Genomic DNA, 235,600 nt, shown 5'->3' with positions numbered 1-235,600 from the left:
AGTGACTGAACTGTTTTTAGTCTAGTTCAGGGAAATCAGATGATCTCTTCCAGCCTCTTCAGGCATTGCACAGTGCACACTTACCGGCAGTCAGAGCTCTCACACATACAATAAAAGCGTCAAGTCAAAAAATTCAAAATGGCAAAAATTTAAGCATCTGAAACTTGAATCAGGCCAATCTGTGGCGAATATGAGAATGGCTAACCCTTTCGGTAGAAAGTGAAAAATGGCGGAGGGAAGCCTTTCTTCTATCTTACCGGTTTCAAGCGATGCTGGACTAAGTGAGAAACAGAGGAAACGAAATTGTCACCTTTTCTCTCAAATCGGCAAAGCTTTCCCCCTCAATGAACTCATCTGTGTAAGGGTGAATCTTGCCTGTCTGCCTCATGTCTGAAGAGAAATCGCTCTCTTGTTTTGTCAAGCCCATGTGCAGGATGTAAGGAGGAGGAGGGTGGCTGGCATGGGTGTTCCCTCCCAGGGCTGCTCTCTCAGTTTCAGCCTCCAACTGACCGTCACTTGTGCTACAGGCTCAAAGCAGGTTTTCATCATCCTCACTTAGCTTGTTCAGTTGAGACTCAAACCTGTCTGGCAAGCTGGTTGGAAAAGTCAAAGCTCCAAAGGAAGAAGGAAGACAATAGGCCAATCAGGGTGGTGCTTAAACTTTGCAACCTGGCCCCAAGAGACAGTGCTCTGGCTCTGTTTGTCCTCTGTTTGTCATCCACAGGGTTAGCTTCCTGGGATAAGGCTGGGATCTGCATTAGGGCACTAGGTTAGCATGCTCAAGACCCTGGCCTCACTCCACGTCGTGCGCACAGGCACACACACACACACAAGCACAAGAGTACCCAGGAATGAACACGCACATAGCAAAAAGGAAATGAAAGAATGCTCGGTAGTTAAGAGTTCTTGCTGCCCTTGTACAAAACCTAGATTCAGTACCCAGCATTCACATGGTGCCTCACAGTCGTTTATAACACCAGCTACAGGGGATCCACCATACTTTTCTAGACTCTGTGGACACTAAACACACAGGTGGTACACAAACAGACATGCAAGAAAAATACATGAAATAAAAATGAATTTAATAAATAGATAAAGAGAAAGCATGTTTCTTTTTTATATATTTCATTTTATTTTTTACAATTTATTCACTTTCTATCCCAATGGTAGCCTCCTCCCTCATCTCTTTCTGGTCCCACCTCCCTTCCTCTTCTCCCCTATCCCTTTCCCCCAGCCCACTGAAAGGGGGAGTTCTCCTCTCCTATTATCTGACCCTAGCCTATCAAGTCTCATCAGGACTGCCTGGATCCTCTTCCTCTGTGGACTGGCAAGGTCATCCCGCCAGGGGGAAGTGATCAAAGAGCAGGCAACTGAGTTCATATCAGAGACAGGCCCTGCTCCCCTTATAGGAGATTCACGTGGAGACTGAGATGTCTACAGGCTACATCTGAGCAGGGGGGTCTAGGTTTCCTCCATGCATGGTCCTTGGTTATGCATTAGTCTCTGCTGGCAACCCTGGGCCCAGATTTTTTGGCTTTGTTGGTCTCCTTGTGGCACTCCTGTCCCTCCGAGTCATTCTATCCCCCTACCCCTTCTTCCATAAGACTCCCTGTACTCTGCTCAAAGTTTGGCTGTGAGTCACTGCATCTGTTTGATCCCCTGATGGGTGGAGTCTTTCAGAGGACATCTCCTGTCCTGTTTCCTCTCCTCTGCTGATTCCAGTGTCTATCCTGTTTGCCTTCTGAATGAGAATTAAGCACCCTCCCTAGGGTCCTCCTTGTTGTTTAGCTTCTTTAGGTCTGTTGATTTTAGTATGGGAAAGCATGTTTCAATTTCAGGTGTAATAGCATGGCCTACTGCCCCAGCATGAACACAAAGGCTCCAGGCCAGTCTGGGCAACACAGCGAAAGCCAGTTTCAAAAACAAGAGTTGAGTGGAACCAATTTCACTGCTACATGTAACTTAGTCCCTCAGCACTTATCTGCAACAAGGTAACAGCAGTTTCATGGGCTCTCTGTAGATCACCTCCAAGATCCTGCCAGCATTAAGCTGAGAGCTAGAGGTGTAAGCAGGGGTAGACCACAAGCCAACTTCATTTTAAGCGGTGCTCCCCTGTAGTGCTCATTTTTAAACTCTTTATTCAGGGTTCCTTAAAGCCTCTCCCTTACAAAGCCTCCAACCCCAGGTAGGAGAAAGTTAGTGAGGGGAGAGGGAGCAGACCTCTTTCCTTCTCCCAGCTGTTTGTGGTTGATGAGTCTTTGGGGGCTACACCAATCTCCATCAACAGGAAACGCACAGCAAGCAGTCTCTTCCAAGCTTCTGCATTGAAATGTTTCTCTCTATTCTCCCATGACCCTCCCCTGTCTTCTTCCATAAGACTCCCCGTGCTCTACACAAAGTTTGACTGTGAGTCTCAGCTTCTGCTTGGATTCCCTGTTGGGTGAAGCCTTTCAGGGGACCCTCTGTTGTAGGCTCCCATCCTGTTTCCTCTCTTCCACCATTTTTATTCAAACTACCACATACGCTATCACATCATCTGCACAATAATGATACTTTCCCTTCTTTTCCATTTGTATCCCCTTGATCTGCTTCAGTTATCTTATTACTCTAGCTAAAACTTCAAGTGCTGTGTTGACTAGATATAAAGAAAATGAACAACTTTGTCTTATTCCAATTTTTAGAAGAATTGCTTTGACTTTTTCTCATTTAATTGGATGGCTATAGGCTTTCTGTAAATTGCCTATATTATATTTAGGTGTTTCCCTTGTGTCCCTACTCTCTCTAGGACTTTTATCATGAATGTATATTGGATTTCGTCAGAGAACTTTTCTGCATCTAATGAGATGATCATGTGTTTATATTTTCTTTCAGTTTATTTATATGATGGATTGCATTTACTGATTTTCATATGTTGGACCATCCCTGCATCCCTGGGATGAAGCCTACTTGATCATGGTAGATGATCTTTTTGATGTGCATTTGGATTTGTGCTTAGTTTATTAAATATTTTTATATCTATGGTCATAAGGATAATTTTTCTGCAATTCTCTGTCTTTGGGGCTGAAGAAATGGCTCAGCAGTTGGGAACACTGGATGGTCCTCTAAAGTACCATGGTTCAATTCCCAACACCCACAGGAAGGCTCACAACTGTCTGTAACTCCAGTCCCAGGGGATCCATGGCACCAGGCATGCACATGGTGGGCATATATATTCATGCAGGCAAAATGTCCATACACATGGAATTAAATATTTTTTTTAAATTCTGTTTCTTTTTCGAATCTTTATGTGGTTTAGATGAAAGGGTAACTGGCCTCATAAAATGGCAATGTTTCCTTTGTTACTATTTTGTGGAATAGTTTGAGAAGTATTGGTATTAACTCTTCTTTGAGATTCTGGTAGAATTATGTAGAATTAAAGTACAGTTTTTTTTCTAGTGCCCACCATAGCTCCAAAATAATGACAAAGAGACTTACTAGGTTTATTCAACAAGCCTTGAAGTCTATAACTGGAGAGATACTCATCTATCCTAACTCAGTTAAGCTGGTCTGCCTTCCTTCCTTTTACTTGCCATCTCAGTCTTGCCTTGACCTACTGTTGTAACTCTCTGTCCTCATGGCGAACTCCTCCTCATGGCTCTTGGTGACCTTCCTCTCTTCTCAACCTTCTCTTCTCTCCCAGTCCTAACCTAAGGCACCTACACCAAGAACGGAAGTCCTACCTACTGTCTCCTCTGCCCAGTCACTGGCTCTCCTGCTTTTATTACCCAATAAGAGATGATTGAGGAGCAATTTTTTCACAAAATTCAGACTGGAGATTCTTTTTAAAAAATTATTTATTCTTTCACTTAACATCCCAATCATAGCCTCCTCCCTCCTCTCCTCTGGGCCCCACTCCTTCCCTCTTTCCTCCCCTCTCCCCTATTCCTTAGAAAAGAGGACTCGACCTGCCCACCCCAGCCCATCAAGTCACGTCAGGACTGAGCGCATCCTATTGGCCTGTGGTCTGGTAAGGCAGCCTTGCCTTACCATAGAGTGACCAAAGAGCAGGCAACTGAACCCTGTTCTTCTTACTAGGATGTAGCTGTCCATCTGCTATATCTGTGTAGGGGGCTGGGTCTAGTCTATGCATGGTCCTTGGTTGATGCTACGGTCTCCACAAGCCCTTCTGGGCTCTATTAGTTGGCTCTGTTGGTCTTCTTGTGGAGTTCCTGTCACCTCCAGGTCCTTTTATCCATCACCCCCACTATTCCACAAAACTCCGTCCACTTCACCCAATGTTTGACTGTGAGTATCCATATGTGTTTGGATCCACTGCTAAGTGTAGCCTCTCAAAGATCAGCTATGCTAGAATCCTGTCTGTGAGCACAGCAGAGTATCATTAATAGTGTCAGAGGTTGGCTGTCTTCTGTGGGATTGGTTTCAGGCATTGGTTGGATATTCCCTCAATCACTGCTCTATATTTATCCCTGCACATCTTGTAGGCAGAGTAAATTTTGGGTCAAAATTTTTGTGGATAGGTTAAGGTTTCCCTCTCTTCACTAGGAGTCCTGTTTAGTTAGAGAGTGTCAGTCTCCATGACCCCTGCTAGCAAGAGTCTCAGCTAGAGCAACCCCCATATCCTCCCAGAAGCCTATCCTGTCCTAGGTCTCCAGCTTGTCACAGAGATACCCCTGCCCACAGTTTCTCCATTTCTTTTCTCTCTGAAGTCCCTCTGTGCTCCCTCCCCGACTCTCCCCAGGTCTGATGTCCACCCTCATTTCTTTCTATGTTCCCTCTTCTACCTTGTTCTCTCTCTTCAACCACTTCCACTGTCTATCCTGTTTCTCCTTCTGGGTGGTATTTAATCATCCTCCCTTGGGTTCTCCTTATTACTTATCTTCTTTGGGTCTGGAAATCAGTCTGGTGCTTTCTCAGAAAATTGGGAGTAGCTCTACCTCAAGACCAGGAGTAGCTATACCACTCCTGGGCATATATCCAAAAGATGCTCCACCATACAACAAAGATATTTATTCAACTATGTTAATAGCAGCTTTATTCGTAATAGGCAGAGTCTGGAAACAATCCATGTCTCTCAACCAAAGAATGGATAAAGAAATGGTGGTACATTTACAGAATGGAATATTAATCAGCTATTAAAAACAAGGAAACCATGAAACTTTCAGACAAGTGGATAGAACTAGAAAAGAAAAGATCATCCTGAGTGAGGTAGCCAAGACCCAGAAAGACACACATGGTGTGTGCTCACTTCTCAGTGTATTTTAGCCATATAGTATGTGGCGATTCTTCATAAAAATGATGTCTGAACTGCAACCTGATCTTGGGACTTGGAAATCAGCATCTGAATACACAATACACAAGATCATCCACCAACAGACTTCTGCACTAGAGGTGTCTGGCCCTGAGCTTTTGTTGGTGTTGGGACTGCTTCTATTTCTCTAGGGGTTATTGCTCTATTGAAATAGTGTACCTCATCTTGTTGAACTTCGGTATCAAGAAGGGTATCCATTTCCTTTTACAGTTTCCAATTTGGTGGAGTATGGATTTTGAAAGCATACCCTTATAATTCTCTCAATTTCCTTATTATCTGTTGTTATATACCCCTTTTCATTTCTGATAGTTAATTTGGATATTCTCTCTCCATCTTTTAGTTTATATTGGGTTTGTCTATCTTGTTGATTTTTTTCTCAAAGAACCAAATCTTTGTTTTGTTGATTTGTCGTATTATTCTTTTTTATTTATTTGTTTCTGTTTTGTTGCTTTCAGCCCAAATTTTGGTTTTTTTCTTGCTGTCTTCTCCTTTTGGATATGAGTTATTTTTGTTCTGAACATGATAGAAAGAAAGTAGGGAATACTCTTGAACACATGTCTCAGTAGGCAACTTTATAAACAGAACACTAATATCACAGGCACTAAGATCAACAAATTAACAAATGAGACCTCATGAAACTGAAAAGCTTCTGTAAGATAAAGATCAATGTTAATCAGACAAAGCAACAGCCTACAGAATGAGAAAAGTTTTACAAACATCATATCTGGTAGAGGTCTAACATCCAAAGTATAGGAAGAACTCAAGAAAATATATATCTAAAAAAACAAGCAAACAAATAATCCAAATAAAAAATGAAGTACACATCTAAACAGAAAATTCTCAATAGAAAAATCTCAAATGGCTGAGAAACACCTAAAGAAACATTCAACATCCTTAGCTGTCTTAGGGTTTTTATTGTTGTAAAGAGACACCATGACCATGGCAACTTTAAACAAAACAAAACAAAACAAAACAGAAAAACCCAAACAAACCAAAATAACTCATTTAATTGGAGCTGACTTGCAGTTCAGAGGTATAGTCTATCATCATCAAGGCAGGAAGCATGACAACATGCAGGCAGGCATGATGTGGAGAAGTATTTGAGAATTCTACATCCGATCAAACCGGAGCAGGAAGAGAGAGTGACACTGAGTCTGGCTTGAGCTTCTGAAACCTCAAAGCCCACCCTCAGTAACACACTTTCCCCAACAAGGCCACAGTTACCCCAACAAGACCACACCTCTAATAATGCCACTCCCTAAGAGTCTAGAGAGAGCCATTTGCTTTTCTTTGTTCTTTTTTCAACATAATATTTTTTATTAATTCTTTGGGAATTTCACATCATGCACCCCAATCACACTCATTTCTCATTCCTTCCAAGTCCACTTCCACCCTTGTGACCTTGCCCTCCTTCCAAAAAAATTTAATTTAAATTAAAAAAAAATTAAAAATCAAGTCCAATTTGTATACTCACTGGAGCATGAGTGAGTACCCAAACTCTCAGTGGTCTGTCCCTTAAATGGAACTGAGTTCTTCCCCTCCCACACCCCCACCAGAAGCCATTGATTGCGGAGATCTACACTTCAGCATCCTTATCACATTTTTTTAAAGAGTTCTCTTCAATGGCTTCCTGTTTGGGCTACTACTTTGGGAGCAGGATCTATTGGGTAGCGGTTCTCACAGAAGCCTTCCATGTCCCTCTTTCTCAACTGTGCATCTGCATTCACTAACATCTCTACAAAAGTAGACTCTTTTATCTTGACAGTCAGTGGCAACAGGGATTGTGGGTTTCCACATGGTTTCTGATGGTTTCACAGACTATAATCACAGTCCCCCAGCTGCAATAGGGACCATGGACTCAGACAAGGCCCTCAGAAGCAGCCGGGACTATGGACGTCAACAAGGATCTAGGTTGCAGCGCACTCCCTGGACATCCTCATGGCCTTCAGTGGCAACTTGGGCCACAGACATTAACACAGGACCTGGGCATAGTCTTTATCAGCAGCATGAACCAGACATCACGATGGCCTCAGGTGGCAGTGCAGGCCAGTCACATCAATATGGCCAATAGGAGTCATTTTCATTCAAACCACCACATCAGCCAATACAGAAATGCAAATCAAAATATCCAGACTACTCTGAGATTACATCTTACACCAGTCAGAATGGCTAAGATAACATAATTTATCAGCTCATGCTGGTGAGGATGTGGAACAAGGGGAACACTCATCCACTGCTGATGGGACTACAGTCTCGTATGGCCAGTATAGACATTAATGTGGTGGTTCTTCAAAAAAGATGGAAATTGATCTGCCTCAAGATCCAGCTATAACACTCTTGGGCATATACTCAATGGATGTTTCATCCTACCACAGAAACACTTGCTTAACCACTTCATTGTTGTTCTAGTTATAATAGCCAGGAACTGGTAACATCAGAAGAATGGATAAAAAAAAAAATGTGGTACATATACATAATAGAGTATTACTCCACTGTTAAACAAACAAACAAACAAACAAACAATATTAAATTTTAATATTAAATTTGCAGGCAAGTAGATACAACTAGAAAAGATCATCCCGAGTGAGGTAACCCAGACCCAGAAAGACAAATACAGCACATGTTCATTTCTAAGTGAATATTTGCCAATAAGTAAATGATAATCAAACTCTTATCTACAGACATGGAGGTCAAGAGGGGGGCTTGAGGAGGGAGCATGGATCTCCCTGGGAAAAGGAAATAAAATGGGTTTTGCAGGTGCACTGGGTCTGCTGGCAACTGGTGTGGGAGGCATCAGGGGGAGGTGGAGGGAGGGTGTATAAAGGGAGACAGCTAGAATTGAGAGCATTTGGGGTTTGTGTGGAAACATCCTGTGCTCTATGGGTTTGGCGGTAGTGAGGAGTTGTAGTATTGGACACAGAGGATTAAATGGCCATCTTTTGAACTCCCCACTTGGCTAGACAGGGATTGTATTGTCTCAGTACTCCCTCCTCCACCCCACCCCACTGCCACCCCCACCCCACCACTGGGGTTACAGACACGTGTGGTGATCCTTGGCTTTTTGAGAATCAAATGAACCCCGACCCAGTGACGTCTCAGCATTTACCTTTGGTTAGATGAAAGATGCTGGTAAGGTCATTTCATCATTGATAACTTAGTCTCAAACTCAATACACACATTTGTGTACTTAACTGAACAATAAAGAACAATAAATAATGAAACATTAAGTATGACAAGTACTTAATAAAGTATAATAAGTAATATAATAAAGCACAATAAAAATCAGGGTTTTTCCTTAGTTTCAAGGAACTTAATTTCTGAAAGTTGAGATGTGACCTGATGTGATAATAATATATAATAAACTGCAGAGAACTTATGAAAGTGAGGCAACAGCCTGGGGTGTCAGGAAGCGAATCATTGCTACAGGATAGGGAGGGAATCGAGTCAAGGAGTGTTCACACTTGCTTGAGGTCTCATTCAACAGGAAGTCCTGAAATGACCAGGACAATCAGCTTAGCAAGTAATAGCAGCTGAGCCTCGGCAGCTGCTTTGGCAGAGGCTTATGAGGAACTGAGGAACTGGAGCTGACTTGTTCGCCAGACTTCTGTTCGCTGACATACGCAGAGGCTTGAAGCTGTTCCACAGACCATGGGAGCCGGTAGCAGGAAAAAGTGGCAACGACTGAGAGTTGAGAGGCTAATACAGTCACCCACGTGAGTGGGGCAGACACCGTGTGAGGATGGAAGTGAGGAAGAAAGGCAGGAAGAAGAAAGGTGGATTCCCGGGAGGCAGCATCTAGAATCTATGACAGTAGGACCAGATGGGTAAGTGTTAATGGCGGTTTGGAATCGGGACAAGTCAGGAGTAGGTCTTCTGAGGAAAATTAGCTCCAGATTGTCTAAAAGCTGGGGAGGGGTACACACCTCTAACCCTAACATGTGAGAAACAGGAGGATTGTACATTCAAGTCAACCTGAGCTACATAGTTTGATAGTCTCTTTCTCTCTCTCTCTCTCTCTCTCTCTCTCTCTCTCTCTCTCTCTCTCTCATACACACAAGCACATATACACCAGTTTAATTCTCCCCTTTCTTTTCTCTATGAACTGAAAGTCTTGCACATGCTACACAAGAGTCCTATCATCCTAATTTCATCTCCAGCCACAGCACAGCTCTTTGTAACTGATTTCTGCTAAGAAAGACATTTACTTTAAATTCGACTCATTCCTTTCTCATAAAGCTAAACCCAAGGTGCTCCAGCTTAGTGACACAAACCTCTGGTTCTGTCTTTCCTCCACTAGAAACACTGGACTCACCAGTGAGTATACGAGCTAGCTACTGTGTGTCTTGCTGCTTGTATGCATGTACTCTAAGCCTTAGTCTGGAGCCTGGAGAGACTATTCTATACTTACCAAATAAATAATCTGCCATCTGTGTCATACTGCTTTTCTACATTAATATTGGTGAAGTTTAATTTAATTAAATCACTTTTGATCACCATGGTGGTTTGAAGGAGAATATTCTCCATAGACTTAGATGTGTTGATACTTAGCACCTACTTGGTAGCACTGTTTAAGGAGGTTCAGGAGGTGTGGCCTTGGAGGAAGTGTGTGAGTAGGCATAGGCTTTCAGGTTTCAAAGCCATACATCATTCCCAGTTTGCTCTCTCTGCTTCCTGCCTTCAGTTCCAGATTTAAGCCCTCAGCATCCTGTTCCTGCAACCTTGCCTTTGCTCAAACATCATGGACTCTAAGTCTCTGAAACTTTAAAGCTAAGTAAACCTTCCAGGCTAAACACAGTGGCCCACACCTTTAATTTCAGAAGGCAGAGGTAGGGACAGATAGATCTCTGCGAGTTTCAGGCCTGCCTGGTCTACATAGTGAATTCCAGGCCAGCCAAAGCTGCGTAGTGAGACTGTTTCGAAAACAATAAAGAAACAGGTTGTTTCTTCTGTAAGTTCCTTCTATAATTGCCTTGGTCATGGTGTTTTATCACAGAAACAGAAAAGTAATTAATTCAATCAGTGCTTCAGAAATATCCCACATATAATAAAAACCAAACAAGGTAGAATATATCAAGAGATTGAAAACAGAAATGGACAAATCCACCATTGCACAGAATGCTGTTTATTAGGGACTTACAGATATCAGAATACCTAGGGTAATAGCAAGAAAGGCAAATCTTAGAACCATAGGATAAAATGGTTGAACTGCTAAAACAGAATTGGGCCAACTAGAATACACCTGGGATTTCTCAAAAACTCTTAACATCAAGACATCAGTTAAAAGACAGTCTGAGGGGTTGGAGAGATGGCTCAGAGGTTAAAAGCAGTGGTTGCTCTTCCAGAGGTCTTGAGTTCAATTCCCAGCAATCACATGGTGGCTCACAAGCATCTATAATGAGGTCTGGTACCCTCTTCTGACATGCAGGCAGAACAGTGTATATATACATAATAAATAAATAAAAAAGTTTAAAAAATTAAAAAAAAAGACGGTCTGAGAGAGCACAGAATATTTGCAGAAGTGTGAAATCCCAACCCTTTGAAGCTGAATCAGGATACTCAAGAGTTCCAGTCTAACCTGGGGTTAGAAAGAAGCTGTGGAAGGCATGGGGTTGGAGAAGGGGAAGGAAAGGGGAGGGAAGAGAGGAAATCCAGAGGGCTGTGATGTGGCTTGCCAAGCGTGTGCCAGGCCTTCCACTTCCAGCATTGCCCAATCGAAAATGAATAAACCAGAGCAATTACCTTTTAAAAGGAAGAGAACTGAAAACAGTCTGTGAGTGGCTTGGGCTAGCCCTCCAGCTGATTAGCAGTTTTGTTTATTTATCCTGAGGAGTTTAGAAGACAGGTCAGGGTCACCTCACAGTCAAAGCGGCCGTTACAATAAGGATGGCTCCATTTTGTTCAAGGTGGATTCCTACAACCATCCATGAAGAATGAGGGTTTTTTTTTTTTCTCCTTTTCTTCAAAATAAAAGCAGTGAATGTCCCAGAGCAGAGCATTGAACGAATGGCTAGGAAGGAGAAGCTTGGTCACCGTACTGCTGAACTGACAGAGACCTGTGATCCACGCAAATTGCCTGGCAAGCGTTACTTGTGTTTTAAGTTGAGTAGTATAATAATGCATTCATATACGGATATAAAAATATGGAGAAAAAGATACCCAATGCCAGAGAAAGAGGACAATTGTTGTTTGGCAATAAGGAAGAAATAATGGGACCTTGTGCTCAAAGGACACCTCATGCGCAGATAATATGATAGGAGGGAGGGAGGGGGTAAAATTTGTCACTATAGAAGCATGCAGTTGGAAAATGTAAGAATTGACTTTTTTTTTAATTTTCATTATATCAGCAAATAAGTAGCAAGCCCAGAATGTAGCATAACAAATGGATGTTTGGGTTAGTCCAATGAGGAGAGTATCTGAATCAGTTACTTAGCAGAGTAAAAGAAGAGATCAACTGAGATTAGGTACAATTTATGTTAGGCCATGCATTTACAGACTTGCTAGACTTAATATATTTGTCGTTTTATCCAGGAAAAAATATACATTTTGGACGTTGTTTCAGATAAAATAGATAACTATATTTAACCATGCCAGATACAGATAGATAGACAGACAAGCAGACATCAAAATTATTTAACAGATCCTGGGGATTATCAGGTGAACAAGATGAAGGGAGGAATTGGCAAATAAATTTAGGATATATGCAAGGAAGAAACATCAAGAAAGAATGGAGAAATCAAACTTGGATAGGGAAGTGGCCACATGGTTCCCTCTGAACCAAACTGCTCAAAAGATTTTTTTTTTTTTCTGAAGGTATGGTAAAGGGATAAAGCAGGCAAAGAACAGAAATCGAGTCCATGTTTGGAAGAAGAGATTACAAGTGAGTTCCTGCTCCTATAAGACCTGAAACGAAGCCCAATTGACATAAAGTTATAAAGCTTACCAGCTTAAAGAACCAGAAACAGAGTTTCAAGCAATCTCACCTACTAGGAAGTAAGGAAAATCTGGAAAAAATAAAATCAAGGTTAGAGAGATGGCTCAGAAGTTAAGAGCAGTGGCTGTTCTTCCAAAGGTCTTGAGTTCAATTTCCAGCAACCACATGGTGGCTCATAACCATCTATAGTGAGATCTGCTGCCCTCTTCTGGTGTGCAGGCAGAATGTTGTATAAATAATAAATGAATAAGTTCCTTTTTTTTTTTAAGGAATAAACTCAAACAGGAAACCCTTGTGGATTTCTGTTGTTTGGTTGGTTTTGAGTTTTTGAAATAAGGTCTTGCTATGTCACCTTGGCTGGCCTGGAACTGTCTATGTAGACCAGGCTTGCAATGAAAGTCTACCCATATTTCTGGCTGCTCCACAAGCTACATGTATGGGTGAGACCCCAAACAAGACTTACACAAAAAGCACTGAACTACCATGGTTGCTTGCTATGTGCTTAGATTGTCTTCAGTAACAGACACACTAAGGAGAGAAAGAGGCCCTGGTGAGGTTTCCAGTAGTCATAGTAACCTAATTAAATCACAAAATTCATGTCTGCTAGTCAACTTGGGTGTTCCTTTCCACTGAGTATAGTTCTGTTGTTTTGTTTTGTGGATAGTGTAAGCCTCTTTCTTCCTAATCCCTCTTTGACACACATGTCAATATAATGTCTTTAACGCACATGTCAATATAAAGGCTGTAATGGTGTTCACCTTTAATCCCAGCACTTGAGAGGCAGAGGCAGAGGCAGGTGAATCTTTGTGAGTTTGAAGTCAGCCTGGTCTCCAGAATGAGTTCCAGGACAGCCAGAGCTACACGGAGAAATCCTGTCTCAGAATAAACAAACAAACAATGTCCTTACAGTTCCATGCTATTGCAGTGATTACACAAACTCTCCTTTGAGGATGGAGAACATGAGTGAGAGTCTAGGGCATGTTTCTGCTTTAGCTAAAAGGGAGATGAGAGCAAGCCTGCCTTAGTTTCTATGGTGAAAAGTGGGCTCCTACAATAGCCGATGCTCCTACTGTGCAGGATTAATATGGAGGAGTTCAGATGCAGGGCTTACATCCAAATACTGGTTGTCTAAATTCATACCGTTTGTCTTAGTCAGTGTTCTGTTACTGTGAGGAGACGCCATGACCTCAGTAACTCTCATAAAGGAAAGCATTTCATTTGGGCTTGTTTAATTTAGTAGGTTAGTCCATGGTCATCATGGGCTGGAGCATGGAGGCATGCAGGCAGACACGGTGCTGGAGAGGTAGCTGACAGTTCTGCATTGGATCCGCAAGCAGAAGGAAGGACAGAGGGGTAGGCCCTGGCTTGAGCGTTTGAAACCCCAAAGCCCACCCACACACTTCCTCCAACAAGGCCACACCCCCCACCACTCTCAAGTAGTGCCACTCCCTAGTGACCAAGCCTTGCTCGTCCTCTGAAATCTTGTGATTTTCACATTGTAGATTGTTTCATGAAATGTTCTGAGGCTTGGCTGACATAAATCCAGAACACGTACTTCTCCCATGGTCATAAAAACAGCTAAATTCTACTTTTGTGGTCACTTGCAACGTACCTCAGGCTTGAGCTTGGCAAAAAGGCTCCAGTGCTTTTAGTCTTGGCTTTTCTCTCCCCTGCTTCGGAGGAAACTGCAAGTGGGGCCCAGCTGGGAAATAAATGTTTACTTTGCAACATGCCAGTGGTTGCCCCACCGAACACACACAACAGGTGGCCCTACCCGCAATGGGCTGGCCCTCCCACATCAATCACTAATTGAGAAAATGCTCCCGGGTTAGGGAGGTGTTTTCTCAATGGAGGTTCCCTCCTCCCAGACGACTTTAGCTTGTGCCAAGTCATAAAACTAGCCAGCACAAAAAGTAATCACTAAGCAGCGTTCCTCCATGGTCCCTGCTTCAGTTCCTGCCCTCACTGCCTTTGTTGATAAGCTGTGACCCAGGACGCTTAAGCCAAACTAATCTTTCGCTCCTCAAGTTGCTTTTGGTCAGTGTTTTAACAGAAACCAAACCAAGACAGTGTTTTAAAAATCACTTTAAAGTGCTGTACACCTTTAATTCCAGCAATCCGGAGGCAGTCAAGGTGTGTATCTATGAGTTTGAGGCCAGTCTAGTCTACAGAGAGAGTTCCAGGACAGCCAAGGCTACACAGAGAAACCTTGTCTCAAGAAACAAACAAAAAAATAAAATTTACGTGTATAGTGTTTTTTCCTGCACATATGTCTATGCACCATGTACATGCCTGGTGTCAGCAGCGGTCAGAAGATGGTGTTAGATCCTCTAGAACTAAATTTGCAGATGGTTGTGATCCACCATGTGGTTCACAGGACCCAAACCCAGGTTCTCTGTAAGAACAGTATGTGTTTTAACTATTGCGCCATCTTTTCAGCCCCTGGTTGTGTTGTTGTTGGTTTGTTTCATCTTTTTTGGTTTTGTTTCAAGACAGGATTTCACTGTGTAGCCCTGGCTGTCCTGGAAATCACAGAGATCCGACTGCCTCTGCTTCCTGAGTGATAAAGGCATGCACCACCACGCCTGGTTGTTTCTTGGTTTTTGATACAAAGTCTCACTATATAACCTTGGCTTGCCTAAAACTCACTATATAGATCAACCAGACCTAAGATTCTGGGTGGTACTTTTGTCTCAGTCTTCTAAGTGCTGAGATTATAGGCATATATAATGATGGCCAGCTTTAAAGCTTTTTGTCTGAATTTTTCCAATATACACAAGGCAAGAGTCTATAATAGGAATCTCTAAATATCTATAATCTAGTTTCAATGTCTATTCCCATGTGACCATATAGACTTGTTTGCCTAAAATAGAAAATTTATTTTCCCCTTATATAACTTGATCAGAATTTTTCATGAGACATAGAAGATATTTTGTGCACAGATTCTGATTTACCTACTATTCTCAACAACTTTTTTTTAATTTAAAATGTAGCTGAGTATGGTTGTCCAGGTCCACTTGGGATCCTGAGGCAGGAGGATCATTTGAGTACAAAAGTTTGAGTAGTGCCTGGATAACATAGCAAGACCTTGTTTCAGGGAAAGGGAGAGAGAAAAAGAGAGAGAGAGAGAGAGAGATTTTAATTACTTTAAGATTTTTATTTTCAAGACAGGGTCCTGAGCTCACTTTGTAGACCAGGCTGGCCTGGAACTCACAGAGATCCACCTGCCTCTGCCTCCCCGAGTTCTAGGATTATGGCCATGGACTACTGCTCCCAGCTTACTTTAACATTCTGTCTGTCTTTATAATTCACAACTATAAAAATTCTGTTCAAGGGAGGCTGGAGAGTGTGTTCAGGGGTTAAGATGAATTGTCTTTCCAGCAGAGGATGCAGGTTTGATTCCCAGCACCCACATGGCATCTAACAACCAGCTGTAACTTCAGGTACCCACACACCCACATCAACACACACATAGGCTTACACATAATTTAAAAAATAATAAATTACATCTTTCAAAACATGTCTGCAAAGGCTGGAGAGATGGCTCAGTAGTTAAGAACACTGGCTCCTCTGGCAGAAGACCTGGGTTCAGTGTCCAGCACCCACACAGCGGCTAATGTTTGTTTGCAGTGCCAGTTCTACAGGACTGGACACCCTGTTCTGGCTGAGCAGGAAGTTTCCGAGTGTAGAGTTTGGTAACTCACAGCTGGAGAAATGGCTCAGTGGTGAAGAGCACTGGCTGTTGTTCTTGTAGAGGACCAATTCCCAGCACCTACATGATGGTTCACATCCGTCTCTACCTCCAGTTCCCGGAAATCTGGTTTCTTCTTCTGACCTCTGTACGCACCGGAATGCATGTGGTGCACTGACATGCAGGCAAACCACACATACATAAAATAATAATAATAATAAATCTAACATTTTTTAATAAATAAAGAGAACTAAAAAGGAAAACTTTGAGGAAAATGACCCCATAGTTATACCTGCATTCAACAGTTTCTTTCAAGCTATGGTTAAACTCAGGAGGCAGCTGCAGGCTGAGTTCACTGTATCAATGCCCCCACGTAGTGTTCAGTTCTAGACTGAAAACAGTGTTTATGCTCCATGTGTGACAGAACAGGTGTGGAAGGTCTTAACCATGAACTGGAGTAGAGAACAAGATGAAAGAAACTCAAACGTTTCAGAGAAAAAGCCGCCCGCCAACCGACAAAACCCTGAATGGGACAGTGCTGATTCAGAACCATGGACAGAGACACTCGCAGCGCCGTTCACCTGAACCATCGTCGCTCTGGCTAATAAGGCATTTACTACGTGTAGTAGTGACTGGAGCCCAAGCACAGCCACAGTTAGAAAGTCAAACTGTAAAGACTACTATGGCACTCGCAGAACTGAGGCAAAAGAATGATAAAGGCTGTAGGAAAAAGGACAAGTTAAATGTGAGGACAAAACGAATAATAAACAGGACAGTAGCCAAAAGCAGAAGAGGCGAGGGAAGGCAATGTAGAGCTGAGGGTGAGAAGCAGCATTTTCAGGTGGAGGAACAGACAATTCTCACACAGTGCATAGGCAGTAATGGCTTCCTCCCTTATGGCCAAATTCAACTTAAATTGACTTCAATCTCCAAGCACACAGTGCATGTCATGACAATGAGACTGACATTTAAGACTGATCCTGTGTGGACAAATACAATCTGACAGATTTTTAAGGACTCCCACGTGTAAACAAGACTGGACAGGTACTTTTGAATATACCCATGGCCTCAGCACTCAGAATTCTTTTGGTCCTATAGAAGCAGGTATCTTAATTCACTCTCAATTCTTTTTCACTATTCCAGAGGATACAGGAAAAAAAAAAAAAAGAAGAAGCCAACTGTGGTGGCACACGCCTATAAGTCTAACACTTGGGAAACCAAGTCAGAAGGCTCACAAGTTCAAGGCCACCCTGGGCTCTGGGTTTCATAGTGGGAGCCTGTATCAAAAATCAGATTTTTAAGCCAGGCAGTGGTGGTCATGCCTTTGGTCCCAACAGAGGCAGAGGCAGGTGGATCTCTGAGTTCAAGGCCATCCTAGTCTACAAAGCAAGTTTCATGGCATCCAGGGCTATGCAGAGAAACCCTGCCTTGAAAAACTTAAAAAAAAAAATCAATGTTTTAAATAAAGGAGGGTGGGACATAAAGAGATGGCCCAGTAGTTAAGAAGACTTGTTCTTCTAGAAGACTTGAATTCATTTTCCAGCACCAATGTCTAGTGGTTCACAACCACTATAACTCCAGCCTCTGCTGGCCTTTATAACACCAGAACAAATGTGGCATATGCTCATTCATACATGATAAACAAGAATAAAACAAAATAATTTACAATTTAAAATGTGGAAAGAGCAAGATCACAGATGAGTAAAGGCAAGGTTAATTCTCTACTCTTCTTAGCTATTTCACGTCACTTTTTTTTTTCTTCTCAAGAGTCGTGTGAGAACTCTGAGTGCTTGTGAGAACACTCCAAGAAAAGGAATTTTGTGACCTGTCTCTTCAAAACATGGAATTGTTCTTGGAATGTGTATTCTAGTTCCTCCCAGGTGTAGTGGATAGGAGTCAGTTTACTTCAGATTATTCAAAATTGATTGCTGTTGTTATTCAATGAAATGTTCAAACTATGCTTGGTAAGACTCTATGGGAAAACATGTTTTTATCACATGCGGCTTGTCCTTGCGATTGTATGCCACCTGAACTCATGAAAACTTAATTCAAGTGACCATTCTTAACCCTCACAGTCTAAATTGTCCAAGGCTCTGAATAAAGTTGGCTATTACATGAGACTTTAGCCTTTATGGGTTCCATTCTCCCAGGTCCCACAACCCCTAGAGCAATGGCAAGAAGGAAAACTACATGCTCCCCTTTTATGTATGTTAAATAAACAGTTTTAGAAGAAAAAAATGCAGCAGCAGTGTCCAGTCCTTACCACATAGTGTGGTGGTACAGTCCTTTGATGCCACCACCTGGGAGGTGAAGGCAGAGGCAAGAGGGTCTCTGAGAGTTGGAGGCCAACCAGGTCCATACAGTGAGACCTTGTCTAAAAACAAAAAACAAACAAACAAACAAAGGCTTCTTTTTCAGAGATTGAGGATTAAGAAAGTAAAGTTAGAGTTCATCAAGTTAATAAAAATATATGATATGAGACCTGATGCCAGCTTCATTTTTCAGCATTATTGGCATGGATCATGAATACAAATGTCATGGCAGTACCATAAGACTCTCCATGAACCTCAGCGGTGGACCTGCTGTGATGGAACTTGCTGAGGCATCTTCCTGACTCTTCATTGTTTTTGTTATTGCTTCATGGTGTTGGGGTTCAATCCAAGAGTTCTCCAAGCTACAATCATCGCTGTTTTTTTGTAAATATAAACATAATTCTTATTGTGTTTGAAGATAGACACGAACAAATTTTATCCCAAAAGACCTAGTTTGCCAACATCTGCAAGGAAAATTTTTAGATGAAAATTAGAGTTGTTTTGATCCAAAGAAGTATTGAGATGAGAGAATATCATTGGAACCAAGAGCTACAGCAGGCTTCTTAAAGGCACGGTACACCTTTGTCTTGAAGAATTGGATTGACAAGTAGAATTCTTTTGTCCTTTAGGAAAGCACATGGCTTGTTTATTACATGTGCAGTACACACAGGAGTAAACAGAAAAACTGCAAAGTGGGGCTTTCACCACTCATTTGACTTTCTTCCTTTTGTCAAAGCGAGTTAAATAGCAATCCAAGAGACTAAGTCTCTCCTTCTATGCTATGTGGTGGAAAATATGTATGTGCACAGGCGCCTATGTATAGGAAATAGGCTTTCATCTATAATAACAAATATGTAATATATATATTAAATACATAAACATATGTATTTACATAGTTTCTTTGTCCACAGGTCCTACTTTTGCAATTTATTTATTTATTTTATTTATGAGTGTTTTGCCTGCAAGTATGTATGTATACCATGTGTGTGCAATTCCTGAAGCAATCAAAAGATATCAGATCCCACAAAACTGGAGTTACATATAGTTGCAGGCCACCATGTGGGTACTGGGCATCAAACCAAGGCCCTCTGCAAAAGCAGGGAGTGCCTGTAATTCCTGAGCCATCTCCCCAGTCTCAGGATGTATTTTTGTGAGGCAAAGTTTTCACTTATTAGAGAAAGAAAACATGGAAAGGCGCTACTATGTGCAAGGCATACTAAAGAACCCTGCTATGCCCATGGTCAAATGAATTCAAATGAAACTCTGAATTCTGGGGGAGAGACTATTAGAACAAAAAACCTGCCACAGGGGTTGCTTGTATGTGATAGAAGCACCCAGCCTCTTGGACAGCAATGAGGCACGTGGAATCTGAAGTGGTCCTCACTTCACTGACGGGTCCTGTAAGTGAGAAGAAGAAATTTAGAGTGCACAGCTTCTACAAACATCGCTGTCCCTCCAGCCGCAGATGTGGGAATGAAGGCCGAGGGGGAGGCAGAGAATGTGAATAGAGAGATGCCCAAGATGGACGTGATGAGCATCTACATCGCCAAAGTGGATAATCTGAAGAAAACTGAGAATGGATAAGGACGCTTTGGCAAGTATAAGGAAGTAGTATACCTCTACCGGTGAGAAATAGGCTTCTGAAGAGAGACTGGTGAATGAAAATACGTTGAAAAAGCATAAAGCCTAGCTAAAACATCAGTAAATCACTTGAACTGAAAAAAAAAAAAGTGAAGGTGTGATATAATCTAGTGGATTAATGGGCACGGTCACCCCCTGCATCTGACCACACCTCCATAAGGTATTGGGAATTCTCTCAGTAATGTAGTCAGGGGGTCTCCAATGCTGCTCAATGGTGCAATTCTCCAATCTGGAGCGAGGAAGTTCTACATTTGCTTGACTGCCATCACCAAGATACACAGTACGCATTTTCATTCAATTAAGATCAGTCAACTCTCTTGGAGAAAGTTCTTCATAAATGCACACATTTATGTTAATTAGACTTGCTGTCAAGTATGTAGCCTGCCAACCACAAGTGGATTCCACGTGTGCAAATTATCTTCCAGAACACAGAAGCTGCAAAGAGATTATGGTAATGACTTAGAAGGATGAACAAACAGGTCAGATAGAGATGAGTGCACTGAATTGTCTAATATTAGAACTAAGCCCTACTTTAAAAAAACTGCCTAGACTACATAATTCAATTTTTTTCTGAAGATAAGAATTTCAAGTATGTTTAAACCTCTAGAGTTCTAAATTTTCATGCATTTGCCAGTCTTATGCCTCTAAAGAATTACAAGAGATATGAAAATACACTCTCACAGAACTACAATTCTAGAGGTTTGTGCTTTCTCAAGAGACTGTATATACTGTCCTGTAAGGTAAGGTTTTCATGATGTACCTAATACTTATGTAGAAAAATTGTCAACCTGAAAATCTTTGGCAACTACATGGTTTGTATTTATGAACAGTTGGAAACAAAAACAATGCTCTTCCATGTACTTATCAGGAGATTAAATTTTGTCACTTGAGCAGATAGCATGAGGATAAGCTAAGAAGCAAGGACAGGGCACAAAGCACAGACAACACTGGCCATTGTGGTGTGAGCCTATAATCCTAGCATGAGTGGGTAAAGGCAGGAGGCTCATCCAGGACTACTTAGCAGGTTCAAGATCAGCCTGGGCTACATGAGCCAGGGAGACTTAGGGACCAAGTTTGTTCTTTTTGTAAGAACTGACTTTCTGTAGGGGGCTACAGCTGGGATACAAAGTGAGTAAACTGTAATTAATAAAAATAAATAAATTTTTTAAAAGAACCGACTTTCTTAGCAAAATGTGTTGGTACATGCCTATGATTGATCTTTTTGTATGGAGTAAGGGAAGAAGGATCAGGAATTCAAGGCTAGTCTGGCTCTACTAGATCCTGTCTGGGGAAAACAAAAACAAAAACAACAAAACACTCTTGGGGGAACCAAGCTTGGTCCCATGGAACTGCATTAATTCCTTCTGAAGGCAGTATCCCCAGGGATCTATTTACCTACCGTTATGTTTCAATTCTAATGGCCCCTACCATTTCCCAACACCACCTCCCAGGAGCTAAGCTACTACATGAGCCTTTCTCAATCCATGTGAGAAGGCCTACCTTCTGCTCTTTCCTGTCTAGACAATATGAAGGCATGAACACTCTCCTGGGAGGGGTTTGAGGCCTTGTCTTTGGTGGGACAGATATTATTGGCAGAGGGTCTCCCATGTGCAAATTCATGCCGGGAGCAGGTCCCAGTAATATTGTACAAGAAAAGGAGGGCCTAGCACTGCCACCACTGGGCAGACATCCACGCTGGATTATGGGATCACATCTGGATAAAGAAAGCCCAGAGAATGAAGAGAGAGTGGGCTGTCATCCCCGAGAATGAGGTGCAAAGGACAGTTTGTGTTCCTTGTGGAGTAGCTGCTGTCATCTTGTCATTGAAATGCTGAGCTTACTCTCCTGACTGTTTCTGGGAGGCATTTCCCAGACTCTCTGTGTTTCCTCCTCTGGCAGTTTTCCTTTTTCACAGATAGAGAGCTTTGGAGAGTTGGCTGTGAACAGAGGTCACAAGAAAATGTGGGCATGCTACCAGCACTGTTTCTAAAAATGGCTGACACAACACCTGTTTTAGTTCTCTAAGGCAATTTTAAAATCTAAGACATTTTATAATGAGTAAGTGAAAGAAAGATTTTAGAAGATCAGTTTCAATCACCGTCGGAAAAATGGAAGAGTACCTATGTGTTTAAATATAATGGTGCTTCTATCCAATCTAAATAAGTATTTAAACTGATCCTACTGTTAATTTGCCTTGTTTCTTCTACTTTCCTCTCCTTTGCTAACCCACCTCTGTCTCCTACACACACACACACACACACACACACACACACAGACACACAATTTGAATCAAAAGATGGGTATATCTTGGAGGGAGGGGGAAGGGAGGGGCAAAGGGTAGAAGGGAGGGGAAGAGAGAGAAAAGGGAGAGGGAGAGAGAAAACAAAAAGATAAATCCAGGAACCACTTTATATGGTGCTATTGGAGCCAACCAAAAAGGCACAGCTTGAAGTAAGTGAGGATGAGAGGTGTCCTCTCGTGTGACCACATGAACGGACCAAAAAAAAAAAAAAAATGCATGCTGCACATGCAGCTCCAATCTAATATAATACATGTAAATAAATGTACAGAAAGAAGCCTGCAGCTCCTGAGTCAGAAAGTAGACATTTGCTCACTGGACTATTGAACCTGCAGATGGAAAGAGACTCAAATATTTTTTTTCAAACATGGTCTCTTGTTGCTCATGGTGGCCTCAGACTTGATGTGCAGCCCAGGCTGGTCTTGAATTCCTTATCCTGCTGCCTCCACCTCCCAAGTGAAATGTAGTGAAGTAATTGGGAAACGGGTTCTGGATGTTTCATGTATTTGGGCTCGTTTTTGGAGAAACTGGATTTTATCAAATGACTATGCGCTGAATGCGTTGCTTAACTGAGATATCACTGACATATAAGAAATATCATGTGTTTAAGGCATCTAACATGACTAATGGCTATTCATCTATTCACCCACGAAAGCACCAACCAAATCAAGACAGTGAACTCACCCAGGCTCCCCACTGGTTTCCTTATGCCCTTCGTAACCTCCCCATCTCTATTTGTATTAGTTGGTTCTATTGTTCCTGGCACAAAATACCCGACAGGAGCTATTTAAAGGATGGAAGGGTCTATTTTGGATCGTAGTTAGAGAGCACAGTCCCTCAAGATAGAGAAGACACGGTACGAGGAGTAACCCGTGTAGTTCAGATAACCAGGTCATATTGTGACAACAGTCAGGAAGCAGAGAGAGATGAATGCTGGCGCTCAACTCATCCTCTCTGTCTTTTACTCTGTCCGGGACTCCAGCCTGTGGAATGGGACCATCGATATTTAATGTGATCTTCTCAGCTACCCAACCTGAAAACCCTCATTCCCAGAGCCTGATAGCCTAGGCACATCCTGATCTTCTTTTTGTCACTGCATATTAATTTTATGTCTTCACTTCTTTATTGATAGATGCTTGGATTATTTCTACCCAAAGTTTACTGAGGTTCTTCTTGTTTAAAAATGAAATAGCCTGCATTCTTCGGCATTTGTAGCAAGCACTGTCTTTGGATGCACATTCAAGTCCATCTGTCTCCTTTCTCTTCTTTCACTTTTTTTTGAGCCGGTTTCATGTGTCCTGGGCTTGTCTCACCTTAATTCACTATATAGCCGAGATGACCTTCGGATCCTTCTTCCCCCATCTTCCGATACCTGAAGTTACAGGTATACACTGGTTTAATCGTTGCGGGGAACTAAACTCAGAGCTTCCTGAGAGGCGGGTAAGTACCCTCCCCACTGAGCTACATCCTTAGCCCCATTATTAATTTCTTTCAAATATTTTTTTTCAAACATGGTCTCTTGTTGCTCATGGTGGCCTCAGACTTGATGTGCAGCCCAGGCTGGTCTTGAATTCCTTATCCTGCTGCCTCCACCTCCCAAGTGCTGGCATTACAGGCGTGTCCCAGATCACCTAGCTCCCTTAGTTTTTACCAAAAACTAATTTTCTAAAATTACCACTTATCCTTCCAGTCTTTACACATCCTGTACTTATACCAGTACAGGCCATATGCTTTATAGGTATTTAGTAAAAGGACAATGGCTATTCTGATAGGGCTCCACTTTCCCACCCTTCCTGGCACAGTCAGCCCTCATCCTCAGCCAGCAGATCCTGAGGAGAAAGACCTGGAGGAAGGAACATCCAGGAGTGACCTGACAGGGCAGTGAGTGCTGTAGAAACAGACTTCCTGGGAAACGGGCTTCATTGGGGGGAACAAAGGCTAGTTAAGCCTTTGGGGAAATGGCTAGAGGGTTTTGGGGTGAGTGTAAGTCATTTGCTGGGCTAAAGTGCTGGGAATGCCTTCTTTGCATGGAGAGAAATTCCAAGTGCTTGCTAGACATGACCTTATAAGGAGAAAGGAAGTTTAACCTGTAACCTGGCCACCAGGCTACCTGACCACCTCAAGGGTGCCAGGGGTTGGGGGGATCATAAAGTCAGGCCAGGTGCCTTACTCGTTCTTCCTGGTGCCTGCCAATCCAGACATAGGGCTCTTAGCTACTTCTCCAGCACCATGAATGCATGCCCGCTGTCATTCTTCCTACTGAACTGTAAGTCAGTCCCAATTAAATGTTTTCATTGTAACAGTTGCCATGGTCATGGCTCCTATTCACAGCAATGAAACCCTAACTAAGACAGTATGGGAAGGTACTCTGCAGGCTACTGAAAGCAAAGTGCAAACACCAATCTAGCCACAAAACTTTTGACCTACAATCTGTCCTGCCTGCAAAATATGATAGGGCCATGGTGGCACAGAGCTTGTGGGAGGAGCCAATCAATGTCTGATTAGGCTTAAGGCTCACTCTATGATTAGGAAACTACTGAAATTGCCTGGGTAACCAAGAACCAGAGACTATATACTTCTTTCTTTTTTCTATCTTGTTTTTTGTTTGTTTGTTTGTCAAGACAGTGTTTCTCTGTGGGTATCTCTGGCCTGAACTCGCTTTGTAGACCAGGCTGGCCTCGAAATCACAGAGATCCACCTTCTTCTGCTTCCCAAGTGCTGGAATTACAGATGTGCACCCCCACACCTGGCTGAGACTAAGACATAGGGTGAAACCGAACACAACTGATCTAAAATAAATAAAATGATTCCTTATAACACTCTGCTATAGTCACAGATCAAGCCTTATCTAGTTATCAACAGAGATGCTTCCTCTAGCAGCAGATGGCAACAGATACAAAGACAAACAGTCAGACATTACCCAAAGAGAGAGTCAAATGGAAAGGTTCCATCAAGTCCCTCCCCTCAAGGCTCAGAGAATCCTTTGGAAGAGGAGGCAGAAAGAACATAAGAATCAGAGGGGATGGCAGACACCAGGAGAACAAATACCTCTAAATCAACTTAGCAAGGTGTACATGAATAAGAGTACAAGAGAAGGCTGGCATGGGTCCATACCAGGTCCTCTGTGCATATATTCTAGCTATGGGACTCCCGACTGTGGGAACAAGGGACTCTCTGACTCTTTTGCTTGCTCTTGGTCTCTTTTCCTTCAGTTGGATTGCCATGGCCAACATCAACATGAACGTTTTTTTGCTTCGTCTTATCATATTTTATTTTGTCCTTTTGGTTGTTATTTCTTAGAAACATGTTCTTTTCTAATGAGAGGCAGAAAAGGAGTAGATCTAGAGGGGAAGGAAGATAGGGAGGAACTGGAAGGAGTGGAGGGAGGAACTATATAATCAGGATATATCGTATGAGAGAAGAATCTGTTTTCAATTAAAAAGCAAGGTAAATTTAAAAAAAGTTCAAGGTCATCCTTATCTATATAACGGTTGGAGGCCAGCCTGAGATACAAGAGACCCTTCTTGTCTTAAAAAAAAAAAGTTGTTTCAGGGAGTTTGGAAGACTTATCTGTCCTCTGCGAATTACCACCATTTTTCTATGCCCTCACTGAAATCGAGTTGTGTGTATCAGGATGGTGTGACAGTCTGTAAGTGGGATTCACACAAGGACGACAGTTGTGCATTTGTGGCTGCATGTGTATCTCACAGTCAGTGTGTTTGTCCAGACCATGGAGGGCTCTGGAGTTGAACCCCCAGCATAGAAAAGGAGGAAAGGAAATTTTTGGTTTAATTTCATGGAGAAGTAATAATATTAGCTAAAATTTATAAATACCTTTTAGTTTCACAGAGATAAGAGGATGCCCACAGAGATAAGAGGATGCCTGGGGAACAGTTGTATTAGACATAAGCACACACAATATACATATACATATGTATATACATACACATATTATACATATATATATATATAGTGTGTAGTGTGTGTGTGTGTGTGTGTGTATAAAAAAACCAAATATATATGTTTGTTGTTGTTGACAGTGTCTGACTTTGTAGCACTGGCTACATACTCCCTATGTAACCCTTGATGATCCTGACTTCATGAGATCAGCCAGCCTCTGCTGGGATTAAAGGTGCATGCCTCTACTTCTTGCCTATTGAGCTGTGAATTTTAATCCCCACATTGTGATGGAGCCAAATGAAGACTACCTGAATCAAGGACTAACAGCAACCACTAGATGTCAGCATTTAAGGATTAGAATTTCAACAATATGCTAATGTTGCTTTAATCTTTTTATCAAGATTGAAGTCAAGATTACGATTTATTGCTTTTTGAAAGGCTAGAAAGCAAACATGACTTGAGATAGATAAAATTTTTAGACAGCAATAAAATAAGCCCAATTACAGTGACAATTTTCGTTTGTCTGTTTTGGGTTTATGAAATAGGGTCTTAGCATTTACTATGTATATCTGGATGGCTTGTAACTAACAGGGAGTCACCTGCTTTTACCTCCTGAGTGCTGAGGTTAAAAGTGTGTGCCAGTCTTTAATCTCGGCGCTCAGGGGACAGCGGCAGGTGGATCTCTGAGTTTGAAGCTAGTCTGGTCTACAGAGTGAGTTACAGGACAGCCAGGGCTACACAGAGAGACCCTTTCTCACTAAGATAAAATAAAATGAAAGTGTGTGCCATCACTCCCGGCAACAACTCCTGTAATACAGACAAAGCTCTTAGTCTAGCAACAGGGCTCAGCAGGTAGGGGCACTTGCCACCAAGCCTGACGACTTGAATCCACTTTCTGGAGCCCTCACAGTAGACGAAGGGAACCTTGTCTTTTAACATCCTTACATGTGGCACTGCATGCACACAAACAAACAAACAAACACATAAAATGAATAAATTTTAAAAAAACAAAGAAATAATAATTAATAACTCATTTTAAGCAAAAAAAATTTTTTTAAATCACCATTCTGTAAGATCCATCCACACACTGCTATTTTGTTACACAGATCCAGGGCAAAATTCTCCACATGAGGGTTCTTCATAGGTAGTGCCTTACCTGAAAAGCGTTATAAGTAGATTTGGAATCTATGATTTGAGATAGTCTTCACATCACCAGAGCAAGATAATCCTCTTCTCAAAAGAACCGCCAGGCGAGCCACTGCCAGTTTCTTCAATCTGGACAACGTGCTGGAGTTTCCCCACTTAACACAATGTCTTTACAGTGCTGTGTATCGAATCTAGGGCACTGCACACCCACGGCAAGCGCTCCACCGCTAACTATATCTCCCAGGTGTTGTTATTTTTATTATTTTTTTTTTTTCTTGAGGCAGGACTTGCTCTACTGCTTAGGCTGGGCTCAAGCAAATTCTTACTTCAGTCTCTCAAGCAGCCTGGGGTGTAGGTACCTTTAAGTTGGACTTTTCCTTCCAGAATTAAACAGCGGGATTTCTAGATTGTATACTACTCTATTTTGAGGTACTTTCAGCGAAACAAATCAAAATCAGCAACAAGGTGCCTAGAATATAATCTTTTTTTCTCGAACACAAATATCCCTCTTAGATCTATGGAGAGTGGTTACTAGGTTGAAGGTGTGTCTGCTGGGTGGGATTGTGAGCCTGAGGCTGAAACACAAGTCGAATTAGCTGCTTAATGAGCCATTAGGAAACTGTCTAGCTTGCCAGGGAAATGTACACTCTGGCTCGGCTGACTGACATCATTTTCATTGGAGTGTCAAAAGAAATAATGTAATTTGTTAAGCAATTAGTTACTTTCATAGGTAGTCATGTTGTCTATGTCTTAGGTTCTATAACAACTGAGTCTAAGTAAGTAGCTTCAGTTTCTTCTACCATTTGAACTTGGTTTTAGGATTTTTTAAATGACTTTTATTCTGATTTTTTATTAAAAAACAAACCCTAAAATTATATCATGGGGTTATCATATCTGTATGAGCAAAGTATTATTATTGCTTTTCCTTGGCCCCAACATTTTAACTCCCCCAGTTTTTGTTTGCATGTTCTGAGACTGTTTAGGTTTGAAAGGTTATCATTAGCACCAAGATTCTCCTTCAGTGATTACAACATTGACAGTCTGCTTCCTCACCATAACTACCAAAATTAAATTATGTTTAAACATTTCTACCATATACTACTGATCCTCTCTTGTGTAATTGAATTGTTTTCTTTAATCTCTTAAAGAAGAAAAAAAAGTTCTTGAAGGTTTCATCTTTTCCCCTTCTTCCAGAAAACCTGATATGGATGAAAATGCCAAAAATTCATTACATACATGTATGAAATTGTCCAAGAAAATGTGAGTCCCTTGAGGACATATGCTTTGTTTTGAGGCACGGTCCTGCTGCCCTCCAACTCCTCCTCCTCCTCCTTAGCCTCTCAAGTGTTGGGATTAGACAAATGTGGCACCATACCTAACTAATATTTCATATATATATGTATATATACACATATGTATATATGTATTTTGTTGTTCAATAGCACACGTACAACCAATATTTCAAATCCTTCAAGGGCTGCTAAATAATTTCCATATTATTTTAGTGTGCTTCCTCCTCCAAACAAAATGATACAGGCTCATCTCTCCTTGCTAGGTACAACTATAAACCCTGGAGATTCTGGAGATCAAGGTAGGAGAGGCAGACTGGCAATGGATAGGGAGGAGGAGTAGCACAATGGTCAGACATCAAAAGATCTGCCCACCCACAGAGGCAGCTCACGCCTCATCCCTCCCTAACCTTTATCTGCTGGACAATGTCCTACAAAGGCTTATTTCTCCCCTGAGTGAATACACTTCTGCTGATACCACCAGACAGGTCAGGTAGCACTGGAAAGGTAAAACCTCCTTTGATAGTAAATTGTAGCAGGGAATCACCTCTCACCTCTCAGACCTAGACATAGCTTTTCCTACCTGCAGGCACGGGTGGCCTACACAGTACAGAGAAAATACCTTTCACACCTACCTGAGGCGATGGCAGGAACGCTGGGATGGGAATAACATCTGACCAAAACAGAGCAACAAAGGTCTAGGAATTAAATTGTTCTTGTAATTTGTAAGCAGACTTAAACCTGCATGTTTAACCTAAAAAGTGCCTGCTAAGACAGAAACTTAAAAAGCAGTCAGAGAAAGTACAGCAAACAACAGAAAATTCCATGGGCTATGCTACTGCTATAACTCAATGAAAGGGCAAAGTCTCTGTGTTCAACCAAGGAAAGGAAAGAGAAGGAAAGGGGTAAACAGAGGAAAGGGAAAAGAATCTTCCTGTCATAAATGCCAGGATAGAGCTGGAGGGATGACTCTGTGGTTAAGAGCACTGGATGCTCTCCCAAGGTCTCAGGTTCGATACTCAGCATCCACATGGCAGCCCACAATGATCTATACCTCCAGTTCCAGGGGATCTAATGTCCCCTTCTGACTTCTGCAGGCACCAGGTACACACATGTCTCACAGTTAAACACACATAAAGTTTTGTTTTTGTTTTTGTTTTTAGGATTTTTTAAAATTTAAAAATAAGTGCCAGGAAAATTGCAACTTAGATGAACCTAGCAATTAAATGACATTAAAACTTAAGCTAAATCAGGTGCTGAAATTGTCAGATATTGGTTTTAGGGCAGCCATCATGATAAAAATATGTCAACAAGCAGTTATGAATTTACTTGAAATGAATGCAAAGACAGAAAAAAAAATGAAAAGAAATGGAAGTTTAAGAATCAATGGGTGGTGGCTTATATCTGTAATCTCAGTGTGCAGGAGGCAGAAGAAGGCAGAGCTCAGTGAATTTGAAGCTAGCCTGGTCTGCATAATGAGTTTCAGACTAGCTGGGGCTACACAGTGAGTCTCTGTCCATAAATAAATAAATACATAAACAAACAAATAAAGACGGGGGAGAGAAGGAGGGAGAAAAAGGAGGAACACCATGGGAGGAAGGAAATCAATATAAAGACAGAAAACTGGAAATATAGTAACCAGAGCAAACCAAATTAAACAAGACCAAAACAAACAAACAAAAACACAGCAAACACCTCGATGAATTAACTCAATCAGAGCAGAGATCAGCAGGCAGAAGAATTAAGACAGATAAACACGAGTCATCTCACTTGAACAGCTACAGAAAAGAAACCCTTCTCTTGTTGACAAGCAAGAACTTGTCTTACTGTGCAATGAATTCCTTTTCAGTAAATGAAAATGAGGACATGACAGCTCCTCCGTACAGTTGGGGAGAAGGTTTTGATTGTAGATATAAGGGAGAGAACAGCCAGAGGCATGTAAAACCATCCAGAGCAGACAGAGAAAGTAGTAGACTTAACATGGCCATTATACTGAACTGGGCCATGAGAGGAAAGAGAGAGGGAGAGCAAGAGAGGAAAAGAAGAGAGAGGGGCAAGAGAGGAAAGAGAAGCTGCCAGCGGTGGGGGTTGGGGCTCAGGGGCTGGGAGAGGTTTAGGGTGGGGACAGAGCTTAGAAGTGCTGAGGGAAGTCAGGTCTCAATAACAGGTATTTGCAATGCTGAGAGAACCTGGTGGCCAGGCCAGTGTCTGCTTTGACATGTTACTAGGCACCTCAGTTAGCCATTTGTCCTAAAAGTAGTAGGCCCTGCTCTCAGTCCCAAGCTTTATTCACCAAGTCTTAAGACTCAACAAAGCAGTTTTCTAAGCTGCTTTGAGTTCTTCATTAGGTATGTTAAAAACCGAGACCATACTTTACCTTTCATTCAACAAATATTTGCTGTGTGTATGTGTGTGTGTTTGTGGGGGGTGAGAGGGGGGCAGCAGTTCTTACCATATAGTCCTGGCTGGTCTGGAACTTGCAATGTACATCAGGCTGGCCTCATGTTTGCAGCAATCCCTGTGCCTCTGCTTCCTTCCCCAGTGCTAGGATCACAAGTGTACCGCAATGCCTACCCAGCTCAATAGGTATTTATTATGGTTCCTCGTATAAGCTGGTGCGACTTTGGCCTATCAGGACCCAGAGGCATAACCTCCAAATTAAAGTCTGTTCATTGTAACAGAACTCCAGACCTCAGCACAACTGACTCCATGATGGAAGTACCACTTGGGCCATAAAACTCATCATGTGGCAGCACCACCTGCTGAAACGAGAAGAGACCTAATCCATCAAAATCCATAGTTTAGAAAGGTTTTAACTTTTGGGCTTCCATAGGTCTGCTTCTGGCTAACTGTTAAGTATGTCTGAAGTATGTCAATCTAGTTTTTGTGCTTAAAAGCTCACCTTGAGAAAGGCGTGGCTACAGAGATTCGGAATATCCAGGATAGTTGTGGGACAGCTGAAACCCATGCCCAAGTAGTCTTCTGTTGTGGATACCTTACAACATTCATGACAATCCTTCGATCTCCTGTTAGTTCTGTCAGATTTGAGAATAACTTTAAATCTTACTATATAGTCCTTAATACAATAGTTTACTGATCTTTGTACAAAATTAAAAAAAACAACATTTTTGTAATGATCAAACAAACAAAACAACCACCTTCTTTTTAAAACCTTAACTCACATTCCTATCAGAGTAAATTAAAGCACCTCTCAATGGCTTTAGGAAAAACAGAAATCTTCTGCACCTGTTTTGGACCAGTTCACAATTCTGTTTTATGGCCTCCATTTGTACGGTGTACTTTGGGAACAATTCTGATACCTGAAGCCTTAGTTTAGCTGTTTCAAAGCTTTGTAACTGTAGGCTTCCAGAGTTTGGACTAGATGTGTGTTAACTAATTAGCTTGAGCTAATTACTCGCATATTCTAATTGCCCTAGCCAGCCATGCCTGTATCCACCCTAATCTCTAAAACCTGGGCTTTTGGCAGTTCTTCCACTTGGCAGACATTGCTTCCCTGTTTTGGAACTTGGATGCTAAGGCCCCTCTCTTTAGACAGGACAATAACAGAGAGAACCTAGCAACATAAAATGAGATCCTTACCATTTCCTCCCTCTGGATTCATAAGCTCATTATGACTATTCCACATACAAATACACACTCACTTCTAGGCAAGGCACAGCTTTTGAGAAAAGATAATTAGCATTTACCACACTTAATCACCCCCCTTCAGGTGAATCTCATATTCTGAATTTTTTTTTTTTAGTTTAAGTTCTAGCTTAAAGACTTCCCAATTTTCTGCATGTTCATGAACAAATTACTTAATACCCATCTTTTACCCACCCAACTCTAATTTCTACATTTATAAGGATTATATTAATGCCTACATTAGGATTCTATGGTAAAAAGCAACTGTGCAGCACCTGGAATGTGATAAACACCCTATAAATATTGGCCGTTGTCACTCTTATCTATGTTTTTGAAATGTTATTTTCATCTCTCTTATATATTAAACTCTGCATAGACAGGATAATCTCACTAACTTCTGATCCTATTGTATTAAGTCTTAGATCTCAGTTTTTTCAGATGTGGGGAGATTTTTCTGTCGATCTAAACTTTTGTTTCATTATGCCCTTAAGGAATAGCGTGACTCCCCATGCCACAAGGGTCTTCAGTGAAAAAATATTCAAACCCAGTAGTCTCCAGGTAGGTGAGATGAACACAGAAGCCATTCCAGTGAGAAGGAGAAGACACAGAATTAGAATTATGTACTGAGTCATTTTCTTGAATCAACTTTCTCTTGGTGGTTTGTCATTTGTCTGTCTAATTACAGTGTCTTGGCACATATACCTATAAGGATCAAAAGGAAATGTTTTCTATTGATAGTGAGGCAACATAAAGTCTGTTTAGACCAGGGTTCTTAAAGTTATAACACAATAAAAGAGCCTGGAATGTTGCTCAGTAGAGTACATGCTTAGCAGGCAAAAAAAGCCCTGGGTTTGAACTCTAGACCCTCTTATTTTTCTTCTCTCTCACACAGAGAAAAATAAAGGTAAAAATGAACCATAATTTCTTTAGGAGTTGGAAGTGGATGATGAAATTTGATTGGGCATGAAAAGATGCTTCAGTAGTTAAGGGCACTTCCTGATCTTGCTGAGGACCTGAGATCAGTTCCCAGCACCCACTAGGGAGTTCACACCTGTAACTTAAGCTCCAAGGAATTTAAAACTGTCTTTTGAATGGTGTGAGCAGCAAGCAAAACATACACACATATAAAGTACGTCTAAAATACTTTTTTCTCATCTAAGCCTTTAATTTTTTTATCGTATTTCCTTTTCTTGAAAATAGATTCTTTTCTCTTATATGTTGGTTATAGTTTCCACTCCCTCTACTCCTCTTGTTTCTCCCTATCTCCCCTCCCTTCAGGTTCACTCCTTCTCTGTCTCTCATTGGAAAAGAACACATTTCTAAGAGATAACAACTAAATGTGACAAAATAAAATATAATAGGTAAAGCAAAGGCCATCATACCAAAGTTGGACAAGGCAACCCAACAGAAGGAAAAGAGTCCCAAAAGCAGGCACAATAATCAGAGGCCCACTCATTCTCATAACCAGGAGTCCCATAAAAATACTAAGCTAAAAGCTGTAATATACACATAGAGGACCTGGTGCAGACCTGTGTAGGCCCTGTGCTTGCTCCTTTGGTCTCTGTAAGTTCATCTGCACTTTGCTTAGTTGATTTAGAGAGCCTTATTCTCCTGTTGTCTTCCATTCCCTCTGTCTACTACATTCTTCCTGCCCCCTTTTCTGAGGGGTTCTCTGAACTCTGAGGGGAGGGATTTGATGAGACATCCTATTTAGACTCTTCTCTCTGTATAATGTCTGGGTGTGGGTCTCTGCATCTGTTTTCATCTGCTGCTTGAGAAAGCCTCTCTAGTGACAAAAGCATAGGGCATGGATCTATGAGTATAGCAGACTATCATTAGGAATAATTTTATTGTTACTTTTAAAAAAAAGACCAGTAGGATTTGGTTTTACCCTAGGTCTCTGGACTAGCTATAGTCTCTGGATCTTGGTTACCCAAACAGTGTTGAGTATGAGTTCCATCTCATGGTTGGCTACTCCCGCAAGTTCTGTGCCACCATTGCCCTACTATATTTTGCAGGCAGGACAGATTTGAGGTCAAAGTTTTTCGTTTGAATTGCTGTTTACATGTCTCTTTTGGCAGCCTGCAGGGTACCTTCCTGTACCAAAGAGACTAGAACATAAGGGTAAAAGCTCCATGTGGGTACCAATTCAACTTCTCCATGTTCAATGAATTGTGAGGGTTTTATCCTCAGCAATGGGGCTCTGGCTTCAGTTTTCAGAGAGCCACCCGTTGTCTTAGCAACAGCCTGAGTTGTTTGGGGATTTCCATGCAACCCCCTTGGCCAACAACTCAATTAAATGCAACCCAGTCTTGCTACAAGGAAGCCATGTCTGGTGACAAGAGATGGCTAGTTGAGACTCAGTATCCCCCATTAATAGATCTCATTAGGATCACCTTTATACATTTTATATATTTTAGAAAGTTTCCTAGGTTTCCATGTTAGTCCCTCCAAAACTCCACAATTCCAGTTGTCCAGAATTCTCTCCCTCTATCCTATTTCCTCTCCCCTCTCCACCTGATCCTTCTATTCTCCTCCCCACTCATCCCATAAAATACATTCTATTTCCCCCTCTCAGAAAGATTCATGTGTCCCCAACCCCAGACCCTTCTTCTATACCTAACCTTTCTGGAACTACACATTGTAGCTTGATTTGTAGGCTTTGATTAAAAAAAAAAAATCAAAGGCGTTCCTAAATGCCTCGATCTCCCCTCTAACCCCCAGCCCTAGGTAGGAGAAAAATAAAGGTAGTAGGGACAGGAGATGTAGACTTCTTTAGACTTAGTTCTTTGAGTGATCCCACTCTTTATTGTCTGGATTTCAGCAGTCCAGCCAAAGAGCAGCAGTAGAATGAACCAGCAGTGGCCACCTCGAAGCTTTCCCCTTTCTCTGTAGGAGGGTCTTGAAGCAGCCTCTCTCTGTCTCTGTTTCTGTCTCTCTGACTCTCCGTCTCTCTCTGTCTCTGTCTCTCCACTCCTATTTGTAACCTTTCCCCCAGTCAGCATGAGGATGTTTTCCAACTGGTAAACAAAACAAAACATAACAAAACAAAAACCAAACCTGTTCCCGAAGAAGGCAGATTCTAGCTGACAAAGATCACACTCCCTCACACAAGGCTGTTATCAGCTACGGCTAAACTAAAAAGCATTCCCACAACCCACACTTGGGTTTACTACAAAAACATATTTACATAACATAACTGAGTTTTTAAAGAAACCAAAATTTCCACTACATTAGTTATCACTGAATTAACAGTAAATATCCACATTTAAGTGAATACATACATATGCATCTTTTTGGGTCTGGGTTGCCTCACTCAGGATGATTGTTTTTTCTAGTTCCAGCCATTTGCCCATAGAGTTTCATGATATTATTATTATTTTTTAAACAGTTGAGTAAAACTCCACTGTGTGAATATTCCATTTTCTTTATCCATTCTTCTGCTAAGGGACATCTAGCTTGTTTCCAGTTTCTGGCTATTATGAATAGAGCAGCAATGAACATGGTTGAGAAAGTGTCCTGTGGTAGGGTGGAGCATCCTTTGAATAAATACCCGAGCGGTATAGTGAGATGATATTGCAGTAGATGACTGGCGCCAGGAAAGCCATATGACTGGGAGGGCTGGTCCAGAGCAAGAATGAGGTTGAGACGTGTCCAAACCCTGACAATCTCATCCTGGGACCAGCTGGAGTAGGACTGCTTCTTCCCTGCTCTGGGACTCATATCCTGACACACTTAAGCCTTACAACCGCCACCTCTGCCACCCTTGAGGTGGTCCTGTAGCCTGGTAGACAGGTTTCAGGTCAAACTTCCTCTCTCTGTATTAGGACATGTCCAGCAAACATCTGGCCTTCCTCTTCATGCAAATGAAGTATTCCCAGAACCTTGGTCCCCCCTCCCCCAAAAACCCCTACCCATTCCCCAAGGTTATATAGCCCTTGTTCCTCCCTCACCAATAAAGAGAGCTGTCTCCATGAAAACTGTCTCTGGAGAAGGCTGTTTCTCCCACACTCACACCGACCAAGATTCTGCCTAACCCCCCAACCCTGGCTAAGCTTCATTCCCTCCAGTTCGGCCCAGTGCACCATGGTGCCTGTATACCCCGACGGGAAAAGCAGACCCAGGGCGGCATAGATCAATTCCCAATTTTCTGAGAAATCGCCATATTGATTTTCACAGTGGTTCTACATATTGTTTGCACTCCCATCAGCAATGGAGGCCTGTTCTCCTTGCTCCACATCCTCACTAGCATGAGCTGTCACTTGTGATTTTGTTCATAGCTATTCTGACAGGTGTAAGATGTAACCTCAATGTAGTTTTGATTTGCATTTCCCTGATGGCTAAGGATGTTGAACATTTCTTTGTTCAACAATTTGAGTTTCAGCAATTTGCATCTCCTCTATTAAGAATTCTCTGTTTAGCTCTGTACCCCATTTTTAAATTGTGTTGGGTTTTTTTGATATCTAGTTTCTTGAGTTCTTTATATATTTTGGATATTTCTGATATTGCTATCAGATATAAGTTGGTAAAATTTTTTCTCATTCTGTAGGCTGCTTTGTCTAACTGACATTGTTCTTTGCTTCACAGAAGTTTAATGAGGTTCAATTAATTGTCGAAGATACTGTCTTCTTTATTACAGTGTGTATTTCTGGTTTCTTTATCAAAAATCAGGTGTTCAAATGTGTGTGGACTTATGTGTGGGTCTTTATTTCAATTCCATTGATGTGTCTATTTTCATGCCAATATCATGCAGTTTTTATTACCATAGCTCTATAGAGCAATTTGAAATCAGGGAATGGTGATAATTCCAGCAGTTCTTTTATTGTACAAAACTGTTTTAGCTTTCCTGGCATTTTTCCCCCATATAAAGTTGAGAATTGTCTTTTAAGGTCTGTAAAGAACTGTGTTGAAGCCAGGTGGTTGTAGCACATGCTTTTAATCTAGCACTTGGGAGGCAGGTGGATCTCTGTGAGTTTGAGACCAGCCTGGTCTACACAGTGAGTTCTGGGAGATCTAAGGCTACAAAGAGAACCCCTGTCTTGGGGGAAAAAAAAGCAACAACAAAACCACTCCTTCTCCTGATATATTCTTCAATTTCTTTCTTCAACAACTTCAAGTTTTTATCATACAAATCTTTTACTTACTTGGTTAGAGTTACCCCAAGATATTTTATATTTGAAGCTATTGTGAAAGGTGTTGTTTTTGTAATTTCATTCTCAGTCTATTTGTCATTTGAATATAGGAGGGCTACTGATTTTTTATGAGTTGATTTTGTATCCAGCTACTTTGAGAAATTTTCTTTTTTGATTTTTTTTTGAAAATATTTTCTGAGCCTTTGAGTTGGGATTCTTTTCCTTCTTCTATTCCTATTATTCTGAGATTTTGTCTTTTCATAGTGTCCTAGATTTCCTGAATGTTTTGTGTCAGGAGTTTTTTAGATTTAATATTTTCTTTGATGGATGTATCCACTTCTTCTATTGTATCTACAATGCCCAAGATTCTCTCTTTTATCTCTTGTAGTCCATTGGCGAAGCTTGCCTCTGTAGTTTCTTTTTGAATTCCTAAATTTTTTATTTCTAGAATTTTGTGTTTTCTTCATTGCTTCTATTTCCATTGAACAGTTTCCTTCCACTGTTTGCTAGTGTTTTCTTGGATTTCTTTAAGGGACTTATTCATTTCCTACAATTGTTTGAGTTTTTCTGGATTTTTTAAAGGGATCTATTCATTTCCTTCAATTGTTATCTTGTGGTTTTCTTAATGTCTTTAATGGATTTATTCGTTTCTTCTTTAAAGACCTCTATCATTTTCATATATTATCATATATTGGTTTTAAAGGCTTTTTGTTTTATTTTGTTTTTTTATGCCTCAGCTATGTTGGAATATTCATGTCCTACTGTGGCAGGATAGCTGGGCTCTAGTAGAGACATATTTCCCTGGCTGTTATTGTGTTTTTACATTAGTGTCTAGGCATCTGAATTTTGCATAATTATAGGTCTGGGTACTGATTTCTGAATTTCTCTTTGTTGGGTGGGTTTGTTTCCTCTCTGAATTTTTAGAGAGTGCAATGGCTGTGTGCTGTCTGGTAGGAAATTTTCTTTGGACTTGATAATTGTGGCCACTGTGTGTTCCAGGAAAAATGTGTATGGGTATTGAGAGCTGACACTTAGGAATGGGGATAGTCTGAGTCTGAAGGGTTCACAGGAGGGAGCAGAGCAGAGTGTTCAGCCAGTATCTGCTTACTTTGTCTCCTTGGAATGAGAAGAGCCAGTGAAGAGAGGTCACCATAGAGGCTCTGCTATAGCACTGAAAATGAGGTTGGGGATGGATCTAAACCTACCCAGAAGTGGCTCTGGGTAGGGTCAGGAGATGTGGCTTTGCTGGGGAAAATACATCACTGAGAGTGAGCTTGGAGGCTTCAAAGTCAGGCATCACTCCAGCTTACTCTCGCTACTTGCTCTCTGGTTAAGATGTGAACTCGCAGCTTGCTGTTCTAGCTGACCTGCCCTCTGGCTGCCGGCCACGATGCACTCTCAGCCCTCTAGAACTGTAAGCCCCCAAAACCCCTTCCTGCTTGCTTTGAACAAGGTGTTTTATCACTCCAATAGAAAAGCAATGAATACACGTGTGCAAAACATTTTCCATCAAAGCAACATTAATAATTTCTCATACTTTGTTATTTTTACTAAAAAATGTGATCATTTTTAAAAATCAAAACTATTTAACAAGTATGCCCATTTACTCTGATTTCTCTCTCATCCCGACATGCATCCTTTCGTTTCTTTAGTGTCCTTCTGAATGTTTTTATATGCAAATGTAAAATACAATCTTATTCTCATTGTCTCTACTTCTTACAAAAGTAGCACTACAGTGTTTGGCATTTGACTTCTTATACTTAAATATTCTCTAGTTTTTTCCGATGCAAAAGATTTCATATCCACTGAGCCAACGTACAATTGCTTTAGGGTCTTTGCCAGTTCCATAGGTAAACACAAGTTATAATTTTTATGACTGTTAAATGTACAGCCGATTCTTAATTTTTTCTTTCACATACACAGGAAAATGAATAAATACCTTACAGTTTAGGTAGCTCTTAATGTTTAAGCTTGAAAATAAGATAACTTACATCAGAGAAGGTTATACAGACAAAACAAGCCTCTGTGGTTTGAGTTCCTTCTTTTACTGTGATAAACGGGGAAAAAAATCTATAAATATAATCGGTTCTTTGTAGAAAAGATGCTCATTTCTAAACTAAGAAGCAAAACCGGCTAGTTGTAAGAATGCTGTTCATTATAAGTTGCATTTTGTTGTGTCAAAACGTGTTGCTGTCTCAACCCTAGTACCTGAATGTTACCATATTTGGTTGCAAAGAAAGTTGAGAGATCATTAAGTTGGGTCATAATCTCCCATGCTGGTGTACTGTGAAAGGGGAAATGCGGACAACAGAGACAGACAAGTACAGAGAGAGGAGGATGTGATGACAGGCACAAAGCTGTTCCCAAGCCAAACAACACTGGCAGTAAGCTAGGAAAGGATGGAAAGGGAGTCTCCCTTACAGCCTCGGAGGGACGTGATCTGTGTGCACTTTTCCTCCAGACAGCTGGCTTCCACGATTGTGAGACAGTAGATTTCTCTCTTTCAGCAACCTTGTTTGCAGCACTTTGTTTTGGCAGTCTTAACCAAGAAAATATTAGTCGTAAAGCCTGTTTTAGAGGAGGAGAATATGTAAAAAGCCTAGCTTTTTGACGTTAAAGCAACACTTGTAGTTCATTAGTAAAATGATATGGTGTCTGGGACTTACTTTTCTATTTGCCAGTCATAGGAAACAAAGAGCAGGAGAGATGCAACATGCTGCATTTCCTAATCCCCACATGTCTTGTTGATGTTGTTTTAAATGTAGTCAGAGTGAATTTGTAACTTAAACATAACTATTTCTTTTGCACGCCTATAAAAACTGTTGTAGGAAAGAAATATTAAGGGTAAGAGAGTCGACAATCTTTGGGAATAATTATTAGATGTTGACCTATGAGCAAAGCAAATTATTTCACCATGACTCAAATTCAAAATATTCATTTTTAGGAAGAAATTGCCAGAGTCCTGTCTTCTGACTTTTCATCTGCTTTGGTCTTGTTGAAATATCCTTAGAAGGCTCATCATCTTTTTCTCATACTCAACATGAAATAATACATTAAAAGTTTAATTGTTCATTTTTCATTTCTGTGACAGCAGCACAATGATTTGAGATTAAAAAAAGATAACTTGTTAATTGCTTAAGATATTAACTGAGTTACACTGTAATTGTTTTTTGGTTTATCTCAGCATCCTCGTAGGACTAAATAGACATTACATACATATCTCACGTAGCTAAATTATACTGTTATGCTTTAAAAGTTATTTAAAAACAGAGCTCATGCTAAATGAATATCACTCGTAGACACCACACATAAATAAAAATTACTATGATGCTAAGTCAGCATGTCACATTTTATATGGTAATACATAATTAATAGCTTTGTCTTCCATTTTTAATAATCAAGGTCTGCATCCCTTCCTCTAAACTATATTTAAAATCATAATGTGAAGTAGACAGCATTATAGCAGACCATCTACAATTATTTGAGGAAATGATTTTAAGTAATGCATCTGAAAGAATCTTGGGCAGATAAGATGAATCTGAGGATGGTGCTGGAGGCCAGCTCCTACCACCTGAGCTGAATTCCTGGAGAGAGCTGACCGGTCCATACAGAAACATACACACACACACACACACACACGTTTAAGGAAAAAAAAATCCCCTGTGATGCTCAGTTAGTTACGTAAGAAATACTTTATGTATTTGTCAATGAAAAAGTATCTTTAACGTAATTCACATTTCCCCACTGACCCAATGGAGAGGCTTACAGCCATCTTGGGCCTGAGTTCAAAGGATCCAATCGGTTAATTACTAGAGGAATCACAACAGGATTTAGATTCTGATCAGCTTTCTCATGTACCTCACCCCTCGGCCCAGAACCGCTCCCCCTTCCTAGGAGGCGGCGCTGCAGATAGCTGAACTGGGTTCTGGATCCTAACCCATTCCAAGGGGGAATGCAGTCATCTTTACCCAGCAATGAATGGTCTGGTGGCTTAAGTGAGGGCTTTATTCAGCGGGTTGGCCTTTATTGGTCATTTTTTTTTTCAACGTTTCACCATTTTAATTTGCTTTACACTGTGACATTTTAGTTTTGCACGAACCTAACTTCATTTGTCGGAATATTAAAATCGCCCTTTTCCAGATCAACTCCAGCCGACAGTCAGTCCACGCAGCTGAACCTCCGCGTGTGATTTCTGCCGCCGAGCGAGCATCGCCGTGCGAACGGGACGAGGGCCCGCTGGACCGGCGGGACCGCGAACAAAATGCTCCGACACGGGAGCGGTGAGGGCGGTGTGGGCGGCGACGCGCGGCTTCCACACGCCGCCTGGCCTCCGGCCACCGACGACGCGGCTCTCTGGGGCGATCCTCGGTAAGTCCAACCGCCCCTGAGGTGGCGCGTCCGCCTGACGGGGCGCGCGGCGGGACGCGGAAGGAAGAGGCCGCGGAGCGCGCGCACGCCTCCCCCCCCCACACCCCCCGGCCCGCGGGAACGCGCCGCGGCGGGTCCGAGAGGAGGGAGGCGCGTGGCCGTGGGCCCAGGCGCGCACGCGCAGGGGGGGGAGGGTCCCGCCGCGGCGGCGCGCGCACGCCCGGGCCCCGGGAATGAATGGAAGGTTCAATCTCGCGCGCTCGGCGCCGGCAGCCAATGACGCGGCCCGGCGCGGCGGCGGGCAGGTGCGCGCGAGCCTCGGCCTGACGCGGGGCTCCGGCCGAGCGGCTCCGGCCCCCCGGGGGACTCCGCGTGCCCTCCGGCTCGCGACGCGGGGGCGTCCCGAGGACGTGACGGGCTCCCGGCCGCCGCGGGCGCGACCATGAGGCCGCGGAGGTAAGCAGCAGCCGGGGCGGCCGGCGTGGCGCGCGCACCTCGCGCACGCGGACAGCGTCGAGCGGAGCCCGGCGGGGACAGGTCCCGCCGCGGTCCGGCCGCCCTCCCGCCCCCCGTGTACTTCCGGTTCACACCTCGGGGGCCCCCGGCCCCGGCCCCGGCGCGCGGTGCGGTCGGCGCGGCCGCCCGAGCTCGCCGCCCTCCGCGGCTCGGCCGGGCTCGGCGCGGGAGGCTCGGAGGCCCGGCGGCCGCCAGGGGGCGTCGCCGCCCGCCCCGGCGTCGGGGAGCCTTCCCGCCCGGCCTGGGTGGCGTCCGTCCGCGACGAGCGGATAGAACCGGGGGCGAGTTCTGGACGAGCATTCGTTACTCCGAAAACTTTTCCTCGTTATTTTTCATGGAACGTGGATAAACACTGAGTTTCCGAGTTCCATCTTGCACTGTGTATTTGGTTCCCTCTTTGGCAAGGGTCCTAACCGACACGCCGCCATCTTGGGTTGTCTCACCTACCGGGATGGGTCTTGGGTGCCAGGGTTTCCCCGCGCTGCTCTTTGCGGGTGTTGAAGGTTGAGGTGTAGCATCAGCGTTCACGGACGTGACTTCTCCCTCCCGCAACGGGTTTTACGCTTAGAACTGTCAACTCAAGAGAAAACACACCGTTTTTCGCTTTTATTTTTTTTTGGTCAAAAATCCTGTGAACGTAACACGACATCTCTTATTACAGAGATTTAAAACGTTTTTTTACAGATATTGCTGGGAAAAAAAAACGAACCTGAAAGTAATTTTTTTTTTTCACCGATCAGGGAGTTATGTTTTAATTTTTTTGTGTGTGTTTAATATTTAGCTTAACAATAATGGGAAACGGTTTTAAAACAAAATTTAAAGTCAAGACAAAGTTGTAAACTATCAAGATCTCTTTAGAGCTTTCAAGGAAATCTTTAACAATTAAAATTGAGTTCGTGGAAATGTGTATCAGTTTTGTAATTTTAATAAATGTAAGTTTGTCAGATGACATCTTCCTACTGTGTATTTGAGCAGATCTGATAGAGGAACTCAATTAGTCTGCAAGTTATTTCATAGCAATATGATATAACTATCAGTTCTCCATTTAAATTAGTAATACGATCCTAGTTCATCTTGAGAGTTCTCAGAAATATTTATTTTATTACATATTAATGTGATTTTTCCTTATGTGTATAAACTACTAAAGTCTAACGTGCCGGGTTTCTTAAAGCCCTTTAGGAATTAAACTGCCACAGGCTTGCTCACACAGGGGAAGTGAGATCCCCGTGAGTAAGGAGTTTTAGACTTTCTTGATTCACAAGGAAGATCAGTTGATAGTTTCTTGATGATGAAACGGCTTAAGCGCTTAAGGAACTGAATATATTTAGGGCAGACTGCCGACATGATGAAGTGTTTATAGATACTTTGCAGTAGATTTGGAACCAATGATCTGGTGATTATATTACTACTTAACCGTTTCAAATAATAAGAGTATATTTTTATGTATGTTCTGTGAACAAACTTCTTTGAGAAAGAATGAAAAATTTGGTGTGAAATTAAACATGAGTTCAATACAACATATCCTGGGTTGGGGGTTTTTGTAAATGAATCAGACTGAGATATCAAACACTTATGCTTAGTTTTCAGGATGACTTATTTTAAAGGTGTTGCACATGTAAGCTCCCAGACCCAACAAACTTTGAGTAAAAACAGTGGATTTAAAGTGGGTTGTTTTTTTTTTTTTTGGGGGGGGGGGGCTTGGCTAATGAAGGAGTAGTGTGTCTTACCTGTTTGCAACTTTAATAATGATTGGTATCTGATCTTGTCATTTTTGGATTTTGTAACAAATTGCTGTAATACTTTACAATTCACTAATAGAGGAGAAAATATGCTCCTAAATAAAAGATATATACGTAGCATTTAGGTATAGGGACTGGTAACTTTAAAATAATAAAAGTGAACCACATTTCCCCAAGCTCTAACAGGAGATAATTTACAAACATCTTAGTTCATAGTTGATGAAGATAAAAGAAAAATGGGAATATGGAGTTTAATCAACTTAGAAGTAATTAAAGGTATTAATCATGAAAGGAACATTAAAATATTTCATTTGTTAAAGGGTTATTTGGTCTATTTTAGAATTTTCCTTTGTTTTAAAATTTCAAGTGGTTAAAAAATGTTGTATTTAAATGCTCTAGAAACAATACCAGCTTTTCTTGCCCTTTAAAGGTAATGTATTTTCTTTATAAACACTGCTTTTGATGAATTACAAGGTAAACAAGAATTTCCAGCTTGCCAAGGAGAACAATAGAAATTCCTCATATCCTGATACTTAAAACTGATTTATTCATACATATCTAGAAATATGATGTATAGGATTACATTGGTTTGAAAATTCACCATGTTTGTGCTTAATGGTATTATGCTGAATCTCTGACAAGATGACTCTATGAAGTCGCTGACCACAGTGCTGAATCAAGACAGCCATGTTGGTCTCTATTCAATATAGCTGAAAACTGCACACAAACTGTGTGGAGGTTCAAGGAGAAATTTGTGTATATGTGTTTTATATGTATTTTCATTTAACTGATTTTTTCACCCAATTGTGCTCTAATCATCCAGAAGTTATTATAAAGAAATTTTATTCCCAAAGTCTATTAATTTACTGTTCAGCATTGATTTTGAATAATATGTGTAAAATCAATAGGGTCAATGCTAGAGATTTTCTCGTTCTTTGAAAGCTGCCACTTCTTGGTGACAGAATTTTATAACTAGCTTACTTAGCCAATGAATTAACAAAAAGCTGTGATTTTAGTTGATGGCAGTGCAAGGTTGTGTATGAATTTTTATTTGCAAGTTTTGACACTGTCAAAATCAGTATCAAAATATTTGATTATCAAATACCAAATTGTAAACTACACATGAAATAAGTTCTTCTTAGAAATAATAATATGAACAATTTCCAGAAAACTATAAATTTTGAAGTTGTCTTGACTTAGCACTTTAGAGAAATGTTTGTTGTTTGGGGCAAGATAAACATGAGGGTTTAAGGCTGGAGTAATTGCTACATTGTGCTCTGTGTTGTGAAACAAGCGGAGGAATCACCTGAGAAGCATTGTGTTAATGACTGTTTTAGCAAGAAAAGTACTATTTTAAGCATAGAACTTTGATATTATTTTCTAAAAATAGGATGGATTGATATGCAGGATCATCAAATTAAGGGTCAAAGGTGACAAACCAGGACAAAGGGCATGTAACTCATTTCCAAGCATTCAGTTTTTAGTTGTTTTTTTTTTTTTTTTTCTATCTTTGAACAAAAGCTTAATTATATAGAGAAAGGCCTAGTGTTGAATGGCCAATTCCAATGATGGAAGGAACATGTTTCAAATTGTTCAGATATTTCAAATGAGTATTGCTTTTACATGTTTATGAATGTCAGAGCTGCAATGCTACTTTTTTGTTTTTCACATAATCCCTTTATGCAACAGTTTCTCAAATTCTTTAAAAACATATCAATTACAATATTCTGGACGACATATAAAGGTTAAAATATTTTTTGGCAAATTAAAAATTTTAGAAATCTATAAATGAAAAAAAATTAGTCCTGGTTTCACTTCAGTTAATTTAAATTCTACTGGTTTTCATATAATGGAATTATTACAGCATTAGCTCATTGCCAGCGATACAATCACAAACAATGTTTTTATTAAACTGGAGTGTTTTAAATATTTACTCAAACTATTTGGAATGTGCTAAAAGTTCCGGTTTTTTATTCTGTCTCTGGTGATATAGAATTTTAAGTATTAACAATGTTACTAAAACTAGACGTGTGTCAAGTAAAATGTTAACATTGTAATTAAGTAGAACCATTCAATTATTCTTGGAGTCACTTTGATTACCCCATAAGAAACTATTTAAAGTCATGGGTGGCCTTCAGATCCTGTGGTTTATAAAGACAGAAAGCTTGCCACTGCTTGATTTTTCTCTTTGCTCCAAAGCAAATTTTGCTATTTTTTCTTCTTTTAATTGACTTTTGAGTTTTGTTATATGAACCTATTGTTTCATGTGTTAGAAAATGCAGACGTTTGCATTAGAAAAACCTTTAGTCTGTGTCCCATTTGTATTTTAACTCAACTGTATTATTTATATTTATTTAAAGAGTGTGCTTAGCAAGTAGCATCTATCTTTATATCGGTTTAGTCAGTACCAATAATTAAAAGTAGCTAGTATCTATTAAAAAGTTGGAGAATTGTGAAATACTTTTTCTATGGTAGATATTATTCTTGATTGCTAATTCACTTTTTGCTAACATAAATTTAGCTTCCCTTTTATTAATATTGGGAATAAAAGTTAAGAAACAAAATTCAGAGTGATATGTTTTATACTTGTACTTTTAAAATTCTTTACTCAGTAGGCTTAACAGTTTGTCAGTGTTTGAATGAATGACAATTCAAAGTAAGAATCATTTTCCTGTGCAGTTAATTGCCATAATGGATTTTTAACAACTCATAACAGATATTTTTATATATTGTAGTGAAAATCATAAAGTTTAGGAATGTTTGTACTACAGAATGATGTTAAGTAAGTAGTTTTAAAGCAGAAATAATGTGTATGTGTGTGTTTGTATGCATGTCTATGTTTGTCTATGTCTGTATACATAATGCTGTGGATTGAATCCAAGAGCTCATGCATGCTAGACAAAATTTACTATCTAAGCTACATTCTCAGCCCCAGTTTAAAAACAAACTGAAATTGAAAATACGTATGAACTTTATAGGTTGAATACTCAATCAACTCACTTTCTTATGAAAAGAATATTTTCTTTTTGGTAAAGTCTTTTTCTTTTTTTCTTTCATAAAAGCCATCCTAGACACTGTCAACTCAGCTATAGGGATTATTATTTAAACTATGTAAGCTAGCTGGTAGTGACACATGGCTTTAATGTCAGCACTTGGGAGGTACTTCTGATTTTGAGGCCAGCCTGGTCTACAGAATGAGTTCCAGGGCTACAGAGAAAAACCCTGTCTCAAAACAAACAAACAAAACTCCCTAAAACAAATCAAAACAAAACAGACCAAACAAAAAAAACAAAGACAAAAAACAAATTAAACCGTAAAAATTACAGGATGAGTTAATGAGTTAAATATACTACAGTCTCTGCTGCCACAGAGCCCAGTGAAGTTCGGAGAAACAGCATCTCTTTACAAGGCTATTACAGCAAATTACAAGCCAGGATTACAGGGTAGAAGCATTTACTCAGTAAAAAGTACATAGAAGAGCTTCAGGTGGAGGTCCAAGTGTTGGACAAATGGCAGAGAAATGTATCCCATGATTGTAGTTCTAACTCAATTTTAATTTAAAGTTAATTAGTTGTTCTATAAAGTATTTTAAGGAAATTAGAATATTGAATAAAAGTACTCATATGTAAAATATAAGTAGCTGTTCTTTGTATTACTATTGTATGTATGCATTTAAATAATTATTTTGTTTTAGCAATGTCAAAGCAATGAACATTTGAACTGCATATAACATTTACCTAATTCCAATTGATATCATTCAGTAAATAGTATATAGATTGATTGTAATCCATTTAAAAATTAATTCTGTTTTCCTAACTCATAATTTTGAAAAAGCTTATGACATATTTGTAATCTCAATAAACTGGGTCAAGAAGGTAGCAACTACAGAGTGATACCCTGTCTTCAAAAACCAGAGGAGGAAAAAACCCGAGGAAAGAAAATTTGAAGTCATACTTAACCTTTGAGCATGTAGCTTCATGCTAGTGCCTGTGCAAAGTCCTGGTTCTAGTACAGCAAAATAAGACCAAGCATTAGTCAAATATGTGAATTTTGCGTAATTCCATTTTATTTTCTGTTGAAAAGAATGCTAATATATGAACTTAATAATACAAAAATATATGAATTTGCATAATTAAAAAAATCACAGTATTAATCAAGTCACTTGGCTTTTGTTTTCCTTTTTGGTTATTTTGAACTCTGGATTTTCCCTTCATAATTTAGAATTTTTGTTTGTTTGCTTCTTTTTGAGACAAGGGCTTACTGTGTAGCCTTGACTGGTCGGAAGCTGCCTCTGTTTCCCAGGTTGACCATGAATTCACTGAGATCTGCTTGCCTCTGCCTTCTAAAGCCTGGGATTAAATCATGGGCCACCATACCTGGCACTCTCAATCTCTGTCTCTGTTTCTCTCTCTCATAGGGTCTAGAGAGATGGCTCAACTATTAGGAGTGTTCATTACTCTTAGTGAGGATACTAGCTTGGTTCCCAATATCATGTTAGCAGTTCACAACTCCAGCTTCAGGGGAGTCAGACACTCTCTTTTGCCACCTTGGGATCTTACATGCAAGTGTGCATACCTACATGCAGACACACACATAAATAGAAAATAAAATAAATAGGATCTTGTTTGAGGCTGCCCTTGAAATCAGGGTGCCTCCCCACCCTCCTCCCAGCCTCCTGAATGCTAGGATTAAGGCATACACCATGGGGGCTAGAGAGATGGGCCAGAGGTTAAGAGCACTGTCTTCTCTTCCAGAGGTCCTGAGTTCAATTCCCAGCAACCACATGGTGCCTCACAACCATCTATAATGAGATCTGGTGCCCTCTTCTGGAGTGCAGGTATACATGCAACACAACATATACATAATAAATAAATAAATCTTAAAACAAATACATACACCATTATGCCTGGCTATCATTACAAGCCCAAGGCTTTACTGAAATAATTTAAAACACATACACATAAATCAGTTAAGAGAAAGAAAGAAGATGTGAGATATACCTACTGTACAAGAGTAGTTATTAGGATAATATTATTGAAGTTTGGTAAAGTTATGACCTGTCATTATCTTATTTTTGTTATAAGCACAGGATGACTGAAAGAGTTAATGTACAGAGGCTCATATGCCTTTGTTACCTTTTATTGTTTTCACATGTTACTGTTATTTTGTTGAAAAAGTTGAGTCAACTCACAGTAGAATTGAGTATCTGGAAAGCCTTATTTTCTTTTGAGAAGACATTAGATTGCAACTAAAGTGTTTTCACCTAATAGGTTTTTTGTTTGTTTTTTTCATGTGTGGCATGTGTGTGTATGTGTGTGTGTGGTGTGTGTTATGGTAGATACAGAGTTTAAAACTTAGGAAAGGAAAAACAAACATGGAATGTATTAGGTGATTAGATGCATGTGCAAACCAATCTGTTTAAGCTTTTAATTGAATGATAACGCAAATGGCCAAAAGGAATTTTCTCTTTCAAGTGCTATTACAGATTTCACTGTTTTGTGGCATTTGTTAATAGCTATGCTAGAAACATCAAAACTTAGATTTTCACCTTATTTATTTATTGTTCTTTTGAGACAGGGTTTCTCTGTGTAGCCCTGGCTTGAAACTTGTTCTGTAGATCAAGCTGGCCTTGAACTGAGATCTGTCTATTTCTGCATCCTGAGTACTGTGTTTAAATATGTACCCCACCACATGTGATTTAATACTTTGATTTTTAAAATGAAAATTTTTACCTTTAAAATTTGGGTTAATAGGTATTTGATATCTTTAAACATAATTAATTAATTAATTATATTATTATTCAAGTCTTACCTTTAAAAAGTATTTGAAAGTTGAGTGTGGTGACACCCAAAATTCCCGAGGCAGGCAGATCTCTGGGTGCAAGGCCAATCTGATCCACATAGTAAGTTCTAGAACAGCCAGAGCTGTTCTAGAGTGAGAACTTTCTGCCCATTCAAAAGTATTTGAAGACAGGCACAGTGGGTCTTGCCTGTAATCCCAGGATTTCCCTGTAATTAGTGAGACTCAGGCAAAAGAATTTCTCTCTGCAAGAGGCTAGCCTAGGCTACATAGTTGAGATCCTGTCTAAAAAATAAAAGAGAGAGAGAGAAAAAAAAAAACAGTGTTTGTAACAATAGATATAGTAATTGGAAGTATAGGTTATAAGTATTTTCTCAAGAACACGATTAATTTCTTATGATTTATCTTGTAAAATATATCTGACTAGATAGTTTTATCAAGAAGCATGGTATTATAGGTTAGGTAGATTGGTAAGTGGAAAAATTTAGATTCATGAATTACAGTATATAAAATTCAGTATTAAAAATTTAGCCAGGTATGGTGGCTCATGCCTTTAATCTCATCACTTTAATCCCAGCACCTTAATTTTTATTTTTTATATTAATTATGGCTTATTCACTTTGCATCCCAGCTGTAGCCCCCTCCCTCATTCCATCTCAATCCCACCCACCTTCTCTCATCTCCTCCCATGCCCCTTTCCAAGTAACAGGTTAGGTCCTACTCCTCTTTCATCTGACCCTAGCCTCTCAAGTCTTATCAGGACTGTCTGCACTGTCTTCGTCTGTGGCCTAGTAAGGCTGCTCCTCCCTCAGGGGGAAGTGATCAAAGAGCCAGCCACTAAGTTCATGTCAGAGACAGCCCCTGTTCCCCTTACTAGGGAACCCCCTTGGATACTGAGCTGCCATGGGCTATACCTGTGCTGGGGTTCTAGATAATCTCCATGCATCTTTAAATTTAAAGCCAGCCTGGTCTACAAAGAGAGTTTCAGGATGGCCAAGGCTGTTACACAGAGAAATCTCAACTCAAGAAAACAAAAACAAGCAATATTTAAAGCTACATTCCTAAAATTGTGCTTGTTGTATCTGAATGCCCTTCTGTTTGTTTTGTTTGTTTTAAAGCCAATGTCCCCTGATAGAAATAACATATAAGCTTATGGCAAATGGTTATCAACTTAGTGAGGTTGTAAAGACCAGTTTGCAGGTGACTTCACATTAAAATATGGGCTTTTATTGTTTTTACTGAGTTGTTAAGTTGTGGAAGAAGAAATGAAATAGGCGACTACTGTAGCACTGACTTGAGCTCTCTGATTTTAGGTTCTTCAGAAGATGATGAGGTCATTCAACCAGGTTTCATCAGCCCCAGGTTAGTCTTTTGTTTAATTAAATGTTTTACTTATCCCAAATGCCTTGAATGATCAGCGGAGGCATCTGAGAGGACTTGACCAATCCTAAGGATTTTTCCATTCTTATTTTTGTACATGGGCAAGATTGGCGTCATATCCTAGTATACTCCATCCAGGATATCCCATGTATAAAACTGTTGTGTGGGTTCCATGTTCTACTTACTCCCACCTTCTGTTTGACTGTGTTTGGCTTTGTGATTTTCTTTTTCATTGAGCAAGACAGATAACATACTTAAACACTTATGGAGACAAACCTATTGCTTATTCATCTCTGTGATTCCCAGTAAGTGCTAACAAATACCTGTTGATTTAAAAAGTACATATGGCAGTGTTTTCTGAGGACTTTCTGAGGACGCTTCAGCTCACTAACAGGGTGTGTCATTGACGTTGCTCTTCATGTATAGCTGTTGAAGTCTGCTCATTATCATGTTGTAAAACAGAGTTGTTTGAAGTTAAACCTACATCTAGACATGGAATTTTATTTATATTATTGATTTTTTTCCCAAATGCTCTTTTTTGATAATATTATGTTACTGTTGCATTTGCTCCAAAGAGTTAAAAACTTGCCTGAGGTTAGTTGGTTTGTTTTTCTTGTCTTGTTTTTGAGAGAGGGTCTCACTATGTGGGTCTGCCTGGTCTGAAACTTACCTTGAAGATCAGGCTGACCTGGAACTCACAAAAATGTGTCTGTCAATGCTTTGAGTGCTGGGATTGAATGTGTACTCCTCTGTGCCTCACTGACTGAGTCTTAGATTAGTGTACATTTGAAAGCACTCCATAAGAGTTTTGGTCCACAAAATTTATAGTGATGCATAGTAAAATGATATTTTAATATTAAATTTACTAAAGAATTGTACAACCAGAGAAAGGCTCAGATATTTAATGGAGAAGCCACACCTGACGCTGTCTTTTGGTAAGCACTATTTTTGTGGAATAAAACCAACATGTTGATGGTGCTCTTGTGAATTTCATGAAAAAGAACACTGTTAAAAGTTGCTACAAAATGTTAATATATCACTTCCTTTCTTACTGTTGATTGTAGAGTTTTTCTGGAGGTAAACTGGCATTTTTAACCATTTTTCTGTTTGGAAAAAATGTTAACACCAGTGTGTTAAGTGACTGCAATAAAGTTTCTTGTCTGTTTCCTCTTGGTGAAAAAGGGAGGTAGAGAAGAGAGCTACCAAAGAGAGGTTTTTTACCAAAGAGAGGTTTCCACAGGCTGGGCTTTACACAGAAAAAGGCTTTGAATGTCAGTGGGACCCCTCGCTTGATCAGGAGCTGGAGCCCCAGCCATGTGGTGTGAGTCACAGGAGGCTGCCAGTCAGGCTGGAGGTGGGACTGGAGCCCCAGCCTACAGATTTTAGCTGGAAGATTTTTTTCCTTAGAATTTCCACTCTTCTCATCTTTCACTCCCCACCTTTCTCGAGCTTCCTATTTCTGCCCTGCTCAGTAAACTCTTCAGAGTAAATATTGAAACAATCTTAAGAGGTAGACCATACTCTTTCAAGCTGATTATTTGCTTTTCTGAGATGAGGTTTTAAATAATTAACCTGTAAATGGTTTTAGGGGAAGGAGAATAAATATATGTACATTGTGTTTTTCATTGTACAGACTCAGACATTTCTATTTACTGTAAAATGATCTTTGAGTTATGAAGCATACACGTGTAAATAATACAAGTGGAAAATAGTGCCTGTCATTTTTTCAAATTAAAGTTCTTTTGTGCTATTCTGAATAATTATGTAAAAAAAAGCTTACTTATTACTAAGTGATTGCTTACAAAGTTACCATTTTAACTAAAAAAGTTGGCAAAAGTATTTGTCAAACAGCTTAGAAAATATGTGAGAAAAGTAATACTCAATTTTTATTTCCTTTTATTGAAAGAGAAGTTCTATTATAACGGAATTTTACTAGATATTCAAAATAACATTTTACAAATGATGGATTTAAATTAATGCCCCGTTTCTGAATTTCATTGTTCCAAATTTTGTTTTACTGAAAAAGTACCTAACTTGAAATATAAAAGTGATTTGAGCGAAAAATTTAAGAATTATGGTAACAAGATCCTCTGTTTCCACAGTAGTCTCCAAGCAATATAGTTCAGAAAGCATTTTTTTTTTTTTAAAGGAGATTTTTGACAACTCTGAATAACTCTAAGAAGAAAATTTGCTTGAAGCCAGGGCATTTTTGTCTCCCAGTTTAAAAAAAAAAAAAAAAAATTGAAAAAGACCGGGATTTTGTTTTTGGAAACAAAACCAAAATGCCCTCAGCTTCTGGGGTCCCTCTGTTAACACACTCAGTGGGGGTCCCATTTTCTTTGACGCCCTGTTTTAATCCACCAGAGAGTTACTGCGAGTACTTGGCTGAAACGCATTGGGTGTGTGGAATCGGATCGGTTTCCCGACGCAGGTCGGTAGCCTTTGCCCAGGCTGCCCAGGAACAATCACGCGGGAACAGTCTGGGCTCCCCCAATCCACAGTCCCCTCCCGCCCTCCGCTTTCCAGATGCTCCTGAGAAAGGCGCTGCTGATGTGTTAAGCTGCTTGCCAGGTTCCCAACTGCAGGCTCCGCAGCTTGCTCATTTTAAGCATGAAGCATGGCCGGTAGGGGCCGGGGTAGTTACTTGCCGTGTTTGTCCTGAGCCTCCATTGGACCTTGCTTGCTTAGATTTAGAATTGGGTACATAAAGAGATCAGATTATAAATGAGACATGCATAAATGCAGTGAAAGAGTTTAGTTTGAGGCTAATATTTTGTCATAGTGGTGAAGATAGGGGTTTCTTTTGTTTTTGTTTTTTTTTTTAAAGAGCAAAAATACAAATGTTTAAAAGTCCCTTAGTAATACTTCCAACAGCCTAATTTGGAATAACTGGATTTCTAGAGGTAATATGGTGGTAAGGGGTTAGGAGACAGAAAGGTGAGGAAATTTCTGGCAGAAAAGGAAAGGAAAGGGCAGGTATGCAAGCCCTGTATCGGACGCTGGGGACTTGGGGCCCTGGAGGCTTGGAGACCCCAAGGGCAGAAGCTGCACTGGAAAGTGCTAGTTGCTGGGACAGAGCTAGGGCTGCTGACCTCTGCTTACTTGCTGAGTGAGCCGGACAGGTCGGTTCTCAGCCGTGCCACAGCCCCGCATAGTTTTCACAAGAACCAAAGCACTGTTTCTGTTTCAGTAGATGTTGCACACTGCTTCTAACAGTGAGCAAAGACGCAGTCTCTTGCAGTATGGCGTTGGAGAGCGGTTCATATGAGAAAACACGACCACCATTAAAAAACTGGGACGCCTACCTAACCCTAACCCTAACCGAAGGACATGCCATAGATTGCTTGTAATCCCCTCCCTCCTGGGCTGAGTTGAGGAGTCAGGTTAGGTCTTGAGCTAATTTTAAAGACATTTTGGAAAAGCTATGGTAAATCAATCTAGGAAACATTTGGCTATTGAAGGTTTAAAACATGCGTTTTAGTTGAACACAGGTCTTTCTGGCGCTAACACCAAGTAGGAAATGAGAAAAAAATTAAAACCAGAAGACTTTAGAAGGTGACAAACTGAAAAGCAGTGTGGGAGACTCGGAAGAAGCATTTTATGTGATAGAAGCACTCTGCGCCTTAGGAGCTCATGGTCAGTTTATAAAAGGCTCAAAAGATAAGACGAACCTATTTAAAAGACAGTGCCATACCCTTGAGTTGATGAGATTGTGTGTCTCCTTCAACTCTCCCCTTCCCAGCTTCCTTCCTTCCTGTTTTTTTTTTCTAGCCTTTAACACTCTTTCCCTTTCTATTCCCCATCCAAAGGTATGTAAATGATTGTGCCTTAAATTCTTTGTGAATGAATTTTAGAGGTTTTCTCAGGGTTCCCAGTTGGAAAAAGCCTTCTACATAACTTGAAAGGCTGATGTCCCTCTCAGGAAATGAATGAAATGATAACCTCTGACACCAGTGACCAGTCTGGTGAACCCTACCTTAATGCTTTGAATTCTGGAGGCCCCTCATCAGGCACAACTGTGAACCCCGTAACTGCACCGTCCAGCGTGGTTCAGCAGTGGTGTTCCTACATTACACGTTCTTTAAGTATGTCTGAAACTTGTTAGATTTAAGAAGTCGAGGGCTCAGAAGCCGCTCACTGTGTGTTTGATTTTTACTAGTAAACTTTTACAAATAAGCACAAACTTGTAGATAAAGTGTAATTCGCCATAATCCAAAATTTACAGATCTGTTCATTTTGGAGACTTGCATAAATAAAGCACTGTCCCAGTTTACATGAATACCTTTTCAGGTTACTTTATACTAGATTTTTAAGTAGTAAGTTTTCAAATTACAAAAAATAACTTTCAGAATTTTTGATTATTTATAATGTATAATATAACAAGGGTGGTAGTAATCCATTTCTAATATTAAGATGCTGTTTAGTAAATGCTTAGTTAGCAAACAGCCTGTTCAGAATGTGGAACTTGTTACACTTGGAAAATCCTTTTTTCTCTCCACCAGCTGGCACATTGTTATCCTTCTCAAAAATAAATACAAGCTTGCCTCCTTCCTGAGAACAACAAAAGAAAGATGAAAAATCTTTCCAAAATGATCAGTTTTGATTGACACCATTTATCACAAACAGCTGAAAATAATTCATTTCTTTTTGCATCGATTATTTTCAAATCTGAGCCAGTTAGTTTAAATTTATTTTTGGTTTTTCAGGATGAGAAGGGGTGTGATAGGTGTACTGTGTGGATTTTTCTTAATCCTAACATTTTGGTTTGTGTGAAGCACTGTGTGGGCTTACTTGGGGATGGGTGAGGGGTGTGCGGGCATGGTGGGGGAGGGTCAGCTGGTAGCTTTGAAGAAGGGAAGTGGTATCTACAGTTTTTCTGTAAACTACTTGTTTAAGAAAATGGGGGGATGGGTAGTGAGAGACTGGTGGAAGCCTTATCATGTTTCAAAACAGGTAGTAGTTTATATTTTAAAGAGACAAAGCATTTCTAGTTATTATATAATGCTTTTTGAAATATTAAATGAGGTGGCTAATATTGTTATAAACACAAATCCAATTTGAAAAACAAAAAAATGTTTTGATGCAGGGGCCCAAAAGGAAGGGTTGGGAGGAGCCCATTCCGTTCTTACAGCCTTTGGCGGATCTGCTTGCTGCTGTAGACTATAGGATGTCCGGGTCCAGTTAGACTGCATTTACCTTCCTTCCATGTGCCCTCTCCCACCTCAGCAGGCTGCTTTTTCTCTCCACAGCCGCCTCTCCGGCATCGCTCTTCACCTCCTCCCGCCACTCCCCTCCCCCTCTGCCTGAGTCTCCTGCTCTTGGGGAACAATCACCGCTGATTGAGGTTCACTCTACATTAGGCTGGAAAACTGGGCTGTAATTTAGGAAGTCATTAATCACATCTCCTCCCCCGGAAAGAGATGGCGGAGAAAGAAACCTGTGAAGTACAATTTCTTACTAAACCTCTCAAAAATGTTCTGATATGAGCAATACTAGTTGATAGGAAATTAGTAGCGATTTAATTTATTTTAAATTAAAAAATTTCAGGTTGAAATTAGATATGCTTTTGCCTTTTGGTAGGTTTATGTTACCAATATCTGAAGTTAATTGTTAAGTAATTAAGTTTAAATTTGTACTTGAGAATTACATATTGTCCTTCCAGAATTGAATATTAACGTCACTATGGTGGTTTGGTGCTATGGAATAGCAGAATGCCTATGGGGTGTGTGTGTGTGGGAATCAAAACGTCAGTTGATTTATTTAAATGGCTCCCCCTATGAGATTAGAGCAGGCGTGTGCACATAGACCGACTGTCGCGTTTCTAACCCAGTGATTCACAACGGCCCTTCGTGGTGTTTAAATAATACAAAACCAGTATTCTGATTGCTCAAAAAGAAATGTCCCAAATTGCCTTTAAGAGAACACGTTTGAGTTTTCCGTGTTCATTCATAAATTATTTTGATGTCAGCACAGATGAAATGGCGATTGGTCATCTCTTCCTCTTGCCAGCCCCTTAAGGATCCGAGGTGAAATTAGTAGCAAGAAAGCATGTAATTGACAAAGTCACGTGTGCTCAGGGGGCCAGAAACTGGAGAGAGAAGAGGAGAAAAAAATCAAAAGGAGGAAAGCACATTAGACCATGCGAACTAAATTTGTGATCACGCAAAATCAAGATGTTAGACTGATGCCGAAGATCACTCCGGTCCAAAGGGAAAGTTTTCATCTCTCGAGTTTGAAGCTGAGGGCCGGTGGGGCAACATGGCCGAAGGTTAATTTTCTTTTCTATTGTTTTACTGTGATTTCTTTCCTCTTTTCTCCCCTGCTTCTCCCCAGTACGCAGTTTCTCCCCTTTTCTAGCCTTGTCTTCCTTTACCCTAATACTGGGCATTACCTCCCACCCCCTTAGAGTACCATGGGGGCTTTGGCAAAACCTATTGTTACAGATCTCCAAAATGTTTTGTACCGCCCACACTGATTCACAACTTGAAAAGCTTTCAGGGGGCTATTGTTTGAATTGTGTGGTGTGATTACGCACAGTTTCAGTTAGTGAGCCCAAGAAAACTTTTATACACCTGCCCCCTCCCCCATTCTACCCTAACTTTAATTGAAAGTTAGGGGGAGGGGATACACATTGCAACTAACCCGGGATTCCCGTCTGCCACATGTGCGTTAACCAGAAATCCTAAGGATTTCTCTTTTCCTGCTTGCTAGACAGCCGTCTTACTGAAAAATTATTCTTTGTAAACTGGAATAGTATTAAGTCAGCAATATGTGAGTGAAGGGTCACATGGTGTAACTGTAGAAGGTTACGGAGCAAAGGAGAAAGATGAAAAAGTATGCGGATGTACAGAAACGTGGAAGCTGGTGTGAGCGATGCAGCAGTGTGGCTTCCCCTCCCCGCCTTTGCTTTTAACCCTTTTTTGTTTTAAATATTTTTTTAAGAAGAAAAACATTTACCAGGCTTTTGTTTACTACCTTCATTTTCTCTTTCCACAAGCAAAATTTTTTCTTTAGATGAGTGGAGTATAGAAATGCAGACTAACCGACTCTTGTCCTGTTCGGTGTCAGGCGGGGCAGGCAAAGGTGAAGAGCCAGAAAAGCTGCCTGAGCCGGCAGAGGACGAGCCCCAGGTTCTGCACGGAACTGGCCACTGTAAATGGTTCAACGTTCGCATGGGATTTGGATTCATCTCCATGATAAATCGAGAGGGAAACCCCTTGGATATTCCAGTGGACGTATTTGTACACCAAGTAAGCCAGACTTTTTAATCCCCATTTTACTGGTTTTCATGTGTGCGAGTTGGTGTGTAGTTATGTTAATAGACATAGAAAAATCTCTCAAGTATATGGAAAGATGGGAATAGTCATTAAAGTCAGGTGACTGTCTTGTTTTTAGGGCACGTGCAGGACATGTTTTTTCTGAGACATGTTTTTCTAAATAAAAAAAAATGAAGTCTGCTATTTCACTGACTGGGCTTGGGTTGGTATTATTTAATAAGCCTTTCCTTCATTTGACAATGAAATTGCATTGCAGTAATGTCCAGTATTATTGGCTTCGTAGTGCCTGTGCCTAATGGATGAATAGGAAGTTCAGGGAGAAACACTGGTGGATCTTTAAAGTTTTTAAAAGCCAAACAATTTGCTAGTCGTAGGAAAGTATAGGTACGCTATGTATATATATTTTAATACTTCTAATGACAGCACCACCTGTATTATTTTATCATTGTTTGTTGTGTAAGTCATTTGCAGGTTTATGTCAAAATAATTTGATGTATAGTAAAATTAATAGAATATTGTTAATTAAGTGTGGATTTGAAGAAAATCCAGAGAAGACTCTTGGTAACCAAACCTTTAAAAACTGTTTTCTCTTAGGTCACTCGTCAGGGGTACTGTCTCTTTAAGAGACCGCATTTTTTGTTTAAAAAAAAAAAAAAGGCAGCCAAATGTTGCTGTTTAAAACCTAATAGTTGGTTATGTGTTAAATTTCTTCAATTGCTTAAACTGTGTTACAGTTTTTAAAAAATTCTTGAATACCAAATGGAAGGTCATTGTTTTCCATTTTTTAAAATTTCCCCAGGAAACAATATTGCTTTTTTTTTTTTTTTTTTTTGTAAATCCCTTTCTATTAACTAAAATTGATTCAGGGTTAAGAGGAGTTTACAGTTTACAAGTAAAGGAAATAAAAATACTCTACTAAATTCATAGACATAATGAAGCTTATGAAAAAAGAGCTTTATTTTGGTTTACTATCTAAGTTAAAAGCAACTGAGTGAATTTGATATTGCATGTTGACTGGCATGGATCCATGTTTGAAATACTGACATTTTTCTGCTAAGAAGCTTGATACCGGGTTACTTGCTCTTGCTGACATTTCCACCCCATTCCCCAAGGAAGATCCTTTTAAACTACATCCGTAACCAGGCTGAGCACAGGGAGCCACTGTTTTAATCTGCGTGGTCTGCTGCTTCATAGCTTCCTGATTTTGCTGTGTGGTTGGCATTTTTCTTTCCTAAAGGCCTGGCTGTCATTACTGTCCGTTCACAGTGGAAGGATAAGCATATTCTGTGAAATGACACAATTTATAGCATAAATAGGTATACAGATACAGCCTACTAAGCTGGTGTTGCATGTTCTGGTATATTTTTTTAATTTCTTAGTTTGAAAAACTAAAATTGATAAATCTGTTTTCTTGAGTTCTTGCTTCCCCTTTGAATGCTTTTTAGGTTGTTAAATTGTTCTTTACGATGTCATAAATTTGTTTTATAGATGATAAATGAAAAATACAGCACTTTTTCTTTGTTTGATCACACCTTGTTATAATTTGGTTTTATTTGTTTGGGTTTTAAAATATATTTTAAAAATAAATAGAAATACATTAAAATCTTAGCCATCTTTTTATGAAGTGTTAGTGTCTAGACTTGTGCAGCATCCACTTTACACTCTTTGTTAAGATAGATAACTAACATTTCTATGGAGAGTGATTAAAAATAGATTGCTGGGAAATGTCATGTATCTGCAGTTTCTGTAGTGTAAACATTACTTTTTAATATTTCCCTATATATCTCTGCACATGTGAAAGGACGGTGGTTAAATGAAGGCTCTTAGCTTTTAAAATTGAGATTGACAAATAAATTATGCATTATGAGAGTTAATACACTGAAGCAAGCAAAATTCCTGCTGATTTTAGTCAAACAGTAAAAGTTAGATGGCTGTAAGTGAGATATTTAGGGGCCTGTGCACATCCCTGTACAATCAAGTTGTGGTTCAGAACTCTTTATAACATTTAATAACTTTTTAATCTAGCTATTAACTTTACCATAGAAGCATTTTAAAAAGACATGCTGCCAGGTGTTTTATGTTAAATTTCCTCCATTATAATTTTAGACCAGTATGCTATATAAGAATATGTATAAATCATAGTTAGACATTTTAAATGCCCAGCTAGAGCAGTGTTTGAAGTATTTATATGAAGTTTGTTTTTAACAATACTTTTTTATTTTGATGTGTCTATAGGTGATGTGTGTGTGATCGTATGTGTTGAGGTGCTCTAGTGGAGATTAGGGGACAACTTTGTGGAAATGGTTTTCTCGTTCCACCTTGTAGGTGTTGAACTCAGGTAACTCAGCTTGAGGGATGAGTGCTGGTCTCGTTCGTACCCAAAAGTACATGTGCTATAGTATTCCAAGCACATTCTTAATGTTATGTATTTGAGGAATCAAAATAAATGATTTTAAAAAATAATTTTATTTTATATGCACTGTTATTTTGCCTGCATGTTTGTCTGTGTGAAAGTGTCAGATCTTGGAGTTACAGAGAGTTGTGAGCTGTTATGTGGGTGCTGGGAATTGAGCGCAGGTCCTCTGCAAGAGCATTTAGTGTTCTTTATTGCAGAACCATCTCTCCAGCCCCCAAATAAATTTTATCCAGGGTCTTTAAGGTTTAAATTTTATGCCACAGCACCCACAATTTTTTTTTCTTTTTTGGAGATAATTTCCTACAGAGAATTGCATATCCTCCTTATTTCATAGCAATCAAGTTTTTTTTTTTGATAGGCAGTTCTTTGCAGTAAATTTTTATATAGCTGTGTGTAAATTAGTCACATTATTGTATTTAAAATCTGTTGGCATTAATGTAATGAAGCTTTCTTTAGTTCCTGTGACACCTCAGTCCTCAAGTTGGACATGTGCATAGGGTTGTACTTCCCCGTCTTTCGACGACATGGGATGAAGGGAGGAGATCTGCCTGTCAGAAGATAGTGACCATTAGTAGGCTAGAATGCCGGGCTTCAAGTGATTGCTACTGTTAACATATGATTTCAGTGATCAGGTTTTTATGGCTAGAAAATCAACATGTGTATTCTGACCTATGCTGATGATGTTCAGAAATACACATTTTATAAAGGATTAACAATATATAACTGCTAGATTTGTGAATTTTGTCATATTTCCTTTCTTTAGCTTGCTGCATGCTAGGCAAGCATTCTGTTCCTGAGCTCTGTATGTCTCCATATAATAAGACTTGCTCAAGAATCCAACGCAATGCACAGAGATTTGTTCCAGTTGAAGTACAAGTATTCCTGGCTAAGGGTCTTACCAAGAAATTTCATCAGCTAGAATACAATTATTTTGTTAAATGCTAATAACTAACACTCCTTCAGCATCTTTATATCAGTAAGTAAAAAAAATTGTAGCCAAGATCAGATTGTAGATAGAAGCATGTTTTAGTTGTGTGGACAGGGTCCCTGGCTTTTTTTTTTCCAGAATAACAAGATTTTGATAAGAAATATAATGGAAGACTTAGAAAAATTGCATGGTAATTAAATAATTTGCTTTTTTTTTTTTTTTTCGAGATAGGGTCTCTATTTGTAACAGATCCTTGGCTGTCCTGGACTTACTTTGTAGACTGAGCTGGCTTCAAACTCTCAGAAATCCACCTGCCTCTGCCTCCCGAGTTCTGGGATTAAAGGCATGTGCCACCACGTCTGGTTTATGTAGGTTTTAATGTGATTTCCTAAGACTTTATCTCACTTAAAACAAGATTTTAGATATTACAGTTCTTCTGACCTCTTTGCAACATATTTGCTTGGTGCTGCTTTTTCATACTTTGTTTGGGATTCTTTGGCATTGAATATGACATAAAACATTTTAATATAAACACCTTTGTCTCCCTCCCCCCCGACAGGGTTTCAGTAACAGTGTAACCGTCCTGATAATCCTGGAACTCACTTTGTAGACCAGGCTGGCCTCAAACCCACGGAGATCCACTTGTCTCTGTCTTCCAAAGTGCTGGGATCAAAGGCATGCACCACCACCACCTGGCTGCATTTTTTCTTTTTAGCTGGAGATATGGCTCAGGGGGGTTTTGTTACTTGCAGAGAACCTGGGTTCTGTTATCAACAGCTCTTTGTAAGTCTAGTCCCAAGATGATCTGACACCCTTGCAAAAACACCCCTTGCCCCAAAAAAACCACCAACAAAAAAAAACTCAAAACAAATAACAAATTTCTGGGCTGGAGAGAAAGCTCAGGAGTGAAGAACATTGACTGCTCCAGAGGTGCTTTCAGTTACTAGTGTTTTTCTTTTATAGTCTTTATTTCTAATTTGTATTTTTGTCTTCACAAATAATACAAATACGTGAATTACAAAGGTTTCATGTTCCTTTTATCACTTGGTGTAGAAAACCTCTCAAAGGGTAATGGAAATAAAAGAATTTAAAGTAATTATGGCTGAGTATAGTGATGCATGCCTGAAATCCCAGTTCTAAGAAAGCAGAATCAGGAACATCAGGAGTTTAATATCCCACAGCCAGCATGAGCTGTAGCCTGTTTAAAACAAACACACAAACAGAAAAAAAAAAATCATTGGGTAATGAATTTAAAGTGTTATGAAATACTGTTAGATATTTAGAAATGGCCACTATTAAAATACATGAAACCCTTAAGTATTGTGCCCCGGTTAGTACACATTTCTACATACTTTCAGTTTCTACAGTATTGCAATATTAAACTGCTGGAGAGAATGCTTATGTGTTAAAAGAACTTGCTATTCTTGCAAAGGGTACAGGTTCAGTTATCAGTATCCATATGGAGCAGCTTACAGCATATCGTTGACTCCAGCTTCAGGGGAGCAGGCATTTGCTTTTGGCATTCTAGCCTTTGTGTGTGTGCACAAACACACAAATAAAAATAAATGAACACACAAAAAAGCCAAAAAAGCATTTCAAAGAAATAAAAATCTCCATGCCTGGCATGGAAATGCATACTTTTCATCCCAGAAGCAGGAAGAACTCTGAGTTTGACCCCAGCCAGCACTGCTTAGTGAGTCCCTGTCTCAGAACAAACACAGTTGAGAGTAAAACAAACACAGTTGATAGTAATAATATATGAAGACGTTTATTCAATGTGTTCATGTTTTGGGGCTTTTTCTAATATCAGATTGCTAGTGAGCCACATTTAACTTCTGCCATATGCACATTAGCATGATTACATTTTTCACATGCTGAATAGATGGGGTTAGTATCGTTCTCAAGCCTATTTAAAATGCCTGTTTCCCTTCCTCACATGAAGGATCTAATCCTGGCCCTTGGGCTCAGTACGCAAACTACCAGAATAACAGTTTTAAAATCATTTTAATGGCTGTGGTGACTTGTGCTCCGGATCTGAGACAGGGTGATCTTAAGCTTGAGGCCAGCCTGGGCTACATAAGTGAAACTGTCAAAAAAAAAAAAAAAATTCAATTTACCAAAATTTTAAGATGATTTTTCTTAGTTCACCAATTTAGAAAATTGGGGTAAAAAGAGGTTAGTCATTCTCATTTTAAATTTAGAATTAAATTAGGTAATATTTAAACCATACATTTTGCATTTCTTAGATTTTTTTCCCCATTTTTTCTCCTTTGCTCACTGCCCCCTTCCACTTTTCCATCACCCATCTTTTGTTAATGAGCCCAGAGCCTTGTGTATGCCAAGCAGGAACTCAAGCATTGGGCTACCCTCACCTAAGAACTGCTTCCTCCAAGACCAGTTTTTATTTGACAATAAAGTTAGGAAAGTACAGGAATTTACCCATGTACCCACTGCACCCACACATACAGTCTCTACAGGCAGCATCTCTGCCTGGGTAGCACTGCATATAAGGTAGCTGATGGGCTTCCATTGACTTTAGTCCCCAGGAATTGATAGGAGACTTAGCCCTTAGCATTGTTGGCTCTTGGTTATTTGCCTTCACCTTTTTAAATGACTGTTCAGAACAAATGAACATAATAGATTGTTTTCTCAATAACTAGGTAGCTAACAACCCACTTCATCTACTGGTATCTAATATGCCTTTCACTTACCTCTGAGCTTTTGGATTTCATGAACATTTAAAAACTTAACCCATATTCAATATAGTAGGTAAAAAAAGAAAAGTCTTTTACACAGTACAGTAGTTTAAGCCTGTTAATCCTATACTCAGGGGGCCAAGGCATAAAGAGCCATCTGTCTAGCTTCTAGATTGGCCTTTGTTAATTTTATCTATCTATCTATCTATCTATCTATCTATCTATCTATCTATCTATCTATCTATCTATCTATCTATCATAGTCTATTCACTTTATTTCCCAGTTGCAGCCTTCTCCGTTGTCTCCTCCCATGCCCACCTCCCTACCTCTTACCCCCTATACTCCTCCCCTACTATCTGACCCTAGCCTATCAGGTCTCATCAGGACTGCCTGGACCCTCTTCCTCTGTGGCCTGGCAAGGCTGCCCTACCAGGGGGAAATGATCAAGGAGTGGGTAAAAGAGTTCATGTTACTCCTGCTCCCTTTACTAGGGGACCCACATGAAGACTGGGCTGCCTATCGCCTACATAGGAGCAGAGGGTCTAGGTCTTCTTGCATGGTCCTTGGTTGCAGATTGGTTTTTAGTAAACTGAACAGTCTTCAACCTTGGGTAAAAAAAATGTTGCATAATATTGAAAGCTTAATTTTTATTATAGTGAACTCTAAAACTTTTATAGTTCTATGATAGATAATGTTTAATGTATAACACAACTGTAGTTCTAGCCACTCAAGAGGCTGAGATAGGAAGATCACTTGGACCTAGAAGTGCAGGCCTATCCTAGGCAACATAATGAGACCTTATCTAAAATATGTCTTCCACCCGCCTGACACACAAACTGCCTGAAGTATCAGTGTATAAACTGAGGTTTGGAAGTAACTTGGTATATAGATATTTTTGTTTTAGTAATTTGTTGCACTGTGTGGTTTTTAACTGTTTTGTAGGTATGTATAATGTTTATTTTTTTCTTCAGTATAAGCTAAAGGTACTATTGTAATCAATATATTTTAATAACTGTGTTAATAACTGTTTAATTTTGTATGTGACAAGAATATAGACTAATAGACTGATATATACTCTGGGAAACCAATAAGTAAACCAATTAATCCTATGTATTAGACATTCGGTTGAGGAGGAAATTATCAGTGTAATGTAAGTAGGGACACGAATGTAGTAACTTTTTATACCAATATTATGCAGGTTCATTGTTACCCTATATGAAAGACTTAGTATTTGATAAATGAAAAGGGCTTAGCTTTTGTTGTTTATTGTTGGGTAGTAAGGGAAAAGCACTGGGTTTGGGGCCTTGAGGGCCACTTGATGGGCTTCAGTATTTTGGGTAGTTACTTCTGGCAGCTTTAGTGTTCACATGATTGAAATATGGTTCAAACAATCTCCTATTTTAGAGAGGTAAGGTTAAGATAATTGACGCTGACATTGTATCTATGAAAATAGTTTAAAGTCTGTAAACAATGCCAGGTTATAGTTTAAAACTTTATTTAAGCAGTATGTTTTTCAAACGCCTGTTATAAATTTTATTTATTTTGTGTTTCATCTTTGGTTTTGAACTACAATTTATATATTTACTAATATTTACAGATTTCCCTTTTCTCTCTTTCATATACACACACACACATGCACACACATATTTAGATGAGGTTTGACAAATTGTATAACCACTACTCCACTCATAATGTGAAACATTGTCCTCATTTCAGGGGGTCCTCTCTTGTCACTTTTGAAGAGGTTCAACTGACCAGTTATTTATCTCTATGTTGTCTTAACTGGCTAACTGACCAGTCCTTTAACTTCTCTCAGATAACCTCCCTCCCTCTCCCTCCCTCTCTGTCTTTATGTATTTCAATATCCTTTGTCAAATAAGGTCCGTATTGATTTCTACTTTTTTCTTATCTGTTTTTCTTTAGGAATTTCAATCTGCTTAAAAATTACCATCACATGAGGAGCTTTTGTTCCTGGGAGAGGAGAGATCAATTGTATGCAATTTACTGATCTTCCTCTTAACTGACTTATGATCCTTTCCTATACAATATAAACTCATAGCTTACCTTCTTAACACAAGAGTTAAGCTTACCTTAATAACCCAGGTGAGCCTTTTTTTTTTTTAGGCTTTTTCATACTGAATTGAGAAGATTGTGTTTCCTTGTCACTGATCCATAATTAATTTAAGAAATTAGTACTCTCTGTGGTGGTTTGAATAAAAATAGCCCCATAGGCTCAGATTTTTGAATGCTTAGTCACCACAGAGTGGCACAATTTGAAAGAATTAGAAGGATTAGGAGGTGTGGCCTTATTGGAAGAAGTGTGTCATTGGGGGTGGACTTTGAGTTTCAAAAGCCCATGCCAGACCTAGTGTGTCTCAGTGTCTCAGTCTGAGGATCAAGACGTAATCTTTTAGCTACTGCTCCAGCACTGTATGTGCTGCCATGTTTCCTGCCATGATGATAATGAGCTAAACCACTGAACTGCAAGTAAGCCTCTAATTAAATGCTTTATTTTTATAAGGGTTGCTTTGGTCATGGTGTCAATAGCAATAGAACAATGACTAGGACACTAAAAAAATTGTGGTTCTTTCTTTAATTTTTCTATTTCATAATTTTACTAGTCAGTGTCTGAAGTATCAAGGTATAAACTGAGGTTTGGAAATAACTTGGCATATAGATACTTTTGTTTTAATAAATTGTTCTGTGGGGTTTTTACTTATTTTCAAGTGTATATAATGTTTATCTATTCTTAGTATACACTAAAGGAAAATACTATTTTAACCAAACTGTTTTGATAATGCTGTTAATAATTGTTTACCTCTGTACATGTCAAGAACAGACATAAATGTAAACAAATGCAAAGCACTCACTGTTGGGTGATACATGAAAGGATTCTGTTTCCTGGCTTTCTCTCTGTGTCTTTAAAGTTTTGGCACATTTTGGGGCTGGAGAGATGGATTAGTAGGTAAGAGTGCTTGCGGTGCAAGCAAGAGAACCTCACTTCTGATCCCAGCACACGCTTAAAAAGCCAGGCATTATTGTGTGCACCTGTCAGCACAGCGCTGAGGAAAACAGTGTCTCACTGAGGCTGACTGGCCACCAGCCCAACTCCAAACTCAGAGAAAGACTGTCTAAATAAAGAGACATGGACCCAGCAGGCCACCTCAGATTCCGTGTGGCCTCGCCCGTTCACACGTACACACTCCACACGTGTCTACTACAGTCTCACGCACACACGCACACACACATCCGGCACGCTTGAAGATTGTTTATTACTATTACTCAGAAATGACAAAGGGTGTATTTTTTTCTGTTTACTATTCAGTTTGTTATTTGCAAAGTCAAATTATAGGGCTCTACTGATTTTATTTGGAATCTTAGGACAGGCATATTAGTTGATGCCTATAATCTTAGCACACGGGAGGCTGAGGCAAGATACCCAAGTTCCAGGCCTTGGATACTGAGATGATACATAGTGAGTTCTAGTCTAGTCTGAGTTATAGAGTAAACCCCTCCCTCAAAAACAAAACAAAAAGTTGATTTAAAAAATTTCTTTTAAAGCTATATACAGGGATGAAGAGATGGCCCAGTGGTTAGGAGCACTTGCTCCTCTTCCAGAGGCCTCAAATTCATTCCCAGCACCCACATGGCAGCTCACAGCTTCTTATAACAATGGTTTTAGGAGGTCTGATGGATCTGGATTGCAGGCATTTGGAATCAAGTACACCACAAACACACACACCATGCTTGCGTGTACACACAAATTTACATAGAGGTAAATTTCCTGTTCTTAGTAGTCTTAAAGCATAGTTTTTAGATTTTGCAGAAAAACTTGCTTTGGCCAATTTATTGTGTTACTAACTACAACCTTGTTTTTTCCAGTTGCCTTTTAAAGTCTTTTGTTACGACATTTTACTTTTAAACATCAATTTTAGCTTAAATTTATGGCTTATATTAACCTTAAAGTTGATATTTAAAATACCATTAATTTTCTAATCACTGTAAGGTTTTATATATATAGTTTGTGTTATAGGATGTAAAGATTTCATGTAAATTTCAGATTACTTTTACTTTGGCCACACTTGTTCATGACTTTTTCTTTCCTTCATTTAGCAATGAATTTCTTCAGTTATTAACAATAATGACTAGGATGTTTACAGATCCTGTAATACCTAAATTCTTTCATTTTAGCGTACAGCAAATTAATTTTCTTTAGGTTAGTCAGTAACAGAAGTATGGCAACAAAGGTTGTATCTATCACTTTAAATACTTAAGTCAGTAATACAAAGTTTTTATAAGCTTTTTCTTAAGTATGCTTTCAATACAATATGGAAACTCTACTTCTTGCAAAGTAGTTATGCTTTTCAGCAGCTACTTTAATTAGATCAAGTCTTACAGATGCATACCTGACACAGTTGGCTCAATGTAAATCTTAATGTTAAAGTGAAAGAGTCCTTTTCATTTAAAAAATATTCCTTTTTTAGAATTGGTTAAAACCATAACAAAAATTCATTCACAGTGTTGACTTTATTTATTTATTTAATTTTTAGGTCTTTGACATAAAGCTTTTTAGTTGGTTACTAAATCTAGAAATTTGCACATTTCTCCCTATTAGCTATTTCCTCCCTCACACCATTGAAGGTTTTTGAATGGTGAGGAATTTGCGCCCTTTGGCTCAGGTTGCAGGCCCACTTGACTAAGTCAGAGAGGCCTGGTCAGGACTATTCTTTGCTTATATTTTCTTGGGGCTACTTGTAAATCCTACTTTTCGTTCCAGGTAAAATAAAGTAAAAACAAGCATAAAAGCCACTTTTCCTATTGGATTTAGTAGTTGGTGCTTGATTGTGACTTCGTGTGAGTTAATTTCACTGTCTTGTTTTACTGAATTGCAGTTTATTTGATGTATGTAATTTTATTTAAATAACGTCTGTTGGCAGTAAAACACGTTGTAGGATAATTGCACCTTTGAAATGTAGTGATAACTTTTGAGAAAATTGAATTAATTAATTTGGATTATAAAAAGGCCCAAAATATTTTATTTTGAAGTATTTAATTTTTAATATTTATCCTGACTTTTTCAGTTTTACCCAGTCAATGGGTTTATAAATTGTGCCAATAATGGTGCAAAGATTTTACATCTAGATTCAGATTTAAACAACACAAAACACTTTGTTCTTATCTCAGCATCTCCTAAAAGTATACAGCTCTGGCTCCAGAGCTCAGGACCACCCATTACCCTGGACACTGGATACTCCTATTTATTCAAGAGGTTTGTGAAGTAGCTCTGTGCAGTGGGGGATGGGTGTGTATCTGTGCAGAGCTCACAGTTAAGGTGTGTGATTTTTACCCCTGCAGAAGCATCAGCATTGCTTATAAACTGCAAAATGTTGTTGCTGATACATCTAATTTATAGTAAATGCTTGTTATTTCACGTCAGTGCTTGTTGTATTTATTTTTTTGTACTTTAAAAGCTTATAGTGGACTATTTGTAACCTCAGTCCTCACAGCTTTCTAGCTTGTAGGCGTCATCCATTGGCTTTGAGCTTTTGTTTCTTCCTGCAGAAAAGAAAGAAAACTTTCTCTTTGATTGCCTAAGTTTAATGCCTTCTCTTTTAGTCAGTCACTGATTGCACTGAAGTGGACATTAGAATGAGTGAGGTATCAGAGATTTTAGTTTATAGGAAATGGTTACTGCAATGTGCTACTTAATTCACTTATTAGTTTTGAGTGATTATATTTTTAGGAAGCTAAAATACTGATTATTAAATAGATTTCTAAAACAACACTTAAAATATATCTGTGTGTGTGTGAGAGAGAGAAAACAAGTAAAGCATGGGTGGGTGAAGCAGTGTGTGAGAACAAATTTGTTGAGTCTCCTTCCATATTCATGTGATTTCTGGGATCAAACTCAGATAGCTAGCCTTCTGTGGCAAGGGCCTTCTGTGCTGGGCCATCTTGTTGGGCCCTAAAATAACAGTTTCAAAAATTGGTACTTGCATGTTTATTTTTTCTATCAGTTATCTTTTGGCATTATTTGAAGTTTCTAAATTGCAGTTTATTTCTCAAAACTTAAAATATAAGAAGATAAATGAAAAAGACAATTTGATAGAAATATAAAAATGTATTAGCTGTTTATAGTTCTTATTCTTTTCATCACTGTAAGATATAGCCAGGAGTTTGAGGAAATACTATCTCTTTCAACATCAGCATTTTATTTTGGAGTTAAAAGAGAATAACTGCTAATCCTAATGTGGTGGCTTATTCCTGATGCGTAGTTTACTGTGAGCTATTAAATGTTTAGATTTTGAAACTGTTTTTGTTTGTATTTAGAATTCAGAGACTTGAGTTGCATTTTAAACATTATCCACTATATCACCAAATAATGAAATTTGTGAAACAATTCTGTTTTTTTGTTTTTTTTTTTTTTTTTTAAGAGAGAGGGTTTCTCTGTGTAGCCCTGGCTGTCCTGGAACTCTTCGCAGGCCAGGCTGGTAAACGCAGAGATCCACCTGTTTCTGCCAAAGTGCTGAGATTAAAGGCCTGCACTACTACTACCTGGCTGTGAAGCAGTAATTTCTAAATTTCTAAAACACAAAACTTTGATTGATTTTTAAAATGTGTTGTTCTTTTGATATTTCTATGTAAATGGGTCCTTTTAGAAACTTCTAAGAGTAATAAATATGAATCTATTTGTATTTTTCTACATGCAGACATCCAGTTAGACCAGCACCATTTGTTGAAGATGCTGTCTTTTTTCCATTGGTTTTGGCTTCGTTGTCAAAAATTAAGTTTCCATCGGGTGTAGGTTTACTTTTGGGTCTTTGATTCAATTCCAATGATCCACCAGTCTGTTTCTAAAGCAGCCACACTAAATTTGTTAGAAGAAAAAGTGGGGAAGAGGGCTGGAGAGATGGCTCAGAGGTTAAGAGCACTAGCTGCTCTTCCAGAGGTCCTCATACCCATCAGAATGCTAAGATCAAAAACTCAAGGGATGATGCATGCTGGAGAGGATGTGGAGAAAGGGGAACCTTCCTCCATTGCTAATGGGAATATAAACTTGTACAACCACTTGGAAATCAATATGACCCTTTCTCAGGCGATTAGGAATAGCGCTTCCTCAAGACCCAGCTATACCACTCGTAGGCATATGCCCAAAGTATGTCCCACCATTCAGTAAGGACATTTGCTCAACTGTGTTCATAGCAGCTTTATTTGTAATAGCCAGAATCTGGAAACAACCTAGATGTCCCTCAATGGAAGAATATATACAGAAATTATGGTACATTTACACAATGGACTACTACTCAGCAATTAAAAACAAGGTAATCATGAAATTTACAGGCAAATCGTGAGAACTAGAAAAGATCAACCTGAGTAAGGTAACCCAGAAGCTGATAATATGGTATATACTCGCTTATAAGTGGATTTCAGCCATATAATATAGGATAAACATACTAAAATCTATAGTCCTAGAGAAGCTAACAACAAGGCGAACCCTAGGGAAGAGGCTGAAACCTCACTCAGAAGGGCAAACAGGATAGACATCAGAAGTAGGAGAAGACAAGGGACAGACAGGAGCATTCCACAGAGGACCTATGAAAGACTCTGCCCAACAGGGTATCAAAGGAGATAATGAAACTCATAGCCAAACTTTGGGCAGAGTGCCAAAAACTTTATGGAAGAAGAGGGAGATAGAAAGACCTGGAGGGGACAGGAACTCTATAAGGCAACAAAGCCGAAAAACCTGGGCCCAGGGGTCCCTGCAGAGACTAATACTCCAATCAAGAATCTTTCATGGAAAAGACCTAGACCTCCTGTTCACAGGAAGCCCATAGGCTGCTCAGTATCCAAGTGGGTTCTCTAGTAAGGGGTACAGGGGCTATATCTGACATGAACTCAGTGGCCTGCTCTTTGATCACCTACCCCTGGGGGTGCAGCCTTGTGAGGCCATAGAGAAAGACTATGCAGCCAGTCCTCATGAGACCTGATAGGCTAGGGTCAGATAGAAGGGGAAGAGGACCTCCCCTCTCAGTGGACTTGGAGAGGCATATAGGGGGAGAAGAGGGAGCGAGGGAGGGTGGGATTGGGAGGAGACGAGGGAGGGGGCCACAGCTGGGATACAAAGTGAATGAATTGTAATAAATAATAATAATTAAAATTAAAAAAAAAAGAATCGTCCCTTCACATTTCTGACAGATGGACATTCAAGCTCTATTTCTGGTGATCACTGTCCTGCTGAGATGGGAGCAGTGCCCTCTTTGGTATACTTATTCCTCCGTTCATGTATCTGCATTCACTACTACCTTATGAAATAAGTGCAAGTTATTTATGTTGGAAGAGAAGGGCAGGAAGAGAGAGATGTGCAATGTTATAACACATGCCAAAGATTTTCTTCTAAGTCTCAGTCAGATTTAGAAAAATACATTAGCCAATTCTGTTGTTTGACAGTCATCATGGTGCCAGGAAAGGTCTTTAGATTCTCCTTGCTAAATATTACCACCTTGCCTATGTGTAGTTCAGTTAAATAAAATTCTACTAAGGTGAATTGGAACAAGTAAAATGTATCTATCTTATCCAGTTCCTAGGGGAAGGCTTTCTTTGTTGTCCTTTGGTTTTGTTTTTTAACTTACCTTAAAACATAATTACAAGTAGGAGACTTTGCAAGCCTCTCCTAGAACAGTTTCAACATTGTTCATTATTATTATTCATTACAATTGATTCACTTTGTATCCCGGCTCTAGTACCCTCCTTCTCTTCCTCCCCTGTTCCTCTCCTAATCCACTCCCTAGCAGTCTCAGCAGGACTGTCTGGATCCTCTTTTTCTGTGGCCTCGCAAGGCCACCTCACCAGGGTTGTTGATCAAAGAGCAGGCAACCAAGTTTATGCCAGTGACTGCCCCTGCGTCCCTTACTAGGGAACCCCCATGGAGACTAAACTGCCCACAGGCTACATCTGTCAACAAAACAAAACAACAGTCTTCAGACTGCGAAAAGTTCCTCACCAACCCTACATCTGACAGAGGGTTAACATCCAGAAGATATAAAGAACTGAAGAAGTTAAACACCAACAAACCAAGTAATCCAATTAAAAAAATGGGGTACAGAGCTAAACAGAATTCTCAGCAGAGGAATATTGAATGACAGAGAAACACTTAAAGAAGTGCTCAGCTTCCTTAGTCATCCAGGAAACACCAATCAAAACGACACTCAGATTCCACCCCTCAGAATGGCTAAGATCAAAAATTCAAGTGACAGTACATTCTGGAGAGGATGTGGAGAAAGGGGAACCCTCTTCTATTGCTGGTGGGAGTAACCTTGGAATCACTTTGGAAATCAATCTGGCGCTTTCACAGATGTACCACTTCTGGCCATATATACCCAAAAGATGCTCAACCATACAACAAGGACATTTGCTCAACTATGTTCATAGTAGCTCTATTTGTAATAGCCAGAATCTGGAAACAACCTTTGTAGGGTAAATGTGTATTGTACCCCACCAGGTAAACTCCTGTGGTGAAATGAGAGTCTAGCCTTGCCAGGCCACAGAAGATGATGATGCAGTCAACCTTGATGAGACCTGATGAGCCAGGGTCAGATAGAAAGGGAGGAGGTCCTCCCCTATCAGGGGACTAGGCAAAGGGCATAGGGGGAGAAAAAGGTGGGACTGGGAGGAGATGAGAGAGGGGACTACAGTGGGGATACAAAGTGAATAAATTGTAATAAGTACATAAAATTTAAAAAAAACTTCCAAGAGTGATAGGATTTTTAAAGTTGAGCATGCATGTTTGTTAAATGTATTTTATTTAAATAAAGTATCGTAGACTACTGTTATATAAAAATTTTCCTAGCATCTTCATAGACTTGTAGGTGTTAAAAGGCAATGAATGAGATTTGATTGTGTGATTTTGTTACTGTTCATAACTTAGTTGGTAAATGTGATGTGTGTGCACATGTGCATATGTATGTTTATTTGTGTGTGTTGTGTTATTATAAATAGGAAAGAAAAATCATCCTATTTTTGGTAATAAACACTAAATTTTATGATATGATTAAAACCACCTTTAAAGTTAAATAAAAGATCGTTATGTTTAACAGAAAGTTTATTTAAGTGTCTGTTAATAAATGGATTATCAGTTTAAAAAAATTAGGATCCCGGGGTAAAGTTTGTAATTAATGCATTCAATAGATTATTACTTTGTCCACATTGACATTTTTTACTATTTTGTGTGTATGTCCTTTAACAGTATTTGTTTCTATTAATTATGTCTTCACATAATGATGTTCCTTAGAGTTGATTTTTTTTTAAAGATGTGTTTGTGCTTGTTTAATGTGTAGAGGTGTTTTGCTTGCATGTATGTGCATGCAGTGCATACGGAGTCCAGAAAATGGTGTCAGATCCTCTGGATCTGGAGTTAGAAATGACCACGATCCTTCATATGGTGCTGGGAACTGAACTCTGCTTCTCTGAAAGAGCAGCAAATACTCTTACTCTCTGAGCCATCTCTTCAGCCACTTGAGTTGAATATTAAAAAAATAAAAATAAAAAATCTAATGATAAAAAACTCTTAATTTGGGGGCTCACAAGCACTTAATAATTCTAGCTCCAGATGATCTAATGACCTCCTCTGGCTTCCATGGATACTTGCACACATGTGACACACACAAATAAAAATCAGTCTTAACAAAGGAAGTTAGCAGCTTCTGTTAAATGCTGTTAAAAAGGTTTTAGTGGAAGAAAGGAGTATGGGGGAGAGAATGTGAATATGGATATGAGAATGAGTGACTATACTGTTTTTTATTGAGACAGGAGTTTTATTTTCATATGAAGCAGGCTCGTTAATCAAACTGGCTGCTATGGAAACAACTTGACTCCAGGTTTCAGCTAATGAGGACACTCAGGAGTCTGGGAAACAGAAAATTTCTTACTTTTAGATCTTTCCTCAAGTGACTGAGTGCTCCAAGGTAATATATAGTTTTAAGATGGAGAATTCCTGACTTGGAACAAGGGATGTGTGGGAAATTGTTTTGTTAGGTGATAATTGTGTTTCCATCCTGTCTCCTGGTCACTGTTGCACCTTTTGTGTTTCTACAAGTAATTCAGAGTTTGTGATCTTCAATGCTAAATATATATTTAAAGTCTCATAATGGAATGATGCTTTCAGAGTAGAATTTAATAATTTAGAATAAATCTCTATCTCTGTGTTATGTGCCTGCATGAATTTATACACTTCACGTGCATTATTGAGCAAGAAGCAGAGACAATGGATTCTCTAGAACTGGAATTATAGATGCTTGTGAGCTATTTAATATGGATTCCTGGGTCCTCCACAAGAGCGCAGAATAGATTTTATACAGGAGAATTTATTATTATAATTTACATTTTCAGTTTTAAATTATAAGTTAAAGGAATTACTCAAATTATTCATTTTACCATCTTTCAATTTTTCCCACTCCATCGTTGTGATGTGACCTGCCACCAGGAATTATTAGAGCCCTTAGCAATGTCTCTCCTAGTCTTCTTTCCCTACTCTCCATCCATTTTGAGACAGAAGCCTGATATTAGGAAGAGGTTGTCACTCAGCAGCCTGGTCTCTCCAGTAAATGTGCCATTCCTTAGAGAAGAGGCTAACAGCAGCTAACAAGAAATTCAGAATTCTAAACTAATTTAGAATTTATTTTTGACACAGTCTTCTTATTGCTACTAAAAAAAAAAAAATCTATTTTATATGTTTAAGCCCTGTGAACTCAAATCTGCTTCTTCCTTCTTTTCTCTTAAGTTTAGTTAAGTAGTTTACTTCTTTTTTAAAGGCTGTGGCCAGTGGCATAAGGCATACACATGGTGACCATGATGGAAGTAAGACTTCTGAAAGGCTCATGTTCCTTCTGTTGTGCTGCAGACATTTCTGCTGAGCATTTCTCCTTCACAGACATTCATATACACTTAGGTCTATTGTCCTTGTTGACCATAGTTTGAAGAACTTAAGCAGTATGATCTTATAATCTTACAGTTAACTGAAACAAGATTTTTAGATGTCATAATTCATATCTGAAAGATAAAAGTAGTTACATAATGTTTATTTATTTTGTTACCAAGGAAATTAGGATTTTTCTTTCTTATTTTGGTTCTTAGTCTTATTAATAAAATAATTTAGAAACTGACTTGGATACTTGAGGACAGTTTTATTAGAATTTGAGAGAAAAACAACAGGGCAGGCAAGCTGTAAATCTTGACAGCTGCCAGGAAAAGGGCGGTGGATAACAGGAAGAGAGAAAGCTATGCCTTTTATTTTAGGGTCTTAGAACTTAGGCAGGTTCAGTAACAGAGGTCAGCAAGCAGCCACAGGGTGGAAGGTGAGGGAGAGCTTCAGAGAAAGAGTGAGACACTCCAAAGCCATCAGAGAAAGCATGACCAGGCATTGGCCAGTAGCCGGAAGAAAACAATACAAAGAAAAAGCCAAGAAGGGGGTGGAAAGGTGGGATAGGGAGGGGAAGAGGGAGGGGCTTATGGGAGGGATATAAAGTGTAATTAATTAAAAAAAAAAAGAAAAGAAAGTTAACCATAAAAAAAGAAAAAGAAAAAGCCAGACTTTGCTGAGTCAGAAAAGTGAACAGGCTCCATAGTGCTTGGTGCAAGCTTTGCAGATGGCTTCATGGAAGAGGGGTTTATGGGAAGAGGAAGTTCACTATCTCATTAAGGGGATGATGATTCCTCCCTTCTCCTTAGCAAGTTTTTAGGTTTCCTTTCCTGTGGGGAATAGATTCCTGATCAAGTGATTGACAGGCCCAACTGGTGTAACTGTTAGGAGGAGACCATAGTATGCTATCTTCTAATTGTTGGAGCTAGCTGATCAGAATGTCATGTCTCCATCCAGGACTACAGGTCTTCTCACCCCCCATCCTCCTACTTCAGGAGTGGTAGAGCTGATGTTTACTTTTCTAATGTTACCAGGGGAAGAGGGAGGGCCTTGAGCGTACAGGAGGAAGAGTTGCATCCTTAACAGTCTGTATGGCTGATAACACTTTTAAAAATTTGAAAATATCTGCTTATAGGCAAATAAAAGTAACAAATGGCTAAGTAGATTGAAGAGAATGTAAAGATGATAACTGTATGAGTAATCTCCTAACAGAATCATAAATAAAAATGCAGATTGTAATCCTGTGCTGTTCACTTTTGGTCCTAAACCTTTGCCATATTAACATTGATATTTATTTCAGCTACTTAAAAATGTATTTGTGTTTCTGGGGCAGAGTGTGGGTATGCTTTTGTCATATCACCTGTGTGGGTATCAGAGAGCAACTTTTAGGAAAGTTAGAGCTGTTATTCTTGTTGTCCTCGCTTCTTTTCCTTCCACCATGTTGGTCCTGGGTTTCACACTCATCTTGTCAATCTTAGCAGCAAGTGCCTTTACCCACTAAACTATCCCCATGGTTTGCTTGTTTATTTAAAGACAGGCTTTCATTAGTAGCCCTGGTTGGTCTGGAACTTGGTGTGTAGACTGGGCTTGCCTTGAACTTAGATCCACTTACCTCTGTCCCCCAGTTATCTGTGGCTCATTTTTGCTGCTTGTTAACACTAAATTGTCACAATTATCAATCCCTAGGCATAGACCCCCACTTTGCCACCAAACAGTGCTTCCTAATTAACCACTACAAGCGTTTGTGTAACTTGCTGATAGGCATCTTTTCTGCCAGTTAGACATCGTTAAGCTATAGCCAGCGCATATTGGAGAAATGTTGATAATCATGATGTCAGTGTTGAACAATACAATAATAATGTCATATAAATTTTATAGAATGCTTATATATGCATTTTATAGTTAACTAAAATTTTCAACTCTGAAAGATAACTGCAATTATTGTCCATTTTTGTTAATAAAGAGAGCAATCATAGAATTGCTAACTGACTAATTTCACATAATTAGGTAATAGTATTATTTCAGAACACAGCTCTTACATCTCTGGATTCCCAGTATTAGCAGTTTTAATTTTATGTTAATGTGTTTCCTTTGTGCCATGTTTTGGAAGCTTATTTGTGAGCACAAAGCAGGAAGGGGACTGAAGAAGATGGCTTAGCAAGTAAAATGCATGCTGTGCATGAGGGTCTGATTTGGATCCCTAGTCCCACAAAAACAAACAAACAAACAAACAAACAAACAAACAAAGTCAACTGTGAGCTGGTGTTAATCCCAACACTAGGAAGGCAGAGGTGGGCCAATCTCTGAATTTGAGACCGGCCTGGTCTACAGAGTGGGTTCCAGGATAGCCTGGGCACAGAGAAACCCTGTCTTGATAGAAACCAACCAGAGCAACAAAACTGTTAGCTTCCACAGCATGCCCTGATAATTTCAGCACCTGGGCTGGGAGAGAAGCAGACCCCAAGAGCTCACGGGCCAGCCTTTGAGTTCCAGATTTAATGACTATTTCAAAACATTGGGTAGAGAGCCACTGAGCCAGTGAGGAAGATACTTGCTATTGACTTCTGGCTTGCCAGTGCCCCTCCCCCACTCACACTTACACTCTCTTCCTCATCCCTCCCCTCCCTCTTCCTTTCTTTTTCTTCCTTTCCTTTTCCTACCCTTTTCTCCCTTCCCCTTCCCTTCCCTTCCCTCTCTTCAAGTTTCTTATGGCTCTCAAAGAATGGTCAGGGAGGCAGATAATTCAGTCACAATGAAAATAAAATTAACATTGCTATAGCTTGACAAAGAGAAACTGTCCTCTGACAATAGGACAAACTAGTCTTTGGGTATGAAAACCAGGTTGGCTTTAGACTCACCTCCTTGCTGGGATAAAGGCATGTGCTACAGCAAGAAAGCCTTTTGGGGGCAGAATATTTGTGATGAGGAACAAAGAAAAAGGGAAAGCAAGGAAAGGGAAGAAACCTGGAGCATTAGCTTTACAAAGGATTGCATTCTGTAAGGTGGTAGCAGGTGCTAAGAGCCTTAGGGTAATGATTGTCTGTATTGTCAGTAGCAGGGAAGGCTGTTTAATAAGGGAAGATGAAATTTCTAGGATATGTCACCCGAAGAGTATTCCACATTGTTAGCATGCCATGGTGTGAGAATGTGAGATACTCTAAGAGGGCCAGTGTGTGACCAGGGCAGCTCGGGCTGGAAGGGTGCAGCGTAATGGTGGGGAGTGGTAGAAAATGATGCTTAAGTAGCGAAGGAAGTTGGTGAACAGGCGGGTTTCGTCCTCTGTTCCTTCACTCTGAGTATTTGCTGTGTGTGGATTTCTTTTAAAGAATTCGTTGTTCCAAAAACATCATTGGTCATTTGTTTCTTTAATATAATATAGACTTAGATATCTAAGGAATTTATGCTCTGATTCAGTCTTTTGCTTTATATGTTTGTCAGGTCCAAAGGAAACTTCATTCCTCCTAATTCTGATGCCAGTTCCCCCTACCAAAGGGGCCATTTCCCTATCACTGTTAGAAGGGACAAAGGCTATCTGTGTTGCCCATTAGCACACCAAAGTGCATGCTGGCCTCCAGACTCCATCAGTATCACATTACAGACCAGGCTGGCCTTGAAGTCAGATCACCTGCCTCTGTCTCCCAAGCTATGGAGTTAAAGGTGGCACCATAATGCCTGGCAAGAACCTATCTTTTAATATTACATTTAAGTCCAGGGGACACTGAAGGGACACAGTAGGGTTTGTAAGTAGAATTTTCTACTTACAAAGTTGTGATGTAGCATTATAAAGATAACAGTAGAGATTGTAGACTAAACTTTGAGATCCTGGATTTGAATTCAGACTGTAGTGCTTACTAGTTGCTTGAATTTTACCAAAGGTCTTCTATGTATGGGTATTAGGTAGCAATATTTATTTCATAGGGCTGTGCATAATCAGAGCAAAAATATTTTGGGTTTCTTTTCAGTGCCTTGAAAGGGAAATAAAAGATATCCTGCCTTTCTTGCAATTAAAAATGTGTATATGCTATAATTAATATAACAGATGTACGTGGTAAAGGAATGGCAAAGCCAAGACTTAATAGCAGGTAGATACAATTTTACTACACCTACAAACTTAAATATAATGAACAAAAATGTAGGAATTTGTGTTTTGGGCTAAGGCATATAGCTGATGGTGTTGAAGCACATGGCACTCTCCTGGTGCCTGTTGTAGGTTTGGAACAGTTATCTTTGCTACTATAATATGGCATTACGTATTTTAATGTAATGGAGGATATTGCTTTCCATATCATAATCATAGCCTCGCCATTGTTTCCTTTGTGCTTGCGTTTCCCATCTCATCTGAAACACTTCTATTTAAAATTTCCTCCTTTCATTTTTGCTCCCTATGTACCCCTCCCCCCACCTCTGCACTTAATTACATTTACGCCTATTCCCTCTTCCTGGTGTAAAGAGCTTCTGTGGGAAATTGATAATCGGTGTCTTTCTGCTTCAAAGTCTTTTAACACTAGTACTGCCTGCTAAGAGAAATTGACTAGGTTCCTGTGATCCTTGTCACTTTCTCTGATTAATCAATTTTTCTTTCGTGGAGAAGCTTCTTTTAACAGAAGATCACTAACCTGAAATTTCTGTTATTTCCAGTGCTGCTTCGCTTGCATTTGTCCTCTTCTGGCCCTATTACTTTAGCCTTTTGTTTGTAAACTTTAAGTTTTGGCTTTCAGCTAATCTCATTTAGTAGAGGTTGAAAAGCTATTTCATTGTAATCCATGTATGCTTAGTGGTTCTAGCTAATTTGAATATGTGCATAATTCAGCTTATAAAGCTGTTATCTATTCAAATAAAAACAAGTGCAAATCAAAACAAATATATATATATTTGTTATATATATATTTTTTTTTAAAAAATATATATATTTTTGTAACTCTTGTTGACTTCCCAGGTAAACCAAGGGAAAGCAATTCCAGCATGCTTGAAAGGGAATTTTCTGCCAAAAAAATAGTTCAAAGATCTCTAGAAAAACAAGAGATGTATTGTTTCATTTAGAAAGATGTTTTAAAAATCATGTCAATCATTGTTATAGTTATAGAATTTGTCTTTAGTTCATGGGCAAGTTTGAGCTGCTAAGTTAATCTGAAAATATGGTTATAAGAACTGGCGAGACTATGTATAAAATGGCCTAGAATGTATTTGAATATTATTGATAGGGGTTGTACATATAAATGTGAATCTAAACCTATGAAATATCTTGAGTAAAACAAAGTAGAATGTCACAGCCTTTGGGTATACAAACCCATCGTCAATAGATACCAAATAAAATACTAACTACATTAGGAAAATATGACAAATTGCACATTATCAAATACATAAACTTTTCTTCATTTTCAACCAAGAAATTAAAATGTAATCCGCAATTTGGGAGATTTTCTGAGAATGTTTAGAAGATGGGAAATTTACCAAGAAGTATACTGGAAACTGGATGTCATGTTCATGTCTGTAAATTTCAATACTTGAGAGGGTGAAACAGGATGATTGCTGAAAGTTAAAGGCCAGTTTAGGCTATATATAGAACAGTCTGGGCTATGACGTGAGACCCTGTCTCAAAAGTTAAAACCAAAGGGTCAGAGAGATGGCTTATTGGATAAAGGCGCTTGTCATGCAAGCATGGTAATCTGTAAATTACACACAGGTAGAAGGAAAGAATCAGTTTTATGTACACAGTTGTCTTTTGACCTCCACATGTGTGCTGTGGCATGTAAGTATCCACACAATTCATGTATACATGCATCGATACATATATAGTAAAAAATTAATAATTAAAAATTCCAAATGTATACCAGATGTATACCAGAGATGGTGGGCATAGCAGGCTACGGCTGTAACTCCAATATATTGCTCAGAAGGCTGAGTGAGGAGGACTGCAAGTTCAAAGGCAACCTCAAATAAATAGTTTCTGAAGAAGAAAAAAAATCTGTAGACTAGCAAGAGTTTGTAAAGTACTCCTGCAAATCAGTAAAGGTCAATCAATTAGAATATAGTGAAGAACATCAATACAGTCCTTGCTAAGTTTCCCTAGATTAGTATATTTGACTAAATCCCCTTATTCCTATAATGGGTTTCACAGCTTTTTACTTTTTATCAAACCTAGTATAAAAATAGGCTTAACCATGTCTCAATTTCTTATAAAGGCTCCTATGCCATATAAGCTTTTTTATATTTATTTTTATTTTATGTACATTAGCATGAAGGTGTCAGGTCCCTTGGAATGGGCATTACAGATAGTTGTAAGCTGCTATGTGGGTGCTGGGAATTGAACCCGGGTCCTTTGGAAGAGCAGACAGTGCTCTTAACCACTGAGCCATATCTCCAACCCCATATAAGCTTTATTCTAAACAAATTTCTATGTTTTTCTGTTTTCAGTTTGTCTTCTTTTAGTCTAAGAAAAAATTTTCTCTATATCTACAGTTTATCACCTTGGAGTGCTATCTAAATGATATCACATTATTAACACTGGCCATGATTGTAATACATGACAAATACATGATAAAATCCTTGTTTTGTTGATTGTTAGTATTGCAGATTAAATTTAATAACTTATTGTCTATATCTGTTGCATTATCAATAGCACAAAATTTAATTTTTTATGTTTTATTTATTCTTATGTGTATTCGTGTTTGGTGGTATGTATGTCTTTGCACCTTATACATGCCTTGCCTGAGATGGGCAGAAGAGGGCATGGAATCCCCTGCCACTTGAATTACAGTTGTGATCCCCCATGTGGGTGCTGGAAATTGAACAGAAGTCCTCTGGAAGAGCAGTCATTGTTCTTAACCATGAGCCATCTATCCAGACTCTAATTAGCACAAAAATTTAGAGAATAGTCTTTACTATTTGCAACTTGTATCTACATCAGTAGAGACATTGCTGCAGAGTATTCTCAAACAACAACAACAACAAAAATTCTGATGTGTCTTTGGTTTTTTATTTTACTTTTGTTTTGACGTTAGTATCAATTATGGAATTAAACATTAATGAAGAAATCATTACTTGCTCATAAGTAAGGTTGGAGATAAAAGATTAGAAAAATCTCAAAACCATCTAGTGAGAAATCACATGAAATTTTCATAAAAACTTTTGTATGTTTATATTCCTCTTGTCTGCTTTATATCACTAAAATTTAAAAGTAGGTTCAATTTTTGCATATTTACCAAACTGTCTTTAAAAAGATGTATTTTATTTTTATTGCTATGAATGTGTGTGTATGTGCACCTGGGTGCAGGTACCCAAAAAGGTCAGAAGAGGCCACAACATTCCATGGACTTGAAGTTGTGGGTTTTCATGATCAGCCCAGCATGGATACAGGAAACTGAAGTTGGTTCCTTTACAAGAGCAACAAGCACTCTTAACCACTGAGTCATCACTCCAAGCCCATAAATCACCTTAAAACTTTTTTTAAAGGAAGATAATCTATTGAGAACCCTTGGACACAAAAGTTCCTCATATCTTTAATTAAAAATTTAAATTGTTTGAGGAAATTCATATCATTTGTTTTGAATATTTCATCCCCCTCAACTCCTCCTTTTGGCACCCTCTCAACTTTTCCATCACTTCCCCCTGACTTATGGATGACTCTGTCTTCTCTTTTTCTTTCTTTCCCCATCAAGTTCAGTTCGTGTTTTGCAGCTGGGCTTGGGATGGGAGACTATCCTGGTATGTCGTCAGCCTAACAGGTTACATCATTAAGAAACAAAACAAAACTGACTCTCCGTGTCCCAGCAACTATCCAAATGCTAACAGCTCCTCAGTTTATGGCAGGATTTCGTATTGACTTTACTACCCTCTACACTGGAATTTTGTCTGGCTGGAGCTTCCACAGGTCTTGTGCATGTGGCTATCACAATTACTGTGAGTTCATATGTCCATGGGTCCTATTGTATCTGGGAACCTCTGGTTCTTACAGCTCTTCCACCCTTCTGCAATGATACTGATTTGGGGCTTAGGATTCTATATTCTTTTGTTCTCTGTAAACATTTGTAGATTTAATGTATACAAGTAACTAAATTTACAATTATTCATGCACAGTAGTTTTTATTGTAAATCACCATTTTCTTTAATTGTAGAATAAAAAGTAAAAACAAATTCATTAGTTTGGAACATTTTCAGCCAACAAGTTGAACAGAGGAAGTGATACCTAGTACAACCTTAGTGTGATATTTGGTGCAGCGATTGTCAATGAGCTGAGAGTAAGCATTTATACAAAAGTGTTTGGTGGGCAGAAGAAAAAGGGAGAGAGGGAGAAAGGAAGCATGTATCGTCACTTAAGATCACTGCTTCAGAACACAGGTTTGCCCTCTGAATGTTCATAACTGACTCTGTTCTCTTATGTAACTTTGGTAGTGCCTTAAAATTGTCACAGGCACTCTCACAGGACATTCCCAGAAGCTACTAATGGAATGAATTTCCTTTATTGTTCTTTACTATTTATGTTTGTTAACCTACTCTGGCTAAATTTCATCTTCCTTTATCACACACACATGTATCAAACCTGACTTATTCCTTTTAGGATGCACAAAGGGTGATGGGAATTTTTTAAACCTGCAACATCACCGGAATCACCTAGCTTTTTGGGATGCCTTGAGTATTATTATGTCTTTAGTTTTATAAACAGAAAATATATCATTAAAAATATTTAGAAGATGTTTGTAATAGTCTTAATTTTTAAGTTACTGATTTAACTATGTGCTAAATAGTTTGATAAATATATTGATAAATAAGTAAACTATTGCCTATCAGCCAGAAATTACCCAAAGCTTTACCTAAAAGAATCAGGTCCCATGAGATGAGTTTTAAAGCAGCAGAGAAAAGCAAGAAACTATTCAGGAAATGTGGAAAATGCATCTGGTGTCCCTAATTTAGACATAAATAGCAGAATGTATTATAAGGTCTTGGAAAGTTATATATGAAAGGAAATATGTTTATCTTTGCACAATCAAGAATTTCCCATATTCTTTAAATTAGAAATACTTATTTTTTTAGAGCATGCTTAATAATTTCCTCAGAGCTCCTTGCTTATGAAACATGCTGCGTAGCGTTAGCCACCATTCAGTCTCAGCACTGAACAAAAGGGCAATTGAATTAACCCAGTTTTCCTACGCTAACACTGTTATTTCTGCTATTACTATTACAGACACTTTTATGTAATGTCTATGTATTTGAACTTTTTGGTAAAGTAATACTTTAGATGCCTTTCATCATATTTACTATTAAGAAAAAAGATAAATATTAAAAAATTGTCCTTATGTTTGGCAACCTGCTTAACTTTCTTTTTAAAATCATTTATAGGTTTAAAAATTACATGTATAATTATGCCATGTTTAGAAAGCAGTGTTTTTAATTTTCCATCTCAATATCTTCATTTTCCTTCTCTCTTTCCTCTCTCCTTTCCCTGCCTCCCTTTCCCCTATTTTTTTCTCTTCATCTTTCTTTGACTTTCTTTCCCATGTCTTCTTCCTTTTGCCACTAACCCCCACTCTGTTCTTCTTTTCCATTGCATTGTGAATTCTTGGTAAACACTTTACCACCGAGCTAAATCGTGGACCCTATTTTGTGTTGTTGTTGCTTATTAAGACATTGACTGAAATTCTGGTGTGCTAGCACACCTTTAATCTCAGCACTATAGAGGCAGAGGCAGGTGGATCTCTGCTGTATTTGAGGCCAGCCAAAGCTAAGTAGTAAGATCTTGTCTCAGAAACAAAAGCAAAGATACATACAAACAAACCCATATGTGCTGGATAGTTTTATGTCAACATGACACAGGCTAAAGTCATCTGAGAGGAGGTAACCTCAATAAGAAAATGCCTCCATGATACTGTGCTGTAGGCACACATGTAGGACATTTTCTCAATGAGTGATTGGAGAGGTACCAGCCCATTGTTGATGATGCCATTCCTGGTCATGTGGTCCTGGGTTCTGTAAGAAAGCAGGCTGAGCAAGCTATGGGAAGCAAGCCAGTAAGCAGTACCCATCCATGGCCTCTGCATCAGCACCTGTCTCCAGGTTCCAGCCCTGTTTATGTTTCTGTCTTACTTCAGTGATGACTATGATGTGGATGTGTAAGCCAAATAAGTCCTTCCTCCCCAACTTGCTTTTTGGTCAGGTGTTTCATTGCAGCAGTAGAAATCCTAACTAAGACACCCCCCACCTCATGTGGGTCAAAACAAACAAACAAACAAACAAAACCAGAAACAACAACAACAACAAAACAATCCAAACCATGCAAAACCAAACAAAACTGCTGAAACTGAGTTTAAAGTGCTTTATTGTGGTCATTTTTGCCTGGTTCCCAACTCTGGGGTAAAATGTTAATAACTGGTCAAGATAGTAGCCATAGGTTTTTGATAGATATCAAATTATGGCATTTCCCTTTTTAAAAATTTTAAAGATTATTTATTTGTTTGCTTATTTATTTAATATGTATGAGTGCTCTTTCTGTATGTACACCTGATACCAGAAGAGGGCATCAGATCCCATTATAGATGGTCATGAGCCACCATGTGGTTGCTGGGAATTGAATTCAGTACCTCTGGAAGAGCCATCTCTCCAGCCTGGCAGTTCCCCTTTTTTCATAGTTTGCCAGTAGTTTTTATGAACAAATGTTTTAAAATGCCTTTCTATATTTACAGACATCACAGTATATCTCATTACTGTGGTAAATTGGATTGGTTCCTGAATATATAACTTTTCTTTCACTGATTAATTACATTTGGTTATGTATCACTGCACCTAATTTACAAAATACAGTTTAGAATTCTTGTGCTCCTATTTGTAATACATATTACTTATTTTCTTTTTAGTGTCAACTTTGATACCAAGTTAAAGCTTGAATTCATTGGAATGCCTTTTGTGTTTCTTGAAGGAATCTTTCAAAGAGCTGATTTGTACTTGGGTTGGAAGCAAACAAACAAAACCAAAATTCCAATAAAACAATTGACAATAATTCTTAATTATTTATTTTTAAAATTTGTTGACCTTGGGGCAGCAGCATCGGCTGCTCTTACGGAGGACCTGGATTTTATTCAAAACACCCACATGGTGGCTCATATCTGGTATAAGTCCAGTCCCAGGACTTATTCAGTGCCCTTTTCTGGCCTCCAAGGTCACCAGGCACTCACATGCTGCACAGACATCACACAGGCAAAACACCTATGCACATACATAAAATAAAAATAATTTAAAATTTGTTGACAATGACCAGTTACAAATTAATTGCTTTGTTTTCTCTTGCCAGATATGCCATGTGACGACTGCATTAAAATTAGCTTCTTTATGTGTTCATTTCCTCTTAGAAGCTAGTATCATTAGCCATTCACTGATATTGACACTTAAAGCCACCCCATTTTAGATTACTATTTGTGAAAGTATTGGTGGCTGTTGGTGTACTTTATAAGATATTTATTATAAAAATATTTTGTTTTATAAAGAGCACACCTTGTAATATTACTTATTTTATTTCTTTGTAAATTCAATCTTAGCCCCTTGTGAGGTGTAGCTAGCTAGTAAAGACTTCTCCCATTCTGTGGCTTGTCTGTTAACTCTGCTGATTGTTTCTGTTATTGTGTGGACACTTGTTATTTCCATGTGGTCTTAAATGTTGATACCATTTATGTTCTACTTAAAAATTTCTTGCTTACTCCAACATCTTGAAAGATATTCCTGTGTTTTCTTCTAGAAGTTTCAGTTTTTAAATTAAAGTCTCTTGAGTCTCTTATTGGTTTTTTTTTATACAGTGAAAGGTTAGACTCTTAACTTCATTTTTCTGCACTGCAGGTAGAAATCCAGCTTCATACCATTTGTTGAAGAGGCTATTTTGTTTCCAATGTATTTTTGTCTCCTTTGTCAGTAATTAAGTGGGCATAGCCTTGCTTTTTTATTTCTGGGTCCTCTGTTCTGTGCCATTTGTCTTCATGTCTGTTTTTATGCCTGTATCAGGCTGCATTTGTCACTATGGCTCTATAATATAGTTTGAGGTTGGGTATCTCTATCATTGTTGATGCTCCTCAGGGTTGCTTTGGTGATTCATGGACCTTTGTGATTCCACATGAAATCTTGTGTTGTTTTTTTCTAACCCCATGAAATACAACATGGGAATTTTGATAGATATTGCTTTAATTTGATATATATATAATTGAATACTCTTCACTCTGAAAGAAAAATTAATTCAAAATTTTACAGGAAAGTGGATGGACTTAGAATGTATAATGAATTAGCCAGGCACAGTGGTACATGCCTGTAATCCCAGCACTCTGAGAGGAGAGGGGCAGCCAGATTTCTGTGAATTCAAGGCTAGCCTGGTCTACAAAGTGAGTCCAGGACAGTCAAGGCTACACAGAGAAACCCTGTCTTGAAAAAACCAAAATAGATGAATATTAATATTAAGTGAGGTCATATAAACTCAGAAAGAACTGTAGGTTCTCTAGTGTGCAGAATATAGCCAATAATATATGTAAACAAATTACATATGGATACAGTATAATATGAAGAATAGGACAAGAAAGGTGAAATATAAGGAGATAAATAACAATGCAGATAATGGCATTTTGAGAGAGAGGATAGAAGACTAATTGTTTTCTAGTTCTAATTCTGTGGATTTTTTGCTTTTGGTGGTAGTGAAGTGCATAAAATATATTTGATACTGAAAGTGTAAAATTTAATGTGAAACTTCATAGCTTCTGTTCTGTATGTCTATTCTAGTTGGAACATACTTTTAATCCCAGTACTTGGGAGGCAGAGGCAGGAAGATGTTTGAGTACAAAACCTAGGCCTACTCAGTCTGTCTTTGTTCCCAAAACAAAACAACATGAAAAAAAAAAACCCAAAATAAAAATAATTTAAAATTTGTTGACAATGACCAGTTACAAATTAATTGCTTTATTTTCTCTTGCCAGATATACCATGTGACGACTGCATTAAAATTAGCTTCTTTATGTGCTCATTTCCTCTTAGAAGCTAGTATCATTAGCCATTCACTGAATACCAAGTTCACTGGGCAGTGGTGGCACATATCTTTAATTCTAACACTTGGGAAGCAGAAGCAGATGGATCTCTGAGTTCGAGGCCAGGCTGGTCTATAGAGCAAGTTCCAGGACACCTAGGGCTACACAGAGAAACCCTATCTCAAAAAAAAAAAAAAAAAAATCCACACAAGTAGGATAAAGCTTGGGAATTTCACTAAGTTGACCCTAGTGAGTTTTCATAGGTAGATATTTGAGAACAAAGGATTCTCTACCAAGGACAGAGGACCAAAATGGATGAAGAAGCCATAGAGACCATGTGTTTAGAGGTCTCTCAACATTGGTATGATTTAATATTAAATTTAGTTTTACATTTTTTTTTTTTCTAGACAAGGTCTCATTATGTAGCCTTGGCTGTCTGGAACTCACCATGTAGAGCAGGTTGGCTTCAAACTCACAGACATCCACCTGCCTCTGCCTCCCAAGAGCTGAGATTAAAGGCATGTGCCACTATGCCCAGTTGTACAAATTTTTGCCCATGGACAAAAGGAAGGAAAAGGGCCTGGAGAGCTACCTCTGTGATTAGAAAAACACTTAGAGCTTACAGAGGACACTTACAGAGGACCCCATTTGGTTCCCAGCACCCATGTGGAGGCTCAAACCTCTACATGGGTGGAGCTAGAAGTCTTGCTTCTGGCTTTAGGGATCTGACACCCACTGACCTCTTTTTGTTCTAAGCATACACAGGCATGCATGCATACATACAGGCAAAGTGCTGATACATATAAAATCTCAAAAACAGACCAACCACCACCAAGGAAAAACAATTTTCTACCCTTTAACTTCTTTCCTGCATTTCCTTCCCTGTCTTGGCCATCAAGTGTAAATTCTGTAGGTGCTGCTTTGGGGATTTGCTGTCATACTGCTTTTCTCTGTACCCTCCATATAAGCAGGCTTTCCACTGTGAAGGGCAGGGACTTAGCTGTTTCTGCCATCTCCTCTAGCAGTCATCCCAAACGAGCACACAACATTTAACAAAGTTCTCAGTTAAGTAAACATTTAAGAGACTAAGCGGGATGGCTCAGTGGTTGAGAGCATTACTGTTCTTGCAGAGGACCTGAATTCAAGTTCATTATATCCATGTTGGGCTATTCACTACCACCTGTAAAGGATGACTCATGCCTCTGTTCTCTGTGGATACCTTCACAATTTAAAATACTGAATAATAATGATTTTTTTTAAAAAAAACATGTTTTTCTGAAATAAAATATGATTGCATAAATATGGTTCACAGCACAATTATAATATGCTGCATCTGACTTTTCCAAATAGCTTTTAGGAGTGAATAAAAATCAGTGATTACAACTCTAACATGTTTGTAGCTTTGGTTTTGGCCTCCTGTGTTGGCCATTTTTATGTCAGCTTGACACAGCTAGACTTATTAGAGAAGAAAGAACCACAGTAAAAAAAAAAAAAAAAATCCTCGCTAACATTAACCTGTGGGCCAGTGTGTAGGCTTTAGCAGTTGATGTGTGAAGGCCTCGCCCATTGTGAGTGATGCCATCCCAGGTCTGGTAGTCGCGAATGCTGTAAGAAAAGGAGCTTAACAAGCCTTGGTGAGCAATTTATGAGGCAGCACTTCTCCATGACCTGTGCGTCATCAACTGTCTTCAAGTTCCTGCCCTGTTTGAGTTCCTGCCACAACCTTTTCCCCTGGTAGAATAATAATAGTGAAGTGGAAGTGTACTGAATGCTTCGCTCCCCAAGTTACCTCTGATGTTTTATCACAGCGGTGGAAACTTAACTAGACAGCGCCTATCTCCAACAAACTGGCTGTTCTAAATTCTACAATTATAATTGCTTTGTGTTTTTGTTTACTGGGGGTTTTGTTTTGACTTTTTTTTTTTTTTTTTTTTTTTGAAAAAGGTCTTAATATAAAGCCAAGGTTGGCCTTGAACTTAACGATCCTTCTGCCTCAGCCTTCTGAGGATTGGGGTTATAAGTGTATGTCCCCATGCCTCGCTATAATTGCCTTTCACTTTTGCTTAATTTTCTGTGTTTTGGATGTCTTCTAACTGAGGGTAAGTTTATATCCCAGAATATCCATAAATTAAAACTATTTTAATAATAACATTTTAATAATAAATATTTTACTAATATTTTAATAATCATAGTTTAGTCACACAAAGGGTGGCTTGCTGGAAGCTGTGGCTCTTTTCAGTATCCCAGGAACAGGAGACATATAGTTGAATCCCAGAAAAAAATCAGAATTCAAAATCTGAACTGTGGTTTTTACTGAAGTTTTCATTCTAAGGTTAGGAAAAAGAATCAAATCAGGCTAGAGCGCCAGCTTAGGAGAAAACAGCACTTGCTGTTCTTACAGTAAAGTCAGGTTAGTTCAGTTCCTAGCACCCACCCACCCACATGGCAGCTCACAACCCTGTGTTCCTCTAGTTCCAGAGCATTCAACATCCTTTTCTGACTTCCTTGGCACTTTACATGTGTGCTGCATATACATATATGCAGGTGAAACACTTGTACACATAAAGAACGGTAAGTGTTTCAGCCGGGCACCGTGGGGTGAGCCTATAATCCCAGCACTCTGGGAGGCAGAGGCAGCTGGATCTCTGTGAGATCGAGGCCAGCCTGGACGACAAAGTAAGTCAGGGACAAGCAGGGCTCCACAGAAAGTGTGTCTCAGGGATTTCCTTTGTCTCTCCTATGCCTGTATCTTTATCCTACGGAATACAGGAACACATTCCTTTTTTATTTTATTTTATTTTTTTCTTATTAGTTACATTTTATTAACTCTGTATCCCAGCTGTATCCCGCTCCCTCATTCCCTCCCAATCTCACCCTCCCTCCCTCATCTCCACCCTGCCCCTTTCCAAGTCCATTGATGGGGGGGGACCTCCTCCCCATTCATCTGACCCTGTTTTATCAGGTATCTTCAGGACTGGCTGCAAAGTCCTCCTCTGTGGTCTAACAGGACTGCTCCTCCCTTGGGGGGTGGGGAGGTCAAAGAGCCAGCCATTGAGTTCCTGTTAGAAATAGTCCTTGTTCCCCTTACTATGGGAAACCAATTGGTTACTGAGCTACCACGGGCTACATTTGAGCAGAGGTTCTAGGTTATATCCATACATGGTCCTTGGTTGAATGTCAGTCTCAGAAAAGACCCTGTGCCCAGATATATTTGGTCCTTGTGGAGCTCCTATCCTTTCCACATCATACTAACTCCCCTTCTTTCATGATTCCCTGTACTCTACCGAAGGTTTGGTTATGAGTCTTAGTGTCTGCTTTGAAACACTGCTGGGTAGAGTCTTTCAGATGCCTTCTGCGGTAGACTCCTGTCATATGTTCAATGCACATCCCATCTGTTTTTCTAAATGAGGATTGATCATCTTACCCCGAGGAACACATTCTTAACTCTTTCCTTGGAAAATGTAACAAGGAAAGGTTTTCAAGACTCCATTCTTAAGAGAGTTTTTAGCCAGAGTTACAATTCATAAGTTTTTGCCTCGGGAGCTTGGAAGTATTTAGTTTTCTAGTGTCAGTTTTTGAGAAATTAGTTGCCCTTCTGATTCTTACTCCTTTTTATTGAGCGTGTGCTCTCTCTCTCTCTCATACACACACACAGTCTTCAGAAGTTTTTAGTGTCCTTTTCTCACATTCCATGTGTTGTGGTTTGAATAAAAATGCCACCCATGGGCTCATTTATTTCAATATTTAGTCCGCAGTTGATGGAACTGTTCGGGAGGCTTTGGAGTGGCCTTGTTGGGGGAAGTATGTCATGGGAGGTGAGCCTTGAGTTTAAAAGATATTGTTTCCATTTGCTGTCTTTGCTTCATGTTTGTGCTTCAAGAAGATGTGAACTCTCATCTTTCTCTTCTTGCTGCCATGACTACCACTTGCTGCCATGGTGGATTCTGTTCTTTCTTTAACCATAATCATAAATAAACCCCTGTGTAAATTGTCTTGGCCATTTGTTTTATGTGTGACAGAGAAGTAACTAAGCTACTGTGGGTCATTCTGAGGCTTCACAGTGATCTCCAGTGTATTCTTTTTTCACTCACTGACAGTCCAGGGTGCAGGGCCTTCTCGTGGTCCTTACATTAGGATACAGCCTAATGGAGTCTCCACTTTGAACTCTCTGAAGTCCTTTTTAGCTTCAAATTCTTTAACTCTCTGAAAATCAGTGAGTTTAGTAAATGTAATAAAATCATTAAAATTTCTAAAGAGATGTAAGCTGTTTTTTAAAATAGCACCCCAAAATTGCTTTATTGAGGAAGGCAGAGAAGCTGACTTATACAACATTTTTCTTTTTGTGTTGAATCACTGACAATAATTAACAGTTGTTTACATCCTTGAATTATAAATGCCTAATTTAGAGGTTTTGCTTTTTTTTTAAATATTTTTATTTAGAAAAAAGTGTCGAGTATGGCGGTAAATATCTGTAACCCAGCATTGTAGGGGTTAAGTCAGGGGTAGTGTGAGTCTCAAGGCCAGCCTGGACTCTATAGCAAGATAGTGCTTGACTAACATATAATACTTGTACATACTAATGTTTATTACTATTATTGTTATTATTATTATTAAAACAGAAATTTACTATGTAGACCTAACTGGCCTGCTTCTTCCTGCCAAGTCCTGGGATTAAATGCCTTGCCAGGCTACATGTTAGAGATCTTAAATGCCCAAATTCTAACCCCAATTTAAATGGTTTTTATTGTTTAGAAATTTGTGCATTTTACTTTTAACCATATGTTTATTGCATTTTTATTATAAATTATTTTTTTATTAAGATAACATTAATGTCAGTCAGATTTATCTTCTTTTGTGCTTCATATTTTTACTGGCATCTATATTTGTAATATTATAACATTAAAGAAATACATTGCTGCTAGCCTTTTCTCTGTCCATGTTTGTTTTTTGTACATATTCAATGTAATAGGTCATTTTAAATGACAGACTTTTATGTTCCAAGACATTGGATTGTTCAGTCAGTTACTCTGCAAATGCAGCAAATTCTTGTAACTGCTGAGCCATCTCCTGCTCCTGCTCTCACTTTCATATAACTCAGAACTTATTTTCTTTGTGTGGATCAGTGGATCAGTTTAACCTTTTTTTAAAAAAAAGTATTTTATGTATATCAGTATTTTGTTTGCATCTATATCTGTGCATTTTTGGTGTCCAAAGAGGCCAGAGCAGGTGTCTGATCCTTTGGAATTGGAGTTAGAGTTGTATGCCACCATGTAGGTTCTGAGAATTGAATCCTAGTCTTTTGGATGAGGAAACAGTGCTATCTCTCTAGGGTATGACTTTACCTTTTTAAGAGGTTGTAAAGCCAAACACAGTATTACGGGCCTCTAAGTTTCAGCTATTGTGGAGGCTTTGTCAAGAAGATTGCTAGAGCCCAAAAATTCAAGGTGAGCCATGACAACATAGGACCCTGCTTCCCTAAACCCACAACAACCAACACCCTAAAAGTTCCAGATATGAATAACTGTTCCTTAGATCCTTTAGCATACATACCTTTATTCCGACTTCAGAATCTTTTTTGAGCTGCTTGATATACAGTGACTTTAACAAGTGCCTCTACTTTTATAATTCATTTTACCAAAGATGCTGAATGTCACCATCACTCCAGAAAGATCTTTCAAGTTCCTCTTGAAGTTAACCCAACAACCTCTATTACAACTTTCTCCCCCAATTCATCTATGTTTTCCTTCCTTCATTTCTTTCTTCCTTTTGTTTGTTTTTAAATTCTTTTTTTTTTTGTTCTGAGACAGAGTCTCTCTATATTGTCTTGGTTATTCTAGGATTCACTGTGTAGATGAGGCTGGCTGATATACAGATTCACAGAGATCTACTTACCTCTGCTTTTGGGATTAGACATGGACTGCCATGCCTGTCTTGCTTTTACCTCCTTTTTTTTTTCTGCTTCATTTTTTTTAAAGTTTATCTCAATTTTATTATTGTATTACAAGAATTTTTTTTATTTATACTGTATTCTGCCTGCAGGGCAGCAGAGGGCACCATGTCTCATTATAGATGGTTGTGAGCCACCATATGGTTGCTGGGAATTGAACTCAGGACCTTTGGAAGAACAGTCAGTGTTCTTAACCTCTGAGCCATCTCTCCAGCCCCATCTTTTATTTTTTAAATTGCCTTATGAAGATCATACGTGAGTAATGTATTTACATGATTTCTCCCTCTATGTTTCACATTTAAGTTCTTTTTTTTCAATTATGATTGTGTATTTTTTTAACTTTTATTAGTTACACTTTATTCGCTTTGTATCCCCCATAATACCTCCTTTTTTTAAACCCTTAGTTTCCCCCTTTTTAGAACTTGAAATAAATGAGGCAATATAGTCCCTAATTTTTTATTTTTATTTTATTTTATTTTTTAATGAAGCGTCTTTTACTGGCGAAGCCAATACCTTCTTCCGACTTCTTTGGGCACATGGAACACATACATACATGCAATGAAACAAACCGTTCATACATATGAAATAAATAAATCTAAAGAAAAGACTTTTGTTTCAGTATACATTCTTAATATCATTTTGAAAAAAATGGCTATACATATGTAGGTTTACTTCTTTGATATCTTCTGTTCCATTTTTGGTTTCATGCCTGTTCCTGTCAGTTTTGATGATTGCAATTTTTTGTTATATTTTGACGTCAGGTAGTATAATGTCTTCTTTTCTGATGTTTTCGATGAGATTGGTTTGGCTACTTGGAGTGTTTTGTAGTTCTATATAAAGTTTAAAACCTGTCTCATAAGAGTTGTACATGCTAAAGACAAACAAGTCCTAATATCAAGGAAGGGAAGGGGGTACAAAGCTCTAGATTGCTCGTTAGTATAGTTTTGTTCGAGCTTTGTTTATATCTACTTTAAATTGGCATATAGCAACACTTGTTTTCGTTTTAACTTTATATTTTGCAACTTTGCTTAACTCATTTAGTGGCTCTTGAAATTTGTTTTTCATAGAATCTTTGAAATTTGCTATATGTAAGATCATGTCATGTCAAAGTGGTAATTTGACTTTTCCTTCCCAATTTAAGTGTATGTTCTTTATTTCTTTCTCATACTTGATTGCTCTGGCTAGGACTCTCAGTAGTAATGAATAAAAGTGATGAAAATAGATATCCTTGTCTTGTTCTGTACCTCAACAAGGACCTTTCAGCTTTCTTCAGCTTAGTATGATGACAAAGGTTATCTTATTAAAAATGGCCTGGAGAGATGGCTCAGAGGTTAAGAGCACTGGCTGCCCTTCCAGAGGTCAGGAGTTGAATTCCCAGCAACCACATGGTGGCTCACAACTATCTATAATGAGATCTGGGGTCTTTTTCTGGCATGCAGGTGTACATGCAGACAGAACATTGTACAAATAATAAATAAATCTTTTAAAAATAGCTTTTATTGTGTTTTAGTATCATGCTTCTATCATATTGAATTTAGTCAGTTGCTTTTTCTGTATTTTATTGAGATATTTGGATTTTTCTTCTGTTCCGTTGATATGGTTCACTGTGTTTATTGATTTGGCTATATTAAGCCCTTGCATACTTGTTGAATCTTGCTTTATTGTGGTAAGTGATCATTTTAATGTGTTTTTCAATTTGTTTTGCTAGAATTTTGTTGCAGATTTTTACATCTGTGTTCATTAAGCTACATTGGCTAGTAGCTTCCTTCTTGTTTGATTTGGGTATCAGGGCCTCACTTTATAGAGTATGTTAAGACAAAATAGTATCCGTTCTTTTTTTTTTTTAAGTGTTGGTAGAGTTTAGTTTTGGAACCAAAGAACCATTGTACAAAAATAAATATTCATTATACTCAGTGGCAGTAAAATTCTTGTGTGGGGGCCCATAAGAAAAAGTGCTATTGATGGAGACATAGTAAAAACCAGATAGATGGAGCTATTGAGATGGTTCAGTGGTTAAGAGTGCTGGCTTCTCTTCCAGAGGTCCTGAGTTCAGTCCCCAGCAACCACTTAGTGGCTCATAACCATCTATCTATAAGGGGATCTGATGCCCTCTTCTGGCATGCAGGTGCACGGACAGAGCACTCATTAAAACAAACAAACAAATGAAGTAAAAAAAAAAAAGTATTGGTTCATAATATGCATCCATAAACTGTAAACAGTATATAAAGTTACTTTTTGGGAAGCCAGAGCCAGAGGGATAGTTCTCTAAGTGATGTCCTTCTATTTGGGGGAATGTGTGCATATATACATCTTTTTTGTTTTTCCCCAAGAAAAAATTGCATGTGCTTCTAACAAGAGCCACTGGTTCTTAGTTCTGACATTCATCAAATCAAACTCTGTGGCTCTTGAAGTTTTTACCTTAACTAGCAGCATCTTTTGTTGTTGTTGTTGACCCCCTTTTTCTTTGTTCCCATCAGCCTGTTTTGTCCTTTCTGTCTCAAGCACATATTGTGCTCATTAGAAGCATAAATTGGAAGTCCAAGTTTCATAATTCTCAGAATATCCTAAACATTGAAGTAGGGTTGGTGAAATGTGGGTAAACGTGTATTGTAGAAAATGAAAATGGCTAATAATGTTATTATTAAAAGGCTTTGTCTATCTATCTATTTATTACAATTTATTCACTTTGTATTGCCGCTGCAGCCTCCTCCTTCGTCTCCTCCTTAGTCCCACTCACCCTCCCTCCTCTTTTTCCTCCTATACCCTTTCCCTAGTACCCTGATTGGGAAGGACCTCTTCCAATTCTATCTGACCCTAGCCAATCAGGTCTCATCTGGACTGCCTGGATCCTCTTCCTCTGTGGCCTGGCAAGGCTGTACCCCCCAGGGGGTTAGGGGAATTGGGAGGGGGTGGACAGAAAGGGGTCTGAGGAGGGAGGCTAGGCCGCCTCATGCATGGTCCTTGGTTGGAGTATTGGTTTCAGCAGGGTCCCCCAGGCCCAGGTTTTTAAAAAGCCTATAATTATTATGGCCATATTATCTAACCCACTATCATAATCGCTAAAACACCTGATAGATTTTAGATAAACCTTATTTTACCTGGGGCAGGGCAGGTATCTCCCAGTCCCATCTCCTATGCCAGTTGTTCCCATCATTTCTGTCTGGGCTACTTGCCGTCTATAATCCATAAGCATGCTTGCAGATGCTTTTCATCTGGGCTGCTTTCCTCCATCCACGCCGACCAACCCATGGCCGCTCTGCCTCTTTCTTTCTCCTGCTCTCTTCTCTCCTCCTGTGATCCCTCTGTCCTCAGAGCCTGCAAATCTTAGCTCCGCCTCTCATTTCTGTCCTGCCCAGCTTCAGCATTTTTTATTAACCAACCAACTTTAAGTAGAACAAGGTTTACACAAGGACAGGTTACAAGCAGATGTGCTCATGAGAAACAACAAGCAGACCTTGGGGAGCAAAATAATTAACACTCAAATGCAAAGTACCAGACCATGCTGTTACAAACATGCTTGCCACCTAGCCTAGCAACCCACCTCTATGCCCAAGACCCACGTGGTGAAAGGAGAGAACCAATTCCTGCAAGTAAGTTGTCCTTGGACAGCCTCATGAGAACTGTGTCATGCATGTGCTGTAATTTAAAAATTAAAAAATTGGACCAAAGAGAAGCAGGAGAAAAAGGAACTTTGGTTGAAAGAAGAGGAATGCAAATTAAAGGTGCTAGATAGGCTAACAGCAAATGACAGTTGATGTGTCCTGGATAAGCATGACAGTTTTCTTACAGGCAGGTTAGCACTTTGTTTTAAATTATCTTCATTCCTTTGTCTACTCACTCAGTAGTTGTGATGTGATTCTCTCTTATGTAGAGTATTTTTTTGTTTTGTCCAAAGAAATGGTGTAGATGAAAATGTAAGTACAAACACCAAAACTCTTGTTTTATATAACTCTTATGTGTAGATTTAAAATTGTTATGCTGAGTTTTTAAGGGTTTATTTATTTTTCTTTTATGTGTATGGGTCTTTTGCCTGCATGCATGTAAGTGTACCTACCATGTACATGCCATGTTGGCAAGGCCAAAAAGAAGTGTTGGATTCCCACTAGGACTGGAGTGACAGAGTTATGACCTGCTCAGTAAGTACTGGGAACTGAATCTAGGTATTCTGCAAGAGCAGTAAGCATTGGTGACCTACAGCTGAAGAAGGCAATAGTATAGCCTTCTGAAACAAGAGACTAACAAGCTTAGTTATTCACAAACAGCATTCAGGTGGATTGTGGAGGAAACACAATGCTGAAATAGTTATGAAGAAATTGTTTCACTTACTCTGATAGAAGATATTGGGACCTGAATAGGGAAGTGGCAATCCAGTAAAATGGATGTGGCAAGTGGAAGAGAGGTTATATGAAATAAGTATGCTATTCAACATGGGAATGGATATCTAAAACAATGGAACCATTCAATTAGTAGGTCAGGAGTAGAGGATGATTTTGGGATAAAACAGTATAGTTCTCCCTTTCAACAAATCTTTTCCTATCTATATTTGAACTATTCTGATTTTTAAACAAAATATTTGCTGAGTTCTTCTTAATTTTAAAGAATTTTTTATAATGTTTGTGATTTTTATAACTGTTTAAAAATTGCATAGCACATGTGTATGAGTGGGATGTGTAGGTACGCCAAATGGTGTTCAGAGGACAGCTTGTGGTCCCTCCTCTTTTACTACCTGGTGAGATCTGGGGATTCTGAGGCGTGAGTGTAAACTAAGAGCTATGCCTGTCTTGATGGAGGGGAGGAAAGGGAAACTACAGTAGAAAAAAGATATTTCACACACACACACAACGGTAAACTCAGGTAACCAAGACTCAGAAATATAGTTTTCACAATCTCTCTTCCTCCCTCCTTCACTTCCCCTACCCTCACAGATTGAACCTAGTGATGTTTACCTTTGAAGGATTTCAGTAGTGGAGAGGATCATCAGACTCTTACCCGAGATACAGCAACTTCCTCTCTCCTAGTTCTCATTCAGCTGCTCTAACTCTTCCCCAGCTTCAGGACAGTATAAAGGGAAGCCAAGACTAACAAAAAGAGGCTCTATTTATGCAACTATCCAGAGGTCCTTGCTTTTGCTGTACTTAGGATTTGGTTGAATGTGGTTGTTTGGCACTCACCTACAACCCCTGTAATCAATCATCCACGATTCCATAAGCTAGCCCAATAAACTCATTGGTTTACTTACAAGATAAAAGAATTGTTCAAATAGCTTTAACAGAGATGATGTGCTTTAGTCATGGCTCTTTCCCTCACTACATTCCATTGGACAGCAGAAAAGATTTGTCAAATTACAGACTTCAGCCTGTACCAGAAACAGGTTTTTTTTTCTTTTCTTAGTGAATAGTCTCCTTTTGCATTACATTTTGAAGTAATGCCATTATTATTTGAGTTAAATATAATTAGAGTACTCTCCCTTTTTATGTTGAATATACATTCTAAGATTCTCATTGGATGCGGGAAAAGGACTAAGGGAAGCATTCTGTACCAAACCCTCTCTATACTAGGTTGTTTGTTTTTCTTGTTCTTTTTTTTAGCTAGTTTACAAATTCAGTGTTCTTTTCATCTTCACCAAGCACTCTGCTTTGTGACCCTATCTTTTACAGTGTGAGATGGAACAATGAATTCCTTTTTCCTTTCCACACTTCCCTGGATAGATTTGTTTCACTGTTGATCTCTGCAGCCTTGGCATATGAGCATTTATCTTCCCTTATTAAATCATTACCTTTCACCTTTTCACTTTAAGAACTCCCTTTATAGCTCATTCTAACATAACTGCATTGTTAACATTACTACTATTTTTCTTTGGGGCCATTTTTACATTATATTAGGGTAGCTTGAACAGAGTCTGTGTAATACCTAGGGCAGATCTGATAACCATGGTGGCTAGTAACTAATGATCAGGTAGTATGTAGGTACACAGGATACTGAAGGGATGATTCATCCTCGTTGGTGGGATAGAGTGGGGTGCCAGAAGCTTCATTTTGCTACTCAAATTGATTTACATCTTAAGCTTATAAACTATATCTAAATGTTTTCATTTAATATTTTCTAACTTGTGTTTCCTTAGGTAATATAAACAATGGAAAGCAAACTAGGGGTAAGGAGTTGCTGTATCTAGGAGCCAGTTTACTGTTACTTATGAAGTCAAATCTTACAAGTAAAATAGGGTCATGTAGTTTATTGTTCAGGAGGTTCAAAGTCTAAGCTCAGGTTTTGAGGCACTGTGTCTGCCTTCGTCAAAGGTCCAGTGGGTAGATAGCGTCATGGTGGGAATGTGCATGAGAGCAAGCGTTTGCCTTACAAAACAGGAAGACTGCAGGCCACAATCTCTTTAGAAAACACAAGTCCTGTTGACCTATGGACCCCTAGTAGGCCCAACCCCCCTCCCCAAAGTTGCTCACTATTTCCCATCTTTGGGTCTGTGAATTCTTTGGGGGAAAAGTTTGGAGACAAAGCACATCTAAGATGTAGCAGATGGTTTTAGGACTGTGGACTTGAAGTAGAGATTTTCTGGACTCTGATCAACTAAGTCAGGGCATTGCTGGACATAGCAGTATTATTATCCTAGTAATAGTTGGGAGGGGAGAACATTTCTGAAACTAATATGATAAGGCGGCTGTTCCAAGGAGATAGAGCATTTTACCCGTTCATTGGAGCACACACCCTGCTCTCAGTCTCTTTTCAAGTCTGCTGTACTGAGAAATAAAACTTCCTGAGTTTTTATGCATCAGCAGAAATGATAATAATGTTTCTTTCTTTCAACACACAAGTTCAGAAAAGTCCTTACAAACTGTATAATATTTCACATAGACTAGAAAAGTCCTTACAGACTGCATGATATTCCACATTAGATCAGAAAAGTCCTTACAAATTACACAGTCTTTCAAGTTGGAACTTCAGAATATACAAAAAGGAATTCAGACAGGTAAATAAAAAGTAATAATTTAATTATTTTAGTATATTTTGTTTGAATCAGCATATTCATATTGATAAAAAATTAATATTAGAAGAGTGAAAGTATTTGAAATTCAAGTTACGATTTTATAATTTAAAAAAATTTAAATAATATGTTATAAAAGTCAATTGTTTTAATATGAAATGCTAATATAATAAGGTATCATGTAGAACTTTCTGCTTTGTGCCTCATCTCCATAAAAATAATTGTGTCTTTAAAAATTGTATACCTGACCCAATGCCAAATAATTATCACTGAAAATAGGCATGCAAACAGCATTATACAGACAGGGCAGATTATTTTGTATCTTATATATGGATGTAATAACAATGAATGAAGAAAGGGGCCATGAATTTGAAAGAGAGCGAGGAGTGGTATTTGAGATGGTTTGGAGGGAGGAAAAGGAAGGGGGAAATGTAATTATATTCTAATCAAAAAATAAAAGAAAATGTGTTAGTGGCATTCTAGTAGGCACATTCTTTTTTTTTTAGACTCAACTATATCACATGTTTATCTTCATACATCAATATATAGTGCTAAATATCTTTTTTAAGAAAAGTAAGTTATTTATTACACTATAAAGAAAGCAGTGGGTAGAACAGTAACAGAAGAATCACCTGCCCTAAGATAATAAAAATCTTAGTAATGTTAATCTTGATATGATATTATATAGCTGTAGCACAATTTGTTAATCAATAGATTAAAATGTTATTAAGGCAGATATAATTTTTTTTTTACCAGACAGTGATGTGGTTGCCTAAAAGAATGGATATGTGAGTTTATGTATAGTAGTATCTTGATTTTAAAATGTTATTACATTTATTTACCTATTGTATGTTTATATGTGAATATGGGTGCATATGTGGAGGTCAGAGGAACAACTTGGAGTCAGTTCTCTCCTTTTATCACGTATGCTGGGAATTGAACTCAGGTTGTTAGGGGGCAGCAAGTGCTTTCCCCTCTGAACCATCTCTCTGACTATAGGAAAACTTTTGTGGTAGAATTGACAAATAGTGTGTACATTTAAATTTTTCTGTCACTAAATTGCTTTTACAAAGCGGTATAGACTTTCAATTGTCAGCATTGTAAGTTTTATCAAACTTCAGTAAAATAAAACAAAAACTATACTTTTGTAATGGATAATAGAATTTCTTACTTTGATAATCTTGATCACTCTCTCTTTCCCCCTACTCTTTACAGAGCAAACTGTTCATGGAAGGATTTAGAAGCTTGAAAGAAGGAGAGCCAGTAGAATTCACATTTAAAAAGTCCCCCAAAGGCCTTGAGTCAATACGGGTAACAGGCCCAGGTGGGAGCCCCTGCTTAGGAAGTGAAAGAAGACCTAAAGGGAAGACCCTGCAGAAAAGAAGACCAAAGGGAGATAGGTAATTGTACTTGATTTATGAGTGTATTGTATTTGGAAAATATTTTTTAATTCTCTTATCCTTTTGTGAATGGATTTCATAGAGCCTAGCCAAAAGAAAATGTCATCAGTATATAGCTGAGTAGACGGTATCAAGAAGAAAGTCTTATCTTGCAGTTTGGTATGTCTTCAGAGTATTGAGCTCCAGCCAGAGTGAAGTGTGGGATAGTGCTTGACTACCATTCCCCAGACTGTTGAAAGACCAGAGGGGGAGCTCACATCCTCACAGAGGAAATGCCTCTTTTCTCCACCTGCTGTTTTCAATGAGAATTTTAAAATGACAGCTTACACATTGAAAATCCAGACATTAAAAACTGAAGCTAGGGGGAAAGTCACTTAAAATCCCAACTGCAGGCAGAAGTCATAAAAAATATACTGTTTTGAAATTTATGAGTTTTTTAAAAAAAACAATTCTTGCATGTCATTCATTAATACCTGCATACATTCCCACTTTATGAATCCTCCAAAACTTACGAGCAATGCTGTCAGGTCTGGTGAATTTGTTTTCTGTGCTTTAAAATCAGAACCACTGTATCAATTTTTATATGTACATTTTTGAAATACCTAATTATATCCTTGAATAAATATTTACTACTGAAAATCTGGACCAAAAATTATGTATTGAAAGTTTTGATATCTGGTTCTAAACTGCAGTCCAAAATAATTAGAGCAAAAAATACAACTAACAAAAGCAAGATAGCTTACTGAGTCTTATTTTGTCTTTTCTAATTATATAGCTATGGACCTTAGTGTTTTATTTTGTTTTGTTTTGTTTTGTTTGTAACATTTGACTGCTGGGAATGTGAACTTTAAATATAGAAAAAAAAAATGGAAAGTTACCAGAAAGCTTTAGTTTAAAGAGCAACATAATCTTTTAATCTAATTTAGTTCTTTATACTAGCTAGCTTTCTGTTGCTATGACAAAATACTTGAGAAAATTAACTTAAAAAGAGGAGAATGCTGTTTGCTCACTTCATGACTGTTGGAAAGGAGAGAGAGTTGGCAGAGCCCTGAAGATGATCTGTTTTTACCTAGACCCCACCTCCTTAAGTTTCCAGTTACCCACTGAGCTAAACCTAGCGGTGGGTTAACCCATTGATGTTAGTAAAGTAAATCACTCCCCAAGGCTCTCCTTAAGAATACTGCTGCATTGGGGCAAGCCTCTAGCATGAGCTTTTCAGAAACTTTTAGATCCAAATTATAACATTCCTTAAAGTACTTCCTGGCAGCTGTTACTTTAGTGTAATTTGAAAAAGCAAGAATGGCAGGTCAGCGCTCAGTAAGGGGTCAGTGTACCAGAGAGAGGTGGTGGTGGTTTGGATTGGGGTGCTAGACATAGAAGTGGTGAGCGAAATTCCTGTATGTTTTGAAGGTGGAGACGGCAGGATTTACTGATGGATCAGATGTGGACTGTGAGAGAAGAAGAGTCCAGGATGATTCCAAGGTTTGTTTGGCCTGGGCAACAAGAAAGATGGAGGGACGAGTTCCCAGGATGGGAAAAACTGCAGGAATAATACATAAACACATTGGCTTGGGGCATGATGAGTCTGCGAGAGGGTTACAAATTAGGTGGATAGGTACTTAATACGGAGTTCTAGGGCTGCAAATGAAATTTCAGCAAAAGTTAGTACAATGATATTTATGCCCATAATGCAAGAAAAAAGAGGAATGATCCCTGGGTCATTCTTGTCACTGGGAAGGAGCAGTGAAAGAGAATGGAAAAGTACAGGGAACCGAGGATCATCTAGAATGAGTTTTGTTTTAGAAGACTGGGAAAGAAAAATCAAGGAGTTGCATATCAGGGCTGTTCAGAGATACTGACCGCTGAGCCTGAAACCACTTAGCAACACAGAAGTCATTAATATACATAGCAAGAACAGCTCTGAAGCCTGGTGGGATTGAAACCTTTGGGTCTTGTTCAACAGAGGATGAAAGGAGAGGAAATAGAAGTAGCAAATACAGCATTTCTAAATTTTAAGAATTTACAGAATATGTATGTGTTGATGGGGAATGGTTTAATAGAAAAGAAAGATTCAGCATGCAGCAGAGAGGAGAATGGTGGCTGCACTGATTTCTTTGAGTGGGTGTAAAGATAAAATTTAAAGCGTAGCTCTGAGATTTGACTCTGACCATGGACTATTTACTCTTAGCCTACAGACAGGTAAGTAGACATGAAGATGGAATTAGATGACCTACTGCACCATTTTATATCGCTTGCTTGGTGTAGACAGACTTACCCAGAAAGAAGGTATACACATTGTAGGGGAAAAAAAAAAAAGAAAGAAAGAATTCAAGGCTGTGCAAGGTTAGTAGACATGAATTTCAAGTAAAGTCAGCCTGTCGCTGTGTTTTCTCTCACCAGTATAGACTTTACGGCTACTGCTCTAATTGCTCGCATTTATTGATTGTCTTACTCTGATTAACACTGACACAGTTGATGTTTAATGATTTCCACACCTTTGTTGTGTTCAAGATGCCATAATCTTTGTCACCAGAATTAGCAACTTTAGCTTTCCATGTGTCACTTTTTAGAAAAACAGTCCAAACCTGGTGGCACACTACATATAATACCAGCATTTGGGAAGCACTGGAAGTTTGAGGCCAGCCTGATCTATATAGCAAGTTCTATGTCGGGCATGCCACATAGTGAGACTATGTCAATCAAAACAACAACAAGTATTAGGAGAACCCCCAACAAACTATTCAGATAAGCATGGAGAACCCCGAGTGGAGAGAGTGAGAACAACATCTGACAGTGTGGTGCAGAGCTAGGACCCGGATGAGGAAGATGGCTGAGAACTAAAAAGCTCGACAGTCAGAGCTTAGGCCCCTGGAGCCACAAGAAAGCTGTGTGTGCATGGTGGCCTGCCTGTAAACCTAGTGCTCAAGAAATGCACAGACAGTGAGTCCTTGGAAGAAGCAGGCTGGCTAGATTCAGAATCAGTGGGCTATGGATCATTGGAGAGACCCTGCCTCAAATAAAATGGGAGAGCATAACCAAAAGACTCTTTTCAACCTCATGCTTCCACATGGAGTAATACATGTGTGTCTGTGACCCTACACACCTGTGAATATACATATGTGTACCTACCATACACATAGAAAAGAAAAGGTAAAAAAAAAAAATAATCATGGGTTTTTGTCAACTAATGGCTATGATGATTACCAAGGCAGTGATTTGTTCCTTGAGTGCTTTGATCACTATTTATTTTGTCAATGAATATTAACTATTTGTAATTTCTGAAACAAAGTAATGAGTATAAGGCTTTTTAATCAGATTTCATGTTTATTCCAAAACATGCAAGACAGCCAAAAAAGTCTTATAAAATGTTCTGAATTTTATAATGCTTTCATGTTTATTCTCCCCCTTTTCTTAACTTTATTTTATTGTGTTACTATGTTTTAAATTATGTGCTTTGAGGTTAATTTGTTATGTTGTCAATAATAACATTTTATTGTTATTATTTCCTTACATTTAATTTTACTTTTTACCCTGAATATTTTCATAACACTAGGAAGAAGAAAACATGGTGTACTTAGCATCCTTCTATATTGATGTTATGTTTTATAATAAGATATATTTGATGTTATATATTTTATATCTTAAAATATATTACAGATTCTGTAGTACTTTCCCACTTATCAAGCTAAGTATAATACTTTTCTTATTAAGGTGGTAATAGTTAACATTAATATTTCCTCTGCTAGGTCTGAGATATATAGCTATGCAATGGTAGGGTGCTTGCTTACCATGTTCAAGGCCCTGGGTTTGATTATAAGCACTGGAAAATAAATATTCCTCATTTGTCTAAAACTTGTGTTTTATGGAAACCAGACACCAGATAGAAAGCATGTATTTGGGAACAGGAGATATATCTCAGTTGGTAGTGTGCTTGTTTGGAAAGCATGAAATCCTGGGTTCCATCCCCAACAAAAAAGAGCTTAGTGATGTATACTATAATTCTAGCACTTGGGATACTGAGTCTGATGATCAGTATCATCTTCGTATGTATACCAAATTTGAGGCTAGTCTAGGATATGAGACCCTGTCTCAAAACTAAGCAATGACTATTGAGATGGCTGAGCAAATTAAGGCACTTAGCTGCTGAATCTGATCACCAGGAGTCTTCACTGAGACCCACATGCTGGAAGGAGAGAACCAAATCCTACAATTTGCTCTCATACATTTATTTACACTTGCTCCATGGCCTGCGTGCACACATGAGCCTACACATATCTACACACTCACACATGAAATAACTAAACAAATGCAATTTTACTCCCTCTCCAGACACACATGAAGCATGCCTTTTAGTTTGTTTTTATGCCTTAGGTAGCATGCTGTTTAGAACAGTACCTCCCTGCACAGTTCATTCTTTCAGAAATAGTCCATGACAGTAACTTGAACAGACTAGGCCATTTGTCTTGAAGTGGATACCAAATACTACATCCAAGAAGGAGATTCATTGCTATGTCTCTAAACTTGCTTCTCTTACCCTTATATTGCTTATAAATTAGGTGTACTGTGCTAAGTTTTTTGAAACTTGAATCTTACCAAATTGTTTGTGTCTACCTATTCACTTAAAGGCAATAGTAGAATGAGAAGTGTGAGTTTTGAATCACTGGATGAATCCAGATTGTAGCTTGTGTTTGCATACTAGTTCCTCATAGTTAGATTGTGATTATTCATCTTCAGCAAGGCTGTCATGACAGCCATGTTATGTGGTATTCTGTCATCAGATGCTATTTTTATCTTGGACCATGTGACCGAGATATGGGTCACATATCTTGTGGGGTAAGCTTCTCCATTTACTCTTGTAATTAGTAAGCCCTTTGTTGGAGGAGATGCCTTAAGACTGTAAGTAATCCATTTATCATCACACTGATTTTTTTTTCATTTATTTCTTAGTCAGAACCATTGTTTTCTGGGTTCCCCCATGATTTATAATCTATAGAATCATTATTGACTTCAGTGATCAAATTTCCACTCCTACCAACATCTTGCTGCCTTAAGCAACTCTTGAACTTAGAGCTTACAACATTTTGAAAATAATGGTGTTAGTCCTGGGGATATGGATTCTTGGGGAAGTTCTTGCCTTCTCACATACAAGGCCTTGGTGTTAATGCTAGAAATTTAAAAAATGACAATAGACAGTTGATTTGGTTTGCTGAAGCACAAAAAGGGTAGAATTTTTTAAGAGAAAAATTAACATTGGTACATTTTAATTTGTTGTTTGTTTGGAATGTTGATTTTTATTTTATTTATCAAATTGTCATAAATACCATTTTTGGTCTTATTCATAGTTCTGTGAATTCTCATACATGTACATTGCCCCTCTTAGCATCATGATTTATTCAGAACAATCAGTTACCCCCAACAAATAACCTCTCACTGCTGTTTATAGCTACCCATCCCTAAGCTATAACCTTGGCAATGAGTAATTATATTTCATATTACTATTGGTTTTGTTTTGGTGAATGGCATATGAACAGATTTTTTTTCACAACCTTTCGAATTTTCCATTTTTCTTTCATCATAATGCTTTTGAAATTTATCTGTAATATTGAATATATCAGTATTCATTCTTTTATATTGTTGGATAGTATGCCTTTAGGAGCCTCTAACAGTGATTTTTTAATTCTTCTATTGAGGAATTTTGGGTATTGTCAGCTGTGGCAGTTATGAACAACATCTACAAAGATTATGGAAGAGTTTTTATGAAGTAGTCTTGGGTTTTAGAATAGGATTGCTGTGTAATGGCTCTGTGTCATGGGTGTGTGTTTAGCTTGGTTTTGCAGAGGAGTCACATTCTCCTGTGTTCCTGTCAGCAGTATGTGAGCCACCTACTATGCAGATTTGCCAATGATTGGTCTTCTTCAACTGAACATAAGCATAGCTACTCCATATATACAGTAGCCATGGTTGTAATTATGCTATATTGTTGTGGTTAGGATTTCATTTCAGTAATGGTTGCTGATGCTGAACACTATTCAAGGTATTTCGATGCTATTGTCTTTATCCTCTGGTGAACTGTGTCTTTCCACATTTTTTTTTTGCTGAGTTGTTTATTTTCTTGTTAGTATTCTGAGAGCTTCTAATATGCATTGTGGATGCAGAACATTTGCCAGATAAATTTTTTCCAATTTTTTTTTATTCTGTAGCTTGTTTTACTCTCTTGTAAATAATCTTGTAGAGTATAAGTTGTTTTTTTTTTTTTTTTTAATTTTGATGAAGACAGTTTAATTAAACTTAGTTTGATGTCATGTTTAAGAATTCTTTGCTTAAGAGCTGGGCATGGTAGCTCATGTTTTCAATCCCAGCACTTAGGAGACAGAGACAGGCAGATCACTGCGTTTGAGGCCAGCCTGGTCTACAGAGTGAGTTTCAGAACATTTAGGGATACACAGAGAAACCCTGTCTCGAAACAAACAAACAACCCCCCCCAAAAAAAAAAGAAAAGGAAAATTGTTTGCTTAACATTAGCTCACAGTATTTTCTTCCATGTTTCTCTTATAGCACACTTTCTCGTGTGTTTTAAATTTCTGTCTGCTGGTTTGTTGTTATCGTAGTGGTATATTTTCATTTATTTAATAATCCAATGAGAGTTAGCTTTGTATCTGGTGTAACATCTAGATCGATTTATTTTTGTTAATTATATGAATGGTTCAGATGGTATCTGTTAAAGAAGAGTGTTTGTTCTGTATGAGATGAAATAATTTTGTATATACTATTTAGTTTGTTTGATGTTTATCTTCAGAAAAGTAAGGAGAGGAAAATCCCTCATTATAAAATGGAGGCGGCTAATGAAAAATTAGAGAACTTATGCTTTTTTCTTTAAAATTAGCCTTGTCTTGGTATATTTCTCTAAAGACTACAGTTTACTATGAAAAAAGAGGTAACAGTTCTATTTAAGGTAGGTTAATAAAATGATGGTTTTGTCTGATATTGTGTTGATATGACACAATCCTATCAGACTACGTTATGGAACTATTTCATTATAAAATTTTAGTTCATACTTGCAGATATTTGGGGTGACTAGCTAGACTTGCAGCCATGAGACAGTTGGTCTAGAAATTTTTGTGACTTGATGCTGAATAATTAGTAAATAAAATGCACATAGCTTCAGAGCATGGGTAGCACGTTCACATATGGAAGATGTGTCTGTGTTTAGATATCTGGCTCTGGGAAGTGTCTATTTAGTTTCTCTTTTCTCCTCATGTAACCCTCTTCTCCCCCAACACACTGACTGTTATCTTTGTTCTCCCTAACCTGCACCTTCTGACTGAACCATGCTCTGATAATAAGGGAAAGTCTTTGTCAGCAATGGTGACTTGAGTTCTTGAAAACATAATTTGTATTTAAAAAAAAAATCTAAGAATATTCTGGTGCTTCTAGTTAATTTGCTGTAATATTTAATTTTTAAACTATATAGCATATGAGTACTTTTTTCCTCTTCTATATAACTTCAAGTAATATTTTGTTTCTAAAGATTGCTCGTTGCTAAGGTTTTTGAGTGGAAGTGCATGTAAATCAAATGTAAATCAAAAATATTTTATTCATTACTATTAGAAAGAGGCTTTAGTTAAAGATGGCTTTCATTTACACTTGATTCGGATTTGGTATTCCTGTTAGCCCAATATTGAAATGACACATTGTGATATATTATCTTTATGACCAAAAAGACCAGGGTAACTATAAATAGAAGTTAATTCTCTGATATCTGATTTAAACTCAACTTAAAAGCACCCACACACTTCTGGTTTTTACATGAGACATATGATAGTTAATTTTTATAAAACAATAATTTTGTGGACTCAAACTATTTTAACTTTGTAAGAAACTTTGGGAAGAGGTTTGAAGTTAGAAAATTCATCAGATGAATGTTGCGTAGCGAAGAGCTGTGTGTGTTATTCACCACTTGGAAAATGTTCACACGGTGCCCTGGCTCACTCTCAGAACAGGAGGCTCCACATTGGCTGGTTGCAGTTCTCCCCTCACTGCGCTTCTGCACGGGATAACCTTTCCCGTTCATTATCTCCACAGTGTAATTTGGAGGTTTCTAGTTACTTTACACGGGAAATCTAGTGCTGTGTCTTTTGAATTCTTAATAGCATTCCTGAAAATAATAAGCCTAGGCTTAGACTTTGCTGTTTTGCTTTAAGAAGTACTTTAGTGGTATTAGCTTCATGTTTACTGTATCCCAGACCCTGTTTCCAGAAGAAAATTAAAATGCTATTTAGGTGCTAGAGGTATTTGAAAAAAAAATGTAAATCAACGAATTCCAATAAATAACTGTTTCACCCTGATACTTGTGTGATCAGATGTAGGAATTTGCTGTTTAGTAGGTTCCTATTGTGGCAGAGAAATCTTTCAGGCATGAATTGATAGGCCAGATCCTTTGAGGTCTGTCTATCCTGACCTATGACCCCTATTCTTACAAGATCAACATCTGAGGGCAGGAGATTAAGGCAGTTTAAAGACTGGAATGGTAAATGGAATGGAAAAATTAGCCAGCACATTTTGGGTGCAAAACATCAAAGTCATCAAATAGCTTGCTTATTTTAAACCTGGCTTATGGGTGTAACAAGCTAATTTTACCATGTCTGTTGGAGTTAGAAAAAAAAAGTTTAACTTTAGGTACTATTATGGCACAATACATTTTAACTGTGTGATATAGGTTTAAATTTGTACAACTTAACCTCAAAATATCAGGAAATGAAAAATAATGTGTCTCATTCTTAATATTTACTGTGAAATAATTATTAACAATGTTGAATAAAATGTAAGTGCTTTTACTGTCTCATAATTTCAAGTGCCCAAACTACTCTAGATGTACACTGTTGCACTGCAGGAAAAATAAACTTTTCTTTAGAAGTTGGAGGGAGAAAGTAGAAGAAAATGCATTGATCCGGTGGAGACAGTTTGTCCTTTTCAGACTTTGCTGTTAAAGCTTTACATCCTGCCTCTTAAAAAGTATTTCTTCAGCTTTTTAATTTTATGCTTTTTATACAGTAACTGCTAATTCCTGTGTTTATCACTTGTTAGAAATTTCACAGAGCCCTTCATTTCACAATTGTTTCCTGGGTAGCTGTGAATTTGCATTCTTCCTTCTGAACAACTGCTAAGGGCTACAGCTGGATAACTGAACTGTTCCTTCCATGTTTTGTTAATTTGTGTAGCTCCTAAGAAAGTTAGTAAGACCAATAGTATACCCAAGTCTCTTCAATTATTTTTTTTTTTTGCACTTTTTAAAATTCCACATTACAGCCTAATTTTGGGGTGTTTTTCCTAGTCCTTTCTTCTTGTGATTATTTGGCCAGAGATCTTTTAATGAGGCAATTATAGTTGTTTCCTCCATTCACATTCTCTTAGCAGATGCTCTCCCTGCTGTGACCTCAGTTTAGACCAAGCAGACAATGTGCCATTCTCATCACCCTCTCCCAGACACTGTGTGGGGCTGACTTCATCGCGGTGTCGCACAGGTCTCCCCAGTGTCTAGTAGGAGTGCTCAGATGCCAAGTGGCAAGCAAGCCGAGTTTTAGGCTGATTTTCTGAGCACTGTTTTATTCTAAGTATAATAAATACACAAATGTCTCTAAAGAAAAACAATGGAAGCAACTGTGATAAGAGCAAATTACAGCATAGACTGCATTGTTTCAGTGTAAAGTTTTATGAGAGTGGGTAGCTTAAACTCTGAAATCGTTGCGAAAGAGAAAATATATTTAGCTAATAATAGTATGTATGTTTCTACCACCAAAATGATAACCCATTACCATTGGACTGTCCTTATGTATGTCTTTAAAATGAGCATTTTGGCATTGTTTAAAGTATCATTTGTTCAAATGTTTGAAATTTAATCATAAATTCTTATATATATATATATATATATATATATCATATCTTATACTGTGGTATTCAAGTTTGTTATATTTATATTTGTTATATATAAATTCTTATATATATATATATCATATCTTATACTGTGGTATTCAAGTTTGTTATATTTATATTTGTTATATATAAATTCTTATATATATATATATATATCATATCTTATACTGTGGTATTCAAGTTTGTTCTTGTGAGAACAGAATAAAGTGTAGTCAAATTGAATATTAATCAACAAAAATTTCCATATGTATGCTGTTAAATCCCTCCACTGAAATAGTAGTCCTATACTTCAGTTACTGGAAACAAAAGGGAATACCAAAGCGCCATTAATGAGAGACAAAGCTAATTCTGTTCTTATGAAGCTGAAGAGCTCGCAAAGGTTATTCTACATTTATACTAGAATTTAACATTTTTATGGTTAAATAGATTATGAACATGAACTACTCTCAAAGAAAATGTTATTTTTTTTGATAATTTTATATCAATAACTTATAACACATTACACAAAATATCTCCATGTACTTCTCAGAAGTAGTAATCTGGTAAAACAGATTACTGTTTTATAAAATCAAATTTATTATCAGTGAATTTCCATTAATGTCCATTATTTAAAAAGTACATTTTTGAAGTAATGGGTGCTTCAGGGCTCCGCAGAAAGCTTAGTAAAGTACTTGCCTTGTAAACCGGAGCCCTTGAGTTTAAGTCCAGATCCAGCCTACAGACTCAAGCGTGGCTGTGTGTTCCTGGCTTCAGGAAGTTAGACACAAGCACATAAATCTCTGGGACTCACCAGCCAGCTGGTAGCCTCACTTCCTTGGGGAGTTCTAGGCCAGTGAGAGATGGCTCAAAACAGGGTAGGGGACGCAGCAGCAGGTCAGCAGGTGAGAAGCACTAGCCATGCAAACGTAGTAACTTGAGTTTGGTCTCTGGAACTCAAGTAAAAGGCCAGGCGCTGTGGTGTGCATCTGTAACATCAGCCCTTGGAGGCAGCGCAGGAGAATAGCAGAGCTGGTTACCCGGAGTACACAGTGTGACAGCAGAAGCAAAGGAGACCCTGACTCAACAAGATGGAAGCGAAAATCAGCTCTGAAAGTTGTATCGGGGACGTTGACATGGCTCAGTGAGTAAAGATACTTGCTGACAAATCCTGAGTTTGATTCCCAGAACCAGTGTGGTAGAAAGAGAAAACCTATTCCTGCCAACTTGTCCTCTCACCTTCACACATGCACTGTGGTACACAGACTCTTACACACACACATAGACACATAGACACACACACATAGACACTGGTTTACACATACCTACACACACACACACACACACGCACACACATGCACTGTGGTACACAGACTCTTACACACACACATAGACACATGCATGTACACTGGTTCACACATACCTACACACACACACGCACACACATGCACTGTTCCACATGCATCTGCGCACACATACTGTGGTACACAGACACCTGCACGCACACACACTACGGTTCATATGCACCGACACACACGCTATGGTACACATGCGTCTGCACACAAACACTCACACCTGTATACAAAGAAAACAAGGACAGTGCCTAAAGAATGATGGCTGAGCTTTTCTGCTGTCCTCGGCACACATTCCTGTCCTCACACACTTGCACATGCATACAGGTACACACATAAACTTTTGGTACAGTTAATATAAGCAGAGAACAGGCATTAAATCTGAAAAAGAGTCAAGGAAGAATTTAAAAATATTTATTTATTCATTTATTTATTTATTTTGTTTTTTGAGACAGGGTTTCTCTGTATAGCCCTGGCTGTCCAGGAACTCACTGTGTAAGACAGGCTGGCCATGAACTAAAGAGATTCACCTGTCTCTGCCTCCAAAGTGCTGGGATTAAAGGCGTGTGCCACCACTACCAGGCTTTGTTGTTACTTTAAACTGGGTTATTAGGGGGGAAAAAATCAGACCTCTCCCTGGCCTTTAGGAAAGAAAGCCCCTCGTGGAGTGGGGTATAGAAAAATGCTTAACATCAGGGGCCGTGGAGATAGTTTGTTGGGCAGGGTTGGATCTCTAGAACTCTCGTGATGTTTGTACAGTAGAGTGCCAATGCTCCTGCAGTGAGACAGAGAGGTGGAAACTGAGGATCCTCAGGAGCCTGTAGGCTAGGTAACCTGGTGTGGCCCAGTTTTTAGCAAGGTGGAAGGCGAGGTAAGGCATGAGAGTTGCCCTCTGTAGCATGTCTACATGTGCACATGTACACACAGACTAAAGAGAGAACACGCAGACACACAGAGAGCTCAGAATCTCTAAAATGAGGAAAGGTATTGATGTAAATTCTCTAAAAAGGCAGTCATTGTATCATTTGTGATCTGCTTTCTTAAGGCTTAAGATTTTCACCTAGCTTACTGTATTTAGGGTTCTTAAATGCTTCCACCTACTGATCAGAGGTAGAAGAGAAAGAAAGTTATTAGGTAAAGGGGGCTGTAGACCTTTTTACCAGTAGTTCCTTGGGATGAGTCCACTTTTTGTTGTTTGGATACCAGCAGTTCAGTCCAATGGCCAACACCAAGAATCAGCAACAAGAATCAGCATTTCAAAAGATCAGGACAAGTCAGTGTAATCCACAAGACATAGTTGGATTGCCCTGAGAAGTTCTCTGGAACATTTCCCTCTGCAAAGTCAAGTGCCGAAGATCAGCACAGCAATGTTGATCCAAAAAGCAATACTTCACTGTCCATGGACAGTGTCCATCTCCTCTCCTCAGAGTCCACCCATGGATGTTCCAGCAGACCAAAGTCACGCCCCTCGCACAAGATAGCTCACCGCAAAACATCACGTGCTCTCTCATAAGACAGCTTCTAACAAAGTATCTAACTCAACTGAATCTTCAAAGAAGCCAGAAACTTCCACTTCAGTTTCTCTCCTTCATAACTGGAAACCTGAGTACAAATTTAAAAGTCTGTTTTCTAAGTCTATTATACTAAGGAAAACTGAATTACATAACTGTCTTTATGGAAGGATAAAGGAAGAGAGGCTCATCTTTCAAGGAGCTCACTTACTTTGTGCTGAATTTAAGCCAAGGACTGTTTCACACCTAGTCTGTCTCTTCAGGAGCCATTCCATACTAGAGATAGTAAAAGCTTCCATTGAGAGCACCTAAGAACAGGAGTGTTGCATGCTTTAACACACTTCTGCTTTGATCTCTCCTCATGGTTGGTTCTGTTCTTTGATTTCAGTCCCTTTGGTAACAATAGCCCACTGAGAGTTCATTTGTTCCTGTTCATTTATTTATTTTTGTTTATTTAGTATGTTCTAACATACAAAAATTAGCATTAATACAATAAGAGAAGGAAAAAAAACAGTTCTAGAAAAAGAACCAAGCACTTTGCTATTCACATACAGTATGGTATTAAGGCTGAGAATATCTGCACATGTATTTTTCTATGAATTCAGCACAGAAAGTGAACTAATAACATCTTAATATAAGGAATTTAAGGGCATATGCCATATCCCAAGAACTTACAATTATAATCCTTACTTTCTTTAAAAAATAATAATAATGTTCATTTGGGGTCTGGGGCAAAGCTCTGGAGTAAAAGAAATGCTTAACAGCCTTGAGGTCCTGGGTTCAGTTACTTGCCCCAAGAAAAATGACTCATTTTGCATTTGATATTCAAACTATACATAAAAGGAATCTGATAGAACTGTGGAAGGAACTGATAAAGGTATGTTAGATATGGGAGTAGACCTAAAAAACTGTTCATGAATAGCAATATTTGTTGCCCCCCCCTTTATAAAATGAATGAATGATGTTAGTTTTCTGTTGGCCTTCTACTGCTGGGCATACAACCTACCCTTAAGAGTAGTTTGTCTCCTCCATGTGACTCCCTTGGAGAAAGCTAGTTTTCATTTGGCAGTGGTTATCAATTGGACATAGCTCCTGAGTTAGGGATGGGGAGCACTTCTCCTTTCAGCCCGAGGACCCCATCTGGTTTAACCAGCGTAGGCCCTGTACGTACGTGCCTCGGTCTTTGTGAGTTCAGATGACCTTTAATCATGTTGATTTGGGGGACTTTATTTTCTTGGTGTCCTTTATTCTCTCTGCCTCTTATATTCTTCTACCTCCTCTTCTGCAGGGGTCCCTAAGCCCTGAGGCACGTAATTTGTTGGTAACATCTCATTTAGGTCTGAATGTCCCAAGGTCTCTTACTTTCTGCTTTGTTTCATAATGTTGTGTCTGGCCTTTAAAAAATTGTCTTTTGTATGAATATATATGTAATTTATATTCTATAATAATATAGCTATAACAAAATAAAAATATATACAAATAAATATATTTTTCTATTTTTTTTGTAACCTACAGGTCCTTTGTGTGTATATTATGGCTTCTAGTTTTATGCATTTATGGGATTCCTGACTCTGCAGAGAATGGGTCTGTGTGTCTCTATCTATTATGCCTTTTCTTGGGCTCTTTTCTTTCTGTTTGCTAGTTTTATCTTATTTCGTTGTGTTTCTGTTTTATCTTCTTATATTCTATAAAAAGTGTTTGGTACTTAGGACTAAATTGTATCCCAAAATATGATCCATGATGAACAATTACTCCACTCTTGAGCTAGGTCTTTTGCCCAAGACTAATTTTTTTCTTTTCTTTTTTTACTCTCACTTCCACCCTCCCTCCTTCCTTCCTCCCTTCCAGTAGATGTGTGTTTTTGTTTGTGTGTGTGTTTACTAGGAATTGAATCTAGATAAACATTTTACCCCTGTGTTTTGTTCTTAAAACTCAATGTTTAAAAAAGAAAATCTCTCAATAATTATGAGTTCAATGTAATTCTGCTCAAAATTTACAGATTCTAATAAGAAATTATGCATGGATGTACAATTACTTGTTGCTCAATCAAAAAGCAAATAAAACATTGGGACAGTGTGTATGTATGTATAAAGGAGGTGTTTCCTCTTGGCAACTTCTGTGAAGTTCTGGGCTGGACAAACTCAGAACCTTTTGGGTAGCCTAGAAGGCCAGGTACTTCTCACTAGTGAGGGGAGCTAAAAGAGTTAACCTAGAAAGGACCCTGCAAGTCATTGTCTCTGGCTGTCACCCCTGGGATTGTTGATAAAGACTGGCAAAGGTCTGTGTTGGACAACAGGTCCAATAGTTGGGAGACAGTCTAGACATAAGCATTAGAGAAAGTGAAAACGGCTGGAACCTACTAAATTTGTCAATCTATTTCCATGACTGACAATGCGATTCTTCTAAGAGTAATAACATCTGCAATTTCTCTTTGAAATCTCTGAGAAGTTTTCTCTTTGTGGATCTAACCTGGAACCCTCCATGGGAGGGAAATATAGGTGCTAATAACCATAATAAAACTGACATACAGTTCAGTGCTATCACTGTGAATAATGCTAGAAAATAAGGGGAAGAATGATATTTGAAATGCACCCAGCTGAGGAAGATGGTTGCTAGAGCAGCAGCATCTTTCAGAATTTTGGTAGAAATTAGCATTCTCATGTGAGAACTATTGGTGCAGTACTTGGGAAGCTTAGTTGTGAGGATGGCTTTGAATTTAAGGCCAGTCCAGAACACATAGTGAAATCTTGTCTCAGAAAAAGAAAATAAAAATAAAAATGGGAGTACTGTAATGGTGGTTACATAATTAAGAGACTGTACTGCTTTTCCAGAGGACTCAAGTTTGATTCTTAGCAGTCAGTTACCTCACAAATTGCCTGTAACTTCATGGCTAGGTTATGTGATGCTTGTGGTCTCTTTAGGTACCTGAACTCTTGTACCAACACACACACACACACACACACACACACACACACACACACACACACACGTCGGGGGAGGGAGAAGAGACATAAAATAAATCTTTTAAAAGACAGAGGCAGAAGTGCACACCCCCAGGCTTCCCTAGCTATACCCCGTGGCCTTGGTGTTTCCCAGTGAATTTTTCCCATGATTTTTGATAGACTGAAATTGAACATCCCCCTTGATTTAAGGATGTAGGATGAAGCCTTTTTAGAATTTTTGACTAAAGTGGTCTCGGGCACATGGGATGTGAGTGCTCAATCACAGTATCAAGAGAGATTTAATTCCCAGCAAGTCTAACAGAAGCCCAGGATTGATTTTATTGATCTAGACGACAATGTCTTTCTCTGGTCTGTTAAATATGAGTCACTTGCCCTCCTACTGCTCGGGAGTCACATGAACCCCACGCAGACCGTAAACCTCGAAGATGGAATGGGCATGGTTCTCAGAAAGACCTATCATTATGTGATGAGACTTTAATGGGAGTAGCTTTTTGTCATACACATAAACAGCCTTCTCAGCGAATCCCGCCAGCAGGTTATCGCCAAACAGGGAGGTGCCCTGGGGTCTGTCAGCACACCACTTCCTTCATTCTGCATTCTTACTTCATCCTGTTGTCTGGTCTGTGTTTTCACTTCATTGTGCCTTTAGAAATTGCCTCGTGTGGTTTGTTTCTGAGGTTCTTTCTTCTTGCTTCTTTTTACCCTTTGCCATCCAATTCACCTGTGCTCTTAAATTAGTCTTTAAAATTTGACCCTTTTTCCCATCTCCTGTCTTGCTTTGTGCTAACTTTTTAGTTTAAATTCATTTTTTATAATTTATTCACTTTACATCCTGATTGTCGCCCCCTCCCTTGTCTCCTCCTGGTTCTACCTTCTGTCCCTATTGCCCACTGTTCCCCTCCCCTAGTCTTTAGAAAGAGGGAGGCCTCCTCCTCCACCCTCTGGCCCCATCCTACCAAGTCTCATTAGGACTGCCTGCATCATCTTCCTCTGTGGGCTGGCAAGCCCCCACTCTCCTCAAGGGGGAAGTGATCAAAGAACAGGCAATAGAGTCCATGTTAGGGACAGCCCCTGTTCCCCTTACTAGGGTACCCACATGGAGACTGAGCTGCTTGTTGGCTACATATGAGCAGGGGTCTAGGACCCCTTCATATATGGTCCTTGGCAGGCCCCCATTGGCCCAGATTTGTTGGCTCTGTTGTTCTTATGGAGCGTCTGTCTGCCCTTGGTCATTCAGAAGGACAAATGGAATAGACACCAGAAGGGGTTGAAGAGAGAGAACAGGATGGGAACCTACCATAAATGTTCTCTGAAAGACTACACCTAGTAGGGGATGGAAGTAGATTCTAAGACTCACAGTCAAACTTTGGGCAGAGCATAGGAAAGAGTGCAGGAATAGAAGGACCCAGAGTGGACAGGAGCTTCATAAGAATACCAATAGAGCTAATTTTCTTTTGAATGTTAATTGAGTTCTTCAAGAATTTTTGCTAAGATCTTAGTTGTGATTGTCTGTTATCATTGTATTTTCAGTTTACTTTTGCATTTTGAATTAACGTTTTTCATTCCAGAGAAATCCTCTTATTCCAGATTCATTCAATTAACTCCAGATGCCAAAAGAAACCATATTTTTTTAAAAACATGCAGCATTCTCAGATTACTTTGTATGGATTACCGGTTGTATCCTTTCCTTGTTTTTTTTTTTTTTTTTTTTTTTTTTAGTATTTTTTTAAGTCTATATGTGAAGGTAGGTAACTCTGTACCAGCACATGTGTGTGGAGGCCAGAGAGCAACTTGCAGGAGTCACTCTTGGTCTAATGAGTGGGAACAGGGGATCGAACTTGGGTTGTCAGGCTTCTCACCAGCCCATTTCTCCATTCTTAATATGAACTCAGAACTGGCGTTTAGCTCTCCTGGGCAAAGTCAGAACTTGGAGCTGTGTTTAGAAGGTATGGTCTCTGCATATGAGGCCACAGTGAGGAAACAAACTATAACCTTCTGCTTAAGGAGATGAGGAGGACCGAGGAGCAAAAGAAGCAGCAATGAGTACTCCTCTGCTCATTGGAGGAGCAGCATCTACATGGGGAGAAAGGTTTTCTGTTTTATTTTCTCAGATTTTATCTTTGTGCGTTCATGCGTGTGTTTGTGTGTGGTTATGAGCCAGGGTATTACACTTTATTAATGGTGTAGTTTGAGTAAAAGATGAAGCAGTCTACTAACATTTGGATGGAAGTGGTCAGTGATGTAGAATCATAAGGATTCTTAGGTATTTAGGTTGTATGAGGCCCAGAAGACATAGAGATGCTAGGGATCTCATCTGCATTCAGCTGAGCTTTCTATTTAAATTATAACCTTCCAAGCAGGCAAGGTGTCACATACCTGTAATCCAAGCACTCAGGGAGGCAGAGGCTGGCTGATCTCTGTGAGTTTGTGGCAGCCTGGTCTATAAAGTGAATCCAAGACAGCCATGGCTAGTCAGAGAAACCCTGTCTTGAAAAACCAAAATAAAAAAAAAAGAAAAAAGAAATTATAACTTCTTCTGTATCTCCATAGGTTCATGGCCACATAATGCAAAGTGCATTCAATCCAGCCTTGAAAATTCTCATGGTCTATAGATCTATGTCATGCATACTTAAGGTTGGTCTTCTCACTTCGGTTAATCTAATTGGAATTATTCTTCACAGGCCTGCCCAGAAACTAACCTAATTTAGATAATTTTTCACAGGCTTGTCTTCTAGATGACTCCACACCCGATGGGGTTAACAAACTGAATTAACCATCACATTCTTTTACAATCTTCTTGGGATTGAACTTTGGGCCTTGTGATTGGCAAATACTCAACTGTAAATTCAGCCCTTCTATCTTTTTAATGTCTGTAACATATAGCAGTGGTCCATATTTTTATGTCTGGTAGTTGTAATTTTTTCTTTCTCTGGTGTTTCTTATTTCTAGTCCATTTTCATAGGACTTTACTGATCCTTTCAAGGCTAACTTTACTTTTCTAGTGTTTCCATATTGTTTGTTTCTGTTCTTATTTATTTTACTAAATTTGGGCTTCTTTTGCTATTTTCTTTCTAACTTTTCTAAGTAAAACTTATTTAAACTACTTATTTTTAAGGTTTTGAACTTTTTAAATACAAATGTTTAAAGCTCTAAATGCTGCCTCAGGCATATCCCATAAATGTTAATTTTTTTATCCCATGAATTTTAACATTTTTTAATTTTAGTTTCTCTTATTCTTTTTTGATATGTTATTTAGAATTATGATGTTCAGATACATTGGAACTTCTGTGTGTCTTTTTTATTTCTGATTTAACTTGGTTGGAGTCAGTAAACAAGTTCTGGAAACATTTCAACTTTGTGAAATTTGTTGACATTAATTTTTTTTCTCCAGATGTGGTCTGCCCTGGGCAGTGTTCTGTACTGTACTTGAAAAGAATGTATATTCAACAACTATTGAGTACATCATTTTATGGTGTTAGTTAGATAATATTCCTTTTTAATGCAGTCCAAAATTGGATTTTACTCTGCTATGTCTCCTTTTTTATCACTTACTGAAAGGGGGATGTTAATTTTCAACTGTGATTGCTGCTATCTCTGCTTTTCTCTGAGTTAAAGAGTGTCTGTTTTGTGTGCTTGGACTTTAGCAACAGCAAATTTGTTGGAAGTTTTATGTCTTCCTGATGAATTGGCCTTTACATTTATGATATGTTTCATTTCTCTTATAATCTCTTTTAAGTATATTTTAGTTTATTCTTTGACACTTTCTTACATGTACAGTGTCACTTGAACATATCCAAACCAAATTCCTTCTCCCATGCCCTGGAAATTAACCTTACGTTGAAGTACTCATTAATAATTACCAACTTTTAAAATAGCCTAATCAGCTCTTTGAAAGCCATCTCCACCTTCTGATTGAGTGTGCAGAGGCAGAACATCTGTATTTAGTTATTGCTGCTGTTATATCCAAACCTCATTTTAGTAATTAGTTTTATTTCTCTGACTTTTTGTTCCTCTTTAAAGCATTTCTTCTGCTTCTTTTGTTTAATATTATTCCATTTGAGAATTTTAAAGAATTCTACAAAGTTCTTCTCATGTCATATTGTACTTCTCTGCCTTACTATATTAAGGCATGGCACAAGTATCACAGACTTCTGCTTTAATGCATTAACTTTGCATTTTGCAAACATATCTTTTAAATTTTTCATTTCTTAACTCTTGTATATGTTGTGGAGGGTGGATGCATGGAGGCCAGAAAACAACTTACGGATGTTGGTTCTCCCCTTCTAACATGTGGGTCCTGAAGAGTGAACTCAAGTATCAAGTGGTCTGCCTTAGTGGCAAGCATCTTTATACACTGAGCCATCTCCCTCCCCTGTCTACACATCTTTCTTTTTTCTTGTAAATGTTCATGAGTCAACACTTCTGTTAAATCCTAAAAACATTTTTTTGTTGTTGTTTTTGATTTTTTGCTGGCAAAAATTCATTCTGATATTTTATCCTTATTTTAATAAATTTAGTGTTTGCCTTGTTTAGCATGTATGAGGGTCTTCCTGGATTTTCTTTCCAGTGACATAACAGACAACCAAGTCCATACCCCAACTCCACCCCCCAAAAAAGTTTTGTCTTTGTTAAGTTTTCTGTTGCTGTGCTAATACACCATGACCAAATCAAGTTGGGGAGAAAAGAGTTTATTATCTTACAGTTTTTAGTCCAGCATTCATGTCAGGAACCTAAGGTCATGAAGGAGTTTACTAGCTTCCTCTTCATGGCTTGCTCAGCCTTTCTTATAGCTCCCAGGACCCCCACCCTTGGCACTACCCACAGTAAGCTGGCCCTCTGTCATCCATCAATCAAGAAAATGTACCACAGCTGAATCTGATGGAGTCTTATGGAGGCATTTTCTCAGTTGAGCACCCAGGTGACTCCAGCTTGTAATGAGTTGACCATAAAGCTGGTAGAACAGCTTAGAAGTGGTTTGGTCTTTTATCATTCTTCAGGTCTGTTCTATTGTCATTTTACTTCCATTACTTCTAAGAAAAATAATACACATGACCTTTTCTTTGGATTTTTCCTTTTAACTTTATTTTTATTATTTTGAAAGGTTTATATATACATATAATGTTTCTTGCTTATATCCAACACCCCTCCCCACACTCCCTCCTACTTTCCACTTGGACCCTATCAAAAACACATCTGCCTTTTAACATCATGTCATCTTTAAAAACATTTTTTTAATAACCCAGAGTCCAATTATTAATGCTATGGGTATGGGTATGTGGTCATCTACTGGTGCATCTTACCAGTACCCATAGCCAAAAGAAAATGACTCTGCCTTAGATAGGGACAAGGCCTCAGATTCTCTTCTGCTAGCCATGTTGGAATTTTGACAGACTAGAGTTTGTGTTGTGAGTTGATGTGTATAACCACTATATCATGCCCACATAACAGTATTTCACAGCTCTCCTCTTGTGGTGGTTTGAATAGGTTTGGCCCCCATAGTCTCCTGTGTTTGCATGCTTGGCAGTAGGGAGTGGGAACTATTAGGAGGTGTGGCTTTGTTGGAGGTAGTATGTCATTGTGGGGCAGACTTGAGGTCTACTATGCTCATGCTTTACCCAGTGTCACACACAGTCTCCTCTACTGCCTACAGATCAAGATGTAGAACCCTCAGCTCCTTCTCGAGCACCATGTCTGCCTGAACATTGTCATATGTCCCATCCTGATGATAATGGCCTAAAGCTCTGGAACTGTAGGCCAGCCCCAGTTAAATGATTTCCTTTCTAAGAGTTGCCTTGGTCATGGTGTCTCTTCACAGCAGTGAAAGCCTAAGACACCGCCCCCACCTTCCAGCTCCTAACATTCTTTTTTCCCCCTCAACATAATATTTTTATTATTTGGAAACTTCATACAGTGTATCCCATTACAGTCACTTCCAATTCCTCAGCGGTGCATCCTCCCACTCTTGTACCCTCACCAAGTCCAATCTATGTTTCCCATATATTCTTTGGAGCATTGTCAAACTCCTAGTGGCCAATTCTTTAAAGGTAACCGAGTCCTTCCCCACTCCTATCCCCTCCAACTCCACTCCAATTCCCACCCTCACTCTCACTCCCCAACATGTCATGCCAAAAGCCATTATTTGTGAAGAGCTACATTTTTATTTCAATTTTTACGGACTTTCTTCAATAGCTTCTAGTCTGGACCATTTCTTTTGTTAGGGGGTTGGGGGAGGAAAGAGTTTGTCCCTGAAGCCTTTAGAGTCTCTTATTCTCAATTTTGAGTCTGCAGTCACTAATACCACTGCAAAAGAAGCTTCCTTGTCCACAACAGCTGGTGGCAGCATGGATCATTGATTTCTACATGGTTTCTGGTGAGAACATGGACCCCAGACATCCAAAGCCTCCAAGTGGCAGCATGGAAAATGGACCTTGACATGGTCTCTAATGGCAACATGGACTACAGATGTCCATATGTCCTCCTGCAGCAGCCCTGATCCTGGATATCAGTATGGTCTCTGGAACAGATCATGGACCTCAGCTTGGCTCCCAGTGACAGCATGGACCAAGGACATCAACATGGTTTCTGTAGGCAGCATGGAGCACAAACAGCAACATAGCTTTGGTCAACAGCACAGACTTTGGACATCCACATTGCCTCTGACTGAAGCACTGAGCACAGAGATTTTCAAGGCAGCACAGATCATGAATACCACCACAGTCACTGGCAGCAACATGGATCACTGATACCAACATGGCCTTGAGCGGCAGCTCAAGCCATGGAGATCTTTCCAGGAGGCTTAATCTGGAAAATGAAACATTCTTCATCTCAGATATTTTGTTGCTCAGAATTAGTGTGATCCTGCAGTTGGTCAGCACATTAGGGGTGGGGATTGGGGCCCAGACTGGTATACACCATGCTCCTTTGTCTGCTGCAGTCATACTCCCATACCTGTCAGCACTGATTCTCTAGGTCTGCCTCTCTCCACTGGGGTTCTGCTTCCCCCCTCTTTTTCTCCAGCTCCATGAAGGCACTTTTCATAAGCATCTTCCCCTAACACCTGATTTCTTTTAGTTGTTCTGGAGATACTGTGTGTTCTACAGGCTCATCCTCTGCTACCACATCTCTTCTCAGAGCCTCTAAGCATCTCTCAGGGTCCTTTTTGCTGGCCACCACCACCATACTGAATCTCGAATCTGCTCCACATGATTTTGTTTGTTTGTTTCATAAAATGAATTGCATCTCCCATATCCTTTGTTTCTTTATTTTGGTTATAGTTTCTTTTAATTAGAGCATGCCAAGCTGTTGCTTTCTTTGGATTTATCATTTTTTAATTTATTGAGGGTTTGTTGTTGTTGTTGTTGTTGTTTGTTGATTTAAGACTTTTAACAAAACTTGGGAAATTTTGGCCATTATTTTTTAGGGATTCTTGTTTGTTTCCATGACTTTGTTGTTATTTTAAGACAAGTTTTGCTATTTAGCTCTCAAATTGGACACTTTTCTGCTTTTGATTCCCTGTTTGGATTATAGCTGTGTAGTACCATGCCCAGCTTCTGTGGTACCCCTCTCTGTCCTGCTCTTCCTATCACCTCCCAGCTTCTAATTGCCCATATCAGACTTTTATGACTGTCCCATATGTCACAGAAATCCTATTTGTGTTTCTCTTGACTTTTAATATATTTTAATTAATTCTTTGAGAATGTAATACAATAGATTTTGATCATATTCACCCCTTCACTTCTCTCCCTGACTCTTCTCGCACTGCTATACCACGTATGCTCTTTTGGTTTTGTTTTTTTTTAAATAACTAGTTGAGTCCAATTTGTGCTACCCATATGCTCCTGATATGAGACCATCCACTGACATATAGTTGACCTATTTTTATTTTATTAATCTTAATTTTGTTGTAATCCAGTTTCTATCATTGTTTTTGTCCCCATCTATTTATTTTGTTCGTGTACATACACAGGAATGCTCTGACATATGTGTGGAGGTCGGAAGACAACTTTCAGAAGTCAGGTCCTAACTTCTACCATGTGGGTTCTGGAAACCAAAGGCGTGTTGTCAGGCTCAGCTGAGCCATCAGGAGCATGGTTGGTAGCCTAAGGTCACTGCTTCCTCAGTTTCTTAAATATTTTTACTCTATTAACAAATTTGTTCATTTTAAACATTATAACTTTCCATTCTAAATTTTCTGTAATTTTTCTGTTATAATTTTCTGTTTTCTTTTAAGTGATTGAGTGTGTATATAATAGCTGCCTTGAGGTATTTTTTCCTTTGTTTGTTTATTTGTTTTTCCTTTCTATTTAGAAAATTTGAGACTTTTGGAGTCTTGAATGTTTTTCTCTCTTCAATATGTGTACTTTTTCCTACTTTTCATGTCTGGTAATTTGTTGTTCTATGCAAAATGTTGGGATGATAGGTTGTAGACTGTGTGGGTTATTTTAACTTTATAGGGTTTTGGGTACTGCTGTATGAGTTAGCATTGCTGCATTTTTACTCTGGCTTTACTTTCGTTGCAGGTTAAGGTAGATCTGTCTTGTTTTGTTGCTGGGTCCTGGAGAACAGCCCTTTTTCCCTAAAAGGAAAGATTGTTATGATTAAGTAACTTTCCATGTTTCTGGATTTAAATTTCCATGTGATTTCTATACTCTGGCTAGTCATCATTTCCTATCATTGTCTGACCTCAGGTGTCTTTGTTTACCATTCTTCAATTAATAAAGCCTTTCTTGCTCCTCATTGCAAAGCTCTTCATCAGAAGTGTCTATGCATTAGGGTAGGAGATACCTTTCCATAAAGCCCTTTTCTCCAAGAACCAGATTTATGAATTCTATTGCTTCAGGAATCCCGAGTTAATGTTTGTCTCTACCCTTTGTGTGATTCTTTCTGAGGAGATAGGAATAAATATCTGTTCATCACTAATTGAGCACCATGGCAGACCTGATACAGTCCCACCCAACTTTAGCCTATTGGGTTGTCTTATAGGCACTTGGATGAGGGGATGTTATACAGGAGCATGGTTGACTGACAACCAGGGACTGCTGTATCTGCAGGGTTCCTGCTCAGATTGCATGCAGCTCCCAGGACACTCCCTTCTCCCCACCCATTGTTTTTTTTTTTTAATTTTTTTTATATTTTTACTATTAATTACACTTTATTCATTTTGTATTCCCCCATAAGCCCCTCCCTCCTTCCCTCCCTATCCCACCCTCCCTCCCCCTTCCTCATGCATGCCCCTCCCCAAATCCACTGATAGGGGAGGTCCTCTTCTCCTTCCTTCTGATCTTAGTCTATCAGATCACATCAGGAGTGGCTGCGTTGTCATCTTCTGTGGCCAGGTAAGGCTGCTCCCCCCTTAGGGGGAGGTGATCAAAGAGCAGGCCAATCAGTTCATGTCAGAGGCAGTCCCTCTTCCCATTACTATGTAACCCACTTGGACACTAAACTATCATGTGCTACATCTGTGCAGGGGTTCTAGGTTATCTCCCTGAATAGTCCTTGGTTGGAGTATGAGTCTCTGGGAAGTTCCTTGTGTTCAAATTTTCTGGTTCTGTTGCTCTCCTTGTGTGGTTCCCGTCCTCTCCAGCTCTTACTGTTTCCCACTTCTTACATAAGATTCCATGCATTCTGCCCAACAGTTGGCCATAAGTCTCAGCGTCTGCTTTGATAGTCTGTAGGGCAGAGGCTTTCAGAGGCCCTCTGTGGCAGGTTCCTAGTTTGTTTCCTGTTTTCTTCTGGCTTTCAGAGGCCCTCTGTGGCAGGTTCCTACGTTGTTTCCTGTTTTCTTCTTCTTCTGATGTCCAACTTCTTTGCCTTTTAGGATAGGGATTGAGCGTTTTAGTCAGGGTCCTCTCTCTTGCTTAGTTTCTTTAGATGTATAGTTTTTAGTAGGTTTATCCTATGTTATGTCTATATGAGTGAGTATATACCATGTGTGTCTTTCTGCTTCTGGGAGAGCTCACTCAGGATGATCCTTTCCAGCTCCCACCATTTACCTGCAAATTTCATTATTTCCTTATTTTTCATTGCTGAGTAATACTCCATTGTGTAGATGTACCACAATTTCTGCATCCATTCTTCAGTTGAGGGGCATCTGGGCTGTTTCCAGCTTCTGGCTATTACAAATAAAGCTGCTACAGACATGGTTGAGCAAATGTCCTTATTGTGTACTTGAGCCTCTTTTGGATATATGCCTAGGAGTGGTATGGCTGGGTCTTGAGGAAGCGCTATTCCTAGTTGTCTGAGAAAGTGCCAGATTGCTTTCCAGAGTGGTTGTACAAGTTTACATTCCCACCAGCAGTGGAGAAGGGTTCCCCTTTCTCCACAACCTCTCCAGCATATGTTGTCACTTGAGTTTTTCATCTTGGCCATTCTGATGGGTGAAATCTCAGGGTCATTTTGATTTGCATTTCCCTAATGGCTAATGAGGTTGAGCATTTCTTTAAGTGTTTCTCTCTGCCATTCGATATTCCTCTACAGAGAATTCTCTGTTTAGCTCTGTTCCCCTTTTTTTTTTTTTGCAGTTTATTCAGGAACCTTGAACAATCATCTGACCCTGGGGAAAGCCAGCCCACAGCTTAAATAGCCTCTGGGTAGCCAACCCCAGCATGCCACGTGGGCAATGCAGATAGGTCCACATACATGGAAGCAAGCCAGATCCTCAGCCTTAGCCAAATGTGGAGTTGTTCATGACAGAGAGCACTGACCATCGGGAAGGTGGAAGGTGGAAATCAGCTTCATCTTTAAGGCGCGGCATTCCGCAGCTCTCTACAGTTCCCCCTTTTTGTTTTAGACGCATCAGGCAAGAGTAGAGGTCTGATCTCTGATATTAGAAATAAATTGGGACTTTGTACTGATGTTCATTTAGGTGTCATCCACCCAAAGAGCATCAGACCCGTCTGATACCTTTTTCTCAGAGGCGGGACCTGGGGCATCAACCCGCATGCAATCAGACATGCTCTTCTCTGGGTCCAAAGTGGCTGACCCTGAGTGCTTAGCCTTGCATCCTGAGCATAACATTTTAGCTTTTTATGGTAGCCAACCATGCTTGGGGAGACTGTCCTGCTTCAATGGCTGTAAAGGCCTGAATGGTCATGGCTGCATTACGCTGTTGTGAGACTCTAATCTTGCATATATACCACAGGCAAACCAAGGAGACCAACACCAGAAGGCCTGCTAACGCTCCCATGCCCGCCCATTCCTTCAGATGATTCATGGCTGCAGCAATTCATGATGATAATCCTGTGGCTAGTCCTGCGTCCACTCTGGTAGAATTTACCGTGACAATGGCCACTCTCAGCTGCTCCATCGTAGTATCGAATTCTCCAGTCCAATTACCTAAAATATAGCTAGACAATTTTTTTTTAATTGGATTACTTGGTTTGCTGCTTTTCAGCTTCTTTAGTTCTTTATATATACTGGATATTAGTCCTCTATCAGATAGAGGGTTGGTGAAGATTCTTTCCCAATCTGTAGGCAGTCGTTTTGTTTTGATGATGGTGTCCTTTGATTTACAGAAGCTTTTCAGCTTCATGAGGTCCCATTTATTGATCGTTGATCTTAGAGCCTGTGCTGTTGGTGTTCTGTTCAAGAAGTTGTCTCCTGTGCCAATGAGTTCAAGGGCATTCCCCACTTTTTTTTTTAATCGATTTAATGTGTCTGGTTTTATGTTGAGGTCTTTTATCCACTTGGACTTTAGTTTTGTGCAGGGTGATAAGTATGGACCCCAAAAACTCTACCAGGGAACTCCTACAGCTGATAAACACCTTCAGCAAAGTGGCCGGATACAAAATTAATTCAAAGAAATAAGTAGCCCTCCTATATACAAAAGACAAAAGGGCTGAGAGAGAAATTAGGGAAACAACACCCATCACAATAGCCAAAAATGACATAAAGTACCTTGGAATAACCCTAACCATACAAGACTTTGTATGAAAGACTTCATACAAAGACTTGTATGAAAAAAAATTTCAAGTCTCTGAAGAAAGAATTAGAAGAAAATATCAGAAGATGGAAAGATCTCCCATGTTCATGGCTTGGCAGGATTAACATAGTAAAAATGGCCATCTTACCAAAAGCAATCTACAGATTCAATGCAATTCCCATCAAATTACCAACACAATTCTTTACAGACCTAGAAAGAAAAATTCTCAACTTTATATGGAATAACAAGAAATCCAGAATTGCTAAAACAATCCTCTACAATAAAAGATCTTCTGGAGGTATCTCCAGCCCTGATCTTAAGCTGTACTATAGAGCAACAGTAATAAAAACTGCATGGTACTGGCATAGAAACAGAATGGTGGATCAATGGAACAGAACGGAGGACCCAGAGATAAACCCACACACTTATGGACACCTGATCTTTGACAAAGATGCCAAAACCATACAATGGAGTAAAGACAGCATCTTCAACAAATGGTGCTGGTCCAACTGGATCTCTACATGTAGAAAAATGAAAATAGATCCATACTTATCACGCACCCATTGTTTACAGCATAGCTAGCTTTGGGGAGGGGCCTAATGAATGTTATGACCCGCCTCCTTCCCTCCAGAAGAGAATGTTTCAATGCAGATGAAATTGCTACACAGCAGTGCCTCTTCAGCTCAGGGACAATAATGTATGGCCGCATTTTGGGGGCCCCTTGTTATAAAAGTCTGCCTGGACAGAAGCTGGTGCCTTACATTTCCATTCTCTCAAGTATCACAATTCTTTGCTGTCCATTTCTCTGTCCTGTAGCTGTAAACAGTTGCCTTACACATCTTTTCTAGTTCAGAGTTACCAGCTACAGGGAAGCATGTCTATTTATGTTAAGTTTCTAATACAAGTCCTCCGAACCTATCTTTAATTATTTTGTTCTATGAAAATCAACCTATATTTTATAATTACATGTTATTATTGCTAGGATTCAAATTCTAGAAAGAATTTCTATATAATCTCTTGAAGTTTTGTTTCTTTTGCTGGATTTGTTTTTCACTTGTTATCTGTCCCCTATAATCTGTTAACGTTATGGACTTCCTACTCTTTTCATATACATAAGGCAAAGTTTTTATCTTGGTGTATGGTGAGATTTAATCTGTGTGTCACGTTTATGCTGTGCTCTTAGCATTTATCTGCCATATGACAACATAGGGTCATCTGGATGTTACACATACAAAGTGTAGCTCACTTGAAGCATATTTTCTATGTTGGTTTCTCTGAACATATTTTGTTTAATCAGGGTTGTTTTCATGTTGTGTATACTTCATTTTTCTATTTTTATACGGAGTAACTTCTTAAATTCATAATATTTATCTTAGGTATATATAAAATTGATGATTTTATTGTTTTCTTGTATAGTTTTCCCATTATATTAAAAATTGTGATGTACATTATTTTGCTATAAATTACCCTTTTCTCTTTTTTTGCAACTAAATTTTTTCTTTATTAATTTTTTTGATCATCACAATTTTTTCACTTTGTATCACAGCTGTAGCCCCCTCCAACAGCCCCTACCTTTTTCTTGTATGTTAAGGGTAATAGATTTGGAGCATTGCTTTCCCTGAGACATGAAGGAGACATCTGTTCATGCCCCATGGGGCACTATCAACAAACTAAAGGGACCAAGTCCAGCTTCGCAAACCTGTCAGGTTACTTAGAGCATGCTGACTCCAGCAGCTGTACCTATTACCCCAAAAATTCCTACCTCAGCAGGCGTAAGGACAACTCCAAAAAAGAAGCACCGGAAGGAGTCCCACTCTCCCCCAACTTTCTACCCTTGTATATTCTAGCACTTCACAACTCCGAGCCCGGCTGCTGGGAAAGATGGAAGAAATAGCTAGAAAGCCCTTCTGAGAGTGAGGTAATATAGCACTACACCATCCATGCACATAGACCTGGCTGTTGCCTGTAGTGTTTTATCAAAGCTGTTCACCAGACAGCAATCTCAGTCCCATGCAGGCCATTGCAGTGATATTCCTAGAGGAAATGGCTACATCATCACAAACATATGTTTCAAATATAAATCTATACAGTTATATTATTTTTAACTTCAGGATAGAAATGGTACATTATAAAAAGATATTAGCTTGATAGTGTTAAGAATATCTCTGTAAAAACATCAGAATATATTTATTGTATTGTCTGTGTTTGATTTTAGCTGAAAGACCAAGAAGTGACTTTATTGCATAGACTGAATCTGACTAATCCAATATTTGAAGTATTTGAGTCTGAGTTTCATGAGGTCATAGTACCCCTATTTTCTTTTCTTTCATCTTAAAAAAAAACAAAACAAAACAAAACTGAAGTCATGATTATCCAACATTTATCTACAAAGAACTCCTAGATTAAAAATACATTTTCTTTGGGGAGAACTTGTGTTTTCCCTGATCAAGATTATTAATAACTTGTAACCAACCCCTTTTAACAACAAGTATCCATCACATAATAGAATGACCAAAACCTACTCACCCCACCTTAATATATCTTAATATTTCTTTATATCTCTTTCTATTGATTTGGGACATAATATCCCTTTTGGGGTGCCCAGGAAAATTGGGAAAATGGTTTAGCAATCTAGCAGTAACATTTGCTGTCTAGTCTCTAAATGCTGTGGAAGTGCAGGGTTTCCATTCTTCTGTCATACAGCTTTATAGTATGCGGGTTGATTTAGTTGTACAGTTTTTTTGTTTTGTTTTTTTTTTTTTTCCTGTAACTAAGTGTCTCACTGCCTCTATTGTTCCTTTTTCACCAACATTAGGAAAGTTTAGGGTTAACAAAGTATTATTTAGCCTGTACCTTGGGTCTTTTCTTTCCCTTTTTGTTTAATAAGCGTCTCTTTTAACATACAATTAGCTCTTTCTACAACAGCTTGTCCTATAGAATTGTGTAGTATACCGGTAATGTGTTTCATCTTGCTGTATACACACACAGAAGCATTATCAGTCTTAGTTTATACAGGTATTCCCATAGCTGCCACTATTTCCAATAAATGTGTGATTATACACTCAGCCTTTTCAGAACTTAAAGCAGTCGCCCGTTGAAGCCCTGAATCTGCATGTATGGTATGGTGAACATACCTTTGTTTTCCAAATTCTGCAAAATGAAACACATCCATCTGCCAAATATGATTTCTTTTGATGCCCTTAGGGTTATTTCCAGCAGAGAGTGGAGTTTGGTTATACAGAGAATATATATAACATTTTTATTTTTCATTTATTTGTCTTGTTGCCAACAGATATTTTTTTTTCTTTAAACCTTTACTGTTAACATATGTTTTTCATGAAAATTTGAGGCTTCTAATACGTTTTCTATTAGCAATTGGTTAGTTTTCGCATTTCCCTTTGCCAATGGACCTGGCAAACCTGTATGAGACCGAGTGAATATAAGTAATATATAATGAATAGTTTCTTCTTCTGATAGCCTGTTGCAATTGCATAAATAACAGTTAATTCTGGGTTATGAGGAATAAATTCAGGAGGTTCTATATGCAAAACAATTCTTACTGTATGTTAAGAGTCAATAATTATATTAAGAGATTCAGGAATCTCTAACAATACCAGAAAGATTGCATACAATTCTGATTTTTGAACTGAAGAATATGGCCTTTGGATCACCTTGCTTATTTTGTCTAATTTATAACCTGCCATTTCCATCTTGCTTGCATCAGTATAGATTCTTGGTGCCTCTGGAATTGGCGTTCCCTTTACAATATCTGTAAAAATCCAATTAGTTCTTTTTATAAACTGTGTATGTTTGCTCTGAGGATAGTTGTTATTAATCTCTCCCAAGTAGTTACTACTTACAGTGATATAACCTCAGTATTAGTAAGAGGCACTACAGTTTCGGCCGGATCTGTTCCGTCTTTTCTACCTTTTATAAGTAAGGCAGAAAACTTTTCTATGTGTGTCTTTAAATTTTTTACTTTGTTTATGTACTGAGGAAATCCATTTCATAATACTATCTTCCCGTTGCATAATGAGCCCAGTAGGAGAATGAGTTGAAAGCAAAATGACCAAAATACAGTCAAGTTTAGGATCAGTTCGATCCACAACAAATGCATCTTGCAGTCTTTTTTCTACCAGAATTAATGCTTTTCTGCTTCAGCTCTTAGACATCTTGGGCTGGTTAAATATGAATCTCCTTGTAATATTGGAAACAAATTACTTAGCTCATACATACTTAATCCATTTGTAGGCCTCAGGCAGTTAATATGTCCCATTAAATTTTGAAAATCATAAAGTATTTGCAGTTGATCCCTACAGATCTTTACCTTTTGTGGTCAAAGTTTTTGTTGAGTTATTTTATAACTCTTGATAGCTAGTAGAATCTCTTCTCTGTATTTTTTCTGGAGCAATCTCTAACCCCCAGAATGGCAGAATTCTTTGTTTCCTTAAACACTGTTTTCTAAAGTATCTTCATAAGAATCAGCCAACAAAATATCATCCATGTAAAGATAAATAATAGAGGGAATTGCCTATGAATTATTTCTAGCAGTTGTTTCACAGAATATTGACATAAAGTTAGACTATTTAACATTCCCTATGGAGGTACCCTCTAATGGTATCTCTTTATTGGACCACTATTGTTAAAAGTAGGTACAGAGAAAGCAAACCTTTCCCTATCCTGTTTATGCAAGGATATTGTGAAATAGCAATCTTTTAAATCAATTACTATTATGGGCCATGACCAAGGTAACAAAGAAGGTAAAGGAATTCCAGCTTGTAAAAGACCCATTAGTTGAATGACTGTTGACTGCTCTTAAATCCATTATCATCTCCATTTTCCTGATTTTTTTTTACAAAACAGAGGAATTCCGTGGGCTCCTAGACTCTTCTATATGTTAAGCCCCCAGCTGCTCTTATACCATTTGTTCAAATGCCTGCAATTTGTCTTTTATTGTGGACCATTGCTCTTGCCATGCAGGTCTTTCTGATAACCATTTTAGGGTAGGGCTCTTGGAATTTCAGCAGTGGCCCCTCTTAAAAATTTGAAAACTTAGTCCCAGTGATATCCTGTGCTTAAACAATGGACACAGCTTGTGATTTTTCTTGATTACATGTGGCAACACCTTCTCCAGGATCACCTACCATTTCACCCCTAGTTTCATCATTGGCTGCCTCTGGGATTTCAGGAATATTAATTTGAGTGCCCCATTGTAGCAAAAGATCCCATCCCCGTAAATTTATGGGTATGTCAGCCACATAAGGTCTTAACTTCCCTCTTTGCCCTTCTGGTTTCACACATTTAATCCACTGTATACTCTGTCTTATTTGAGATAATTTACCAAGTCCTATAAACTGTGTATAAACCTTCTGAAGTGGCCATTCTGGATTCCAAGACTTTTGGAAGAGGATACTGACATCAGCTTCTATATCAACCAAACTTTCTACTTCAACACCATTCATTTGTACCATTAATTTGAGTGTCTGATAATTAAACACTGTTTGCCAGAACACATGTTTTCCAGTACTCCCATGTGCTCCTGTTCTTTCTACGGAGCGGCTTTGCCCTTTATATAGGGAAACAGTAACAGCTGAGCAATTCTATCTCCTGCATTAATTTGCATCTCCTTTTTTACATATGCCATGATTTTAATTTCTTCCTTGCAGTTCCCATCTGTGATACCTGGGTGCACAATAAATTCTTGAGGAGTTAATCCACTTCTTCCCAAGATCACCCCTACTATACCTGAAGGCAAAGTGCCATAAACTCCAGTAGTTATTTTGTAACATTTGACTTTTGGGGCTAGAGGAAGAGGTTTGTCTGTGTCCAGATCCAAAGCAGCACTGACTTCAGTCGCATTTGTGGGATCAACAATATTTAGTTTTGATCTTTCTGCCTGCTTGTCACCTCCTGGCTTACCAAAGGAAAATGACTCATATTTTTGCTGTGAGGCCTGGAGCTGACCGGCCCTTTCATTCGTTTAATGGTGGCAAGAGGATACCTTGTTAATCCCATTTAGATATACACTCATTACTCCAATGCTTTCCCTTCTTACAGTCCTACAAATTAGTCAATGAAGTGGTTTGATCAAGTGAAGCAATTGATCTTTAACAACATTTATCCCCCTTGTTATATTTTATGGTTCTTTTTGTGTGGCTTCGTTCTCAAACCACAATAACCATTTTAACTGTTGACAGCTACTAGCACAGGTGACACCAATCCTTGTCAATCTTGGGAAATAAGCCTGTTTTGCATAGTCCAGTTGCTTCACATTTGTTTAACAAAAGATGAATGCATTCCATACTGTACAAAAGACTCATTAAACTGCTTTAGACCTAACATTTCTACTGGGCTCCATGTGATCTGATCGTAAGCCTCACCACCATCATTAGCAGGCAGATGTTGCACAAAGACTGGGAGGCTGACGGTGCCCTCTAGCAGTGCATTTGGCTCCGGGGCCCTTTCGGTCATTATGGCTTCCTGCTCTTTCCTGCCCCTTGCTGAATGCAGGTTCTCTGAACACCTGACGAATGGGGCAGGGCAGGGTGGCAAGGGCCGGGAACTTCCATTTTTAGTTTCCTGGGAGAACACTTTTTTTTCTCCCTTTATCAGCAGCACTATTTGCTTCCCAAGCACTTCAACCTTTACCCATAAACTTTCTTGTACCACCAACTCTGCAAACTTTCCAAAACAGGAGAATTGAGTGACACTTCCAGTTTTTGTATTTAATCCACTTTTTTCTCAAGCCCCTTTATATCCACTTGTTCATACATTCTTCTAGTCTTTTTAAAAGTGGAATATAGGAAGAAGACAAAGCAAAACAGAAAATCCCATTTGGGAGCAACCCGGGAGAAAACCCAGAAGCAGATGCTGCTATAAACATTTTACTTACATATTGAAAGAGTACATTCATTCCTTCATGACTTCCATCCCCTGTACTCCATTAGAAACCAAGTTCCCCATAAGCCATGTCTGGGTGTAACTTATTAGCCCTTTTTATTGGTTTCTTACCAACCACATTGAGTGCCACCTGTTATGCTCGTTTTTAAACCTTTATTTGGGGTTTCTTAAATCCTCTCCCTTCCAAACCCCCAACCCTAGGTAAGAGAGAGAAGGTTACTGGGGCTAAGGGCACAGACCCCTTTACTTCTTCCAGCTGTCTAGGGTCGATGGGTTCCCTTGGGGCTATACCAATTCTCCATCAACAGCAAAAGCAGCAAGCAGTCTCATCCAAGCTGCTGCATTGAAACGCTTCTCTCCATCTGTCTCCAAGACCATCCATCTCTGATCTCTCCAAACTGCCACTTGCCACATGCCACACTTTCTGGGCTCTCTTATTTATATCCATTAGAATCCTAGGCCACACCCCTCTCCATGCTGCACAAGGCAGGCCACTACCCGATGGCAAAGGCCGTGCCCTGCTGGAGGCAGTTCTCAGCTGGGAAAAACTAAAGCCCAAACAAAAATCCCACACATGGGATTAAAACAAAAACATACTTACATAACGTAACCGAGTTTTTAAAGAAACAGAAACTTCCGTTATAGAAAATGTGAGTCAATGAAAAGAAAACCAGTCCAATAAAGCATCCAGGAAGTCAAGACAAAAGACTGTTTTCTGGGATGCATGGGAACAGATTCTTTGCCCTTAAAACTACTGTATACACATTAATTTCTTTTCTCCTTCCACCTTTAAAACAACATTGATTTAACAATTTATTTGCAGCATGTACATGTGGAAGTTAGAAGTCAATGTGTGGGAGTTTGTTCCCTCTTCTACCATCAGGGCTCTGGGGATTGAACTCAGGCTATTAGGCCTGGCAGCAGGTACCTTATCTTGCCACCCCTCCTTAGTGTCTTTGTGTTCTGTCTTCCCATAGCCCGCTGTCCTGAAAGTTCTCCTGCCTACCTCTAGGGTGCTGGAATGCTGGGCTTGTGCTGAAAACAGGCTCAAATTAATTCTTTATATTTTCTTTTGTCTGTACAATCCTTTGGAAGAACTTATATGGCCTGCATTACCCTGGAATAGATATAGTTAGTCCAAGGTATAAATCAGAAAAATACCAACTGTTTAAACAACGAACTCCATGTAGAAAGACATGAGTTGCATCTGTAAAAATGCAGATTAATTTTTTGTTATCCAAGTACAAGAGGAGGGACCAGGAGTGTAAAACAGAGGTAGAGTAAGTGCTTATGCAAGGCATACATTGATTTTTCACCCTAATTAATATCCTTCTCCCTAAAAATACAAGAGTAGGTGTGCTGACTAGTTTTATGTCAACCTGACAGTCTGTAATCATCTGAGAGGAGGGCCCTTCAGTTGAGAAAAAAAATGCCTCTAGAAGATTGGACTGTAAGCAGGCTAGACTGTAGGGCATTTTCGTAGTTACTGATGGGGGAATCACCAGCCCATTGTGGTGAGGCACTCACCAGTAACAAGTAGAGATAATTCCTCCTTATATAACCAAACTAATCAATAAGGTTAGTAGAGTAGTTGACTAGTAAAGAAACTCCCCTTTGAACTTCTCACAAACCTTACGTTAGTTTAAAGAGTCTGAAACTGAGATTAGAAGATAGAAAATTCATTTCTACTGCCAGAAGTTTTAGTTTCAAATTTTGTTTTATGTCCATGCCACCCAGATCTAGAAACATGGCCATTCAAACACCTACCTTTTATTGGGCACCAAAAAGAGCTGGTTGGCAATTATATTGCTGGAATTTCACAATTATTTTGATATATATGCTGAGAAGCTAATCTGAGTGGATTAAGGAGAGAAATAATGAGTAGGCTGTTGTTGCAACGGTATTCTTTTAGGGAACGTATATGCATTTCAAGATTATTTTATATTTAGGCATCTAAGGTTAACAAATTAAGAGTTACTATAGGAAATCTTAATAAGGTCAGTAAGTGTTAATTTGTAATGATGATGAAGTTCAGGGAAAGAAGCAGTTGATTAAGGAATGTTAATCCTCTCGTCCATTTGATGACACAAGTACATACACTGAAAACCTGTTACTACTGATTGATACACTCGGAATTACATAATGGCCTCAGACCAGATAAGCCAGTTCTAAAGTTAAACTCAGGGGGGTTATACACTGATTTTCTTCCTAAATGAGCCAAGATCTGTGATGGTAAGAAGTCTTTTTAATTACCACAACCAGAGATGGCGTCAATTTTATATCCCATGGAAGAGACAAGTTACAAGCATTTAACCCATTCTCCACTGCCCCTCCATCTCCACTAAGAGGTCTGTTCTGTCCCTAACCACACTCATTACAGTATCCCTTATTAAGACCATCAGAATAGAGACGAGACTCAGGTAGCTGCAGGAAAGCTTTGAAACACAAAACACTGGTGCCTGGATAGTCAAAGATTTTGACTTGATGGGTCTGTACTCAGAAGTTAGGATTTTCAAAAGAGCTTCCAAGATTTTAGAACTACTGCTAGACAGTAGTCTTGTCACTGCACTGGGAATAATAGTGAAAATCAAATTATAGAGTACAAATAAATATCTATAATTGTAACGGCTTTCCTTTTTCACTCTACAAGGAGCACATTGGTTCTTTGGTTATTTCTAGGAGGGCTATAGTGTCTCATGGAGGAACAGAACCCTGCCTTGCTAACTGCCTGTCAGACCTTCCCCCCCGTTTGTTAGCCATGTGTCCCGACCAGCTTTGCCATGTGCTCAAAGGTGCATCAAATTATTTAGCCATATGTAATATGCTTAAAGCATAAAGGTGAGTATATTTTATTGAATAAAATGCAATTTTTAATGAATAATTTGTCTTGGGGATTTTTCTATATCAGCGTATACAGATAGATCTACCTTTGTATTTAAATATTCTTTTTATGCATATTAATATCTGAAAAAATATTTTTTGCTATTTGTGGGCTTTGAGTTTTATATATTTATATCTTAGTACCAAAGATACAGATGCTAGCCAGACCACTTGGGTTTCTTATAAGTCTTCTTACTCTTGTTTACTTTTCTAACTTTTGACCAGTGTGGACAAAGCTTTAGTTTAACTATTCACACCCACAGTCTTGGTGCTTCACACCATGGCGAACATGGGGCTAATTCCTACAACTACAGTTGTAAGCCCAGGGTATATGTATTAATTAGGACTTGAAATTTGTTGTCAAATTGTTCTTCAAGAGAGGCAATACCAATTTATATTCACTAGACAGCAGAATTTAATTGCAGCTTCTTCAGATATCACACCATGATGTCAATCTTCTCCTGGCCAGAATTGTTGAGTCAGTCTAACAGCACCAACCTAGAGTTTTAACTTAACCACACACACACACACACACCCCGACAGGGTTTCTCTGTGTAGCCCTGGCTGTCCTGGAACTCACTTTCTAGACCAGGCTAGCCTCAAACTCAGAGATAAAGCTTCTTCTGCCTCCCAAATGCTGTGATTAAAGGTGTGCACCCCCCGATCCCAGCTATTTGACCTTTATGGTCTTAAGTATGTGATTACAGTGAATGGAAAAACTCTCTTGCAAATGGCAAACATTTGTCAGCATATGAGTATAGAAAAATGGGGGGGGGGAACTGTCCTTGTTAGGGAAAAGTCTGGACTAGAGTGAAACTGCCCTTTCATTTCCTAGATAAAGTAACTCAAGAGGAGAAGCATAATGAGGAGCCCATGTCTCAGAAAAGGTCTGCTTCAAAAGGGGGGGTGTCTGTGTGAATTGGTGCTTCAAACTCAGTACATGTAATCAAGGTGGTTGGAATCAACATTTTCTTATAAAATAAAATCGAAGTAAAACTTGTTATTTCGATTAAGTTTTTTTAGGCAAACTCTTAAGTCTTAACTTTCTCAGTGCCATAAAATATTATATTACCTAAATCAGAAGGTTTATTAAATAATATTTTAAAAGCTTCTAGTACCATATTAGAAACAGTAAGTTCTCAATAAATAGAACATGTTATTAAATATCCATTAGCATATCTATTATGATCACTCTGATTCTGTTAATAGTGCAGCTAGCCCTGCCCTGTATAGATCTGTTTGTGGGGTGAGTAGACAGGAGACAGAGACTTTTGTGGCATAGGCTGGCCTTGTTATACACCCAAGGATGATCTTGAATTCTTGATTCTCTGCTTCTACTTCCTGAGTGCTGGGACCATAGGTATTCAGCACTACCCTCAATTGAGTTGTTTTACTCAGTACTAGAGACTGGACCTAGGACTTTGTGAACATTAGGCAAACCTTCTGCCAAGCTAGCTACACCCCAGTCCCAAATTGTTCTTGTCTTTCTTTTCTTTTTCTTTTTTTCCTTTTAAAAATTGTGAGTAAAAATAATAGAGGATGGACTTGAGAGATGACTGAGCTGTTGAGGCCATCTGCTGCTCTTGCAGAGAACTCAAGTTCATATCTCCATATCAGGAACTCCAAAGGGTTTTCTTACCTCTGCAGCCTGTACACACACATACACAGATATAAAGTAAGGAATAGCGGAGGTGGATACTCACCTGTATTTCTAAGATACTAATGAAAACTTTTTTCTGCTGTTAAATGTGTATTTGTTCTCTGGGAAGCTTTATCACCACTGATATTTTTGTGAATTAGAAATGAACGTTGCCAGACTTTATTTAATTAGCTTGCAGTGTTAGAAATTTGGATACAGACTTGAGAGATGGCTGAGGGCTTACGTGCACTTGCTGTTCTTAAGAGGACCTGGGTCTGATGCCCAGCGGCCACATGGAGACTCTCAAGTCTCTGTAACTCAGAGGATCCGATGCTCTCTTCTGGCCTCCCTGAACACCAGGCACACATGTGATACCAAAACAATTGCAGGCAAAACACTCATACACATAAAAGAAAATTTTAAAAAATTGGGGTATCAAAACTAATGGAATTTAAAAAGCAATCTTATGGCAGGTTGCATTGAGAGAAGTTAGAAAATAAGTGCACTGATAAAGAACCTTTGGCTGTGTGGTTTACTCAAGTTTCCTGACTCTACTAAAGCATTTTGAAACAGATCCTGTAAAAAAAAAAAAAAAAAAAAAAAAAAGTGAGATCCAGGACAGCGACTTAAGTGGGGGCCAGCTAAAGGTGGGGGCTTCTGGTGAAAGCTTTCTGTCACAGCCTGCTTGCTCAGTTTACAGGGAGTAGATTAGGAGGGTGTTCCCAACAGGAGCTGCATTCTCGGTTTTTCACTTTCCAGCTCTCTTTTTTTCTCTGACAAATACCTCAACCTAGCCATGCCTCACTACTACCATGCTGGCTTGATTAACAGATAATAAATTAAAAACCTTGTTCTAACATACTAGACAGAAAACTGTACAGTTAGAAATGTTAGTATCATTTCTGTGTGTGTTCCAGTCTGGCTCTTTTAAGTCCCCATGGCCTCTCATGTGGAAGGTGTATTGATCCTTCTCATCTTCCCTCTCCACGGGGCTTTATCTATGTCTTTTCTATATTTCTTTCGCTCCAAAGCTTGCCCTTTTTCTACTGTGTTCTGCCTGTACTCTCTGATAACATGCTCAGACAGGGATTTGAGATTCTATACAAATCCTTATCACTTCCAAACACTGAGAACAGTTCCAACTTGTGTTTCTCTATACTTTTATACAACTCCCTTATTTTTTTTTAATCACTTTTAGAGACAAGGGGAAACATGCAACTAATAAAGCCTTTTTGGCACTGAAGTATTCTTTACAAAGTAAAATTCTAATTTAATAAACCCTCAGTTTAGCTCAGTTTATGGCTGATATCATTTGGAAGTACAATTTATTGGGCTGTAGAGATGGCTCAGTGGTTCAGAGCACATGTTGCCTTTCTGGAGGATCTGAGTTTGGTTCCCAGCATCCATGTCAAGTGGTTCACAACTGCTTGCAACTCTGGCTGCAGTGGATCTGAAATCTGTGACCTCTTTGAGCATCTGCACACACATGGCACACAGAAATTCATGCAGCTACACATACATACCCAAATAAAAACATCCTGTTGAAGGTTTGATTTTTAGTTATATATACACCAATTGAGTTCAGCCTCCAGTAGAGGACACAGGTGCGCCACCCTCCTGGAGCTGGAGTTCCAGAAGGCTGTGAGCCCCTCAGTAAGGCTATGGGGACCTGAACTTGGATCCTCTACAAGAGCAGTGCGTGCTTTTAACCAATGACCCGTGTCTCCAGTGCCAGAAATAAATATTTCCTAAAAAAGGAAAATACAATTTTCTTATTAATTTATTTTGAATTAAAATAAGTTTCCCAAGTAATAGTTCATCTAAATTCTAATTTACAAGTTAAAGTTTTTGTTTTTAAAACAGAATCATCAAAACACTGAATATGCTTTTAACATACATGCACAAATACAATTGCTTAGTTCATAATGCAATGAAATAAATAATTCTAAAGGTTTAAGAGATTTCTGAGTTTTTTGTTTGATTAATTTTGCCATCTTAGGTCTTCTGTTCTATCTACTGATAGAATTCTCCTTTCAATTAGAAATTTTTTTTTTCAATGCAGTTTATTCAGGAACCTTGAACAATCATCTGACCCTGGGGAAAGCCAGCCCACAGCTTAAATAGCCTCTGGGTAACCAACCCAGGCGTGCCACGTGGGCAATGCAGATAGGTCCACATACATGGAAGCAAGCCAGATCCTCAGCCTTAGCCAAATGTGGAATTGTTCGTGACAGAGAGCACTCACCATCGGGAAGGTGGAAGGCGGAAACCAGCTCCATCTTTAAGGCACAGCATTCCGCAGCTCTCTACAGTTACCCCTTTTTGTTTTAGACGCATCAGGCAAGAGTAGAGGTCTGATCTCTGATATTAGAAATAAATTGGGACTTTGTACCAATGTTCATTTAGGTGTCATCCACCCAAAGAGCATCAGACCCGTCCGATACCTTTTTCTCAGAGGCAGGACCTGGGGTATCAACCCGCATGCAATCAGACATGCCCTTCTCTAGGTCCAAAGCGGCTGACCCTGAGTGCAGTGCTTAGCTTCGCATCCTGAGCGTAACATTTTAGCTTTTTATGGTATCCAACCATGCTTGGGGCGAATGTCCTGCTTCAATGGCTGTAAAGGCCTGAATGATCATGGCTGCATCACATTGTTGTGAGACTCTAATCTTGCATATATACCACAGGCAAACCAAGGAGACCAACACCAGAAGGCCTGCTAACGCTCCCATGCCCGCCCATTCCTTCAGATGATTCATGGCTGCAGCAATCCATGATGATAATCCTGTGGCTAGTCCTGCGTCCACTCTGGTAGAATTTACCGTGACAATGGCCACTCTCAGCTGCTCCATCATAGTATCGAATTCTCCAGTCCAATTACCTAAAATATAGCTAGACAATTGTTTAGACAGATTTGCAGCACAGGAAAAATTCTCATGTTATATGCTAGTGACTCAAAGTCCAGCATATTTTCATTGACAGCCAAGTTGAGCGATTTGCCATAGGGTATCAATTTGCTCCTGCACGAGGTCAATCCTCTGATTGAACACCCTCAAGCTTCCTTTTAGTTGAGCATTAATTCCTTTATGTACAACTAAGGCATGAGCTACATTGGCTAAATGATTATTCAGGGTCTGAGCAGTCTGCCCAGTTCAATTAGAAATTTTAATCTTAATTTTGTTATCTTAAAAAGTTGCTATATTGACTGTTATTTATCTTCCATCTTTAAAATCTAAACTACAATAAATAATACTTATAGATTATGTCCAAGTTCATTGGAATTAAAGTATCTATCAAATTATTCCATCCAAGAACTAAATGATGTTCTAAAATTAAAGTGGACATCTTTGTTAATCCTTATGCTTAATGTGTAAGAAAGTCGACTTGGTGCCATTGGCTCAGCATTTGTAACATACTGAACATAGGTGATTTTTTTAGCTTAATTATTTTTAACTGTGCTGGGGATTCGTTGTAGGGCCTCCTGCATGCTAAGCAAACAGATTGTTTTAATTTTTAGGCCAGGCTGTTGGAATCTGTAACAAAGTATGAGCATAGTTTTCTTTGTATAATCCTTTGATCGTGATACTTCTAACCCTGTGTTTGTTATGTGTGTAATACACTTACTATTTTGATACCCACATTGTAATATAAAATCCATTCAAAATCAGAAAACCAAACTGACTTGAAGAAGTATAAAGTATGAATGAGAGGGTCTAGACTCACACACTGCATGCCTCTGGTATCATTTATAAGCTGAACATTAGCATTTTGGTGTCAGTCCCTTGGATGGAAGGGTTTCAATAAGCTGTGATCTACATCTCAGAGCAGCTGAATGATTAAATAGAGAAGGGGAATAAATAATGCTGTTGCACAGATACAGTGAGAGCTAATCTCCAATGTGAGAGGCAGAGGGGCCTAATGTTAACACATTAGCATTTTACAAAAACCCAAACAGGTAGACATGCACATTGAAATGCAAGGAAACTCAAGTTTTAAACTGTTTTGAAAAAGGAAATTAGAACTGAAGCTGACTAAATGGACTTCTTTGCTCAGTTTTTAAAAGTTGAATTCTTAGCATCTAATATGGAACCCCGTCTTTGTCCCCAGTGTGCTTTCATGTTTAAATATCAAGTAAGAATGAAGTTTATGCTTATTTACTTCAATTCAGGAAATTTTACTCTAAGGAAAAGCTAGTTTCTATAGACAGAGAAAGAAAAGTCAACTTTTCCAGTCACCAACACCAGACTGAACTGACTTGGTCTCCAGCCTTTGGAGGCTTCTTTGCAGCAGTGTTCTGGCTTGGACTTTCACTGCCTTGCCCCTCACACTGGGTAATTCACTGCACAGTTGGTGTTTTGTTTGTTTTTTACTGGACAGCTTAAGTATCAAATTTCCTGGTAAAGTTTGTATAAAGACAAAAAGTTATTCAGTTCTATTAGCTTCCACAGATAAAATAATAAACACCGAGGCCTTTAACTCATAAAAGTCCATTCAATCTGTAATTTTCCTAAGTGCTGAGCAAGTTAATTCCTAATGTGGCAATTTTTTATTCCCCCTTGAGATAAGGTTTCTCTGTGCAGCCTTGGCTGTCTTAGGCTCACTTTGTAAGCCAGGTTGGCCTTGATCTCACAGAGATCCACCTGTCTCTGCTTCCCTGAGTGCTGTGATTACAGGCGTGCGCTACCACACCTGGCTAACAACTATATTTTTATACTCTTTTTTTTTTTTTTTTTTTAAAGCCAGCTGGTGGATTTTTGGGTTATTTTTGACTGCCATCTAGTGGTTTGAACTATTCTTTCACCATAGCCCATTAAATTGGAGGGATTCATTTCTGAATGGAAATACTTAATTATGTTTTGGTGCCTTTGTTTTCACTAGCTTTTGTGTTTAACACAACTAATTTATACAGTTGTTGGAATATTTTGGTGATGGTAATTTTTGAAGCAATCAGTATAAACAATATAAATAATATATACTTTAAAGGAGTCACAGTAAAATAAGCTGATCTCATTGACAGTTTTTGAACTTTGGCAATTTAAACTTTTTATATATGTAAGTTATTATTTAATAATTACTATGCTTTTAAACATTAATGATGTACACTACCTTCTCGGTTTGTTTGTTTGTTTGTTTGTTTGTGTGTTTTTGTAGATGCTACAACTGTGGCGGCCTTGACCATCATGCTAAAGAATGTAGTCTACCTCCTCAGCCAAAGAAGTGCCATTATTGTCAGAGCGTCATGCACATGGTAGCCAACTGCCCACACAAAATTGTCACACAGCTGCCCACCAGTTCCCAGGAGAGACAGGAGGCAGAACCCCAGCCATGTGTGTCTACTTCACCGAGAGAAGCGGGAGTGGGGCATGGCTGCACATCACCGTTTCCTCAGGAGGCGAAGTCAGAGATGACAGAACGGTCAGACAGGCCACCCCAAGAAGTCTCTTCCATGAAGGCATTTGTAGCACCAGAAGGGCAAAACAAAAAGGGGCCTTCAATTCAAAAACGGAAAAAATCTTAATACTTGTCAACCTTTCTTTACCCGGTTGGGAAGTCTACCTCATGCAAGCACAGGAGAATAGCATTCCGCAGAGAGCAGCTGGCCGGGTTTTAACTGCTGTTGAGGAACTGTGAATTTTTTATCAGACAAATCACTCTTAAGCAAATTACATTTAAGCAGGGTGTTGTTTTATAGAATTGAGATACTACATGTAGTGTGTGCATAAGTGAGAGAAGAGAGCTGAATCTGTGTGCGTGAGGACTTCACATAGGAGTTCACATACATACATGTATGTGGTTGTCTCTATATGTGTGTGTGGAGCACACTCTCTCTCTCTCAGATAATTGGGCATCTCCAAGCACTGAAAATTTATGTGGAGCATTTGCGATGGTTTCAGAATTAACCCTTGGAATTTTTCCTAAGTACTACTTCTTTTATATTATGTAAAATGACCATGTGACTTACCTTTCATGTGAGCCAAAGCATACTTCAGATCTCAAAGCTGCCAGTCAAATGGTACTAAAGGCTTTTGGGATACTTGGTGCCTCCCAAGTCTGGATTCATAACTGTGTCTTGATGTGATGGAGTGTTGCTATTGCTGTTATTTGTCTTCTCCATTTGAAGGTAGTAACTTAACTCTAGATGCCTCCGACTGCCATGAGCTTTTCATTCTTGGACACATAACTCCAGAAAAGACAATGAATGTGAAGTTTCTGTGCTGATATTTCAGTGTCTTTTATTCTGTTTTGATTGTAAATTACATGCCTATTAAGAAAAAAGAAGGGGGGGTAATTATAAATATAGTAATATGATCTTTTTAGTGGTATTTTGATACCAGCTCTTTTCCAAGTGTTCTGAGGTTTTTAAGGGATTATGGCAACAGAAGCCTCCCTTGACTAAGTAGCTTTTGAACCATCACTTAGAACAGGAAGGTCTCTTACTACTGAAGCCTTAGAGGAAAACTCTAATTACTTGGGTATATTTTGGTGGCTGTTTTTATTTCCCCTGGAAGGTCCTCAGATCTGTTTCTAAAACAAACAAAAACAGCATAGAAATAAAATAGTGGGATTTAGAGTGAAAATTAAGTAGATGTTCACAATTGCCCAGTAGATACAGCCCGTGATCAATCCTGAGAAGAATAGTGTTTGGAGGCAGGAAGATAGAATGACAGGCCTGGAGCGAAGGTACCAAATTACACACTGCCGTGTGGCTAGAAATACTCTATATGGTAATATTGATGCTGTGGCCATTTCCTTGAGTATAGAAGCTGACATAAACCATGTGACAGATTCAGGATGAGCATTCAGGGCTAGTCATAAGAATCTTCTCAGTTTGCTAACAGATTGGCTAGGGACTGATCTAGGATAGGTCCGCTTTCCATCATGATTTTGTTTTGATTTTAGTAAAGTTAGCCTGGTTCTAAATGTGATGAGCAAACTTTTGAAACATCTCCAAGAAAGTACCAAGGAATTGCAGTGCATAATGTTGGCAGGAAATACATGGCCTGTTGGTATAAGCTCAGATAATCAAACACGAAAGCATCGTGACTCAAACGAGACACATTCTACTGAGAAGTTCCTTCCTCCTGTGTGTCTTGTTACGGGAAGTGTGTGTAGTTGCTAAGGTTTCCTTGAGCCACTAGAAGACAAAACAGCCTCCGGCTGGCCTGCCAGTCTTTTTCAGATTAGCTTGAATTTCTTGACAGTATTTATGAGAATTTCCATAGTGTTTTACTGAGATATCATTGTGCTGTAATGCAGAGCTTACCTTTGACGATATTGAATGTGATGTAGCCATAGAGAAGTGCTGCCTTGCCTTATGTGAGGATTTCAAGCTTATTTAAATTATGTAGACAAATCAAAGTGTCACCCAGGTATAATGAACAAGCTAACAGTTGTACAAGCAAAATATGATAGGTCACTTTGAAAATTCAAACCAAAGTTCCTTGACTGTAGAAATAGAGGAAATTATGGACTTGAAAATTGGACATTTTGTTTACATATAAAAATTCATATCAGAGATCATTTTTAAAAAATGAAAGTAGAAAACCCAGAAACACTTGAACTATGGACCTTATGGGTGCACTTAGCATCTTTTTCAGCATTTGACCAGACTGAATTACTAAGAGTAAGAGCACATAAGAAACCTATCTTATGGTTGAAAGTTGGAGTTTATTTTTTATATGAAAATATTGTCACTGTTACATGCTCAGGACAAAGAACTTTGCTCAGGGAACATACCATTTAATGTTTTTATTGTTTCTTTACAGACTAGCCCGTAGTTCTGCTTACTCAAAACAAGCCAAATAAATTAAGTCTTTATGTATGAACATGTACCTGTTGGTAACTACCTCTCAGTTTGACTTGATCATACTTCCGAACAGCAGATATTGGTCCTTCTGTTTTTGTTTCATGTGAAAGTCTTGTAAAGCAAAATTCCACTTCTTGCAGATGTGAATTCACTGATGTGAGCACATTGTTCATTCTCACGAGTGAAACATTCTGTTTACAGCAAACGGCTACCTCCTGCTACTACACAGCACATCTTGCTGCTGCAGCCTTGCAGGCTGCTGATAGTTCTCTGGTACAGACGCTTCTAATCTGGAGCACAGATGGTTATTTACAACCGCACGCTTCTGCAAAATGCCTGTAAATAATAGTCCTTCTCATGTTAGGTAGCAACTTCTCCAAGCATGTCCTTAAAGTTATCATGTATTGAGTTTAAGGAGGTATGGGCACGCTTTATCCTAAGTTAAACAGTACACAGAAACAATCTTGAAAATACCTCTGTTGCCGAGAGGTGGGGCCAGGAGGGGTAACAGAGGCAAACTTGGTATTTGTATTTTGCTGACAAGTGTTATAAAAGATTCCTACCCCCTTCACTGTGTCTTTACTGTACTGAAGGCAAAGCATACCGCTGCATCATAAGCCCCAGGCACCTAGCTAACTAGCACCAGCTTGCCCCGGGGGAACGTAAAGTGCATTGCCACTCCTGAGCCAGCAGGGAAGAAAGTCTGTGGAGCACCGCTTTGCAGGGGTCCCTAAAAGTGGGTGATGGTCTGAATTTAGCCACCTTTTGACCTCCCCCTCATATCAACACAAATGTAATTCCTAAAAAATGATGCACTACCAACCAGCCTTTTAGCCTGTGAACTATTCATTCTCTACACAGCAGGTCATAGTGGAGACATTTTTATACTTGCATTTCTAGTCTTTGGATGTATTTTTACAAATGAAATATTTAGGAAGATTTTTATCTGCTTATAACTTGGAAATTTTAGTGTGCAATCTAAAGGAAAAAATAAAGACATCATGTTATTAGCATCAGTCCACCTCCCAAATAGGATGTTTTTATTGCCAATTATTTTTATATTCTGGCTCCAATTTATTTTGCACCAGTGCAGGCCTGAGTTGCTGCTGGTTGTATGTAGTTTGTGAATAGAAGCCCATAAGTGTTAATAGACCTTGTAACGTTCACTGTAAGATGAATTATACAGGATGTGGGGAATCTCATTAAGTCTTAAAGTTAATTTAAACTAATTTATCTGTTTCCTCTAAGAAATGTTTATCATAAAATGTATATGTAATTTACCCTTTGGTATAAAATCCAGGAAAGTATGTGCAAGTGGAGTTGCTCCAACTTCTAATTTTCTAATTGTTTTAATGAGATTTATTTGTTTTAGGAAAAGAACAACTTGTTGAAAGCATCCAGTTCTGTCTTACATACTGTCACAGCCTCTTCAAGATGTGCCTGTGTCACCTGTGACCTAGTTGTTTAGTTAGAGTGAAAGGGTGACCTCTGACTCATTGTTGATCTTCTGTTTGGAACGGAGCTCCGGCATTAGGTGGAGTACTGACTGTACTGTGAGGGAGTATTGCAGTATTAAATATGTCTGTGGCTCACCCCTGCCTGAAGATGACAGCATTGACTACCTCCTCAATCATTTGTGTCTGTGAAACACGGGCACCTACCGCCAAGCTGGCTTTAATTACTGTGTGCTGATGTGTGTGGTGGTAACAACTCTAACCATAAAAAGACCAAAGTGAACCCTGACTTCTGTGTGTCTTTAATACAGTGTTTTATCTAGTATTTTAAAATTACCTTGCGTAGTGTTTAGATTACCTCAGTATGTGTTGATTCATGTTGTTTACAAGTCAAAAAGGTTTAAAAATACACTTGAACTCATGTTTGAAAGAAACAAAAAAGGAGTTGCTATTCGAATGGCAGAATGACTGTTTGTTCTTCTGCAGACATGGGCCTAGTATTATCTTTTTGTGCCAGATGTCTTACTGTTAGCTATTGATATTTTGAGGTTTAAAATTACATGATAGAAAATAAAAGATACAGTGTTGACGTTTATGATGGGTTTGGAGATATTTTGTGTGTGGTGTCTTTGACTGAGAAATTAAGTAAATGAATAAAGGGCCCTTTTGGAGCTGTGTGTGCCAATGTGAGGGTGAGATAAAGATTTCAGCATGGTCTGGTAGCAGTGGTAACCATGGAAGTTTTGGGTTTTTTTCGGACTTCTCTTCATCTGGATTGTCCAGTTTTATCAAACTTTTAGAAAAGTGTAAATCAAGACATACCATTTGTGTGGCCAGAAAGAATGGCATGAAACGTTAGAACCCTTAGGGGGGATCATTCTAGAATTTTCTTACCAGGTTTCTCCTAATAATTATAAGGATTTGGAAAGAAGAAACGAGGATACGCCAGTACCAGAAATCAAAAATGTTAGTGTAACTTCATCAACTGTGTTTAGTAGTCATGTACTCTCAAAATAAATTGGTGAAACTGTTAAATGCTATACACTGCCCGGTCCCACAATTAAACTCATTTTCTACTCTATTCCTGGATGATTGGCTTTATTATTTGGTAGTCTATGGCCCCTGCATTATTTATCATTCTTAAGAGTTAAAAACACGTTTAAAGTGTGTGTGTGTGTGTGTGTGTGTGTGTGTGTGTGTGTGTGTGAAGTGCAGGTGCCCTTGGAGGCTAGCCATATTGGTCCCCTTGGAGCTGGAGGTACAGCGGGTTGTGACCCGCCTGACTTGGGTGCTGGCAACTGAACCCCGGTTCTCTGTGAGAGTAGTAATCAGTCTTATCCAATGAGCCTTCTCTCCAGCCCATGGGTTTTATTTTGTTTAATTGAACCTTAGCCATTTTAAGGGAATAACTTTAATAGCTTCACGCTACCCAGATGCTCATATATCAGTGGATAGATTTGCTTTTCTTAGGCTATGAAGAGCTTTTTGTTATACCAGGATTTTGTTTTAAAATGTAGTATTGTATTTCAGGAAATAAGAAAAATAGCTTTAAAAAGAAAAATATAGGGGATGGGGAGCTAACTCAGTGACCGAGAGCCCTGGCTGCTCCTGAAGAGGACCTGGGTTTGGTTTCCTCACCCACGTGGTGGCTTACAACCACCTATAACTCTGGTTTCAGGGCATCCAATACTTTCCTTGGTCCTCTGTGAGTGCCAGGGACAAGTGAGGTACACATGCGAAAGGCAAAACTCATGCACATAAATAAAAATAAGTATTAAAAAAGAAAAATATATAATAAAATATATAATGACTACATGCAAGTAACTGATAATACTTTTATTAACTTTAAAATATAAAAAAACTTCTAAGACAAAAATTATCCATGATCTGGAAAGAACCATTAACGGTTTTTGTTAATTTTTTAAGGATCAGACAGGTGTAATATACACACGTATATGGGGTCTCTATTAGACCAAGTTTGACATTCAGTGTTTTGCTATATAGATAAAAATTATTCAGAGTACTAGAAAGATGAATGGCTCAACACTTGAGCATACACTGACTCCTCTGCCAGGGAACCTGGGATTTGCAGCATTCATATGGTGGCTTATAACCATATTATTTTATTATATACTTCTTTTTTTTTTTTTTTTTTTTTAGACAGGGTTTCTCTGTGTAGCCCTGGCTGTCCTGGAACTCACTCTATAGATCAGGCTGGCCTCATCCCAGAAATCCCTTGCCTCTGTCTGGAACTAAAGGTGTGCACCACCACTTCCTGACCACATTTTTTTTTTTTTAATATTTATATGTCTAAGTGTTTTCCTTGCAGTATGTATATGTACCTTGTTTGTGCCTGGCATCCTCAGAGGACAGAAGAGGGCACTGGCTCCCCTGGAACTGGAGTTATAGATGGCTTGTGAGCCACCATGTGGGCGCTGGGAACCGAACCCACTTCCTCTTCAGGAGCAGCCAGTGCTCTTACCCCTGAGCTCTTTCCAACTTCAGGGGATCGATGCCCTCTGTTGGCCTCTGTAGATACTGGGCACACATGCGGGCAAAACAGCCATCACATAAAGTAAAATGTAAGCAAATTGTCCAGAAATGCCGCTTGAGGAGTACATTTTATTTGAGCAGAGCTGGGTTCGTTTGAAGGAAGGGGAATCCCAGACAAAAGAAACAACATAAAAAGACCAAAGCCAGGTTAAGCACTCCGCAGGTGCTTCATGAGTGAGAAGACTGACCTCAGACTCTTGACAGCTCACTGGGTGGCTGCACTGGAGGGCTGTTGATGTGACCCAGCACGCCTTTATTAGCTCCCTGAGAGTGCTTCCCCAGGTGCTGTGGAAGTTGTATTTTGAGCAGAGGAAATTCAGGGCTGCCAGAAGAGCACATTAACAACAGATGACACACGGGGCTTCCTTTTTTTTTTTTTTTTTTACGTTTTTATTATTTATTACAATTTATTCACTTTGTATCCTGGCTGTAGCCCCCTCCCTCATCTCCTCCCAGCCCACCCTCCCTCTTCTCTCTCCCCCATAGCCCTCCCCTAGTCCATCAAGAGGGGTGGTCCTCCTCCCCTACTATCTATCTGACCCTAACCTAACAGGTCCCATCAGAACTGTCTGGGTCCTCTTTCTCTGTGGCCTATTGAGGCTGCACCCCCAGGGGGAGGTGATCAAAGAGCAGGCAGCAAAGTTCATGCTAGACTGCCCCTGCTCCCTTACTAGGGAACCCCCATAGAGACTGAGCTGCCCATGGGCTACATCTGAGCAGGGTGTCTCAGGCTTCTCCACGAATGGTCTTTGGCTGATTCATCAGTCTCTGCAGGACCCTATTAATCCTCATTCAAAAGGGCAAAGAGGAAGCCTATCTGAAGGGTGAAGCCTCGAGCATTTATGCTTGATACAGTAACTATTGCAAGTTCCTTAGAAATCTTGCTCAAGTACCCTGCCTCACTACGAAACAAAGGTGACAATAACCTGTGAGCCACATCCACAATACTTCCTATGTCTTAGAAGCGCACATTAATAACCCACACTATTTTTAGAAATTATTTCTAAATGAAACCTGTTCCCCATGAAGCTTTTCTTGAGGGAGTATGGGGAATATGACCTAAATCATGCCCGCACGTACAGAATAATGTATCTTAATGCAGTTCATTCACAGTAGGTCTCTGGTATTTAGACAGCAGTGAGAAATTCAGCTACACTATCACATAGTAGGGTGTTGAGAAGTAACAATTTTAAGCTATATATTTCAGACCAGTGACATGGCTCAGAGGATGAAGATACTTGATGCCAAACTTGATGACCTCCATACCCTCTGGTGTCACATGGTGCAAAGACAGAATGGACACAGGTTGTCCTCTGACCTCCACATGTGGGCAGTTGCACTCCCAGCACACAAAATTTATAAAAATTAATTTAAAATATTAAAATGAAATATTGGTTTCACCTAAGTGGGGAATGAGTAGACATGATTAACTTAAAGAGCACGTAATGTATACATGCAACACATCACATAGATAAAAGAACACAACACATAGAAAAAGAGTTTAAAATAATTTTTCAAGCTGGGCACGGTGGTGCACACACCTTTAATCCCAACACCCAGGGAGGCAGAGGCAGGTGGATCACGTTGAGTTCAAGGCCAGCCTGGTCTACAAAGCGAAATCCAGGACAGCCAAGGCTACACACAGAAACCCTATCTCAGAAAACCTTAAAAAAAAAAAAAAAAAAAAAAAAAAAACCTTTCAATTAAAGAAGAAACTGTAGAAAAGGTTATGCATGGTGTCCTATGTCTACAATCCAAGCACTCAGGAAGCTTAGGCAGGAGGATCATGAGTTGGAAGCCCACCTTGGGATGACTAGCAAATCAGGTCTCAAAAGTAAGAGAGAAAAAGAGAAGGAGGGAGGAAGGGAGGAAGAAAGAAATGCTTGAGGTCTGGAGTTGCTCATTCTGACCGGAGGCCACGCTGTACTGCAGCAGGGCCAGCAGAGGGCACACTTCCCCCACTCCGAAGTGAGTCTTCCGATCACCTTGGCTACAGTTTGAACATCTATGTATTTCATATTACTAATAAATCTACCTACCTTCTAATAAACAATTAGAAAATTTCATACTGTTATCTGGAAAGGTTTGCTTCTGGAACCCCAGCAGATGTTCAAGTATCTTGCTTATAAAACGGGGGTAGGGGGGCTGCCGTCCCCCACATAGTCAGCATTAAGATGACTTACAATGCTTAACACAGAGCAAATGCTGTATAAAAAGCTGTTACGCTGTAACTTGGGGTCTGATGAAATCTGGAAAAGCCTTCATGTGTTCAATAAATAATCATTTCTTCCACTTAAAAAAAAAAAAAAAAACTGAGACAGGGTCTTACCATGTATCTCTGTTTGGCCTGGAAACTCACCATGTACACCTGACTGGCCTGAAAATCCAAAGTTCTGCCTGGCCCTAACTCGAAAGTACTGGGATTAAAGGCATGCATCGCCACATCCAGTCCCAAATATTTTTTGGATTGGCTGACTTCCTAGATATGGACCGCCAACGACAAACCAGCCGTTCCGTACGGCAGCCCACGACAGCAAAGCGAGGCAAGCCAGAGTTCATCGAGCTTCACAGCAAATACAGCATGGCCGCCGGAAGACCTGGCTGCCTACTCGGAGGACCCCACTGACGTGGAAATACAGGCATAGCAGACAGCAGGTGGCTCATGCGCCCCACCTGAGGTGTACAGTAGAAATACCTGGAGGTAGGAAGGGCAGGAAGGGCCTCCATGGCTGTGTTAACTGTCAGCATTTGATGAGTAACTGGGGAGCTCCAGGATAGAAGCACTGACTGCTTTTCAGAGGTCCCAGGTTCAATTCCCAACACCTACTCCGTGGCTCACGACTGTCTCTCATTCCAGTCCCAGGGGCTCTGGCTCCCTCTTCTGACCTCTGCAGATGTGTGCATGCTGCCCAGATGTGCAGATATATGTGCAGGCAAAACACCCAGACACATACAAATGAACAAAAGGAAACTACTTAAAGGACAAAGAGGCCTCATCTGAACAGTTTTTATTTCAGCACGCGAATTTTCTGATTACTTTGGTGCCAGACTCTGCAAGGCTCATCAACTGCCTGACTGGGGTGGCAAGGAAGGACAGATGCACAGACGTGTGTAGAGGAGCTGGAGTTTGTAGGCCAAACCCCATGGAGATGGAGATGCAGCCGCAGCAGCAAGCTGGAAGCTCGGCTTGTTTATTTTATGCGTCTGAGTAGAGGAGGGTTTACTGGATTCAGCTGAACAAGGAGGAGGCAATCCGGCTAATCTGCGCAGGAGGTGTCCACAGGGGAACAGTGTTGGGCCGTCGTCATCCAGAGGGGGGCTGTGCGGATGACATTTCTATATACAATGGTCAGTCCTTTGTAAACACTTGGACCATAGAAAGACTTTGCAAGTTTCCACGGGCCTGAAGCGCTGGGGTCCTTGACATGGCTATGTGGGCGTCAACAGCACACATTCATTCGGTAATCTCCTTCTCACACATTGGTAACAGCGCGGACACCGACTGTACATTATGAGCCGAGAGTTGTTCTGATACAGGAGGTGCCCAAAGTCGAGAATGGAGGGATTTATTATTTCACTAAAAATCAACTTGGGACTGGAGGGACGGCTCGGTGGTAAAGGCACTGCTGCTCTGGCAGAGGACCCAGGTTCAGTTCCCTGTACCCCACAGGCCTCACGACCCTCTGTAACTCAGTTCCAGGGGATCCAACGCCCTCTTCTGTCCTGTGTGGGCACCACTCACGCACGCGGTGCACGTACGTGCAGACCAACACTCATGCACAGAAAATAATGAGTGACACCCTGGAGGCGTGATGAAATAAACTGTGGGTTTCTAAGAACAAAAACTCCTCCCTGTTCCAGGGAAGCTGCAAGGGCCCCTGATTTTTTTTTTTTTTTTTTTAAAGAGGCTGCTGAGATACCGGACCTTTCAGAACTAGAGAGAATGCTCAGGAATTGTGACTTTCTGTCCCAGAGGGGACATCCCAAAGGTCTTGGAGTTGTGTCCAGTCCGACTGCTGACACTGCCTTGCAGCATTCTCTTATGCTGGCCAAAGGGAGTCAAGACACCAGACCCTGGGTAACTTACAAAAACAACCCAACATCTCAGGGCTGCTCGGCAGAGTGGCTCCCTTAACATCTGTAGTTGACTGGCCCACCCCCTGCTCCTGGGAATGGAGTAAAGGCCAAGCCCTCAGTGCAAGAGGCGTGAAACAGAAAACACACACTGTTCTGAGTAAAAAAACAAAACAAAACAAAAACATTTTATTTGATCAAATGACAGTGTATGAAATGAGTTTGAACTATAACATTATACACTCAGCATACACTCTCAATGTAAAGTAAACCAATGTAAATGGCACCTGTAGTTTCCTATAATGTGTCTGCATAAAGCGTTCGTGAAATTCTTCATCTTAACATGAGCTTGCAGGTTTAACAGAAAGCCTACAAATGGCACTTGCAATCAATCCGTTTCCTTAAATTATAATATGGACGATATGGCATCACACCTGAGGTGTTCCGAGGGGCTGTGACAATCAAAACCCGGCTGCTGCTGGTGACAGTGTTGTCCTACGCGTAGCACAACGGAAGCATGTGCGTGCTCTAGCTTCCCCTGGAGACTGAGCTGAGTGGGTGAGAACTCCAATCACTAGAGTTGGTGATGGCAAAGGAAACTTGGGGACCGGAGAACGGAAGGAAACAGGCATGGCAGGGTCAAAGGTTTTTGTAGAGCAGCTGTAGACATGACCAGTCAAATGGCCTCAAATGAAAAGAAGCCCCTGGAGTGCCGCCCTGGGCGGGTGTGGGGAGACAAGCGCTGAGCCCTGACGGCAGGGCTGGGTGGCTGAAAGCCACCACCTTCTCCCATGGGACTTTCCTGGAGGACGTGCATTGACCCTGTGTGCTGGCGGCATGGAAGTGTGCAGGCCACACTGGCTTTTCCTAAAGATTTCCCAGCATCCAAGTGCTTCTGTGTTTAGGACCTCAACGGGAGCAGAAAGCAGAAACTGATGGCTCTGAGTTAAAAAATAAACAGCTCCTCCCCCCCCCCAAAAAAAAAAAAATAACAGCAAAATCTTCAGAAGGAAATAGAAGGAGAGCCAGATCCTGAGTCCTCTGGCCCACAGCAAGCAGCAGCGCACAAACGGTGCCTGATGGGTGAAGGGTGCCAGGGTGCCAGGGAGAAACAGCGTTCAGAAAACACTAATAAGGCGACAGCACCCATAGTGACTGATGTAAGAGAGATAAATGTAGCTGCAGGTCTGTATTCTATCTGTGCTATCTGATTTATAAATATAAATGTTCCAAGGGCTTTCAAAACATTCTAAATGACAGATACATCTTGGTATAAATACTGTACTCTAGAGTCATACAACTGACTTGATGCTACATTTAAACATAGAGCAGGGACATAGACAGAATAATTTCCGCAGAGCGTTTTCTGAACCTTGGTCTCAGAGCTCACTGAATGCTAAAATCAAAGAAAGCATCTCCTAGGAGACTGGCACAAACATCCTTCAATCTATTACTCTATGCTTTGTACAAAAATACGCTTGCTCACCTGTGTAAATGAATCTAAAGTTGTCCGTAGATCTGACCCTTGAGACGCTTTTTCTGTTTTCTTCTCTACTCCCTTGCAGTCAAGTCTGCGTGGGAGGGCTATTCAATGGCTTAGGACTCCTGTTCTCCAAGTCTCTTTGTCTTCCTTGGAGATATGTCTTTAAAAATAGTTTCAGGTTTCTGACTCAGACTAAGCGGCTCCCTGAAGATTCCTCACCATGAGATTATGATCTTCGTTATCGGCGACAGTGATACGCACACGTTTCCATGGGAGAGGTAAGCGATTCTAAGCGACCCACTTCCAACGGTGTGCTTTTAAAACAGATTCATTCCCAGCAGGCAAATGCCTCAACTAGATCCAGGCAGGTCAGCAGAGGTGACCTTCTCTAGTATCTGGGGTTGGAAACAGGTGGCCACACATGAAGCGTGGGTACCGTGGAACCCGATATGCCTGCCTTCTCAGGGGTGTCACTGCCAGGGTGACTTTCTAAATTAGCCTCATGTGGTGTGAGCTAAGTAGTTTCATGGAAACGGAGACCCACCCTATCACATCTTTTGTGGGCTAATGGACCAAGTGTCCCCTTGCCTGACAGCTACAGCCTTCAAGCCAAGGCTAAGTCTCCACTTGTGTGCATTTTTCCAAACTTGAGAGACCTGCCCAGTAAATCCACTCAGCCTGTCATTTTGGCTTAGTTCACCCACAAAGAAGATTCACTCAGAACTTATCTTCGCTACTGAATGTGACGGGGGGCTCGCTCAAGTTGGTCTGATTGGAAGACACAAGTGTGACTAACGGGCATGACTAGCAGAGCCAGCCGGTGGCCTCAGCTGAGTGGCCTGTTTGCTACTGCTGGATGAACCAAATGACTTGGGCAAAGCTAAGTACATCACCCATCCCTAAAAACCAGACTAGTAGGAAAGAAAGACCCATACCCATACCCATGCCCTCACAGCAAATACTCAGGTGAAGCCTCTGCCCCATGGCTGTGCTCTTGACCACAGCTCTGAAACCAGCTGGCCCTTAAAAAACTATTGTGTTGTTTTAAGACAGTCTCTCTAGGTAACCCCAAGATAAGAGAAAAAAATATGTGAGCAAAGAGCCACAACTTAGAAAAATAAGTGAAAGGCATTTGTGTTGATAGCTCTAAGATTAATTAAAATAATATTAATACGTCTACTGCAAAAATACATATATCTCAAAATAGAGCAAGGCCTAGTCGTCAGAAGGCCCAGCTCAGTTAAGGAGCTGACAGACGGGACAGGCAGCACACACCCTGTGGCCCTCCCTCACTCCCCATCTTGCAGGTCCGGAGCAAACCACCCAAAAGTCACGGCAGAGTGTGGGACTTGTCTTGCTTATCGGGACAGTCTCCATCGCAGTCACAAGATGCTGATCAAGGCAACTGATGGGCTTTAAGCGGGTCTGGAGACGCCGGAACAAAAACCTCATCGTCGTCTTCTGCGCCCTCCTCTATCGGCTTCATCTTGGCCGAGGCTCGCTGCTGCGGGGACGACACGGCTGTAAAGAAGCACAGAACGCAGACTGCTGAAGGCAGGGCTCGTGCCGGGAACACAGCACCTTGGTGAGAGAGCGGTTCAGTGAGAAACTAGGTCAGGAGTGAGACTGACGGCCCTAAGGACAGACCTGAGCGGATCCCGCCGCATCTCTGCAGCGGTGTGAGCATCATGAAGGTGCAGAATTTCCCAGGAACGCCTCAAGGTCTGAATGCGTGCTCCGTGTTTGCATCCTACAGCTCACCCCACCCAGTCAATACTGGCCTTGGGAAGTCATTCGAACTCCATTTCCCTGAAGAACAAATTTGTTCCCCAACTACAGAATTTAACAGAAAATGACCTAAAAGTACATTTTCTGGTACCACGAGTTCAGCTGCTTCCCAGACTGAAGCAATAGGGTGAGCACAGAGATCAAAGAGGAAAAGTGTCAGGTCCGAGACACACAACCCTGGGGAAAGGGCATCCCAGAGCCTTTGCTATTTGACTAAAGAGCCAAATCCTTCCCTCAGTCCTTCACCCAGAGCTCCTGGTACAGCCACCCTATCGTGAACTCATGCCTGGTGAGGACAGCATTCCACCTAAAATGTAAGACCTTGATTAGATGTATTTCATGCGTGTGAGTTTGTGCATCTGTGCCACAGCATGTGTGTGGAAGTCAGAGGACGACCCGCATGAGTTGGTTCTTTCTCTGCAACACACGGCTCCTCGGGACTGAACTCGGGTGTCAGGAATGGCTGACTTAACTTGGCCCTAAGAGTTAAGTTTTTCTAAAGCAGACTTCCCAGCTGTGTGGCGAACTGTTCACGTAACAACCTGAGTTTCAGTTCCCCTCTTCTCATCACTGCCCTCAAGGTCAATTCACCTTGAAGAGTCTGCACCTGGCTCTCCCTGCCCTACATCTGTGTGTCCCTCTGTGCCCATGCACGGGGTTGTCGGCATTCAGTCAGCTACTCCTGAGCTGTGTTGAGGAAGGGGGCTGAATGACACTCAATTTTTCAGATTCTTGGTGAGGACAAAGGTGTGCAGAGGGACCTTGGATGTGAAGCAGATTGGCCAAGCTGACACTACACACGGTCACTGCTGATGAAAGGCAGACAGCAAGACTGCCCAGCACTGGGAATGATGGCAGCTATGGAGGCGGAGCAGGCTGCTCCTGAGAGGGGGGCAGGACGGCTGAGGGCCAGACACCGGAGAAGCTCAGGAAATCGGGTCCTTGCTGTGCTGCCCCCTCGAGGTGGGACTGGGTAGGATGTGTCACTTCCTTGTGCCTGTCTCTGAAGTAGAACTCCTAAGGATAGCACTTCCCTGGCAAGGTCTGAGGCATATGCAATTTCCAAGTTCTTAGAACAGTAGGGGAAATAGAATGATCGCCTTGATACTGTTTGTGAGAACAGTAATCAAGACAGCCCCTTGAGGTCAGTGCTATAGGGTGAAAACAATTATCAAAATCCATCACCGCCTCACCGGAAACGGGGTTTTGTGATCAAACAGCAGCTTGTGCTTCTATCAATTGCCTTGAGAATAGCCAAGACAGTCTTTCCTGGGGCCTCCATCACAGCCTCTGGTTGCAATTGAGTCTCATAAAATATTAACTCAGGTTGAGGATCTGCATTCTCAAAACCCTGAGGAGAGCATGTGCAAGAGCATTAAACCCAATCAAGAGCACACAGCATTCCGTCATGGCTGGATAAGCGCGTGACAGACACACTCAGTTCGTTTTGACGGAAGTGGGGCTCCTTGGTCTGCAGTTTTCAAGCCCATTTATCAAAACGGGGTGATAGTCTATGGTCTGTGACACTGTATTAGAGCCCAAATGGGATGAATCTCTCAACTATTTAACCTAATTTCTTGTTATCTTTTCAGAAGGAAGAAAAAAAAAACCTAACGTCCAGTGTGCCGATACAGCTGGCAATGGTCAAGGACATTTCAGCTCTTCTGGGGAAGAGTTTCATCCTGTTCCCATATCTTCCCGGGAAAAACAGTGGTAGCATTTACTATGTGATGTTAAGAGGGTAAGGAAGAGGCATCTACAACTTTTAGGCGAGACTCAGGGTTCTCAGGTGGGCCCAATGGAGGCCTAACCTCCTACAAACTCACTGCCTTCCAAACGCACCCTAGCCTTTCCCACTCCTCTCTCCTTGCTTTTCTATCTGTCATAGCCCCTCCTTACCCGCCAAATTTCTACCCGTTCTTTGTACACAAATCCTCATTATGATCCTCCATAATTCCTACCTTCTTCATCTCTATTCTGCATCACTCTATGGGGTAATGTGTGCCTCTCCCCTACCAGAGAACAAGCTTCTTGAGGGTTGCACTCACCTCTCTCCTTATGCACCTTATGCACACAATCAGGACATGACTTCACCATTATTTAAATGTGTGGTGATTAAGAAAAAAAAAAATCCCTCCCATCAAGCACTCCACAGAAACCGGCAGAAGCAGGTCAGGCAGTGGGAAGCATGCATGGTCATCACCTTGAATCCCTGAATCCCAGTCAAGCCCAACCCCAGTGGTCCGGTACCACCAGCCTCCCTTCATTAGGTAAGTACGGTGCTGGTGAAGTCTCTCTAGGGCAAAGGGATTCTAGCTCATGCCTCATCATACATGGATCGCAACTCTGAAAACATTTCTTACGTCTCTGGTCTTGACATGTGTGTGAAGCCTGGCCCATGCTGGGGACAGGAAATAGGCTGAACTTTTGTGGCTGGTGCTTAGGACCTCTCCCTCACTTCTAGGTACACTTCAGACCCTGCCCTCGATACGAGGTCAGCCCGGAAGACAGCTCAGCCACCCACCCCACCCACCAGGAGAACTAAATGAGGAGGTCCGGTCTGACTTATCTATTCCCTGGTGCTCAGAGTGCTCTTCAGAGCACCACAACATCACCGCGCTGGTGTTTCTCCTTTATCCCCACAGACAAAAGACAACCTGAGAAAGACAGAGGGACTCCATCCTCACCAGGGAGGGACTTTGAACCGACATTCTAGAAGAGCAAACCAGGTGCCCTGTCAGCCTGGCAGGGTTCACTGTGTGCACAAAACACTGAGAATAACTGGTGGGCTCCTCTGAGTTTTGTGGCAGAGTCTGGGAGCATCCCACAGCTCAGTCCTTCAGCAATGCTGTCTCCTTCCACGTGTCTCTGCCACGGCACACAATCATGGCAGAGGAATGAGCAGATTACTGCCACTAGCAACTGCCCAGTGCCTCCCAGCTGCCCCAGCTCCTGGCTAGGAATCAAAGCTCCGCACTCTTGGCAACCGTCTCAGCCCAGGAATCCCCTTTGCTGAGGCACAAAGGGGAAGTCACAGTTGGCAGTTTAACAGGGTCACCTAGCCTGGCCTAAGAAACTCCCACTGTCAACACTTCCAAGAGTGGGGAGGTCACCTGGTCCCTTCGTTAACTCACAGACCCACTGGGAGACCTCCAGGTTAGGGGAAGACTCAATGCCCATTATCATACTGCTGTAAATTATTTCCTTGCCCAGTAAGTCTAAAACCACTGTAGAGTATAAGAAAAAAAAAATGTATCATAACCTATCACACTCCAAGGAAACTTCATTACATTGCAGAGGTTGAGCTGTAATACCTACCAGCTTGCCCAGTTCTGCATTAATTTTACACACTGAAGCATCCCCAGGCATTTGCCTGGAAGACCCGCATGCCTCACGCTTTTGAAAGCCTCAGAGGCTGAGGGAGAAATGGGGCTTATCTTTGCTCAAGCGCCTTTTCCTATTATCTCCACCCTTCAGAGATGTTACTTGGAGCATCTCTGTGATGCTTTTCTATTCCAAACTGGGGGGAGGGCAAATGATTCTTCTTATAGCCATAAAATTTCTAGAAAACTGATTCTTGCATTTTTTTTAAAATTTAAACTACATTCATATTTGGGAGACAGAAGAGGTTAACTTTGAATTTTTGTCAGGAAGAGATCATTGTAATTAGTATATATATATATATATATATATTACTATTAGCTAAAATTACCTTCTAATTTGCTGGACTATGTCTATTAGTTAGCAGTTTATTATAAAAATATATGAAATAAATAATCTCCAACTGAACTGACCCCAGGCAGGGTATAAAACTGTCAAAGAGTTTCACGAAAAGTTACCTTCATATGGCAAAGGATCTCTGTCAGCAGAATTCATACCCTTTCCCATAAGCACCCAGTTCATGGAAAGGGCACAGGCAGAGGGGCATGACTGGACCCCAGGTTCACAGATGCTCAAGAGAGAGGGGAGAACTGGGTTGGACTCAAGCACAGCGGGAAACTACAGCGAATGTGGAGGAAGGCCTGAGGCTCAGGCACATCCCGCCCCAGGAGTGGCCATCTCCACTTCTAGCAGACTGCAGAGAGTGAGGGCAGCGTCTCTCACCAAAGCTGTTCAGACTGTGGCTGCTGCCTGTCTGTGAGCATCAGAGCACAGTGTGAGTTCCGAATGGCTCCTTTCAGGTCCTTGTCTGTTCTGCAAATAAAGCCTGTGGGCATAGGCAGGGTCCTCCACACACCCTTTTCTGTCTTCCTAAAGCCTTGGGTTAGAACCACAGGGGTCGTTTAAGGCGTGGACCAGGGGGTCAGGTGTGGCAGTCAAAGCTGAGGGCATGTCGGAGGCAGAAGTCAGCAAGGGAAATTCCAGCTGTCAGAACTCTGTGCCTATTAGGCTCATTTCTATTTCAGTGTGCTTATTACACCAGGGCCCGAGGGCCTCTCCTAGGACAAGAATAAACAGATGATTAGCTATTCTTAGAGCCAGAGTGAAGGTCATGCCTGCTGCCGGGGAAGAGGAAGCCGCCTCAGGTCAGAGCTGCACGGGTGTGCTCTGCTAGTGTGTCAGCGCACTTCCCTCGGCTAGAGAGGCAGTCTTTTAAGGCGTGACACTTTCGTCATCCGTCTGACAAGGCTCTCCTAGGTGGTTCCCTCTACCCTGTTGACTCTCAGACATTTTCTTCATGGTTTCCCAAGTGTTATTATGTTCAACCATCTGGCCAACTGCTTTAGCAAGTAAAGTAATTTTTAAAAACTTTACAAGGGTTAGGATTTTAATTAGATTATACAACTTTTGAAAAATGGTGGTGAGGAATGACTTAAAGGCTTTTTTGTGAGAAAAAAAATTATCATTCATTTCTGGTCTGTTTCTTTGTCGGCACAGCTTCCCTTTCTCCTCCCCCCATTTCCCCTACCTTTTCTGTTCCCCCTTCCTTTCTTCCCTCCCTCCTTAGGCTGGGGATCAAACTCAGGGTCTGATGTTCTACCATTGAGATATATCCTCATTCCTATACAATTTTTTTCTGGATTGAGGAATCTGAATTGAAGCTTTCTGAATAGTAACATTGAAAGGCGACTATGGCCTTTACAGCCAATTTTCCCGTGAATGATTCCACACCAACACCATTGAACTAAAGCCAAGGATACAAGACTAGAGAGTGTGGCTAGGTCAGAGCACACTCTCAGGAAAAGCCTCCTGTGGCCAAAAAGCTTATTCCCTGACAAGCTAGATGGGTGGTCATGCCTTCAGCCACATGGCACCTGGGGTGAGCAGCAGGAATCCTACAGCCCCTTTCCACCTGTGAGGAGACAACAGACAACCTAAAAGGACAGAGAAGGCAGGTTCCAGAAGCCCTGCACCAGCTCTGACAGAAACCTGTTCTAGAGGAGTCTGGAAGCTGGCTCTGCTAACAGGATAACAGGATAGAAAAGGTGGGCATAACGGAAAAAATGGCAACCAAAACTAATTCACACACACAAAGCACAGTTCCCACACAAAGCATAGTTAAAGAAGCAGGAAGCAGTGGCCATGGAAGAGACACAATGATCAAGGGCCTGGAAGACACTGAGTCAGTGTTTCCTCCTACAACCATCCTGGCAGGAGGAATAGATTCACAGGCTAACACACCATGGAGATGATGAGCCCCGAGAAACTGGGATTTCCCCAGAGGTCTCACGCTGAGAAAAGGAAAGGGCTGTGGCTCTGCTAGGCAGGGGGAAAGAGATTTCGAACATTTGACAATTTGTCTTCCATCAGAAGAAACTAGGGCCGAGAAGACTAAGACGATTTCCCTGCACTTTGACCTGGGCTGAAAGCTGTGCACACCTCCTGCCCCTCTTTAAACTTAAACCTCCTGTGAGGACCTGTGTGGATCTAAGGGGTGTGTGTCATGGATCACTTCACTCCTCCTCCCAGGGTGGCCACACTGAAGAACCTCCGTCCCCTGCTTTTCAGTATGAATTGTCTCTAACTGGCCTGCTGAGGGCAGAGACTGGAGCCCATCTCAGGACTTCTGGGCTCAGGATCTGACCCTGACACCCCTCAAGGAAAGCAAGGCAGCACTTCAGAGTCAAAAAACCAAGTGAACTGCAGCAGGGCAGGGGCAGTGAGGCAAGATGGACATAGGCTAACTGTAGTTAACTGAATACTTCAGAGCCAGCAGAGAGGATTCTCAAGTTCATAACACAAACACAAGATAAATACTTAATCCAGTGCTTCTCAACCTTCCTAACGGGGCAACTATTTAGTACAGTTCCTCATGCTGTGGTGACCTCCAACCATAAGATTATTTCATTGCTATGTCATAACTATAATTTCTGCTGTTATGAATCATAATTTAATAATCTGATATGCAACCCCCAAGGGGATGGAGACCCACAGGTTGAGGACTTCTGATTTAAGGTGAAAACTACCCATTGTGTGAATCTGTCAACATATCACACTGCCCATAAACACGGACAGCTGTTACATGTCAATCAAAACTGAATCTTAGGTAAGACATACTGTAATGCCAGCACTTGGGAGGTGGAGGCAGGAGATCAAGAGGTCCTCATAGGGGTTTGAGGTTGGGGCGGGGCGGGCTATGGGAGACCCTGTCTCAAAAAAGAAACAACAAACAAAACAAAAACAAAAATACCATCACCAACAAAAGCAAATAAACAAATAGCTCCCCCCATCCGGACGGGATAACTTTTGTGTTACATACAAACGGAAAATAATACATTTGTACTTAATATTAGGAAGAGTGTCCTTTAACAAGTCATGATGCAGACTCAGAAGTAATAAAATGTAAGAAAAATCCACTACCTGGTTCTGCGTAAGCCATAACGGCAACGCTACAAAGAGGGGTAACATTAGACCAGCAAGTAACAGCAAATTGCTGAGCACTTTGAACAACTGCTTCTTGGGAGAATTTAAAAAAAAAAAAAAAAAAAAAAGCTGGAGAGATCAACTTTTTATTGTAAGATTTCCTCTTTTGCTACACAATATTTATAAATAGTGCTTAATTTTCTTTTTAGGGTGTTGTGTTAGAGCTCTGGCTGCCCTCCATCTTGCCTCTGTCTATCCTTCTGCCTCTGCCTCTCATGCTCTGGGATTACAGGCATGCACTATGGCATCTGGTTGCTTAAAACTATTTAATTAAATGGAGTCGGAGAGGAGGCTTCCAAAATGCGCTGTACTGTTTGTTACATGTATCATGTATGAACATGTCTGTGTGTGCACACATATACACATGTATATGACTGAAGAAGGATATCAAGAGCATGCAAATGTGGAAGGGGGAACTCTCATGGGCTTGACAACTAGACAAAGAAGTACAGGTCAATAAGGAATGCTGAGAGAGGAAGAATTAGTCTTCCATAGGGCTGAGCCCACTAACGGGCTATCCAATGCCAAGAGGTCAGTGCTGAGATCATATACATACAAGCAACAGTAAGTGAACTCAGAAGGTTGTATTTATAATTTATGAATATACATATATATATCAATTGATCAAATATATCAACTGATATATATATACATATATATATCAATAAAAATTAAATATAAAGAGACCATGAATTTGAGAGGAAGTGGGCTAGACACAGAAAAAGCTGCAGGGCAGAAAGGTTTAATGATGCAATTATATTTTAATTAAAAATAGTAATAACTATTTATTATAGGGACTGGAGATATGGCTCACTGGCTGAGAGCACTGGCTGCTCTTACAAAGGAACCGGGTTCAATTCCTAGAACCCACATGACAGCTAAAAACCATCCGTAATTCCATTTTCAAGGGATCTGATGCCCTCTTCTGGCCTCTACGGGCACTGCACACATATGGCATACAGACATACATGCAGGCAAAGTATCCACACACTTAAAATAAACTTTAAAAATCCTTCCAAAAACCCACTGGGTGTCTTCTTCTATCACTTCATATTATTTTTAATTTTTAGAAACTGCTTTTCTAATGTGTGTGTGTGTGTGTGTGTGTGTGTGTGTGTGTGTGTACACATTCATGGAGGCAAGGGAGGACCCTGGGCACCCTCTCCTACCACTCTTTACTGTATTTCTTTGAGGCAGTGTTTCTCTCCTTGAACCTGGAGCTTTTAGTTTCAGCCAGACTGCAGTCTGCAGAGTTCCTCCAATCTCCTCCCATCTGAGGTTTTGAAAGAGACTATCTCACAGAGCCAGATATCTAGGCTGACGGGGCAGTGAGCTCTGGGGATCTGCCTGTCACTGCCCTCACAGCTCTGGGGTTGCCAAGGCAGGTTTTTATGAGGTCCTCATGCCTGCGCAGTAGGCACTTTACCAACAGAAACATCTCTCCGTTGCTTTTTTTAAACATTTTCATTAAAAAGACCAAATGTGCCTAACTCTGTGAAATCCTGTTATTGTCACCCTACAAGTTGAGAAGATACTGTGTGGGCAGAGTGGCCAACCACTGGACTGAGGACCACAGGGGCCACAGGGCCATACCACAGCCCCATGTGAGCTGAGGATCAAGGCTGAAGATCGTGCAGAAGAGGTAATTATCATGAAACTCCACCTTAAAGGGACAAGGAACACTTTTTAAGAGTGCTATAAGGACTAAACAGCAGTGGACTGAAAAAAAAAATGGTCAAGGTATGCCGGCTGACGCAGCAGGTTAGAGGGCCCAAAGAAGCAACACAAGACATATTCAATCACCTGACCAAAGCCAGAAGACGGAACCTCCCCAAGCCACACCTTCCTCATCTACAAAATAGGGTGCTACTCCTCTGCACCCACCACCCATCCGCTCCTCCCCCAGGCACCTCCCGCCTGTCACGCCTGCTATTTCTCTGTACGATCTGCAAAGGCCCTGTTTCCAAGTCTGCTGTTGTTCAAACTGAGCAGGACAATGACTTCAAGAAGCCAGCCTTGAAACCGATAACGCTTGCCTGGCTTCTGCATCTTCCAGGTAACAGGTTCACACGCTGTCTAGGAGAAGCTCCTTGTGAGAGACCTGTGGCTGCCCTCTGCAGGCTAGAATACTAACACTAACACTAATACTGAAACTGCTAATACTCACACTAGTGCAAACTGAGCCTGTCTGCGCGACTCCCTTATGGGCCGTGTTCAACTGCCTGTGGCACCCCTCCGATGCAAAGCAAAGGCTTTTTGTCAGTAAGAGATCTCTTATTGGGCTGGAGAGATGGCTCACAGGTTAAGAGCACTGGATGTTCTTCCCGAGATCCCGAGTTCAATTCCTACCAACCACATGGTGGCTCACAGCCATCTATAATGAGATCTGGTGCCCTCTTCTGGCATGCAGGTGTATACACAACACTGCATACATATTAAATAAAATAAATAAATCTTAAAACAAAGAAATCTCTTCATAATATCTTTAATAGCATCATAAATATTAATTCTATTTCAGGAAAAAAATGGTTTAAACAAACTCATTCAAAGATGAGCCCCAACTGATGACATTATCCAAATTGTCTCATGACTTGAAAAACAGAACCCACACAACTATTAGCTAATTCCAATTAAGTGAAAACAAAATTCTGCAGCTTTCAAAGAAATATACCGAGCTCTCCTGTTGCCATGGCAATGCCTATGCTTGGCCACACTAACCAGTGACAGAACTTCCAAATACAACTAATCTGTGTGGGAGACAAAGAGAAAGATGGAGAGAGTCACAGACATTATCATAGGGAGCCGAGGCCAGAAGACAAGGTGGCAAGTTCCCTTTACAATGAAGCATACTGACCGGTCATACATATGTGACAGCGCTGCGTCCACCTACACACTTTGGCTAGCCTGACCCTCTTCCATCTCCCAATGACACGTGCAAATGTGAAACACAGCAAATGAAGCAATAGGAGTGGGTTATGGCTGCTGAAGAGCAAACAGGACTTATTTTTTCTCAGGCTGTAGCAATGCCCTTTTCGCCTGTAAGAGGAGGACATGGAATCTTCGTGGTAGAGAGCACAGATCCTGCTGTGAATCTGGCCTTGTGACAGGTATAAAAATAGAGCACAATGTAAGCAGTGGGGGTGGCAGCAATTCCATTGAAACACTTGGTTTAAAGTTTCCCTTCACCTTTTTGAGAACTGCATTTCCGCCTAACCGCGCATCTGCTGAGTGGTGCTAGGGAGCATGCTCTTCGTGTTGCGCCACATCCTAGCCAGGATCTTTAAAAACCACGTCCCCAGAGTGGTCCACGCAAGTCCCAGGGCTGAACTACCATTAGGCTAGATGTACAAAGACCACTGCAACCACCATCACATGACATAAGTAGCGGAATCCCAGAACACAGGGCTTTCCATAGCCTCTCCATCAAAAGAGCTGGCCGAATGACCTGGGGACGTGTTAAAACGCGGACTCCCAAGCTGCACGGTGACATCAGGAGCTGGCACGTGGCTCAAAGTGATTCACAGGGATATTTAAGAATCGATGCTCTAGGGCTGGGAAGTAGTTGGTACAGGGTTCCACTGACATTCACGAAACCCTGAGTTTAACCCCCAGCACTGTATAGAATCAGATATGGTGGCACTTATCTATAATCCCGGAGTTTGGGAGGGAAAGGCAGGAGGAAGAGTTCAAGGCCAGTCTGGGCTACCTGAGACCTGGTCTCAAAAACAAAACAAGATGAACAAGCAAGAAAAACAACCAAACAAAACATCCAAAAGAATTTCTAAAAGAATCAGTGTTCTATAGGTCAAACAATCTTTAAAGGAGAAGCAGGAAAGCCCATAAACAAAAGAGACTGGAAACACACACACACACACACACACACACACACACACACACCTGTTGGCATAGTAACTGCCCTGGCTCAGATAAACCAATTAAAAAACAAAATCTAGATGGCACTTGCATCTTTAAAAAAAAATAATAATAATAATTTTAAAACTGAGCCTGTCGGAAAATAGGAACTTCCCTGTTTCTGAAAACTATTTAAACTATTATCAGGATGTTGGGATGGACCTAAAAGGGGCATGACTACCCGACAGAACCAAGTTTCTGATCAGAACCAGAGGATGGAAAAAAGCTTCATGGACCTGGATCGGATTCAAGGACTGGTCATCAGTTCTGAATTATCCACGGGTTTACCTGGCCCAGCTACCACGGACCAACATCCCACCAAGACTCCCAGTGATAATCATGAGCTCTCCATCTTGCCTTAGCTCCGTTGTTTAAATTCCTCTGCCAGGTAGCTAGCTGGTCAGGAAACATCTGGAACTGTGCCCTCTCTCCTGGCAGTTGGCCTTCAGCAAATCCCATCCCTTTTATCTTTCCCAAAAGCTTGCTGTAACATTAGCTTCGATGCCCACAGGGTAGTATGCCTTTGCGGAGGATCAACTCAGTCCTAACAAGCATTGAGGTTTACACTCTGACTAGATCCCTGAGTCCCAGCAAGTCCCAGCACCCACTGCTGTGGGGCTGAGTCGATCATGGAATACTGCCAGCTTCTCATCTGGAAAGCTAATAGTCACTGAGCTACAGTGGGCAAAGGACCGGGATGCCGACTCTCCCAGCCCTTCCGCACAGCGGGAGGATTCGGTGGCCTGCCCACAGGGGTGGTGCTGGCTAAAGGCATCCACTGTCAAAGCAACAAGTACCTGTCACTGTGGGGTGGAGCTTCAGGACTCACAAGAGTGATGGCTTCCCTCTGCCCTACTCGAGCTCCCTCTGGCGGGGTCCTGGAGTAAGGAAGGCCCAGCCCACGTCTTGTTTAACACCCTAACTTAAGCTGCACAGCCGTCTTTAATTTCTCATGTGTGTTGCCCTTAAAGTCCTCTTTAGATCTGCAGTCTATTTCTGTCTAGACTTTGGTTTGGAAGCTTATATCTGAAGGAGCCAAACTGCACGGCATATTTATTGACTGTTCTGAGTTAAAAAACAAAAACAACAACAACAAAAACAACACTTTAAAAAGCCCCCTCCGTCCTTTCCCCTGTTTGTGACAGGCAGAAGAGGACTCAGGTAAAAAGATACCCCTCCCACACTAGAGGGAAAGCAGTCTTATTTATCAAGGACAGGGTACTGGGACAGGATTCTGTGCAAACCTCATTTAAGTAACTAACTCATTTAAATCAAGCTAACCCAGTTGATTCACTACCCTCCCTATCTTTGTTCAATGTGGTGCATGTAAGCATCTGACCCGACCCCGACCTGCTTCTTTGGGTCTTTCCATGTCATCTGAAATTTCTATGATTAATGCGCATTTTTTTTTCTTGTTACTCTGTCTTGAGTCAATTTAATTCCGAAGCCAAGGCAGAAGAAAATTCTAGAAGGGAAGAGGTGTCGTTCTGCCTCTCCCGAATGCCAACCGTATGGCCTTGTAAACTCCAACCTCTTCTCACTGTGCAATATTTAGAACATTATCCAGCTCAGGAAAGTAGTCAAAGTCCTGCAGACAGTGGTGAAGGACAGTTTGCATTTTCAGTTTCTTTGCTTACGAATGTACCTGGACATATGAACAGCTTTTATGTCTATGTAAAGGGAAAATGTGCCTGTCTTTATGCAGCTCCATATCAATCAGCCCAAAGCTTTCAAAATAATTCTTAAATTTCAAGCAATAAATTCTTAAAAAAAAACTCTGTGTGATTCGTGTGACCTACAATGGGGTAAGGCATACAGGGGAGTCTTGGGAGCTTCCTGGTATGTGGATGTTACCCACATGGGTGCAGAGAGGCCATCTTCGAAGACATCCCATGCCTGCTCGCTTTTTAACCCTTGGATGCACACTGGAAAGAGCAGGCAGCAGGCAGCTGCTCATCAACTCTCATACCCTGCTATGTCTGTCTTTCATTGGAGCTAAAACCATGAGAACCACAAATGTCAAGCAGCCACTTACCCACATGACCCCACGTACACCATTCCAACGGGCCAGAATGTAAATGAAGCATATGGCAAAAGAACATTTTCAGAAGCAGAAATGAGATCTCTTAAGGCTGGGGTCTGGACTATATCAGATGCAGGGAGAGTAGTTCTTCTAGGCTACCAGGTAGTTACTTGCAAAGTAATTTCTCTGACCCACGTGTCTGTTCTAGCGACAATCTACCAGAACGGTGGAGAGAGTTGGGGTTGAGGGGACTCACGGAGAGAAGATGCGCTGGTGGAGCCCCGCAGGAAGTGGTGGAGGTCCTCGCCGTCACTGGAGCTGGCGATGCTGTTCCTCATCTCCAGCATGGAAATCTGTGTGCACAGGCTCACCTGTGTCTCCAGCTTCTTAACTTTCTACAAAGCAAAGTTCCAAGAAGCCTGAGATTTGTAGCGGCTCAAGTATATACTCTCTACAGGCAGGAGGACCTTTTCCTTGATGTCCATGCCAAACAAAACAAAACAGTAACCAGTAACTGAGTGCTCTGTAAATGTACATTGTGGTTTTTATCATTAGCTACTACTTTAAATACCGTATTCTAAAACTTATAAATATGAATGATCTACTTATTAAGTTGAAATAGTAGGCAACACATTTGTCTTTCTTTCTTGCGGTGTTAGGGATCAAACCTAAGGCCTCACACAGAATAGGTTAGCATTCTCCTGCTGAGCTTAGGCCCCAGCCCTAACTGAAGGCGAGAGCCACCTGGACAAGGTAACCTAGTAGGCATATGGCATTCAGCGTTCCTAGTAGGTATCACAGGAAGGCTGTTCTAAACGTTCTCATCTTTTAAATTGTTTTCATTTCCTTCTCAACAAATGCAGAAAACTAAGCTGCCTAAAGCTCTGAAAGTCCATTTTCTCCTGGTCTCTGGATTCCTGGGAGACGTAGAAGATGCCATGGCTAAAATGACAACTGTTCATCTTACCTCTTGGAGTACTGCCTCTCCATGCTCCTCCACACCCACCGCCTCCCCATCCTCCTTAGGCTGCCTGGAAGACTTTTGGAAATACAGTACTCCATGCCATAAATGTTGGTTCTTAGCAGACAGGCCAAGCTATGGCAATGATAGTAATTACCAAATACTTCCTTGCCTTCAAGAAAGGACTTGCTGAAGAGTCTCTCCATTACAACTATCCGCTTGGAAATTTATAAACACTTAATGAAAATTAAGGAAAACATACATTTTTATTTAACAAAAAAAAATCATAAAAACACTTACTTTATCATTTAAGGTAGGATCATTCAGCGAGTAGAGCTTATTTGTAATGTCTTTTCCTATAAGATACCTAAAAATTTCATAGAGAAAAGGCTCCGACTCCAGGAAGTAAGTCAGTCTTTCTCTCGACCAGCATAAGAACCTGCAGTTGTCATCTGCAACAATGGTGACCTGTGGAGGAAGCAAAAACACTAGCAAATACACTTCCACATACATGCATGAGTTTATTAAATTGATAGAAGAACAGGATAATAAGCTCATAGACACTATCAGAAATATTTGTCAAGCCAGGCAGTGGTGGTGCACACCTTTAATGGGAGGCAGAGGCAGGCAGATCTCTGAGTTCAAGGCCAGCCTAGTCTACAGAGTGAGTTCCAGGACAGCCAAGAAACCCTATCTGCAAAAGCAAAAAAAAAAAAAAAAAAAAAAAAAAAAAAAGAAAAGAAAGAAAAAATATTTGTCAAATAACCTAACACACTATATAAAATAAAATTATGTTTAAAGAGAAGAAATCTGTAGACTAAATCCAAACAACTTCTCTGTACTTTATTGCTTTGGTCTGTGTGTTCTCAGGTCAGGGTGTCAACTGCTGTGGATGTTGCAATAGGATATATTATTTGTGATAAAATATTTCTTTATTTGATGTTGTTTATAGTGAGGTTTAAAGACAGGCCTTCAAGCAAGTAAACTCAAGAGAAGGGAGGGATTTTGTGCGCACGCGTGTGTGTTTGTGTGTATGTGTGTGCATGCACACGTCTCTTACTGCGATGCCACTCCCAGCCTTGCTTTGTGCCCAGTCTTATGGTAGCTTGGTATGTGGTGTTTGGTTGATACCCGGGAGGTCTGCGTTTTCTGAAGGGAACTGGAAGGGTGGATCTGGAGGAGAGGGGTAAAGGAGGAGGGAACTGGGAGGGGTAGTGTGCGGAAAACTGCAAGAGAGGTGAAATATGTGAGAGAAGGATAAATAAGGAAAAAGTGAGCACGAGACAGAGAGCGAGAACAAGCAAGTGTGTTGCTCTTCTAAAGGATCTGAGCTCATTCCCTATTACCCATGTCTGTGACTTCAGTTCTAGGGAGTCTGATGTCCACCTCTGGCTTCTGTGGGAACTCACATGTACATGTGCACACACAGACAGACATACGCACATAAATTTTTCTAAAAAAATACAAGATCCGTGAGGGGCAGGGTGCATTTTCTAAGACCTCTCCCTCAATATCAACAGAACCGATTCTCAGGTTTTGCAGCACCAAGGCACGTGGCTGACTACGGGACAGCAGCGACCTCAAATGAAATAAAAAGAAAAATGTTTATCATAAATGCTCACATGAGGGCCGGGCAGATGGCTCAGAGGTTAAGAACACTGACTGTTCTTCCAAAGATCCAATTCCCAGCAACCACATGGTGGCTCATAACCATCTATAGTGAGATCTGGTGCCCTCTGCTGGCATGCAGGCGTACATGCAATGCAGAGTACTGTATAAATAATAAATAAATAAATCTTAAAAAAAAAGAAAAGAAATGCTCACGTGATATACAACTGCATGAAGGAAAAGAAACACAACCACAAAAGACTACTTCTACGTTCTGTAATAATGATCCTGAAGACCTGTCAACAGCTCTAAGCGACAGCCTGATCTTCAAGTCTACAACGGCAAGCACTAAGGACAATGATCTTCAAGACCCATTTTCTTAGTGTCACCAGACTGCCCGTAAGCATTAGAATTACTACAGTATCTACCAACTGACGATCTATGCTGCCGTGCAGTTTTTCTCTTTCCTCCTATTGTGCAGTTCATCAGCAGCCTGAGCATAGACTACATTTAAAGAAATAACAACCTAGAGTGATGGTATATGGAACAAAAAGACTATCATTGGACTATACAGTAAGCTCAAGACCAACTTGGGTTACCTAGTGTCAAACAAACAAACAAACAAATAAAAAATAAATAAAGATTGAGGGTATGGCTCAGCCTAGCATGCATGAAGCCCTGGATTTGATGCCCAGCATTGCACACAATGAGTGTAGTGGCCTATACCTATAATCCCAGCACCCAAGAGGCAGGAAGATCCAAAGTTCATGGAGCTCCTTGGCCACATAGAGAGTTCAAGGACAGCGTGGGATACGTGAATCAAGCAAACAAAGCAATCCAATAGACACAAGTCCTTAGCGGAACGCCTCCTGAAGAAGGACCGGAGTGTGCTTCGGGAATACCCAAATGCACAGCGCTCACACTGTGGTGTGCGGTACAGGGATGCTATGCAACAATCACTTTTCACTTGAGCATCTGACAACAGAAATGCTTCGTAAACAGTCAACTCCCTGGGTTCATTCTTAGGACGCTGGCTCTGTTACAGGGACAGACTGGATGGTAGTGTGGCTTTTGGCCACCGGCAATCACAACATACCACATTGTGCCAAGGATAGCTGGCAGATGTAGCCAGCGTTTGCTACTTTATGGGTTCTCCTTTCTTCCACCCCCTCTGTCCTTTTTCCACCCTTCCAACCCACTAACACTAGATATGAGAGGGGGAAAAAGTTAGAGAGGAAAGAGATCCCTGAATAAAGTCAGGGGTCAGAAAGGGGTGATGTCATTGTTAGACTACTTCCTGTTGATTAGGGGCATCGAGTTCCTTAAGGCAAGTTGATCTTCACCATCAGGGTATCTAATTTCTTGTTTCTCCTTTGTACATGACTATTTAACAAATTGTGACCAACAGCAACCGACAGCAAACCAATCAACAACCCACCACTGCTCTCAGGGTCCCAGCATTTATAGACCCCCTGAAAAGTCGCTAGAATCCCAGACGTCAGAGGAGAGAGAAGTAACCTTCTCCTGGTTCACTGGTGGTGGTGATTAAACACACTGCTTAAATAGGAGCAAACATCCCAGATATAGGACCCCTTGCCCCCAGGAACAAGGAGACAGAGCAGCCAGGACTCAGCACCAGCTTTCTCTTCCTTGTCAAGTGCAACCAGCATAGGAATAAAATTGCATCAGTGTCCTAGTTATTGTTCTATTGCTGTGAGGAGACCACTATGCTCAAGGCAGCTCTTAACTGCATTTAATTGGGATTTGCTTAGTTTCAGAGGCTTAGTCCACTATCACCACGGCAGAGAGCAGACAGGCATGGCACTGGAGCTGTGGCTGAGAGCTTTCCACTCTGATTCGCAGGCAGACAGAGAGGGAGACCCTGGGCCTGGCCTGGGCTTCTGAAACTTCAAAGCTGACTCATAGTGACATACCTTATCCAACAAGGGCATATCTCTTCAAACAGGGCCACACCTCCTAATCCTTCCCAAACAGTCCCACTAACTGGGGACCAAGCATGCCAACATACAAGCCTAAAGGGGCCATTCTCATTAAAATTTCCATAGTCCATGAGCCAACTGTAAAAAATTCCTTACACAGGTCATTTATGCACACAGAGTGGAAGAAAGACAGGGTTGAAACACTAATGAAATAAACAAAACTGCACTTTCCCTTTATCTCCAGTCTACAGCATCCCAAAGTGAGCCTGTAAGATTTCCCCAGCAATGGACAATGATATGTCCTCTCTCTTCAGGTAGGGATATTCTCTTCAATTCTATTTCCTACTAAATATGTACTGTACGCTAAAACACCCTTGTGCCCAGAATATTTCCTTAGTGCTATTTATCCAGAGACATGTTCTTGGCTACTTTCCTAAGAATAACAAATACAACAGGAGGCCTAGGGGACTTTTAGAAATAACTGGAACCAGCTGAAATACAATGGAACAAATTTTTTTTTAAATATGAAAAAAAAAATCAAACTGAATAGTTAGCATCTGAACTGCTGAATTTCCTCTTTGCCTTTAAATATAGCACTAACAACAAAAAAAGAAAGCAATTAGAGGTTTAATTTTAATGGTAAGTTCTCTGGAGTAAAGCCAGTTTCCTGTTTTTCCTAATAAAGGTATAAATAAATCAATAATATGTTTAGAAACATGAAGTATCAACAAGTGATATAATTTTTCTCTTAATAATTTTTTTAAAAAAAGTTTTATTTATTTTTATTTTATGTGAATTCTCATTTGCCTGAATGTATGTCTGGGCATCAAATGCATGTAATGCCTGCAAACGCCAGAAGAGGGTACCAGGTCCTCAGGATTGAAGTCACAGCCAGTTGTGAGCTGCCAACGTGGGTGCTGGGAAGGGAGCCCAGGTCCTCTGGAAGAGCAGCCAGTGGTCTTAGCCAGACCCCAAAACAACAAAAAATTGTAATGGAAATAGTACAGAATGACCAGAATTTTTCGAAAAATGAAATAGTAAGCAAAGTCGCACCCCAGAAATGACAGTGTTAGTGGGGTGCCTAGATTAGAATACAGCTTTCCAGTTCCATTTCCAGTTGTATGTGTACAAACACTGTTGAAAAGTGTGTTTCCTCTATACTCTATACACCAATGTGCCTATCTCCTTTCTAAAAAGAAACCACAGCCACTTTTCCCATTTCACGACATACTCTCAACCTTCTTCAGAGCCAAATCATACCTGGAATTTTTCACCTTTGTGCATCTGTGTTGATCTGAACTCAGGAGAATCTATAAAGGCACATGGGTAAATGTTGTGCAGAAAATGTCCTCGATAGGAGACCTTCATTCTGGTGACAGAAGTCACAATGTTAACATTCAGCATTTCACACACACACAAACACACACAAAATAATTCTTTATATCACCAAAACATTACAGTAATGTGTTTGCGCACGTTTTAAAGATTCTACAAGTAACAGACAGTTTAAAGCACTTGGAGAAGCACAAGTATTTTTTTTTTAATGACACAAGAACCAGACAGCATCCATTATTAATCCAGACATGATTAGCACTATTGTCACTCGAACATTTGGAGTTACTCTCACATTTGTACACTTGAGACTTTTGAGAGAAAGGGGATGCTATTTATAAGGACGTTTCAAGGCAGGCACAGTGACACACAGCCACAGTTACTCCTGAAGCTGTTGAGTCACGTGAGCCCAGGAGTTTGAGAGCTTATCTAAAACCTCCACCAGATGACACAGTGATAACCACACCCAGGCAAGGTAGGCGACTCTCACTCAGATGACCTGGATGGACTGTGATGTTCAAAACATGAACCTATCACCTTGGCAAACATGCACGAGCTTCTGGAGTTCAGTGTAAAGACATTTCAACTTTGACTCATTAACTTCAAGCAAAAAGCCAGCATGGCTAAAAAAAAAAAAAAAATTCACTGCAGAAGATTTGGGGTATCAAAAAGATTCAGAGGCCTGTTGTCTACCTTGCTTTGGTGCACTGCTCCACAGCAGCCCAAAACTGCAAAGCTGACCTTCAGTCACTGCTTCCTCCATTAGCTGGCAACATCTCCGTCTATACACCTCCTTCCCAGGGACTCTAAGAGACAGAGGCAACCCAGGAACTCCTACTTCCATGTACACTTACCTTCCCTTTAGGAGAATACTAAGACGGTCATCAACTGAGGTTTTATCCTCTGTGGCATAAGTCTGGCCCTTTTTCAAGGTCTGGATCATACAAAACTGCCGAGTTAACCTTCTAAACAAATCAGGAGGGACTTGAAGTGGCTCAAACAATCGGCGGTAGACACCTCCCAGCTCCTTCTCAATCTTGACCTGAAAGACAGTGATGCCAAGGTCCTGCTCTGAGGCAGTGCCCAAACACTGACTCTTGAGGATAAAAAAAAAACCACAACGGATTTAAAAATAAACAACCCTACGATACACACCAGCAGCTCGCTCTACATGGTCAGTGGGTTAGGAGAGGGGTGAACTTAGACTCTGTTTGCTAGAAAGGTACTGGAAGCTCAAAGCCAAGTTGGTGTTGGGGTGGGGGGACACCGACATGACTTCTGGTCACAACCTCAAGAGTTTTTGGATTTTGTCAAATCATGCACTTTCCTAACCTTAGCAGCAGTGCATAACAGTTTGCTTCAAAGGATGAAATGACCTTAACTTTTAAATTAGGATAGAAATCACAATTAATTCCATCACAAGTTTTTACATTAAATTCACAAAATAACTCATCGAGCGTTCTGTCTCCGCATAACTATTTATGATGCAGGAAAGCTGGGGGGAAAACTGCTGCAATCACTGCCTCACGTGTCCATCTTCACAAGCAGAGTAAAAGAGAAGGGAAGAGAGAGAGAAGCGCGATCCCACTGAGGAGGAAACTTGGCTACCAGATGGGAAGAAGAGTGCACTGTCTTGTCACATTCCTCTCCTGTCACGTTCTGTCAAGCCCAGGCCATGCCACATGTCTGCATACAGCGGTGTCAGGAAGCTCTAGTAACTGGCTGCATGGAAAACTGTACTTCACTGTGAATGAACTGGGTCCCAGGAAAGGGTCTGACAGACACGTGACGAAACCCAAAGCCCCAGAGCACAAAAGCTGCTCCTACCTGACAGCACTCTAGTCCATCCCACTGTTTCATCTGGATAAATAATCTTATTTATTTAAGTGACAGTCTGAGAAACAGACAAACCAAAACCAAGAGCCTGGATGCTGGCTGTTCTTTCTGGTGCTTAGAAACGTTACATTTGAGTCTCCAGAAAAGGTTCTGATGGTCAAGAGCTGTCATCCTCAATCTTACAATGTCTGCACCCTCTACTCCGCAGCTCAACTACAGAACCTTCAACGTGATTTCTTCACAGATCCATCCCTCTCCCAGACGTATCTACTGCGTCCCGTGATGAACACAGGACCTGTTACAGTCTAGCCACACAGGTTCATGTCCTGCCTTGCCTTTACACCTCACCCAGGACTCGGTTTCTTCGTATGGTTGTCTGCATTGTTCTTTGGCAGCACCTGCCTGTCAAAAGTGTCTCTGAGAACGTCAGTGCACATAGGGCTACAGAGACAGGGTGCGAGATTACATTACCACTCCCAACTGTTTGCTGTCCCATGAGAATTATCCTGCCCTGCTTCCAACCGTAGCAGGCTCGGCCAGGTCACCGGCTTTGGCCAATGAAATATGAGCATAAGTGACACATTTCTTTTCAGCAGATTTTTTTTAACTTTTTTTTGTTTTGAAATGTGTATATGAGTATTCAGTCTGCATTATGTACATACAGACCCTGAAATGGGTAAGAAGACGGGATAAAACCAGTGATGCTGGTCAGCAGATGAGGTTGGTGAGAAGGAAAGCCCATTGCTGACCTGCATCTTCAGATCATCCAATACACAGCCTAACACCCCCCCCCCCAAAAAAAAAAAACTACCAATACGGTAAAGCAGCCTGATGAACTGGGCTCTGTGTGTGCGGAGGTTATGGAGCGGTGGCGTGCTCACATCATACATCATCTGTATTTCTGTGTGAAGTCTTATTTCTTAATGGTTTTCTGTGTTAAATAGAGAGCTCAGGGTGAGCATGACCATCCTAAGTCACTGAATGCTTGTGCCTGGGGTAATCAGTGACTGCAGAGAAATTATGTATAGCATAGTTTCTAGGAACCCAGCTGATTTCTACTTTGTTTTTGTTTGTTTGCTTATGTTTTCGGAACTTATGTTTTATTGTAGGTTTGGTTTTTTTCATCGTTGTTTTGCTTTGTATTCCTTCCTTTCCTCCTTCCTTTCCTTCTTTCTAGATGAGACCCTATTCACAGCTCCAGCTGACTTCCAACTCTCATTGCTGCAGACCAGGCTGACCTGGGACTGTCACTCCACCTGCTCCAGTAACTGTTAGGATCACGGGCGTGTCCCGCTGCACTCAGGCTTCCTCTATTACTAAGAAAACACAGTAAGAAAAGCCAGCATTGAAAATAAAAAGCTCAGTATGGGCATCCTGGTAAATAGCCACCAAAAGTGCTGATTCCTTTACAGGCATATTTTAGGCTCAAGAAAGATAATACCCATTATATTAAGAAAAAAAAGAATGGATCATTTGCAAATCATTAGTATGAGATGGAAGTAATTTTATAATTAAGCAAAGATATTCCCAAGTGATATGTGAGTATCAACAGACCAGGAAACAGTCACATAACAGGACTAAAAAAAGACAGTATTAGTCATGGTTTTCATATTCTAGTAAGTCAACGTTTTGAAAATTCATTTGCTAAACAAATTTCACAGATTTCAAATGTTTTTCTCTCAGGCATTTATACAGAAAGCTCCATTAGGCTATTAGGTGTTCACGTGCAAGTCTGAATGAAATACTTTTTAAAAAGCTTTCATACTTAAAGTCACTTTCTTATAAAAAAAATTTTTAGTAATTACCGGTCTTTTCTTGTACAAAAGATATGAAAGATGCAAAATATTGATACCCAAGAACACAGAGTTCCAGATCATCATATCCAAGGCACAACGGTAGAGAGTGGCCCAGACTACATAGAGGGTACAGCCTGTTGAGAGAGACAGTCAGCATGTTACACTCTTAACCTGATTCAGCAAATAGCTTCATAAAGGCCTCCTTGGTCTAGAAGTCAAACACATTTTAGAAATACTTAAGCTGAATACCACATTTTTCATTCTGTTTTAGTGCCAAAAACAGATCACAAACCAAAAGCACATGCTTTGCTATGTCTATAGAAATTTTTGTTTATTTGTTTGTTTGTTGTGAGACAGGGTCTCACAATGTAGTTCTGGCTGTCCTGGAACTCTCCTGGAACTCACTGTGTAAACCAGGCTCGCTTTGAACTCACAGAAATCCACCTGCCTATGCCTCCTGAGTGCTGGGATTAAAGGTATTTGCCAATGTGCCCATACTGAATAAAAACGCATTTTAAAGTAGTGAAAAACCCATCATTTACCAGCTAAAGAAAATCACAGTTGAGATTTAATACTGCCTTATGGTTTTCATATAATTTCACCTGAACTAAACCTACTGTGTGTACAACCTTAAAACTTACACTGAAGGCAATGATTTCCCCTTATTAAACTTGCTTCTTATTAAAGTTCTTTGTAAGGGGTTTATGATGACTACAACAGGCTTAAATGTAACTCATTCAACCGTCTGCCTCCTGGTAATCAATACTCTGGGATTTGGAACACACACACACACACACCCCACACACACACACAACACAGCATACACACACATACCACAGCAGACATATATCCACACACCACACACAAAACACAGCGTGCGCACACACCGAGTTTTTCTTGTTGTTGTTGTTTTCATTGTTACTCTATTGTATTCCATTCTGCAGGATATCCCCTGGAGTGCGGGAAGTGTACTCTATCCACTGTGTTACATCCCTAACACTAGATTTTTAGATTTTTGAGAAGAAAAAAAAAAAGTGTCTCCCTTTGTAGACCAGGCTATCCTTACCTCTAAACCTTTCTGCTTCAGCTGGGACTGCAGGCATACACGACCACACCTGTGAAGCCTACACACCTATTTGAGGGTATAATTTTGGGTAAGTAACAGAAGCAACCTTAGGTAGAAAAGAATCCTCCACTTATGACTGGACACTTAACTGCAGCTTAAGGTGAAGCAGGGGAGTGAACACCACGGCTTCAGACAGCACTGAAGAAAGGTTTTCCCGAAGGTTTCTACAGATTTACTAACCTGCTGGCTGGGAACACCAGGACTGAGCTGCAGTATTATAAGGTCTGAAACTCCCATCCAGGCACGGTAGCACACACCTCTAATCACAGAACTTGGGATGTGGAGGCAGGTGGCTCTTTTGTGAGTTCAAGGCTAACCTGATTTACAGAATGAGACCCGATCCCGCTCCAATTTTTTTAAACCTCGTTATTTGATAAGGAATTATGCACTACATTTTATTTTGCATTTTCACAATTAGTGTTGAACTCAAATATTCTACTTACTTTGGGGTTTTGACACAAGGTCTCACGTGGCCAGCTTTGAGCCCTCGGTGAGGCTGAAGTTATCCTCCATATCATATAAGGAATTTGTCAACAACCACTGTAGGTCTACTGTTTAATATTTTGATATGAATAAACTTAACACACTCAATCAGTTAATAGGGCCCAAAATATTCATATTATGTACATGTTGTATAAATGTTACACTTCGGTTACTGTATATGGGGATTGATCTTGTTCCCAATATCACTTGCTGTAGCAAGTAGTTTTCAAGGTCATGATGGTAGGAACACCGCTTACTCTGCGCCAGGCACCACGCTAACATCTACTTAATTCTCACAATAACCCTAGAAGGTGTTTTCATTTTTACCCTTCTTTGATAGAAGGGAAACCGGAGTGGCAGACAACTAAAATCATTTGCTCGAGTTACACAGTTAGCAAGCAGTGGAATTAGGACTGGAGTCACATGCTCTGAATCCCGACAGGCACGTCCTTGCACGTGAATGGGTTTCCTGACATACAGAACCTGACTAGTATAGAAAGCAAACACAGCTTATACACAGTAAGAAAAGGAGATGCTGGCACGTGACCCACGCTCTAAATTTAGGAGACAGGCTGCTGACTGGAGAACAAAGACTTGCATTTCTTGGATGCTATCCACCTGATAAGAATACTCTAAGCAGCCGAGCATGGTGGTGCACGCCTTTAATCCCAGCACTCAGGGAAGCAGAGGCAGGCTGATGGATGTGAGTTTGAGGCCAGCCTGGTCCACAAAGTGAGTCCAGGAGAGCCAAGGCTACACAGAGAAACACTGTCTCAACAAACCAACCAACCAACCAACCAACCAACCAACCAACCAAAGAATACTCTAAGCATTAAGCTCCCAGTACCAAATCCACCTGATGGCCATTGCACAAATGTCATCCTGCACCCAGTGTCTCACCTATGGATAGCATCACTCTAAGCAGTATCATATGGAGGTGAAGAGTGGTTGGAATCACCAAACCAACCGCAAAACAAATGTTAGCTACATGAAAAACCAGATGATGAATCTCTCTCCAGTTTTCACAAGTGGTCTCATTGGAAGGCACGGGTGCGATACTTCCTAACTCAGATGGAAAAGCTATTACGGTTGATTCTGCCAATGGGCTGGACTCCGTATAATTCATGTTGAAAAGTCCTATAAAAAAATTCACACAGACAGTCATAATTGGAAACTTCATCTTTTATGCCTATGTCAGTAATAGGCCAGAATTATTTTATTACATGCTGTTAGACAGAGTTTTCCAGTACTTATCAAGCACATAGGTTCAGACTTCAGTCACAAAGTAAGCATGGCCTTTTCTTTATCTGTCATAATGATCCCCCATTTACGTTATGACGAAATGAAACATCTTGGAGAATACACAACTACCCTGACATAGGCACACACACACACACACACACACACGCTTAGAAAAGAACACACATATACTCGACGAGGATGAGAACCGACAAGTATAAGAGACATTCAGGGGTCACAGCACTCACAACGGTTTAGTGGTCTTCTAACTAGTCACACTGGAAACCGAATTCAAGCACAGAAAAAAAAAACTTAAAGCAAAACAAACCGAAAAGCTGGTTTTCTGAATCCTTTGAAAATGAACACCTTCATATTAATTACTTAAAAGCCTAAAATATGTAGATAGGTCTATTTTGTGCCGATATTAAATCACTGCCACATATCTAGCATAATATGTGGACCTAATACAAATTCATATTCATCACTAACATCTACACACACATAAATAATTTAAATAGCATTTAAATTTTCATTTATTCTGCAACTTAAGTCTATGTTTTCTTTCCTCAAATGTTTCTAGTTGGTAGCATCTCACAAATTAGTAAATGTACAATTTATATATAAGGAGGTTCATGAACATACATTTGGCTATTTAATATTAAGCTCCATAGCAAATACATTTCAAGTAATACACATTTTACACCTATTTATATGAAACTTAACACAAAGTAACACTCTATCCTATTATTACCCATTCTTGGTCTCTGTTCCACGTGCACAAAAAAAGAAAAAAAAAACTTCATTATTTTCATTATTAATTGCACAAATTTGGTCCTTGAGAAAAACTATGTAGGTTTACAGAAGACATGAGTTAATGTCTTTCACTTTTTAACGTCGAATGAAGACCCCCCAAAAAATCTTTAATTTAGAAATATATACATTTTTCAAAATAAAAAATTCAAATGTTTAACATAACAAAGATTTTAAGTGGCATAATAATAGGTATGGTTCGGACTTCTTGAAAGGACATTAGAAAAGTCAGTATATGTGGATAATTTTGTATATCTCAAGATGACAAACAAGTTTATGAATATGAACGACGTGAGTGAGCCAAAGTGTACCTTTGGGACATTTATTTTATTTTATTTTATTTTATTTTTTTTGTGCTGAGCCCCACACACAGGGCTTTAAACATAAGGGAGCACTCTATTACTGAGCTACCCTACCCACCCCAAACAGTTCACACTAAAATGCTGATTTTCTGCAAAAAGAAGAGAACGAGAATTCAACTACTTTCCAAAAGTCTTATTAAAAACATAAGCTTATTACGATGGGGGACTAGGGGCAGGTTCCAAGATCTGGAGTGTGAGTCATCCCTGCCTCCTATTGTATAGTTACCCAATGTCCTGTAGGAGGCAGAGGCGATCCATGCTTATCTATACACTTCCAAGGCCTAGCCTCTCCAGATATGTCGCTGAGGAAGAGCCTCAGGAGAGGAGGCCGAAACACAACACCTATGTAAAAACCATTTTTCACGAATACTTCCCTGAGGTCGGGTCAGCTTCTATACCGCAAGCCACCAGGGAGCCACGTAAGGCAGAGAATGTTGCTTCCCTCCTCAATCTGCCCACCCCCCAAACATACACCCTTGGGCTAGACATGGCTGAAGTGTTAAAAAAAAACTCCTTCGGGTTTTGATATTCTAAAACAGATGTATGTAATAAACCAATCAACACAAACTCCTCACAGTTCACCCGTGTCTCCTCCTAACAGCATGGCTACAGTTCACTTGTAGGGTTCTTAAAAGCGGCATTAAAAGCTTACATTTCTGGTCAAAGGAACTGATGAGAAAACTATATCCTGCCTCAAAACCAGAACCTATTATTTCTGCAGGGGTCCGTGGGTTCACAAGCCACAGGACAGCTTGCTGGAGAAGCTCCCCTCCCACCACGCAGGTCCTGGGGCTCCAACTCAGGTTGCAAGGCTTGCTGGCTAGTGCCTTTACCGGTAGGCTGAGCTGTCTCACCAGCCCCGAGAGCCAGTTTCAAACGTATTTGATACTCTACACTTTATTAAAAATATACAAATTATACATCCAGCTGTAGGTGTACAGATACACGTATAAAAGCTTATATGAAATGTTCACCTGTCATTTTAAAAAAAGCAGTTTTTAAATGCAACGCTTAACGCGTTTGGGCTTGCTTAATCACTATTTAATGGGTTTAAGTCCTACACTGAACCGCCCTCATAACAGACAATGAATGGTGTGTCTAATGAAGAGGGCTAGGGGAGCGGGGAGTCTGTAAACCGTCAGGATAGTTTTGACCAAATCAAAACCTGACCCCTCAACGTCTCAACGACTTACTGTAGTAATTCAGCCACGCACCGGCTTTTCGGATAGGCACCTGCAGGTCTGAAACAGCGGGCCGGGGAAGCTAGTCTTCAACCCTGACCGAGTTCCAAAAACGAAGACGGACGGCCAAGAGTGAAAGCCACGAGAGCGGACGCGGCTCACTCCGGTTTCCACGGAACCTTGGGAGGTTTCTGGGGTCCGGCTGGCAACCACCGGCTTCTCCGGGGCTCCGAAACGAGGCTCGCGGGCCGGGGCCGAGGACCCCGCTCTCCCGGTCAGCCGCGCCCGCACCCCGGCTCCTCCTTACCCGGCGCGTCCCGGGCGCGCTCGAAGTTGGCGACGGCGGCGGCTCGACGGGCTCCGGCCAGCTCCCCGGCGCGGCGGCCGCTTTGACTAAAATAGGCATCGCGGCGGGCGGCCGGGGCGCACGGCGCACGCGCCGCCTGGGGTGGCCCCGCGGGCGGAGCCCCGCGCCCCGCCGGACCCGCCGCTCCGGGGCCTCCGCGAGCGCGCGCGCGCGCGCCTCCCGCGCTTCCTTGTTTGGGCAGGAGCGGGGGACGCGCGCGCGCGGATCGCCCCCCAACCACCCTGCAGAGGAGATTGGGGGTCGGGGGCGAGTGGGGCAGACCCCGGGTCCTGCCTGCGGCGCGGCCACGCCTGGCAGCCCAGCCGGACGCCTGCTCCCCGGGGACCCCCGGGCTGGCTTTCAAAGAAGCGTGCCTCGGGGCTTAGCCGAGATTCGCAGGAGACACCTCTTTCGGAGGCCAGGCTCCCCTCTGAGTTTGCCACTTAGGTTTGGCACCGGACATTGAAAAAAGTGGCAAATGGACGGGTGCACCAAATCTGTAGTTGTGTTGGACAACTGTTCTGGGTAAGAGATGCAGAAAGGTTACGGGAATGGAGAAAAGTCGGTGGGGGCGGGAGTTACAGGGCAAATGAGGAAGGTTAAATGGGCATCGGTTTTCTACCTTGTATCCACTGTATGACCGGTTATTTGCGGACGAGGTCGAGAGAGCACCCCGAGGTGCACGTTGGTCCAATCTCCTTCCGTTCCAGGGTCAAGAAGTTCAGACCAAGTTTCTGTCTGTCTGCTCTGGTTGGCGCTGGGGCGTTCCCCTCAAGGCCTCCGAGTTCCTGGCTCGGCGCTGTCCCAGCCAGCATTGAACTTAGAAGAACCTTCAAGGCTTGGTAGTAAAGCGCTTACTAGCCTGGGTTTTCAGTTCTGCAAGGCGGGATGCAATAGCCCGGAATCCCAGCGTTCCCATGGGGACAGGTGAGAATCCCCAGAAACTCGTGGCACAGCAGAAAAGCTATGTCTCAAACAAATTGGAAGGCGAGGACTGCAGTGGAGGTTTTCCGCTCTCCTCCACCTGCAAACCTCTTCCTCCCCCTGTCTCCTCTTCATTTCCATTCCCACTCTTCCACCCTCTCCCCACTTATTTTCCTCGCTTCCTTTCTTCCTCTTGGCATGAGTGTATGTGCCGTGGCATGTGGAGGCCAGAGGTTGGCTTCAGGTGTCATTCTCTCGGGACCATCAGCCTTGTCTTTGGAGGCTAGTCAGGCTGATCAGTGAGCCTCAGGGAACCTTCTGCCAGAGTCTCCCCTGAGCAGGGATAACAGACTGCACCACCACATCGGGCTTTTCTACATGGGTTTGGGGGATCGGACTTTTTCTTGTCCTCATTCTTTCGCAGTAAGGACGTTACTAACTGAACCCCATCTCCAGCCCCCAGGGTTGTGATGAGGACTGAATTTCATCCTGCAAAGGTCTTAGTTAGGGTGGCATTAATGCAAATTCTGTGCCCGTGAGTATGTGTTGTCTAGTTTTCTTTAAGCTGTGTAAAATTAGTTTTCACTGCTGTCTATTCAGTCGGCTAGTTCCTAGATGCTCTGTCTGACATTTTGGTTGCCACAGTTAAATACAGTTGAGTTCTGGGTGTCAATCTTTATGTACAAAAGATTTCACTGTTCCTTGGAGGACGGCTCATTATATGAGAACTGGAAATGGCCTGAATTCTAACCATGGAAGAGTGAGTAAAGTTTAGAATAATCAAACAATCCTGTTCTACACAGCTATTAAAATAATTCGTAGGACTGGAGAAAGGATGGCGTGGCCACTACAGCACTCACTGTAGAAGCAAGAGGAGCAAAGTTCTGCTCCCTTCTGAACCCGTAATTCCCAGGAGGGTGCCGCGGCTAACCCCACCATCAGAAAGCAGAGACAGGGATCCCCAGAACCGTCTAGGGAGACTAGCCGTCTGGGGGAGCTCTGGGTTTGCCCGTCTACCTTTAACAGCTGTTTTCTATTATTTTTAGCCATGTGTGTGTGCATACGCTTGCTCGAGTGTGTATGCACCGCGCGCAGGTGCCCTTCCCTCAGAGGCTAACGGGGGTCAGATCCCCTAGAACTGGAGTTAGAGCTGTCACGTACTGCTGGGAACCAAACATCGGTCCTCTTGGAGAGCAGCAAACGTTCCTTAGACCCTGGCGCTCTGGGTTTGATTGAGAGACCCTGACTCAAAAAATTAGATTCCTGAGGTCAACCTCAGGCCTTCACTGTCCTACGTGTGCATGCATGTCAGTGCACACATACACCCCACAAACATATAAACACACGGAAAATGTACAGAAACGTGCTACAGACACGTTAACAGTGCCTACTGGATACACAGAACAGTGGTGAGGAGACTATGGCCCAGAGGCCCAGCCCACAATTTTTTTTTTACAGCCTATAATCTAATATATTTTGTTGTTGTTGTTCAAAGATTGAAAAAGATCTAAAAACATTTAGTAATATGTGAAAATTTTTTGAAATTCAGCGTTCACAATTTTATTGGGAGACAGTCGTGTTTCTTTTCGTGGCTTTTTTTTTTTATTTTTGTACTTCAAAAGCAGCATTGAACAGTATGTGACAAGACCTAGATACTTACTATTTGACACTACAGAAAACGTTTACTGACTCCTGGTAGAGACTGTGCTGTGGGCTGGCCACTATAATAAGTGATTTTTCTATTATTATCTCTCCCCTCTTTTTACAGATAGGAAATTGCAATAACGGGCTGAGGGAGCTGCTTAGAGTGGCACAGCTTAGTGAAACACTGAGCCAGGATGTGGGCCAGGCAGTCTGATCCCAGAACCTGTCCACTGGACGCAACTTCCACCACCCCCTCTCTCTAGCTGCGCTGTCTCCTGCAGAAAGATGTAAAACAGGCAGTAGAAAGAGAGGCAGGTGGCAATAGTGTGTCAGGACAACATCACCCATCCTCTTCATGTCTGGCCACCCGTGTGCTGATGACATTTCACTTTCTCAGAGCAGGGGCTGATGAGGTGTTTTCCCCCCTCCCTTCCCTTGCCCTGTCTCCTCTGACCCTCCTCCTGTTGTTGTTGATTCTGCATTTGCTTCTGCCTAATTTCCCACAATAATCAGGTGCTTGTTTCATAGCTAAGAGTTATTAAAAAGATCCACATAGTGGCTTTTGTAGTTCTAGGGGAACCACCTGTTAGAGCTCACTCACTTGTACTTAGAACAGGGGTCCTACAGTGTTCCAGTCATGTAGACTGCATACCTTCTCAAGAGCGCTGAATGAGGATGTCTTGATTTGAGTTCCAGGGATCTCTGCTTTCACTCTGTACCCCTTCAGTACAGCCCACCTAAGAACTGAAATCATAACTTATATCATACTGTATTTCAGTGTCTTTTCTCTCTGTGTCTGTATATCTCTCCCTCTCTGTTTTGGTTTTTCAAGACTGGCTTTCTTTGTGTAGCTTTAGCTGTCCTGGAACTTTCTTTGTAGACCAGGCTGGCCTCAAACTCAGAAAGATTCCCCTGCCTCTGCCTCCCAAGGGCTTGGATTAAAGGAATGCACCACCACACCCTGCTTGTATTTCAGCTTCTTACCAATGAATGGTACGTGAATGCTGACTATAAAATTCAAAATAAGAACTCTAGATGTAAAACCTTGGCTGTGATAATATTTTTGGCTCCCACATTCATTTTTCTTTTATGTTTTTAAACACGATCTCGTGTAGCCCAGGTTGGCCTTGGAGTCATTAGGCAGGTGAGGGTGACCTTGAACTTCTGCCTCTAGCCCTCAGTGCTGTGCGCGCACTCTACCACAGTCTACCATCATATATATCTTTTAAAGTTATCTTTATCCTTGTTATTTACCAGTATTATTACTTTATGAGTATGAGCATGTCTGTGCACCACATCTGTGCCTGGTGGCCACGGTGCCGGAAGAGGACCTCTGGAGTTACAGGCAATTGTGAGCTTGTGTGTGGGTGCTGGGAATCAAACCCAAGTCCTCTGGAAGAGCAGGCTGTCCTCTTAACCACCGAGCCAGCTTTCCAGCTCCCTACCATTTTTCATGCCCTCATCTTATTTCTGAGTTTACTTCTGAGATGTCTATTGGGTTCAGTGGTCCGTATGTCTGTTTTATGCCAGTAAAATGCTGTTTCGATTACTGTTGCTCTGTAACATAATTTGAAATCAGTGTATATGATGCTTCTGGCTTAGTTCTTTCTCAGGACTATTTCAGGGATTTTTGTGGTTCCCTATACTTCTCTCTCTCTCTCTCTCTCTCTCTTTTTTGGCCTATTTGTGTAAAAACTTCTACTTGAATTTTGGTATAAATTCCTTAAATCAATAGTATACTTTGGGGTAATATGGACATTTTATTTCATACACACACACACACACACACACACACACACACACATATATATATATACTTATTTTTTAAAACAACTTTTACTTTAAATATATTTTGGTCATATTCTCCCCACCCCCAATTCAGTCCAGATCCTCTACCCCTCAAAACACTAAGTTCTTAAAAAAACACAATAAAAATCAATAACATCCCCCAAAACCGAGAAAAAACAAAACACTACCCAAAAAGAAAGACAAAACACCAAAGTATAACCAAATAAAAGTTCATGCATGCACATGCACACACACACACACACACACACACACACTGTGGAGTCCATTATCTATTGGTTAACTAATCCTGAACTTGAGGCCTGTTCTGGGGTAGTTGATATACACAGTGTCAGTTTATTGGAGAAAACTGATTTTCCTCTCCCAGCAGGTATAAACTACAGTTCAGTTGATAATATTTGCCCCAAAGTCTATTCATTTCTTCCCTCACTTATTCATTTTAAAAAAAATATAGCAAAATAAGATAAAACAAAAACTATCACATTGAAGTTGGACAAGATAAACCAACAGAAAGAAAAGAGAAGGTGCAAGAATCAGAGACACGCTCAGGAATCCTGTTAAAGCCGAAACTGGAAGCTAAAAAATAAGCACAGGGGACTTGGTACAGACCCCTGTGGGCCCTGGGACTTGACAGACCCTAACTGCACAAGCCTGACTCACTCATGTCAGGCTTCAATCCCTTGCTAGGCAGAGCCGGCCTAAGTTCACAATTCTTAGAAATGAGATACCAGTTAGAGGCAAAACCGCAGAAAAGGGGAAACCAATCAGAGACAGCCAAGACATCTGGCCTGGGGAAGATAGGATGGCCCAACTGCTTGCTCAACTGCTGGTCTGAACCGGCTTGAACTGGTTTAGAAGGCCCTCTAATTCCTGTTTGGGCCCAAGCCAATCCCAAACGCACCCGAATCCTGCTTTTAGCTTATGCCAATCAAAATAAAGCTTACCTAACTCTCCTTAGATTTCCTTTAACTGCCTTCAAATTGAGCCTGTGAGCTCATTTTGGAGTCGCCATTTTGCCTGAAGGATGATCCCTGCATGCTGGACTTCTGCAGAAATAACCGCTCTTTGCTATTTGCATGCTATCTGAGTCTGGGGTTATTCCTTCAGCAAATTTAGGACCCTGACATGAATGCTGCTTCAGTCTCTGGGATCCTAAGAGCTTTGCTTATAATAATTAGAAGGCCTTGTTTTCTTGGTGTCTTTAACCCCTTCTGGTTCTTCCACCCTTTTTGCCTCCTGTTCCATGGGGTTCCCTGAGCTCTGAGGGGAGGGATTTGATGGAGACATCCCATTTAGGTCTAAGTGTTCCAAGGTATAATGTCTGGTGATGGGTCTCTATATTTGTTCCTATCTACCAAATGAGGAAGCTTCTCTGATAATGGCTGAGCAAAGCACTTTCAATTTACAAACATGGACTACCTTTCCATTTCTTGTTTCTTCTTCCATTTCTTTCATCAGTTCTGTCAATGAGTGGGTTTCTTTCTCTTTTACTTTCTTGATTACACTTATTGCAAAGTGTTTTTTACTAAATTTTGATGTCATTACAAATGCATTTGATGTATTATGTTTTCAGGTGGCATATTATATTGAAATACAACTGATTTTTATGTTGATTTTATATGTTGCAACTCTTGAATATTATTAGTTTTAATGATTCTAATGACATCTTTAGAGTTTTCTCTACGATAATAACCTCTACAGACACAATTTTTAAATTTTTTTTATTTTTTGAAGATGTATTTATTTTATTATATATATAGTGTTCTGCCAGCATGTACACCTGAATGCCAGAAGAGGGAAGAGATTTCATTATAGATGGTTGTGAGCCACCATATGGTTGCTGGGAATTGAACTCAGGACCTCTGGAAGAGCAAGCAGTGCTCTTAACCTCTGAGTCATCTCTCCAGCCCCAAACAGACACAATTTTACTTCTTCCTTTCTAATTTGGATTTGTTTGTTTGTTTATCTATCTTTTTTTTTCTAATTCCTTTGGTTCGTTCTAGTTCTCTATTGTTGAAAGTAGAAATTCTTAAATTCTTGATTTTAGTAGAAAATTATCCTGCATTTTACTATTGCCTATATTATCACATATAAGCTTATGGTATATGGACTTGTATCAAATACATTTTTTTTAATTTCTAATTTGTTGATTTTTGATCATGAAAGAAAGCTGAATTTTAGCAAATTGCTCCCACATCTATTAACATGATGTTTTTTGTTTGTTTGTTTTGCTTTGTTTTTTGCTGTTCATTCTGTCAGTGTGGGATATCACATTGGTCAATTCATGTTAAGCCATTCTTATATTCTAAAGATAAATCTCACTTGATCATGATATATGATCACTTTAATGTGTAGTTGAATTTTGTTTACTTGGGCTTAGTTAATGCTTTTCATCTGTGCTCAAACATAGTGGTCAATAATTTTCCGCTTTTAAGATTTATTTGTGTGTGTGTGTGTGTTTGTGTGTGTGTATGTGTGTGTGTGTGTGTGTGTGTATGAGCTCACAGAGGTGAGAAGAGGGTCTGCTTCCCTGGACCTGGAGTTGTAGGTGCTTGTGAGGTGGGAACAGAACTCAGGTACTCTCCCAGAGCAGCACTAACAACCCTGACCTTCCTATGCAGGCTCCACTTTTTCCTTTTTCTTTTAAAAATATTTTATTTAATTTTTAGTTTATGTGCATTTGTGTAAAGGTGTCAGATCCCTTGGAATTGGCATTATAGGCAGTTGTGAGCTGCCATGTGGGTGCTGGGAATTAAACCTGGGTCCTTTGGAAGGGTAGACAGCGCTCTTAACCATTGAGCCATCTCTCCAGCCCCTCCACTTTTTTCTTATCTAGCTTTGGTATTAGATAACGCAGACCTTGTCAGATGAATGAGAAGTGTTCTCTGTTCAATTTTGAGGAAATTCTCAGAAGGAACTGGTACAAAATTTTCAAGCATTTGGTAGACATCACAGGGAGGCCATCTGCTCTTTTTCTTTTCTGTATTGGAAGATTTCTTTCTTCAAAGTGGTGAAAGTTGCAGCTTTTGCTTGCTTGCTTGCTTATTTATTTATGTATTTATTTATTTTTAGAGACAGGGTTTCTTTGTGTGATAGCCCTTGTTGTCCTGGAACTCTGGCCTCAAACTCTGGCCTCTACCTCTTCAGTGCTGGTATTAAACGTGTGTGCCACCATGCCTGGATCATGTCTTTTGCTTTTTAAATGGACTATTTTGGTGAATCTGTTCAAGATGACCAGATAGCATATGCTTTGAACAGATGTTATTTAATGTGATTAGAGAGCACAAATAACATTTTAAAGCAAAAGGTGCAAACTTTCATGTTACTGTGGTTCATTTCCTAGAGTCTGAAAATGGCCAAGTCAATGGCTAAGTATTTGTAATAATAAATTCATGAAGAACCCTTATTTAAAAAGCTGCACTACAATTTGTAGACAATAGCATTGCTAAGAGTTGTCACCTCTGCAGAAAAATGACATACAACTAAAACTTAAAAAGAGCAACTGAGAATCTTAAAGGATGAGGACTTATGAAGGCAACTGAGATCTGGGGCTTTGAAAGTAGCAGCTGGGTTTGAGCAATGGTTTGACATTTAATAAATAAAATATAATTTTAAATTTTGAACATTAGTTTAGTTGTCTGTAAAACCTGGGGAACATAACACATGATTAACTAGGTTATTTTATCTTTAGAGACTATATTTTAAAGATGCCTAGCATCTAGATTATTTTTTGATGAACGGCATACCCAATCCCTTTCCTGCCCCTTTCACAGTGGTCAGAATTTCCTAGTCTGAGGAGCTAAACTGCCCAATGAACACATGAACTAGCCACTGGCAATCATATCTTCCATATATGTTCCTGTCTTAGACAGGATAGAGCACACACGAGATAAGGCAAGCAAAGATTCTAATAAACTGCAAAACTTCGGTGCATTCTAAACTTTCCAGTATTTTGGGATTTCTCTTGGTTCGCCAGAAACTAGATATTGACTTCAAAGGGAAACTCATAAAATATACAGAAGCACGGATTTTGGAACTTGGGCAACAGGAAGAGCTGAGTTGCAGTAATTCACCATCTTGCAGGTGTGGGGCAGTAACTAAAATGTTAGGTTCCGGGGACAGTACACCATATGGCTATACTCAGATAGCCTCCTTCTAAATGAGAGTTGGAGTTACTGGTTTTAAATATCAATAATAGCAAAACAACTTATGAAGCATTACATATGACTTCCCAACCCTTTAGGAAAAGTTTTCAGAAGGAAGAAATTCGTTATAGGTAATCAGGCAAAACAGAATCCATCTTTTTTAAAGGAAGATCAGAAAACTTGACCCAACCCCCAAAGAAGACTCTGAGGCATTGAGGCACAGGGAATGGGTTAGATCTTACAAACAGGCATATAAACTCTCCCCAAAGGACAGATGCAAAGGTTTGGACAATCTAGTGACAACCTCTGTGCGTTTTAGTCTTTTCCTTAGTCCTAGGGAATTGCAGACGCTCCCACCCGCCTAAACCATCTTCTGAATCCCAAGTACCTGATTTCAGAACCATTTAATCCCTGAGGAGGACACGTTTAAGGGTACTGTTCTTCCCCAACATGTAAAAAACTTGTTCATGGGGAACATGAGGTTTTTAGTTGTTAGAAATGGGTGGTGGTGGTGCTTGTCTTTAATCCCAGCACTCAGGAGGCAGAGGCAGGCCGATCTCTGTGAGTTCCAGGACAGCCTGGTCTACAGAGCAAGTCCCAGGGCACCCAAGGCCAAACAGAAAAATCCTGTCTTGAAAAACGAACAAATAGAGAGAGGGAGATAGGGAGTGAGAGAACAGCTTATTGCAGAAAAATACTCCTTTGAAATTTTTAGAAACAATTCTTCATTTGATGGTATTGGTGAATATCTAATTGGAAGTGAAGGCTCATCTGACTTGAATCTGGGTCTGATGAAGGCAGAACTTGGAAACATGTGGCTTCTATTGTATAATATCATCCTGCCTTACAAATTAATTATCCTCCAAAAATGATTTTGGAGGCAAATGTGAAGCCTGATAATAGCCAGCCAAGTAATTGACGAAAGGCTAGAAACAAAACCCAAAGCAGCACATTGGAGGGTCGGAAGAAAGCTGGATGTGCTGCTGCTGCCATCCAGCACTGATGGATGCGCCAGAGCGCAGGAATTCCCGGGAGAAATGAATTATTTAAATGCAAATTTTATTATTATTACTACTTAAATTGTTGTAATAAATTCATGAAAATAAGACACATCTCATCTTAATGCATACGTAAAGCTAATAAAATATTTATGAGCCACATGCCAGCAGTTTTGTCATTTAGCGTTAAAAGAATGGCAAACACAATGAAGCATTTCTTTAATCTCAGATCAAACGTATTTGGCCCAATTTAGAGCTGCTCAAACGGCTGCATGATACTCCCTTTGAAAACTATGGAGAACCTCGAGTGCTTCCACGGAAGGATAAACATGTTTGCGCTTTGAAGGGGAGACTTGAGAGCCATTGCGTCTGCTCAGGGTGTGTGAAAGCAACACTGGGGAAGGGTTCTGACACAAAACAAAAGCCTTCTTAGGCATTTGACTGCTGCTGTCATTTTTAAAAGCTGGTTGTTTTTGTTGTGTTTTTTTTTTTAATATCAGCTACACTATTGTATCTCACAAGAAGTGTATGAATATATTATGAGCTATGAAATTGGCATTCGAAAGCAGCAGAGCATTGAAATATGCCAGGAAATCCCACAGATGTTTGTGGGTTTCAAATGACTTGGTTTAATGAATAAATAACTCTTCTACTGCCTAGAAAATGGATAAGCGAATGGGAAAAAGTCGGTAGAAAACACGGCTATTAATCACTTGGCATCAGGATTATGTTACTAATGACTTAGCGCACTGGGCTGTGTTTCCCACCTGTTTTTCTTTTAGTATTTTAACTTTTTAGGATTTCGGGTTTCACCGTGGCATTTTAATCACATACACACGTATACATGTATTTGCGCCTTGCTAGTATTCATGCTCTCATTTTTCCTTTGCCTTACCTCCTCCCCTTTTTGGTGGTCCCCTTTCCCTCTACTAGACTCTCTTCTGCTTTCATGTCATGTACATGTGTGTGTGTGTGTGTGTGTGTGTGTATGTGTGTGAATGTTGCTTATGAACAGGAAAAAACTGTCATATTTTTCTCCCTCTCGCTGACCTCCCTTATTCCTCTTCTTTCCACTTTGTAGTTACTTGGATAAGAATGGCTCCCTAGGCACCTGTATTTGGATGTTCTGTTCCCAGTTAGTAGACTGGTTAGGAAGGGTTAGGGTTGGAGGAGGTGTGTTAGTAGGGTGGGCTTTGAGGTTTCAAAAGCCCATGTCAGGCCCAGTCTGTCTCTGTCTCCTCTGTCGCTCTTTCTTTCTCTTTGTCTCTCTCTCCTTCCTTTTCCCTATCTCCATTTACCCCAGCCCTGTCTCTTATCTTTCTGCCTTCTGCTTGTGGATCAGATGTAAGCTCTCAGTAACTGCTCCAGCACCATGCCTGCCTGCCTGCCTGTCTTTGGCCATGCTCCCTGCCGTGACAATAATGGTAATAGACTAACTCTGAAACTGTAAGCAAGTCCTTAATTACATGTTTTGGTTTTTTTTTGTTTCAATGTTGCCTTGGTCATGGTGTCTCCTCACAGCAATAGAACAGTAACTGAAACACTCATAGAGCTCCTTCCTACTTCCACATCTCATATACACAAGTATTTGAATCTCGATTCTGTATATGTGAAACTGTGGTAGTTGTCTTTCTGGGTCTGGCTTACTCCACTTAACATGATCCGGTTCTACCCATTTTTCCTGCAAAATAATTTCATTCTTGGATATGCCCACCCACATAGCCAGATCGTGTGGCAATGCCGCCATGCTGGCTTCCGTACTGGGCAAAGAGTTTACGTTCCCACCAGCAATGCATCAGGATTCTGTATCCCAGCCATTTTCATCAGCATTTGTTGTCACTATTCTCTAGGCGTTTGACTACGGTAAGACGGAATCCCAATGTTCTCTTCATGTGCCTTTCCTTTGTGGCTGAGGATACTGAATAGTGTTTCAAATATTTACTGGCCATTTGTCTTCTTCTTTCAGGATGGTTCATTTTTGTACTTATGGATGGATCTATTTTGGGGGGGTTTAATGTTTGGAGTTCTCTATAATTTTGAGATATGTGGACGGCACCTAACCCCATTCTATACCCTGTCTTTCCACTCTACTGAGCAGAAGACTTTTAATCCATGAAGTCCCATTGGGTCAGTTCTTGGAATTAAACAATTGGAGTCCTTTTCAGAAAGTTCTTGCCTAGGCCCACATCCTGAAGTGTTCTCTCGGCTGTTTTAAAGTGGCATTGCAGATGTTTTATTCCCCCTGAACAATCTGTCCCTCATGGCCTGGACTACTTGATACTTTTTGCATACATGGGTTCCAGTGTTGTTTTTCCTTCTAACCTGTAAGCTACTGGAGGCCAGGGGGGCCTAACTTGCCTTTAGTATCTAGTGTACCTAGTATGTGATTCATAGACAACTGGAACACTGTCAGGCAATTGGAACATTAAGTGTGCTTATAATAGAAGAAATAATATGTTGCTTCTAATGAGGAAATAGCACAGAGTTGTTTTTTTAATTATGTTTTACAACATAAATTGTTATGAATGAGACAAATACAAAACAACCCAACATGTCACTAGAAATACCTTATGATAGGGGAATTGCCATTTCATGTTCTTCCACTCAACTCATTTGTAATACAGTAATAACATTTTCTAATTCAAGGAATAAATAACTAATGGCACTTAATCTCTTTCCAGGTTGGGTCATTTTATTAGAATTATGGTATGTTCCCACTGACAGCCACAACCCTCTTCTCTGCCCACCCGGATACTCTCCACTCCTACCCTCCTCTCCTTCATCCTCACATCCTAGGTGATTAATGGCAAAACAGGAACAGTATGACAAAGAAAATGTGGAAGGAGGAAGGAAAGATGAAGGGATAAAGGTGTTTGACCTGAGCTTCCTTCAGAATTCACTTGTTTATTCATACTTTCATCCAGTCACCCTGAGGGTCATGTGGTCCGGTGTGCCTAAGGTCAGTCTTCAGGGTAGGGAAGAATGCAGGTCTAGGTGTGTCAGAGCCAATGGCAGGACCACACTTCACTCCCCAGGGGCTCCAGTCCAGATGAACAGAGACCAGATCCAAGGGGAACCAGGGATAGATAAACTTAGGCCTGAACGCCTTGATCAAGGAAGAAACAAAACCAGGGATTCATTACAAACAACTGTTGAAAATAAAAACTGCACCCCCACCCCTAGGCTTTCTCAGTGTAGTCCTGACTGTCCTGGAACTCAGTCTGTAGCCCAGGCTGGCCTCAAAGTCAGAGATCTACCTGCTTCTGCCATCCAAGGGCTGGGATTAAAGGCGTGCACCACTACCCACAACCACCACCTAGAGAAAACTTCTGTTAAGTAACAGAATAAAATGTTTTCTGTCATCACTGGGGAAAGGGTGTATGCCACAGGCTGAGTTCAGTGGCAGGTGAAAAGGAGGGCTGCTTGCACATGCTGGATTCATGTCTCCTCACCTCACTTTTTAAAATAAGAATTTAAGGAGCATTTGTTCTGTACCAGAAACTAAATTAGGGGTTTAATATGAAGTCAGAGGAGCTCTTCTTCCTCAAACTACTCATTTTTTTTTTAGAGAAAAAACAAAACAAGCAATTATACCGTTTAATTATCATTTAAAACAGGAGAATTTGCATAATAATGCGTTGCCTGTTTCTGTTTGAAAACATTAATTGGGAGGCCATTAGACAGAGAGTGTGCCAGTGTCCTGAATTTCTTAGTGGCAAATCAAAGGCCAATGTACACGATAGAGCCTAGGTGTAACCAGCCAGAAACCTCCGGCTAATCCCTGAAAGGAACTTCCCACTGAAGTCCTGGATCTTTTCAACATGTCTTGTCCACCTCTCTCAGCCCCCGCTGCCCAAGAAGAATGCTGAAGTGCTTATGGCCTGGGGTGCTGAAAGGACCAGTATTCACAAAAGACACTCCAAGACCAAGTTAAAAAAGATAGATTTGCCCCAGATGGACAGAGGTCAGGGAATAGAGACAAAGACAGAAAGTAGAGGACAGGGAGAACAGAAGGGAACAAGGGAGAGGGAGGAAAGGGGCATTTGCCCTGGAGGGACAAAGGACTGCCTCTAGAGAGAGAGGAGACAGAGGTGGCACATAGACAAATTGTGGTTTATAAAGGTAAAGGCGGGAATCCCGTGTTAATTGGGCATGTTAATTAGGTGCACCAAAAGGGGGTGTTGATTGCTGGACTTCAATACTTTGATAGCTGAACCTTGGTAGTCAGTCTCAGGGGGAAGAAGTGGCCAAATAAGGGAATAGACCTTGGTAGCTCTAGGAATGCAATCCAGAAAGGCAGAGCAAACAGGGGAAGGGCAATCCTGACAGAACTATGTTTTCCATGCTCCGGCTGGTGAGAGGCCCCCGTCGCTCCATTCATGAAATACTGACTGCTCAAATATTCTTCAAAATTTTTATGTGTCCAAGTTTACTTTTTAGTATTTCCAACACAAAACATCTCCAAGCAAATCAGTATTCAGGTTTTCAACTCAGAGTCATCTTGGAACTCAAGGACTGCTTCGGGGTTCTGCATTCAGAATGAATAGGATTCAGACTCCTGGCAGTATTAGCAAGATGGGTAAATGGCATTTTCACGGGCGTTCCATTTTACTTCATGATAAAACTGCCGGTGGTACTGCAGAAGCGAAATCAGATTTGAGGCAAGAGCAGGTGTAATTGCATTTCTTCTGTGAGACAGATAGCTGGCAAGGCTGTTGTTATGTGCCAGGCGCTGCTCCCCAGAGGCTCAGGACGAGCTCAAGGGAGATTCCTTTCTCGGGAACGTAGATGTGAAGGCTGAACGTTCATCTCAGGGGAACCAGCTCTCATTCCTGTTATACCCTGGTTCCTTGAAAACCTCTTGTACCACATTGAAAATGTCTGCCACATCTTGGAGCCCTCACCAACTTCTATTTGAAAAAGCTTCAGTCTGAGAAATTTTATTGACATGAAGCGTTACTTCAGAGAGTAGTGAGAAAATGAGAACCACATGAAACACTGAGTTAAGTTTTCTCTACGAAGGGAGTGATGGGTGGCAGGCAGGTAGGGTGAGGTGAGGAGGCTTCTTAGAAAACATACCTCACGTGAGCTGTGGAAATATCTGAGGTGAAAATGGACCACCCAAGTTTTATAGAACTGTGCTCTTTCATTCTACAGTTTAATAGCATTCTCTGTGATGACACGTTCATTCCGCTTGGAGAGTGCTTTGAGCTGGAATGAGCTGCCGTTGCCACTGATTTGAAAGAAAGACTCCTCTTTGGCTAATGCTCCTCTGTGATCACTAACAGATTCAGAAGATGTGTAACTAGCATTTTGGCATTGACTCTTTTTTTCCCCCCGCTCAGATAGGGGGCATTTTAATGATCTGTAAGTCTTGGAAACAGTGCTATGCAAAATGCAAGGACCATTTGCTATGAGCCAGGCTCTGAGCTCTACACATAAAATGGGATTCTTCCAAGGAACAAGCTAATGCAATTACATGTACTTTGGATGGCATTCTCTGTTGATCTTTAATGTAGATAGTATGTCTTAAAGGTAATCAAAGTTAGCATAATAATACAACTTCAAATTATTCTCAGACCTTGATGGTATATATACAAATATACAGTTTGTCATTAATATGCTGGTGGTATGGTAGGATGGCAAAAAGTTTCAATCTTTCTACATCTTCTCATAACTGTATGATTTTGGTCTATCACATTAAATATATATTTATTTGTGCTTATGCATGTATTACATTTTAATAGAATTAAAAAATAGAGTTAATTGGGCTTAGAAATAAATTTATAAAAATATTACTTTGGGGCTTCATTTCTGAAGGGGTGTGTGTGTGTGTGTGTGTGTGTGTGTGTGTGATTGTTGTTGTTTTTAAAAAGGTTCTTGCTATGTAGACCAGGCTGGCCTCAAACTCAAGGAGATCTGCCTGCTTCTGTTCTGTTTCCTGGATCCTGGAAGCAGAGGCATGCACCACTGTACCTAGCTAAGATTTTAAACAATTCGTAATCTGTAGGAACATGGAGCCCTCTAGAAAACGTTGTCTAGTGCCACTGTCTAGAATGCAAATTTATGTCCTTGATCAAGCCAGGCTTTTCATAACCCTCATCTTGTGTCGTGCTTTGCTTGTCTTATGTCCTTTGTTAGCAAAGCCAGGAAGGGTTTTGTTGTAGTTTATTTTGTGCTTTTTGTTTGTTTGTTTTTGTTTTTTTATACTGGGGATTGAACTTTGGGCTTTCCTAGGCAAGCACTGAGCTATATCCCCAAGTAGTGCTAGCTTCCCCCAACACTCTCTCCCACCCGTGTGTGTGTGTGTGTGTGTGTGTGTGTGTGTGTGTGTGTGTGTGTTGTTTCGCAGGCAAGATCTCACTCCACAGCCCAGGCTGCCTAGAAATTCACTATGTAGCCCAGGCTGGCCTCAAGCTTGTGTTTCTCCTGCTTCAGCCTCTCAAGTGCTGGGATCATGGGTTTGAGCCCCCACCACACCTGTCAATAAAAGGTTCAATACAAGTGAAAATGGCGGGAAGCACAAATGGGGGCCACTTCTGTGCTCTGTCCAGTTGGTTCTGCCCTTCTGGGTGTTTGCAGTGTAAGTCGGACAGCCTGCACTCGTCCTGAGACAGCTCGTGACTTTCCCTGTGCTCTCCATTGAAGAGGCGAGACTATGTCTCCAGTGCATCAGTACTCAGAGAAGAGCCTGCTGTTCTTTACAGCAGAGTAATCTTCAGTGCAAGCTCTCTAAGGGTGTGAAGTCAAGAGCAAGCAGGCTCGAATCAGTCTCAGGGAATAGCTTTGAGGGAATGGGAGGCTGCAAAATTGGGGTGAAGTAAAGGGCCGTAAGACGGATCTGCAGCCTTAGGAGCTCTCCTGGCAAGCGCGGCGTGGGTGTTTATGGGCTCATTTTGTGCCACCATCTCTCTTTTTCCCTCTCACTACTCTGTAGAGTCCCTCTTGACCACAAAACTAAGGACAGAAAAACCATAAGGCAGTCACACTAATCCCTTAAAGGCAGGGGCAGTACTTGGCAAGTGCCATTTTCCTGGACATGTATCTAGCTTGCAAGTACCCCAAACTTGTTTAATTTCTTTCTTTCTCCTCCTCCTTCTCCTCCTCTTCTTCGTCTTTGACATTTCTTTGAAATTCTTACTGCGTTGTGAAGAAGGGTTCCATTTATCCGTGAATATACAGGTCCTTTCCCCGAAGCTGTACAGCATTTTTTCACACAAGAACATACACTGTGTTTCTCCTTACCTCACTCTCAGCAATGAGAGAACCCAGGGAAATGTAGAAGTAGCAGTGATTAGGCTCAGGTGAAAACAAGCCCAGTTTTAATATAAATTAAAATTCCTAAGTGCACCACAGGAAGGCAATTCATGGGGCCTTCTCTAGTTTCTTGGATACCCATTTCTGCTTTCCATCTGGGCTGATTAGAATATTTTGAGACAGTAAGATATAGTTTTCTAGACATTTCTTTCTAAACACACAGTGTGCTTACAAGGAGGTCACAGCGGCGTCTTCTGGTTTTACCTTTTACCAGCTTAGAAAACCTGTAAACAAACTAATGTGTTAGGTCATGACATGTCTGTTAGTACAAAAGTTGGTGCCAGCCCTTCTCGATGGTGGAGATGGCGAGGTTTCCCGCATTCGTCCCTCTCTCCCGCAACACCCCTTCATCCCCTTGCATGTGTGTCCTATCCCAAAGGCAGGTTTCTGGAAAACTCGTCTACAAACCTTTCTCCTTTTCTTCCTGCGGTGTGACCTGAGCCTCTCAATGTGGCCTTATGCTCAGTTACTTAGATAGTTAGAAACTTAGCTGCTAATGAATTCCTGCCAAATTGCCTGGTGTGCCCCAAGGTGTTACATTATCACCCGGTATTAACTTCCGGTGGGAATTTGTTTCTGAGCCGCAATGGAGTCTTAAAGACGCAGAGATCCGAATTGCTTCCAGAGCCATGCTGAAGCCCACCAAAAAGCCGGTGGGGCTTCCCTAAGGTCTGACGACACCAGAGGACGGCTGCCACTGTGGCTGACGGTGTCTGTTTGCTTAACAACGGGTATGGTCACGTATGTCCGAAGAGGAAGCATCCCATGTTAAACTTAGTTCATGCTGGATTTGAGTTACCCAAGAGCTCATTCACACTGGTGAGAGAGACCTACCTGTGAAGGCCTGTTTATAGCAGATGCAGACACAGAAAGCATCTGTGTGTGTGTCGCACACTTCTCCCACGATCCTGACTTTACTTTGAGGTCTACTCTACCTCCCGTGTCTGTATGGTGGCCATGGTCCCGTTTAAGGACTCTGGATCCCATCATCACCTGCCTGTCCAAAGTCAGCACCCAGGCAGCTCTCCCCCACTTGGAGAGTCTCCCATTTCCATACTTAGGTGCCATGTTTTTTCCCTGCACTTCATCAGCAATAACCATTTCTCAGTCCCACTTCCTGCACAGGCTACTGACTGTTTCCGTTTCTCTTCAGATCAGGAGTGCTTGAAAAGCATGCCTGGTTTTCCCGCTCCTGTGTCTGGCCTCCCATTCCCCTTCAGTCTGTTTTCACACCACGCTACCCGAAACTTTCCAGGTAAAGCTTGCCAGTATAGTTAGTTCCTCGTTGCTCAGTTCGGTGATTCATTCCAGACCTCCTGCCATCCAACCTCTAAGCCACATTGAAGGCACTCCATTGTTCCTTTCTCACAGTGGCTCTGGGAGAAATTTGTCTTTACTACATTAATACTAGGTGGTAATTTAACACCTTAAGTTGCACCAGGGGAGAAGACAGTAGGTCTGCAGTTTTGCTTTCTATGAGTTGCTGCTTTTCATGGTAACTGCAAAGCACAAGCCCAGGATTTGTTTGTAGCAAGAAAGTAGGCTTCAAATTGGCATGCTATCGTTTCTTACAATTATTCTGACTTTTTAGTCATGTCAGAGAACTTCACATGTAAAGGAAATAATTGCTTCCTACACCAACAATAACATTTGTCAGAGATTCTCGCTCTCTCTTTTACATACCTCCCCCCACACCCTCAGACACACACAAGCAGACTCTACAAGTGAGTGTGTGGACAAGTCTCTTCACTTGGCTTCTGGAATGCCACACTCCCTTGCTGTCCTTGAGGCCTCATTGGCTGCTCCTTCATATCCCTCGCTGACGTCCCTGTCCCCTGTTCATTGAAACACTCACAGATACGGTCCTGGGGCCATTTTTTATTCCGGTCTACTCTCACTCACTTGGCATCTCCTCTAGGCTCATGAGTTCAGATACCATGAACTGCCTAATGTCTGAGCTGTATCTCTAACCAGATCTTGCTCTTGAACCCAGACTCACATTAGGGGTTCAGGGGGCATTTGACTACTGATTTTCCTCATCCACTCTTGCCCCGTCCCCCACCCTCAGCAGCCCACCAACTGATCACAGGGCAGAACCATCACTATTCTATTTCAAACTCCACAGTGGCTGCTGACTACAAGTCCAAATGCCCTCCGTGACCATTCCAGCCCCACCCAGTCTCCCTACAGTTCTTTTTCTCCGTGCTCATGTTGCTCTCGCCGGGCTGGCTTTCCCACTGATCCTGATCTGCCAGCCATGCTCTGCCTAGGAGCCTGCATGGCTTACCCCTAGCCCAGACTGCCCTTCCCCAATATCTGCACAGAATACTGCCTGCTCCAAGTCTTCGGTAAGCCTAGCCTTCTTGCTGAGACCTTCCTCCATCATCCTACCCACACTTCAGCTCTCCCCATCCACCTCCTCTGATTTCCCTCTCTCCTCGGCCCATCTCCATCACTTTGTATCTATAAGCTTTTCTAGTTTATCTTCTCTTTTACCCCCCAGGATGTTAGCTGGGGATGAGGGATGAATCTTGTCTATCACTGGGTATATCTATCATCAGGGCCCAGTTTATAACTCAGAGCCACAGGGCACAAAGCCCATTTGTCAAATCTGTAACAGACGGTTCCACAGAGGAGCACTGCATGCGAGCTTCAGACAGACAGCTTTCCAAAGATAGGGATCGGCTCTGCAGGTGAGTATCTCTTTCCTAAGCTCTTCTTACAGGGCTGAGAGCACAGTGTGAGGCCACCCCTGTCCTGTCCTACAGCTGAACATGAAACTCAAAGGCCATGTGCATTTGTACTATCTGTTTGTGGGTGTCCTGTTTATACGGTAGTTATTATGCAGTTTTGCTTTCTAGTTTTTGCTTTCTAGTTTTTCTTTTCACGGTAACTGTAAAGCAGAAGCTCAGGATTTGTTTGTAGCAAGAAAGTAGGCTTCCAACTGGCTTGTTATTGTTTCTTACATTTATTCTACTTTTTAGTCACATCAAAGAACAACTTCACATGTAAAAGAAACAATTGCTTCCCACACCAACAATGGAACTTACATTCATCAGAGATTGTCACAAAAAAGCAGATTCCAGAAATGAGTCTGTGGACTGTAGCAACCTGCTCTCATGCTGAGAACATTTGCTAACTGCTTCTCCTGGGCCAACAGTACAAGGCAGCATGTTTGAGAAAATATCAGAGAATTCAAAATGACATTCTCTCAGTTCTGATACAGGAAAAGGGGCGAGCTGCCCACCGTTATTCATCTCCCTAGCCCATTATAACAGCAAGGAATACAAGAAAATTTGTAAATTTTATTTGCAATGCAGAAGTTAAAATGAAACAAACAGCTGGCAGTGGCATCTTGACTCTGAATTTAAGTTATAAAAATAATAGTGTGCTGACTTGTCCGGGGAATGATGAAGTCTTTTTTTTTTTTTTTTTTTCAGTAATCATCCAACTTCAGGTTTTGATGTCATTTGTTACAGTGCTGTCTGGAATTCTGAAACTGTTCTGTTAGGGGTGATTTGGACAAGTTCGGACTTGACATCTGATAGTAGTTGGGTAACCGAATATCATAGTGATGTTTTTTCCCTATATAGATCCTGTCGTTCAAGGCATAGAGCTTGTCTGCAATGTCACTGCCAATTAAAACCGAAAACAGGCGGGAGATGTAGCGATGCTGAGCAAACAGAAGGTATAACTTTTTTCTCCTCCAAGACACATATCGACAATCAGTTTCTGCTGTGAGGGTTACCTAAAAAACATAAAGAGGCATATAAAACAAAACTAGAGAGCATGGGATTTAGTTTTTGTTGTTGTTGTTTTAATTCTTTATTAATTACACTTTGTTCACTTTGTATCCCCCCTGTGGTTCCCACCCTCCTCCCATCCCAATCCCTCTGTTCTTCCACCCTCTGCATGCATGCCCCTCCCCAAGTGCACTGAAAGGGGAGGACTTCTTTTCCTTCCTTCTGATCCTAGTCAATTAGGTCTCATCAGGAGTGGCTGCATTGTCTTCTTCTGTGGCCTGGTAATGCTGCTTCCCCCTCAGGGGGAGGTAATTAAAGAGCAGGCCAATCAGTTCATGTCAGAGACAGTCCCTGTTCCTATTACAATGGAACCCACTTGGATATTGAGCTGCCATGGGCTACATCTGTGCAGGGGTCTTAGGTTATCTCCATGAATAGTCCTTGGTTGGAGTATCAGTCTCAGGAAAGACCCCTGTGCTCAGATTTTTTGGTTCTGTTGCTCTCCTTATGGAGTTCCTGTCCTCTCCAGATCTTACTGTTTCCCATTTCTTTCATAAGATTCCCTGCACTCTGCCCAAAGGTTGCCCATAAGTCTCATTATCTGCATTGATAGTCTGCAGGGCAGAGTCTTTTATTTTTTTTTCCATAATTTTATTTTTCTCATTAGTTACATTTTGTTAATGCTGTATCCCTCATTCCCTCCCCAATCCCACCCTCCCTCCCTCATCTCCTCCCTGCCCCTTTCCAAGTCCACTAATAGAGGAGGACCTCCTCCCCTTTCATATGACTCCCTTTTGTCAGGTATTTTCAAGACTGGCTGCAAAGTCCTCCTCTGTGGCCTAACAGTACTGCTCCTCCCTTGGGAGGTGGGGAGGTCAAAGAGCCAGTCATTGAGTTCCTGTTAGAAATAGTGCTTGTTTGCCTTACTATGGGAAACCAATTGATTACTGAGCTATCATGGGTCACATCAGAGCAGAGGTTCTAGGTTTTATCCTCTCATGGACTTTGGTTGAGTGTCCATCTCAGAAAAGACCCTGTGCCCAGATACGTTTGGTCCTTGTGGAGCTCCTATCCTTTCCACATCAAACTCCCCTTCTTTCATATGATTCCCTGCACTCGGGCAGAGTCTTTTAAACAGCAAAAAAATCAAGTAATCCAATTAAAAAATGGAGTACAGAGCTAAACAGAGAATTCTCAATAGAGGAATATCGAATGGCAGAGAAACACTTGAAGAAATGCTCAACCTCATTAGCCATCAGAGAAATGCAAATCAAAATGATGCTAAGATTTCACCTTACACCCATCAGAATGGCTAAGATCAAAAACTCAAGAGACAACACATGCTGGAGAGATTGTGGAGAAAGGGGAACCCTCCTCCACTGCTGGTGGGAATGTAAACTTATACAACCACTCTGGAAAGCAATCTGGTGCTTTCTCAGACAACTATGAATAGCGCTTCCTCAAGATCCAGCCATACCACTCCTAGGCATATATCCAAAAGAGGCTCAAGTACACAATAAGGACATTTGTTCAACCATGTTTGTAGCAGCTTTATTTGTAACAGCCAGAAGCTGGAAACAGCCCAGACGTCCCTCAGTGCACAAATGGATGCACAAATTGTGGTATATCTACACAATGGAATATTACTTAGCAATAAAAAACAAGGAAATCATGACATTTGCAGGTAAATGGTGGGATCTGGAAAAGATCATCCTGAGTGAGCTAACCCAGAAGCAGAAAGATGCACACGGTATATACTCACTCATATAGACATATAATATAGGATAAACCTACTAAAATCTGTACATATAGAGAAACTAATCAAGAGGGAGGACTCAAACACAGTTTTTAAATGTTTATTTTTATGTATATAAGTGTACGTATGTACAGGACACGTGTGCAGTGCCCACAGAGGCCAGAAGAGGGCATCAGATCCCCTGGAACTGGAGTTTCAAATGGTTGTGAGCTGCCATGTGGGTGCTGGGAACTGAACCCATGTTCTCTGCAAGAGCAGCCAGTGCTCTTAACCACTGAGCCATCTCTCCAGCACCTTCAATCACATTTTTTCCTGACCCAAATTTTTAAATAAATTTCTTACTGTCCTTTTATGCAAAAAAAAAAAAAAAACACAAAACCCACAACTCCTTAGCTGATAGGACAAAAATATTGTAAAAACAAGATATTAAATATTAAAATAAACTACATAATTTATTACTTCTCCTCTAATCACAGTGCTGTATGGGATGCTCCTCTTGAATGTGTTTTGCATTTTGCAGAGCTATTTCATACTAAAATGAAAGAGTAAAGCTGGCTAATGTGAGAGGAATATACAAAGGAGAAGATGGTGTGTGGACTTTTAACCCTAACATAGTTTCTCTAGTACAATATGGGATTTACTGACACCACTTTGGCATATTTACATGAATTTGAATTTCCGTACACATGTGTGCTTTTGGCTTATAGGAAATAGTAGAGCGTAATAAATAGAACCAAGTGACATGATTGCCTTTTAATACTACCAAAACATGACAGGATAGAAATGACAGCAAGTTTAGAAATAACTGAATTCCATCAGCATTTTTGGTTTTGAAAAACCATTTGTTTTGTGGCAAGTGCGATATTTTTTTTTCTCTTGGCATTTCCTAAACTATCACACTGGCAGTGTTTAAAGTCAAATCTTTACATATTAATCCCCATATGTGAGGTTCAACACGGGAAATCTAGAGAGTTCTCCTCACAGAATCCTTCCTGTCACATCTATCCCCATTCTCTCTGTGGTTGCTTGTGTGACTGACGTCAGTCAGCAGGACTCGGGATTGGGAAGCAGGCATGAAGCAAACCGTATCCTGAAGTCAAACATAAATTAAAGCTGTGTTAGATATTGTTCTGTGTGTGTGCTCACTTGCTCTAAACCAAACATGCGTCTGTGTAGAAGGGTGGGGAATTACCCATGAGGCCGGATTAGCCCTTACCTGAAAAATGCCTTCCTCTGTGGGTCGTAGCGAATCCCACTCAGGAGAATCCAGGAACTGAAAGGGGGAAATATAATGCAGAAATTCGCCATCAACTGTCACTCTGATCCTAGCAAGACACAAGAACATCTGTTATGCGCTGAGAAGCAAGGGTTTACACATCTGGGGGCATTCTCTGTGTGTATGTGGGGGGGGGTATACTTCCAGCCTCTGGCGACTTCTCTGTGGAGTTTTGAAGAACAAAACAATAAATTTTTATACCACCGTATTACCCTATAAGATCTGTGTGCTGACATTCCTCACTTCGGAGTCTGGAAGAGTAAGTGAAATTCACCGAGAGTTCTTTGAGATGCACACGTATGAGATGAATCTGTTTCGTGTGCGTGCCTTGCCTCGGCATGAGACTTGAGTGTGCCCAGATTTTCTGATTGCCCAGGAGGGAATTTAAGAGCACAGTGGAGGTCTGCTACAAGCACCTCTATGAGTTAAAGGTTCAGTCTTTCCCTTTCGTTAAACATAACTTATTTTTATTTCCTGTGCGTTGGTGTTTTGCCTACACGTGTGTTTGTGTAAAGGTGTTGGATCCCCTGAGTTAGAGCCAGTTATGAGCTTCCATGTGGGTGCTGGGAATTGAACCCAGGTCCTCTGGAACAGCAGCTGGTGCTCTTTACCACCGAGCCATCTCTCCAGCCCCTAATCTTTTCAAAGACATGAAAAACACATTGCTGCATGTCCCTTCAAAGTTTTCCAGGTTTTATCCTATATAAGTATACTCTTGGAGTACTTACTCCCACTTCTCATGAGGGGGCAAATGGTAGAATTTACTGAATAAATTTAATAAGATGAAATTAAAAGTTCCCGGTTAAGTAGAGGAATGCCAGAAGCGTCTACCCAAAATCCCTTGTGTGCCAGTGGAGGATCTATCAATTCGACCTGCCTCATCCTCTTTGACTTTCAGTAACTACCTACAATGCCGCTACTGCCTCCACACAACTAACTTCATGCCTCCGTTTTAAGGCTTGTGAATTTTATTTCTGTGATGAAAGCGTGAGACTCCAGACTATTTCCTGATTCACGTGACCCGTGTCCTTTAGATACCCACGCCTATGCCATGTCTCAAAGGTTGCCCCGAATCTCAGGGTGCTAAATGCCACCCAGGACTATGCTATACCAACATACAAAAAAAAAAAAAAAAAAAAAAAAGAGCAAGGAAGCCCAGATAACCACTATGGAGGAAAGACACGCAGCGCAGAGGGTACAAACCTTCCTGAGACAAGCATGGAGAGTCTATCAATGGAGGTTTTCCCCTGCATGGCATAACAGTGCTCCTTTTCCAAAGTGACCACTTCAGAGCTCAGAGCAATGATTCTGAAGACGGGCAAAGGGATCCCGAGGGGCTTGAACAGGGAGCTGTACAGCACCTGGAATTCTCGGGCAAAGGTTATGCTGTGAACTTGATACGCAATGTGAACAAACTGCATGAAGCAGATGACGAACAGCACAAAATTCCAGGAAAATATGTCAGCGGCACAGACGTCTACCCATGCCCAGACTGCAGTACAGAGGAAACCCAGGCCCAGCAAGCTGAAGACATAAAGGAGCCCGAAGAATCCACTGCCACCCATAAAACCGACTACAAATAAGATACTGGCGAGGTGGTAAATGGCCCCTTCGGCCTCTTGCTTCCAGGTTGTGCAGAGTGGGTGTTCGACCACCAGGCTGTTCCATAAACTTGAATTCTTTTCCATGGCTGTACTGGCTGCTTCCCTTGTCAGTTCACTTTCGATGACACTGAGGCCAGTGACCGAGTCCTTTGCCTTCCCATCACAGAATGTGGCTTAGTCTTCACAGGCAGGGAGACACTGGAGCTGGCACGGAGAGGTCTGGGGAGCATGGAGCCGAAAAACTAAGGGCTGAGCACCAGTTTCTTTAAGCTCATCTGGGCTCCTGATTCAGCCCAAGTCCACAAAGATTTTGCTATTTCCTGCATAAAAGAAAAAAAGGGACAAAGGATCTAATTAAGCCAAAAGAATAGAATGGTACTTTACTTAATGAATCAACAGCATCAATTATGCAAATTGTCTTCCCACTGTTACGGAATCAGGATGTTTTAGGCACAAATATTAATTAAATTTCTAATAAGAGCAGATTTACCAGAATTGGCTAGCTATTTATTCCTCAGGGTCTTCAGGTCAGTTTTTGTCAACTTGACACAAGGCAGAGTCTCCTGAGAAGGAGTCTTAATTGAGGGAATGCTTCCATCAGACTGCTGCAGGCAAGTTTGTGGGCCATTTTGTTGGTTAATGGTTCATGTAAAAGGGCCCAACCCCACCATGGGTGGTGCCAGCCCTGGGCAGGTGGTCCTGAGTTATATGAAAAAGCAAACTCAGTAAGCCATGGAGAGCAAGCCAATACCAACATTCCGCCATGGCCTCTGCCTCAGTTCTTGCCTCCGGGTTCCTGCCTTGAGCTCCCAGCCCTGACAGTCCTCAATGATGGATTCTCATCTGTAAGCTTCAATAGGCCCTCTCTTCCCCAGGTTAGTTTTAGTCAGTGTTTATCACAGGAAAAGACAGAATACTAGAACGCAGGGTCGCTAACTCCTTCAGCCAGCTACTCTATAGCAGCAGTAGGGCATAACTCAGAATCAGTTGACACAAATGACTAATAATGGAAAGCCACAGACTTTCCCACATATGTATATTAAATCAAGATCGCTGAGGTTGGTTCCCAGGGGTGTGTATTTTGAACGTGTAATTATGATGAATCCATGGACCTTCCAAGATCCTCCTCTTTTGAGGAATACTATCTGATGCTACAGTGTTTTCACCTTATACATGAAACATTTGAAGCTCAGAGGAGCCAGAACTGTTTTCAAGTTACAAGTCAAAGCAGAGCAGGACTTCAGCACCACTGCCTACATGCTGGGTCCAATCCCATGGTATTTCATGAAAAATGGTTGAAGCTTGACCCTACAAGGTCCCCAAATAAGTCATAAACACAGGAAACACAGGCTCAGGAGAAAGATCTTTAAGAATACAGAACAGTCTGTGAAAATGTTTAATAGGTTAGATTCAGAGAACCTAAGAAGGTGCACAGGAGAGCATGATTTTCTGTATCAGTGGGTCAAGTTAATATCACATCCATATAAATAAACACAGAGTAATTCCAGATGGTCAACAATCTCATTGGGTCTGTTCCTCTGTTTATATATTCTCTGCTCTTTCAACCATGGGACCTGGGTCTCCTAGAGAGAATGGGGCTTGATGACAGAGGTCCAGGATCAAGGCATCATTCAGCATACCACTTCCTCAGCATTAACGCTTTCAACCCGGAAGTATCAGGTTGAGTCTTTAGGAACAGTAACATGAAAAGACCTTGAATGTGGACGATGGATTCCCTGGCTTCCAGGACACCTGTTAAAGTATCATGAAGCACAGCCAGGGTCTCATAAGGAAAGAATAAAAGTCCCCACACAGAATGAGCATGTCTGACTGAGTGGGAAGGACCAGGGCATCATCAACAGAACTAGAAATGAAGGCCCTGATGCTGTTGGCTCCCTTCACCCATGAACCTCTTCTCAAGTAATGAGAGCCCTGCAGGTGGATCAGAAAGGAAGAGAAAGAGGAAAGGGGGCGGGAGGAAGGAACAAATGGCTTAGGTATACAACTTAGAGCTATATAATTTTTTTTTACTTGTTTTAAAAGATATTTCAAGCATCTTGCAGATCCCTAATTACAGTCAATCTGTGAGACGCAGGAGTCAAACAGACCAGACCAGCATTCTGAGCATGCGCAGTGTCTCCTCTTGGAAAAAAAAACAGCACACAGAATTCCGTACTACTGGACTGTCAGAACAAAGGGCAGTTCTCAAAAATGCAAGGAGGAGTGAGGACTGCAAATACCAGCCCCGCAAATGTCACTCTCCTGCTGTTTTACTTTTAAAACTGGGGCATTTTAACCAATCAATTCTTCAGGATACTCAGCACAGCCACGAAAACCAATATGAAAAGAGTTGCTGGTAGGTCTATGAACTTTGGTTTGAACTCCCTTAAAAATTTATAATCCTCAATGAAATGTTAAGACGCTGCTAATAAAAGGAAGGCCACGTGAAACGTTCATGGTGATTCAGAAGGGAGCACAGGGGAATCGGATCCTTAAATGTTTGATTTGGAAATCGGGATCCAGAGTTCTTAGGAGGGAGGGACTGTGTTCAGGCCTGGGACTGCTGAAGAATGCTGACTTGCCCTGATTGAATTACTCCACACCCAGTGTGGTGTGTTTTTATCCAGTCACCATAACAGATGTCCTTTATTAGAAGAAGAAGAACTGACAGGAGCAGGTGATGGGCAGGAAAGGGCCTCTGCCATGTGTCACCATCGCCCTGATAGCCCAGCATGATTCATCCACCAGCAGCCCGCCTCACAGACCCTCAGGCCTCGTCATTTTTGTGTGAAAATAGTGCTGAAATGCCCGAGCAGCCCAATGGACACCTCCCCCAAGCAGTAACTGATCTTGCCCTCTGAGCTATAAACGGAAAAGACAAGATCTAGCGAGAAATCTAACCGCTCCAAGTCTAACCAGATTTCCTCTTAAATCTTTATGACTGTGAATTATAAAGGAGTAAGATGACAAAAAGATGCTCAGTCGCAGGTGGCATAACCCTGGTGGCACAGGGATGAAGATTAGCCCAGAACTGTGCTTGTCTGCTTCGCATTGCATATACTATCTCACTGCCTGGGGGAGGCAGAATCTAAATCATACCATGTATGGGGGAGCTGGGCACAGCCTGGCCAAGTCCCTGACATCAGGCTAGTTACAGCCTTTGGCGTGGAAGCTCAATGTCCCTCTGCCCAGCTTCACTCTGGCCAGGAGGCAAATCTTTGAATCAGATAGTAGGAAAGTGCTGGGGAACAGGTTTGCCAGGAAACTAAAAACACCTCTCAGTGGATGTTTAAGACCTGCTCTGTCTGCTTGCGCTGCTCAGTTCACAGCTAAGCGTTCCAAGTCTAACGGTTGTGCTTCTGGAAACACAGACAGCCCCTCCTGAAACCATTTGCTGTACTATTTAACACTGACTGATTCTGCCTCTGGGGTCTGAAAGTCTAAAGGGCAGCAGCAGAGACAGATGCTATTGTGTGCCTGATCCCTGGCATTCAATGAATGTTAGCTGAATATGCTGGGATATTCCATCCCTAATGTAGGATGTTGAAATACCTTCCGGGTGCCCTAAGGGCACAGATTCAGGGAGGAGCCCAACTTCTGAGATACTTCAGCACAAATACACTGAGGAGTTGGGGAATCTTTTCTTCTTCTCCCCAAAACATTTGGACCAAGTCCATATTCAAGGGGAATCCTTTACCTACAACCTCGAGCTTCTTCAGAACATTCAATTACTGCTTTGATTAAAGACAACAACTAGTATGGTAGCCAGTGCTATTGAGTTATTTGGGTTGCTAGGCAACCCAGAAGCTCAAAATTCAAATAGTCTACTTATTAATTAGAATCAGATCCCAACTTCAGTATGTGTTCAATATGCTAAGTTGTCTTCTTTTTTCTACTTACCATCAAGATGGTACATTTACTCAATACCTATGTGTGAGGCAGATTTTTAAAACTATCTCACTCAACAACCCCACGAGACAGGTAATTTTATCTTAATTTTACTGATGAGACTTTTGAAATTCAGAGAAGGTAAAAAAAAAAAAAGTTGTCCAAGGTCAAACTGCTTAAATATGACACGCATTCTCTTCTGTATAAATCTGCTTCCGCTATCCATCACTAGGACTTAGAAACCAAAGCTCTTACTCTGCTTTCTGTTCTCTACATGTGCCTAGGAAAGTTTACTCACAAACAGAGCAGGAGAAACACCACCATTTTATCTATTTAAAGTGGTACCAGAAGCCAGGTAATGTGACAGCTCCGGAAATCCCACCACTCAGGAGGCAGAGGCACGATGATCTTGAATTAGAAGGCAGCCTAGGCTACATAGGGAACCATGCCTAAAAAGTAAAGAGCAATCAACAACAACAAAACAGTAGTAGATTCTCCACCCAGAGTCTGTTTATGACCTCCCCATCCACAGGCTTTTGACTAGCTTTGTACAGACCTCAAATCTGATCAGAAAGCGCTTGCTTACCCCGTAACTATTAGGCCAGTATTGAATCACTGAGCACATTTTGGCCTGGCAGGTCAGCATTGTACCGACAGGGTTCACAACTGGATAAGACAACTGACGACTCCTCTACCCCAGCAGCCTGCAGACTCCTCTCCAGCACCCTGAAAGCTAGCCAGCAGAGAGGAAGCTGGAAGCTCAATTTTAGCTTAATTTTTCTATGTCTTGAAACCGAAGTGTATGGCAGCTTCTGAAACAGGGTCTTAGTATACAGGTCTGGTGCATGACCAAGAGCAGTGGCAATCGCCTGTATTGTTTTGGGGGCTTCTGCAGCTTTCCAGGTCAACAACTAAGGAAGGGTTGTCACACCTACTTCTAGTATACTCCTGCAATTACCTACAGCTTGAGGAACAAGCATTATCCAGCCATGCAGGGGAGCTCTGTTCAAACTGCACATGTATGTGTGTGTTTGTGCGGACATGTGCATACCACAGCCTATGTGTGGAAGTCAGGGCTTGGTCCTCACCTTCCTTGTCTGAAACAGAGTTGTTTGCTGTTGTTCACTGCAGAATATACTAGGTTAGCTGGCCTGGAAGCTTCTGGGAATTCTCCTGGCTCTGCCTCCCCTTCCACTGCAGGAGCACCGGGTTCACAGATACACACAGATGCATCAGGCTTTACACGAGTGTTGAGAATTCAGACTCAATCCTCACACTTGTATCACAAATGTTTTACCCACTGAACCCCCAGTCCTTGCTTTCCTGGTATTATATATTTTAATTAGTTTACAAGTACTATATTTCCATAATTCCCTTTTCCTACATCCGTTTTGGCTGACCTACCCGCCATTGCCTCTCTCTGTCTCCATTTTAACCTTTCCACCATTGGTATTTCTCTCATCTACCTTCACACTGCATGTGTTCTACCATCCCTCCAAACAAGCCCCGCCCTCTTCTAGCTTCCTGGCTTCTGCAAACACACAAACCTAGGAGAAAATGCACCGCTGCTGTAGAATAAGCTGCCTTCTACACATCTATGTTTATATTCATAGACCAGTGCTGCCCTCAGCCTTGGTCAGAGAAGCTTGTTCTCCTGCGGGCAGTGGGGAATATAGACTTAGAACTGGTCTGAGTGCTGAGAACCAGTGACTGGTGAGCACTCAGCCCTAAATGGGACATCTGTATCACACCCTGCAAGGCTCACGGAACACCGTGCAAGAGGGGCGTTAAAAATGGAAGAGCTGGAGACCAGGAGGGATGCTGAGAAACAGCGCTTTCTGGCCACTGGATGGGCTTTGGACTGGCGAGACCACTGCAGCTGCCGTTAGCTGGCTTAGACTAGGCCCACAAACATCCCGTCATGGATCGGGACTCATGGGTCCTCACTCTCAGCTAAGACGCTATTGGCAACTGATCATTTTCATCAGGGATGGGGCCGTTAGCACATTGCCTATGGTCCAGTAAATAACCGTCCACCCACATATGACCAACCCTGGCTAGACACACACATGCACATGCTCACACAAAGACACACACATACACAGTCACACACATAGATACACACACACACACTCTTACAGGTCCATGCACACAGACATACACAGACTCACACATACAAGTAAGAGGGGAACTTGTTGGGACAAAGGACAGGTCACAGTGGTATAGTAAGAAGGGTCATGAAAGGATAAATATAGTCAACATACATTACATACATGTCAATGCACAATGTTTTAAATGCAAATAAATAGTACCACATGGTTCAGAAGAAATCTGTTTCCCCCTCACCTTATGATTTAAAATAATGGAAAAACAGGACCTCTATACTTGTTGCTCGTATTTTATAGAGCTAAGCCACTGAGACTAGTGCAGTTTCTAAACACTGCCCTTCCCTAGAGGATTCCAACTGAAAACAGGAAGGCCGACAGCTACACTGGCTGCCTCCCTCTTTAATTATTAATGCAAAGTTGGCACGGTCCTGCAAAGGTGATCTCTTGCTGCTGTTTGCCTGTGTTCTGGCCTCCCATTCATCCTGTGGACCCATAACTACCCACTCTCTTCTTCCCAGAGGGCAGAAAGCCCCCCTCTGGAAGCCAGCAACAGCTCTCTCCCTTAGTTCAGTTCTTCCCAAGCCACTCACATCAGTCACGTTGGCGCCTAAACCGCCCAGCTCAGCAGTAAGGGTGCTTGTTACCTCATCATGAGGACAATTTTGGCCACTTTTCTATTGCTGCGAACACACCATGGCCAAGGCAACTCATAAAACAAAGTATTTAACTTGGGGCTCAAGATTCCGGAGGGTTGGAATCCATGTCCGTCATGGTGGGGATCATGGCAGCAGGCAGGTGGGGGTAGTAGCTGAGAGGAGGCAGAGAGAGCTAACTGGGGTGTCTTTGAAACCTACCCTAGGTGACACACTTCCTCCAACAAGACCATACTTCCTAATCCTTCCCAAGCATTTCCACCATTTAGAGACCAAGTATTCAAACACAAGAGCCACTCTTACCCAAACCACCACAGTACCAAAGTGGGATCCCGGAGCCTGCAAGTATCTGTAACTCCAGATCAAGAGATCTCACAAGCACTTCAGCCTTCACAGGTACGCACCCCTTTCAAATATATACATGTTTGTTCATATACCCAGAGATACGTACACACAGATGTGTGAGTACAGACACAAATAAAATGATTTCTTTTCTTTTCTTTTTTAAAACGGGGTTGAATTTTATAGTTCTGGCTGACCTGGACCTAACCTGACCGAGCATAAGAGGCTGGCCTCAAACACAGCTCTGCCCGCCTCTGCATCTGGAGTGCTGGGAATAAAGGTGTGGGCCACCATATCCAGCCCAAGAAAAACAATTCTTAAAATTCAAATAAAATAAACCTTTCCTCTTTATGAGCTATTGTCACAGTAACAAGAAAGCTAGTACAATCATCTCCGTTTCTCTTCTTTGCAGAGGAGAGGGGGCATTTTTCTTTCTGACTTTGATCATTCTAAAAGAACTCAAGACTGTGGATATTTTGTGGTGAGTCTAGGCTATGAGCTTTTTTTTAATAGTCTTAATTTTTTTTATTTTTTCATGCTTCCATGTATGTTTGCACACTATGTGCTTGCCTGATGCCAGTGGAGGTCAGAAGAGGGCATCGGATCCCCTGGACCTGCAGTTACAGACAGCTATGAGTCTCCATGTGGATGGCAGGAACTGAACCTAGGTCCTCTGACTGTTCCTGGGCAGAGTCAGGGCTTTAGGAGCTGTGCTGTGCAAAACGGCATCTGTTAGCCACAAGCGGCAGAGCCCTCAAGATGGGGCATGTCTGGGGAGATGCGTTGCTCACCTTGAGTCCTGGAGACTGGTAGGGAAGTGAAAACACGCCGCTCGTAATTCTCACTGATTACATTTAAAAGGAGAGTGCTGTGGAGCGAGTAGGTTAAGTAAAATCTTACATTAAAGCTATTTTCACCTGTCCCTACTTAAAAAAAAAATGTTGCCACTGGGAAAGTTAAAAATTTTGTGTGTGGAAGGGTGGGTGAGGGGTAGCTGAGCTTTTAAGAGCAACGGGGCCTCCTCCAGAGAGCCCAGGTTCAGTTCCTATCATCCGCATGGTGGCTAACAACCATCTATACCTCCAGAAGCAGGCACAGAACACACATGCTGCACAGACATACATGCAGGCAAAACACCCACACGCATAAACTAAAAACAAGAAAATCTTTCTAACAGTTACATGCGGCTTGCATTAATTTCTATTGAGTAGTGTTGAGAGAATCTCTCAAGTAACAAGAGGGAATGGAAAGACTTGGCAAGATGCTGGCAAACGGTGCATATGTATAACCTAAAAATATGCGAGAATTATCCAAGATTATGAACAGAGTTAACACAAATGTAAATGAAACTGGCTACAGTATCCATGTACCACAATATCAATTGCTACCCAAGGCATTGATGTCACCATCTGGTTTCCGCCTACAGGGATGGCCAACCCTGCATGTATAGGCCCCTTTACCCTACCTAGGGAAACACTTTTTCCTTTTGCATTAGGAGAGTTTCACATGCCCAAGTAATAGAATTACTTGAATTGATTCTTTTATCCTATCTTCTGATGAACTTTACCAAATGCATGGCCACACAGAAATGACAGACATCTTTGTGCCCTTCTGGAAACCTTCCAGAAGGTTCACACCAGTGATGGATCTCACTTAGTGCATGGAGGAGACTCTTTGGGTCCTGTTGTTCTGCAGGCTGGACTGCACCTTTCACGGGTAACAGTCACTCCTGTGGGCATCAATCAGAGGACTGGGGGAAGGGGGAGGAATGCGTGTCAGAGCTGTGCTGCTGCAGACCCAGAGGAAGGCAAGCATCCAGACTGTGCTCTGCCTGGGGAGTCTGTGAGGAAAGGAACGGCAAGTGGTCTCTATGAGATGAAAGAAGACCTGAGCCAACAAGACAGCTCCGAAGGTAATTAAGGCCTTAGTCAGGTGGTCACCGAGAACTGAAACCCTCCAGTTACTTGAGAGTTTGAAAGATTGCAGACTCCACATGAGAAATAAAATGTGTTTGACCTCTTGACTGCACATCTGTGAGGCTGTGAGGCTGTGCGCTGAGGATCCTGAACTCCTGAACCACATAAACTGTAATAATGTGTGTTTAAGGCAGTAAGCTTCTGGTTTTGATATATATATATATGTATATATAAATGCACTCTATATATATATATATATAGATAGATAGATAGATAGATAGATAGATAGATAGATATCTTTTATCTCTATTTCTCTATCTCTCTACTCTGTCAATCTATCTATCTATCTATCTATCTATCTATCTATCTATCTAAAAACACCCAGAAGCCAACACTCAAAATCTGGCCTTTAAGAAAATAAAACAGGGGCTGGAGAGACGGTTCTGTGGCTAAGCGCATTGTCTGTTCTTCCAGAGGCCCAGAGTTCAATTCCCAGCAACCACATGGTGGCTCACAATCATCTATACTGGGATTTGTTGCCCCCTTCTGGCATACAGGTATACAGGCAGATAGAGCAATCATATATATGAAATAAAATAAATTCCAAAACGAAAATAAACAGCTCTGTAATTCTTTCATCAGTGCAACTCCACACAATAGATATTACTGTGAAACCAGGTAACCAATGAGAAATTAATGCAATTAATGCAGCATTCAGTGGCCTCCTTCTCTGCTCTTACGTGTTATTAACAGCACATCTCATTTATTAAGCATTTACTGTGTGCCAGGAAATCAAGGATCTCAAAATAGCATGTTATTTAATCTCTAAACACTTTTGAAGTAGATAGTTTTGTTACCGTTTTATATACGAGAGAACTGAGGTGAGGAGTTTGAACATGTTACTTAAGGATGCGCAGGCCCTAGAATCCAGAGCCAACCCTGCACAGGTGGATAGCAGAGTCTGTTCTTTTGCTAGTGCTTCGTGTATGGTCTGAGTCTGAGTACTTGGACAGGCTGTGACAAATCCACAGCATTCCTGTCTGTGCCCTTCAGAATCAGATTCAAATGCTCTCACTGTCTTCTCATGAAGCTACAGTTTTTGAGCCCCAGAGGATGAGAAGGTGGGCCTCAGCAGTTCAGTCATGCAGCCCAAGCCTACTTGATTTGAAGTGGTGGCAGTTTTCCTTCCTCACCGTGCCACGTAACCGACTCTCACAGCCGCCTGTCTGTGTTTGGCTTCCTACACTCTGCAAACTGGAACCTTCCCTTTTCTGCTAAATACGCATAGTCGTTTTGCCAGAGGTGACTCCTGGTAAAGGGAGAGACGCTAGACCATTGGATGACCTATTTTCTAAACTAAAAATCTCTCTCTCCCTCTCTCTCTCTCCTCTCTCTCCCTTCTCTCTTTCTCCTCCTCTCTCTCTCTCTCTCTCACACACACACACAAACACAAACTCACACACACTTCTCCTTGCTCCCAGTGCCTTCCACACCGCAGATGAATTTTCATTTTTGACAGCTTTGAAAAGAATAGCCAGTTGGCTATAATCTTCTAACCTTCTCTCTCTTTCCTTCCTTCCCTCCCTCCCTCTCTCTTCTAGCTGAATAGGTACATCACATACACTTGGGCCAGGGAGGTCACTTTTGGTGGTGGTCACAACTGGACTCCTTTAGAATAGGAAATGTTAGTGATTCTTATCAAATGGAAACGCAACGGCTGTCAACTTTTAGCCATCTAGAGGCAAGTCTACTACAGCTCAGCATATGTGGTCCCAAAAGCACCGCACTGTGCAAAATTGCAACCTGAGCTATCGGGAGGAAAATGGATTAGAGACGGAACACTCCCAAACTTTGCCAGTGGTGCCTTGTAAAAGGATAAGAATTTAATAAGAATAACAGCACCATCTTATATATGTAAAATGGCTAAAGATACACAAATATGACTTTGACCCTTAGAAAGACCCGCAACTTGAGACCACTCCACACGTCAAACCTCAAAAAGAAAATAGGTAAAAAACCGAATACCTGGAAGGGGCAGGAAGTAGAATGCATGGGGAGGGTTGCTATGGGTGGGTAGGTGGGAGGAAGATGAAATTTCCATCTTCCACAAGTTATGAAGCACATTTTTTTTTTTTTGGCTTGAAAATATCCAGCAGAGGAACATACATTTAGATTAGGTACCTGTCTTATCAGGAACTCATTTTGACCCAGTGTGCAGTTTCCCTCCACTGACTTCTAGATCCTGGCTGGAAACATTTTTGGGTTAGCCCAACAGCATTTGGCAACCTGAAAGCAGCCGTGGTGAAAGCTCAGAGAACCACCATGCAGCAGACAACAACGTCCTTTCAGGGTTTTTGTGAGTGGCTAGCCCTGTCTCCACATCACCCACATGCCACACACTCCCTCTGTTTATATTCCTTTAAGCCTCCTGTTTGACCTGGATTTTGTCCCAGCCACAGGCTTTTATTCCCTTAACAGCTCCGGCAACTGGCAAAGGATGTTATTCTCTGCGCCTGCCCTTCTTTTCCCTTAGGTGACACCACCTAGTACCCAGACTCTTCCAAAACGCTTCCATTGTTTCTTTTCAAACATTATTTGGCACTTTTGAACCGAATTGTTTAGACCTGTTTGGAGTGTTGAGTGAGCATGTTTCATCTGGGAGAGGACATAAATGTGAAATAACAGCAAACCTTGGCATCAGAGGGCAATGTGTGATGAAGGCAGGGTAGCTGGCTCATATCTGAATGTATGTATGTCTGTGTTTTGTGTATTCCTCCATAGCTCAGGGCACCCAGTCACAGCCCAATACATTCCCCAATACTTTCTTGTGTAACAGATCATACAGAAGGGAGCAGGAGGGCTGCATGTGTTCTTCTTTAATATGTCAGTTGTCTTTGAAAAATGCGTGTGTTCAAAAGATGCATCACAGCATTGACTCTCAATAACTGGCAAATCAATGTATGCAGTAATTCAAATTCCTTCCTCATGGACTGGCATCTGACTGAAATTCAAAGGTTGACACTATGTAGACCCAGCTTCCAAATTTCAAGGGCCATTTAGCTAATTAAACTAAGAGTTGTGTACAGTGATACCTAAGACTCGCCCAAAGCCATTCATTTCACACTGATTTGCAAGTAAATACTATCTTTATCAGAGGAATGGAATGGGTGCAGAGCACAGGCAGGGAAGCTTCGCTGGACTAAAGTGGGTGTGCTCCTCCCCCCAATCCACAGCAACTGAACGAGTCATGCCTGAGAGAAATGCTCAAAATCATATGCCTACCACAAAGACTCCCCTTTCCTCACAGACTCATGTTTAGAGATATGTTATGCAAAATTGAAAAAAATTCACTATTTTCTTACAGTGTTCATTAAACAACCAGAACCAGCATAGCTCATCCTTTCATTAAGCTGGTCTATGAAAATATGTCAGTAGCATGATGCCTGCCTTCCTTGCCATCTTGCTAACGTAACACATTAATTATTTAATGCCTAACCTAAAATACTATGATAAATATCTGTATATATATATATATATATATATATATATATATATAAAACTTAATTGTTTCTTGTATGGCAAGAAACGTCATCCATGAATACATACTGCGTTCTAACAACTCTCCCCCACAGCCTCTTGTCTCCCTCTGGTCCCTATCAACCCTCTCCCGAGTCTCTATTGAACATTCCTGACGTTTGGTTTGGTTTTGTGCCCTCTGAGTGTAACCAAGGCCATCCATTTGGAACGATGGTTAGAGCCTGGTAAGTTCTCAAAGTGGTCACAATGGAACTCAAGGACTCCTCCTTGCAGAATTCATCAGTAGCCAAAAGCTGAGCAGCATTCGGACCTTGATTTTTAACGTCATCCCTTCATTGAGTGGGGGAAACCACAGTAAGTAAGGATAACTAACATCGGTCATGAAGAACTCCAGGACAGAATCTTTACAGCTCTAAGAACACGGTGGGAAAGAGGCAGGGGTAGGTAGTCTCCTTAGTTTCAAATAAGGAATGGTTTGGCCACATCACGATTGTAACATCTTTATTCACGATCTATCCTATCGTTGTATCCTTTAAATTACACTTATCTACTTGGGGGTCTGATGCCCAGGCCACAGGGGGTGCATGAGGTCAGAGGGAAACCCTGAGCAGTCAGTTCTCTTCCTCCAACCCTGGCCTGATTCCTGGGCACTGAACTCAGATCATCATACTTTGCAGTAAGTGTCTTCACTCACTGAGCCATCTCTCCAGAGCTACCGAGAAGGGGAAAAAACAACAACAGCATAACTGATATGGAAGGCAAAGTTAAGATACCATAAGAATTACTGATGCCCAAAATAAAGAGTTACAAAGTAGAGAAAAATCTATTAATAATGGAAAGATCATCCTCAAATTAAGAGCAATAGATTATTCCAATACAGAGAACACAACAAGTTCCATGAGAAATCAATTCAGAAATTAATCATGTCACAGCCCAACTGAATTATTAAACCTCAAGAAAAAGAAAGGAAACATCAGGACTCTGGGTAGAAAAAGTAAGTCAGTTGCATTGGGGGAGGGGAACTGTGATACCAACCTTGGACTTCATAGCCACATCATAGACTAGAGAGTTTGTGTTTTAATAGCAGGGAACCACACAGTCTGCTCTTGAGACACCTTTCTGTTTAATTGGGAAGGCCCCGCTATCACCCACAACATTAAAACATTAATATCTCTCCCTCTTTCCTGTTTTCTTCTACTTTCTCCTTCCTCCTTCTTGTCTTTCTTCTCTCTCTCCCTTGCCCCCTTTCTTTGCTATATAGCCAAGGTATCCTTAGATTCATGATCTTTCCTCAGCTTCTTAGGTCTTGGGAATACAGGTATACACAACCACGCCTACCTCAAAACTGATGCCAAGGCCACTAGTTTTTTTTTTTTTATGTTGAAATATTAATTTTTTTAGATAAAAAGAACCTCTATTATTATCTTATGAGAAGAAAAAAAAATTAGACAACTTGACAAGGGTGGGGCAAAAAGGGCCCAATCAGTCAGGCAGCATTCAGAAAGGACTCGGAGGATCTGCTCATCAGAAGCAACCTTCTACCAAGCTCCCTGAGTTCCATTTCCAGTAACGACATGGTGGCTCATAACCACCTGTAATGGAATCCGATGCTCTCTTCTGTCATGCAGGCATACATGCAAAAAGAGTGCTCATATGTATAAATAAATAAATCTTAAAAAAAAAAAAAGTGAAACAGGACAACAAGGCAGAGACTCTCCATACTGGCGACAATGAGGCATCTGTCGCATTTGTACGAAGTTATGAGCTGGCTGCCTATGTATGGCTGAAACTCAGCTGTCTGTGACTGGCTGAAACCTGGCCACTTGTTACAGAAAACATTCTTGTAAAATACGTTTCCATTTGATTGAGTGTGAAGTTGGGTTTAGTTTGTTATAAAAGAATCAAAGCAGGGCAACCAGACTCGGCTAGTGGTCCCACATGTTTCTGGGTTTGGCTCCCGCTCTCATAGCCATTGCTCTCGCAGTATCCTGAGCTCCACAGAGACAGAGGTGGAGCAAGCGAGACCCGGAGAGCAATGGGAGGCTCTGTGCCTCACAGAGGAAAATCAACCAAACATGTCAAAGGAGAGTCTGAGAAGCCAAGGGGTGGAATAGCTTCACATGTGTTTTTGTGCAAACCTCGGGAGGAGCACAGATGCTCCTGTCAGCTCTGTAAAGTGCTCAGAGAGGCAGGGACCATGTCTTCTAAAGAAGGGGGAAATCTGAAGACATGGCAAAGGCTGACAGGGAAACCTACATACCCGCTCCCCCCACCCCAAGGGGAGACCAACAAGAAGTTCAAGGATCTCAAAGCACCCAGGTGGCCTCCTCCAGCCTTCTTCTTGTTCTGTCCTGCGTATCGCCCCAAATCAAAGGGCTGGTCCATTGGTGATGCTGCAAAGAAACCAGGAGAGATGAGGAAGAGCGCTGCTGCACATGATGAGCAGCCCTGTCGGAAGAAGGCCGTCAAGCCAAAGGAGAAGAGCGAAAAGGACAGCAGAAAAGGGTGGTCAAGGCTGAAAAGAGCACGAGAAAAAGAAGAAACAGGAAGGTGGGAGAGGAGGAAGAGGAAGAAGACGAAGCATAAGCTGGTTCTAGAGCAGTTTTTCTTGTCTGTAAAGCATTTAACCCCCTTGTACACAACTCATTCCTTTTAAAGAAAATAACTGAAACGTAAGCCCATGTAAGATTTGTTTTTAAACTGAACAGTGTCTTTATTTTTTTTTTTCTTCTATAGTTAACCCAGTACTGAGTGTGTCTTTAGATAGCCCTGTCCTGCGGCATTTGCGATGCCCACTAACCCTGCCTGGTTGTAATTTGCACAGAAATGCAAAGCATGTTCTTGCTGCGGCACAACACAAATTAGTTAAATGTGTGGACGGTGGTTTCTGGTTTGGTTTGTTTTGTTTCATCTTCAGTTGCAGGTAACTGTCGTTCTGTTAATGGAATACCACTCTATACTGACATTCTGAATGCTCCTGAGCAAACACAAATTTTTTATTAGAAAAAAAAAAGTTTCTGCCTTTATGAATGTAATTTGCATAAATGTACGCAAAGACACACAAGCTAGCTTTCACTCCGGGGTAAAGATGCAGATCCATGCATGACGGGATACCTTTCCTTTTCCTTTTCATGATACGGCAGCTTCACTTTGCAGTTTTCATACAATTTAGAAAAAGTAATTTTACACTAAAAATAATTCAGGGGCTGAGGAGATGACTCAGCATTAAAAGCACTTGTTGCTCTTTCAGAAGACCCAGGTTCTCTTCCCAGCCCCCACCTGGTGATTCACAACTCCCATTCCGAGGGATCTGATATCCTTTTCTGACCTCCATGGGCATCAAGCATGCATGTGGTATACATACATACATGCAGGCAAAACACTCATACACATATGAAATATAAACTATAAAAATGTGTTTTTAATTTCAAATACAGTAATATATGAACACAATAATCAGAAAGAAAAAGAAAAAGTCAAAACTATCATTTTTCTTTAGATCTTCCCATCATACGTCCACAAGACATTGAAGCCTTACTCTGAAGCCTTCCCTCCCTATGGATTTCCTATATATAAGAAATGTTAATCTACATTCACAACCACAAAAAAAATGTTAAAATCCCTATGTAATTTGAAATGAAATGCTGAGTTAGAAAATGCCTCGGTTTTTTAAATTCACATTTTTTTGACAAAAAAAAATTTTTTTTCATTTTATGCATGTGTTTAATGTATGTATGTGTGTGCTTGCCCAAGTCCCCACTAGCGGCCAGCACTGGGGTTACAGATATCTCCTTCACAGGCTACGGACCTGGGCTCAAGTCCTCATGCTCGAATGGCAGGGCCTCTCCAGCTCCTGGATGAATAATTTTATACATCAAACAGGGAAAATAGGGGCTGAGGTGGCTGAGCGCTTGCCTAGAATGTGAAAGGCCCTGCGTTCGGTTGCCAGCAGCGGAGGGAAAACATAGAGAACACAGAATATAACAAACCCATCTCCCCACATAGCCATTACCCAGAATCAACAACTATCAAGGTTTTCACAACAAAGATGTGAGGTGAAAAGATACTGAGCTTATTATTTAGCCTGCATTTCATTGTCTGCAGACCAACACCTTTGGAGGAAGACAGATGAGCCAGGCCCCTGCTGTGTGTGGCTACCAGACCTCACAACCACCAACTCCTCAAACAACAGCAGTTCTACCATCTTAGATTCTTACAGATACGGGCTCCCTTGTCTGAAATGCTCAAGACTATAAGTATTTCAAATTTCAGAATTGTTTGAGTTCCTTCTAGCTCACTGTGACAAAAAACAACAACAACAAAAATTACCTAAGAGAATGACTTGAAGGAGATACAATGTATGGGGTCTTATGTTTTCAGACGTGTCCCAACAAAGGAGTTTGTGTCCTAGAGACGAGGATGCAAAGAAAGGAGGAATACAGGAAGAGGCCAGGACAAGATATAGCCACAAGAACACGCCACATTGCCTTCCAGTTTTATAGCTGTGAAGAGACACCGTGAACGCAGCAACTCTGAGAACGGAAAACGTTTGGTTGGGCTTCTACATAGGCAGCAGGTGACTGTCCCACTGGGCATGGCTTGAGCATATACGAGACTCCAAAGCCCACCTCCACAGTGACATACTTCCTCCAGCAAGGCCACACCTACTCCAACAAGGCCACACCTCCTAGTAGTACCACACCCCATGGGCCAAGCTTTCAAACATTTAAGCCTATGGGGTCATACCTAGTCCAACCACCACAGACAAAGCAGCCCTCCTGCTAGCTTCTCCTCTTATCATTCAATCACCACCTCCCAGCAATGCCACCAAACCATGGATGAATGGATCCAAGGATAAACTCATCTATTCATTAGGTCTGAGCCCTCAAGACCCAGCTGTCTCAGAGAGAATGACATCACAGACGTGCTTAGAGGTGTGCATTTGCCTGTCCTTTTTTTTTTCTAATCAACTTGACAAAATTAACCCTTCTAAGAACTGTTTGGATTTTGGAGTACCTGCACACAGACTCTCCTATAAGCTCAGGAAGGTGTCATCTTCCTGATGGTGCTCCACACACCCCTTCCTTGCTAGTCCTATCCTGGCCAGTTTCAGTGTGACAGCCCCTGGAGGTTATTTCTGTTAAAGAGCAGAAAGTGACAAGTAGACAGTCATTGTAGGGCTGTGTGGGTTAATCCTGGACTGTCCGGGCTGGAGGAGGTCTCTGTGTAGTCACACCTCGGGTGATTTAACCCATCAACTCTTGGTTATTTATTTCTGTCAATGCCAATAATAACTTTTTCTTTAAACACATTTTCTAAACATAGATAAAAGAAAAATAAATTTCCCCTTTCTTTTAAAAAAATGTAATTAGTGATTCAAGATGCTCCTCTATTCCACAGGTAAATTCAGACCCTGTGTCACTCCTAACCCTAGCGGACCAGTATGATTACAGAAAAAGCAGTTTCAAATTGTAGTTTGCAGGCTTGCATAGCCATCACAGACATTCTCAAAGCAGTTTTGAGTTGTCCTGCTTTGTTATGCGTGGTAGCAAATGCTTCCCAATTCTTCTGGTCTGCATGGCCCACATTCAAAAGGAGCAGGCAGAGGTACCAGAGCTGTCCACCGGATGAGCCTTGCAGTTTGTACTCTAGGATTTTGGCTTCCTCTGTCTTCTTTTTATTCAATAGCACAGGCTGAAATGATTCTCAAGCACGGGCCATGCAATGATTCAGCTGTTTTGGAAGTCTGATTGGATTAATAAGTTTAACTATCAAATGCCTCCTATTTAAATATAAAGTTTTGACAAGAGATATGATGTAGATTTCTGTTTGGATTTTTATCTCAAACTCTTGAAGATGACACACAGATTTTTCAGGACAGAAGAATCTCCGATTATTAGGGAACAGGAACCAACTAATCCCTTGACTTTTGCACGTGAAGACACTGAGATTCATGATCCAAATTTTTGTTTCTGTAGCTTTCATTTCCACAAAGGACCACACCAAGTTACTGTACAAGTACCGAAAGAATATTTTCATCCAATAGAGTTTAGAATTAAAAATGAGCAAGGGAACAAAATAGCTACTAAACTCAACACCAACAGGCACCAGTACTTTTTGTTCAAGGTTGTCACAAAGTTTAATAGCACTTTGCAGCCCCGAAAATTCAGAGTAACTTAGTACTCAGAAGAAACACTGGGAAGGAAGGTGATTTTTTTTTTATTCAATTTTCCTTTAAATGTGGGATTCTAAATCTAATTTCCAGTAATTTATTAAATTTTATCTTTTCAGCACTAACAGATATTTTCTTTCTTCTCCTTCCTTCCTTCTTTCCTCTCTCTCTCTCTCTCTCTCTCTCTCTCTCTCTCTCTCTCTCTCTCTCTCTCTCTTTTACTTTCCCCAGTGTTTCTTGGCTAAAACGTCTCGACCCCTCAATCCTTTAAAATGCAGTAAAATGTATTACTGCATTTTAATACTGTGTCTGTGATCTTTTCCTAAAATACCGCCTCTCAAAACTCTAAACTACTATAACCGACCTTGATGATATCTGGGGCTTATTAATTTCGTTATTTCTCTGGCATGGGGATCTCAAAGTACAGAGAGCAGGTCAGAACCCAGCTGCCCTTTGGCCCTATCACTAACTGCAGGGACCCTAGTCGTGCTCTTTCTTAGTCTGGGGGAGGGAGGTGTAAAACAAAACAAAACAAAAAAAGTGCTGCGGGGCACAATTCGCCCACGGTAAAAACCCTCTACCGCCAGGATCGGGACCGGCTTGTTCCCCCGAAATCTTTTCTTTTGGGCACCAGGTCTCCAGGGCGCCGCGAAGGTTCTGGAGCGCTGGCCTGGCAGCTCAGTGGATAGGACCGCGCGCTCTCCCGCGGACCCGGCGGGAGCTGAGAGCCGCGCGGCGCGCGCACCGGGGACGCGCTCCGGGGGTCTCTCCCGCTCCCCGTTCCCGGTCCCGGCATCCCCGCAAAGTTGCTCTGAGCGCGGCCCCCGGCTTACCTACCCGGCCCTCGCGCCGCTCCCCAGAGCTCGCGAAGAACTTTCCGGCAGAGTGCGCAGAGGCGGGCGGCTCGGAGGGCCCGGGACCTGCGGCCCGAACCGCGCCCGCCCCGCTGCCAGCCCGCTCGCGCCGGGATCCGGGACGCGTCTGCCCGAGCCGGGTGCAGCCGATCGAAGCCGCTCCCAGCGGCGGGGACGGGCTCGGGCGCGCGCTCCGAGGCACGCGGGCAGCCGGCGGGCGCCACCGGCGTGCGGACACTCGGGAGGCCCTAAGGTGGCAGAGCCGCGCTCCCGGTACCGGCCTTTTGGCCCAGACCCCTGGTGGAGAGTTGAGGGAGCTGAGCACTGGCATGAAAAGCAACGGTCTGCCTTCTCGCTCCACTGCATCCCGCCAAAGAGAAGATGAATCACTCGGCAGAAAGCACTGGAATATATAGGTGTACAGGGCAGAGAAAGGGCAATGTTTACGAGTGGGTAAATAGGTTTGGAAAAAAATAAACAACAAGTAAAGGACATAGATCATCATAAAATACAAATAAATTAAAGCACAAATGCCACATAAGCTCAAATAATAGTAAGACATGGCTGTTTAAAGCAATCGTCACATGCATTTTTGCCTCTGAAGTTTTTATTATGTTCATGTGACCACGATCTTTCCAAAGCACGGTTGAGGAGAAGATTTCTATGGTAGATTCGAGGTGCGGAGTACAGCCAGAGGGATCTGGAAGAGCCAGAGCAGGGAGAGGAAGACTGAATCAACTTACTCAAAGATTTCAGTGGCTGTACAAGTTTACATTCCCACCAGCAGTGGAGGAGGGCTCCCCTTTCTCCACAACCTCTCCAGCATGTGTTGTCACTTGAGTTTTTGATCTTAGCCACTCTGATGGGGGTAAGGTGAAATCTCAGGGTCGTTTTGATTTGCATCTCCCTGATGACTAGGGACGCTGAGCATTTCTTTAAGTGTTTCTCTGCCATTTGCTATTCCTCCATTGAGAATTTTCTGTCTAGCTCTGTACCCCATTTTTTAATTGTATTTCTTGCTGTTTAACTTCTTGCGTTCCTTATATATTCTGGATATTAGCCCTCTGTCAGATATTGGGTTAGTGAAGATCCTTTCCCAGTCTGTTGGCTGTCATTTTGTTCTGACGACAGTGTCCTTTGCTTTATAGAGGCTTTTCAGTTTCATGAGGTCCCATTTATTGATTGTTGATCTCAGAGCCCGTGCTGTTGCTGTT

General features: G+C 40.8%; 3 protein-coding genes across 5 annotated transcripts; 1 reads left to right on the top strand and 2 right to left on the bottom strand.

Moving 5' to 3' along the window:
• Positions 1–52,000: 52,000 nt before the first annotated feature.
• Positions 52,001–148,816, top strand: Lin28b (lin-28 homolog B). The gene is made up of 7 exons (XM_060373321.1): positions 52,001–52,031; positions 53,461–53,720; positions 55,019–55,181; positions 58,111–58,346; positions 103,470–103,654; positions 105,065–105,136; positions 147,877–148,816. The coding sequence occupies exons 1-7, from the start codon at positions 52,001–52,003 to the stop codon at positions 148,241–148,243; spliced, it is 1,314 nt and encodes a 437-aa protein (XP_060229304.1). The 3' UTR covers positions 148,244–148,816.
• On the bottom strand, positions 144,933–189,772 carry Bves (blood vessel epicardial substance). 2 transcript variants are annotated; one of them, XM_060373200.1, is made up of 10 exons: positions 189,665–189,772; positions 186,666–186,902; positions 184,166–184,290; positions 181,379–181,566; positions 180,453–180,561; positions 175,945–176,112; positions 174,940–175,078; positions 160,100–161,617; positions 148,688–148,987; positions 144,933–145,617 (listed from the first exon to the last, which is right to left on the bottom strand). In XM_060373200.1, exons 2-8 carry the CDS (start codon positions 186,889–186,891, stop codon positions 161,493–161,495), a joined length of 1,080 nt encoding a protein of 359 aa, XP_060229183.1. In that variant the 5' UTR covers positions 186,892–186,902; positions 189,665–189,772; the 3' UTR covers positions 144,933–145,617; positions 148,688–148,987; positions 160,100–161,492. The 2 variants fall into 2 exon arrangements, with proteins under 2 accessions (XP_060229183.1, XP_021504129.1); XM_021648454.2 differs by lacking the exons at positions 144,933–145,617; positions 148,688–148,987 and having other exon boundaries at positions 158,450–161,617; positions 189,370–189,753.
• Positions 189,773–209,490: 19,718 nt separating this feature from the next.
• On the bottom strand, positions 209,491–234,678 carry Popdc3 (popeye domain containing 3). Of its 2 annotated transcripts, none has more exons than XM_060373324.1 (4): positions 234,366–234,678; positions 214,516–215,236; positions 213,253–213,361; positions 209,491–210,285 (listed from the first exon to the last, which is right to left on the bottom strand). In XM_060373324.1, exons 2-4 carry the CDS (start codon positions 214,998–215,000, stop codon positions 210,004–210,006), a joined length of 876 nt encoding a protein of 291 aa, XP_060229307.1. In that variant the 5' UTR covers positions 215,001–215,236; positions 234,366–234,678; the 3' UTR covers positions 209,491–210,003. The 2 variants fall into 2 exon arrangements, with proteins under 2 accessions (XP_060229307.1, XP_021504131.1); XM_021648456.2 differs by having other exon boundaries at positions 234,370–234,678.
• Positions 234,679–235,600: the final 922 nt, after the last annotated feature.

This window comes from Meriones unguiculatus, chromosome 20 (genome assembly GCF_030254825.1).
Source record: "Meriones unguiculatus strain TT.TT164.6M chromosome 20, Bangor_MerUng_6.1, whole genome shotgun sequence".
NCBI lineage: Eukaryota > Metazoa > Chordata > Mammalia > Rodentia > Muridae > Meriones > Meriones unguiculatus.
This window is presented reverse-complemented; position numbering and strand designations above follow the sequence as displayed.

What these genes read in the sequence shown, in the direction of transcription:
- Lin28b (XM_060373321.1), top strand. Translation starts at nt 52,001, where the DNA reads ATGGAGAAGCCACACCTGACGCTGTCTTTTG. An exon ending in ACACCTGACGCTGTCTTTTG is followed by an intron (nt 52,032 to 53,460) that starts GTAAGCACTATT and finishes TTAATCCACCAG; the next exon opens with AGAGTTACTGCGAGTACTTG. An exon ending in TTAAGCATGAAGCATGGCCG is followed by an intron (nt 53,721 to 55,018) that starts GTAGGGGCCGGG and finishes TGTCCCTCTCAG; the next exon opens with GAAATGAATGAAATGATAAC.
- Bves (XM_060373200.1), bottom strand. Translation starts at nt 186,891, where the DNA reads ATGAATTATACGGAGTCCAGCCCATTGGCAGAATCAACCGTAATAGCT. An exon ending in ACAAAGGTGAAAAATTCCAG is followed by an intron (nt 176,113 to 180,452) that starts GTATGATTTGGC and finishes CTTCCTCCACAG; the next exon opens with GTCACCATTGTTGCAGATGA. An exon ending in CACCAGCGCATCTTCTCTCC is followed by an intron (nt 161,618 to 174,939) that starts GTGAGTCCCCTC and finishes GCTTCTTTACAG; the next exon opens with CCGTGTCGTCCCCGCAGCAG.
- Popdc3 (XM_060373324.1), bottom strand. Translation starts at nt 215,000, where the DNA reads ATGGAAAAGAATTCAAGTTTATGGAACAGCCTGGTGGTCGAACACCCA. An exon ending in TCCATGCTTGTCTCAGGAAG is followed by an intron (nt 213,362 to 214,515) that starts GTTTGTACCCTC and finishes GTGTCTTGCTAG; the next exon opens with GATCAGAGTGACAGTTGATG. An exon ending in CAGAGGAAGGCATTTTTCAG is followed by an intron (nt 210,286 to 213,252) that starts GTAAGGGCTAAT and finishes TATGTTTTTTAG; the next exon opens with GTAACCCTCACAGCAGAAAC.